The 288,358-nt window shown below is 45.6% G+C and overlaps 3 protein-coding genes, 1 long non-coding RNA gene and 1 pseudogene across 16 annotated transcripts in view; 3 read left to right on the forward strand and 2 right to left on the reverse strand.

Moving 5' to 3' along the window:
- The first annotated feature begins 4,369 nt into the window (after positions 1–4,369).
- On the forward strand, positions 4,370–46,208 carry SERAC1 (serine active site containing 1). 4 transcript variants are annotated; one of them, XM_027603563.1, is made up of 18 exons: positions 4,370–4,429; positions 4,592–4,879; positions 5,427–5,518; positions 7,971–8,007; positions 10,303–10,439; positions 11,592–11,681; positions 13,025–13,156; positions 15,518–15,639; positions 16,642–16,770; positions 22,838–22,951; positions 24,963–25,125; positions 36,594–36,744; positions 38,362–38,503; positions 39,536–39,630; positions 40,853–40,950; positions 42,391–42,573; positions 43,633–43,776; positions 45,304–45,440. In XM_027603563.1, the coding sequence occupies exons 2-18, from the start codon at positions 4,827–4,829 to the stop codon at positions 45,438–45,440; spliced, it is 2,019 nt and encodes a 672-aa protein (XP_027459364.1). In that variant the 5' UTR covers positions 4,370–4,429; positions 4,592–4,826. The 4 variants fall into 4 exon arrangements, with proteins under 4 accessions (XP_027459364.1, XP_027459365.1, XP_027459366.1 ...); XM_027603564.1 differs by lacking the exon at positions 4,370–4,429 and having other exon boundaries at positions 4,593–4,879; positions 45,304–46,208; XM_027603565.1 differs by lacking the exons at positions 4,370–4,429; positions 43,633–43,776 and having other exon boundaries at positions 4,593–4,879; positions 45,304–46,208.
- A 4,275-nt stretch (positions 46,209–50,483) lies between these two features.
- Positions 50,484–50,927, forward strand: LOC113927674 (annotated as a pseudogene).
- Positions 50,928–63,361: 12,434 nt separating this feature from the next.
- SYNJ2 (synaptojanin 2) lies at positions 63,362–166,626 on the reverse strand. Of its 7 annotated transcripts, XM_027601888.2 has the most exons (28): positions 166,430–166,626; positions 138,817–138,903; positions 128,515–128,785; positions 124,279–124,504; positions 117,099–117,182; positions 110,488–110,549; positions 106,077–106,173; positions 103,514–103,686; positions 101,933–102,014; positions 101,019–101,168; positions 100,778–100,943; positions 93,322–93,513; positions 91,304–91,385; positions 90,418–90,558; positions 88,661–88,853; positions 86,195–86,353; positions 84,468–84,624; positions 83,379–83,496; positions 79,558–79,776; positions 79,360–79,438; positions 78,439–78,607; positions 77,816–77,989; positions 75,326–75,460; positions 73,542–73,654; positions 72,321–72,429; positions 70,372–70,523; positions 69,842–69,992; positions 68,664–68,790 (listed from the first exon to the last, which is right to left on the reverse strand). In XM_027601888.2, the coding sequence occupies exons 1-27, from the start codon at positions 166,554–166,556 to the stop codon at positions 69,870–69,872; spliced, it is 3,840 nt and encodes a 1,279-aa protein (XP_027457689.2). In that variant the 5' UTR covers positions 166,557–166,626; the 3' UTR covers positions 68,664–68,790; positions 69,842–69,869. The 7 variants fall into 7 exon arrangements, with proteins under 7 accessions (XP_027457688.2, XP_027457686.2, XP_027457685.2 ...); XM_027601885.2 differs by lacking the exon at positions 69,842–69,992 and having other exon boundaries at positions 63,363–68,790; positions 128,515–128,675; positions 138,827–138,903; XM_027601884.2 differs by lacking the exon at positions 69,842–69,992 and having other exon boundaries at positions 63,363–68,790.
- LOC113926657 lies at positions 146,695–151,032 on the forward strand. Its single transcript, XR_003521383.1, has 4 exons — positions 146,695–146,828; positions 147,508–147,564; positions 148,827–148,929; positions 149,399–151,032. It is a non-coding gene; the product is annotated as an uncharacterized LOC113926657 (long non-coding RNA).
- A 19,551-nt stretch (positions 166,627–186,177) lies between the features above and the next one.
- Positions 186,178–288,358, reverse strand: part of SNX9 (sorting nexin 9) — a 108,243-nt gene continuing 6,062 nt past the window's right edge. The window contains exons 1-18 of one of the 4 annotated variants that reach the window (XM_027601250.1): positions 271,799–271,924; positions 244,788–244,874; positions 241,446–241,520; positions 240,064–240,189; positions 225,228–225,396; positions 223,110–223,260; positions 219,315–219,399; positions 217,109–217,234; positions 216,871–216,988; positions 208,528–208,658; positions 204,245–204,348; positions 202,727–202,830; positions 198,934–199,011; positions 194,633–194,709; positions 193,442–193,531; positions 191,520–191,634; positions 189,647–189,738; positions 186,178–187,878 (exon numbers count right to left, since the gene is read on the reverse strand). In XM_027601250.1, coding sequence (XP_027457051.1) covers positions 187,831–187,878; positions 189,647–189,738; positions 191,520–191,634; positions 193,442–193,531; positions 194,633–194,709; positions 198,934–199,011; positions 202,727–202,830; positions 204,245–204,348; positions 208,528–208,658; positions 216,871–216,988; positions 217,109–217,234; positions 219,315–219,399; positions 223,110–223,260; positions 225,228–225,396; positions 240,064–240,189; positions 241,446–241,520; positions 244,788–244,865 — 1,767 coding nt within the window. In that variant the 5' untranslated portion in view covers positions 244,866–244,874; positions 271,799–271,924 and the 3' untranslated portion in view covers positions 186,178–187,830. Of the gene's footprint in view, positions 187,879–189,646; positions 189,739–191,519; positions 191,635–193,441; positions 193,532–194,632; positions 194,710–198,933; positions 199,012–202,726; positions 202,831–204,244; positions 204,349–208,527; positions 208,659–216,870; positions 216,989–217,108; positions 217,235–219,314; positions 219,400–223,109; positions 223,261–225,227; positions 225,397–240,063; positions 240,190–241,445; positions 241,521–244,787; positions 244,875–251,008; positions 251,018–271,798; positions 271,925–288,358 lie in introns of those variants that run through there. The other 3 variants (XM_027601249.1, XM_027601248.1, XM_027601247.1) reach the window with 3 other exon arrangements.

The raw sequence follows: 288,358 nt of genomic DNA on the forward strand, positions 1-288,358 counted from the left end.
CAGTGAAGAGCAGAAATAGGAAATAAAATAGAGATGATTAGCAAAACCAATAGATAATTTAAAAATTAAAAAATATTTCATTTTTTTTTTAAAGATTTTATTTATTTGAGAGAGAGAGAGAATGAGAGATAGAGAGCACGAGAGGGAAGAGGGTCAGAGGGAGAAGCAGACTCCCTGCCGAGGAGGGAGCCCGATGTGGGACTCGATCCCGGGACTCCAGGATCATGACCTGAGCCGAAGGCGGTCGCTTAACCAACTGAGCCACCCAGGCGCCCTTAAAAAATATTTCAATTAATAAACTTCTACAAGACTGCCCCCCCAAAAAGGTACAAATAAGCAATGCCAAGAACAACGACAACAAAAAGTAGACAATTTTAGGCATGAAAAAAATCTAGAATAGCATGAACAATTTTATGCTAATGATTTTGAAAACTTAAGTGCCTATTTTCTTGAAAAATACATATTATCAAGACAAATTCAGAAAGAAATATCTAAATAAAACAGTAATTGTAGAAATAAGTGACAAAAAAGCATGTTAGCAATCAGATACAATGTGTGGACCTTGTTTAGATCCTAACTGTAGCAAACCAATACTAAACAAAACAAAAGTTTATTAAATAATTGAAACACTCTTGATATTTGATGATACTAAGGAATTTGTTTTGACATATGGTGGTTAATTTTTTTTAAGGAAAGATATACTGAAGTATTTGCAGATTAAATGATAAGACATTTTAGATTTGCTTCAAAATAATAGGGTATGGTGGTGGTGGAAAATGAATGTGGTTTTTGGTATAGCTTACACTGTTCAGTACAATAGCCACATATGGCTATTTAAATTAAAAATAATTAAAATTAAATAAGATAAAAATTTTAGTTCCTTAGTCATACTCCATATTTTCTCACTGGTAGTGCATATAGGAAATATCTATCACGCCGAAGTTCAGTTGGATAGAGCAGGTTTATATGAAAAAATTGGCCACGTGTTGGTGATTTTTGATGCTGATAAGATCCACTTGATTTCTCTTTCTCCATTTTATACATTTGCGTATGCATTTTCCATGAAAGGAAGAAACAGGAAAAGTGTGTGTGACCCTTGTGAAGAAAATTACAAAAGGTCTAAAAAACTTGAAGATGTAACTTTTCACGAATGGGGGGACTCCATGTAATATCAGTTCTCCCCAAATTAATATGTAAATCCAATTCAGTGCCAGTCAAAATCCAATAGCTAAGACAGTCCTAAAAGGAATGGGGATGGGAGGGCTCACTCTAGAAGCTATCAAGACTTATTTTAAAGATGTAGGAATTAAGAAAGATATTACTTCATTGATGTAAGTTTAGACGAATAGATCAGTGGAGCAAAATTGTCCAGAAATGAACCCTAAGTATATTAGACTTTGGTGTATGGAGGACTCTTCTATTCAGTGAGGAAACTATGGTCTGGTAATAAATGGTCTTAGGATATTTGGTTTTACGAATATGATTATTTGATTTTAGACATTCTGGGTTTTAGGTGTTTGTGGTACTTAAAGTGGAAGTGTGCATTAGGCAGTTGAATATGTATGCACCTGCAGCTTAGCAGACAGACCTGGGTTAGTTACAGAAATTTGGGAATCATAAGCTTATGGTAGAGCTTTGTGAGGAAAAACCTGAAATTTAAAAAACAAAACAAAACTGAAATTACTCAGCCAGAGAATGTAGCATGAGAGAAAAAGAGGAGCATAGATGGAAGCCCCTGGAACACTAATATTTAAGGGCCAGGTGGAGACAGCAGAGCCACCTGGCAGCCCAGTGAGGGCAGGGGCTCTGCTGTCTTATTCACATCTCAGGTTTACATTCCCAACAGATGGTAGGTGAGGTGCTTAATAAATGTTTGTTGAATGAGTAATGGGATGGAGCAGCTAGAAGTGTGAGAGGAAAACCAGAAGACCAGGAGTCATAGTAGCTAGAGCAGGAGAGAGAAATGAAATGTTTCAGAAAAAGCAGAATGATGCCTGAAAAGTGGATTAGGAACAAAGATGTCACTCGCTGATGACCTTCAGGAGTCAGTGCTGGGGAAGGACACTGGACAAAGAGTCTCAGGAAGGAAGGTGCTACAAGAGGCACTTGGATCGAGGGATGGTTTGTTCCCCCCTAGTCATTTGTTTTTTGTTTTGTTTTTGTGTTTTAATGGGAGAACATTGGAAATCCAGTATTTAGGGAGGAGGCATAGAAAGCTGAAAGAAAGGGAGTGAGGATTAAGAAGAGAAAAGCAGCTAATTAATGAATTAAGGTCCCTGTGGAAGTGAAAGAGATGAGACCTAGAATAGGATTTCCCCTTGGAAAGGGAATAAGATTTTTCCCTCAGAAACTGGGAAGAACAAGGCAGAAGAAGATCCATTTGGAATCTGGAAAAGGCAGTGTAGATGAATATAGAAGGCCAAGATGGATTTACCAGGGAGTTATGAACCTTATGCTTTTGGATGCCTTACCTGAATGGGCCCCTTTGAGTGCTGTGAGTTACTAGGAGTTGTAATGTCCTGGGGGGAGAGGGAATGCCAGATTGTAATCCAGAAACATTTCCTTTTTTTTTTTTTTTTTAAGATATTATTTATTTATTTATTTGACAGAGAGATAGCACAAGTAGGCAGAGCAGCAGGCAGAGGGAAAGGGAGAAGCAGGCTCTCTGCTGAGCAGGGAGCCCGATGCGGGCCTTGATCCCAGGACTCTGGTGGGATCATGACCTGAGCTGAAGGCAGCCGCTTAACCGACTGAGCCACCCAGGCGCCCCCAGAAACATTTCTGTACAAGTATTTCTGAACGCTAACAAAATCTCAGAAGAAAGGTATCAAAATTTCTGACTCCGGTCATTTATTGTTATCGTTTCTCATCCTAAATAACTTTTATTTTAGTACCTAATTTGGTATTTGTGATTTTGTGTTTGTTTTTTTTTTTAAAGAGCCCCCCTTGAATAAAAGTTAAGCCCCTCAATACCTGGATACATCCTTGCTTGTAGGTAAGGGGGCAGAAGTTGAGGGAGTTTATAGTTTTAACTTTCTCAGTCAAATAAGAGACAAGCTCATTTGAGAGGGTGGAGGTAGGAAGGAGGCCTAGAAGGGGATGTGGGTCATTTAGAACAGTCATTGTGGGCATGAGGAGAGAACTGATTAAGAACAGCAGAAATGATTCTGAGAACTCGCTCCCAATTTGTCTTTTATAATCCCTGAACCACTCCCTGACTCTCCCCCACCCCCTCCCCCGCCCCTCCCCTGCACCCCATTTTGGCTCTCAATGTGTAGGAACAAAGAAAGCATATTTCAGGTTAGGGTTGCGGGCTACTAGAAAGAGGAGGGGTCTAGGGGTGCCTCGGTGGTGTAGTCGGTTGAAGCATCTGACTCCTGGTTTCTGCTCAGGTCTGATCTCAGGGTTATGGGATTAGGCCCACATCAGGCTCTGTGCTCAGTGCAGAGTCTGCTTGAGTTTCTCTCTCTCTCTCTCTCAAATAAATAAGTAAATCTTAAAAAAAAAAGAGGAGGGATCTAGGACTCTTGAGGAAGGAGGCAGAGAGTGATGTGTGGGAGGGAAGGACAGCCACAAGACTGGCTGCTCACTCCCAGACAAGTAAGGGATGGAAGGTTAGTTGGGGCTGGAGAGCAGAGAAACCATCAAGACTCTGAGCGAATTGCTAGAGAGTTAGAAATGGAGCATTTTATTCTGGAGAGAGCTGGAAGGGCCAGTGATGTCATCTGAGGAAACCCAGAAGGAAATAAGATGAGGACATATTTCCAGCAGACTTAGATTTATTCCCAGGATTTAGTAGAAGGGAAGCCTGCCTGGGCTGGTGGCGGGGGGGGGGGGGGGGGGGGGGGATGTTTAAGTTAACAATGTGAAGCTTTTTAGGCCAGAGAAGTAATAGCAGAGAGTATTTGTATAATGTTTTATAGTTGATTGCTTTCATAGTGTCAGGGTTGAAAGAAGCAATAGGTATTTTTGCTCTGTATTTTTGTTTTACTTAAATTGTCATGTAGTAATTAAAATACAAATCTGTACACCAACTCAAAAGTAGTTCACATTGCATTCTGGCTGAGTATCATGAGCATCTACGTCACTGCAGTCTTTATATCATTTTTTACAGTGTCCTTATGTCTCATGGAGTAGTAGTAGCAACCCATTAAACAAGTGAGAAAATAAGAAACAATGGCCTTTAAAATAGTGACCTTTACAAGTTTACCTCTTGCCTAAACCAGTTTGCTTAGCCATCAATTGATGTGTTGGAATTACAAGAAAAAATGCAAAAGCTTTTTATTTTGTGTTATTTCTCTCTCTCTCTCTTTTTTTTTTTAAAGTAGGCGCCACACCCAATGTGGAGCCCAACGCTGGGCGTGAACTCCCAACCCTGAGATCAAGACCTGAGCTGAGATCAAGAGTCAATACTGACTGAGCCACCCAGGTGCCCCTATTTTGTGTTATCTCTAAGAGACATTTCTTAGATATTTACACCAAGTAATTTCCTCCTTATCCCTATAAAGCTGCTAGAACTTTTTATATGTTGAACCAAAAGACCTTTTCTCACATGAATTTCTCAATGTGCTTTTCTTCTTTTCCTTTATAGCAAAAATGAAAGAAAAAAGTCTTATCCAAAGACAATCTGATATGATTCTAGAATACTGAGTTGTTCTAGAAACGATTGCATCATATTTCAATCATCTTTACTTAGTCGATGAAGTAGTTGAGCGACGGTTCTCCTTCTCGGATAGGATGCCAACAGTTAACAAAGATTTTAAACCATGTTGGGTACCATCCTGAAGGAGCTGGAGGAGAGCTAAATACTTCCATGGGTTCTAAGTATGTCTTCCATTTTGAGCGCTTTTCATTTCTGTAGGGCCTTCAGTCATCAAAGGTAAATATAAATACCTATTTGTGTACATATATATATTTTAAAAGATATTGAAAAAATTTAAAATTCATATATTGACATTCTGATTAATGGTGTTTTCCTGCTTCCTTGTAATCATTGTTCACAGTTGGACTCAGTTTGAAGAAGAATAAAGTACTAACAAAATACTATTCTAGTATGTCTTTTTTTTTTAAAAGATTTTATTTATTTGACAGAGAGAGACACAGTGAGAGAGGGAACACAAGCAGGGGGAGTGGGAGAGGGGGAAGCAGGCTTCCCACTGAGCAGGGAGCCCGATGCGGGGCTCGATCCCAGGACCCTGGGGTCATGACCGGAGCTGAAGGCAGACGCTTAACGACTGAGCCACCCAGGCGCCCCTCTAGTATGTCTTTTTTAAGGATGAAATTTCTTTTTTAATGGAAAAGTTTTTTTCCTGGTCTTGAAAAAATATAACTCTATAGGCAATCCACTGTGATTGTGGCATTCTTATAGTTAAATGTTTTTAATTAGCTGTCAAGTTAAATTTGTTTTAATTGTTCTAAATACACAGAATGTCCCTGGCTGCTTATTGTGTCCTCTGTTGGAGAAGAATAGGAACCTTAATTCCTCCACCCAAAACTACCACATACTGGAGAGATATCAGTGAGTACAGTTTAAACAGTATTTCTAAAGGAAACATTGATAGAATTGTGGCTTAGTTTTCCAGGTGGTCCACACAAACTTACTTAATCCATGATAAATCTCAGATTTGTTTCTGTCTTTTCTATACCATTGGTGCACCCCAAATTTGTAGGCCAGAGCCATCAATACTCCTTTTTCTTGGGAAGCTTTTCCCCTCCCCTGTTTCCCCTCAGATTCAGGCTCATACTTTCAAACTCAAGTATCACTACATTCTCATTCATTATTAAGTTTCTGCAAAATAAGGTGCCAGGCACATGTATTAGGTTCTGGGAATTCAACAGTGGGCAAAGATGTTGTGCTTGCCCTATGGGAGGTTAGGACGTAGTGCTGGTCTACTATCTTTATTTGTAAATCTTTATTTACCTTATTCATTACTAATCTTTATTTGTAATAGAGAAGATAGGCCTAGATCATCTTTCATTCATTGTGCCAGGTACTATTCTAGGCCCTGAGGATACAATATGGATCAAGACAAAGTCCCTGTTTTCATGGAGCTTCTGTTTGTTTTAAGATAGATCTTTTTTTAAGGATAGCTCCTTTTCATGTAGAAAATTCTATGATTCTGTATTTTAAATATAAAAAGAGGGGTTGCGACAGAGAAGGGAGCTTTTCCTCTCTCATCATTCCTAAAGACCAGAGAGTAGTGAATTTACTTTAGGATAGGAGAGTAGTGAATTTAGGATAGGAGAAAAGCCAGTGAAAAAGAAACATAGCAAGTGGTAGCAGTAGAGAAGGAAACAAGCTGCTCTCGGGGCCCACAGGGTTGGGCGGGGGTCGGGGGGGTGGGGGGGGTGGGAAGGAAGCCATCTTAGAATAAAAAATAAAAAATCCTAGAGGAGTCGCACAGTCAGGAAGCTCTGTCACAACTTCTGATCTCATTCCTGCTGACCTCCTGGAACTGTCCCCTTCCCAGTTCTGGAACCACTACTAAGGTCTTGGAGTTTGGGAGGAATGTCCATCTCCCTTGCCTGATGTCTAGAGAAGTCAGTCGAGTTGAGTTCCTTATCCCTCTGTAGGGAGGATAAATGTATTTTCAGTAGCCTAAGTTGAAACTCTGACAGCAACCTGCAACCTCTACACATCCAATGAATTAAAGGTTATGTAAGTTTTGCGGGCAGGTAGCAATACCTGACGATTATGGGTAATGTATCCGTAAAGGTTGTGTTCAGTGCATGTTCACTGCATGTGGCTTAAATTAGTAAAGTTTTCATTTTTCTTATATAACAGGGAGTCAAGAGAGACAGTTTAGAGCAGGAACCACAGATTAGCAATCCTCCTGTCTTCCTGCTCCATTAACTTTATTGTCCTCATGGTCACAAGATGGTTGCTGAATCTCTAGACATCAAGAAGGCAGAAAGGCCAAAAGTCATCTTATGAAGCTGTGTCTTTTTATTTGGGGAGGGATCTCTATGTACAGACTTCCATCTATAGCTGACTGGCTACAACTGTCTTGCATGGCCTGCCCTAGCTGTAAGAGTAAGGAATTTGAATATTTTTAGATAGTAATTAGGTTGTGTTTGTAAGGATTAAGGGGCTTATGTGTATCAAATAGGCAGCTAGATGTGTCTTCCACTAGGAGATTTTTTTTTATATTAAAAAAAAAAGTTTTCTAAGTTCCAAACAAAAAATTTTATAAGTAAACTTGTAGAATGTAACCAGTATTTTTTTTTCTTAAAGATTTTATTTATTTATTTGACAGAGACACAGCAAGAGAGGGAACACAAGCAGGGGGAGGGGAGAGGGAGAAGCAGGCTTCCCGTGGAGCAGGGAGCCCGATGCGGGGCTTGATCCCAGGACCCTGGGATCATGACCTGAGCCGAAGGACTGAGCCACCCAGGTGCCCCTGTAACCAGTATTTTTAATGGGGCTATATACATATGGCACTTAACCACCAACCATGACATAATTACTCTGGGAAAAGTCGTTTTGTGCCCCTGCTTCACAAATATGATCCCCCCCCCACCAGTATCATCCTAGTAGTGATAGAGAGAATTCTCCCCATTCCTTTATTTAACTGGTTGTGAACTAGAAGGAGTCAGAAGGCAAGTTAGCTTCATGGCTGTCTCATTCAGTGGAAGCACTATAGGCCTGGCAGTGTCCCAGGTGCAGTAGCACCGGGGTCTCTAATGGTTTGCTGGGGATGACAGAATAAGAGATTCAAGAAAGGCAGAATAGTAGGAAGTGAGAATGAGTATGAAATACAGAGTATATTTTTATACCCAGTGCTTATTGTTTCATTTGTCTACATCTGGGGATAGGAAGCCTTTTGGAAAGTAATTGATCATAATCATGGAAAAATATCAGTAACTTCTTATCCAATTATATAATACAGGTAGAGACACTGTTGCCTGTTTCCTGTCACATTTTAAAAAGTGAAACTCATCACATTGACTTTTTTCCTTTCTTTTTGAAGGAAATATAATAAAGTTTACTGGATCACTTATTTTAGGGTAAGTGTCAACTATGAAATATTAATTGGCTTCTTTATACTACTATTTGAAATCCCAATGGCAGTGATTTACAGTAGAATGGGGTGGCAATTAGATATAGATTTTGGAATTAGGTGGATTAATCACTGGTTTTACCACTTCAGTGTTGTTTCGATCCAGTTACTTTACTATCTGAGAAGTGTCTTGTCTTAGGTATCTTGGGTCCAAGGGTACAATGGGGATTCTACCTGCCAGGCACTGTTGCTCTGAGGAAAGCGCTTGACCTATACAGAGCAGGTGCTCACTAATTAGCTTTCACATATTAAAATCACATCTTGTGATTCTAAAGTGGTCAGAAAGGTAAAAATTGACTGTAGCCAAAATTATTTTTGAAAACCCCTTAAATCACCATATAGCGCTCGTGAAAGGAGATGGAGGCTGACTGAGAAAACCAGATTGACATCTTCCATCTCATGCTCTTCAGAGGCGCATGCTTGATGAATGGAGTGACTTTCTTCCCTTTTTTTGGAAGGGGGGTTATATATGTTAATATATGTCTAATACTATTCTGTATTTGTTAATACTCTTTTTTACTATTATACATATGAGATCACACATCTGTACACACATACATATATAACTCTTAGATGCTGAAATGATAAAGGAGATGGATTTGGCATTTTATTCAAATACGTACATTTCTCCATGACACTAATGTAAGACAAAACATAGTTAGATGACTTTTCCCTTTGGATCATTCCAGGCAAAATATATAGTCATGTATTTTGTATGTACTTTGTCTATTTCACAGTTATGTTCAGGAGTATAGTGAAAATTAATCACATAATTCCTAGTAAAGAATTTTGTCTTTCATGGAAAGCACAATAAAAATATTGACTGCATTTGCTCTTTCTGGGTGCTCAGATAGTTCTCTAAGAGAGGCGAGGATTCTGTTTCTCTGGTGCTGGCCAGTGTCTGGTCCTTCTGTCTTACCTGCTTTAACTTTGGGATGTAAATCAAAGGTCAGGAGAATGCTTATATAACTGAATCTAGACAGTGCAGCCTTTGTGTCTGGATTTAGGGAGAGTGTAGGTCAGTCTGTTCAGGAAAAAAAACCCTTCATTTTGGGTACATAACAAAGAATGTTGTATTTCACATCTAAAAATTGACTTTATGCATAGCTCTTAGGAGAAATATGCTGATGATGGGAGTACAAATTGGCTAAGCTTTTTAGAAAAACAGTTTGGCAGTATCTAATAAAGTTGAATAGTGTGCCTACTGTTAGAAAGTCTGTAGTTCTCCTTCTTTGATGAGTATCCTAGAGGAACATACACACATGTGTACAGTGTAGATGTATAACGTGTGTAACAGGATTGTTTGTAATAGATCAAACTAGAAATTCCCTGAATACCCATCTGTGGTAGAATGGGTAAGTTGTGGTATATCCATCCAATCGCTGAGTCACATATCATATGAAAATATAAACGTATGAACTACTGATACATGCAGCACTGTGAATGAATCTCACAAACAAGAGGCTGAGCAAAAGAATACGTACAGTGTGATTCCATCCTGATGAAGTCCATAGACAGACAAAACTAGTCTCTGTTGTTTAAGGATGCATGTATAGATGGCAAACTATAAAGAGAAACAAGGACATTATTGTAATAAAAGTCAAAATAATAATTAGCTATGGAGATGGGAGAGTGGGTCCAGATCAGGAAGGGACACACTCTGAGCTTCTGGGGTACTGTTAATGTTCTGTTTTTTTGCTTGGATATTGTAATTATTACTATTCATTAAGTGGAAATGTGTGTACATGCATTTATACATATGTATATAAATATAGTGTAATATACACATTACTGTGTATATATTATGTTCTTAATAAGAAGGAGGAAAATTCCACACCAAAAAGCTTAATATAAAAGTGTGGCTCAATCAACAGGGTGTATGTTGAGGAAATTTCTGTTTGTTATGGGGTGCAAATCACTAGTGTATGTGAAACTTTTTATTCAGAAAACATTTTACTTCATTCAGTGTTTCCTAAGCACTTATTTTTGCCATCCTTTTTTTTTTGGAAATTCTGCCCTTAACCTTTTTTCACCACTTGTAGGAAATATTATTCTCAATCCATAGGCTCAAGAGGTCAGCTGTTGTACAGGTTGAGCCATTCGATTTATGTGATACTCAGTAATCTGATGAGCTCCATAACCAATATAATTCTGTTATTCTGTCATGTAAAAAAAAAAAAAAGTGGCTCTTGTGTTACCTTTAGATCACTTATTTATGATGAATTTTTTGTTTCTTTTTCAGCGGTTCTTTATTTCTTACATATGAAGTTCTGGCCCTGAAGAAATCTTTGACGTTAGATACTCAAGTAGTAGAAAGAGAAAAAATGAAGTCATATATATATGTGAACACGGTTTCTTTAGATAAAAGAGAAAATTATGGTAAGTTTATGGTAAAGTAATCCCATTTCTGTGAAAGATGGAAGCTAGTTATTAAATTTTAAAATGAGTATTTAAAACACAGTATTAGCAAGGTAGGTTCAGCTCATTCTAAGAGTCAACAAATCCTGTGAGAACCAAGTTCCTAAAGAAGTAATTGAAGACCAAATTTTGGACTTCCATATTTAATTCAGGTTTGCAACTCTCCTTTAACTAAGTGAAGTGAAGACTAGCTGGCTATTTTCATCTAAATTTGGAATGCCACACCTTAGTGGAGGTCAATTCAGAGGCTGGCCCTCAGTTTGGCAAGTATAAAAACATGATTTTGTCACTTAGCTTAGATATATTCTTGCTTCAAGGGATTTATTCATGCAAACTAAAATCATGACATGGATTCATAAATCTGAATACCAACTTACTAAAGAGGGAAAAAAATCTGTCACAGAGGCTAGAAAACCTGTCTTTATGAGTCAGAACATTCCTCTTCTCTGTATTTAGGTCACAGGGAAACCTAATTAGTAACCAGACAGTTGCTTGATGAACATGAACTTTTAGAGCAGAGGCATATCTTTTCATCAGGGTATGGGTAGCCTGGTGAGGCACTACCTTGATTTACAGTTGCTTGTTCCTACACTGTCGGCCAGACTAACCTTGCCTGTTACAACATTATGTTCTCTGAGTGAGGCACATTCTATTCTTCCCTTTCTACTGCTGTATAAATCACCATCAGTCCTGTTTGCATTACAATTTCAATTATACAGATAATTTTTATAGTTTACAATTTATCCATATAGCAAAGCTTCATCTCCATAGTAAGGCATCTCCAAATTTCAGTTTGAGAAGGGCTGTTGTTCTGGGACATTCTTCTGAATGTAGCTAATCCTATGTTGCATATGAGGATTTTGTTAGCTTTAGTTAGTGTTTTTGTTTTTGTTTAGTTTTTTACTTTTTTCCTGACTTGGAGAGCAATCTTATTTTGGGATCTAGAGCTCTGTGTTCACATAATGGTTTTAGTTGTTTTGACAGTGACACTAAAAGAAAAAATGCTATTTTATATTTTTTGAAAAAATTTAGTTTATACATTTTTCTTTAAAGTAGTGAAGTGTAGCATTAAGAATATATACTTGGTTTTATCTAAATTTGTAATCATCTTAGGAATCACCTACCAGGCAAGAAAAGAGCTTCACAAAGCTGTAAGAAAAGTATTGGCAACATCAGCCAAGATACTGCGGGGCCCATTTGCTGGTAAGTATCAAATATTTAACTTGAGTCGTTATCAATGATCTGAAAGTCATTTGATGATCAACTTGAGGTCTTTTTTTCCCATTTCTTATACTGACATTAATTATAGCTATGGAAAATTGAGTGACATTATTCTTTTGGGCTAGATTTAATTTTAAGGGTGATTTTAATTTTGATGGCTTGGACAGTCTTCTTCCTTCCACTTTGTGGATGTATTGTTAGATAGTATAATAATAAATATTTATTTATAAAAATAAAATATTGAGATTAAATATACCATTTTCTCTTGATGAGTGTTTTAAAATTTTAAATTTGTTAGAAAATCACTCCCATGCTTTCTCATAATGAGAATATTGCATCAATAGTGTAGATTTTACAGTCAAATCTACAATATAGAGCTAGCTATGAAAGAGCTTACTTGATCCCTTTAAAAAGTTACCATCATTGAAAAAGAGAGGTGAGAAAATTTTTAAGAATTAAAAGATAGATACTAAAGAGACTTAATCAAATCCTGGTTTTAATGAACAGCTCTGAAGGTATTTTTTGAACACTTGGAGAAATTTGAATATGGAGTTAGACTGGATTTTAGATGATTTATGGAAGATTTTTGTTAGTGTTCTTGGGTGTTATAATGGCATTGTGAGTATATAGGAGAATGCAGGCTTATTCTTAGGAGATGCAGGTTGACTAAGAAAGGGTCAAATATTACATCGGCAACTTCCTTTCACATGGTTTAGAAAAAAATACACATCCATATAGATTAAGCAAATATGGAAAAATAAAATTTATTAAATATAGCTGTAAACATGTGGATGTTAATGTATTCTTTTAATTCTTCCATATGTTTGATATTTTTCATCGTGAAAAGTTTTTTAGGGAAAAAGAGCAACAACAAATAAGAGACCAGGTGGTGAAAGCAACGTAGTATATAAAACAAAAGCACATGATAACATACATAATAAATACTAACAAAATAATATGACAGAACTAAGAACAAACCTACCAGTCATTATCAATACCCAGAAATGGATTTCAGTCTCTTATGGTAGATTTCAAGTACCTATAAATTTCCATCCTGGGGCACCTGGGTGGCTCGGTCGGTTAAGCGTCTGCCTTTGGCTCAGGTCATGATCCCAGGGTTCTGGGATCGAGCCCCACTTTGGGCTTATTGCTCAGTGGGGAGCCTATATCTCCCTCTGCCTGCCACTCCCCCTGCTTGTGCTCTCTCTCTCTGACAAATAAAATCTTTAAAAAAAAAAAATTACCATCTTACATAAGTGGAAGGGTAACATGTTTTAACTGTTCGCACTGTTATCGTTGTCTTGTTCTTTTTTCTTTTCACAAAGACACCTTCAGTACAGTTGATGTCGAGGATCACGAGTGTGCTACGTGGCTGCTCCTGAGGAAGAGCCAGTCGGGGGACAGAGCGGCACGACTGCAGGCCGTGCAGGAAATGTCGGAGACCCATCACTGGCACGGTAACACGGCCCTCCGAGCACCTGCCACGCTGCCTGCTCGCTCCTGATCGCTGATATCAGGGAAAGGAAAGGAGATGTCAGGGAAGGAAAATAATTCAGGGAATCTGAATATTAAAATTTTAAAAAAGAAACTCCAGTGATAGAGCAAGTAGAAAACTGCTGGCCTGGTATCCAGATGTGTTTGATCAGAACAGGCTTAAAACTGAGGAAGATGTATTTGTGTAACTTTCTACCAGAACGAAGTTTTACTTGATGAGAGAAACTCTTGGTGCTGATAGTGATAGCCTAATATTATATTTGCGTTTTCTTTTGGTTCCTATTTAACAAAATATATTTTATATTTTATTTTACTTTATTTTTTTTTAAAGATTTTATTTATTTATTTGACAGAGAGAGAAGAGCAGGGGGAGAGGGAGAAACAGGCTCTCCGCAGAGCAGAGAGCCCGATGTGGGACTCGATCCCAGGACCCTGAGATCATGACCTGAGCCGAAGGCAGACGCTTAACCAAGTCTGAGCCACCCAGGTGCCCCACGAAATATATTTTAATTGCTTGCTGCACCATGCAGTTATACTTTTTTCACTTTGACAATTTACTTGGCTCTAATACTGAGCCAAATGTACCTGATTTGTGTGTTTATTGTTTTTAAAGAAAAATTTAAAATATTTAATTGTATTTAAAAATTGCAAGTTCTGCAGTAAAAGTACATGAGCAAGAGTTCAGATCTGCTCTGATTATAGTACAGGGACTAAAATATACTTTATCAATAGAGTCATCTTATAAAATGGGGTAAACAAAAAAGAATAGTTTCAGAGAAAAGTATCAGAATAAGATCTTTGCCTCCATACAAGTTGATTGATTGGTGGCTGTAATTACAATAACATATATATATATATATATATATATATATATATAATATAACTTATAAGCTTGTTCACTGTGGGTGAAGACTTAGAATAAAAATCTTTTTTAAAAATCTACCTTCCAGGGGCGCTCAGTCAGTTAAGCATCTGCCTTCAACTCAGGTCATGATCTCAGGGTCCTGGGATCGAGTTCCTGCATAGGGCTCCCTGCTCAGCAGGGAGTCTGCTTCTCCCTCTGCCCCCCCCCACCCTTGTGCACACACACTCTCTCTCTCTGTCTCTCAAAATAAATAAAATCTTAAAAAAAAATATCTACCTTCCAGGACTCCATTTCAGACTTACTATATCAGAAAAATCAGAGTTGGAGCCCAGGCACGTAGATTTTGGGAAAGTTCCCCACTTGATCTTAAAGAACTCATCCAGGTCATGAACTGACATTATTAAAAATAATGCCTGCTTCAGTGGTTGTAATTTTGTTTTCGATACATAGCTTAGTCCATTTGGGCTGCTATCACACAAAACTGTAGACTGGGTGGCTTATAAACAATAGAAAAAAAATTTTTTTAAGATTTTATTTATTTGTCAGAGAGAGAGAGAGAGACAGAGGCAGGCAGAGGGAGAAGCAGGCTCCCCGCCGAGCAAGGAGCCCCATGTGGGACTCAATCCCAGAACCCTGGGATCATGACCTGAGCCGAAGGCAGACGCTTAACCGACTGAGCCACCCAGGCATCCCTAGAAATTTATTTCTTACGGTTCTGTAGGCTGGGAAATCCAAGATCATAGTGCCATCACCACCTTGATGTCTGATGAGGACCTGCTTCCTGGTTCATACGTGACCGGCTTTTTACTGTGTGTCCTCACATGGCAGAGGGGACAAGGGATCTCTCTGGGTCTCTTTTATAAGGACAGTAATCCCAGTCATGGGGGCTCTCAAAGGTTCCCACCTCCAAATACCACCATGACATCGGGAATTCTGTTTCAACATATGAATGGGGGGGGGGGGACACAGTCATTCAGAGCAATACATAAAGGCTGGACTGGTTAAATCATGAAGGCTCAAACAAAGTACCACCATCTGAAACCTCACATTATTCATGGACATCAAAGAATGCAAAACACCACACCATACCAGGGACAGTAGATCTCAGTGCAACCTCAGGTTTTTTTAAGTAGTGATCAAAACAGTTTTTAAACCTAGAATTATTACAAAGAAAAGGAGAAGTTAAATTGGTTCTGACCTATCAGTTTTCACATTTGAAGTTCAGTTCTTCAAAAGGTTAGTTAGACCGCGATATGCTTACATATATGTTGAGAATTATGAGATCAGGCATGGAAATGTTGGATATCTGGCTTACCGGTAGTGTAAATGCAGTTGTGATTATGAAAAGAGACGTGGGAAATTTTGAATCACAAAATTATAATTTAAAAATTAAATGTTCATTTAATTCTTGAAACAACTATAAGCTAATTTGGGTGCTAATAACATACTTTTACAATAGATTACCAGTATAGGATAATTGCTCAAGCCTGTGATCTGAGAACTCTTATTGGTTTGGCACGAAGCAAAGAGAGTGATCTTCGCTTTTTTCTTCCACCACCTCCTTTGCCATCTTTAAAAGAAGTAAGTAAATAAACTAGTCCAGTGAGTGAAAAATAGATTAATACATCATCTTCACTTTGGGTGCAAAGTAACCATTCGAAAAGCAGTCTGTTGGCTACTTTTCACAAGCAGGTAAACTAGATGGAAACCTGAAATTGTAGTTCCTATACAAAGATTTCTTGATTTATCAGGAGATGTTGTTTCTCTTGTGTTATTTTCCCCTTTGGGGCATTGTGAATCTCTATGCACCAGAAGGTAACTTCATAGCCAATCAACATCGATGAATTAGGCCCTAGTTCTAATACTGCTGTAGATCAGTTTTTCTCAACACTACTGACATTTTGGGCCAAATAATTCTTTATTGTGGAAGGTGGCTCTGTACATTGTAGGATGTCTAGCAGCATCCGTGGTCTACTCACTAGATGCCAGTAGCAGTCCCCTCAGTTGTAACAACCAAAACTGTCTCCAGGTACTGCTGGGTGTTTCCTGGGGTGCAAAAAAGCTCCTGGAGAACCACTACAGGTAGATACTAACATATCACTCTGCATAGGTTTTTACTAACCACTACATAGAGATGTTAATGTATTACTCCACGTAGATATTAATTACTAACCACTAATAGGTATTAGAGTGTGCTTATTCACCTTTCCAAGGCTTTCCTAGAAAATGAAAATGTGAAAACTTGCAGTTACTGAAAAATAGAAAAATGAATATGCTAGATGTAAGTTATTAGAGAAAATCAGTAATGAGTTCTGGATTTATAGAAGCAAGGTTTAGTTAGAGTGTAATAATCCATTTTGAGTCAAGAGCTAAACTTTGCAATAGGCTTTCAGACTGAGGTAGCAGACATAGAAGTACAGAACTCATAACTGATTCTCTATGTCCTTAGGTGGGCAACAGTTTTCAAGACTAAAAGCACTAATTTATCTTTGCTCTTTTGTTTTGGCTTTGATTCTTTGGGTACTTTTGTTGTATTCAGTTGTTGAGCTTAATTATGAAAGATTTCCTTTCCTTTTATTACAGGATTCTTCCATTGAAGAAGAGCTCAGACAGTTGCTGGCTTCTTTACCTCAAACGGAGCTAGATGCGTGTATCCAGTATTTTACATCTTTGGCTCTGAGTGAAAGCAGTCAAAGTCTAGCTGCTCAGAAGGTTAGCTCATTTATTCATTCAGTAAATATTTTGGAGTGCCCGTCCACCCTTTCTAGGATACTGTGCCAGGGGCTAGCACTTAGAACCTTAGAACAGTCATCCATTCAGGAACAGAATAAACATGTTGGCTCCTGGTTGTGTGCCAGGCACTGTCAGGGATGGTGGGGAGACAGGTAAATAAACAAAATCACAGAATGTATAAGATAACCCAGAGAGATATGGGTTACTCCGAGAGCCCTTCACTCTGCTTAAGAAGTCATGTAAAGCTCCATGAAGGTGACTCTGAAGTTACATCTTGAAGAATGAATAGATAGTAATTTACAAGGTTTTAAATACCATCTATATGCTATTGATGCCTAAAGTGATACCGCTAATCCTATATTCTAACCCAAGCTCTAGATTTAAACATTCAACCTTCTCCTTGTTGTCTCTGCTCGGATGTCTAATTGATGTCCCAAACTCAACATGTTGAGCCCACCCTTCCTCCACTAAGCTCTTCTTCCTTTGGCCTTTCCATCTCGGTAAATGGCACAGCACCCACCTAGTTGCTTAAGCTAACGGCTAGGAACTCTTGTTCTTCCTTCCTTCCACATTGAACCAATCTGCAGTTCCTGCAAATTGTCCCTTCAAATACAGCCTGAGCCCGTTTGCCTCACTATCTGCACTGTAACCATGTCCCCCTGGCTGCCATCATCTCTTTCTCATACTGTCCTGTTCTTTGATCTCGGCTCTGTTCTTGCTGTTGTTTTTAAAATAATTTTAAAGTCTCTTTCAGTGTCTTCTGTTATTTCAGTTTATTGAGGTGTTAGTCTCTGTTTGGGGTGGCATTGACTCTCATATTAGATTGTGGGTTAACATGGGTTATATATTTTTACTGTGAATTTGTCTTTAGCTGAACAGATTTTCTGTGGGAGTCCCAAGCACCCTGGATTGTAAATCTGTCCTCACAGAGCAGCCTTTGTGTTTACTTCTGTTGGACACCCCAGGGGTTTCACTGTTACTGGACTAGTTTCATATTCATTCCCTGGTTTGGGATTTCTGTGGCACACAGGGAGTATAAATTCAACACATCTGTAGATAGAATAGCCTTAGGGTTGATTTCTCATCCAAAGCCCCAAGCAGAAACAGGCTTTTCTCATTGCTTTCATGGGCTGGTGGGCAGAGTTTTCTAGATTCTCTTAGAGGGCAAACTTTCCAGGGCCTTGCCTTTATATAGGTATCTCAGATTTAATTCCCATTGAATGTGAGACCCAAAACCACATCTCTTGCACTGAACAAGTGGCAAAATCCCATCCAAGGAGCCTGTAGGCATTTTACATTAGTCGCCCCATGCTCAATGTTTCTGCTGAAGGTTCTGTTTTCAATCTGTCACCTGAGGACTCTCCTTTATTTCTTCTTCCCATTCTCTTTAGAACTTGGCTGTGTTTTAAAATAGCTTGTATTATATTTCATTAGACATTTCTAGATGTTTGTAGTGGGAGGGATTCACTAGAAGCCACGTTCAGCATCTTGCTGGATCTAGAAAGCTTCCTTATCACATCTCCATCATCTCAGACACCACAGCAAGCTCCTTACTTGTCTCTCCAGTTGTATGCCTTCACAGCAGCCAGAGTGATTAAAAAAAAAAAAACACAAAACAAGACATGAATTAGATCCACTCATTCTCCTGCATTAAGCCTTCCAAATGGCTTCCCATTACATGCTAAGTCTGAGCCCTTTACTTTTTGTGATCAGGGCATGGACTGGCCATTGTTTATCAGAGTGGCTCCCCTTGGAGCGGTGACCGAATTGGTAAGAAGGTGCCAGTAGGCAGTTACAGGATAGTAAGTTTGTGTCGTGGCAGATGGTGTGCAAACAGGGAGCCTGAGAGCAGGTCAGAAGGGCGCAGGTCAGCATGCCCAGCTGCACGTGCCATCTTGTCAGAGTCCTCAAAGTACTCTTCAGGGTCCTTCACACCTTGGGAGTAAGACTACCTTCACACAGGAAAGCCATTCTGATTGAGGGCTTTATGTTCTTTATGTCCTTCACCTCTTTGGTTAGGTTTATCTGGCAAGGAAGAAGTCAAGCTTTCACTATTTGCAAACAACATGCTACTCTCTATAGAAAACCCAAAGGACTCCACCAAAAAATTGTTAGAACTGATACATGAATTTAGTAAAGTCACAGGATACAAAATCAACATACGGAAATCTGGTGTATTTCTATACACCAGTAATGAAGCAGCAGAAAGAGAAATTAGAGTCAATCCTATTTATAATTATACCCAAAACAATAAGATGCCTAGGAATAAACCTAATCAAAGAGGTGAATGCTTTTTAAAAACAACAACAACAGGGTGCCTGGGTGGCTCAGTCGGTTAAGCGACTGCCTTCGGCTCAGGTCATGATCCTGGAGTCCCAGGATCGAGTCCCACATCGGGCTCCCTGCTCAGCAGGGAGTCTGCTTCTCCCTCTGACCCTTCCCCCTCTCATGTGCTCTCTCTCTCTCTCTCTCTCTCATTCTCGCTCTCTCAAATAAATAAATAAAATCTTTAAAAAAAAAAAACAAAAAAACAACAACAACAACAAAAAGCACATCTTTAATTAAACATTAAAAAAATATTTAGTTTCAGTTCTGAGGCCCCATCAGTAAGCAACTCCATTTTAGTTGTTCTCATCGCCTCTCCCCCCCGCCACCCCGTCATCCTCCCCCCGCCCCCCATTTAGTTAGGCTTCTCGGATTTTTTACTTACCAAGAAGTTGTGAGTGAAGAGATAGGAGGGGTGTCCATCTAGTTTTTACAGATCTGCTAAAACTGCCCTGTGACAGTCTCCAAGCACCTTTCAAGGGGCAATATGCTGCTTCTATACAAAACTACCTCCTCAGGAGGTTACTGAGCCTTAGCAGATAACCTACACAGCTGTTTCGTTTTAGAGCAGAGCTTCTTAAGCTTTGTATGCCTTGGATCCCCCCGGTGGTTTAGTGAAGTCTGTGGAATTATTTCTAGATGCATAAAACACAATACATAGGATTACAAAGGAAACCGATTATATTGAAATAGTGTTTTTAAAAATAATTTTTGTGGTATAATACATGTACTTCTTATTGATGCCTTAAATAACAATACATTTAATTAGCAATAATTGCGCCTCAGATACATTTAAAACAGGAAAGTTGAAGTTTATTTTTAAAATATTTTAACTGTTTTGAAATAATTTCAAACTTCAGAAATTGCAGAAATAATACATTTCACTAAGATTCACCAATTATTACTATTTTGTCCCATTTGTTTTCTGACCCCCAATTTACTGCCCATCTCTCTGTAGATATATTTTATATGTCTGTTCACACGTTATTTACTATTTTCCTCCCTGAACCATTTGAGAGTTAGATGTAGAAATAATGTCCTATCACCTCTAAAGACTTAAGTGTTGTTGTATTTCTGACAACATGGACCTTTTGAGATATGACCACAGTACAGATATCAAACTCAGAAAATTAACATTGATAGAATACTGTGATCTAATATAGACTCGATGTTTGAATTTTGCCAAGTATCGCAGTAATTCTTTTATGGCAGCTTATTGTTTGTTTTTTTGTTTGTTTTAAATCTGATCCATGTCTAGGATGAAACATTGCATTTGATGGTCATGTCTCCTTTTATCTGGAAAAATGCTTCAGCCTTTCTTAGTCTTCATGTCATTGACATTTCTGAAGAATACAAAGTAGTGGTTTGCAGAATGTTCTCAATTTAGTGTGTCTCACGTGTCCTCAGGATTAGAGTCCGCTTATGCATTTATTGCAGGAACACAGCAGAGGTGATCTGTGTCCTTCCCACTGTGCCACATCCAGAAGCACATGATGCCAGTTGGTCCCCTTGTTGCTGATGTTAACTTGCCAGGTTTCTCTGCTTTAATGTTAACATATATTTTGTTTGTAATGAATATAGGATCTGAGGGGAGAGGGGATGTTTGAGACTATTAGTCTATCCTGTTCCTCTTCAAACTTTCAGCCATTGGTTTCAGTATCCTCTCAATGAATCGTGCCTGATAATGGTTATTCTTGGATGGTTGCAAAATGGTGATCTCCCCCCTGCCCAACTCTATCCATCCCTCTTTACTTCTGTCTACTGTAAGGAAAAGCTTTCCTTCCGCCCTCCTTCCTTCCTGATCCATGGATCCAGGGGCTCATGGATTATTTTATTCACTGGATTATAACCCAGTACCACTGTTACTCATATTGATGCTCAAAGTGTCTCAGATTTGGTGTGGAAACCCCTTCAGGTTGCCTCCTGTGCCTTTTGGAATTGTCTCCATTATTTTTTGAGTACCTCCTTATTTTCTGGCATTAGAAAACATTCCAGACTCCATCTTAAACTTTCTGTGCTCCAGCTCTGGAGTCAGCTGAATCTTCAAGAAGCCCTGGTTCCTTCTAGGGAAGGAACAACCAGTGGTCGTTAGAAACCACCTTTTGGGTGTAAGCTTGCTCGTTGCTACCGGTTTTGCTTTTAGACCCTTTCAGCGGACAGAGTTGGGGAAAATTGCAATTTCATGTGGTTCAATTCAGTGTGTAAATTTTGCTCCTTAAAGACATCACTGTGAATGCTGTTGTTGCTGGGCTGAATAAGAATATTAAACGAGGACTAGTCTGTCCATGTATGGGTCTCAAGTAACTGCTGGTAGGTGGACACTAGATGGCAGTGTCAATTCTGGGTCACCAGTATGAGGATGTGCAGTTGGCATTCAGAGGAATGAAGATCCTAGTGTTATTTTCAGAAAGCTCCAGCAAACGAGATGTGATAGGAAATTACCTGCGCTCTCTGTTGTTGACAGAGTCACACAGATTGCTATAGTTACTATGGTTTATTGTCTGTGTTTATAATTGAATGCAATGCAGAATTTCTGTGAGATGTCAGGAATAAAGACATCACATTTTTCCATCCAAGCATATGCCCTCCCTACCCTGAATTCTATCTACCCCAGGCGCTTAAGGATGTCCCTGGGTCAGCAGTTCCTATTTTAGAATGAACATCATGCTTACAAACATTGCTGCAGTGAAGGAACCTATACTTGTATATCTTTGCCTTTGTGTGTAGGATGAACTGTTGAAGGGCACAGGTGCTTGCAATTTAGACAGCTGTCCTGAGTTGTCCTCCACAGCAGTAGCAGGGTGATAGGAGTGCCTGCTTCCCCACCCCTCTGAGAGATGAAACTGTTCTTTCTCATGTAGTGTCACCATGCATGCCTCTCATAAGAGCAGTGTTGGGCATCATGTCATAGATTCCCTTTCCTAGGAACTTTCTGTTTATGACTGTTGCTCATTTTTCCGTAGCATTGTTGGTGTTTTTGCCACTGATTTGAAGGGAAGTGTTGTATACTAGTGACATTAGCATTTGATCTATGGTAAGAGTTGAAATTTTCTTTTCCCCGTTTATTTTTTTCTTTAATTTTTTTTGTTATGTTCAGTTAGCCAACATATAATACATCATTAGTTTTAATGTAGTGTTCAACGATTCATTAGTTGTGTATCATACCTGGTGCTCATCACCACACGTTCCCTGTTTGTTCTTATATTTCACTATCTACGAGGGCTAGTACACACTCCCGTTCTGTCTCATGGTTTTCCTAGCTCTTCTGCTTATTCTTCCATATGAACTTGAATTTCAGTTTACGAAGAATTGAAAGCTCTCTGATCATTCTCATCGGTTATCTTCATTTTAAATTTTTCCAGTAATGCCTTTTCTCTTTATTATTATTTTGACTGATAGACTTCAAGTAGACTCTGCTATGACATCATCTGACAGTAGAACATTATGGCCAACCCTGGGCTTTTCTTGTTAAAGAATTGTGTGTTAGTCTTCATACTTTGAGAGAAGAGGACACAGAGGAAAGAAGTAAGAAAGACATAAAGATTGCCTCTTCTAGAAATGATTCCTTATGTTTTCTGTTCTAGTAAGCAACAATTTGCATAACTAGTTCCCTTTCAGCTTCCAAAATATGTCGTGTATAGCTCAGGGATTTTTTTTTTTTTTTTTGTCAAACAAAAAATATGAGTCACTCATTTTAGTAAACACCTTAATTATCTTTCAGGGTGGCTTATGGTGTTTTGGAGGAAATGGACTTCCTTATGCTGAAAGTTTTGGAGAGGTTCCTTCAGCTACAGTGGAAATGTTCTGTTTAGAAGCTTTGGTAAAACATTCTGAGGTAACTTACATTTTCAAAATGTGGTTTAGTTTTTATGATCACAGTGAAAAAATTGTACATGTTGGCTCAGTCAAGCGAAGTAACCCTCATTTTTTGTAGAAGAAAAAAAAGCTTTTTGCTCGTTTTAAAATTTCTGCTTTTCCCCCATTTCATTATTAGAATTGATAATCCTAATTTAGCACCAATACATGTATTTCATTTTTGCCAAGTAGTTCTAAAAATGTATTTAATCTTAATTGTACATAAAGAAAACAACCCATTGTCTAAATACGGCATTGACCTTTGAACTATGTTGTCTCCTGCTGCCTTTCTGAGATCATTTTTACAAATAATATTACCAGGTAGTTAATTTTCAGTAAAACATCTGCTAGAGATGCAGCATATAGAAAAAAAGTAAATATTTGGATGACCATACTCTTGAATTTTAACCAGAGCATGTATTAGTGGTTTTTAAATTTTTTGGCATTTATGACTTTGCTGTCATGATCATGGTTTGATTTTATTTATTTATATTTATTTTAAAGATTTTATTTATTTTTAGAGAGAGCGAGAGAAGGGGGAGGGGCAGACGGGAGAGAGAGAGAGAGAGAGAGAATCTCAAGCAAGACTCCCTGCCAAGAGCAGAGCCTGACATGGGGCTTGATCTCAGGACCCTGAGACCATGACCTGAACTCAGATCAAGAGGTGGATGCCTAACTGAGCCAGGTGCCCCCTGGTGCCTTCTTGATTTTAAAAAGAAAAAAGCAACAAACTTTGTGGTGCTCAAATATGAATGCATAAAAATCACTCAGGAAGCATGCTTAAAAGTGCATATTTCCTGGTCACCTCTAGCAATTTTAATTTAGTAGATGTGGGGTTATGTCCAGAAATTTGCATTTTAACAGGCATCCCTGGTGAGGCTGCTGGAAGTGGTTCATCCCACATCGTGAGAAACCCCATCCTAGAACTCTTAAACTCTCCAGTTTAATTTTGGGAACCATTAGTCACGGCTCAGAAGCATCTTTGGTCATCTCTAGTTCCCACCAGTGGAGTTAGGAATTGAGTACAAAGCAGAGGTATTAGCATTGTAGTTCAAAAGGGCACGTGGGAAAATGAGCTGGAGTTTTTACAACTTCAGACTAGTTTCTGAAGTAATAGATGCATCTTCAGTGGAAAGTACAGTGCGTGGAATACCTTTCCAGAAACCTCTCAAGTCATTACATATCTCACTGACGTATGTCTAAAAGACATACTTCTAAATGCACTTAAAATGTGATAAAATTCAATAAAAATTTGGAGAATGGAAATTGTTGCACATATGTGACATGGTGTCATGTTAGTGAGTACAACTGGTGATGGGAGGGGCCCAGGCCATGCCAAGTGACCTTGGCACCTTGTGAGGACTTATAACAGTATTACATATTTCCTTTGGCTTTCTTTTATCTCTTTTCTCCATTAAAAATTCACATCCCTTTTTCTTTCTTTTTTATTTTCACTACTTGATCTTTCTCTTTAAAAACTGTTCGGACTCCTGAGTTTTAGGAGAGCCCCATAGCTGTGGACTTGTGTGGGGTGGTGTGCAGGGCCGCAAATGGTGCTTATCTCTGGGAGTTCTTGTATGCAGAAGCAAAATCTGCCACTTGTATGGAGTTTTTTTTCCCTGTTACCAGGTGGCAGCATTCTCAAGCAGAGCAAAGCTTTTTAAGGTAGTTTCAAGCCAGCCAAAGTATCACTATAAATTGAAACAATTCTATAATAATGACATCATCAGGTTACACATCCTACCAAGAGCTCAACAGAATAAGAATTAAAATTCCAGAAGTCCTGGTGAGGTACGCCTTCATTTTTTCAGTGATTTTGAATCACCTCTAACATAGGGGTTTGCTTATTTATTTAAGTAAGCTGACATGAGAGTTTTAGGTAGGTCTCTGTCCTTGAGTAGGAGCCCCCTGGCTGTGCCATCACATACTTTGTCACCTGGTTAGTGAATTTGTGCAACATAAAGTGAGCTTTTATTAATTTGTTGTGCTAGATATCTACACATTGTGATAAAATTGAAGCAAACGGAGGCTTGCAACTACTTCAGAGGCTATACCAACTTCACAAGGATTGTCCTAAAATACAGAGAAATATAATGCGTATCATTGGAAATATGGCTTTGAATGAACATCTTCATTCTACTATAGTTCGCTCAGGTAACACTTTTATATGCTGAGTATTTTGGATTTGGTCCTTTGTTCTTCTCCCACCTCCACCCGTCATGATACATTAATTTTTTAATAGACTTAAGACTTTGCTTTAGGGTGACTTATGGGTCCTTAGAGCATGTCATTTTATTTTAGTAGGGGCACGGAATTGCTTGAGACATGTAGATAATCCACATCTAAGATAATCAGAGTGTGGATAGTCACAGGAGAGTAGTTTTTTTTTTAAATTTTTTTATTATGTTAATCATCATGTTACATCATTAGTTTTTGACGTAGTGTTCCATGATTCATTGTTTATGCATAACACCCAGTGCTCCACGCAGAATGTGCCCTCTTTAATACCCATCACCAGGCTAACCCATCCCCCTACCCTCCTCCCCTCTAGAACCCTCAGTTTGTTTTTCAGAGTCCATCGTCTCTCGTGGTTCATCTCCCCCTCTGACTTACTCCCCTTCATTCTTCCCCTCCTGCTATCTTCTTCTTTTTCTTTTTTCTTAACATATGTTGCATTATTTGTTTCAGAGGTACAGATCTGTGATTCAACAGTCTTGCACAATTCACAGCACTCACCATAGCACATACCCTACCCAATGTCTATCACCCAGCCACCCCATCCCTCCCATCCCCCACCACTCCAGCAACACTCAGTTTGTTTCCTGAGATTAAGAATTTCTCATATCAGTGAGGTCATATGATACATGTCTTTCTCTGATTGACTTATTTCACTCAGCATAACACCCTCCAGTTCGATCCACGTCATTGCAAATGGCAAGATCTCATTCCTTTTGATGGCTGCATAATATTTCATTGTGTCTATATACCACATCTTCTTTATCCATTCATCTGTCAGTGGACATCTTGGCTCTTTCCACAGTTTGGCTATTGTGGACATTGCTGCTATAAACATCGGGGTGCACGTACCCCTTCGGATCCTACATTTGTATCTTTGGGGTAAATACCCAGTAGTGCAATTGCTGGATCGTATGGTAGCTGTATTTTCAACTGTTTGAGGAACCTCCATACTGTTTTCCAGAGGGGTTGCACCAGCTTGCATTCCCACCGACAGTGTAGGAGGGTTCCCCTTTCTCCACATCCCCACCAACATCAGTCGTTTCCTGACTTGTTAATTTTAGCCATTCTGACTGGTGTGAGGTGGTATCTCATTGAGGTTTTGATTTGGATTTCCCTGATGCCGAGCGATGTTGAGCACTTTTTCATGTGTCTGTTGGCCATTTGGATGTCTTCTTTGGAAAAATGTCTGCTCATGTCTTCTGCCCATTTCTTGATTGGATTATTTGTTCTTTGGGTGTTGAGTCTGATAAGTTCTTTATAGATTTTGGATACTAGCCCTTTATCTGATATGTCATTTGCAAATATTTTCTCCCATTCTGTCGGTTGTCTTTGGGTTTTGTGGACTGTTTCTTTTGCTGTGCAAAAGCTTTTTATCTTGATGAAATCCCAATAGTTCATTTTTTGCCCTTGCTTCCCTTGCCTTTGGCGATGTTTCTAGGAAGAAGTTGCTGCGGCTGAGGTCGAAGAGGTTGCTACCTGTGTTCTCCTTTAGGATTTTGATGGACTCCTGTCTCACGTTTAGGTCTTTCAACCATTTGGAGTCTATTTTTGTGTGTGGTGTAAGGAAATGGTCCGGTTACATTCTTCTGCATGTGGCTGTCCAATTTTCCCAACACCATTTGTTGCAGAGACTGTCTTTTTGCCATTGGACATTCTTTCCTGCTTTGTCAAAGATAAGTTGACCATAGAGTTGAGGGTCCATTTCTGGGCTCTCGATTCTGTTCCATTGATCTATGTGTCTGTTTTTGTGCCAGTACCATACTGTCTTGATGATGACGGCTTTGTAATAGAGCTGGAAGTCCGGAATTGTGATGCCGCCAGCTTTGCTTTTCTTTTTCAACATTCCTCTGGCTATTCGGGGTCTTTTCTGGTTCCATACAAATTTTAGGATTATTTGTTCCATTTCTTTGAGAAAAGTGGATGGTATTTTGATTGGGATTGCATTGAATGTGTAGATTGCTCTAGGTAGCACTGACATCTTCACAATGTTGGTTCTCCCAATCCATGAGCATGGAACGTTTTTCCATTTCTTTGTGTCTTCTTCAATTTCTTTCCTGAGTATTTTCTAGTTTTCTGAGTACAGATGCTTTGCCTCTTTGGTTAAATTTATTCCTAGGTATCTTATGGTTTTGGGTGCAATTGTAAATGGCATCGACTCCTTGATTTGTCTCACTTCTGTCTTGTTGTTGGTGTATAGGAATGCCACTGATTTCTGTGCATTGACTTTATATCCTGCTACTTTACTGAATTCCTGTATGAGTTCTAGCAGTTTTGGGGTGGAGTCTTTTGGGTTTTCCACAGACAGTATCATATCATCTGCAAAGAGTGAGAGTTTGACTTCCTCTTTGCTGATTTGGATGCCTTTGATTTCTTTTTGTTGTCTGATTGCTGTGGCTAGGACTTCTAATACTATGTTGAATAGCAGTGGTGATAGTGGACATCCCTGCCGCGTTCCTGACCTTAGGGGAAAAGCTCTCAGCTTTTCCCCATTGAGAATGATATTCGCTGTGGGTTTTCCATACATGGCTTTTATGATATTGAGGTATGTACCCTCTGTGCCTATACTCTGAAGAGTTTTGATCAAGAAAGGATGCTGTACTTTGTCAAATACTTTTTCTGCATCTATTGAGAGGATCATATGATTCTTGTTCTTTCTTTTGTTAATGTATTGTATCACGTTGATTGATTTGCGGATGTTGAACCATCCTTGCAGCCCAGGGATAAATCCCACTTGGTCGTGGTGAATAATCCTTTTAATGTACTGTTGGATCCTATTGGCTAGTATTTTGGTGAGAATTTTTGCATCCATGTTCAAGGATATTGGTCTGTAGTTCTCCTTTTTGATGGGGTCTTTGTCTGGTTTTGGGATCAAGGTAATGCTGGCCTCATAGAATGAGCTTGGAAGTTTTCCTTCCATTTCTATTTTTGGGAACAGTTTCAGGAGACTAGGTATTAATTCTTCTTTTAATGTCTGATAGAATTCCCCTGGGAAGCCATCTGGCCCTGGGCTTTTGTTTGTTGGGAGATTTTTGATGACTGCTTCAATTTCCTTAGTGGCTATAGGTCTGTTCAGGTTTTCTATTTCTTCCTGGTTCAATTCTGGTAGTTGATACATCTCTAGGAATGCACCCATTTCTTCCAGGTTATCTAATTTGCTGGCAGAGTTGCTCATAATATGTTCTTATAATTGTTTGTATTTCTTTGGTGTTGGTTGTGATCTCTCCTCTTTCATTCATGATTTTGTTGATTTGGGTCATTTCTCTTTTCTTTTTGATCAGTCTGGCCAGGGGTTTATCAGTCTTGTTAATTCTTTCAAAGAACCAGCTCCTAGTTTCGTTGATCTGTTCTACTGTTCTTTTGGTTTCTAGTTCATTGATTTCTGCTCTGATCTTTATTATTTCTCTTCTCACAGGAGAGTAGTTTTTGCCATGATAACCATCTAATTGTTTACATCATCTTTGATATGATTTGGTTAACCAAGAGGTGTACTCGGAGTATAATTCGTGATTTTCCCCCCTTGCAACTAATAAACTGATGGTGGGGAGATACTTAAGACCATGCAGATATCCTGCTCATCTACTGAACATTCTTGCCTCGTCTAGTCTTTAGCATGATGGTTGCAAAATAATGGTTTTCTAACTGCAGCACGCCTTCCCCATGTGCTTTTCAGCATTTGGCATTTTCTTGTAAGCAAGAGCCCGCCCTTCTCTCTCCTTCCATCTGTCTCCCTCCGTTTTTCCTTCTTGTCCCTCCCCCTTCCCTCCCCCATCAGTGTGGGTATGTAGATTCCTGGTTTTTTAATGGTTTATAACTTATTACTGCACTTCACATTTGGTGCCAGATTGTCTCAGTTTTGGTTAGTGGGAGCCCCATAGACTGGCTCCGTGTGTCCTTGCAATGTGCCTACCTCATTTTGGGAGGCATTTCTTACTGTCTGGAATAACAAGATGTTCCCGGCTCATCTCTCTGAGGAGAAATGCAGGTAGATTTTAGTGCAGATTGATTGGCAGAGACCAGGATCTGGGTGCTTGGTGTCCTTACTGGTCCTGGAGTGTCTTTGCTTCTTGGCTCTTTCAGTGGAAAACGCAAGGTAATATATACAGATACACACACACAAATATGCATACATATGTGCTCATTTTATTAGAGCTATTTATTATTAGAAACTATGAATTCACATTTTTTCTTGTGTCCCTGCTTTTATGTTTGTTTACATTTAAGAGAGTTTTGATCAGAAGTTTTTAATTTAATGAAGTCTCATTCAGGGATCAGCCAACTTTTTCTATAAAGGTCTACTTACTATGGGTTTTATTTGTTCCTACTTTTTAGATTCTTAAGGTAGAAACTTAATCACTGATTTTAACCTCTTGTTTCAGTTACCTGTGTATCAAACACAAAATTCATTGGTTAAAATAGTGGTCATATATTTTCCTCATCAGTCTGAAACTTGGGCAAGATTTGATAGTGAAGGCTTACATCACTCCAAGCAGCATTAACTGGAGCAGCTCAGCTGTGGGGTGAAGGATACACTTTGAAGATTGCTCACTTACCTGGCTTGCAAACTGGTACTGGCTCTCAGCTGGGACTGGGGACATTGGCTCCTTTCTACACGCGCCTCTGCATGCAGCTTGAGCTTCCTTTAAGCATGATGGCTAGGTGTAAAGAGCAAACGTCCCCAGAGAGGGCCAGGTATAAGCTTTTTTCCTTTTATAATCAAACATTGGAAGTCATTTCTGCCATGATCTATTGATTAGAAACTAGTCACTAAGCCTGGCTCACATTCAAGGGAAAGAGATTTGGAAGGCGTGTAGACTCATCACCTTGTAATGGAGAGTAGTGTCGAGGAATTTGAAGACATGTTTTCAAATCACTACAGTTTTGTATTTAAAGTGGTAAATTTCCTGTAACCTGCTTTAGATGCATCCCTCACGTTTTGGATATATTGTATTTTTATCATTATTCAGTTTGACATATTTTGTGAATTTTTTCTTTGTCTCATGGGTTACCTAAAAGTGTGCTGCGTAGTTTATAAATATTGTTTTCTAGGTACCGTATGTCTCTGATTTCTAATTTAATATGTCATGTGTTCAGAGAACATACCCTATAAGATTTTAGTCTTTGGGAATTTTTTGAGACGTACTTGATGGCCTGTTGTATGGTCTGTTGTGGTGAATGTTCTGTGTGCACCTAAAAAGAATGAGTGCTCTGTAGTTGTTAGGTGAAGTGTTCAATATATAACAAACCACATTGGCTCACAGTATTGCTCAAATCTTCTCTAGGTCTTCATTGTGTTTTGTCGAGTTCTATGAATTACTGAGAGATGTGTGAAATTTTTCCAACTATGATTGTGAATTTGTTTTTTCCTTTAGTTCTTTCAGGTTTCTCTTCCTGGTAGATTATTCATTTTTTATTAATAAAGGATGTCTCTCCCACTGGGGACACTCCTTTTCTTTAGGTCTACTTGATCTGGTATTAAAATAGCCACACTAGCTTTCTTTTTCTTTTAAAAACATTTTTATTATTGAAGTATAATTGACATACAGTGTTATGTTAGTTTCAGGTGTACAACATAGTGATTTGACAATTCTGTACACTATATGATGCTCACCATAAGGGTAGTTATCATCTGTCACCACACAACATATTTTATATTATTGACCATATTCCCAATGCTGTACTTTTCATCCCTGTGACTTATTTTATACCTAGATGTTTGTACCTCTTAATCCCCTTCACCTGTTTCACTTAGCACCCCCCCCCACGCCTGGTCTGGCAACCACTAGTTTGTTCTCTGTATGACTCTGTTTCTATGGGAGTTTTTGGTTTTGTTTTTTAGATTCCATGTATAAGTGAAACATATGGTATTTGTGTTTTTCTTTCTGACTTCTTTTACTTAACATAATACCGTCTAGGTCTATCCATGTTATCACAAATGGAAAGATCTCATTCTTTTTTATGGCTGAGTGATAGTCTATTACACACATACACATCTTATCCATTTACCCACTGACGTACACAGGTTGTTTCCATATCTTGGCTCTTAGAGATAATGTTGCAATAAGCATAGGGGTGCTTATTATATCTTTTTGATTTAGTTTTTTCACTTTCTTTGGATAAATACCTAGTAGTGGAATTCCAGGATTGTATGGTATTTCTATTTTTACTTTTTTGAGGAACCTCCATACTGTTTTCAACAATGGCTGCACCAATTTACATTCCCACCAACAGTGTGCAAGGGCTCCCTTTTCTTCACATCCTAACACTTGTTATTTCTTGTCTTTAATTCTAGCCATTCTGACTGGTGTGAGGCGATAGCTCATTGTCGTTTTGATTTTCACTTCCCTAATGATCACACTGGCTTTTTCTTATGCTTGCTGTTTGTATTACCAATCTTTTATCTTTTCCCCTTCTTTTGCTTTCATTTTTCTGTGACCCTAAAAATAAGTACATCTTTTATAGACAGCATATAGTTGCATCTTTTTTTTTAAATCCAGTTTGATCCTTTTAATTGGAGTGTTTTCTCTCTTTACCGCTAACGTAATTATGAATATTGTTTTCTTTTTTTCTCCCTTACTGACTTTTTTGGGTTACTTTAGTATCTTTTACATTCTGTTCTTTCTCCTCTTTTGGCTTTTTATATAGTATTATCTGTGTATTTTTTTATTGGTGGTATCCTTAACTTATCACAGTCTATCTTGAATTATTATTATGCCACTTCATATATAGTGTGACATTCTTACAACAGCGTAATTCACTTTCCACCCCTGGCCTTGGTATTGTCATAATGTATTTTATTCCCACATATGTTATAGACTTTGTGATACATTGTTGTTATTCAGTCAAGTGATATTTAAAGACGATAAGAAAAAAAGTCTTTATTTGCACATTTATAATATCCAGTGTTCTTCCTTCTGTTCTGTTTATCTACATTTATATCTGATATCATTTCCCTTCAGGCTAAAGAGCTGGGCGTGCTGGATAAATTCTCTCACCTTTCATTTTCTGAAAGTCTTTCCTTTGCCTTTATTTGATTATCCCAGGAAGGAGATTTTCCATGGATAAAGAAGTCTGTGTTGACAGTGTGTTACTTTTTCTATCAGCACTTTAAAACTGTCATTCCATTCTCTCCTAACCACCGCTGTCTGATGAGAAGTGTCTTATTCCCACTTTCGTTCTCCTGTATGTACCGTGTTGTTTCCTCTCTGGCTTCTTTTAAGGTTTTTATGTTTGGTTTTTGGCAGTTTGACTATGAAGTGCGTGGTTCCTTTTTTATATTTATGCTGCTCACAGTCTGCTGAGCTGACTGGATCAATGGGTTGATGTTTTTGATCAAATTTGGAAAATTTCCAGTCAGTGTATCTTAAAATACTTTTTCTTGTCTTCTTTTTGCTCTTTTCTCCTTTGGGGACCTCAGTCATGGCTATTAGATCTCTTGATTCTGTTCCACAGGTCGTTGAGACTCTCTTCATTTCTCTTCAAATATTTTTTTCTCTGTGTTTTACTTTGGATAATTTCTGTTGACTTATCTTCAGTTTCTTTAATGGGATAGAGCCTTGATCAAATCAGTATTTTATTTAAAAAGCCCACAAAACACTCTTCCCCGAACTGAACCCTGGCTCTTATCCCAAGTCTTTCATTCAGTGATTTCAGTATCTACTGGACCAGCCCACTGAACACCTTGGTCTCTCAGTTCCTCGACCTTTTCATCTCCATTGACTTCCTTCTCTGCTCCTGATTGTCTGGTACTCCACTCCCATTCCACACCTGGATTTAGTCATGGCCTGAAACCACTTCACCTTCAGAATCAGTAATTCACCTCTTTGAGCACATCCGCCTCTCATTCAAGGTTGTTTTTGCATCTGCTCCCGCAGTGACTGGTTTTATTCTCTCCAAGAATTTATCTGCCGACCCCTTTATTTTCTCCCAGTCCGGTCGTCGTCTTTCTCCTCACCCCTCCTGACGCACTGGATGTCGATTCCGTGGCCCATCGTTTCATTGACGTTCTCTTCAGTGCCCCGGAACTCCCTTCTCTTCCATCCTCTGAGCACACCCTTGGTCAGGACCCCAACGTGACAGAAAACCTACTGTCTGCTGCTTCTGTGGCTGAGCATAGAATCACAGCGGATTGGTCGTCACCTTCGGTGTCGTTCAGCAGTCCTGTTTCTCCAGGCAGCATGCCTTAACATTCCTAGCAGTGACGATTTGAATCTCCTTCACATCCTCAAACCTTCCACAGACTCCGTCCCTCTCAGCAGATGACGTCTCCTACTTCAGTGAGACAGCTGAGACCCTGAAAGGAATTTCCCTCAGTTCCCCGCTACCAAAACCAAACCCGTTTTCCCCTTTTCTGCTCTTGATGATAGGAAAAGGGACATCTCTTACGAGACCTCCAACTACACCTGGCTCCTGGCTCCTTTCACTTTCTCAGGGACTGCCAGTATTTTCTCATCTGCATAGTCAGAGGCTCCTTCTCAACGGGACTCTTTGATCTACACAGATTAGGGGACAGTATGAAGAACCACCTAAATTCGCGGTGCGACACGACACCCCCATGGTTTTTCACCCTCTCTTCTGCTTTTCCATTTTATATCTAAACTTTTCAAAGTTATCTGTGCTTCTTTTTGCTCAGCTCCCATTATTTCTGAATATTTCAGTTTGAATTCTGCTGCCTTACCTTGTATTTTTTCCTTTAGGCATCCTGTATCTTTACCTATACATATAGGTCTGTGTGTATGTATGTATGTGTGTATATATATATATATATATATAAATCTCAATAGTACCAGATCTGTAACTTTTTACCATTTGGATTTACAAAAGTTAAAAAGATTCTGGTAGTAGCCACTGCTGGTTGAAGGTGTGTTAAAACTGCTCCTCTCATATATTGTTGGTGAGGATGTAAATTGATTAAGTTTTTTGATAGGCACTTAGTAGTAGTTATTAAAAGAATGTAGATACCATTTGACCTAGTAATAATACTACTAGGACTCTCTCCTACCTAAATACTCATGGGTGTTCCTAAAGATTTATGTATAAAAATGTTTATTGGACTGGTATTTGCAGTATGGTAAAAATAGAAACAACCTAAATGTCTGCCAGTAGGAATAATGTTAAGTAAACAATGGTATACTCAAATTATGTTAAATGCTATAGTTAAAAAGAAAAGTTGATGTATGTGGAGAGCATTCCAAGACATAATACTGAAGTACTGGATTCAGTCACAGAACAGTAGGAATAGTACGATTCCATTCAGGCAAAAAACAAACAAACAAAAAAAACCAAATAGAGCTATAGTGTATACGTAGAAGTTATAGGTGTAGGATTGAATTTTTAAAAAGGTTTGGAAGGGTCACCACCAAACTTTTAACTCTAGTTACTTTTGAGGATATAAATGGAATTGGGAAATGATGGGAGTGCTAAAGTGGGGCTTTGATTATTAAAAGCTATTTTTAAATTGTTCTTATAATTATCATGTATTCAGGTGTTACATAATTTAAAAACACTGAATCTTAAAGACGCGTTCTCCAAGGGGCATTTGATGTTTTGTAAAAGGTGAGGCATCTCAGGCATTGTGAAAATACTTTGTCAATTAAAAAAAGCCATAGAAGTGGCTTGTGCCATGATTTCTCTTGTGTTTCCTTTCTTGGGACTCCATTAAAAATAAAGCATAGGGGCCCCTGGGTGGCTCAGTCGTTAAGCGTCTGCCTTCGGCTCAGGTCGTGGTCCCAGGGTCCTGGGACCGAGCCCCGCATCGGGCTCCCTGCTCCACGGGAAGCCTGCTTCTCCCTCTCCCACTCCCACTGCTTGTGTTACACCTCTCGCTGTGTCTCTCTCTGTCAAAAAATAAATCTTTAAAAATAAATAAATAGAAATAAAGCATATTTTTGTATGTATACCAGTAATATACCTGTATATCTCTCTAGGTAGAATTTTAAAACATTCTTCTATTGTTATTATAAAGCTTTCTTTAACACATTTGGAAGGGGCATTTTTTGATATTACAAATTTGAATATTAAAGAATTATTGGGCCTGAGACTTCTTTTGGATTGTCATCACACTGATGTTCAACACTTTGGCCACAGAGCAAGGGAGGAGGACATGGGCTAGCTGCTTTGTACTGAGTGCCTGCTGGATTTGGTAAGGGCAGTTTTTATATGGATTAACTTATTAGAACCTTCTTCCAGCCCAGGGAGCCAAGTAACTTAACTGAGGTTCCACAGTAAGTAAGTAGGGAACAGAGATTTTGAGCCCGCATCTCTGCCCTCAAGGCCCATGTTGTGTTATTTTAAGTTATATAAATAAAATGGGAATAGATTATCATGGTAAATACTTCAGAGAACATAGGTACAGCAAAAAAAGTTAAAACCATCTTTATTTTTTTTTAATATTTTATTTATTTATTTGACAGGGATCACAAGCAGGGGGAGCAGCAGACAGAGGGAGAAGCAGGCTCCCCACTGAGGAGGGAGCCAGCAGCAGGCTTGATCCTAGGACCCTGAGATCATGACCTGAGCTAAAGGCAGACGCTTAACCAACTAAGCCACCCAGGCGCCTTTTTTTTTTTTTTTTTTTTAAGACTTTAATATTCTCTAGATCCATCCAGGTTGTTACAAATGGCAAGATTCCATTCTTTTTTAAGGTTGGGCAATATTCCACTACATATATGTACCACATCCTTATCCATTCATTTGTGGATGGACATTAGGTTGTTTCCCTGTCTTGCTCTTCCATATTATAAATAATGCTGCAGTAAACATAGAGGTGCATATATCTTTTTGTATTAGTGTTTTCTTTTCTTTCTTTCATTTTCTCCTAGTAGAGGAATTACTAGATCATATGGTAATTCTGTTTTTAATTTTTTGAGGAACCTCCATACTGTTTTCAACAGTGGCTGCACCAATTTACATTCCCACCAGCAGTTCCTTTTTTCCCACATCCTCGCCAATACTTGTTATTTCTAAGCAAGCTCATTATTAAGGAATCATTTCTTGTGTGTATTAAAGGCTGCTAGTATGTCTGACAATCAGGATGAAATAACTAGTATTCAAACTTACTGAGTTTAGTAATTCTCGCTAAAAGCAGAATATCATATTCTTATTGATGACATCTCTAGTAATTGCAACTTTTGTTAGATTTTCTAAATAAAGGAAATGGCTCTTGAACCCCTTCTACCTTCCTTGAGACCCCCATATAGGGTACCTGGCTTGGGGCTTCATGTGCCGTGGGATGTGGAGAACCTTAGTGCAGAGTGGAGTTGGAGTATTCTTTCTTTTTGTGAGACAGACGCTGGAGTCTGCCTTTCTCCCACCATTTTCAGTCAGAAACCGCTGAAAGTGTCAGATGGAGTAGTGTGGGTATTGAGGGGGTTTGTTCTCTTCACCAGGTTGGGTTTCCATACTGGCAGAGGCAATGAAGTCTCACCGCATTATGGAGGCCTCACATGCCGCCAGAACCCTGGCTAATCTAGACCGAGAGACTATCCAAGAAAAGTACCAGGATGGTGTGTACGTGCTACACCCTCAGTATCGCACGAGGTAAGAAAGTCGCTTTGTCTCTTGTGGGGATGTAAAGCCTCAGGGGCTTATCTTTTCACTTTATTTCTGCATAATTCAGATGTTAAATACCTTACAAATAATCCCGAGAACCTTATTTACTGACACAATTTGTCTGTAATAACCTCAGAAGAATTGCGGGCTATCATGGAAGTATGGAACTAGCTAAACTAATCAGTGTGATTTTACACCAAGGGCTGACCTTCAGTAAGATCACATTCACCTCTTGTAATGTGGCCCCCCCTTAAACTTTGTAATGCATAGTTCTTTGTTTCGCTACTTGTTTCCTGCAGATCTGAGTTAATAGCTGATTTGGATTGTAGAGGTTGGTCTGGATGGGAGGAGATAGGACATCCTATGCAGGTAGCTATATAATATTAGCCTGGTTCTAGAACTCAGAAGGACTGGACAAAGTTTATGCAAGGTATAAAACTGTTCACTGGAAGGAGTAAGTTGTAATAAATTTGACTCATGCTCCTTCTTAAGATTATTTCTGGTCACCATTTCCAGTTGTATCATTGCTGAGATAATAAATATAAGAAGGACCACAATGAAAAAATTATATATTTCTTGGATTTTTCTCAGTACTTTAATAATACCTCAGAAAATAGCAAAATCATTTAATTGAAAAATGGATTTTGTGGTTAATTCCAATTTATAAACAAAATAATATGGAAATGTATTTCATATGTGTTGCATAATTGTGTGTGTACTATAAATAGCTTACAAATCATATGCTGTCTACAGTTTCTAAAAATGTTACATCTGAGAACATCTGGGTGGCTCAACTGATTAAGCGTCCAACTCTTGACTTCAGCTCAGGTCATGATCTCAGGGTCATGAGATTGAGCCCTATGTTGGGTTCTGTGCTGGGCATGGAGCCTGTTTAAGATTCTCCCTCTCCCTCTGCCCCTGCTCTCATATTTAAAAAAAAAAATCATATCTAAAGACTATGAATTACTTTAAAACCTCATTTCTTTATTTTTTTTAAATTTATTTGAGAGAGAGTGTGAGTGAGCAGGGCGGTGGGTGGGGCAGAGAATCTCAAGCAGACTCCCTGCTGAGCATGGAGCCCTACATGGTGCTTAATCCATCAACCCTGAGATCATGATGGGAGCTGAAATCAAGAGTCAGACCCTTAACCGACGGAGCCACCCGGGCACCCCTAAAATCTCATTTCTGATAAACATTTATTTCCTTGATAAGTTTTTAAAAATCTCTCATGCATGCTCAATTTGAAACTACACTAGCATATTCTTATTTACTTTCTTAAATACTTTATTGATTTGTGGAATATTCTCATGAAATTCTTTGGAGGGCAGTCTATGACATATGTCACTTCATTGGTTATTAAACTCATTACAGTTGATTTTGGTTGGTCTAGCTGGCTAGGGCTAGATCTGTCTTCACTTTTATAGAGAGAGCAGTGAGCACACTCCATGTATGTCTTTGCCACACCTGTGCTTACACAGCTTGCCTTCATAGTTTTATTTCCGGTATGTAAACTTGCTAAGCACCATCCACAGAATAGTAGGTAGACTCTTACCAAAGCAGTAATGCATTTATTCTGCTTCTTTTTAAAACTCTCTCCCCCATCAGTCAGCCCATTAAAGCAGATGTCCTTTTTATTCATGGCCTTATGGGAGCAGCATTCAAAACGTGGCGCCAGCAGGACAGCGAGCAAGTTTTAACTGAAAAGATTTTAGAGGATGAAGCCAGGTATACCACGTGTTGGCCCAAGGTAAGGAAGTGCTGCCTCTGGTAGGCCACCCTCTTCATGATGCACTGTGGCATCTCTGGCTATTGAAGCCCGCATTCTGATTTGCTTATTTTTCTCTTTTTTCCTGGGATTTTTCTACCATGCAGTTTTCTGTCCCTTAGAGACACTTGTAGTATGTTCATGAACAGCTGGGCTTGTCACCCTGCCTTCTGTTGTGTCATTTCTGGTTAGGGTGTGGGCTAGAACTCTCAAAGAATAGTTCATTGAATAAAAAACCGGCAAGGACCAATATTCGTTCACTCCTATTAAAAATGTAACAAATAATACATTGCTAGTTCTGTGATTTTAATAATTATAAAAATAGAAATACTTTGAAGAGATATTCAAAGTATTTCTATTATAAGATAATTCTACTTTGGATTTCCTTGCTGATATTTCTTCTAAGAGCCTTAACTCTGGGATGAACGCATTGCACGCAATGTACCCAAAGCTCAGCGAAGACGGCTAGGCCTGTAGTTTCCAGGGCTTTGTCCCACCGCAGCTTCTTCACCTTCACGGAGGCTATCCTGCAGAAAACATGGTTTGCACTTTGTCTCTGGCAACACTGACATACAGAGAGGGCTATCGGTCCTGGGTCCACAGACGAAACTGTGGCTGTAGTTAGCATCTCTGTGTTCTCCGCTCGAATCTTCAGCCGTCAGATGGTACCATCTGTCCTGAGGTCATAATTTTCTATTAAATGCTTTCTAAAAGCCAATTTGATTTGGACTCCAAAAACTCCTTGCTTTTGGCTATACAACACATTAAAACTGAGAATATTCTCTTGAAATTCACGTTGGCTTTATGCTAAAGATATTAATGCCTCCTTGTGACCAGAGACATAAAAAGATAAAATGCCGGAACCGGTTTTCTAGTCATCTTTTAACTTTCTTCTGATGTGATGTGTTATAGTTGTCCATGTCAGTGGCCTTTAGTTACAGGTGTCAATCACTAGCAAACAACGGGAGCAGTGGAAATTCATGTGTGTTCTTTTGTACCTTATATTTTGTGTAGACATGGTTGGCAAGAGACTGTCCTGCTCTCCGAATCATATCTGTGGAGTATGACACCAGCCTTAGCGACTGGAGAACGAGGTGTCCTGTGGAGAGGTAACAGGGAGTACTGTGGACTGGGAGGAAGGGCCGGGGTCCACGACCCTCAGGGATTGAGGGGAGCTTTGTCTTTTGATGCCACAGACAGAATTTTTTTTATGAAAAACCTTTTTTCTCTTCCTTCTAGGAGTAATATATTAACAAGGAACTAGTGTAAGGCTTAGATAGAGTGTCAGTGTTGGGTTCCTACAGTGGTTCATTTATAACTATTTTAGTAGTAAGGACCATGGATTCTATAGCAGAATCTCCTTTACTCCCAGAAGTAAACGTAAGGCTTTTTGCTTTTGTGTTTGCAAGTGTATTGGCTACAGGAAGCAAAGGAAAAGCTGTGAAGCAATGTAGGGTGCCTCTGTCACTTGCATGTCATACATGCTGATTGTGTATACAGGAAGAGGAGCACTGGACCTCTGGGCTCTGGGACCTGGATGGTAGCCGATTCTGCCTATGACCCACTGTGTGGTCTCAGGTCATCTAACTTGTCTGGGAAGCTTGGTCTGCAAGTTGAGAGCGTTGGTCGGAATCACTGGTACTAAGCTGAGCGTTGTCTCTGAACAGACCCTGCATAGGTGCCAGGGGGCAGAAGCTCAGGGGTCCTTCCCTATTGCACCAAGAGGAGCTCTGACAAACCTTTATTGCAGGGAAAGGATTTTATAGATACAGTTTGAAACTACCAGAGTAGATCGTTTTGACTTTCCCTTTTAGCTTGAAAATTACTTTGAATTTTCTGATTCTAATAGCTTTCTGGTATTTCTGAATAAACCAAAATGATGAAAGCTTAATGTTTGCAGCATAAATACAAGTAAAATTAAGTAGAATGGCAGCTTACCATGTAGGTGAGCTCACAGCAGACAATGCGGCATTATTTTCAGGCCACATCATGACAAAGACACACATCCTAAGTGGTGGGGGCAGTCGGTGTGAGATCCAGCTTGTAAAAATTGCCAGATGCGTAACAGATGCTCAAACCCTGCTTGTGTAGTAAGTGAATGGCTTGTTCTGGGTCTAGATATTCCCAGTCATGCCACCGTGACTAAGTTAGAAGCAGGGAATGAGCAATTGTAGAGATCAAACAGAGTAGGGGTATTCCTGACCCCAAAATATAGTATGTAGTATTGGCCCAATGAAACTTCTTGCCTTAAAAACTTGGATAGTAAAATTTGGGGGGGAGGGTGCAGAATCCATAGCCTCATATAATGCCTGCTGTTTTCAATTTGTTCAGAAAGTCCATTGCGTTCAGGAGCAACGAACTTCTAAGGAAGCTGAGAGCGGCTGGTGTTGGGGATAGGCCGGTCATTTGGGTTTCACATAGCATGGGAGGTACGTATGTTTCAGTTCTGTGAAGCCAGCACTGTGAGGTCATTGTCAGCCAGTGGGGCTAACCTGTTACCACAGCTCCCTGTTTCACCTACTACTGGCCCCTTTTCCCTCTAAATGTTTTTGGCTATAGCTAAGAGTTTTTAAATGACTATACTTTCCTTCCATCCTAGTTGTTTTTCTACGAGGGGGAGACCACTAGTAACAAACCGTATCAAAGGAACATGTGGTTGGCAATGTAATGCTTTCATATAGCGATAATCAGTGGACATCAGCAGCAGTCCGTGGCTCGGATAAGCCTGACTTGTGAATATCCCTCAGGCATTCCTGGCTGGTCCCTGTGCTCTCTTTTCTTCCCTGCATCCCCAAGCATCGCAGAGCCCGCAGCCCCAGGCCTGCTGGGGGGGAGGTGTGATGGCAGATTTCTGCTCTTTGGGGCCTGGTGTGTGCTTGCTAAGTGTCATCTGCTCCCCTCGGCCCACTCCCCAGCCCATTTCTCACAAGAGATGTCACCATCCGCCTTGGAGAGGGCCTTGCTGCTGCCTCCGGCCTAGTTTATCTGATGAAATGCTCGGGATTGCAAACTGAGTCGGGGCTCTTTGCTGAGAGGTAGATGTAGCCCCTTGTGTCCCTAGAGCTCCGCGGTTACCAACCATATAAGTGACCTTGGTGTTGTATTGTCAGCTTCAAGCCCAGGGTGGCGGAGTGGAAGAGATGGGGCCTTCCTAGGTGCATGTTCCTATAGAAACTTTGTTTTCCATGGTGGATAAGCTCTGTGGGGCTCTTTTTTGAACAGCAGTACTGTCCTGATGGTGTGGTCCTTAGTGGCCCCCTGGCGACAGGACGGGGCACACGGTGCTGCGTATTCACTTCGTGGACGGGCACCCAACGTAGCAGTGCCCAGTACTCCTTCTAGGGCATAGTGTATTCTGCAGTAAAAGACCTGTCTAGGGTGAGCTTCTAGAATCTTCCCTGTTTGTAGGCTTGTATTATATACAGTTGACCCTGAAACAGCACGGGGATTAGGGACACTGACCACCCTGTGCAGTCAGCAGTCTGCCTGTAACTTTTGACTCCCCCAGAACTTAGCTACTAATAGCCCACTGTAGACCAGAAGCTTTACTGACATCAATTAACACGTTTTGTATGTGTATTCTTACAATAAAGAAAATGTAAAGAAAATCGTAAGATACACTAATAGTACTGTATGAAATCCACATGTATAAGTGCACCCATACCTTTGAAACCGTGCTCTTCAAGGGTCCGCTGGATTCTAGGTCAGCAGTATTACCAAGTGCTAGTATTTTAAGGCCCCGTGTGTTGGACTCTAGAGAATTAAACTTTAAAGAAAACATCTCTTTTTGTGTTGTTCCCCACCTCCTTTTGTTTTAGAATAATGGAAGGAAGAAAAAGCTTATGCATTGTTTTTCTTTGTATGGCTAGGTCTTCTTGTCAAAAAGATGCTGCTGGAAGCCTCTAAGAAGCCAGAAATGAGTACTCTTATAAACAATACCAGAGGAATAATTTTTTATAGCGTGCCTCATCACGGATCCCATCTGGCTGAATACTCTGTCAACATTCGCTACCTTCTTTTTCCCTCTTTGGAAGTCAAAGAACTCAGCAAGGGTAATATTTATGTTCTGTCATGAAGGGGAATTGGGATTGTATTAGTAACAGTTACACAGGAGAAGGAGAAAAGAAGACGGTTTCTAACTTGGCTTATATTATGCCACTTTATTATTTGTATACAAATTGTGTTTAGATTATCATGGAAAATTTTTAGTTTGGGTTTGATTTTTCTTTGATACCTTTCCTTAAGGTATCAAAGGTATCTTCAAATACAATTTTAATACTGTCTTAAATATTTAAAATTTTAAGTTATATCATGTTTTAAGGATTATTCCAAATTACTGATGAACTGCTTTTTTCCATGTGTTTGGAAAATCAACTGTTAAAATATAAACAGACTTAAGATTTTCAGGATTAAGATTCTCAGTTTCTGGAATGCCTGTTAACCAATTTGGAGGCCCTGGCTGAGCCTTTAATATGCCAGTTGTCTTTTTTTTCGTATTTTCTCTTTCTTCTGCTTTATGGAGACTTGCTTAACTTTATCTTCTTAAACCTTCTATTGAACTTTATTTTTTGCAGTCAGGTTTTATTTTCCAGAAGCTCTTTCTTGTTCTCGAATTCTTTTGAAGTCATTCTTAAAGTTCCTTTCTGTTTCTTCACTGAGTTCTGTGTCTTCTCTGCCCAGGTGTTTTGTTTGCTCACTGGGTCTCTTTTAGGTTGTAAGCTATCCTGTAGGGTCTGGTATGTCTTGGTTGCCTTTTCCTAGTTGAGGATGGGGGACAGGCCCTCTGTGATTATAGATAGGTCTTGTCGATGGGAGGCTGTGCTTTAGGGTGAAGGTGCCAGCCAGCACACTGAGGGACCCCAGTCCTACATACCCATTGCCCCGCATGCTTATGGTCAGCCAGTAACATGTGAAGCCTCTCCCTCAGCCTGCTGGCCCCTATCAGTTCTGGTGCAGCTTTAGCTGTGCTCCCATCTTAATGACTTCATAGGAAGGAGAGAAAATAAACAAGTTACTATCTTGAACCAGAACCCTAATTTTCTCTTCAGTACATTTTATTATAAATTGGGTAAACAGAATTTGTCACAATCTTGTTTTCTGGAATTTTACAGATTCTCCTGCTCTTAAAACATTACAAGATGATTTTCTGGAGTTTGCTAAAGACAAAAATTTTCAGGTGCTGAATTTTGTAGAGACACTGCCAACTTACATTGGTAGCATGATTAAACTGCACGTGGTGCCCGTGGAATCAGCAGGTACTCCTCCTTTTGAAATTTGCTCTTAGATGCCTGGTTGGTGGTACCAATATTTAATCATAAACAACCCATTTTTATATTCAAGCTTCTCAGTTTTAGGAGACAGTGTATATGAAGATCTAGATTCTATTATTCTTTTCAGCTATAGATTAAAATTTCTCTGCCAACATACAACCTTGGCATTACTCCTCCCTCCCTTCATTTAGCTGGCACAGGTTAATTGGCTTCCTCTGTGAGCTCTCTTGTATTAAGAATTCAGAGTCCTTCTATCAGCTGCAACGAAAGGGGCATTTAACAGACTGGTAATTGGTTTGTTAAAGCTTTCTCTATGCAGCTAAAGGTGTGGAAGCTTTAACAAATGAAAGATTTTTTTAAACATTTTTTTTCCATTGGAATCTTAGATGGGGAATATTTAAGCAACAATTTCTTTTATAATCCTGGGTTTGAAGGAAATAACCAATACCTTTTAACTGTGGTGTCTTGTAATATAGGCTCTTCGAGGTAGGGCACAAATCTTAATTCTATTTACCTCTATATTACTCAGTAATAGTAGATAACCCACACATTTCCTTCCTTGAAATGCTTTTCTCTCACCTGGCCAACCTGATGACCTCTGAGGCAGGATTAGGTGCTGTCTTAGTGGCACTCGGCCATACTGAGAGCTCTCAGGGACAGTGGGAATCTGGAGTGCCTGCCAGATGGTTCTTCAGCCTGTATAACAAGTTTTGTCCTAACTCCATCAGGTATTATTGAAATAAAATGGAAGACTCAGTACTTTGTAGTAGAACCTAAAGAGGCTTTAGCACAAATATGGTGAGGAGTTACTATTTAGTAGTTGTAGAACTTAAAGGACTTTGGAAGCTGGAAGCAAAAGTAAAGGTAATACTGTGGACCACCTGTTTGTCGCCATAGAGCCTTGTCATAATTCTGTCTGCCCTTTCTTTGGGGTCATGAGGAGGTTTGTCTTCCTTCGTAACCACCACCTGCATTCCTTACCTGGCAGTCCTCACCAGGAACTCTTGTCACTTCCATCTAGGTGCACTTTGCTAGGCTGAAACACCAGAAACTCAACTAGATCTCTCAAGGACTAAATCCTCTTCCCCCTGGCAGAGTGAAGAATGGATCCTATGTGAGACATTCCCATTCCTGTCATCAGGACAGGGGAGCTCATTATGAAGTATAATAATATAAACTCCAAAAAAGAGGTGGTTAAAAGAAGTGTGGAATAATTTAGTAGTAACATGCTACTACTGCTCAGATTCTGTTCACTATTAAATTAGGGAGTAGGCCAGATTACATACAAAGAATTTATGAAAAGCTTAAAATTAGACCTACTGAGAATCCATTCTCGTGTGATTAGTCACATGTAGTTTAGCTATGGTCAAACTTCCAGTTCCTGTATCTATCTTTTTAGAGTCCCTTATCACAACCAAATCACCATTTAGAACTACCCATTCATCTTCTTTCAATATTGACGGGACGTCTAGATTTTTATTTGGATTTTATTGATATTTTTGTTTTCTTCAGATTTAGGCATTGGAGATCTAATTCCTGTGGACGTTGACCATTTGAACATTTGTAAGCCAAAGAAAAAGGATGCTTTTTTATACCAGCGTACCTTACAATTCATCTGTGAAACTTTAGCCAAAGACCTTGAAAACTGAATTGTCGTCTTCCATTTTGCAAGAAACTTGGTGTTCTGTTTCTCTTTTTAAGCTCTGAGCAATCATGTGAACACGGTCACTGTGGCATCGACGTGGTCTGGAGCATGTTGCAGGCAACAGAATATGGTTCTCAGTTCATGCACTGTAAAGCACAAACAGTGGCAATCAAAGAAGGAAGGGCTAGACTGGATTCTTTTGATTTAAAAGAAATTCCATGTGTGCCAGCTTATGTTTTGCAGCGTTGTCCCTGGTGCAGGGAACAAGCTGCTAGAGATAGAAAATGCCTGTCATCTGTGATGGTCTCCAGCTCATGCCAGGAGGAACACCGATGGTTTCCAAAGGGAGAACAATCATCACCTTCCATAAAAATACCATTTAGAAAGCACCTAGACTAGAGACTGAACTAGAACATAAAAACTTTTTGTTCTGGGTTTCCATGTGCGGTAAATTAAAAAAATACATATATCCGTGTAAACCTTTGTCTCACATGTTAACTTTGTCAGACCTGTTGTCATCCATGGGTCAGTTCCTTGTAAGTTTTTATTTTCATATTGCTAAGAACAAATACTTCTTTTTTAAAGAGAATTATAGCCTATAGTAATTCTTTCCAGACTGTAGCTACCTGTACTTGTAATTTTTCCCAGATAAGGATAAAGTAGCTAATCCATTATTGATCAGAATATGAAATAAAACTATTCTAAACCATTATATATACTAACAGTACTTAGTATCAAGATTCTTTTTAGCTAAATAATGTGTACCTTTCTTTCATGCTCATTTAAAAGTTGCATCAATTGACCTCGAGCATTTGAGAAATAGGAAATCATGTAGTGCCTGGCTCAGTCGGTAGAGCATGTGACTCTTGATCTCGGGGTCGTAAGTTCTAGCCCCACATTGGGTGTAGAGATTGCTTAAAAATAAAATCTTAAAAAAAAAAAAGAAATCATGTTGACTTTTTATTTTTAAGTAACAGCATTATTAAGATAGAAATCACATACCATAAAATTCACCCTTTTAAATATACAGTGCTGTATAACCCTCCCCACAATCTACTTTCAGAACATTTCATCATCCCTAAAATGAACTCTATACTCATTAGCAATCATTCCTCACCACCTTTCCCCTCAGCTCCTGGAAAACACTAATCTACTTCCTCTCTCTATGGATCTGGCCTATTATGGACATTTCATATAAGTGGAATCATACAATGTGTGGCCTTTTGTGTCTGGCTTCTTTTTCTTAGCCTGTTTTCAGGGTTCATTTATGATGTAGCATGTATCAGTACTTCATTCCTTTTTCTGGTCAAATACTATTCAGCTGTGTGGAGATACACATTTGTTTATGGATAGCCATCAGCTGATGGATCTTTAGGTTCTTTCCATTTGTTGGCTATTATGAATAATGCAGCTGTAAACATTTATGTACAAGTTTTTATGTGGCCATGTTTTCCATTCTTGTGGATATATACTAAGAGTGGAATTGCCGGGTCCTGTCTTTAGCATTCTGAAGATGGCAGACATTTGTAGAATGGGATAGTCAAAGCTAAAACTGGAGTACAGCATCTGAAGGTAAACTGAGGTCATCCCTAAATCCTATCAACATTGCTTAATTATGCACCGACCTAACAAGTGACTTAACCACTTGTTTTATTATGTAGATACAGTGAATATAACCATTAGCTAACAACAGTAAGTTAGCTAACAATAAGTACTAGCTAATGGATGTCTATTTGCATATCTTAAAAGCTGCAACCTGAGGCTCAGGCTTCTAATTTAGCACCCATCTAGAGACTGACTGTGATACTCCACGGAGCCTGGGGAGGCAGAAGGGAGCCATATCCGCGTTCTCCTTCTGGCACATTCCAGATCACTGGTGTCTCCCTGGAAGAACTTTATGCATGTCTTGTGCCCTGGCTGCTACCCAGGGAATGCACCCCTCGATTGCCTGGCTCTGGTGGCCAGCAGAGCTTGTGTTTGCGGGTCCCTCAGCACTGTAGCAAACACCATTCAGGGCTCAGCACAGAGACAGCAGGCAGAAACACCCATCTCCCAGTCTTTCCCTGAAAGAAGTCTGTTTACGTACTTTAAAAATCCAGCTTCCAATCAGCCTGCTTCTAGGTACTGACAGATCCTTCTCCCCTTTGGAACACAGAGGTTTTGGCAGACCCTCAACTGGTGGCAGACACTAAGAACAAAGGCGGCGGCTTGGATAGTCACAAAGGTTTGAGAGAGAACCAAGAACTCAGCAGACTCAATGACAAGTTTCATCTAAATAAGACCACTCTGTCAAGACTGGGAGAAGTGGCTGTTTTACATAATGCACAGAAATCAACAGAGTGTTGAGAAGAATGATTAAACAGAGGAATACAGAAGATAAAACTTGAGAAATAAACCTTAATGATACGGAGATAGGTGACTTGATAAAGAGTTCAAAATATTTTCACCAAAGTCAGAAGAATAATGCATGAGCAAAGTGAGAATTTCAACAGATATAGAAAGTATAAGCAAATACCAAAAAAATCATAAACCTGGAAAATATACACTGAAAAATTCAATAGAGTGTTTCAGTGACAGACTAGATTGTGTGAAAGGATCAGCAGATTCAAAGATGACAGTGGAATTCATCCAATCAGTGGACCAAAAAGAAAAAAGAATGAGAGTGAAGATAGCTTAAAGGAATTATGGGATACCATCAAGCTGATCAATATTTGCATTATAGGGCTCCTTGAAGGAAAAGAGAAAGGGGCAGAAAGCTTATTCAAAGAAATAATGGCTGAATTCTTCCCCAACCAGGAAGCCAAGAGAATACAACTTAAGATGAATCCAAACATATCCACACCAAGACACATAATTAAATTGCCAAAAGTTAAAAATCAGAGAATCTTAAGAGTAGCAAGAGAAAAACAAATGGTTATGTACAAGAGAAACACGTAATACTATTGGCAGATTTTTCAGCAGAAGCTTTGTAGGCCAGAAAAATGGGATGATATAGTCAAAGTGCTGAAAGAAAAAAATTGGCAATCAAGAATACTCTACCTGGCAAAGTTCTTCAGGACTGAAGAAGAGAGAGAGTTTTCCAGACAAGCAAAAGCTGAAGGAGTTCATCACCACTAGACCAGTCTTATATGAAATGTTCAGGGGAATCCTTCAAGCTGAAATGAAAGGATGCTAATTAGGAACAGGAAAACATAGAAAAGTATAAATCTCGGGGCGCCTGGGTGGCTCAGTTGGTTAAGCGACTGCCTTCGGCTCAGGTCATGATCCTGGATTCCGGGATCGAGTCCCGCATCGGGCTCCCTGCTCGGCGGGGAGTCTGCTTCTCCCTCTGATCCTCCCCCCTCTCATGCTCTCTCTCTCTCTCATTCTCTCTCAAATAAATAAATAAAATCTTAAAAAAAAAAAAGTATAAATCTCACTGGTAAGGGTAAATATATAAATTCAGAACATGCTAATGTAATGGTGGGTAAATCACTTATAAATCTAGCATGAAGGTCAAAAGACAAAAGTACTAAAAATAGCTGTAACTACAATTTCTTACTGGATATACAAGGTAAAAATGTGTAATTTGTGACACTGAAAACAGAATGGGAGGAGTAAAAACAGCTTTAGTGGGCATTTGGAAAGTTGTTAGTTTAAAATGACATAAATGTTTTATGTTAGTTTCATGATAACCTCAATGCAAAAACTTATAGTAAATACACAAGAGAGAGAAAGGAAGACAATTAGACATGGATTTACTATTGCCATTTTATTAACCATTACTTTAAATGGACTGAATTCTCTAATCCAAAGACAGAGTCGCTGAGTGGATTTAAAAAAACCAAACTATATGCCGGCTATAAGATACTTCAGCTTTAAGGACACACACAGACTGCAAGTGAAGAGATGGAAAGAGATATTCCATGCAGTTGGAAACCAGAAAGCAGGGGTAGCTGTATTTATATTAGACAAAATAGACTTAAAGCCAAAGACTGTAATAAGGGACAGAGAAGGTTATTATATAATGATAAAAGGGTCCCACCAAGAGAAAATAACATTTATTAATATTTACACATCCAGCATAGCACCTAAATATATGGAACAAATATTAACCCACCTGAAGAGTAAAATATACAGCAGTATAATAATAGCAGGGACTTCCATACCCTGTTTTTCAACACTGTATACATCATCCAGACAGAACTCAATAATTGGACTTAAATGACATTTTAGACCAGATGGACTTAATAGATCACTACAGAACCTTCCATCCAACAGTAGCAGAATATGCAGTGTTCTCAAGTGCACACAGAACATTCTCCAGGAGAAGTCATACATTAGGCCACAAAACAAGTCAATAAATTTAAGAAGACTGAAATCTATCAAGCATCTTTACTGACCACAATGGTGTGAAACTAGAAATCAGTGAAAAGAAGGAAACTGGAAAATTCACAAATATGTGGAGATTAAACATGCAACTGAATGAGCAATGGGTCAAAGAAGAAATCAAAAGAAACAAAAAATACCTTGAGACAAATCAAAATGGAAATACAACATACCAAAAGTTAAGGGATGTAGCAAAAGCAGTTCTAAGAGAGAAGTTTATAGCAACCAATGCCTACATTAAGAAAAAAAGATTTCAAACAACCTGACTTTGTATCTTAACTAGAAAAAACAAACTATGCCCAAAGTTAGTAGAAGGAAAGAAATAAAGATCAGAGTGGAAATAAAGGAAATAGATTCTTAAAAGATAACAGAGGGGCACCTGGGTGGCTCATTTGGTTAAGTTTCTGACTCTTGATATCAGCGTGGGTCTTGATCTCAGGGTCATGAGTTCAAGCCCCACACTGGGGTCCATCCTAGCCATGGAGCCTACTTAAAAACAAAACAAAACCAAACCAATAGAAAAGATCAATGAAACTAAGAGCTGTTTTTTTGAAAAGTTAAACAAAATAGACAAAACTTTAGCTACTCATTCCAAGATAAAAGGGAGAGGGCAAATAAAATTAGAAATGAAAGAGGAAGCCGTCCCTCCAGGGGAGTTATTGAAGAGCAGCAGCCATGGATGGCTCCATGCTACCTTATGGCCATGGGCCTCAACAAGGTCCACAAAGTGAATGTGACCAAGCTGAGGCACAGCTCCTGCTGAAGGTGCCTCACCAAGCACATCAAGTTCGTGTGGACCATGATCCGAGAGGTGTGTGGCATCACCACATACAAGTGGCATCCTGTGGAGCTGCTCAAGGTCTCCAAGGATAAGCACGCCTCAAGTTCATCAAGAAAAGGGTGGGAATATACCTCTATGCCAAGAGGAAGAGAGAGGAGCTGAGCAATGTCCTGGCAGCTATGAGAAAAGTGGCAGCCTGGAAGGACTGAATGCCTCCCCTCTAAGTAATAAAGCCTTTTTGGAACTTAAAGAAGAAGAAGAAGAGACTTACAACTAATAACACACAAATACTGAGAATCATAAGAGACTAATAGGAACAATTATTTGCCAATGAAGTGGACAACCCAGAAGAAATGGATAAAATCCCAGACATACAATCTACCAAAACTGAATTGTGAAGAAACAGAAGATCTGCATAGTCCAATTATTAAGGAGACTGAATCAGTAGTCAAAAATCCAACAAACAGAAGTCCCAGACCAGATCATTTCACTGGTGAATTCTACCAAATATTTAAAGAAGAATTAATACTAATCCTTCTCAATCTCTTCCAAAAAGTAGAAGAGGAGGGAATACTTTGAAACTCATTTTACGAGGCCAGCATTACCCTGAAATAAAACCTGACAAAGACACAACATCCCTGATGAAATAGATGTAAAAATGCTCAGCAAAATAACAGCCAACTGAATTCAACAGTACATTAGAAAAATAATACACCATGATTAAGTGGGATTTATTCGAGGGATTCAAGATGGTTCAACACCTGCAAATCAATCAATGTGATACACCACATTAACGAAATGAAGAAAAAGCATTTGACAAAATTCAACAGTCATGATAAAAACTCTCAACAAAGTGGGTATAGAGGGAACGTACCTCAACTTAATATGACAAGCCACAGCTAACATCATGAAAAGGTGAAAAGCTAAAAGCATTTCCTCTAAGATCAGGAACAAGAGTGCCCACACTCTCACGTTTTTTTTTTTTTTTTTTTTTGCCACTGTTTATTCAGCATAGTATTGGATGGCCTAACCAGAGCAATTAGGCAAGAAAAAGAACAGTCAGCCAAAATGTAAAGGAAGAAGTAAAACTGTTTCTATTGGCAGACTACGTTTTATTTAGAAAATTCTAAGGACTCCACCAAAAAAACCTTTTAGAATAAATGAGTTCAGTAAAGTTGCATGATACAAAATCAATATACAAAAATCGATGAGGTTTCTATACACTAATAACAAACTATTAGAAATTAAGAAAACAATTCCATTTACAATTGCATCAAAAAATACCTAGGACTAAATTTAAACAAGGAGGTGAATGATCTGTACACTAAAAACTGTAAGACACTGGTGAAAGAAATAGATACAAATAAATGGAAAGACATTAAATGCTTATGGGCTGGAAGACTTAATAGTGTTAAAATGTCCATACTACCCAGAGCAATCTACAGATTCAATGCAGTTCCTATCAAAATTCAAATGGCATTTATTCTCAGAAATAGAAGAAACAATCCTAAAATTCTTGCGGAACCAGAAAAGACCCCAAAAAGCCAAAGCAATTTTGAGAAAGAAAAGGCACCACACTTCCTGATTTCAAACTATATTACAAGGCTACAGTGGCCAAAACAGTATGATACTGGCATATAAAGACAATAAATCAATGGAACAGAATAGAGAGTCCTAGAAATAAACCAGTATATATACGGTCAATTGATGGAAAAGGAGCCAAGAATATATTGTTGGGAAAGGATAGTCTCTTCAGTGAATGGTGTTGGGAAAACTGGACAGCCACATGCAAAAGAATGGAACTGAACTACTATCTATACCATACATAAAAATCAACTCAAAATAGATTAAAGACTTGAACGCAAGACAAATCATAAAACTCCTAGAAGGAAAGATACTGATAAGCATCCTGACATTGGTCTTGGCAATGATTTTTTGGATGTGACACCAAAAACAAAGGTAACAGAAGCAAAAAACTAAAAATTGGAACACTGTTAAACTAAAAAGCTTCTGCACAGCAAAGGAACCATCAACTAAAAAGGCAGGCTACTGAATGGGCTGAAACACTTGCAATCATATATTTGATGTGGGGTTAATATCTAAAATATATAAAGAACACATACAACTTAATAGTAAATATCAAACTATTCGATTTTTAAAATGGGTATTTTTCCAAGGAAGACATACAAATGGTTAACAGGTACATGAAAAGGTACTCAATATCACTAATCATCAGTTCAAATCAAATTCAAATCAAAACCACAATGAGATATCCTTTCGTGTCTATTAGAATGGTTACCATCAAGAGATGAGAGAGAACAAGTGTTGGCAAGGATGTGGAGGAAATGTTGGTGGGAACGTAAATTGGTGTGGTCACTATATAAGACAATATGGAGGTTCCTAAAAAAACTAAAAACTACCATATGATCCAGCAATCTCCTTTTTCTGTAAATATCCAAAGGAAATGAGAACAGAATATCGAAGAGATATCTGCACTCTTATGTTCATTACAGCATTACTCACGATAGCCAAGGTAAGGAGACAACCTAAGTGTCTATTACAGATGAATGGATAAAGATTTGGTATATACACACAATGGAATATTATTCAGCCATGAGAAAAGAAGAAATCCTGCCATTTGTGACACTGATGGAACTTGAGGGCATTATGCTAAGTGAAATAAGCCAGACAGGGAAAGACATATAGCATATGGTATCACTTATATGTGGAATCTTAAAAAAAAAAAAAAAAAGTCAAACTCCTTGAAACAGTAGAAAAGTGGTTTGCCTACCTAAAGGTAGGAGGAAATAGGGAGAGGTTGGTAAAAGGGTACAAACTTTCAGCTATAAGATGAATAAGGTCTGAGGATCTACTGTAAAACATAGTGACTATAATTGACAACACTATAATGTATAATTCAAATTTGCTAAGAGAGTAAAACTTCAATGTTCTCACATATACACACAAATGATATGTGAGGTGATGAATGTGTTAAATGAGATGGGGGAAATCCTTTCACAATATATATTTCTATCAAATCACAAGTATACTTTAAATATCTTAGTTTTATATGTCTATTATACCCCAATAAAGCTGAAATTAATTTTTTTTTCATTAAAAGAATGTTAAACATTCACTGAAAGCTTTAAGAACTACATATTCTGTTTATGCTCAGTCAGGTCCATTTCTTCTGTTTCTATTTTAGATAATCTATTACGTTCCTTCAATCAGTACTCTTTTTCAATTGTTTTGACTTCTCTTTGAATACACTGCCTAGTCTATTCCAAAGGACCAGAATCCCTTTCCATTTCTACTGCCACAGTCTCCTGTTCACATTTTCACACTTGGCCTGGAATATAGTAACCTCCTAGTTGGCTTCTCATTTTAGTATTAAAATAGAACTGTAATGCAATAAACACTTAAGTTCCTGTGTACCAAGTGCTGCTTTACATAAGAATATGAGAGATTTAATCCAATCCCTATCAAAATTCCAATGGCATATTTCCCAGAACCAGAAAAAAGAAATTATAAAATTTGTAGGAACCACAAAAGATCCTGACCAACCAAAGCAATCTTGAGAAAGAACAAGGCTGGAGGTATTACACTTCCTGTTTTCAAACTATATTACAAAGCTATAGTATTCAAAACAGTATGGTGGGGGCACAAAAACAAACAAACAGATCAATGGAACAGAATTGAGAGCCCAGAAATAGACCCACACATATATGGACAGTTAATTTACAACAAAGGAGCCAAGAATATACAATGGAGAAAGGACAGTCTCCTCAATAAAGAAGTTTTGGAAAACCGGTCAGCCACATACAAAAGAATGAAACTTGACTACTATCTTAGGCCATACACAAAATTAACTAAAGTGGATTAAACACCTGAATATAAGACTTGAAAGCACAGACTTCCTAGAAGAAAACATAGATGGTAACCTCCTTGACACTGGTCTTAGCAGTGCTTTTGTGGGTCAGACTCCAAAATCAAAGGAAACAGAAGCAAAAATAAATGGGGACCACATCAATCTAAAAAGCTTCTGCACAGTGAAGGAAATCATCATAAAAATGAACAGGCAACCTACTGAGTGGGAGATGTTAACTGCAGTCATACATCTGATAGGGGTTAATATTCAAAACAAATAAAGAACTGATACAACTTAAGAATGAAACAAACCAATTGAAAAATGGGCAGAGGATCTGAATCGACATTTTTCCAAAGAAGACCTACAGATGGACAACAGGCATATGAAGAAATGTCCAACATAAATATATTATTAGGGAAATGCAAGTCAAAATCACAATGAGATTATCACCTCATACCTGCAGGAATGGCTATTATCAAAAAGATGGGACACCTGGCTGGCTCAGTCAGAAGAGTATGCATCTCTTGACCTTGGGGTTGTGAGTTCAAGCCCCATGTTGGGTTGGGAGATTACTTAAATAAACTTAAAAAAAAAGTAAGATATAACAGGTGTTGGAGAGGATGTGGAAGAGAAGGAGCCCTTGTGCACTGTTGGTAGGACTGTAAATTGGTGCAACCACTATGGACAACAGGATGGAGATTCCTCAAAAAATTAAGAACTGAACTAACATATAGTCCAGCTCATCCACTACTGGGTATTTATCTGAAGAATGAGATAACACTAGTTCAAAAAGAAAAAAAAAATTATGTACCTTTATGTTCCTTGCAGCATTATTTACAACAGCCAACATACGGAAGCAACCAGCGTCCACTGACAGAAGAACAGATAAAGCAGATGTGTATATGCACACATACACATGTTGGAATACAACTCAGCCATCAAAAAGAATGAAACCTTGCCATTTGCAACACCATGGATGGACCTAGTGGGTATTATACTAAGTGAAATAAGTCAGAAGAAGAAAAGACAAATACCTTATGATTTCACTCATATGTGAAATATAAAAAAACAAAAACTGAAAACAAACTCAGATACAGAGAACAGTTGGTAGTTTCCAGAGAAGAAGTGTGTTGAGGGGTGGCCGGATGAAAGGGGTAAATTGTAGGGTGATGGATGGTAACTAGCTTTATTAGCCATATTTTAGAGATGGAAAATAGCTTTATTAGCCATATTTTAGAGATAGGAAACTAAGCATTAAAAAAATCGTAAAACTGGTGCAAAGTCTCAAAACTATTGCGAGCAAAGGTTAAACCCAGTTTTGATTTTAAAATCTATGCATGTTTGTTGCAATAGCTTCATAAAACATTTCACACATCATTAATTTTTAAAAACTGACAAAGTCACAACAGCAAATAGTCTAGGACTTTCAAGCTGATTTCAGAATTTCTCTCCCCCAATACCTAAAGGGAGAAAAAAGAGGAAAAGTAGGAAAAAATAATTCGGCAAACAAAAAAATGAAAGGACTAAAAGCTCATGCCATTAACTTTGAAAACCAGTGATTAAGAAAAATAAGTGATATTAGGGAAGAAGGTTAATCAATATAATCTTGAAAATTTTGATGACAGGTCTGTATTTTATGGAAAAAGAGGACGACCAAGGTGCTGAGCAAAGTTAAAGAAAAAGCCTTGATGTTAGAGACCTCATCTATCACTGAAAATGTTAAAACACTCAAAAACCAAAACACTAAGGCTTTGTTTTCTGAAGCCCTCATGGAAATAAGATACAATCACTCTAAGTGAAGTGGACTCTAGTCTAGTAACAAACCTTCAAAAGAGGGACACGAGGCCAGATCTTCTAATAAAGATAGTATAGGACTCACCCCAGCTGTGCTGTCCCTTCCCACTTTCAGATAAAGAGAGAATGAGTGGTAATGTCAAACACAGATGTCCAAAAGCAGCCTCAGATAGGAGGGAAGGTTTGTCAGAAGAGTTCACCCTCCATTTATTTGGCCAAATGGGTCTAGATGAAGTTTATTATGAACAAGCAAGAGTCTTGTTCATGACACTTAAACAACATAACGAAGCAAAACAAGTATATAAAGATGGCTGAAGATTCAATTCTAAATGGAAATATAATCCCTGAACAACAACAGCAAAAAGTGACATACAGAGAAAAAGGTGGAGACATGGAAATAAAATGAAAACCAAATCAGTACAATCACAGCATAAAGCAGAGACCATGTTAAAGAATAAAAGACATAGATGAAAATCCTCTCAACAGAGTGATGGCTTAATGGATGCACAACCACAATAGATACAGAAGGAAAATAATTAGAATAGATAAAAAGTCACCATTCAACGATAAAGGCAAAAGACTTAACATCGCCAATATAAACTCAGGCAATAAATAGGGAACCATGTGCCCCTTCTGACAAATTAGCTTATTGGTTAAATTCAGGTTTACTAAGAAAAAAAGGATGAAAATACTGCACTTTAAAAAGTAAGCAAATATCCTAAAAACAAAAAACCCCTGTGTTAAAAAAAAAAACAGTAAGGTTGGAAAGGAAGAATTATGTACTCAGCTAAATTGCCCCCTGAAATGGCTACAGAGGTAATGGAGCAACATGCTCAAGCCTAAGGAACTCAGGGAATATTATTAATCAGTTCTTGTAGTTTGATCCTCTTAGGTTAATTTCAGATAAATTAAGCTTATCACTATTATACGATAACATATAGTGTAATGTTAAAATATTAATCATCTGATATGTTACTGTATATTACACAGAGAAACATTTCTAGAATGATAAATAATGTTGATAATTATTTCTGGGTAGATTTTGGGTGAATTTTTAGCTTTTTATACTTTTCTGTAATGCTGAATTGTTATGAGTATGTTATTTTGATACACTATTCTAAAAAGGAAGCTCTATAGAAGTCAAAATTCAAATCATAGCCACTATTATTCAAGTTATTGCAACAATACATAAGCAGAGTATATCGTAGAAGAACAAAGATAAGTTAAAATATCAGTGAAAAGGGAATCTTAAATATTGGGACTTCATCAAGATAAAAAGCTTTTGCACAGCAAAGGAAACAGTCAACAAAACCAAAAGACAACTGATAGAATGGGAGAAGATATTTGCAAATGTCTTATCAGATAAAGGGCTAGTATCCACAATTTATAAAGAACTTATCAAACTCAACACTCCAAAAACAAAAAATCCAGTCAAGAAATGGGCAGAAGACATGAACAGGTATTTCTTCAAAGAAAACATACAAATGGCCAACAGACACATGAAAAGATGCTCCACATCACTTGGCATCAGGGAAATACAAATCAAAACCACAATGAGATACCACCTCACACCAGTCAGAATGGCTAAAAGTAACAACTCAGGAAACAACAGGTGTTGGCAAGGATGCAGAGAAAGGGGAATCCTCTTGCAGTGCTGGTGGGAATGCAAACTGGTGCAGCCACTCTGAAAAACAGTATGGAGCTTCCTCAAAAAGTTGAAAATAGAGCTACCCTATGACCCAGCAATTGCACTAGTGGGTATTTATCCAAAGGATACCAGCACAGTGATTTGAAGGGGTACATGTTCCCCAGTGGTTATAGCAGCAATGTCCGCAATAGTCAAAGTATGGAAAGGGCCCAGATGTCCATTGACAGATGAATGGATAAAGAAAATGGGGTATACTTATACAATGGAACACTATTCAGCCATCAAAAAGAATGAAACCTTGCCATTTGCAATGACGTGGATGCAACTACAGGGTATTATGCTAAGCAAAATAAGTCAGTAAGAGAAAGACAAATACCATATGATTTCACTCATATGTGGAAATAAGAAACAAAACAGATGAACATTGGGGAAGGGTAGGAAAAATAAAATAAGATGAAAATTGAGAGGAAGGCCAACCATAAGAGACACTGAACTCTAGGGAGCAAACTGAGGGGTGCTGGAGGGAAGTTGGGTTGGGCGCAGGGGGAGGGATAACTGGGTGATGGGCATTAAGGAGGGCACTTGATGTAATGAGCACTGGGTTTATATGCAACTGATGAATCGCTAAATTCTACCTCTGAAACTAGTAAGAAAAAATGACTCTTGAATAGTAATTCTGTTCTTGTAGATTTTTGCTCTGTAAATGAGATTACCCCAAATAGAACCATTTATGAGGTTAAAAAAATTAACTATAAACTTCTGCTTTAGTAGCAGGCTGATAATTTGGAACCACCTCCCATTGAGGACAACCAACAAATCTGGATGAAAGGTTTTTAACTGATCAAAGTGCTAGCAAAAAAATTATTGACAAAAATGTAGGAAAAGGCAAGAAACCAGAGAGGAAACCAGCAGTTGGAACTACTTTTGCTTGAGGCAAGGATGCCACTGGCATATCTGGCAGCCCCTCTGCCCAGGTAGTTACAAAAAGTGTTCCCTGTGGCCAGATAATTTTTAAAAGGCCCTTCCTCCTCCAGCACGTGGCTTGTGACATAGGGCGGGGTGACATTTTTTATCCCACTTACCCTCCTTAGCTGGGCATCTTTGTGCAAGGCCCCCCCCACTCTGTGGTGATTTCTAGAGCCAAAACAAACAACTGAGAGACTGAGTTGTGGTTTTGGCAAATTTGCAAGGTGAAGGGGACAGAAGTCAAAAACTGGCCAAGGCAGTCTGATAACCCAACACATTCATTAAGCTGGGACTGCAAAGGGCTATATATGTGAAATAAGGGTGACCTGGAAGTAAACATCCTGTGTTCATGACTCTTGAGTGGTCCAGGGAATCGCAAGCCAACAATTTTAATCAGAGGATCCCATACTGGTAGTGTCCCCAGACATCTGAGAAAGGAGGAAGACACATTCATACCAGCCCTTAAATTATTCCTACAAATACTTTTCCAAATGGCACAATCACTAAACAAAGATAACTGGCATACAAGGAAATAAGATACCACAAATGGGAACAAATAGAAAAATCCCCTCCTCCAAAAGGCTTTGAGATACTGGAACTATCAGATATAGATGATAAAATAACTATGCTTACTATTTTAAGAATACAAGGTTGAAAGTTTCCTAGTAACAGGAAACTACATAGTGACTTAGATTTTAGAAAGTACTAAAGCAGCTTCTAAAAAAGAAAGTTGAAATTACATTTGATACAACTAAAGAAAATTAGTGAATTGGAAGAGAGGTCAGAAAAATTCAGAATTCAACAGAGACAAGAAGATGGAAAATACAGAAGAGAGGCTAAGGATATAGTCAAATAAAAAGATAAATTCCGTCATATGTTTCATGAGAGTCCTAGAAAGAAAGGAGAAAAAGAATGTCCCAGAGGCAGTATTTGAAGAGAAAATGGTAGAAAAGTTCCCAGAACTAATGAAAGACACCAACCCCCCCCCCCCCAGATTCTAGAAGTTCAACAACTCCAAAGTAAAGCAAATAAAAATAAATCCACATCTATACATGCACAGTGAAAGTGCAGAAAAGCCAAGACAAGAGAGGAAACAAGTTTTAAGGAACAACATTTAAGATTGCTGCTTAGGCATCAGTCAATGGAAGCTTGAAGACATCGCAATGGTATTGTCAGTGTGCTCAAAGAAAACCACTCCCACCCTAGAATTATACATTCAGTAAAAATGATGACATTTAAAATATTAAGAGGAAATGGACATTTTATATAAATTAGCAGTTTACCACCAACTGACTTTCAGTAATGGAAATATTAAAGGATGTACTTCAGATAGAAGATAAATGATTCATCCAGAGGTGCTGAGATTCAAGAAGAAATGCAGAGCGAGAAAAGAGGCAACTATTTGGATAAACGAAATGAAAACTGATTGTAAAAAACAATAATAATGACTTGAGTGGGTATTAAAATATATAAAATTAAAATACACAGCAACAATATTTGGGATGGTATATACAGAGTTGAAGTGTTCCAAGGTCACTGCCTTATTCAAGAGGAAGGTAAAGTAATGGTTAACATGAGACTTGGAGAATTTAATGGCACATGTTGTAATTTCTAAGATAACCAATAAAAAATGTAATCAACAAAAATAGGATACAAGGACATACAAATTAGAAGAAAAAGAGGCATGATAAAAATCCAAAAGAAAGCATGGAAGGAGGTGAAAAGAAACAAAGAACAGATAATGCAAAGAGAAAGTATAGACAACATGGTAAAATTTAACCCCAAATATAGCAATTATTACATTAAATGTAAATGAACTGAATATCCCAGTTAAAGGATAAATATGTCAGGCTAGGTAAGAAAACAACATTCACTTGTATGCCATTTATAATAGACCCATCTGAAGCACAAGAGCACAGAGAGATTCAAAATTTAAAAGATAGAAAAAGACATGTCATGCAAATACCAAAAGGAAGATGATGTAGCTATATCAGATAAAACATACTTTAGGACAAGAATTATTAGAGAAAACAAGGGTCATTTCATAGTTACAAAAGATTAAATTCACCAGGAAAATAGTAAATTTTAATTGTATATAATGTGAGTATATAGCCTAAAATTATATAATGCAAAAATGGAGAAAACTACAAGAATAGACACCGTGGGAGATTTTAACATATGGCTGATAGAACAAACAGACCAAAAAATGAGGGGGAGAATACAAGATTTGAACTACATGCTTTCCAGAGCACTGTACGTAAGAGATGGAGAATATGCATTCTTTTCAAATTTGACCAAATGGTTGAATGAGCTAAGCATTGATCTCAAGAAATTAGAAAAATGAACAAATAAAATAAAAAATAGAAGGAATTTAAAAAGAACACAAATTAGTTAAATAGAAAACAAACATAAAATAAGTCTCAAAAAACTTGATTCTTGGGCGCCTGGGTGGCTCAGATGGTTAGGCATCTGCCTTCAGCTCAGGTCGTGATCCCAGGGTCCTGGGATCGAGTCCCGCATCAGGCTCCCTGCTCCTTGGGAGCCTGCTTCTCCCTCTGCTTCTCTCTCTCTCTCTCTCTCTCTGTCTCTCATGAATAAATAAATAAAATCTTAAAAAAAAAAAAACTTGATTCTTCGAAAAGGCTAATAAAATTGACAAACCTCTAGTGAGACCAGTTAAGAAAAAAAGGCACAATTTACCAATATTAGAATGAAAAGGATTTATTGCTATAATGTAAACATTAAAAGAGAATATAATGAATACTTTTAGGTCGATATTATTAAAAATTTTAGATGAAATAAAAAAATTCCAAGAAAAATAAACTTACCCAACTTGTCCGTGACGTAGAGAACTCGCCTGTGAAGTAGAAACTAGTCCTATGACTATTACAGAAACAGAATCCGTGATTTAAAAAAATCTTCTTGCAAAGAAACTATAGACCAAATTGACTATACTGGTAAGCTCTACCAAAAATTTAAGGAGAAAGTAATTTCAATATTGAATTCTTCCAGTTAATAGAAAAGAGCATACTCCCCAACTTATGAGGTGTAACTTTGATACCAAGAACAACTACAAAACAGTACAAAAAAGAGAATCTCAATTATGAATACAGTTGCAAAAGTCCGAAGCAAAAATAATGACAATCTAAATTCAGTAATAGTTTAAAAGACAGTATGATCTGGGGGCACCTGGGTGGCTCAGTTGTTTAAGTGTCTGCCTTCGGCTCAGGTCATGAACCCAGGGTCCTGGGATCGAGCCCCCCATTGGGCTCCCCGCTCAGCAGGGAGCTTGCTTTTCTTCCTGTCCTCCCAACCTGTGCTCTCTCTCTACTGCTATCTCTGTCTCTCTCTAAAATATACACAATCTTAAAAAAAAAAAGACAATATGATCTGTCCAAGTTGGATTTATACCAAGAATGCAAGGTTGTTTAGCGTTGGAAAACTGATCAATGTAATTCACCCTATGAATGAACAAAAAGGGGAAAAATCATAATCATTTCAATACATGTAAAAAAAGTCTGATAAAATTTATTCATGAAAAAGAGAAATTTAGCAATCCACGAAAAGAATTTCCTTAGCCTAATTAAGAGGGTGTCTAGAGAACAAAAAACAATAGACATCATACTTAATGGCAAAAATATTAACACTTTCCATTTGAGGAGAATGTCTGTTACCAACACTTTTATTTAACATTGTACTGAATGTCCTAAGCCAGCTCTGTAAGGCAAGAAAAAGGTATACAAAGGTACAGGGATGGGAAAGCAAGAAACAAAACTTGTTTGCAGAGGATATGCTTGTCTACATAGAAAATCCAAGAGAATCTACCGAGACCATATTTTATCAATTTAAAGACACATTAAAAATTATTTTAACATCTTTGTAAATGGGCTGCATTTCACAATAAATGAAGAGTCATAATTAAGTTGGGAGCCTGTGTTAGTCTGTTTGGGTTGCTATACTGAAACACCAGACTGGGTGGCTTTCAACAACAAACATCTATCTCTCACAGTTCTGGAGTCTGGATGTCCATGATCACGGCACTAACATGGGCATGTTCTGGTGAAAGCCCTTTTCCTAGCTCATAAACGGGCACTGTCTTGCCGTGTCCTCACATGTGGAGAGGGCAAGAGGTCTCGGTGAGGTCTCTTTTATAAGAACTCTAATCACATTCGTGAAGGCTCCTCCCTCATGACCTAAGCACCTCCCAAAGGCCTCACCTCCTAATCATCATCTCTGCAGGTTAAGATTTCAACATATGAATTTGGGGTAGGGGTGGCACACAAACATTCAGGCCATAGCACCTTCTTCAGAATTATAGTGTATATATATATATAGGGCATATCTTATAATGGTATGGTATAATATGGTACATGGATGGTGTATTAGGTATACTGAAATACAGTAAATTGTTATAATTTTGAGTTTAACAAAATTGATATAGTCCATACACAAAAAAAACCTCATATTTAAGTATACCAGCAAAAAATAGCAAATGAATTTTAAAGAATTGTTAGATATAGTTATGGTATAAAGGTTATAAAAATGTTATTTAGAGGTACATATTAGAAGCATTTAGAAGCCAAATGTCATGAGAGCAGAATTCCTTCCTTTAAAATATTTTAAAGGAAAAATATAAAGCAAATACAGCAAAATGTTAACTACTATTAAATCTTGGTGATGGACATAGGAGGGTTCAAACTATTCCCTCTGATTTCATATATATTTAGAAATAATGCTGAAAACTTCGAGAAATGATGAAATCCTTAAATGAAGAAATACGTTATGGTCTTAGATTGAAGAGTGAATCTTGCAAAGATGGCTATTCTATTCTGTACATTCCCAATAAACAATTCCAATAGGTTTTATTTTTTTAATGGGATTGATGAATTGCTTCTAAAACTTATATGCAATTTCAGAGTCTAGACAAGATTCTCTTAAGAAAAAGAATGAGGTAGGAGGGCTTGTTTTACCAGATACCAAAGTTAAGGAAAATTAAGACTTAATAAAAATTAGTCAAAAAAGAAGGGGGGGGCACCTGGGTGGCTCAGTGGTTAAGCGGCTGCCTTCGGCTCAGGTCATGATCTCAGGGTCCTGGGATCGAGCCCCACATTGGGCTCCCTGCTCAGCAGGGAGCCTGCTTCTCCCTCTCCAGCTCCCCCTGCTTGTGTTCCCTCTTTGTCAAATAAATAAATAAAGTCTTTAAAAAAAAAAAAAAGACAACGTAGTATCAGCTCAGAGATTGACAAGTAATCTCTTGTGGCACAGAACAGACTGCCTGGGGCGGGGGTGGGGGGTGGGGGGCAGAAGGTCCGAAATGGCAGGATAAGGAGCAGAGGGAAATCTCTCCCTCAGAGAGGCATCTATTAAACTAGTCAAAATTAGTAAAGGCAATCATTCAATATGTCTAGAGATTGACCAAAGACTTAAACTGAGAAGCATTAATTCAACAAAACCCAAGGAATCTTGGTAAGAAAATGGGAGGAGGTGGGAAGCCGTTGCATTGGAGAACTATGCACCCATCCTCTACCCGCCCCCCGCGCCCCCCCCCCCCCAGGTTCTGCCTTACAAAAAGACCTGTTCCATTTGGGGTATAGAGGATACATCAAATCTCTCTCTTGCTCGCTCTCTCTCACACACACACAAATCAATGAACACACTTCAAAAATCAATCCTGCACTTGACCACAGACCAAACCTTAATAAATTTTAAAAAGTAGGTTTATCTAGGCCATATTCTTAGGTCATAATCCAAAAAAATAGGAGTAAACAATTTTTAAATGTCAAACCCTTAACTATTGGAAAATTAGTCTCCCTTGGATGAGAGAGAAGATAAAAGCAAATTAATCTAGAAAGTCACAAAAAGGAGAATATTTCATGCCAAAATGTGTGGGGTGCAGTTATAATCAGGGGAAAATATATTAACTTTAAATATCTTTAGTGTTAAGTGAGAAAGTCTAAAGATAATGTAATCTAGTGCTACTTTTAAGAAATTAAGAACAAAATTAAACAAAAAAGATGTAAATTAAAGTTAATGAAAAATGTTTTAAAAATCAACAGAAAAAAATAAAATAGAAAGGCTATATAAATCCTAACGTTATTTGAAAGTGCCAATAAAACTGAATAACCCCTTAAGGAACCTAATTCAAGGAAGCAAGAGCAAGTTTGTTATTTAATGAATGGTATAGTGTAACTATCCCTGGGCAAGGTGATACTGGCCCCCCTACCTCACACCATTTATAAAAGAGACAAAACCCAAACTCAGAGGAATAACTAGTAATCACATTTCACCCAGAATACAAGGCAACATGAAGAAGATATTCCAACATTCTTCCATATCCAAAAAGAAACAAACCAAATTAAAAAAAAAAGACAAAATATTTAATAGGCATTTTTTACAACTGCAGTACAAATTATCACTTCAAATAAACATTACAGGGTTTTAATTACTAGTCGCCCAATAAATAATTTTTGCAGCTGATAAAAATTATTTCATTATAAAGCGAATGTTTTAATGTATTACTTTGCTTGTACTTCTACATATCCAGAATATTCTATTCTATCTTGAAAGTCAACAACTTAGAACTTTTACAGGAATTGCTTGAGCAGATGTCCTAATTTCAGTCATTTACCGGAACGTATTTTAAAAATAGGCAAGAAGTCAGAGAAGATTAGGCTGGAAAAGGGAATATAACTGGGGTCATAGAGAAAACGTTGAATTGTAAAGTTCTGTGCCTCAAATTCTCCGCGGTGAAATGTACTGTCTTACAGAGCAGTAGTAAAAGACACTTCAAGGCCCGTGTGGGGCACAGAAAAACCAAAAATAAAAAACCCACAAAGAGAAATCCCTAGGCCGGCAGTTGCTCGTCCAGAATATTTAACCAACTCTGCTGCTAACCTAGGAAACCTACCATCTCTTAAAGCCCTGATCTAAAAAATAAGTAAGGCAATTCCAATTGTCTTTTTTAAGAGAACATTGGTGTGTGAACCTTACACAGGATCACCTCAGAATCCAGTCTACGTTGTTCACGGAATTTGAACACCCCTGATCAAGTATTTGTTCCATTCTTCACGTTAAACTACTTATGAATTTTCCTCGTGACCTGCCTCCTGAGGTCAACACAATTCTGTGTTAATACTTCATGTCAGATTCTCAAGAGCTACCTGTGTGAGGAGCACCTTTCTTCATTAAAATTCTGTTCTCTGTCCCATTTATTGGCCACTTGCATCTAGAACAAAGAAACCTGAAAATTAGGCCTATTTCCAGCCTTGCAAGCAACTGTTGCATTAGACATAATCTGCTTTCAAATTCACTTCCTTTTTGGTGGGAAAAAGAGGTGACAGGAAAGTACATTTGAATGAGGAAATCTTTGATCCCATTCCCAATTGTACTTAGTAGCAATGTGAATCCTGGCAAATTATTTAACTTCTCCAAACCATTTACCCATCTTTTGTTCTTTCTCCCCCGAACTCTTCAAGAATTATGTTGTTTACTCGTGTTTGTTAGAGAGGTAAACGGGAAAGAAAGTACTTACACTCTACAGAGAGTGTCCTAATCAGCTAAGGTCAGAAACACCTTCTTTTTAAGACTGGTCAACTACGTATATTACCTGTTTATCCCTGTGTGTCACTAAGACCTTCTTCTTTTACCAGTTTTCAAATGAAATGCGATAAATGTTGTAGTTTTGTTTTTGTGTTGAGTGCCAGATTTAAATAATCTGCAGGGTGCCTTGATAGTGGCAGTGAGAAGTCATTCTGAAATCCCAGAGGCAAAAAGAGAGTCTTATCCCCCCAGGCAGGACGATTACTGCCATCCTACCATTAGCATTTAGTGCCATCCTAACCAATTCTCCGGTCACATTAGAGATAATACAGAGTCACTGCTGTATGATTCTAGGACATTAAAAACTCCTAAATATGGTATGTGGCACACTAAGATTTCACCCGTGAATTTCTTGTTAGCAAAAATATGGTATCTGCTCCAAACAGATTCTAGGCCTTACAACATTATTCTGAAAATGTAAAATAGTCTGGTGATGTCTTTCTAAAGGACTGACTAGGGCAAGAAGAGATGTCACAAATGTACAGACAAAAAAACAAACCTAGTACACAGACAGATAAGCAAACCCAAAAATGCTGCCCTGGGGTCTCTCATATACAGGGACAGGTGGTACTTTCCTTCCCGAAACCACAGCCAGGCAGCCCAGGCTAATTGAAATATTCTCCCTAGCGTCACGACGAGGACCAATATTATGTGCCAGCGTGAGTCTGCACGGTTGGTGCTTTTCCTCCACGTGGAACCCAAGGGGGGGGAAGAAGTGACGAGGCTTCCTTTAGTAGGGAAGAGCCAGCGTACACAAACTGGTTTAACTAGTGCACCAGGGCTCAATGCGGCAGCACGTTATGGGACATGCAGTAGCTGAGACACGGTATGGGGAGGAGTCTTCAGCCAGCTGAAGCTCCGGTTAAGCCAATGGTATGTGCGTCGGAGCCCAAACAGCGCATGACACCATCTCCCACATAATCAAGGTTCCTGTACATGTACAGAAACACAAGGGCTCACGGGAGTGTGTCGTCTAGTCATTTGGTTGATCTGTTGGCCGCTTTCAACTCCGATTTTTTTTTTTTTTTTAAACCTGGGGTCAGCAGGCCAGGTACAGCTCTTAATGGTCCCAACCACCTTTCAGCTGATACATCACCCTTCAGGTGGATCGCCAGAAAGTTATCCCAAATCTGTAAAGCACAAACAACATTTTAAAAACACCACAGACACACATGAATCGGAAAAAAACAAAACAAAACAAAAAAACAACCAAAGAAAAAAAAACAACCACGGAAAATCCAACCGGAGGAGAACTTCTTGGACATTATCAGCCAGATGCCCTGTCCTCAAACCCACACATCGAATCTAACCAGAGGTTTCTCTGACCCCTGAGGGGAAACTAAAATGCAGGAGTCTGGACGAAGAAACCGGTCTTGGTGGCTGAATAATCATCTTATTGAATAAGAGACACAATTTCTGTGAAGTACACACGAGTGAGGAAAGTCCAAATGTTTTTTCAGTGCGCCTTTAAATAGTGGTCTCTTTAGCAGGGGTGAGGGCAGGCGGAGGCCGAGGCTCCGGGCTTTCCCTGAGAAGGGACGCCTGAGGGAAGAAGGCACACTTTCTGCAGGAGAGCGGCTGCCCAAGCTTCCTGCTCATGTTTTCGCCAGCGGGTCAAACACCTGCAGCACCGTCCTGTCGGCCTGCTCACGGCCGCTCGGGCAGCGATCGAAGTCCTCCGGCGCGCGCCCCGGCGGCAGCCCCTGGGCAGCCGAGGCAGAGCCCTGCAGCGGGGCTGTGCGCGCTCTTTCCAGGCCCCTGGTCCCCGAGTCCAGCGGGTCGGAGCTCTTGGAGAGCCAGGCATTCTTCAACAGGCTCGGGTGGTGGAGAAGGCTCCAGAAGGGATCCTGAAAATCACCAAGAAGGGAGGCCACCTCGGACTTGGGCTGCTCGGCGCCGGGAGCTGCGGGGCTCGCCGCGCATGAAGCGCCGAGGCCAGCGGCTTGTGGAAGGAGAGCGTCCCCGGCGGGTGGGTGTGCGGGCGGACGGTCGCTGCCGCTGCAGGGGAGGGCCGCGAGGAGCCGGCGGTCGCAGCTCTGCAGCACCTGCAGGTGGAAGGCGGCGGGGGCCGACTTCTTCCTCCTCGGGGGCGCCTGGGGCGCGGGCGGTGGAACCTCCAGCGGGGGCGGCGGGGCGGCCACGGGAGGGCCACCGTCTGGTGCCGGCGGCCCCCCGCTCGGCTTCCTCTCGGTACCCTTCCCAGGCTGAAGTGTTCTCGGTTTGGGAACGGGAGGAACGGCTGCTAGAGGGGGGGTTTCAAGGCTTGTCTCTGGGGGCCCGATCATAAAGTGGACCGTCTGTTGCCCAAACTGGTCTTCCGGTGACTCAGGCTGAGGAAAGGCAGGACCAACAGTGTCAGTCAGTCGGAAGCCAGCACTGGGGGTGCGGGGGTCAGCACCCAGACAGTGTCAGCAGGGGGAGCAGAGATGGGGCTAAGCGGACCCAAGACAGTGTCAACAGGGGGAGCAGAGATGGGGCTAAGCGGACCCAAGACAGTGTCAACAGGGGGAGCAGAGATGGGGCTAAGCGGACCCAGACAGTGTCAACAGGGGGAGCAGAGATGGGGCTAAGCGGACATTCTAGCAAATTCGAGATCTGAGAATGTCTGGGATGCCGAAGTGTGAGCCGGTACAAGAGAGCGCAGGAGGAACACACATCCGTCCAGTACCAGCAGGTCCAACTAACATAGGAGTGGAAACTTGAAAACCAGGGCCACACGGTGAATATTCCGAGACTAGTTTTTCCTTTGTTACCTTAGGAAATGGGGTTATGCTCTTCCTTTATTAAAAGCGAACCTCTGGAAACTATCATCTCTGAGGCTGCCGCTTGGACAATTCGGCGTGTACCATGCAAGGCGGACGGAACTTATGTGAGGGCAGTAAGCTAACTGAAGGGCTAATGGATCGGCTTGCTCCTTAAATCTTTGATATTTAACTACAGTAGAAGGCAAATCTCACACAGGAACGTCACTTCCTTGGTTCTGACTCAAAACCATCACAAAACAACCGCATGGTGCAAAAGGGAGCTTTTGCACGGAAGGAGCTGTTCGTATCGTAAAGCATCAGCATTTCCTCTGATTCTTTAGAAAACCAACCACAGAAACAATCCTTCTCCCCCAGGCTTTTATTGTCACTCCTGCGCGGCGGCCTGGGAAAATGACCCATTTCTGCCCTGGCTTTTAAAAGAAAAGATGGAGCAGGCACAAGGAAAAGGAGGAGGGAGAGGTCTGCTTTGTAAGGAGGCAGGGCAGATGGACAGACTCGAGGTGCGGACGTGGGGCAGACCAATGCGGAGGACACAGAGCGAGCGCCAAAGCCACGTCGCACACGCTCTACGGGTGGAAAGCGGCAGTCACTCGGGAACGGCCAGCCAACGGATTACCGAGGGTCCCGTTACTAGAACACCGAGATCAAACGGAAGATCCAGATGTCTCTAGAGGTGCCAGTCTCTGGGCTGCCACTGTCCTGACAAACTCATGTCTCTGAAGCAGCAAGCAAGGCTGAGAAGCTTGAGAGCGAGAGCAAAACACAATCTGCAAGAAAAGTGGCAAGAGAAGGTGTCCAGGCCCCGGTATCAGAGGCCGCGCAGAGCGCGTCCCCACTGCAAATCCACCGACCGGCAAACAAAAATCTGTACCCGTGCAACCTCGTGCGCACGATACGGAGACACACAAACAGGAACAAATTATCCCACAGGGGCTTCGTTTGGGGGCTCCGACAGAACACTCCGGAGGCCTGATAACCTCCCAGCTGTTCCATCGCTGCGAGAGACTCCTGGTTTTTCTGCTCAGCGAGCGCCAAGGACACACAGGCGTGTGAAGGAGGGAAGCGATGGGCAAGCAGCGTCCCCACAGACGGGAGTCCAGGCCCTGGAGCCCCTCGGCAGTGAGAGGCTCCACTACAGCTTCTTACCTTTCCAGTCCTCCGCAAGGTTGGCTTCCTGATGGCGGGGACTCTGGGCGCAGACCGCCGGGGCAGGGGTGGGGCCACCCCTGCCGTGGGATCTGGTTTGGAAGGCTCTGGGTCCCTCAGGGATGTGGCATTTAGGGCATCTCCTGGGGCACCTGAAACACACAAGTGTATGGACGGCTGAAGTGCACAGGACAGGGCGATTCGCTGCATCACTTAATCTGTAGGCAGTTCGCATCCTAAGAATAATTTGCAACGTACTTCCTTTTTTCTAAAAACAAAAAAATCTCTAAGGGCTGTCAGGACCAACCAGCTAGGTTTAGCTCCCAGCTTCTCATGTTCACCGTCTCAGCAGGGATGGTCTTCACGGGGGATCAGTGAGGCCCAGACATTATATGCAAAGTTTTATGTCTGTGTGCATTTCTCTGGGGAGGTAATTCGAAACATCTCAAAATCTCAGCAGGGCTCATGACCAAGAAGATGTTAGGCTGGGATCCCCGGGGGATTTCAGATCTCAAACCTTTCCTAACCTCTACGTTCATAGAACACTTTTAAAAAGTAGCTTTATTGGGATATAATTCACATGCCACGAAAGTCACCCTTTTTAAGGATACAATTCAGGGGTTTTTTAGTATACTCCCGGAGGTGTACAAACCGTCACCACTATCTGATTCCAGAACATCCTCATCACCACAAAAAGGAACCCTGTCCCCCATTAGCAGTCGCCCCTCCATTCCCTCCTCCCCCCAACCCCTGGAAACTACTAGTAACTTTCTCTCTGTAGAGATTTGCCTATTCTGGACATTTCGTATAAATGGAATCATATGGGGTGCCTGAGTGGCTCAGCTGGTTGAGTGTCCGACTCTTGATTTTGGCTCAGGTCACGATCTCAGGGTCGTGAGATCGAGCTCCGTGCTGGGTTCCTCACTGGGCATGAGCCTGCTTAAGACTCTCTCTCTCTCCCTCTCCCCACCCCACTGATGCTCTCAAATAAATAAACAAAAGGAATCATACAATATATAACTTTTATTTAGCTTTTACTAAACAATAATAAGGTCAAGATTCACCCATGATAAAGCATATATATGAGTACATTCTTTTTTTATGGCTGAATAATATTCCACTATATAGTTGTTACGCTACCTTTTATCCATTCATCAGTTGGTGGTCACGTGGGTGGTTAACATCCATACAACTGTATTATTTTTGGTTAGTAAAAAAAGAAACCACTCATGATAGTGTTATCCTACAACAGTGTTTCTCGACCTCTTAATTCATGCCCTCCTTCAATGTTACTTGGGATTCCAAATAAGTTACATATCCTGCCTAAAAGCAAATAGAAAGTTGTGATTGGCTATGGCTTCTCAGAGGGCATGAGCTCTCCTTTCTAAAAGAGATATTTGTACAAAATCAAAACGAAAACAACAACCCTCAAAAATATTAGTATCAGCAATTTTGAATGTGATTATAATTAATATGATTAACATGGGTTAGGTGAAGTAACAGCAACAAAAAATTAAGAGGCAGTATAGTGGGGGAGAGGTCCCTGCCTGACAGTAAAGAATCTATACTTGCTGGTGATTTAAAAAGAAGACTTTGTGCCTGAAATAGGGATGGGTCCCAAATTATCTCTTGTTATGGAGCTGGCAGAATGAGTTAGTGCCTGGACCATTATTCTTTTCTAAAATTCATTTTTGTTTATTTCAGTCTCTCCCTTAAAGTGCTTCTTAATAATCCTGGGTTATTTTTATATTCTCACTGAATTTTAAATATATAATTTTAAACAGGTAATAAATAACATTTGTAGTGGAATTTTATAAAATGTTGCTAAAGGGTGCTTCCAATTTAATACTCCCTCCAGGGGAAAAAAAAAAAGTTACTTTCTCTACCAGGCCCCTTTTAGTAGGAAGATGCATAAAAGACCAGAAGGAGAGCCCCAGGAGAACACTCACCTCCTCTGGCTTCCAGGAGACATCGAATGGCAGCTTCTGCCTCCTGAGCATTGGTAGTTTTGATCTGCTTGACATTGTAGGGTTTACTTATCCCCATCCTGGCTTTGGGCTTCAGGACAGAAACAAGAAGAAAAGCATATTAACAGAGGCAGGAAAACAGGCTCACCGGGTCCCCTCACTGCCTACTGATCAATTTGCAGGGGTGAGGGGCACGGGGCTCCATCAGATGGGAGTTAAACACAAACTCCAATCTAGACTGCAACCCCCAAGCCTCCTTCTCCTGGAAGTACTCTCATACCAAGAAGAGGAATGCAATAATTCAGAGCTGACAAGCCTCCTCTCCCAAACTGGGTGGTTACAGGTCTTTGCAAAGTGGATAAACCACTATCTATTTAATTAATCAGGTAAAAGCCAGAAAGCACCATCAGAAGCCACTTTTCCCACAGCTCAACAAAGTTATTAAAACACCTTCCACTCTTTTCTCGCAAATGCTCTTTCTACCTCTTCACCTTTCTCCCTCTTAACCCAAACCTCTGGGTTGCCACTGATGACCTGCCTTCACTGTTGTCAACTACTGAGGCCGAGTCATTCCCTCTTCCTGCTATCACGCGTGACATCTGGTCTAGCCTCCTGGGACAGCTCAGCTCACCTCCACCCAGCACCCCGGCTTCACCGCCCTGACCTCCATGCCACTGACTGTCACCTCCTGTCCTCCTGAGCAGCTCACTGCCATCCTCTGGAACTTTCTGCCTCTACAGTCCTCCCTCACTGTGGTTATTACTAGTGTTCCCCTACTTATTTAGGCCCTATTTCCCCTCTTCTTAGCCTCTTCTCTCAAGACAACTGATCTGAATTTCTCCTATTTTGCCTTCTATCGAGCACTGCTCTATACACCAAGGTCAAAGGCGAGCCTCAGAAAGCAGCAGAGGAGTCTGGAAACCAACAGTTCCACCACACAGGGACACGTGGGATTTTTCATCAAGTAAGATTTTCTAACACTCTGTACCACCATGCAGAAACCCTGTAACAGATCTGCTCCTGTGTTCTGGGTTTGGGAGTGCGCTGGTGGGCAGGCGGAGGGTAAAGAGATGTAGGTGTATGTGTTCACTGAGAAGAGGCAATCCCACAGGATCTTAGGGGCCGAAGACGAACCATGGTGCAGATCCCTTAGGTTTGAAATGCTGGCCTGTTTTGCTTTGAGCTGAACACGGAAGAACTCACCGCCTGCTGGGGTGCTCCCGGCAGAAGTTTTGCCGTCTGCAAAATCGAGTACTGCCCGTGGGTGCCAGAGGAGATGGACACATCTGACGCCGACTTTTTCACCATTAAACCAGCTGTGAAAACCAACGAGGGCAGAGTCTCAATCTTAGTGAAGTCACCAGCTGCTTTGAGGCCAATTCCCAGGCAGCCGAGAGCCAGGCCAACCACGGACGCCGTTAGGGTCTCAGCCTGTGTGGGGCAAGTGGGCATCCACAGGGTCGATATTAAATTTTTCTTTTGATTCTCAGTTTGTGCCTATTCTCTAGAGAAGTATTATTTGAAAGCAAATTTTAATCTAACATCCTGGGGGGGGGTTCAAAAATCTGATATAAAAGTCAATGTATTTTTGAGTGGTCTAAAATATACTGCTGTTATTGGGACTCCATTTTAAAAAATGGCTTGTGGGCAAAATCTAAAAAATCCCAAAGCAGGGGAATAAATGATATTAAATGACACAGTCATTAGGAAATCATATTTTAGAACATGTAGGGGCACCTGGGTGGCACAGTCGGTGAATGTCCAACTCTTGCTTTTGGCTCAGGTCGTGATCTCAGGGTCGTGAGATCGAGCCCCGTGTCAGGCTCTGCGCTCAGTGCAGAGTCTGCTTGGGACCCTCTCTCCCTCTGCCTCTGCCCCTCCCCCGACACTGGCATGCGCTTGCTCTCTCTCTAAAAATAAATAAATAAATCTTTAAAAAAAAAAAGAACATTTGAAGACACAGACATTAGATGAAAGACAAAGGACCAAGCAGAATGGATACAGTTTTGTAAAAAAAATAAATAACCGCGTGTTAAATAAATAACCGCGTGTTAAGTACAGATGTATATAATCAGAAAAAGGCCAGAAGTCTTGTGGTTAACAATTGTTACTTGTAGACAATCAAGTGCATTTTAAAATTTTATTTATATGTATCTATTTTTATAAATTTTCACAATACGATATAAATTTTACTATTTATTTAGTATTTTAATCTCTGAGTGTTCACTCAGAAAAGGAAAGAGTATGCTTAAAAAGTCACGTGCTTCCAGCTTGCCATCGATTACTAATGTGACGTAAGCCAAGATGAACCTAATGGGAAAGTAAAGCCTGAGGGAAAATCTCTGTGTCTGACCGTCACACTTTTGGGGTGGGGGGGGAAGAAGTAAACAGCAGAGGTAAAAGAGAAAGTGCTCAAAAGCCCATCACCAATGTCTTTTTAGGTCGTTAAGGGAAGCTTGAGGGGCCAAGGACTGCTCTGGAGGAGAGAACAGGAGGAGGAGCGCCGTCCTCGGGGCCGGGCTGGGAAGGGCCCATCCTCAGGCGGCCGGACGCCAAGGGCAGCAGGTGTGGGCCCACAGAAGCCAGGACGCCTGCAGTGCCAGGTATCGGGGCTTCCTGGAGCCCTGGGAAACAGGGAGGGGGGAAGCAGGCATGGACAGAAGGCCACTTCTGCGGGGCTGCGGAGGAAGGTTCTAAAAGGTCTTTGCTTGGCGGCCCCCTCAGTTTTCCATTCTCTACCATCTCCAGCAGCAAGCCCCTTAATGCAAACCACGGCAACGGGAAGGCGAAGAGCTGTGTACAAGAATCACGTAGTTTGCTGTGAGAAACACAACCATCTCTGGGATCAACACAGAAAGGAGCCTGAGCAAGGGAAGGCGCTGGGGACCCAGCGAGGCAGCAGCGACTCAGAGGCAGGTGTTGAGTAGCAGGAAATAGGGGGTTATTTCCAGCAGGCATGGTGGAAGCCGAAAGCAACAAAGTCTTACTTGGAGGGGGGGGTCTCTGCGGTGGGTGAGGTGGCCGAGGCCTAGTGGGAACCGACAGAGACCTGCTTGGAGAACGGTGCCGGAAATCTCCAACTGCTTCCAGCTCCTGCTTTAGCGCCACCAGCTCAGCATCATCTGGAGGACATGGTGGAATGCGAGTGAGGCATGAGGCAGGGCCCGGACTCGGGTCTGCGCGGAACCGAACCGGCTGTGCGGAACCGAACCGAACCCGCAGGGCAGGGGGCCCCTCTCTGCTGGCACAGGAGGGTGGGGGTGGGGCACCCACTGCCTGCTTGGAACAGATGAACTGTGGACAAGGCTTCTAGTCCAGACATGGAAATTTTTCCAAGGGTAGGGGTGTCTCCTTCTGAAATAATGAAGGAGACTCACACAGAGTAGAGGAGACACTTGAAGACCAGAGCCCCTCAGTTTGAATTCCTCACTCTAACACAGGACAGCTGTTTTGGAAGCTGAGAATATTCTCTGCCTCTGCCCACAGGGTAGCCTGCCATCCGGGGGCAAGCTCCTGGTATGGGGCATCCCTGCTCACCGTCACCCATTGCCAGCTACTTCACAGGTGATCGACCTCCTGACTTGTCCTGCAAATACCTTCTAAAGCTCGGAGGGGCGTGAGGACGTGGCTGCTTTGATTTTATTACATATATACTTATTACACATAAGTTCAGGGAAATTGCAGGTCTTCTCTCCCACACTACAACACAGCCCGATTTTTGGCTCAGACACTCCACCCCTCACATTTCCAACGGCTCAAACCCATGTATTTTTGAGGTTGGAGCTGGGAAGAGGCAGGGCTTCTCCTTCTAATGGGAATGCCTGAACCCCCATAGCATCGAGGACATGTCCTTCTCGACACCTGCCAGGTGGCAAGGTTGCCCACATAGCCCCATGCCACTCTACTAATTTTTCACTCCAAGAGGTCTTGGTGCACATATGTGCCCTCCCCTCGAGAGGCTTCCTGAATGATGGCCACTCCCGCAGAAAAGGATCGCCTGCTGTCTGAAGAGCGTGCCCCTTCAGCCACTTCTACTCAGGGCAGGAGCCCTCTGGATGTTGAGTGCACAGAACCACCTCGACTGGGCAGTGGTCCCCAAACCCAGCCATGCATCTCAGTCACCTGGGGAGCTTCATGAAATATCAGATTTTTCAGGGTCCCAGCTCACCCCTGCCAAAACCCACATCTCCATGATGGGGATCAGCAACTGTACATCTAAGAGCTCCTGATGGCTCAATGCAGCCAGGCTACTAACCGCCTTTGGGACCAGGGCACAAAGAGGCTTGGGGGTGTGTGCACCTCTCCTGGCAAATTACCTTTCCTGGGAAGCATCTCAATTCACTTTCACCCTGTTCTGTATTCTCAGGCACAGCTCAAAGGGGCCTGACACATGCTAAGCTGCCGAACCTACCAGACAGAGCTTTCCTCCAATGGGGAAGGCACAGTGAGAGGCAGAGGGAATCCACTTGTGGCTGTGGGAGAGTCTGGGGCACGAACGACCCTAACTTCCAGCCCATGAAAGGCCAGCGGGCTTTAAAACTTATTCAAAAGGGCCATTATACCATATAACCTAGGGCTTTGCAGTTTAATCTGCGGGACTTTCAGTCCCTCTTTGCTTAAGTCTCAAACGATAGAATGATGCTAATGTATCATATTACTGTGTAATACCATGTTACAGGAATGTAACCAGACCCCAGCACTCAGGACGTAGATGCTGGATGGACCCAGAGGGTGTGCTAAGTGAGATACGTTGGACATAGAAAGACAAGTATGATTTCACGTACATGTGGAACCTAAAAAACAAAACAAACAACAGCCAAAAAAAAAAACCCAAACCCAGAAACAGACTCATACATACAGAGGACTGGTTGTTGACTGCCCCCAGGGTGAGAGGGAGATAGGTAAAGGGGATTAAGAGATACAAACTTACAGTTTAAAATCAGTCACAGAGATGAAAAGTAGAGCATAGGGAATACAGTCAATAATACTGTTTCAACATTATATGGTGACACATGGTAACCACACGCACTGTGTAATGTACAGAATTACAGTTCACTAAGCTGGACACCCGAAACCAATATAACGTTGTATGTCAATTATATTTCAATAAAAAAATAATTGTGTCTCTTACGGGATTGAAACATACACTGTGGAGAAGAAAAACAGAATTACAAATGTAAAACCAATTCAGGGCTGTGGCCATTTAAACATACTGAGGAAGCAGCGATTACCACGGATCTGGTGCTATAGTGGTACCGGTGGTAAAAATAAATAAATAAAAAGCACAGAGAAAATCAGTGTGGTGGTAGCTGGATATGGGCCCAGAGCCCGGTTTCCACCCACTTACTAGGACTTGTGGTTTCAGCTCTAGCGTGGGCTGTGAGCACTTAATTGGTAGCCTCATGCAATGCCCTGGTGCTGAGAGAAAGAGCAGATTCGATGCCAGAGGCTCTTTAGAAAAGGAAGGGCCAAGCTACCTTTGTAGGTCGAGTGCTGCTTCTTTTTAGTGAGCGTAGGTGACTTGCTAGCAGGCACCGCTGCTGTGGAGCTGGGGGCTTCGGAGAGGCTGTCCCCGCCCATCTCACCGTCTGAGACCACAGGCTGACTTAGCTCATCCACCAAATAGTCTTCGTCATCTTCGAGGATATCCCCTTGGGAAAGGAAATGTGTCAGCACACAATAAGGATAAATGGCATAGCCTTTGGCCAGTGGGTCTGTTTCACCATCAGGGCTTGCTGCTGGGCGTCGGGACACCTGTGGCCCAGCCTCTAGCAGCCTGGGGGCACCCACGTGTCAACAGGTACAGGACGTCGATTCCATTCAGGCCTGAGACACGGACTGAGCCCACAGCCCAGACAGCCTCAAAAACACTGTTCTCACTGTCATTTCAGATGGCTCCAGGTCTTATTTACCGCTTCATGCATCACCCCTAGATGTGCACAGTGCCCAGCTGAGCACATGGAATATAGTGCTTGTGCTCCAAGGACCGTCTGTCACCTTAGGTGTGAGAAGGGGTCTTGAAAATCTCATGCTGGTTGCTGGAACTTTTTGCCTGCTGGCCTTGCCACAATGACCAAGAGGTCCTTGCAAAGCTACTCACCCTCTGACTCATAATCCAGAGTTGTAAAGTCAAAGTTTTCCTCCAGCAAACAGGAATTGGCAGTGGGGGACATGGAGGCCATGCTATCCCGCTTTCGGATGATCTCCTCTTGCAAACCTTTCAGCCAGTCCTTGGTCTTTGGTCTGATCTTCACGGCTCTGCCTTTCACCTGTGAGGACAGAGTGGCCATCTGAGAAGAAGTACAGACCTCAGAACCACCCCCTTTGCTTTCAAAGGGCATCCGGCTCAAACTCCTGCATCAGGAGCAGGCTACTCTTCATGTTTTGCCAAAAAAGTTGAGGGTCTAGACCTCAGGCAAGATCAGCAGAGCTCACGTTTGGCCCAAATAAAAGTTGAATTATCATCTCCAGCTTTTCATCCCATGTGAACGTAAAACCAGGATATTGTCAAAATGCGAACTCCTGTACACTGCATATTCCAAAGTACACTGTCTAAAGAGAAGGACTGCAATGCCCTCCCATGCGCAGGTGTGAGCTGAGACAGAGCCAGTGACTCAGGGGGATCTACCTTCTAACACTTGCTCTTCCGGGGCGCCTGGGTGGCTCAGTTGGTTGGGCGGATGCCTTCGGCTCAGGTCATGTTCCTGGAGTCCCGGGATCGAGTCCCGCATTGGGCTCCCCGCTCAGCAGGGAGTCTGCTTCTCCCTCTGACCCTCCCCCCTCTCATGTGCTCTCTCTCTCTCTCTCTCATTCTCTCAAATAAATTAAAAAAAAAATCTTTAACACTTGCTCTTCCCCCCAAATTCTGCAAGTGGCCAGGGCTGGACATTAGAGACTTCAACGAGGGGACCAGAAATAGACACCAGAAGGAAGGGTGCTAGTTTCTGCCCTCATGTGGTCCCCAAGAAGACTCTGGGGAGTAAGCAGCCCCCCGCTCCACGGGTGACTGAGCACGACTTACCTTCATACCGTCCACATCCAGGACGCTGAGAGCCGAGTGACTGTCTGCAAAAGTCACCAGCATCTGCCCTTGGTTGATCCTAGAATGAACGAGATGGGCCAAGTCAATGCCAAGAACGACCCGGCAGCTCTTGTGGATTCTGGCCGGCCATGTACCCAACACGCACATGGGACCCGCACCAGCCGGGGCACTAATTACCTGACAAGAACGATGGTCCCGTAATTGCCCAGGGTCTGCATGAGTTCTGTGCGCACATCTTCAGGAAACTCGTTTTTCTCTTCTAAGGTCGGTGACTGAAGGTTGACCACGACGGTGGCATCCAGGGGGCCCTGGAAAGAAGACACTTCCCGAAACACCGTCTCCCGAGCACCCACATCGACTTCTTGAACCTCCACCTCCACGATCGCCAGCACAGGTCTGCGTTAGACACGGAGGGAAGAAGGTGACGGGTGACGGGGCCGAGCAGGTCCCAATCCCCAGAGCTCCGCTGTCAAGAGCGAACATCGATGACCCACGGGTGTGGCCCCAGCCCAGCGCCGGCACCTGGCTGTGCTGTCCTAGGCTCTCAGAGTCTATCTTTGCCCAATCTTAGCCTTGTCTTGGCATTCTCACCTAAGGGTGATTTAGAAAAAACAGTGCCAGCCATTAGCAGAGATTTTTCTACGTGGTATTAGTCAGTACTGCCAAGGACGGAGAGAAGTGGGAATTCCCCCTTGGCTAGCGGTTCAAACTTTTCGGAGGGCTATTTGGCAATTGCTGTTAAGAATCTCAAAAATGGGGAGCCTGGGTGGCTCAGATGGTTAGGCATCTGCCTTCGGCTTAGGTCATGATCCCAGGGTCCTGGGATCGAGTCCCGCGTCAGGCTCCCTGCTCCTTGGGAGCCTGCTTCTCCTCTCTCTCTCTCTCTGTCTTTCATGAATAAATAAATAAAATCTTTAAAAAAAAAAAGAATCTCAAAAATGTTCATCTCTTTTAACCTACTAATTTTAATTCTAGGACTCTGTTCTAAGAAAGTGACCAGAGATTCACATAAAGATTTGTACACAGGATGATTGTTACAGCACTGTTGATGGAAGGGGGAAGGGGAAACAGTCTATCTGTCCCATGACAGGGAAACAGGTTATGGTGCAGCCACATGATAATATTTTACACAATTAATAAGAATAATGTCAGAGAAGTCGAGTTGACATACCCAGGAAAACAGATCAGCAGGAAATAATGCAACTGTTTATTGCCATTGTGATATAGGGGTGGGTTTACTCTCTTTACAAAAATTTAGGAAATCCTCTATTATGAAGATTATGTAATCTTCCTGAAGACTTTTATAATACAGCATTAAGTGGAAACAAAACAGAAGACAAAATAGTAGATGATATGGCAGTGACCTTTAAAACCAGGGAACACTGCAAAAATGAAGAGATGTGAGTGATAATCAGTATGCTCCTCCCACAAATTTGTATCGCCATTGTTAGATTTTTGGGGTTTTTTGGCATCTAGAAAAAAAAAGAAGACGGAGAAAAATCTGATGCAGGGATATGCACTAAGTGAGTGGCAGAAAACCTTCTGGGAGAAACTGCACATGCTTAAGAGAAGCCTCCTTGCTGAGGAAGGCAGGGGCAGGTGCAGATGCTCACGGGCAGCGCCCCCAGCAGGGATGCAAATGGGCTACGGATACGCGGGACGACTGCATGAATCTGCAGAGAATGAGGCTGGCGGGAAAAAGCCAGTCTCCCCCCCTCCCCCCCGCATTCTGATTCCATTTATGTAACATGCTCGGAATGACAAAATTATGGAAAGGGAGAAGAAGAGCAGTGGCGGACAGGGGTTAGGGAGCAGGGCTGTGAAAAGGCGCCGGGAGGCATCCCTCTGATGAAGGAGATGTTCTGTGTCTTGACAGTGACATGGCTGCTATCCTGGTGGTGACACTGTGCTACAGAGTGACAGGATCTCCTCACTGCGGGGCCCGGGAAAGAGTACTCAAGCTCTGTATTATTCTTTACAGTCGCATGCCAATCTAGAATTACCCCAACATAAAACGTTTAATTTAAAATATGAATGTAGTAAAGCAAAACAGTAAGTCTGCAAAATATAATCCTAACGTCCCTATATGCATACATGTATGTAAAAGGGTGTCTGCACACGAGCACATACACGCCGCACACAGGTTAACATTTTGGTGTAAAGCCTTCTAATGCACACGGAAAATGCAGATGACACCCAACAGACCACTGCAGACACTGTCTCAGAGGGTGGAACTACGGAGGGTTTGTTTGTGGACGTATGTCTCCCCTAACTGTCGATAACTGAAAGGCTCTGCTTTTGTAATCGGAAAAATCCACAAATGTCTAAGTCACACCTCAAACCAGTATGTCCAGATCTGCAGCTCCCAGCATCCCAGTTGAGCAAAGGCTACTCCGTCCTTCCGGCTGCTCAGGCCAAACTCTGGGGTCCTCCTCAAATCTGCTCCCCCCAAAACCCCATCCAATCCCTCAGGCAATTCTGTGGGCTCCAATTTCAAAATCTATCAAGAACCCAACTGCTTCTGGCCATGGGGACCCGTGACCACCTGGTCCAAGGCTGGCACTACCCTTGCTTACTGCACTAGCTTCTTCCCTGGCCCCATTGGACTCCCTTTGGCTGATTCTGTCAACACCTCATCAGATAATGCCACTCTTCAGCCTGAGTCAAACCCAACATTCTTGTGGCCCACGGGGTTCCTCACGGCCTGCACTGCTTGCCTGGCTCCTATGACCTCCTCTACTCTTTCCACTCCACCTCGATTCTCTGGATCCCTGAAGGTTCGCCGCCTCACCCTGGAATGCTCTCCCCCCGTCACCCCTATGGCTCACACTCTCACTTCTTTCAGGTCTGGGGCTCCACGGTCATCATATCCAAAAGGCCTTCCTTGAACACTGGGTATAAAAGAGCACCAACCCTTTGAGTCTTGTCACTACTATTTTTCCTTTTCACATTTGTTTACTGTCTGTCTATCCTCATTAGACAATTCCATGAGAATATGGTCTTGTCTCTTTTGTTCACTGTGCCAGGGACAGGGCCTGCTATACAAGGCCCTTCGGTGAACAGAAGTTAAATGAATTGCTTCTAAAGACACTCGCTGACCTTGCAAACCAATACTTTGCTATAGAAAGTCCTATAACTGGAGATTTTCCAAGGTTCCTTTCTAGGTGTGGATTTGCCACAACAGGTTTCCTAAGAATTTAGAATATCTGAAGTTTTAGACCTACTGGCTGACCAGCTCTTGATCACCAACTCTCTCTCCTAATTTCTTTCCTTGTAGAAGTTGAAACTGACAGGCTAGTTTTGGTAGCAGCCATGGGAAGATCAAACCCTTCCTATTCACACCCTCAAATGCCATCCTCTGTCTCTTTAAAGATGTTCCATGAGACTAATCTCCCTCTGTGGCTGGTCCCAGTGCACACCGAGCTGACTGACCCTGCTGCTGTGTTCCATCCATAATGCAAGACACGTCAGGCCAAACCAACAGCTCAGAGCATTTAAGAACTCAGAATCCAATACTTAGAAACCATTTCGCATTTGTAATGATAAAATATTAGAAGAAAAATGTCACCAGTAGGTAAATGGGTAAATTCCATCGATATACTTAGTGGAATACTGAACAGCAATTACAAGGGAATGAGCCAGGTCTGTTAATGCCGGCGTGATTGCATCTCAAAGACATTAAGTGACGAAAAAGCAAGTTGCACAATGACATCATTTATAGGAATTTAAATTGCAAAATACTACAGGCTGCATCTTTGCAATTTTCATAAATGAGGTCCTTTATGATCTGAGCAATTACAATACCAACACGGATTCATTCTTGGTGGTGGGGACACAGCTACTGATCACACTATTCTTCGTTCTTTACCATATTTCACACGTGTGCACACACGCATCCCGGGGGGGACCACATGTCTGTTCTTTGTGGGGTTACGGGGATAAGCAGATGTCGCTTTCCGCAGCCCAGGAGAACGTGCCCGAGGCGGCGAGGACCGTACCTGTGATCAGATGCTTGCAGTTCAGCTCGGCCGTAATACTGGAGGGCACCAGGAGACCAGGAATGTCTGACGGTGCTGTCAGCATCTACATAGTTGTCTAGAAGGTTGAGTTCTCCAGCTACTCACAGGGATTCCAATCAAGAGACCCACACACAACAGAAAACAGTATCAACATATGGGAATGCCGACTGAGGAAGCCTACACCAGGGATCTACGGCACAGACACACCTGCCTCAGACTCGTTTGCTCTAACCTGCCGGGCCGGAAACCCTGCCGAGCTGGCCTGGGGGGGTCTAGGGTAGATCATCTATGGAGATGACCCAGCGCTGCCTACTTCCTCCCCGGTGGACAAGCTGAGTGGGAATGCAGACGTAGCTGTTGGGGTGCCCGTCCCAGGGCCCACAGGAACACAGGAAGTCTGCAGCCCCCTACGCAGGCAAAGCCGCGGCTAAGGACATCACGGTGCGCCTGCCTCTCGGTGCCCCGGGGGATGTCCACAGATGTCCAAAGACTGAGCTGAACAACGGGATTCCCTGCTTTGAAATCTCTGCGTCCATCTCGCCAGAAAAGCAGAGCTGTTTTACCTCTAGGTGCTCTAAATCGACCGCCCTTTCTAGTTGGCCATCACTAACAATTCAAAACGTACTTGACAATGAATTGAGAAAAAACTCTTCTTTCCTGCGTCTGGCTCATGTTCGATGTGGAATTGGAGCTTTAAGCAGGTCAGCGCTTGGTTGAATGAAATGCGCCTGATCAAGTGCACGTGTGTGAGAGGGTGAGTCACCGGAGAGGGAGAGCCGCGGCTTCTCTCCTTGCTGTCCACCCAGAATGGAAGGCAGATGGCGTGGTGTATGTGGGGGGGAGACAGCCGTGATGCGGGGGCAGGGCGAGCTGGGGAGCTCCCCAAAGCACAAATTCCAAAGCTTAGGAGCTACCAACTGGAATGACTTTCCTGTAGTTTGGGGTTATCAAAAAAGATGTTATTTATGTAGCAAAGGGCGCTGTGCTGAATAAACGTGACTGACTTGACTTCTACGCTACTGATCGTTCACCCTCCACCAGCTCTGAGTGCGCACACATCTCTCGCACCTGTCCTGTCAAAAGAATGCCTCTTCCTCCACCACAGGACCCTGTCTGTCCAGGCAGGGGTGCGGCATTTGTCACTTGTGTCGTAGGCGGCCGAGCCAACGTCATATTTGTAGGTAGGTCCAAAATTAATGGCGCCTTCATGAAAGTCTTTAAAAATCTATTGGGAGAAAAGACCAAGACCACCTTAGCTCTCCTAGATTCTGTACATCGTACGCAAAAACAAAAAACAGAAAAGCGCATTCCAGAGTGCTCTGTTCCTAAAAAGACACAGAATCTACATCATAGTTGTAAGTACGTTTAAAACTGAACACGTGTGTGCTATTTTGTTAGCAACAGAGTGATGATTATTCATTCCACTGACTTACACACCACCCCAGGATCTCCCACCCACCTCGGGTGTCCAACGTATCACCTCGCGGCGAGGACCCCAGGTGCCCATCCGTTCAGCACCAGACCTGGTGAAACGCCAGACCGTACCTAACAAGGCCTTGGTTGATATCTGCTAACTAAATGAGTTGGGTAAATAGAAGCATAGAACTGAAACTAAATTCTGTTTCTGTTTAGCTCTGGATCCAGCCCCAGGGCGGTGAGAAGACCCTGGAACAGACCTCACTACTTCTCTCCGTGCATCTGTGGAAGGGTGTGGACAATACTGGTAGGAGGAAGGAAGAAAAACCTGTTCTAGAGAGGAAAGGTGTGGTTACATTTTCATCTGGCCACCCTTTGGCAATCCGGGGCAGGGTTGAGCGGGAAGTGAACAGAAAACCTCGAGGATGTCTGAATCTCGCTGTAGGAAAGACCTTACCTCCCCCAGCTCCGCACACTGGACCAGCTGTATTATTTTCAAAAGGTAAATGGAGCGGGGCCATGCTTCTGTCATCTGAGCCCCACCTGCTACAAAGCTAAGAGGCACCAAAACGAGCAGACGGTATAAGCTGGAGAAGATACACTTTGGGTCATCTGGAAGCTGGCCAGGGTGCCCTTGAAGAACTGAGGACAGATCCCATACTTGAATCTTTCCTATCATGTCATAGTCTAAGGAGTCACTAAAAAACTGCATATGGGGGGGCACCTGGGTGGCTCAGTCAGTTGAGCATCTGCCTCTTGATTTTGGCTCAGGTCATGATCTTGGGGTCATGAGATTGAGCCCTGTATCAGGCTCCACGCTCAGTGGGAAGTCTGCTTGAGATTTTCTCCCTCTCCCTCTGCCCCTCCTCCCACTCACGCTCTGTCTCTCTAAAATAAATCAATAAATCTTTTAAAAAAATTGCACATGCGTCATGTAGGGGATAAACATGAACTCTGTAGTTTGACAGTTGTGGACTGCATCTGTGTGATGGCCCTGTGTACTGACTGTGTGATCTTGGACTCATTTGACCTGGGCCTCAGTTTTCTTGTCTATAAAATGGGTATAATACCTAATTTGTAGGATGGTCTGGAGGATTATCCACAGCAGCTGGTATATAAAGTATATCAAATATTGTTCTAATGTGTGTGTGCTCACCACTGAGAAACAGAGATCTCCCGAAAACAGAGTGCTTGGAGTGTCACTCGGTGGCTGAGGACATATAAGTACGGCAGACCCTACAGGGCTGGCCCGTGAGTACCTGGTGGGGTGGTCAGCATTCAGCAGCCTCACACAGCGCTGCACTCAATGGGGATGCGCGGCCCTTCCAAGCAGCTCTGACTCCAGCAGAGTGTGCTGCTGACTTAAGAGCCCAACTTACTTTCCCACTTGATTTCTGTAGCTGCAGCTGATCAAATTCCAGAAGTTTCTTCCAGTCTTGGCGTTTGACAAAATAGAAGACTTCCTCATAAGTGAGATCGATGCGGTAGTTGAAATCGCCGCACCAAAACACATAATCGTGGGAAAAAATATTCCTTCCCTGTTAAAGAAAATCACAGTCATTTCGGCCCATTTGCAGAGGAGGTGGAGGAGTGGGAGGGAAACTCACCATGCAGATGGTACAGATGTGTGTTTTTTCTTAAAATGTTACTTAACAAAAGACTTCCCATGGAGCATCTCATCTTTCCTTAATCCCATACACCTACTGAGGAGCATTTACGTGGCTTTCTTCATTTTATTTTATTTATTTTAAAGATTTTATTTATTTGACAGAGAGAGAGAGACACAGCGAGAGAGGGAACACAAGCAGGGGGAGCGGGAGAGGGAGAAGCAGACTCCCCGCCGAGCAGGGAGCCCGATGCGGGGCTCGATCCTAGGACCCCGGGATCACGGCCTGAGCCGAAGACAGACGCTCAACGACTGAGCCCCCCAGGCGCCCCTTCCTTCATTTTAAACGACGGTGTTTTTGAGTGGTTTGGAGAAAGCTCATCTCCAACTGGGAAGCATGACTTCCCATCTTCACTGCACCCGCCCCAGCTCTGAGATTGGGCTGTGCTGCTTTCATTATGTCTACATCCAAAGACGAGTTGCCCAAACACTGTGTTATGAGGATCAGGCTTAAGAACATAAAAATGCTCGAAATGGGCAACTCTGTAAAGTGTCGTGGATTTTATCCATTTCCACCCTGTGACCCTCTGCCCCATTCTTTTCTCCCCCGCCCTGTCTAGCCCACCCTGCGCCCGTGGTCCCCCAGCGCAGCCCTGGAGAGCACGGGATCCTCGTCCCTCCTTGCCTGCCACGAATCACATGCCAATGACAGCGGCCACAACATACCCCCCCCCATCTACCTGTGCTGGGCTCTGTCCTGGGGTTTCATCACTAATGCGTAACAAAGGCAACTTTGGACTCAGATCTGCCTAATTCCAAAGTCTGTTTCTATTATCCTCATGTGGCATTTCCACTCCCTGCAACCCACGGCAGTAATCTGGACAGAAGATTAACATGATCACAACCAAATCAATGAGTGTGTAGAGCCCTGCTGCCCAAGAGAATGTTCTACAGTGATGTAAATGTTCTCCATCCACACTTTCCAAAACAGGAGCCACCAGCCACAAGCAGCCACTGCGTGGCCGCCAAGACACACGGCCAGTGTAACCAAGGAACTTTTTATTTCATTTAATTTTAATGAATTTAAACTTAAATACCTGCTTGTGGCTTGTCTACTGGGCAGCACAGGTATAGAGTATTAACTTATAGGTATCCTCGATATTTCTGTTGTTGAAAAAAAAAGCTCCATTATAAGCCCTTTGAATAGTTTCAATGTGTCCAAAGTTTACTATTTCAAAATAGCACTCTTAAGTGAGAAGAGAGGGACTTTATTTTTTAACTAAATGGACACACAAAGAAAACATGCACCATGTCCTCTGTAGTCCCAGAAGACTTCATGTTGTAAATTTCCCAACCCTGTCTGTTTCTTCTTTAATCCAAGAAATAGAAACTACAGCAGAGATTACAGCATTTATTAGTGAAAATGAAAGTTTTCGCCTGGAGTACTTGTGCAGCCCCGTACACAGGATGTCAGGTTTATGGGATCTATCTGGGCTCACACGGAGGAGCTCCATGACCCAGCCAGCTGTGTCACAGACACAGGCAGGACATGGGACGGAAAGAGCTGGCCTCCCCTCACTGCAGGGAGACAGGGGGTCTGCACCAGGCTGAAGGTGTGCAGGCAATCATCTCTGCACAGGAAGGGGAACATCTGAATGTGAGTCTGGAAAGGCCCTCCGCGGGCTTTGGGGTGGAAACCCCTGACACCACTAGAGGGCAGCATGGTGCACGCTATCAGCAACCGGGGAGACCAGGTGGGGGGATCTAGGGCTCCTCCAACATGAATACACAGATTCCAAAAAAAAAACAAAACAGGCCTTCTTATCTGAGCTGCAACAGAAGGTAGGTCTGAAGACCATGAATCTTAAGAAAACCAAGTCTCGTACTGTTTGGATTCAGATGTTCTTCACCAACTTGGACAAAGCATGGACAGTGAATGAGAAAATCAGAAAACGCACACAAATGCAAAGAAAATGTAGGGTGCATAAGGACATTCGGGAAATGTGTAACAGAGACAGGGCACAGAACGCTCCAGGGACATCCCCTGGACTTAGCTCTACTGTCCCAGCCCAAGTCACTTCCCCTCCCGGGGGCAGGGACCCTCCGGAGTCACACCCCGATGCCTGGCCTCTCTCAGCAACTCAGAAAACCACGCACAGGGCCGCACTGAGCAGGGAGCTAGCACGCACGCCCCGGTCACATTCCAGGCCACCAAACACCCGTGCCACGGTGCTCTCACCATCGGGAAACTCAGCTTCTGGGTGATCTCCCTGTAGTCTTCGTTCCTCTCCTTCACCTGGGACTGCCCGGCCGTCAGGTGGCTGCACACGAAGCAGAAGCTGGTGCTGTGGAACTGAAAGCGGATGCCCACGGCCCCTTTGTTCCCTGCCTTTCCCCCCATGCCTGTCTTCACCGTGTCCATGGCCACGTCCCTGCAACACAGAAGGTGCACATGCGGTGGCTCCTTAGCCGCTAGGACGGAGAAGCGCGAACCAGCTTTGCGGCGGCCAAGAGCTGGGCTGCTCAATCACCTCTTGGGCGGCCAGGCCACCCGGTGACTGCCCCGGCCGTCACTCCTGACCTCTCTCCTCTCCCTGTGGCGGGGCCCGGAGGACCGTCTCCACTGCCCCAACTCTCAAGTGCCCTGAGCTCACAAAGGCACCCGGGAAACTTTCACCTCCACCCCGGCTTTCCGCTCCCGAGTTCTCGTCCTCCTTGTTGCCCATGACACAGCTCACCCTGCCAGACGCCTCACTTTCCTGCAAAGCGCAGGAGGTGCCATCAGGTAACCAACAAGTGTCAAGAAGCAGGAATCGTCCAGTTATTTGTGCAGGGATTCGTAGGCTTTTCCATGCAGACACCTGCTCCCTGGGACTGTCAGCGGGCAGACAAGGTGAGGGAATAACTGCTTTCACCCACGCACTTTGGACACTGCCCAACTGCCAGAACAAACACTTGAGGCGGACATGGACTTAAAGATTTTCCCAAAGTCAAAGGAGAGGACGGTGAGCATGGGGCACAGTCATGCTCTCCCCGCACTGCCCCCAGCATGCCTCTGTTCCTCTAAATATTCAGAGGTGTTCAACCGGGAGGGGGAAAAGTTCAGCCTGGCATAGGCAGTGACTTCAGCCTGGCATGGGAGGAAATTCTATGGATATGAGTGAGACCAGGTAGCAGTGGGAAGTTATGAGTCATTGAAGGAAAAGGTGAGTTCTTCCCAAACCTTAAACACACACGCACGCAGACACACACACACACATACATGCATGCACACGCACGCGCACACACGCACATGCACGCGGACACACACACGCAGACACACACATGCATACGCGCACACACATGCATGCACACACACACATGCATGCACACACGCACACACAATGCATACACGCACACACATGAATGCGCACACACACATACGCGCACACACGCATGCACACACGCACACGCACGTGCGCACACACATGCATGCACACACGCACACACATGCATGCACACACTCTTTCCTATGAGGACACCCATTTGCTGAGTGTTCCCTATCTGACACACACAAAGCGGTCACTTTAGGGGCATTACAATGGGGTAACAGCAGCAGAGGCTTTCTGCCCACACATCTTATTTAGAACTCTTTTAAAAAGAGACAAAAGAATTGGCGTTTCCTGATGAGTTACTCAGCTCTTGGTCAGAGGTTTCCTGTCTAAAACTTCAATAAGGAATCCCTTTCCTTGCACAAAACCGAGCTTGGGAGGACAACAATCACTCCTTCTGAAAGAGTTCAGCTTCCTGGCCCGCAAGGTTCCCACTGTGGCTTTTTAATCGTCAGACAATATTCTATTCAGCCTGCTTTGTCCTTGGGGGGTTGCTACATTTATCTAGAATAATGGCAAGTCCTGATTCCTGTTGCAGGAGGGGAGGAGGAAGAGGAAGTCTGAACAAAACACCAAGACAAACGACCCCACGCCCCCCAGATGTTCATAAACGAAATGTTCTTACCTGATGAATGGGACATGGTATGGACGTACAAAGATATACAGACAGACGCCCACCAGCTGTGCCGAAGTCAACAGAATGTACCTATGAGAGCGTGAGATGGCTTTCTGGAGCTGCTCACCCCACATCTTCCTGTTGGTGGTACTGGTAAAGACAAGAATCAAATGACACTTTACAGTCTGCTAGACATGGGCTCTCCCACTGACAAGCTCCTTCTGCCCTTATTCCCTTTATAGAACTAGTGTCACACTGTCCCCACGCCCATGTTAGTGCCATGCCGTCACTCCTGCACTGGACTACCCGTGTATTTCTGGTTGTGTCGTACACATCATCGCACATACCTCATCCGACCCCTGCCACCTAAAACCCGACACAGCACCTTGCTCATAAGAGCTGCAGAGATCAGGTTTTACTACTTGTTCAGAAAGCTCCTTGAAATTAAACTAGGAAAAGAAAAGGTCCAGTTGACCCCAAACAAAACGTTAATGCAGTGGTTTTCTTTGTGTCTGTAGAGAGAAGAGAAGCACCTTCCCGGGTAGAGGTGAATCAGCACCCTCCCAGGCCGGCCCTCAGCCCCCACCCTGTGGCGTGTGCACACGCCAGCTCACAGCATGACTCAGCCTCCACGCATGTCCGAGAATATATAGTACTAACCTGCCCTTCCATTTCCTTAATTTGCAAAGAAGGAGGAACCAGAGGTGCACATCTGCGTGTGGGGGAGGGGAAGGGGGGAGTGCAATCGGGAGTACCTACACCCCGAGGGTCACAGGGCAGTGGGTGCAGCAGCAGGATGGACCCAGTGTCCTGCTCCTGGCCAGGCGCCTGGCTCAGGAAAACCTTGGGTGAGTTTCAGGGTGCAATCCTGCACCCCTCGTGCCCGGATGCTCACCTGGCATTGACGATATTCCCTGCGCTCAGCTCCACCATCTCTTCAAACCCGACGGCAAATATGTCAGCTGGGCTGTCCTCATCTAGGGGGAAAGGTGGGAGTTGAGGGAAATCAGACAGCACAAGGTGTGCGTTTGTGGACGTGTGGGGTGCCACGTGTGCCCCGTTTGAGCCCAGGTGTGCCACTGCTCGGGTGCACTCGTCCAGATGACTCAGTGAAGCTCCACACTGATCCCCACCTTCCCTCACCTCCCCCGGTGCCCATGGCCTCTCCCGGTCTCCATCCTGCGACACGTTAGTGACCTCTCCACGCCTCTGTTCCCTTGTCTGCAGAAGGGGCGATAACCGCCACCTCACGAGGGCGACGGGAAGCATCCACACCCGCCCCACCTGGCAGGTAGTAAGGGCACGGCCCTGTGGGTTCCTCTTCCTCCCCAACATATCACGTGCATCCCCAGCATCCGCATCAGACCCAAAGGCACGTCTCACGCTCGCCAACTCCGTGCTTTGCCCAGTGCAGGCCCAGCCTTGCCCCGCTCATGACAGACTGATGTGGTTCTGTCCCAGGGGCTGCCATCCTGGTGACCGGAGGGGAAACCCTGCCCAGCTCGGGGACCGCAGAGGTCTCCTACAGAAACGTATTTTATGGGGAACACAGCAGGGTGAGGTGGTGCTCATCCATCCTCTCTGTGGCCCCTTTAAGGAAGCAGAGGGGTTAATATGGCCCCTGCAGCCACTGGCCGCATCTCTCCAGGGCGCCCCCCCACCCCTTCTGCCACTCAGCCCCTGAGCCCTCAGGCCAGGCTGCCGTTCCCAGCGCTGCAGAAAGGGAGGCCCCGCCCTCCCTGACTCCACTGGGGGAGGCCAGGCCGTCCACTTCCTTTCCTGTTGGCCTCACAGGGCAACCTGGAAGCACAAGCTTAAGCGGCTTGGAGTTTTTCTTTGTTTAAGGAAAAAAATACCCATCTGTCTGCTCTGCTGGCAAGAGTCCCCACAACCCCTCCCCGCTCCCGAACCCGGTGAGTTTCTAGTGGGGGCACTGCTGAGCCCGCCATCCCAATAAAATCCCCTGCAAAGGAAGAGCCGGCTTGCTGTCACCACGCACCCATCCCTGCAGGCACATGAAGAGCCATTTTTCCAAGAAGGGGGAAGGAAGCTCCCTCAGCTGGGGCTGCTCTCATGTTCTCGGCACGTACAGGGCCTGCCCCGGACGGGGTGGGGGGGGCACTGTGAATGGTCACCACCGACCCAAGAATCCCAGGAACCCCAGCCTGTGGACTCAAGCCAGCTTGGGCCTCATGGCAGCAGGGGTGGCTGCAGACTGCCCGTGACAGTGAGGGACGGGCTCTGGGCATGGCTTGGGGCGGCTGCTGAGAACGCGCGGCTCCTGCCCAACCCCCGGCAGAGAATGGAGGCCGGCTCTCTTGCAGAATCCGAGGCAGCTGGGAAGAGCCAGCCCCACGATAACGTTGACAGCAGAAAATCATTTATGCTTCAAATCCTGCACCGTGAGGCCCTTTCTGCATTACCTTGCATGATGTAAGACAAAGGTGAAGTGCCAAACTTAAGAATTATTTTGTTCTTAAAAGGCACGCAATTCTTTTGTGATGACTTAATGTGAATGTGCAGACAGAGGCATTTGGAGAGAAGGCGGGGGCAGATGCTCCGGGTCAGCAGCAACATGAAATGTGTGTGTGCCTGGCTCCAGCCCGGTTTCCTACAGTAACGTGGCTCAAGGGGCCACGTCCTCCTCTCGACAAAGATGGCTCTGGTGAGCAAAACTGCAAACCGAGAAACCTCCGTCTGGGAAAAGAGAGACCCCCCCACTCCGACGATGCTTCCACACATTTGTCAAGTAATTGTCCAGATGTGCTCTGGACACCCGCACCACAGCCCTTTCTAAACCTTCTGAGGTGTGAGAACACCAAATACCAAATCGCAGGAGTCCCGGGCTGCGGAAGAGGTGAAACCCAGGGCTCCCCGGAATCTGCATGTGGCGGTCAAGGCAGCGGCGCTCACCCTGGGGTCCCGTGAGGCTGGCGCGCTTCGGGGAGTCGAGCAGCCAGTCGGCCAGCTCGGCCGTGCCAAGGAGGTTGCTCCTGAACTGCTTGCCTCCGTTCACGTTCCAGGTCCCCGTGGCAATGCGGATCCGCTTGAAATGCGTGAATTCCGACTGGCGCTCTGCCATGGCTCTCAGGATCCTGGGCGTCACTGCGAGGAGGCAGGAGAGGGCGCGTGTGTCTGCATTGCCCAAGCACGCGCCTCCTCCCAAAACATGCAGGGGGCTCCCTGTCGGAGAGGGCGCTGCAGATCCTACACACTGGGGCCAGGTATGCTCCTCGAGAAGGTAGGAAGAGGCTAAAGCCAGGGGCACCTGGGGGGCTCCGTCGGTTGGGCGAATGCCTTCAGCTCAGGTCGTGATCCCGGGGTCCTGGGATCGAGCCCCGCATCAGGCTCCCTGCTTGGCGGGGAGTCTGCGTCTCCCTTTCCTCTGCCTCTCCCCCTGCTTGTGCTCTCTCTCTAGCTCTCAAATAAAAAAAAAAAATCTTTTTTTTTAAGATTTTATTTATTTATTTGAGACAGAGAGAATGAGAGAGAGAGAGAGAGAGAGAGAGAGAGAGAGAGAGAGAGAGAGAGAGCACATGAGAGGGGGGAGGGTCAGAGGGAGAAGCAGACTCCCTGCTGAGCAGGGAGCCCGATGCGGGACTCAATCCAGGGACTCCAGGATCATGACCTGAGCCGAAGGCAGTCGCCCAACCAACTGAGCCACCCAGGCGCTCCCCTCCCCCCAAAAAATCTTAAAAACAAACAAAAAAAGGAGGCTAAAGCCACCATAACCAGTACGCCTGCCTGGGGCATTTTTGTCACAAAGTCCCAAAAACACAGGACCAGACATTCCTCCTCCATATGCTTTAACCAACCAGACTCCACAGGGAGTCTCTGCCTCAGCACTTCCTCCACGATCCAGTGGGGACATAAGCAAGGGGACACTGCAACCTACCACACTCCGAACGCCTGTATCTAAGACTTGAAACGTCTTACCCCTTCTCTGCCTTTTTCACCCTCCATCCCTCAGGAAAGGTTTATGTTTGCTTTTTGTTGGACTCAAGTCTTTAAAAAATCCTTACTCTGAACCAGGTCCATCTTCTACATATCCAAAATATATTCCATTTTTTAAAGTAGTGACTTACCTCACATCGAAGTCATGCCTACCTACCTACTTAGTAAGACGCTGTGCTACGCAGACCCTTATTTCCGGGTCGACACAAATAACCACCTTGGCTGTTGGAAGCCAAGTGAGAGTCTCCCATGGAAGAATGGAAGCAGCAAAGGGGCTGTGAAACCATGTTAAGTATGGGCAAATTAATTTTTCAAAAATTTCTTAAAGCTTACACGTTCTTATAAGGAAAAATGTTGGGTTCTCCCCTTTTCTCCACTGAGAGCTCTATAGCATTTACAGGATCTAGGTAGTAAGATGCCATTAAAATTCCCTCAAAGAAACCTCTAGCTCATTCACAGGTGGAAGCTAAAAAACCAAAACCACCGTAAAAACCATGAACTCATAGATACAGAGAACAGACTGGGGGCTGAGGGCGCTGAGGTTGAGAAGGGTGAAGGGAGTCAAAAGTACAGTTATAAAATCAGTAAGTCCTGGGGGGCCACCATAGTTTATAATACTGTGTTGCATATTTCAAAGTTGCTAAGAGAGTCATCTTAAAGGGTCTCTTCATAAAAAAAAACTTTTTTGTAATTATGTGTGTGGATGGATATTAACTAAACTTACTATGATAATTTCACAATGTATACAAATATCAAATAATTATGTTGTGCGCGTGAAAGTAACAATGTCCTATTTCAACTGTATCTCAGCTAAGAAGAAGAAACCTCTAGCTATTGACAGAAGCATGACAGTCTTGGTCCCTGAGAGCAGGAGCTGTCCTGAGCCCCGGAGACAACCACTTCTTCTCCCTCTTCCAGTTCTATAGTGTCCTGGGACCCTAACAAAAGGAGGTCACTCTCTGGTGATGGGGATCAAGAACCCACTGGGGCTGAGAAAGGGTTTCCGGTAGGAGTTAGCACTCCGAGAAATTGACACGTAGAATAGTACAGGGTCTCCTGCAGCATCTTCTTGACTTTCCCCCTCCTCTTGGCTTGGAAACATACAAGAAAGTATAAGAGTGGGCTCGCACTCAAGGCCAGAAAGCACAGGCCCCCAGGAAATACAGTGATAGCTGCTACTGTATACATATTTTGTATATTCCTCTGCCTCAGTCATGCCAGGACCAGGTACCATTCAACTAGAGTCCATGCCTATCACCCAAAGCCTACCAGCATTACTCAAGCTGGCCAATCCTAAGCTGTTTACCCTGTCTTGCCTTTCCTGCGGAAACCCCAATAAACCCCTGTGTGGCATGCCCTTCGTGTCTAGGACCTGCAAGTATAGTAGAGATTTCTTTAAACTGAGGTAAAATTGGTATATAACATTACATAAGTCTCAGGTGTAAAACATTACAGCTCTACATCTGTATGCCCTACAAAATGTCTAGTTACCATCTATCACCATACATTTGATCCCCTTCTCCCATTTGTCCACCCCCCCACCCCGGTAACCACCAATTTGTTTGTATCTATAAGTTTCCTTTTGTTTTAGATTCCACGAGTGAAATCACGTGGTATCTGTCTGTCTCCACCTAACTTATTTCACTTAGCATAATACCTTCAAGGTCCATCCAGGTCACTGCAAAAGGCAGGATTTCATTCCTTTTTGTGGCCAAGTAGTATTCCAGTGTGTGTGTGTGTGTGTGTGTGTGTGTGTGCGCGCGTGTGCGTCCATTACATCCTCTTTATACATCTAGTGATGGGCACTTGGCTTGTTCCATTTCTTGGTTATTGTAAATAATGCTGCAACAAACATAAGGGTATGTATATCTTTTTGAATCAATATTTTTATATTCTTCAGATGAATCTGCAGAAGTGGAAGGCTGGATCATATGGTAGTTCTATTCTTAATTTTCTGAAGAATCTCCATACTGCTTTCCATACTGACTGTGCCAATTTACATTCCCACAAACAGTGCACGACTCCCTTATCTTCACAACCCTCTCCAATGCTTGTCTTTCTGACCAGTGTGAGGTTAGATCTTACTTTCATTTTGATTTGCATTCCCTAGTAATTAATGATGTTGAACATCTTCTCATGTGCTAGTTGACCATCCATATGTCTTCTTCGTAAATAGGTCTATTCTGATTCTCTGCCCATTTTGTAAAAATCAGGTTGCTTGATTTTTTTGTTGTTGCTGGTGAATTGTAGGAGTTCTTTACATATTTTGGATATTAACTCCTTATCCAATTAGGATTGGCAAAAATAGGGCGCCTGGGTGGCTCAGTTGGTTAAGCGACTGCCTTCAGCTCAGGTCATGATCCTGGAGTCCCGGGATCGAGTTCCGCATCGGGCTCCCTGCTCAGCGGGGAGTCTGCTTCTCCCTCTGACCCTCCCCCCATCTCATGTGCTTTCTCTCTCTTTCATTCTTTCTCTCTCAAATAAATAAAATCTTTAAAAAAATAAAAAGGATTGGCAAAAATATTCCCCCATTCCGTAGGCTGCCTTGCATTTTTTTTTTTTTTTTGAGGGGGGTAAAGTGGGAGAGGGAGAGAGAGAGAGAGAGAATCTTAAGCAGGCTCCATGCCCAGCATGGAGCCCGATGCGGGGCTTGATCTCACAACCCTGAGATCTTGACCTGAGCTGAAACCAAGAGTCGGACGCTTAACTGAGCCACCCAAGCACCCCTGACTTTTTTGTTCTGGTGATTTCTTTTGCCATGCAGAAACTTTTCCGTTTGATGTAACCCCATCTGTTTATGTGTGCTTTTGTTTCCCTTGCCTTTGAAGTCAGATCCAAAAAAACATTGCTTAGAGCAATGGTGGAGAGCTTACCACCTGTGTTTTCTTCTAGGAATTTTATGATTTCAGGTCTTATATTCAAGTGTTTAATCCATGTTGAGTTGATTTTTGTGTATGGTGTAAGATAGGGGTCTAGCTTCATTTTTTTGCATGTGGCTGTCTAGTTTCCCCAACACCATTTATCGAAGGGATGGTCTTTTCTCTATTGTATATTCTTGGCTCCTTTGTCATAAATTTCCTGTCCATATATGCATGGGTTTAAATCTGGGCTCTCAATTTTGTTCCATTGTTCGGTGTGTTTTTACACCAATACTATATTGTTTTACTATAACTTCATAGTTTAGTTTGAAATCAGGAAGCTGGATACCTCTACCTTTGTTCTTTTTTCTAAAGATTGCCTTAGCTATTTGGGGTCTTTTGTGATTCCATACAAATTTTAATGTTATTTGTTCTAGTTCCGTGAAAAATGCCACTGGAATTTTGATAGGGATTATACTGAATCTGTACATTTGGGGTAGTATGCATATTTTAACAATATTAATTCTTCCAAACATTAACACAGAAGATCTTTCCATTTATTTGCCTTTTTCAGTTTTGTTCATCAGTATCTTACAGTTTTCAGAGTACAGATCTTCTACCTCCTTGGCTAAATTTATTCCTAGTATGTTATTCTTTTTGATGTAATTGTAAATAGAATTTTCTTTTTTCAGTCTGATGATTTGTTATTAATGTATAGAAACACCACAGATTTCTGTATGTTGATTCTGTAACCTGCTACTTCACTAAATTCATTTATTAGTTCTAACAGGTCTTGGGTGGTCTTTTGGGTTTTCTATATATAGTACGTCATTTGCAAAGAGCAACAGTTTTATTCTTTCTAATTTGGGTGCCTTTTCTTTTTCTTGCCTAATTGCTGTGGGTTGGACTTCTGATATATGTTGAAAAAAAGTGGCTAGACTAGGCATCCTTGTCTTGTTCCTGATCTCAGGTGAAAAGCTTTCAGCTTTTCACCATTGAGTGTAATGTTAGCTGTGGGCTTGTCATATATAACCTTCATTATGTTTAGGTAAATTCCCTCTACCCACTTTGCTGAGAGTTTTTATCAGGAATGGATGTTGAATTTTGTCAAATGCTTTTCCTGTATCTATTGAGATGATCAACGGGATTTTTTTAAGATGAGAGAGAGAGAGAGCGCACACATGAATGGAGAGGAGGGGCAGAGGGAGAGGAAGAAGCAGACTCCCTGCTGAGCAGGGACCCTGGGATCATGACCTGAGCCAAAGGCAGACACTTAACTGACTGAGCCACCCAGGCGGCTGATCAACAGGATTTTTATCTTTTGTTTTGTTAATGTGGTATATCAGTAGATTGATTTGCAGATGTTGAACCATCCTTGCATCACTGGAATAAATCCCTCCTGATCATTATAAATGATCCTTTTGATGTGTTGTTGAATTTGGTTTGCCAATATTTTATTGTAGATTTTTATGTCAGTGTTTGTCTGTGACACTGGCCTACAATTGTGTGTGTGGGTGTGTGGCATCCTTGTCTGGTTTTGATATCAGGGTAATGATGGCCTCATAAAATGAGTTTGGAAGTATTCCCTCCTTTTCAATTTTTTGGAAGAGCTGTGAAGGACAGATATTTAATCTTTGAACATTTGGTAGAATTCACCAGTGATGCTTTCAGGCCATGGGACTTATATGTATTGGGAGGGGGTTTTTTGGTTTTGGTTTTAATTTTCAGCCACTCTATTTTATTTTTTAAAATCTCTATGCCCAACAAGGGGCTCAAACTCACAACCCCAAGATCATGAGTTGTGTGTTCTACCAACTGAAATAGCCAGGTGCCCCGGTTGGGAGGTTTTTGATTTTTGATTCAATCTCCTTACTAATAATCGGTCTATCCAGATTTTGTATTTCTTCATGATTCAATCTCGGAAGAATGGTATTTATCCATCTCTTCTAGGTTGTCTGATTTGTTGGCATAGAATTGTGTGTAGTAGTCTCCTGTGATCCTTTGTATTTCTGTGGTATCAGCTGTAATCTCTCCTCTTTCATTTCTGATTAGCGACCTCTGCTTTTTCTTGGTTGGTCTAGCTAAAGTTTCATCAATTTTGTTTTATCTTTTCAAAGAACCAACTCATAGATCTTTCCTGCTGTTTTTAAATCTTTATTTATTTTCCACTCTGATCTTTATTACTTCCTTCCTTCTATGGACTCTGGGCTTCATTTGCTCTTCTTTTTCTAGTTCCTTTGGTTGTAAAGTTAGATTGTTTGAGATTTCTCTTGTTTCTTGAGGTAGGCCTGGATTGCTTTGCTCTTTCCTCACAGAAGTGCTTTTCTGTGTCCTAAAGATTTTGGTGTGTTGTATTTCTGTTTTTGTTTGTCTCTAGGTATTTTTTTTTTTTTATTTCTCCCCTGCTTCTTTGATGACCCATCATACGTTGTTCAGTAGCACATTGTCTAATCTCTACATTTTTGTGTTTTTATCCAGTTTTCTTGTAATTGATTTCTAGTTTCATACCACTGTGGTCAGAGAAGATGCTTGATATGATTTCAATCTTCTTGAATTTATTAAGACTTGCTTTGTGGCATAACATATGACCCATCCTGAAGAATGTTCCATGTGTACTTAAGAGGAATGTTTATTCTGTTGGCTTTTGGGTGGAATGTTCTGCTTATGTCTGTTAAATCCAACTGGTCTAATGTGTTGTTTAAGGCCAATGTCTCCTGATTCATTTTCTGCCTGGATGATTTATCCATTGATGTAAGTAGGATATTAAAACCCCCGACTCTTGTTGTATTGCTGAAATTTTTCCCTTCAGGCCTGTTAATATTTAAATATCTTAGTGCTCAGATGCTGGGTGCAGATATATTTATACCCGTTACGGCGTCATTTAACGGACCCCTTTATCATTACGTAATGCCCCTTGTCTACTTTTAGTCTTTGTTTTAGAGTCTCGTTTTGTCTGCTAGGTGTATAGCTATGCCAGCTTTCTTTTTATTTTCGTTTTTGCATAAAACATCTTTTTCCACCCTTTCCCTTTTCGTCTGCATGTCTTTTTTTTTTTTTTTTTTTAAAGAGAGAGCAAGCACGAGTGAGAGCGGGAGGGGGAGAGGGAGCGGGCCTTAAGCAGGCTCCATCCATGCTGAACATAGAACCTGATGCCCAACGCGGGGCTCGATCTCATGACCCTGAGATCATGACCTGAGCCAAAGTCAAGAGACAGACACTTACCTGACTGAGCCACCCAGGCGCCCCTGTATGTCCTGACATCTGAAGAATAAACTCTCTTTTTTCCTGAGCCTCCTTTTGTGGCTGTACATGACTGACGATCTCACAGAAGAATACAAACCGTAGCTCTAGGCTGCTTAAGTCCCGTGGTCAAGCTGAAGTCATAGGCCAGAAGGGCCGAGCACGGAACAGCTCAGGAGAGTGTCTGCTCCCTGCCTTTTGGGATTACATGAGGAGGAGAGGGAAGGACTGGCTAGCACAACCCGCCCCCCACACACTCCCTCCGGGTGGCAGGGCAGCCAGACATCTCCATGCAAGCAGAGCAGGAGCCCCCTTACCCAGCAGGGCCGTGTTATCCAGGAGCATCCTTCCTTTGTCTGCAGACTCCTCGGTGTAGACATCCCCAACTAGCAGCAGCTTGATGGCCTCCTGCTTCACCCCATCAAAGAAGTTGGACTGGATAGTGCGAGACACGGACCGGGCCCCATCCTTCAGCTTCCCTACCTGCCATGAGCCAGACCAGAGGCTGTGAGAGGGATCCATGCAGGCCCTCCCTCTCTCCCTGTGGCCTGCCCTTACCTTGGCCTTCCCTTCCAGGGCCCGGCTGCCCGTGAACATCTTACTCAGGCTGTGCCCGTTCAGAGACCACATGGCTTTGAAGGACTCCACAAAGCGGTCAGCGATGGGCTTTGAATTCAGCCCTAGGCTCTTGAGCTGCAGATGAAGGACCTGGATGAGAAGTAAGGGACAGATGTCACTGTCTTCTCACCTGGACGCTCCTACCACCCACAGCTGCTTTGGGTGAGTTGTCATGAGGCATTATCCCAGTGAGTTCCCGATTTGGCAGACTGTGGATCACTCTGTGCCCCTCCAGAGAACAGGGAATCCTTGCAGCAAAGAATGGGGCTTCCTACCACAACTCACCCAACTTTATCCAACCTGGTCTTCATCATGCCACCAGCCCTCCTCGGGCCCCTTACTCCTGACCTACTCCCCCATGCCCTGACCACCAGAGGGATGGAGAGCAATCAGGGATAGCCTGGCAGACAGCAGTGACCCCACCCCTTCCCCCCAGCAGTGAGCCAGGAGAGGTCAACCAGGCATTAGGCCAGCAGGCCACTAGACAGACTCAGGTCTCCCTCCCAGGCTTCAAATCCAGCCTCATCTCAGCCAGCCTCACACAGCCCTTGCCCAATCCAATATTCACAGTAATCATTACAGAAAACCACTGTTTCTCAAGGTGGCCCCTGGCACCTTTGGGTGACCATGTCTGGGATGCATTCCATAAAGTGTGCCTACAAATGGGGCGAAGGCATACAGTGGTATGGGCAAACCAGCCACCCAGGCAAACCTCGCTCTAAGATGCCTGGCACATCTCTGCCCCACGTTTCCACCGTTAGAAAGTTAGCTCAGTGATGTCCCCCTCATCTTGCCGATGGAGGCATGGGACATGACCCAGGTGGCCCAAGGGGCCTCGCATGGCAGGGACAGACCTCGAGTGCGATGAAGCTCTGCACTGTGTTGGTTCGGTCCAGGCAATCAAGGCAGTTCATCCGCAAAGTGCCTTTCTGAAAACTTAGGAAAACAAGAAATGCAAATGGTTACAAGTTGCTGAAGTAGCAATGGCTATAGCACAAAAGCCTATGTTTAACTGCAGGCCTCCAAGAAAACCGGTGCCGACCCTCGCCTACTCTAGTAGCCCACCGGAACCCCCAGGGCACACACCCTGAGGGACCCCAGCATGGCTGGAGTGGCACACACAGCTGGGTAGTTATGAAATACGCCAATTCTCATTATCTGCCGTACTCATGTTCTAGAAACTTTCCATAAACAATGAGTGAATTGAGGGGCGCCTGGGTGGCTCAGTCAGTTAAGCGTCTGACTCTCGGGTTTCGGCTCAGGTCATGATGTCATGATCTCAGGGCAGTGAGACTGAGTCTGGCGTTGGGCTCCCCGCTCAGTGGGGTTCGGCGTGAGATTCCCTCCCTCTGCCCCTCCCCCTGCTCAAATAAATAAATAAATCTTAAAAAGAAAAAAACAATTAGCAAACTGACCCATCAGCAGATTACAAATGCTGAACTACTGCTCCCAGGGGAAATCTAGGGTTAGGTTCCTGCGGGCCTCTGCCCTCACACGTTTTCACCAACTACTCAACACATAACCTTGTTTTACAGCTGTTTCTGTTTAAAGGCACTTTACTACTGATTGCTGACTCATTAACACTGACCTCCTAGTCAACTGCCCTCTAACACAGCTGCACCAAAGCTTCTCTGTCACACGTACTTTCCCCATCAGACACATCACAACCACCTTGGGCTTGGAAACATCTTCCAGCTTTTGGCACTACACTGGGCGCCATTTTAAACAGTGAAATCAATAAAATGCACAAATATGTGACCACGTGGCACCACACAGACCACAGAAAGGACACTTTATCGTTGGAGAGCTGAAACCAAGAGGCAGAGCGTCGCCTGGCTCCCCCTCAGCTGGGAACATGATGTACTCGGGGACTCAAATTTTTCACAGTTCTGAGCATGTCTGTGAATGACCCTGAAAGGTCCAGAAGTACTGATTTGGGAGTTACAAATAAATGTTCGCAATGGACCAATTTGCAAATACAGAATCTGTGAGGAATGAGGATCGACTGCATTGTGATTTGAGGAAAGTGGGCTTCCTTTTTCTGCTCAGCTCTGGGCAGGAAAATCCAGACCCCGGGCTCCTCGGGCAATGGAACTGACACCAGCTATCTGTCTTCACTCTCACGGGCTTTCCTCAGTTTGGACAGTAAATTCTATGGTCGCCACAGCTCCACGTTTTCACCTAGTCCTTTCATTTATCATTTATTTTGCCAGAAAACCACACTTTGCCGTCTATTCACAAAATGCAAAAGCATGTTCTGAAGGCGGGAAGGGGAAGAAGGCACTGGAACCCGGGACCCCCCTCATCCCTGAGCCTGTGGTCCCAGACACTGCAAGTGTAGCTGAGCAGCAGGGGAGGTACCCAGCCCGGGAGGACCCCCGCCGCTCCGCTGGTCACCCGGCACGAGGAGGGGGAGGATGCAGGCGGAGACTCACCGTGGACTTACATTCTCGCCCTTGGCGAACACGTCCAAGTCATCCCAGTGCAGCTTCAACTGGGGCCTCAACAGGTTCTCCAATTTCTCTAGCTTCCCACCTTTGGCAAACTGATGGAAGTCGAAGTTGATCATAGGTGTGTCACCGGCGTGGCAAGAGGCCCAGAGCAGCTTCTGCAGGTGGAAAGGGAGAGAATGGCAGGAGAGCGAGGGAAGGGACATGGTGACCACAAACCTCTCATGGCTGGGGGTGGGGAGGCTAATCGGGGCGCTTGCTAGGGCACACGCTTTAGCTTGAAGGCGTATGGGGGACCGAGCTGACTATCCGTGCTGATCCCGAAACGGAAGAACAAAGACTCGGAGGGCAATACTGCAAAGAGCATCTTGCCTGCAGCGGGGCAGGTCCAGCCCGGGCAAAAGACAGCTGGAGCAGCTCTGGTTCCCTGGCTCACAGCCCTGAACCGACATCACCCTCCCGCAGGGCTCTTGGGAGGGCGCCGAGGAGGGAAGGACCACTCTGTTCTGGCGGCACCCAGGTGTCACCGGCCCGCCAGGGACAGGCAGCCCAGCAGGCTGTGGAGCTCATAATCCAGCTCCCTGTTGATATGGTAACCAGCCCCATCCTGACAAGCGTAAGCCTCAGGCGGGTGTGCTCACTGGTGCCCAATTCTCCCATCAGGGTCCTCTGGGTCCAGCCCAGGGAGACTGCGGGATGGGGTAACGCGTGGTCGGGGCCCGTGGGCCCAGGCTGGCGCAGGACCGGGAGGGGAGGCGAGGCCAGAGATGGGAACGCATAGCAGGTGGGCTCCAGGCAGCGGGGTGTTCCTCACCGAGGCCTCCGTCCCACACGAGGAACCTCCCGGGCGACTCCTGAGCTCTCTCAGGAGCCCTGTGGTAGAAGATGAACCGGCGGCCTCCTCAGGGCACCTGGCCTCAGGCCTGTCCCACCCTGCACCCTCCTGCATAGCTTCAGGTTGGACTTGTCCAGAGTCTCTAATGACCTTGAAAGACTAGAAGGGCTCTGGGCCTTCTGGTCCCTGCAACTCAAAGTGCCCATCCACTGTGAGCCAGAATACCAGTCAGCGCATGGTTGTGACCATCCGGAGAGTCTTGCTAGGAAAAAGAAGCCCATGGAACTGAGTAGCGTACTCCTTCGCGACGTCACATTTTGGAGTGAGCCCCTTGCCGGGTCGTGGCCTGAGGACCTCAGGTCGGCAGCTGGCGCACGGACCTCAGGGCTGAGGGAGCCGCCGCTCGGTGTGACACCAGGGGGTCTCCTCCAGGCGGCATCCCCCTCCTCCCTCCTCCCTGCCCAGCAGCCTGCCCTCCTCCACCTGGGGCCACGGGATCACTGCTGCCTCCTGGCCGACTCGTGACAAAGAGCCCGTCAGCAGGGGGCACCTCTGCTGACGGATGGGGTGCTGAGGACATCCCCTCTCCATAACTCAAGACATAAAGGGAAAAGAGATTCTGTTTCTTTCCTTCTTTTTCCTTAAAATAAGCCATCAGGGTTGCTGCCAAGATGGTTGGGAGGCGAGATACTCAGCAAGCTTATTGCCAACAGCAACAAACCAAACAGGACAAGCAGGTCTGGCCAAATGAAACTGGCCACCAGAGAGTCTGCTCTGAGCACATGGCCTTTCTGAGCGGAGTGGAAGGAGCACCCACTGGGCTCAGCTCCTACTGGCCAGAGGTGAGGAGTCAGGGAGGCAGCAAACACTGCTTCCCATGAGCTGAGGTCCGATTTCACTTCCCCCAGAAGGGGCTTCCTGGATTTTGGAACAGCCAGAGGGCTTTTCTCTGTTAACTGGGGGACACGGGCCACTGGGAAAGGAACATGGACGTCACCCACAGCTCATTCTGGAGCTTTTCACCTAGCAGACTGAATACACTCAGGAGCTCTGGGGACAGGGAGAGGCCTCGGCGAGGTAGGTGGAGCTGTTCCTTCAATCGGTTCCTTCCCTGCTCAGGCCCCCATCCCCCTACACCCCCCACCCCTGAAGCTGCCCGGAGGGGCTTCTGGGAGCCCATGGGGAGCCGGGCAAAGGAAGCTGCTTTCAGGGAGAGCCCAGACAGGGATGGAAGATTTGAAGGCTGAAGTTAGCGGGAGGAAATCCCATTAAGACTCCTTGCTTTAAACTGAGCAGGAGTTCTGAACCACTGCTCCAGGCCCAGTGCCCTGCAGGTGCAGCAGAGCCAGACCAAGGAAGGAAGGGGAGCTCAGGCTCCCTTAGTCAGGGACTGTGGGGCGAAGCCCACGTGTGTGTGTGTGTGTGTGTGCGTGTCCAAGAGAACCAGGGGGGGAGCCCCAGAGGAAATGCAGCTGGAGGTGGGAGATGCTTTGTCTGACTTTGAGCAAATTCTCTAACCATCAGTTCATAAAAATTAAATTTTACATATCAGAAGCCCAAATCACCTAATGCGACAGAGCTGGTGGGAAAGAACTCCCCAAGCATGGTAAGAGCAGTGCAGTTCCCAGTCCTGCATGGAAGCATGCCTCCGCACGGGGCCCTCATGTCCCTCACCCACCGCCTCTCGGGGCCGAGAAGCACCATGGCCTTTACCTTGAAGGCTCTGTTGAGCACCTCCTCTCCACCTCTGCTCCCTAGCAGGTTTACGACCACTTGCTTCCCATACTGCTCCTTCAGAAGCACCATATGCCTGCAATGGAACAGTGCAGCACGTGACCCCGTGTCACCAGCACAGATTGGCGGCCCCACCCTCGAGGACACAGGACAGCACGGTGATCCCGTGTCACCAGCACACAGACTGGCAGCCCCAGCCTCGAGGACATGGGACAGCACGGTGACCCCGTGTCCCCAGCAACAGACTGGCGGCCCCATCCTCAAGCACACGGGACAGCACAGTGACCCGTATCACTAGCACACAGACTGGTGGCCCCACCTTCGAAGGCACAGGGTGCAGGAGGGACCTGCTTGGCACCAGAGGTCCGGGAGGAGCTGTTCCCCAGGACCCAAAATTGGTTGCGGGGGTGGCTGGGGGGAGAAAACCAGTCTCTCCCAGCCACCGACCCCACAGTCAGGGACAAGTGTGTCAACAGTCTGCACGCAAGGCTCAGGCCAAGAATAATTCCCAGCCTATCAGACTTCTACATAAGCATAACATCAGATGGAGGATATGCTGGACTTTCTGTAAGGGACCACTATTAAATCTAGAACAGCTAACTTGGACTTTTATTAACAGAGCCCAAGAAGTGTGATGTGCTACATTTCTGAAATTAATCTCTAATATACTTGGTACCTTCCTTCTCTAAACTAGAAAAGCTGGTAGGAGGGTTGTTAACCTCAGTGTCTGTTATCTAAGTGCCCTATTTCATTATGTGTAATTATGTGTAAACCAAGCAAGAAGGCACAGTAAAATTTCAGGCTTTAGAAAAATATTCATAGATCAGAGACTTTTAAAAAAATACATATGTTGCGGGGCACCTGGGTGGCTCAGTTGGTTGAGTATCTCACTCTTGGTTTTGGCTCAGGTCACAATCTCAGGGTCGTTAAGATCGAGCCCTGAGTCTGGCTCCATACTCAGCGTGGGGTCTGCTTGAGATTCTTTCCCCCTCCCTCTTCCTTGGCTCCTCCCCTGCCCATGCTCTCTCTCAAATAAAAAAATAAATGAAATCTTTAAAAAAAAATACAGATGTTGAAATATTAGGGAAAGACTAATATTTATCCTTTATCACCAGCTTTTGAAAAGTTAACTTTACAATCTTAATGGTAGGAGTGCTTAAATGTAATTTAAAAAAATATAAGGAAAAAGACAATACAAAAAGCAAAAGCAAACGTAAACCATATTTTCATCACGTAATATTCATGCCTAAAGATAGAAAAAACATTAGAAGATAGCACGCCACAATATTAAAAGTGGTGGAATTTTATGTGACTTAAAATCTTTTTCTTCTTTACAGATTTTTGTATTTCCCAAATTTCTAGGATGACATTTTTTTACGCTAATTAGCACAAAAGAACCAATTTTAGCCCAGTAAAGGAAAAGACACTCTCTTACCAACTTTGAGGGGTTAGCACTGTCTAGTAGAATATGGATTCTGAAAGGGGTATTTTGAATTTAGGTCCTCTGCTGACTCGGTAAGGGTGAGCTCAAGGATGCACCTGGCAGCCCCGCCCTCCCTGTGAAGTCCCTGCCCCGGGAAGAGGTAGGGCTCAATCAGACTGGTGCAACTGGGGGCTTCTGCAAAGCCTGTGCTCAGGGTGAGGGTCTCAGAAGAGATGGAGTGTGCATGGCTCAGCCCCTCTGGGCTCTCCTGGGTCTGCCTGCCCGGGGAAGGTGTGTCCTGGCCAGAGGTCAGATACATGGAGCCAAAGGGCAGGCTCTGCTCTGGTGGCAAGTCTGAGCTGCCCAACTCTGTTGGGCCACTGAGTGAGCACTCATGATCTGGGGGTGAAATTCAAGGAAGCCCACTGTGGCCACACCTGCAAGCTGACTCCCACAATGCAGCTTATCAGAAATAAGGCTGATGTGTGACCCTGTGTCTTAATAGGTTCCAAACCCAGAGTTGGAAGAGAAACAATATCGCTCATCACACCAGCCCCAAGCACCCGTGATCAAATTATTCATCCCTTCTGAGCTGTTCCTTTGTACCATAAAGCTAATCCTCCTCCTGTAAAAGGAGGGCTAAAAAGCAAAAAAAAGTGACAAGTCAGTCCTTGGCACAGCGGAGCTGGTTTCCCTTTCCTTCCCTTTTTAAAAATATTTATTTATTTATTTGTGTGAGAGAGAGAGAGAGAGAGAGCAAGCACACAGTGGGAGAGGGAGAAGCAGACTCCCCACTGAGCAGGGAGCCGATGTGGGGCTTGATTCCAGGACCCTGAGATCACGACCCGAGCCGAAGGCAGATGCTTAACGACTGAGCCACCCAGGCGCCCTCCCTTCCTTCCTTTTAATTTTAAAATAAGATAATACACTTACTAGTGATACACTAAGACTCACCTCAGGGCTCCCAGGGGAAGTGCTGGAGCCCAGCTGGAGACCAGCCAGACTCAGCCCGGCCTCCATGCTCTGGGCACCCGGGGCCCTTCCCCTGCCTGCCCGCCCGTTACCTTTGTGTGGAGCTCCTTGGAGAACCGGGAGGCTTTTTGGGACATGAGGAGTCGGGGAAGCAGGGCGTAACAGAGCTGCCAGCAGGGAAACACACCCTAGGGTCCATCCCGGGACCACAGATGCAAGCAGCTCCGCGCAAAGAGAGGGAGGAAGGGGTGGGGGGGGCCAGCAGCCCGTACAGGTGAGATAGACCCAGGCGCCGCCCACCATGAAAGGTTAACACTTCCATCCAAACTACCAGCGAAACAAGATCCTCCTCAGGCCGGCGCAGCCAAGGCCTGCTCAGTGCACCCCCTTCTCTCCCCTGGACAGCAGGTGGACAAGAGGGAGCAATGAACAACCTAGGGAACAGTACAGCACTGGCCACAGGTATTCCATGTGTACTCAAACTACCCAGGGAAAGGGGTTTCGTGGGGGCAGGTTGGGGGGGGTAAGGGATTTACTCTGGACCAAACACATCAAAGAAGGGAGAAACTCCTGAGAGCCCCCTGATGTGCCAGAGATGGGGCACCCCTCCAGGGGTCTGTAGCCCTGCCCCTTAGGACCCCCAGTGCCCCCCCGGCAGTGGGTCTGCTGGAGAATCATGAGCCCGAGCTCCTACACGGCGCTGCCATGAGCGTACCGGGGCAGCACCCAACGTGAGGCAGGGCAGCCCCATCCTGGCTAGACCGCTTTAGGAAGGCAGCGTGTCGTGAGCCACATTTCCAGTCCCGTCAAAGGGCTTACGGCCTTGAATGGGCTCCTGCGAGAAGAGAGGGCCTATCCTCGGGGGCACACACCATGCGCTAACAGGATTTAAAAATATTTAAGTCAGTGTGAACATTCTTAAAAAAAAAATATACACACACACACACACACACACACACACACACACACACACACACACACAAAGCTCATCAACACAAGGCTTTGAAACAAGCCCCGCATGCATGTCCCTTCCCTTCTACTGTGATCAGCTAGGGAGGAAATCTCATTTTCAATTTCCTAAGGACATTTAATGCAGCTCAGTGTCTCCTACAACGACGCCATCTACACAATGCACAGAACACATTAACAGCGTCCTGAAAACAGGCAAGAGGATCTTCATGTACACACACACCATGTGCTAATTCACGGTCACCGTCAGGCTGACGTGCCAGTCTGCGGTAAACAAGAAGGATGTGCACGGATTTAACAGCCAAATCAAGCTTCAGGCAGAACGATTAATACCCTTGGAAAAAAAAAATCACTCTTGGAATTTTTATGACATTCACTAATTTTTTAAAATTAGTATTTAGATTAAAAACGCAAATATTTTAAGAAAACATTAACTATGTCAAATATAAGTTACTGTTCAGTTGAGCGATAGCTATTCTTAAGAAAATTCCATAACAGGAAACGTGTAATGGTCCAGTCTGTGGTTCAGAAAATGAACTGTATATCTGCCAAATGGTTTTCTAGAATGATACATCAAAAACGAATAGTGAAATCTTTAGTAGCGGGAACTGGAAGTTAACAGTACTTTTATTTCTCACTTTATACCTTTCTATACTAAGACTTTTTAAGTCTGGGAATGTATCGCTTTTAAAGGAAAAACAAGCAGCCACAAATACCCTATAATTTAGGTTATCCCTTGTTAACTAGGACAAAGGGACAAAGCTTCATTAAAGGACGAACTGGAAAGATAAAATCATTGCCAAAGGTTACCTCAGTATTAATGAACTTTCAGGAAAACCTGAGAGCCACTAAAAATCCCGTTTTGTACACTCCCCTCTTGCCCAAAGAACCAAAGTAAAAGGCAGATGCAGGTCCAGGGTGTAGGGCCCTCCCCTCCCGCTGTCCCCTGTGCTTCTGTCCAGGGGGGGGGCGGGGGGGAGACTCTCAAAAGGATGACGGGCTTAGGATGGTGCCAAACAGTCCTACCTGTCGAAAGCAGGGGCGTTGGCTTCTAGGCCTCTGTTGAGTCTCAGATGATGAGAGCCAACCTAAAGCAAAGAGAAACACTAGTGATTCTTCCTGCTCCGTGAACCCAGGAAGTGATGGTCTTCCCCATCCCCCTCGCTGCCAGCCAGGCTACACGTGGCAGCCTCTCGCCCCTTCTGTGGCCCATGCACAGATCTGGAAGGCCCGCCTTGAACTCAGGTCCCGAAGCCCGAGTCTGGCTCTGCTGCAGCCCATCCCAAATGCCGCATGGACCCCACGCTGGCTGGAATTCTTCCAAAGGCAGAAGAGAAACTTCAGGGTCAGCCGATGAGACCCATGTCAGACTGCAGAGGTGAATGTAAGCCAACCAGGGAGAGAGAAACCACTTCTCAGCCTCCTCTGCAAGTCTGGGGACCTCGACCACCCTAAAATCTGAGTTATAACTACCTGCAAACTAAGATGCCTTATGATTTAGAATTACCTATTTAACATCAAAAGTTTAAGAAACAAACTTAAAATTATGTATTGTTATTGGGGCCAGCTTAAAAAAGCTCTCCCTGGACAAATCTGGGACAGTGTGAGCACTGAACTATAAAGGACAGTAATGGATTATAATCTGATGACTGAAACAGAAATTCACAAATCTCTACAGACGAGAGCTGGCTGACTGGGTGGATGAGTGGACAGATGAACGGACAGGGAGGTGGGCAGGTGGATGGGGGGAAGGGAGGGCTCTCCCTTACAGTAGAACACCAATCGATAAATGTGGTTACAGTGGTGGAAAAATCACCATTTTACAACCATCATAGTAAAGAATGGTTCAGCAAAACCACCTGTTGATCATAAATGTTCAGGGAGAGTCTGATGGGCATAGGTTCCTAGCATGGTCTGAGTCTCTCATAGATGCTTATGAGTTGAAAAGGAAGACACCGTAACTATAAGGAAAGAAACTGAGTAGCAACGTGCCTGAGTGATGGAAGCTAACATCACTAATGAGGGGGCACATGGCCACTGTGGGACATGGATGGGGCACTCTGACAAGGATGTGGTGGGGTCAGCGACCCACACCATGAACCCAATCATAATAAAACACCTGGAAACCCCCACATGAGGCACCTTGGGTTTAAAGAAAAAGAAGACCTGCATTCTCCAAAAATGTCAGTGTCCAAGAGACAGAAGGCAGAGGAACTGATCCAGATCAAAGGAGACTAGAGACGTGACAATGACACACAGGGCAGGATCACGTCCCAATCCCTGACCAAAGGGGGAAAGGTGCCATGACGGACAGTATGGGGACAATCGATAAACCTTGAATGTGGACTGCAGGTCAGTTTAGAGCATCGTGTCACACCTGCTGACCGCGTACCCATCCTGTGCTGATCAGGAGAACATATCTACCTTCAAGAAAAACGTCCCGACATATTAAGTAAGGAGACGTGATGTAAGCAACCCGCTCTCCAGGGGTTCGGGAAATAGCGGATCACATGTGTGGGGGCAGCAAGGGGTTCACATCAAGTGAATCTGGGTCAGGATGCATGGGAGTTCTCCCTACCGTTCCCACAACTTTTCTGTAGGTCTGGAATTATTTTAAGATAGAACGTTTCTTGAAGTGTATTGTTCGGCTTTGCTGGTTATGGGGCATTACAAACATGGTGTCATTAGGCTTGTCTGCACCACTGGGGGCCACTGTTATTTCCAAGTTTTCCTGCCATAGGTCATACATCCGTCCCTCTTCATACCCGAGGAAAGAGCCACTCTAGACAATGGGCTTCTCAGCAACAGACTTAGAAATCACTGGGATTAGGCGTGTCCGTCTAAATGATTCTACAAATAAAGTCCCAAGTCCCTTTTGGTCCTAAGAAATCTTGGGAGTCCTTAGGAGAGGCTCCACCAATCACTTTCACTTTGCTGCTGTGTTTATTCTGCACTCCTCTCCCCAAAGGCATCAACACCTGGCTGAGGAACGTGAGAGTTCATCCCCAAAACCTGCACAGCCCGAGTTCTGAGAAGACCGCTCTCTCCGGCACTCCGAGGCCGGTCAGCTCTTGTCTTTGGAACGCACGAGGTGGGCACCGGCAGAAAGCAGGCCCACGTTCCTCTGAGCCACCGTCCCCGAGATCCCCGAGGGCTGAAGCCCAAGAGAAGGGGCTGCTTGCTGCGCGGTCAGCCTGTCCGTCCGGGCCAGAAATCTCCCCTGGATAAGCTGCGGCTGTTTTCAGAATCCTTCCCAGGGGAAGGCAGTAAGGGGAGAGTAGAAAAACAATGGTCCAGGGCTCAGAAGCCTGGTGTTTAGTGACAAGTTCTGTTAATGGACATGTCTGCCTCTCCCCGAATCACAACCTAAAGTTTCTTCTTCTATACCCAGTGCAGCCAAGTCAGGGCGCCCCCCCAAACCACCCACCCCCCCCCCGCCCTTAGCAGCTCCTGGAGTAAAACATAAATTCCTTAGTGTCTCCATCTGGCCCCTGCCTGCCCTTCCGGTCTGATGTCTGGCCACGGTCCCCATGCCTTGGGCTGTGAGCAGCAAGCCTTGCAACCCCCTGGACACGCTGAGACCACTGGGCCGCCACACCCGCACATGTGGTCGCCTCTGCAGGCTGCCTTCCTCGCCTGGGCGATGTGGCCCCATCCCTCCCGAGTCGGTTCAGACACCCACCCCCTCAGCAGCCGAGCTGACCCTCCCCACAGCTGCCCTAGGGATCTTGGCTTCCTCTTTCATGGGCTCTACTCACACCAGCCTGTCATGACCTCCTCCCAAAGGCAGGGGCTATGACGTAAAGTGCCCCCATGTACCCACAGATGCTCAGTGTCTCTGGGATGAACAAATGGCTTGCTCTGAGGGCGGGGCGATGGGACACCAGCAGCCTCGTCCTTGGGCCTTGTCTTGATAGAGAGACACGTGGACACTGTCCCCACCTCACGGGCGAGGCTCTCATTCCACTCTCTGGGTGCAAAGAGCCATGTTCTCCCAATGCAACCTGTGTTCTTGTCTCCTAGATGGTATAACTTACGTTAAAAATATTAACAGCTACCACTTGTGCACCCTCCGGGTTCTGGAAACTGCACTGAATTCTACTATGTGCCGTGACGTAACCTCTCCATAACCCCGTGAGGTTGACTGTTAACCCCACTTACAGAAGAATAAACTAAGGCTGGGCAAAGAGAGGAACTTCTCGGGTTTTTTGTTTCTGATAAGAACCTTATTCTGAGATAAAGACTTGTCGAAAGAATAGGGCCCCTAAGCCAAGGGAACCAGAACTTGAACTGGAACCAGGGCCTATCATGGCTAAGTTTATGCTCTGAATCACAGCAGAAGCTGCCTCTCGATCGTGGTTCTTTGGGCGATGGCTGCTGGGAAACACAGGAGCTCGCTCATGCAAACACACAAGACCCGGGGCCCGCAGTGCGTGCGCGACTCTCTCCCGGATTCGGTTTGTTTGCATTAGGAGGATGTTTCCCTCAACCCAACGTCTTATTTTTGGAAACTGTCGCGCTACAAGGCATCTCACATCCTTCTGGGGACCAAAAAAAGTACAACTACACAAAGGAGCACATACAGTGCCGTGTACCCAAGAGCCTAGTGAACAGGGTGTGACAGGGAGGAGGCGAGTGTAGAGTGTAGGCAAGGTGGGAACAGCAGAGGGGACTAATCTGCATCCTCCTCCAACTGCTGACGTCATAGGAAGCTTCCAAAACGGAGACCTAACTCACCCTGGCAAGACCCGTCGGTATACGCGTGTGACAGGGGAGCAACATCTTCAATGGACTAAAAGTATAGAAAGAATATATTCCCTCACTAACCATACCAGGAGAGCAATTAGCTTTAAGTGTAAGATTTCAGTGTGGCTATTTATAAACCGCAAAGCTGTTTACATGGTAAAGAGGAAATTGTGAAAGGCACACGGTGGCTCGAAATGGTGTCAGGATCCAGGAGCTTGTAAGGAAGGCACCACTGCCGTGAAAACGTGCAGACAAATCATCATCCTGAGTCCCCTTTGCCCGTCCCCACCCCTATGCCCTATCTCTGGGAGGGCGCATCGGTTCCCAGGGAGAGCCCCCAAGAGGGTGCAACACTGCAATTTAAAATGCAAGTCGTCTGCCCAAAAATCTTTGCATTTTTCATCTAACCTAAGAAGGAGGGGAGACAAACAACCAGAATCAATCCTCGGGCTTGCCATTGGTAATTCAGAGAGGCGGGTGACTGCAGACCATCACCGAACCCGGTCGCCCTGAAGATGACCTAATCTCTCTTTGATGGTGGATGGTTTTAGAGGATAAACATGGGTATCAGACCCAAAGGTTAGCAAATCCTCCGTAAGATTAATAAACACTAGAGCCTTTGGAAACTTATTTTGAAGAAACCACGGAGGCTCTGGGGCGGTACAAGTGTTATGAATCTAAAAGGCACCACGGCTGCCAAAAGCGAGCTCCTGGCCCCCCGAGCTCCACTGAGGCTGCCCATGTTGGGTTGAGGGACAGCTGTTCCATGTCAGGGTCAGGCTGCATCAAGTGGGTCAAGCTGGGGACCAAAATTAAAGAGGCGGATGACAGACCAGTTTTGCTTTGTTTTGGGAAGAGGGAGACCGGAACATGGAGAGTCCTAGAAATGGGATGGAAGATGCCAAGAGCTGGAAAGCCTCGGGCAAGACACAATGGAGAGAGGGAGAAGCTTCTCGAAAGTCTGGGGAATCAGACTCACTCGGATGCGCCCCCCGCAATGCCCTGCAGACAGGCAGCTTGTAAGGCCGGGAGCAGACCGCTGGTAACATCGGCCATCCCAAATCCTGATCTCAGGGTCAGCGTCGGAGGTCAGAAGGACCCAGAACTGGACACAGGGGTGAAGGGGATGAATTTCACAGGCTCCTGCCCGAATTCCAAGACTATCACAACCACCCCCAATTTCTGGATTTCTTAAAGTCTTCACGTGAAACCTAACATTGTCTCCTGCTTCCTTTTTATCCCCTACTCACTTGATGTTTGCTTTTTATTCTTCTAAATACAGAGCTCCAGAAGTTTCAGAAGGAAAACTCCAAATTGAAAGAAAATCAAGTTTCAAAAACCCTTTTTGGAATGTCCCAAACAGGTAAATCTATAGAGACAGAAAATAGACTGGCTGTTGCTTTGGCCTTGGGGAGAGCTGGGAGGGCACGGGGAGGGGTGACAGCCAGCGGGGACAGGGTTCTTAGTGGTGATGAGTCCTCTAAAATTAGACCACGGTGATTGGCTCCATGACTCTATAAATGCACTAAAAACCACTGAATTGTACGCTTTAAATGGGTGGAGTTTATGGCATATAAATTAGATTGCGATAAAGCCATTTAAAAGAACTGTTTTGGGATGAGCTCCAGAATCATCTTCCCTGTCCTAATCACCCTCAGGAATGTCTGTCCATGCCGCCACGTAATGCCACCAGCCAGCCTCATACATCTTAGCTGTTCCTTTCTGATGGGAAGACTGAAGGCTGAAAAAGCTTCTCCCTCCACCAGAAGTCAGACCCCACAGGAGACCCTCACGCCTCCACCTCCCTCCAGGAACTGACATGGTTCCTTATCAAGACTGTCAACGGCACAATGACAGCCACGTGGACAAAGTGCCTCCTGCTGCCACGGCGTCAAGTCAAGGGCCGGCGAGAGACCCAGTGGTGGCAAACAGCCCCCAAGAACCTGGCAGACGGCCCTGAGCCTCTTGAAGCACTGCTGACAACCCAACCGCCAACACGCAGCGCCCTTGGTAAGGGGAGCCGGAACCACAGAGGCCTGGGCAGGGGGGTCTTCTGGGCACACAGACGATCGCTTGGGCCAGATGGCAAGGTCTGGGGTCGACGCTGAGGAACCTCAGACCCACTCGGCCCATGACCCTCCGGGGAAGGAACTCGAGAACGAGGCAGTGCACAGTTCCACGGACGACAAACGTGTCCTTGGAATGTGGTGCCATGCCCTGAACTCTTCCCAGGAGACAGAACGCCAAATACCTCTGGCACAGACCAGAGCCCTGTTTTAGACTGCAAGGTGTATTTTTAGAAATCACGGGAAAGTTCCGTGCCATTCTCACGTGTTCCCACAGCAGGTACCCCCCTCCGGCCATCGGACCTGCTGCATGCTGCATGGCCACTAGGGCCTGGAAACCTTTCAAAGCCCCCGTAGGATGGTCTCAGCTCTCAAAAAACATCTTTGGCCGTGTTCTCCATACACTGAACTTGGGGGCTAACAAAGTAATTCCACTCAATTACATTACGTGGCTTGCTCATCAGCAAAGGCCTCCCTTCCCATGTGGTGCCATCAGCAAAGGCCTCCCTTGGAATGTGGTGCCATGCCCTGAACTCTTCCCAGGAGACAGACCCTGCATTAACAGCAAGCTCAGGGTCAGAAGATTACACACGATGTATACATTTCTGTATATAAACACCACACACACACGTGAACACACACATGTGCATGCATACACACACACACACACACACACACACACAGAGGTGTGCAGACTTCAGCAGCTCAGCTCAATCCAATGGACCTGAGGAACAAGCCTGGAAACTGAAGGAAATAGGGTTAAAAGAAACAAACCACAGTTGTTCCGAAGAGAGAGGCAGGTGACTTACTTTTTTCATTACCTACCTGAAGCCCGGGCTGTTCCCAAAACAGTGGAACGGAGCCTCTGATCTGGACAAAAGACGACACTCCGTCATCCATGTAAATTGTCTGCACCACAAGGAAACATAAAGGGAAAGTATTCCTCAATGAAACTGAATGTCCTGGGGCCGGGTAACGGGATCCGGCCGCCTGAGACCCGACACCAGCCCGAATGAAGGGCAGACAGGGGACTTCTGTGCCCTCGGCTCCCTTGGCCAGCCTGGCCTCGCTGTTCCCTGACCCAAGGCCAGCCCCGTGTGCTCACGGGCATGCTGGTGGCTGACCAGCCTCCACGGAGTCTGGAGTGGGCACAGGGCCCCCTGGGGAGAGCCACAGCCGCCCGGGACTAAACACAGCCTTCCCCAGCTCCCTGGAAAGCCCAGCAATGCCTCCCCGCTCCCCACTGTAGGAACAGAAGCAAATGTGCTCTGGAATTTAACTAAGACTTTCCTTAGAGCCCTCTATTCTCACCTTGTCAACTAGCTAAGTAGCAGAGAGCAATTGCAAAGGGATGGATGAAACAAACAAGCTATGGCCAGAAGACCGGGGTGACCACACGAGTTACTGACACTGCACTTGACAACGCAGGTCAAGACTTGACTTGAACTTGCAGTTGCTTCTGGCCCTATGCCACCGTGTTCCTAAACCCATCACTAAGTCAACATACGCCACACAGCCTCCACAGGCTTCCAGTGGGGAGCGCCTGCCTGGAAGCAGAGGATACTCACCCGCTAAAGAATAGATCTCCTCCCCCACCACACACACCGTTACTTCGGGGTGTACCAGCTCATCTACCTGCAGCCCCCCCCCCCCCGACGTTGTATGCAAGGGAGTGTTACAGGGACAAGAAGTACAGTCCTGAGCATCACGAGGGGAGGCTGCAGCGACTATCAGATGCACTGCCCTTTATCTGAGTAATTCTACCCTGGCCTGGCAGGGCCAGCCTGGGCTATGCTGCTGATCCTTTCCGTTTCTTACCAGCCTGCTCCCTTACAGGGTAGCTTTCTGTGAGGCTAGATCACGCTCAGATCACACATGCATTAGTAATTCTGTGGCGGCAGAGGACCTGAGCATCAGACGCGCAGCTCCCTGGAACAACGGGAATTACGGGAGCCTGGCAGCTACAGAGTTGAGTTGAACTCCTTTTTCCAAAGGGAAAAGCACTGGGTTAAGAACTTGTCTGTTTCCAGATACGGACTACCAGCAAATTTGCTACGCCCTATTATTCTACTAAAAACAACAACAACAACAACAACAACAACAACAAAACCCCATAAAAACCAAAAACCAAAACCAGGAGCACCTCGATGGCTCAGTCCGTTAAGCCTTCAGCTCAGGTCATTATCCCTGGGTCCTGGGATCAAGACCCACATTGGGCTCCCTGCTCAGAGGGGAGTCTGCTTCTCCCTCTGCCTCTGCCCCTCCCCCCAGCTTGTGCGCGCTCTCTCTCTCTCTCTCTCATAAATAAAATCTTAAAACAAAACAAACGACCAAAACTAGAAGAAAGCAGCAGACTGCTTAAACTAATGTAGGCATCATTGACTACAGGGAGATTAAAAGCTTACAGGTCCAGATTAGTGAGAAAGAAACCAATTTAGCCAACGTTTCTCTATAAGGATAGCCCTTAACAGTGCCAGGACCTCATTCAAGCTATGGAACTATTACCCTTCACTTTAACACGTGCTAAATGAGCTACTTCTAGCATCAGACCACACTCCTCTTGAGCTGGAACTTGCACAGGCAGAACGGGCTTCAGAAAATAACCCCCAGGAGGCCCCACACTCCAGACCCCACCCCTGGGACAGGAAGAAAAGATGCCTCTGATTTCTCCACTCCTCCCTCCCACGTGAAGATATTTCAGTTCTGCGTCCCATTCACCATCAGGACCACCTTCTTTGTTGCCAAGGTGATAAGACAAAGCCAGCACTGACAAAGCCAGTGGTGCTTTTCTTCTGAGCTAAAGAACAGAGGTTTTAATACTTCTGGCAGACTCGACGCCTCGCCTCCCAGAAGTGGTTTTCACAGAGGGCATCGGGATCCTGGGGGGAGGGGAGAGGAGGGGGAACAGGGAAGCAGGTCAGTTCATGGGCTCTGGGACAGCACCTTCTACCTGCCAGCTCCCATGTGCCCTGCAGGGTGACCCTGGCCACATTCCTTAACCACTTTGGGCCTCAGTTTCCCTCTCTTGGTGAAGTTACTGTCACCTGGTCGCAGGGAGGAGTAAATGAGTAATGAGGGAAGATGATGCCAGTGCAGGGCGGTGGTTCATTGCTCTCGAGGGCAGGAGAACACTGCCCAGGAGTGTGGATGAGGGCCCCTGCGGAGGACTGACAGACCGGGCAGGGGTCAGAGCACTGGGGGAGCAGGGCTTAGGCTGTGGGGAGCGGGACTGCAGGAACACACATGGGGTGGGAGGGAGTCCACCATGGCTGAGCGGTGGCGAGCCCACGCTGGGCCTGAGACACCCTGGCCTTGGCAACTCAGAGTGGCCCCTTTCACGGAGTGGTGGGAGCAGAAACCCAAGGACCCTAAAAAGAAAGGGATAATGCAGGGAGACTTGCAAGCCAGCAGATACTCTTTTATCTGAAAGGCTTTGGCTCAACTTCCATTTCCAGGTAAGGTGTTTGCAAACCAGTGCTTTTCAAGTCTGCTGCATTCCTGGGAAGACACGCAGACGTCCTCGCCTTCCCAGATTAATCAGTGGCCTTATCTTCAATAGCCAAATACTTTTCCTCTTCTTTTTTTTCTTTTGGTAGACCAAAGGGACTTTTTGGGGTTTGTTTTTCTGCATGGTGAGTCACGGCTGCAGAGCAATCCTACCAGGTATGACTCACAGCAGAGCCGAAAGGACTCCAGGCTTCTTCCCAGGAAGACTGAGATGAAGTCCATACCTGCACACATGTGTGCACCACACACACACCACACACAACCCCCCCCAAACACGCACTCACACACCACACATCAATGCACACACCTGTGCGTGCGCACACACGAACCTTCCCCCCGAAACATGCACACTTACATGCTACACGTGCACGTGCACACACACGTGCACACACACACACACACAGCCTGCCTTGGAGGAGAAAGCCTGTTCATTCCTCTGAGGAAAAATGTTAAAGCAAGGCAGAGTGGGTGGTGCTGAAAGCATCTCCCTCTTCCGGCTCCCTGAACATTTAATTTAGGAAGGACCCCGCCTCAGGGGACCCACCTGCTCTCTGTCTAGTCCCACTGTTTGCAAAGGGGCACGGCATAATTCGTCAGCCACATTCAAGCATTTAGTGAAGGATTCCCACTCCCACATGGCCACAGGCTGGGGTCTGAAGAGCCTCACTTCTGCAGCAGGGGCCTGGGATCCACGGGCGACTGCCCAGAGGAGCCAAGCAGACCCAGCTGAGACCCCTTCCTGCTGCAGCTCAGCACCCACTTTCCTCCAAGATGCTGCCTGCCACTCTCTGGTGAGGAGCCCACGTTCCAAAGCCTGCCCTTCTTCCACGGTCGGGTCACAAAGCAGGCAACACCATGCTACCGGAACGAATCAACCCCACTCTGCAAACGGCATCACTTTGATTCGAAGGCCTCAGCAAGCAATGCACACTCTGCCGTCACCCTGAGCAAAGCCACCAAGGTTGCAGGCAGGTGCACGCTACCCCAGAGCACCATCCTTTCCCAGGCCGGACAGTCTCGGTTCCACAAACGCCAGGCAGCGGGCCATGCGGGCTCCCGGGGGTGACTTCTCCAGGCCCCCATCACATCCCCGCAGCCCCTGATGGGCCAACTTCAACGGGGTTTCAGCAGGTTTCCCGGACGGTTACCGTGCAGCTCCCCCTGCCAAGCTTCCCCCCCGCCGAGCGCACAGATGCCCGCAGCCTGCACATCCTCCCCGGGCGCCCGTACCCAGAAGCCCCCTCACCAGCAGGTGGCGGAGGGAGGAAGGCAGAGGTGTGCTTGGCAGCAACACTGGTTACATATATACTCCACTTAGGAAAAGGTTTTTGTGTTAAAAACAAACAACTGAGATCAACCTAAGCACTTCTATTGCTATAAAATGCTGTCAACAAAATCATTCCACGATTGCAGAGACAGAGAAAATGGCTGTCTTGGACAAGCGGGAGCAACATCAGATTCTTGTCTCTTGGGGAGCAGCTTCTTTCCTTCAGCCTTGGCTGCTCATCCTGCCTCTGAAAACACTTCAGGGAAGGGGACGACGCACCTACGGCAGACGCCACCTCTTCGGGAAGTGGCTGACCCCCCGTCCGGGCTGCGCTGGCTCCCAGGGCACGGCCAGGGTGTCCCTCGGCCAGACGCTTTCCTCGGAAGCACACACCTTCACTCCTGCCCCGCCACGGCGGCCCCACGTGGTGCTGTGCGCGTCCGTGAGCACCGCCTGGGGGGCCCTCCCAGGACGGTGAAGGTGCCTGTCCTGTTCCTACTGCCTTCCTGCCTGGGCGGGCTCACAACCACACTCAGCTGGGGGGCTCCGAGTCTGCTCCCCTGTTGCCAACGAGGACATACCTGGAGTCGGCTCTGAACTGACGCCTCCCTGCACCTGGGGGTGGCCTTCTCCGCCACTCCTGCCCCCCGGCCCCACACCATGGTGGTCACACTGTCTGAGGGCTCTCGGAAGGCATGAATCATCCTGGGAGAGCATGTGGTCTGTTGGGAGTAGCCCCACAGAGAACCGCTCTGGGGGCAAGGCCACCATGACGCCCTTGACCCGTTACATGTCTGGTAAAAACAAAATCACCATGCGCCCAAGGAGCCATGCTGGTCCCGGATGAGGGCCACATTCACCGCCCATCTCTGGGGGAACAGCAGATGGGGGTGTCCGGCTGCCTGTCGGCCTGTCTGATGCTTCTAGAGCAAGGTTGGGCTGAGGGTTTCATCAAGAAAACCTCGGTCTGATCCAGAGTCCAGAAGAGGAAAAGGGAGAGAAAGCACGAACTAGGAAGACCGCAAAGGCTGCGTGAACCAGGAAATCCCTCCGCGATCCTGAGAAAGGAGGCAGGTGGAGGCCATTTAAATAGCACGGGGCTGCAGGCTCCAGGAGCCAGACGGCAGGCGGGTGGTGTCTCTGAGGCCCTGCTGGGCCGGCCATGAGGAAACAAGGTCCCTGTCTCTGAGCCCGAGCAGTTGGGCGCATGGGACAAATGCCAGTCACCAGGCCCACACAGATGAAATAACCAAAGTCCCCAGCCCTAGTCTGTAGAAAAATGAGAAAAGCAAGCACAGTATCGAGATTTTTCACAAAGCTAAATGTACTGCATTTAAAGCACTGTCCCTTAACACTGAATTATGTCTTTATGGGTTCAACTGTGTCCCCCAAAAAGATATGTTGAAATCCTAATCCCCAGCACTCAGAATGTGACCTTATTTGGAGATGCGGTTAAGATGGGGCACACTGGACAGGGTGGGGTCTCCTCGTTAAAGGGGAGAGGGCCACCACATGGAGGTGAGGCAGAGATGGGAGGGCTGCCACAAGGGGGCCCCCAGAGCTGGAAGAGGCAGGAAGGATCCTCCTCTAGGGGCTTCAAAGGGAGCATGGTCCTGCCAACACGCCGAGTTTGGACCTCTGGCCTCCAGAACCGTGAGACAATAAATAGTTGTTTTAAGCCCTGTCTGCGGCACTTTTTTACAGCAGATTTGCAGTGTTAAAATGCCCATCTCTCAGGAACAACAGTGAGAGGGAGGGCAGGTGCTTTTCCAATGACTTACTTGATAAGGATACAATAGATGAGACCCCAATTTTTTTTAAAAAAAGGTTGAAACTCACAACTCTGGGAAGCACCAAACAAGAAGAGTAAATAAGGGACTATCTACCCAAAAGCCGGATGGAGAGCAAGGCAGGGGCCACGCTCCAGTGCCGCAGATAAAAACCTCTTCCATCTGCTTCAGTTGCCAGGTTCAGGGGCATGGGCATTTTGATTTGTACAAATACGCTTAGCACCTCTGGCCCCCAGTTCCTGGCACAGCGCTCAGCCCCTGGCAGGCGATAAACAATAACGATCTGTTGAGTGCACTGATTCAAAGGCTCATCACACAAGGATAAGCATGGGGATGGGATGCGGTAATGTAGGCGGGGCCATGCAAACGAAAGGAAGTACTTTCCATCACTCGGACATGAGCAAGAAAAAAGAAAATGTCCTCCAATCTCAGGGCCACATTTTCTCTGACATTTTTAGCCAGATATTATTTATATCCAGGAGAGGAGACAGAATGAACAGCCATCACAGGCAAGATGCGGCTCATCGGAAAGCTCCCGTTCCAAAGTCCTCCTCCTCAGCATCTGACTCCAAGAGGACCTCCTCACCTTAAGCCCAAGCAGGGGGCAGCTCACACGCAGAAAGCAGGTGCTCAGATCTGTGCTGAATTAAACTGGCTCACGTGCTGGTAGAAAACACCTCTCTCGGCTGCAAGAAGGAGGGGATGCAAAGCCACATCGAGGCTAAATAAACAGGCTGTTTGCAGCGTGACACCCCCAGCCACGTGGCACCTGTGCCTTTCATGGGGTTTGCCTTTCTTATAATTTGTTCCACCTGTCAGTCTACAAGGTGGCCTTAGCCTACAGATTTGCAACTAGAGAGAAAAAAAAAAACAAACCAATGTAAGACAGCATCTCTGGGAATGAGAACAGAATTTAGGGGGAGAAAAAAATCAATGAGATATTAAGCAGATGGGTTATATTCATGCAAGCTGAAAGCAAGTGCCGCTGAACACGCAGATTTCGCAACTCCCAGGTGCTAAGACATGCTCCGGTTGATTTAGAATGAAAAATGGTTTCTCCTCTCATCCCTGCTTTACTGATCTACTTTTCGTCTTAAGAAGATTTGCCAACCCTGCTGGTTCAGCCATCGCCTGCCCTCTGAAATAACTATCACCCTTTATGACCATAGCAAAAACTCCTGCTTCCTTTTAGCTGAAAGTACCTCGGGGAAGCAGTATTACCCCAGCAAAAGTGAATCAAGAAAGACAGCCCAGGCCAACTGGAAGCCACATTTGCAGGCAGAGCCCCAATGACTCTGTTCTCTAATCAGAAGGAGGAAGCCACGATCACCAGAAACGACCTCCAATATGCCTGGACCTCTTCTGCCCCAAACGGATACGCACGTGCACGGCCGTGTCCCCTCCGAACCACCAGGCGCCACCGACCGGGCCGGGCACTGACCTGTTCAGTCTCCACGAAGTTGGACACATGGCCATCGTCGTTCACGCCGCGGGTGTGGAAGCGAGCGCCGGCGCGCTCGCAGCTGATGCGGGAGATGAGGCAGGCCTTGGCCTGCTTGTGCGAGGCGTACACCGTGCGGATGGACACCACGCCGCAGATGACCTTCAGCAGCCAGTCGCAGCAGCTCACCTGGTGCTGCCTCAGGGGCACGTGCAGCAGCTGGTTCCTGCAAAATGGAGCCCCACAGCGGCTCGGGTCACAGCGCATCCTCCAGGTACCACTGCGCCCAAGCGAGTCGGGAGGGGCAGGTGCACGGCGCGGGCAGGGGTGGGGGGAGGGCGCCTGCAGTGGCCTCGGTGCTGGGGATGAGAGGCCGGGAGGTTCACGTGCTTCTGTGACGCCCCCTCCCCCCGCGCTCCAAACAGCAGGGCAGTGGAGGCTGCGCAGTATCAACCGGGGCGTCCTTCCCAAAACCACGGCGGGCGTCAGTATCAGCGAATGGAAAGCCCGGCGGGGAGTGTGAGCCAACCACCACCTTCCAGGGAACATGGGAGGAGTCTCCCTTTAAACCCAGGGCCTCCACATTTTTAAATCAGAAATCCCATCAGTAAAAAACTTAACCATAGGTTTTGTAATTAAATAATAAATGATAAAAATAATCATTAAATATATGCGTGCTTATTTAAATGACATATATATCCCATGAAGTATAGCCTATCCCCATGAGAGCACTAGGAAGCAATCCAAAATAAAGAAAAAAAGATGAGACAAGGGGCACCTGGGTGGCTCAGTCAGTTAAGTGTCTGCCTTTGGCTCAGGTCGGATCCCGGGGTCCTGGGATGGAGCCTGCGCTGGGCCCCCTGCTCAGTGGGGAGTCTGCTTCTCCCTCTGCCCTTCCCCCCTGCTTGTACTCTCTCTCAAATAAAATATTTTTTATAAAAAGGATGAGACTAAAATAAGAGCAATGAAAGTTCCAGGATTTCGTCCCCATATCTGGTGGATTGTTCTGGGGCTCTGGGGACCCCTGGTGTCCATGATGATAAGGATGGGGATAAAAGCCAACATTTATCAAGTGCACCGAGCACCACTCTAAGTGCTTTGGGGTGGATTAACTCCATCCTCCAAAGGCCCTATGTGAAAGGTATTATCATTCAGCCCATCTTACAGATAAAGAAACTGAGGCACAGGGAAGTGAAGGACTTGCCCAAGGTCTGGGAGCCAGTAAGCAGCAAGGGCTGGGAGCCTGCGCTCTTTACTGGCCCCACCAGCCCCAGGCCTACCTCCTCCCTCATTGAAGGCCCCACAAGTACCAGCCGCACCTGTGCTGGCCACCACCTCCCCTTGCTCTCTCAGCTTCCCCAACACCCACTCGATCTTACTCGGCCCCAGCAGCCCCTCTGAGAAGGGAGACCTCGGAGGGGTGCCAGGACCCCTGACACTACAGGCCAAGCTCCATTCGGGGTGCTCAGAGGACCCGCACAGCACCTTCCAGGGTCTCTCGGACACTCCCAGGGAGGCAGGAACCTTCCCAAAAGGCTCTCTCCCACAGGGTATTAAGCAAATCTAGATCACAATGCCCTATTTGTTTAAAAAAGGCAGCACTGTTCCTGCCCTAGAGCCTTCCTCAGAGATAGCAGCCTTCTCTCATTTCTTCAGAAGTACCCTGTGAGCCCTGATGTCTCCGGTGGCTTCTCCAAGCAGCAAGGCTCGCAAGGTCTCGGGCCAGCCTCCCCGACCGATGCTGAGGAACCCCACCCCTCTGGGAGCGGCCACGTGGGGCCCCCTTCTGAGCTTTCCTAACCACTGTGCTTGTCTGCCTGAAAAATGATGATCACAGGGCACTCCTTTACAAAAACGTGTTTTCCTCTTCTGAATCGCTCTCCAAAATTCAGATGATGAACCAGCTTTAGTAACAAATCAAATCTGCATATGGCATCAAGGCAAAGCCTCCGTAATATTCCAGTCTCCCAGCCACACAGCTATGGCCGCCATCAGTCACCAGGGGTCAGGCAAAGGAGCCTGTTGCCAAACAGTCAACTCAGAATCCCTGTTTGTAGCCACACTGGCCTGGCGTGCTATAGGAGGACAGCTCTTCTCCTCGGAGGAAGGGACCCAGATCTATAAAGGAAAACCACTGTGAGTTTCCTCCCAGGCTCGCATTCCACTGGGAAGCAATTCTCGGCGGGGTCCATCAGCAGCCCGGAAAAACAACTTCACACCGCCCTACACCCCCCCCCCCATTCACCAGCCACATTCCGTGTTGACCCCATCTGACTCCAGATGTGGGTCCAGACCTGGAACGCGGCACCCCCGAATGGTGGCTTTAGCAACCAAGCCCGTGACCACTCAGTCGGGGCTGACTCAGTTGTGGTCAGTTCTGTGGGCACCGCCCGAACACCACACCCAGCGGCCTGGCACCCTCCAGACTGCTGCTTCCTCTCAGCTCAAGATACAGTCTGGTGTCCACCTGGGGCTTGCCCCTTCCCCAGCCCCCCTCAGCCTCCACCTCGTGGTCTGCACCCTTCCTGCTGCTCTCTGGGGGCCCCAGGTCTCCAGCCCCACAGCTCACAGAAGAAAGCCTGACAAAAGCAGTCACAAAGGCCACCCGGTTCCCCAGGCATCCCCTACCGTCCTAAGATGTTGCCAAGGAATGTCACAGGCTCTGAGACCTCTCCTTGCCCGCCAGTCCCTGCTCCGTGGCCTTAGCACAGATATCGCTCAGAATCCACAGCCCTTGCCTCCCTAACTTCAGTGGACTTCAGGGGCACCAGCTCGTCCCTGCGAAATGGACTTAATGATTCACAGAAACACCATCCCCTGGACCTGTTTCTCAGAGAGGGGTCCTCAAACCCCAGGGCAGGAGCCACCGTGGTCACCTGGCTGGAAACGCTGAGTCTGCCCCCCCCCCCCAGACCGGCTGAGTCAGAATCTGCATTTGAACAAGATCAGCAGGAGATTCACGGGTGTTTTCAAGTTTGAGCACATTACTGCCCCAAGAACCCAAGAGAGGGTCCAAGAGGGCCTGGGGGTAGGGAATGCCGAGGCGCACGGCAGGATATGGTGAAGCCTCTTTCTCCAAACAGAAGTCTGGCAGGGGTGGGGGGCCCAAAGCACCAAGGAAGAAAACATTCATGCAGTGAAGGAGACCTACGAGTTTCTGGGTTTGGGCACAGGGAGGGAGGGAGGCAGGCATAAATAAAGGATGTAAATAAGCCTCACCAACCCAGTCTTAGGGCTGGAAAACGGGTGGCTCCAAAGGGCCAGCACTGGAATTCTAAGAACATTCAGTACATGAGGCAAACTGGAGCAATTTCTATGGCACGATTTTCATCATGTCGGCTTGACTCACTTCTTACACATCTCCTGGCAAATCTGAAGGGTACAGCAGTTGACAACCCAGGCCTGGCACCTGTCAGTGTAAATCACTGCACCACCCCTCCCCAACAGGATTTGCCAGGGTCATGACCCCCAGCGTCCAGAGAGAGCTGTAGATAATTTACATATTTATACAGTCATCCACACCTGGCTGTGTCCATGAAGGAGCACCTGAATAACCCTCAACATACAGAAATCCAGGCACCTTGGTCTGGGCTTCAGGATACGTCTTATCACATGACTACGTGTCACCTTGGCAGGCTGACTCAGTTTCCTCATTGTTGGAGGAGCTGGTTTGGCTTGGTGATTAACAGTACAGGATCTGGAGCCAGAATGCCTGGGCTCGAATTCCCTCACTTGTTCAAGCCTCAGTCTCCTTATCTGTAAAATGGGCATAACAAACAGACCCTACCTCATAGGTTACTATGAGGATCCTGAGTTATTACCAGCAGGGAACTTATTAGAACATGAGCACCGTATATAAGCAGTAGTAAAATGTGTGTGCACCAGAGGGTAACCAGGGTCGCTGAGAGGGCCACAGGAACACTGAGCACGGCCCGGCACTTAGGAAGTACCCCGGTGGATGCCGGCTCTCATGCTCTTTACTTATGGAGAGTTTCTTTTCTAAATCTACATTAGACCACTTCGAACACCTTCTCTGAGCCCAGGGCGGGGAGGGGGGGTTAGCTTTCTTCTCACTGTGTTGAGAGCAACTGGGCTCTCAGAGGTACCCCAGGACCCTGGGGATGATGTAAAGCAGAGAACAAGGACACAGGTGCCAATCAGAGCCCGCCCTCCATGTGACCGAAGGGGGACGGGGATGCGGGGGCGGGGCGGCAGGAGACGACCCAGGGCCCTCACCAAAAGAAGGAGCTCCCCCACTCGTAGCTGTCGCGGCCCTGCTTCTGTGCCCGGACGGTGAGGTCGAAGCTGGACCCATCACTGGGCCACGAGAAGTAGAAGACCCCTGAGTTGAGGATCTTCCTCAAGGCTGTGAGGCGGTCTTCCTCCCTGGCCTCCTCCTGCAGGGGGTAAAAGTCTGTGGCGGTGATTTTGTAGATTTCGGCCTCTGGAATTCTGCCCACGGACGTGCAGCCTGTCACCAGAACCAGGAAGCTCAGGGAAGCGGCGCCTGGAAGGGAAACAGACAAAGGGGGCTGAGCACCTCCCGGAGCCGGAGCAGCTCAGAGCCGAGCAGGGGACAGGCGCCCACAACGCCACTGCAACCACGTGGCTGTGTTCGCTCCCTCGCAGCCCCAGGAATCTGTCACCTGAGCCTGGAGCCCAGTGCCTGGTTCTCCGAGGGTGGCCTCTGATCAGCAGCAGCATCACCACCTGGGAGCCCACTGGAACTGCGAATTTTTGGTCCCATCCAGACCGCGGAGCCAGGGGCCAACCACCTGTGCTATAACAAGCAGCCAGGCCGTCCTGCTGCCCACCAGCCTGAGGGTCACTGGCCTGGAGCCTTCCCGGCCCTATAGCCTCTCCCTACCTGCCCCCCAAAGCCTTGCAAATCCACCCTCTTCGTGAAGCCTCAGGCACCACCTTGCTCAAGGCCCCCCGGTGGGGTCAGTCCTCCAAGCTCAGCCACCAGAGTAACCTCTCGAAGTTGCCTGCTGGAAGACCTCCCTCTCTGCTTAAATCCTCCCACAGCTCCCACCTCCCCCAGGACTGGAAGGGGAACTCCTCCCAGGCCGACCACCCCCATCCCTCCCCACCTGTGGACACCCATGGTCCAGCAGCTCTCAAGGGCTGTCCTCTGTGGCTCCTCAAATACGCCACATGCCCTCACACCCCTGGGCCTTTGCCCAAGATGTTGTCTCTGCCCAGGACGCCCCACCACCACCATCTGTCCATCAAGGCCTTCCCCACTCACCTTCCCTGCCTCCACCCTCCAGAAGAGCCACGAGCCTTCCCAGTGTTCATCAGGGCCGCCGTAGCTCAGTCCCTCCTTGCCAGGAGAACTCCTCTAGGGGAGCCTGCCCTGCTCTCCCAAGACAGTGCTATGTGCCCCTCCTACGGGCCAACGGCATCCCTGTTAGCCCTCATAGACGCAAAGCTAACAACCTCGCTCCCATCTGGGTCCCCCAGTAGATCGGGGGTCTCTTAGGGGCAGGACTCTGCTTCATCGTTCCGTCACAGCACTGCACATGGCAGATGCTTGAGGAATACTTCCTACCTGAGCCCCCCACTCCCCACGAAATGATTACCCCTACCACTGCCCGCCTGGTTGCCAGAAGAATGAGGCAGCCCCTCCGGGAACCCCACCACACCGTCCGTGGCTGCCTTCTCTGCCGCACCCCCCACCGCACAGGTGCTGGCAAGCACGTGCTGTGGGAGTCAGGGGTGCATGGCGAGGCTCTGCTGTGGCGACAGCAGGGACGGCGGCCCTGCTCTGTTTCAGGAGAGGGCCTGAGAGATCACTGGGGGGACCGCCCGGCCTTCAGGAGCTGCCGTGGTTCTGGTCCCGAGGACATGCTTCCCACCCTGCTGAGCTTTAAAGGACCTGCTCCCAGCAAGATCCATTCCCAACGGTCAGAGGTCATTATCGGGAGCCATGGTGGCCAACATTTCAGACACTCTGATAAAAGACCCTTAAGTTCCTAGTGCTCATTGTGTCCCCCCCCCCACTCCCTCCTCACACTTGATAAAAAGAAGGGTGCTGCTCGGGGCCAGGACACGTCTGGGTTTTTCTTAAAGATGCCTTCCTCCAATAACTAGGTCACTAATCCTACCAATCCTTGTTGGGTGGGGGAGAACCAATGAGGCGACCATACTGGCTCATATCCCACCTCCCCAGGCAGATGATCAGGAAACTAATGCAACCACTTTAAAGAATAAGACAGTTATGCTGTGGACAGTGATCAGTGTCGGGGGGCTGAGTTTCTTAAGCAGGATAAGTGTCATTTCTGGAAGACAGGTGGCGTTTGTGTGGGCTTGATGTCCCCGAATTATAGCCCCACAAACACAAACTGGCCCATCGCCTGTGCTCGAACCAATGCCCAGGCATCCCCTCTGCCTCTGTCGATGTGCTCAGAGCAGGGAAAGCGGAGTTCAAGAACAGTCAGAGGCGTGGCCGGGGGACAGCCCCTGCGGGCTAGGCTGCGAGCCCCAGAGGGGATTCAATACAGAGTGGGGTCAAGGAGAAGCGTGGAAAACTAAGTCTCTCCACCCAAGTTGTGGAGTGGATTTCGAGCAGCACTTCCTCAACAGCCCCTGCGTGGGGGGGCCTGAGTCCCTGGCAAGAGTCCCGGGCGGCTCTGAAGATAGTAGGCATTTCCTGTGCAGGGCAGTGGCCCGGGGGAGGCTCAGGAGGGGCGGCTGCAGCAGGCATGAAACACTCTTAAAATAAATGAGAACTGGAGCTCCTGAGTCCTGGGACGAGGGGCTCAGGGGAAGGCACAGGTAAATCTTTAAAAAGCCACCATAGGGTGCCTGGGTGGCTCAGTTGGTTAAGCGACTGCCTTCGGCTCAGCTCATGATCCTGGAGTCCCGGGATCGAGTCCCACTTCGGGCTTCCCGCTCAGCGGGGAGTCAGCCTCTCCCTCTGACCCTCTTCCCTCTCGTGCTTTCTATCTCTCATTCTCTCTCTCAAATAAATAAATAAAATCTTTAAAAAAATAAAAAATAAAAAATAAAAAGCCACCATAGGAGCGCACTGGAACCAAGCACTTTGATGACAATGGACTCTCAGGTCCTGGTGCTTCCCGGGCACCAGACACTGTTCCGTGACCTTCCTCTCAACAAGCCCATGGAGGAGGGGGCGGGTACCACTCTTAGCTCCATTTCACAGAGGGGCAGCTGGAGGCACAGAGAGGTTAAGAAGCCTGCCCAAGGTGACCCAGCGGGGGAGGGGGGATTTGAACCCACTTTCGGGCTCTAGCGCCTGGGCAAGTTACTCAGGCCAAGTCTGCTTCCAGAGCCGGCGCTCTTTACCTAGATCCTCGCTGAAGGATGGGCCACGTGCCTGATGAGGCTGCCATTTCACACGTGACGGACTGTCCCCGGGGGGGAGCTGAATCATCTGCCCAAGTGCGCGGCTAGTCTGTGTTGGACCCACAGTGCAAAGGTGGTGGGTGTCACCTCCCCGGCTCCCTCGGGCCCCCAGGTCTGGCGGTCTCCAGTCCCACTGGCTTACTGTCTCACTAGGGGTGTGGCTGACTAACGTACCACTTGCTCATCTGACGCCACGAGCTTTCATCATTAGCTTAAACGGTTGTGAATAATATATTTTCCACAATATCCTAAATATTGACGTGTAAAAATAAAACTGTTGTGGGCCTCTTTACCAGGATCCAGTAGAATCTAGACTCTGGTTTGATCAAGGAATGCATGAATAAGTTCTTCTTTAACAGATGGGATTTTCCTCGTATTTCCATTCCACGTCCCCCCAGAATTTCATCCTAATGTCACATATTTTGTGCTTCTGTGTCTCTTGATCCTACAGTGCAGCAGTTTGATCCTAACGCTCAAGGTGTTTAAAAGACTTGAGTTATCATTGCAATGATTTTTAGTACAAAATTGGTCAAACACTATAAACACAATGCTTTGCTAAACAGTAATTTAACATAAAAAATATAAAGATTTGTTGGGAAGGTGGATGGGACCTCTGGTTCATATACCCACAGGTAAGTATTACTTATTAATGGAATGAAACTAGATCCTCTACCAAGTCTAGTTCTGTTTTTCATTTTTACAGATGTGAACACTAAGAAACCTTGTTCTTAGTGTTCACAGTGTTCTCCGGGCCTCAGAGAACAATGCGCCAGACGGCCTAGGAACAGAAAGGGCTTCATTATAGAAATGTTGCCCAATCACTCGTCAACGTCCTTCTGAGTTACCTGTTAAAAAAAAAAAAAATCACAAAATCCGTCCATCAAATCACCATCAGTGCCGTCAGCTGATAGCCCACTGACATTCTCCAGGTTGTCAAAAGCCAACCGCTGGCTGTTCCCTGACTTGTTAAACCAAATGTCACCCAGGCACCGAGGTGACATGCTGCCTCCCCAGAGCCAACAACAGTAGGGGGAACCGGCCCTCTGTTTGGCATCGGTAGGTATCTGCCTCCCAGAGCCACACACCATGGTACGATTCTGGAGGCCGGAGAAGGTCAGGTGCAAGGGGATGGAAGAGAATGAGAAACGACCCCTCATCACAGGGACATTCTTAGGCAAACCAAGGAGGTGAGGACCGAGGAACTGTTCTCCTCAGAACTGACCAAGTCCGCGTGCCGTGGACTGCCTCTGTGACCTCAGAGGAACTGCGCCGGGCCACGGCCTCTCCGGGAAGGGGACCCGGCCCTCCACAGCCTGGCGCGTGGCTTCCTGTCACTCCAGTCCTGGCATGACTCCCCCTCCCCAATCTTGTCTAGCAACCTTGGATGCGCTCCATGTACTACAGATTTTAAGGGAAGCGTCCTGATTCAAGTCCAGCACCAGATTGTGGGGTGGGGGTGGGGGGGTCACTGCCCCCTGGCCTACCTGTCAGCAGGTGTCTCTAGGGGCTAACAGTGGGGCTGGGGGGACTCACCTGCCCCAGGTGTGGAGGATGTCCCCTCGGGCGCTCACCTTGCACACAAGACCTAGGCTTTGTTTTTAGTAAGGCAGGATCAGTTTCCTCCCAGCCAAGAATACCAGGCCTGGGGTGGGGTCCCAGAAGTCATTGGTCAAGGCTGACTGAGTCCAGGGGCTTAAAACCAGAAAGGATCTTCTAGCAAGGGGAAGACAAAACTCAAACTTGCTTTGGCCTCAGCAGCTGAGGCTCTGGCCTCTGCACACCTCTACCAGCCTGTGGGGCCTCCGGCCAGTCTCCTACCCTCTCTGGGCTTCAGAGAACCATGCGCCAGACAGCCTCTGTGTCCCTTCCAGCTCGGGGGATCTCTGGTTCCAGGGCTCTGGCCAAAGCAAGAGCACGCCTGGGTCAGAGGTCGCTGGCCGCAGTTAGGGGAGGTGACAGGGAGGACAAGCAACAGGTCACAGGCCCAAAGACACACCAGACCGGGAAGGGATCACACACACACAGGGACACATACACCACTCCAGAGGACAGGAGGCTCAGGGTGCAGACCAGTCCCGCAGCCTGCGCAGGCAGGGTGGGGAAATGGGAGGCGACCACCCCAATATGTATTGTTCAGTGGGGCTGGGGTTTCAGTTTGGGAAGATAACAAGAGTTCTAGAGACAGATGGTGGGGATGATTGTACAACAATGTACATGTCCTTAGTGCTACGAAACTGTCCACTTTAAATTGGTTACAGTGGTTAAGTTTTTAGCTTCTATTTTACCCCACACGCAACAACCTCGGAGACCTCAATGTCGATTTAGAAATTCTCTCCCTCGAGAGGGCTGCCTTCAAAACCCAACTCCGACGCCCAGCTGCCCCCAAGCCCCCGAGCCCTGCAGCAACGGGGTCCGTGTCTTGTCGCGCTGTGGCCGTTTGTCATCTGGCTGGAAAGGGCTGGCGCTAGGAGCACCGTGAGTCACGCGCACACACAATGCCGTTTGTGCAGGGACAATGCTGGGTGTGTCCTGGCTGCCGGGACTCCTGCTTCCCCTGCACTGGCACTTCTCTGTTGGCTCAGCCTTGGAGATCGCCCCCTGGCCAGGTTCATGCCAATCTCAACGCTGTGCTGCCTAAAGACCCCCTTCTCGATACTGCCTGTACAGGACACTCTCATACTTTAAGGCCGTAGACACAGGACTCAGGAGCTCTAGGCTAGCCCACCCACGGAGTGGAGGGGCCCCATACCAGCCAGCTCGGAGTTCTAAATACCCTGCACCCAAGTGGCGCAGTTTCAAGGATCTTTCACCTTCCCTTTCCAGAACGTGAAAGTGGCAGCTTACACAGGCTCATGGGAGCCAGCTGTGCCCATCTGTCCCCAACTCTGAGCGGTAGCCTGAAATCCGCCAGGGGTGGGTTAGCTACACCATGGAAACCGGCAGACGCTTCATATCAGGGCTGTGTTGCCCCCAGAGAGCTGGATGTCCAGTATTTACCAGCACACCACTGGATGTAGGTCGTAAATAATCCTAAGACTGATGAAGGCCACATCATTTCAAGACTTTCTAGGGAACACTGCATACCCCGAATCTCAGGACTAAAGACAATCTCATTTCTCTCTCCAGAGACTTTTCATTTTGTAGTGACTGCCCAGCAGTGCGCCCTCCGCTAGCCTGTGCAGATTAATCACCCACCAGGACTCAGTGCCCTGACCCCTACCCCACACCTCCTTCTCCCAGAGGGACCCCTCTGCAGGCCAGCCCCCTCGCCCTCGGTACCCACGTTCAGACCAGGTTTATTCTCCCCTATAAATCTCTTAGGAATTATGTAATATAGATGTGAGGCAGCTTTCCTGGTTTTGCAGGTGGGAATACAGCCCTAGAGAGATTAATAATATAGAAAGTGAGTCTGTTGTGAAGCTAGAACTAGAATCTAGGAGGGCTGTCCTGTACAGTTTCACAGGCTGCGCACTACACAACTCCAGAAGACCCGATTCATTATAGACCTCACTGTGTTCAATCCTTGAGGCTATGAAACAGGGAGGCCGTGAGAGCTTAGGTTAAAAGGGAGCTAAATTCCTGTAATCGTTGCGATAAATCCTTTCGACCACTATACTCTCACTTTCTATGCTTTGTATCATGTGTGCATCAGGAAGCCCGACTCCCCGGCTAATTGTGGGGGCTCCACCCCCTTCCTGCTGGCATTTCAGGGAGGAAGGAGGGACTTATGGTCTTTATGAAAACCTAGGAACATGAGATAAAGCTTTTATGTAATTTTTGTGCACGTTTCTTAATTTCTAACATGAAAAAGCTATCTTCACTTAGATTGAAATTCAACAACCCACAACTGTGGAAAGTGCCAAGATGTCCGTCGACAGATGAATGGATAAAGAAGAGGTGGTATATATACACAATGGAATATTATGCAGCCATCAAAAGGAACGAGATCTTGCCATTTGCAGCGATGTGGATGGAACTGGAGGGTGTTATGCTGAGTGAAATAAGTCAATCAGAGAAAGACATGTATCATATGACCTCACTGATGTGAGGAATTCTTAATCTCAGGAAACAAACCGAGGGTTGCTGGAGTGGTGGGGGTGGGAGGGATGGGGTGGCTGGGTGATAGACATTGGGGAGGGTATGTGCTATGGTGAGCGCTGTGAATTGTGTAAGACCGTTGAATCACAGACCTGTACCTCTGAAACAAATAATGCAATAGATGTTAAGAAAAAAAAAAAAGAAGATAGCAGGAGGGGAAGAATGAAGGGGAGTAAGTCGGAGGGGGAGACGAACCATGAGAGACGATGGACTCTGAGAAACAAACTGAGGGTTCTCGAGGGGAGGGGGGCGGGAGGACGGGTTAGCCTGGTGATGGGTATTAAGGAGGGCACGTTCTGCGTGGAGCACTGGGTGTTATGCGCAAACAATGAATCATGGAACACTACAACAAGAACTAATGATGTCATGCATGGTGATTAACATAACAATAAAAAAATAAAGGACAAAACAAAAAAGAAATTCGACAACTTGCCCCTGTTACAAGCCTAAGGGGAAGTCTCTTTCTTTGTACAGAGACCCTCAGCCTAACAAAGTCAAAAGGGAGGCCCATCCCCAACTGGTTTTTCACTCTGCACTGCCCAACAGCCTCAAAAGCTGAGGCGAAAACACCATAGCTCTGGGCCGGGAACTTGCAGCAGGAAAAGAAAATCAAGTTAAAACCACGTACTCCTTCATGTAACCAAAGGGGGTTTAAAAAACTGGACGATAAGGCCCAACCCTTCCATCCATCCTTCATATACCCTAGGACTCTTTCAGGAATGTGTTGAAAACAGGCCAAAGAATCCTGACATTCCAAAACTCGAAGTCATCCTCACCCCCTCGGGGAGAGTTATGGCAGCGCCCCCTGGAGGGCGACTCTACTCTGGCAGGCGGGGCTGGGGGTACTCAGAGGATGGGAGAAATAGGGGCTGGGGACCTAACGGCCCTCCACACCAGGGCCATGCCTGCTTGCTTGCAGCCCCCGGAGGCTGTGCGCGCTCACTCTTCGGGGGAGGGGTGGGTGGGTGGCACTGGCTGCGGGAAGGGAGCAGGGCCTTGCCCCGGGGGGTCGGGTGACGGGGGTGGGGGTGGGGGGGAGGGGGGACAGCTCCCCAGCAGGTGGTCACCTCTCCACATCCTGCCCTGGGGTGATTCCACGGAAGCCTGCCCTGACCCTGGGCCAGATGCCCCACAGCCACTCTGGCAATATTTCTCAGGGTTAAAGGCAGAAGTGTAGCTAGGATTCAGACCGGGGAGCTGTTAAGAGCAACTCCCTGTAGCCAACCTCAGATCATAGTCCAGGGAAAGGACACTTTCCTCTGGGATGATGGAAATGTACTGCTCTTCCTGTCCTTGGAAGCTCAAACTTTTCTGCCCCCTTTCAAGACAGAACAGCCCAGTGGTTGACAACAACCCCAGGTTACCCCCTTGAGAACTGCCTGACCTTGGCCAAGCTGTGTCCCTGCGCGAAATCCAGGTCTCAGTCAGATGCAAAACAGATCACTGATTCATGTAGCAGAAAACCATCGCCGGTTATAACTGTAAGATGTCAACAGTGGTAACACATCCTAAGAGCCAAGACACTGCAATGTAAAAAAAAGTCACAGAATAGACAAAATACAGCACTTAAGTTTTCTGAGCTTCTCTGTGTGGGGAAACAGGAACAGGCACCCACCTCTCGTGTTGGGAGAGCCGAGTTACCATGTTAAAACAGTGCCTGGCACAGAGTACACGCCGTGGAAGGTTAGCTGGCTTCCTCACATCATCGCCACGGAGGCAAGGGCCACAGGAAATTTTTGTAACCTCGTTAAAATCACTGCGGGGAAAAGTCCCACAGAAAACTGTGGCAGGCAGCATGTTTTCAGGGAAAAAGCAAGTGTACGGAGGCAGCCCAGTCTGGGTTTGAATCCTAGCTGCTCTTCTTCCCCGAGGCAATGACTTTACCCCTCTGAGCCTGTTGCCGTTACTAGGAGCAGTGGGAAAGACACCCAGCATCATATTGGCTTATTTTTAGGATTAAATAAGTTACTGCATAGCTAGCCCCGGACACAAAACAGACATTGAATGCATGCATGTTGTCATATGGCTACTGAATGCTTTCCCTACACATTATTTGAAAATGATCAGCATCAGAGTTCAGGAAACCCCATCCCCTGAAAGAAAAGCCCCAGAAGAGTAGTGACAAACAACAGTGCCATTCTGTTGGCTAAAAAACCCCTCAGTCTGGGGACACAGCTGCTGTGGGACACGTGCGGCCCTAACATGCTCGGCTTGGGGAACAGCCATGCGCCCGAATCTGGTCCACTCCCAGCCATTCTCATTCTGGGGAGCAGGACTGAGAATGAGGGATGTCACCTGTGCTCTGGCCTGGGCCCTAAACGTCCCTGGAGACACTGGGTCCAGCCAACATAAATGTGGTGGCGCAAAGAGGAGGAAGGAAAGGGTGGCCACAGACCCTGAAGTGAAGTCCAGGGGCACAGAGGTGGCAACACAGGGGCCCCACCGGAAAGGCTGCGACCCCCAGTAGCAGCCCAGCTGACAGCTCAGCCCCGAGGGTCTCATAGGAGCAAGGATGCCTGCTTGTTCCTGTGAGTTCTCAGCCTTTTCAAAGTCAGACCACACGGCCCATTTTTCAAATGCCCCCCGCCCCCGATGATCGATGGCAGGTGCTGGGGGCTCTCCTTGCCAACATGCACGCCCAGTCCCGGCTCTTCTCCAAGCCACCCCTGTGAGTCCGGGGGCTTCTGACCTCCCGCATCCACCCTTTCTACAGTACAGATCCCTTGTAAATGATAAACAGCCCCCTGGGGGGACCCCCCCCACACACACACCCAACTTTGGAAGAACTCAGGTCCTGGAGGGCAAACAAGGAAGGTGAGCTTCCTTCGTACATTCTCCTCCTCCTGCCAGCACAGACAGGTGAGAATCAGGCTGCGTTCACCTTGACCACCTCCCCAGCATGGAGGAGCGGGCTCAGCAAAATAAAGAGACATTTTAGAAGATCCGAACAGCTAAAATAAAACGCCTAAATCCGGCAGTCTTTCCAAACAAATGCAGGAGAGGCTCTGGCCCAGGAAGTCTAGCAGCAGCAGACGTTCTGACAGTTGATCTGTGTGAACGGGTACTTACCAGATCTTACCCTGAGCTCCCCCAAGCAGCCATAAGCGTCCGTGAGTTTTCCATACTGGCCTTTAATGACCTCCTTCTCTTCCGGAGCTGAGATAGAAACACATCACAGACAACATCAGCCTGGGTCTCCTGTGGGGTTCATTCACTGCAGCCTTCCCATCTGGCTCCCCACCCACTCGAAAAAGAAAAGCAGAGACAATAGCTCGGCCTCAAGTAATGTATGTGGAGGTTTTAGGACTAGCGAATCACCGAGCTGCAGAGATTTAGACCTTCCCACAAAAAGCTTGCTCTCTGGAAGCGCCCACAGCTCCCTGCCGGCTGGGGAGGGTGAGGGAGAGGAGGTGCTGAGGTTCGAGCCAGGAGCAGGTGCCTCAGGCCCAGCCCTGGCTGCAGACTCAGAAGCAGGAGTGAGTCATTGTTACCTGGTGGGGAGGACCTTCCTTCCTAAACGTTGTTCACTGGAGGCTCGTCCTGCGAGTGCCCACCTGCCCGCAGGGACCTGCTAACTAACGTACAGGGGAGGCTGCGCAGAAGGCCCCTGTGTCCCAAGTACCCCAGGCCTGGGCCCGAGGCATCCCCCTGGCAAGCTGCAGGAGCAGAGCCCCCAGGGTCTTCAGCAGTTACCACCAGGGCCCGGGACGAGACACGGCCTCAGCAGAAAGCAAGAGAAGAAAGCTGACCTGACAGAGGGAAGGACCCTTTGGAACCAGGAGCCCTTGACCTTCAAGGGCACCAGAGACCCATCTGGCACGGACGGCGGCAGGCCCTTGGACCGTTCCTCTGAAGAATGTTTCTACGTGCAGAGAACGAAATAGGAACCCGATGAACCCTCAAAGGAGGGCCTGGCAGACAGCATTAGGGAGATTCACTAGGAGAGCAGTCACCCTGCCTCTGATTTACTGTGACAGATGGGCTCTTAATCCGTGGCGACAGAGGAAGGCCCAGCCGACACTGCAGCTTCACGGGGGAGCGTCTGGGGGGATCTATACAACCCACAACTGTGTGCAAATTTTTGGCTGTATTTTTTTATGATGCTTGGAGCCACTGTTTTTGTCAGAATGGCAAAGGAGTTAGTACCCTGAAGAGGTTAAGAACCAGTTTACTAAGTCACATTTCTCCCCAGTGCTCACAGGAATTGTTCTGATTGCTTAGGGTGTTGGGGGGGGCAAGGGGGCATAGTAACCTAAAGCTAACTATGAGAAGGACTGGGGGGGCCGTCCCACCCACTCCCTCCACCGGTTCGGAGAAGGGGCAGCCGCGCGTCATTCACTCGTCCCCCTGCTGCAGCTGTGGTAACAAACGACCAGACCCACTGGCTCAAAACAACACGCATCCGTGAGCTGACAACTGTGCAGGTCAGAGTCTCCGAAATGGGTTCTCCTGGGTTAAAATCCATGTTGGCAGGATTGCATTCCTCTGGAAGCTCTAGGAAAGAACCTGTTTCCTGGCATTTCTCAGCATCTCGAGCCCCGCTGTGTTCCTGGGCTCCTGTCCCCTGCCCGCCCCCTTCATAGCCGGTGATGGCCTCACTCTGGTCTCTGCTCCCACCTTTACTTCTCATTCTCTCCCCCTCTCCTGCTTCCCTCCTCCCTCTTTTTTTTTTTTTTTTAATTGTATTTATTTATTTGAGAGAAAGAATGAGCGGGGGCAGGGGCAGGAGGAGAGGCAGAGGGAGAAGCAGGCTCCCCGCGGAGCAGGGAGCCCGACGCGGGGCTCGATCCCAGGACCCTGGGACCACGACCTGAGCCGAAGGCAGACGCTTAAGGCCTGAGCCACCCAGGCGCCCCCTCCTCCCTCTTTTAAGGGCCCTTATGAGTACACTGGGCCCACCCAGGTAACCCAGGACAATCTCCCCCATGTCAAGCCCCTTAACTTAATCAAATCTGCAAAGTCCCTCTTGCCACGCAAAGTAACAGCCACAAGGACTAATGACTGACATCCGAGGGGCGCACAGGCGGCTATAACCCATTTCTCGGAAGCCACAGGCCTCCCGCTCCCACACTGATGATGCGTGAGGGGGGGCGAGGTAGCCTCTCCACTCCCCGCATCTGCTCCTGGCTGAGATGAACAACATCCTCTGCCCAGACGTGATGGCAAGCCCACTGCGGAGGGCCAGGCACTATGTCCTGTGCCTACAGAGTCCTCCTGGAAATGGGCCTGCGCTCTGGTCTGGGACAGGTCAACCCTGTGAAAGCCTACCCCTGCAGGCCACGGGCATGGACAGCCTGGTGTCTCCCGCACGCAGGTGCTGCAGGCAGAACCAGGATCCCGGCCCTCCTCTCAGGATACACGTTGATAAAGCATGAGAACAATTCTGACCCCAAAATATATATTTCAACCCTTGGAGCTTTACAAAAGCCCTCACACAGAATCCTTAAGGCTTAGGGTCACCCCGTTCTTATTTTGTTAGCCAGCAACAAGGAGGCCTTTGTGCGTTCATTTACCTCTGCAGATCATCCTGACCAAGTAAAACACATCAGGCAACTGCTCGCCGAAGCAAGGTGGTCAGATCCACACTTCAGAGGTGGGAACGTGCCCACGAGCAGAAGCCCTGGAAACTCAACTGGCCGCTTGCCTAGCTGGGTGACAGGTGACAAGTGCGCACATCACAGCCTGTCACCAGGAACACGAAGCCAATACAAGTAACAAAAGGCTCTTCATCCTCTTATTTAGCAGACAAACAAGCACAACACCCCAGGGCCACCGGGTCCCATTTGAATCCTGTAAGCTACTGCCTTCCCAGTGGAAACCCCTTTCTGCCTGCCACGTGGGAGCCCACAGCAAGTCACTACCTTACTGGCCTCAAGCAACAACACGGGACCATCTCATGGGGCCGAAGGCCAGAAGTCTGCAGCAGGTGTCGGCAGGGCCCGGCCCCCTCTGAAGGCTCCAGGGGACAATTCTTCCCTGCCTCCTCCTGGCTTCTGGTGGGGGCTGTCTGTTCTCAGTGGCCCCCCCACCGCCCGCATATCCCTCCCATCTCCACCTCCATCTTCCGAGTGTGTGTCTCTGTGGCTTGTCCTCTTCTTAAAAGGACACCGGTCATATTGGATTTGGGGCCCACCCGACTCCAGCATGATCTCATCTCATCTCATCTCGCCTAATGACATCTGCAAATTCTGACGTATTGCGAATTAGGACTTCAACATACCTTTTCTCGGGGACACGTGGGAACCCATAACACTTGGTCACTTTTTCATATGCTGAGTCAGTCCTTTTAAAGCCCAGACTTGTCAGCAAGCTATTGCTCCCATAAGCTTATTTTCTCTTTTCAATGCTTTCCTCTCTAACGCTCCTTCTAACCCTCACTGTGTAAGAGGGGACGTTCCACTCCCATAATGTAGCCCTCCCACCCCCCCGACCCCGCACTCCCAGAGGCCTGGCCTCTCAGGCAGCCTGTTCCCAAATCACCTGACACCCCTGCTTGCCCCAAACAACTGTATTTCCTCAGTTAGGTTTGAAGAAAGAAGAAATCCATTTTGCTCTTCAAAAGGGAGCTCATAGATTGAACGTCTCCAAGCACCAGGCAGGTGATGAATGAATGAAGCTGCTGGAGGGGGCCATGAGTGACCAGAGGACACATACCCCCTCTGACGGGGGCAGATGGCCAGTCCCATGCCAGCCCAGTCCCAGCAAGTCTTCGCCAGTTTTTCAAGAGAAATAGGACACTCCTGATTTTTCAGTGTTGGCAACCAATCCAAATTTATTTTAAGCATTGTGTGGGCTGAACACACACCTCTGCAGACTGCATTTGGCCTGCCCATTTGCAACTTCTGTCCTCCCTTAATGTTTCAAAAATAGCCTATTCCTGTCTTTCACACTTTCGTTGCATTTCCTGTAGATTTTTCCATGTTAGAATGCCTTTGCTTCTGCCCCCACTGGCCACAAATTTCCAGCCTTTAAGGAAAGTCCCTTCATTTGCTCCCCACCCTCTTCCTCATCCACCTCTCGCCCCTGGGACGCAGCCATGCGCCCAGCGAACGGTGCGCTGAGAGCCTGCCAGGGCTGGCACTGTCCCGGACCCAAATACAGCAGCGAACCAAATGGACAAAAATCCATCTCCAGCAGAGCTGGCCAAGACAGGCATTTGGCAGCGGCAAAGAAGGAACGTGTGTCATGAATGGATGTGAGATGACAGTGGAGGCCAAGCCGGGAGGGGGTGGGAGCTGGGAACAGTGGCACGGGCAAGGCACATCCACAAAGGCGGAGTGGCAGGGCCCACTCAGTGCCAGGTACTGACCGTGCAAGCTTCCTGCCAAGGGGGACAGACAAGCTCAATAAGCACAATACAGACAGTGATAGGAGCTAAGGAGAAAAAGTGAGCGGGGAAGGGGGTACAAAGTGTGCGGTGTGCGGTGTGTGTGTGTGTGTGTGTGTGTGTGTGTGTGTGTGCGCGCACACAAAACTTTACCTACCGTAGTCTAAGACATCACTGCAAGGGTGACTTTCGAACGCAGACTTGAAGGAAATCACAGGGATGGCTGAGTGATTAGGGGGTGGCACTACAGGGCCAGGAGATCATGTGTAAAGGTCCTGAGGCAGAAGCATTCCTGACATATCCAAGGACCAGCAAGGAGCTCCGTCCGACAGAGGAAACAGAGTGGAGGACACATTGTGGAGAGCTTTGTCTGTCATAGAAAGACCTGGGGTTTCACTCTGAGTGAGAGGGAGCCATCGCAGGGTTTTGAGGACCGCTCTGGCTGATATGTTGAGAACAGATCCTAGAGGGGCAGGGGGAAAAGCAAGGAGACCCCTACAATGATCCGGGCAAGAGATGATGCTAGCTTGGACCAGGGTGGTAGCAGTGAGGTGGTGAGAAATAGTCAAATTCTGGATATACACACACACACACACACACACACACACACACACACACACACACACACACACACACACACATATGCTTTTTTACTCTGAACACTTCTAAAGAAAAACAGAGTACTGGAACAACCCTATGGACCCACACTACCACGTCCCCACCAACTCCCCTGCTACCAGCTCTTGCCCAACCCTGTTCACTCATACCCCCCACCACTGTCCTCTACCTTCCCTCAGTGGGTCTCATAATGTAGGCCTCAGACAATAGGCATCAACCAGCAATAGAAATACAAATGATCGGGGCCATTGAGGCCCTACTGAGTCAGAAACTCTGGACTTGAGCCACAGAAATCTGTTTTAATGAGTCCTCCAGGTGAAAATCATTGCCCTAGATTATTGTGAGTCAATCCCAACCTTCTTAGCATTTCATCTATAAATACTTTAGAAAGAATCTCTGAAAGATAAAGGCTCCTTTTAAAAATGTAACCACAGGGCGCCTGGGTGGCTCAGTCCATTAAGCGGCTGCCTTCAGCTCAGGTTAGTCCTGGGATGGAGCCCCACATCAGGCTCCCTGCTCAGCGGGGAGCCTGCTTGTGTCTCTCTCTGTCTTGCTCTGTCAAATAAATAAATAAAAATCTTTAAAAATATATTTAAAATAAAAATGTAACCACAATACCATTATCACATCTAAAAAAACTTAACTGTAACTCCTTAATATCACCAGTTATCTGCATATATTTTGAAGGTCAAACCAAAAGGATTTGTGGACAGACTTGATGTGGGATATGAGAGAAAGACAGGGTTCAAGGATGAGGCCAAGTCTTCCTCCTGGACCACGGGAAGGCTGGAGCCAGGACGGGATGGAGCATCAGGAGCTCAGGTCAGACGGATGAGCCAGCTGTGCCCACAGGCGCCCCAGCGCAGACGTCGAGGGCAGAGCTGTGCTGGCCTGAAGTCCAGCCGGAGATACAAATGGGGTCCCTGGCAAAGAGAAGGTATTTAAAATCTGGAGAATGGAGGGGATCACCTCCATTGGAAGTGAGTGTTGGAAATAGTGTGTTCAAAAATCAGGAAGAATGAAAAGAAATGTCCAAAAGGATGTAAGGAAAACCAGAAATGTGTGGTGTCCTGGAGGTGGGAGAAGAAAGTGTTTGAAGGAGGCAGGAGGGGTCAGCAAGTTCAGATGCTGCTCTGTGTTCCGTAAGATGAGGACAAAGTGTCCATCCTTCCAGTTAGGCACTGGTGCCCAGAAAGGAGCAGTGTCCGTGGAGTTGAGGGGCAGGAAGCTGAATGGAGAGGGAGAAACAGAGACAGTGGGTAGAGACAATTCTTTGAGGAACTCTGTGTGTGTGCATGTGTGTGTGTGGGTGGGGGGTATATGTGTCTGCATGTGCGTGTATATGTGTGTGTGGGCATATGCGTGTGTGCATGTGCGTGTATATGTGTGTGTGCATGTGGGGGGTATATGTGTCTGCATGTGCGTGTATATGTGTGTGTGCATGTGTGCGTGTCTGTGCATATGCGTGTATGTGTGTGCGTGTGTCTGTGCATGTGCGCGTATGTGTGTGCATGTGTGCGTGTGTGTCTGTGCATGTGCATGCATGCGTGTCTGTGTGTATGCATGTATATGTGTGGACATGTGTATATAGGTATGTGTGCACATGCACGTATATGTGCATGTGCGTGCATGAGTGCACATGCACGTGTATATATGTCTGTATGTGCGTGCATGTGTGTATGTGCACGTGCATGTGCATGCGTGTGCTGTGTATTTATGTGTGTACATGCAGACGTGTGTCTGTGTACGTGCATGTGTATATGTCTGTGTATGTGTGTGCATGTGTGTATATATGTGTGTACGAGCATGTGTATATATGTCCGTGCAAGTGTGCATATATGTATGTCTGTACATGCATATGTATATACCTGTGCGTGTGTGTGTATATGTGTGTGCATGTGCACCCACACGCATGTGCTGTGGAAATGCTCGGGGACAGTAAAAACCGATGTAGAGAGCGGGAGCTGCTGGAGCGAGGCCCTGGAGAAGGTCAGTGGAATCCGATGTCTAAGTGGGGGCCACCCTCAAAAACAGTCCATCACAGTTAATAGGAGACAAGGGAGCAGACAGCGACCAGATGTGGGGGGGCGGGCTGCCGCGGTGAGTGTGCGAACGTCCCCTCCCAAATGCTTCAGGGCTTCAGTGTAGCGAGAAGCAAGTCCATCAGCTCAGAGTGAGGAGGAGGAGGAGGAGAAGCTGCAGAGCTTGTGAATAGCCCGTTGGGACAGTCACCGAAAGACCCACCTGGACTTAGGGATCATGAAGTCGCAATGACACCGATCAGCATGGTAGTGGGTCTCTGGAAACTTCCAGCTATGCAGAGGAGGGTTCAGGCGAGGAGGAGAGGATCTCACTGGTGGTATCACCAAGCGAGCAGGACCAAGCACGAGAGGGACAAGGGCCCACGGGGAGAAGTGCAAGGCAGAGCTGATGGCTGTGACCTGTGGATCTGAAGGGGAGGCACAGGGGCCAGTGCAGGACCATGGAAGGGTCAGGGACCACAATCCTAGCAGGGTCAGAGATCACCGAACTGGAGAACTAAGGGCTGAGCTGAAAAGGTGGGGGTAGTAGGTGCAGAGTGGGTGTTTGACACAGATAGTGGGGGGACCAGGGCATGGCCGTGGGAGAGAGTAGCTGAGCCAGGGTGGAGGACACACTTATTGCTGGGGGGAGGTCAGCAAGGGCTTCAGAAGGGTCACCATGATGACTGAAAGATACCAAGAATGACGGCAAGCCTCAGCATCGGTGACACTAGCAGAAAACGAGGTAAAATCACCAGGTAATTCCAACACAGGGCAATGGGTGACGGGGTCCCCAGTGTGTGTGGGCAAAGGGTTAACAGAGCCTGCAAGAGAACTGACCTTAGGTTAACATTCCAGTCCTGTTTCCCTGGTAACCTGATATAAGTTATCTATGTTACTAGACAGCCTGGCTTATGATTAAAAATAGTCCTGACTGGTAGAAGGCATCTGGGCTATGAGGAACCACAGGTGACCTATAATAACCATGACGGGGCCATGGGGACACTCTTGGAACATACGAGCCTGTCCTTTGAGAGGACCCTGGAAGCTCAGCCACCCAACACTGGATCCTGTGGGTGAACCCTGTCTGCAAACAGCCCTGGCATGCACACCAGGTGAGTGGAATGGGCCTGGGGTCTCCTGAGGCCTGGGTGAACGTTTGGGAGACTGGCCACACTGCCCTGCCAGCAAGCTGTGGCTCCCGCCCTAAATCCCCAGTGGGAACTTAACAGTCTGGAAGTTCGGATGAGCCTTGGAAGATCTCCGTTAGGCACCGTACATTGAGATTCAAAGTTGAGTGCTTTTATGGAGGAGGGAAGGAATGTCTGGAGGTGGCAAAGAGGGGCGTAGGGGACACACAACCCACCCCCAGGGCCAGTGGGCCAAGGGAATGGAAGGGAAACAGCCACCACTTAGGCCTCCCAGGGAGAGGGTGGCTTGCCCCAAAGCCAGGCAAACTTGGCCTGATGTCCCGAGGCTGGGGCTGGTGTCATCAGAAGTAGGAGTTACCCATGTAGCCAGAGTGTGTTCTGCTTCTTTTAAAAAACTCCGGCCACGCAGGCCATGTTCCTGGTCCGCACCCAGCCAGTCCAGATCAATAATCAAACCAACCACACGTTTCTTTCTTTCATAATATATTCCACAGTAACACACCATAAGGAAATTTCAGTGAAGCCCAGCCCACATGTCACAAAAATAAGTAGGTCAATTTAACAATGCGGACAGCCCAAGACTGAGGTACCATTTGTGGCTGCATTCTTGTGCATGATTTTAAACCATCTCCTTGTATTTCAGGCTCTCAAGAGGATAGCATCAGCCAGATCAAGGTCAGCATCTCCTTCATGAGCTCAGGTCAGACTGGCTTATGGCTGTTCCTTCCAGAGTTTTCTGTTTAGAGCTAAAGCCGCTCTTCCGAAAGACAATGGTTTTTCTTGGGGCAGGGCGGGTGGAGGCGCAGGAGGGTTGCTAAGCAAAATGCAAATCAAAACATTAGTCTAACCGAAGCTTGTGAGCTATGATGAAAGGCAAGAAGCTTGTGAGCTATGATGAAAGCCAACTGGGCAGACGCAAGGCAGCCCCAAGAAGAAACTTTCCTATACTCCCCACTACTTCTCTCTCTCACCAAAAAAAGTCCAGGCCACGCAAAAGAGCAAGCCGGGGGGAGTGGGGCAGGGGCGGGCACTCAAAAACACAGTACCTAAGCAAATGCACTGCGTCCCACCAAGGCTGTGCTAGCCTGCGCAAACCGACCAGAGAGAATAAAGGCGAAACGTATCATCTCCTGCAGCCACAGCTGAAAAAACATCTGTGGGGCCGGGGTGGGCCCTCCCCCTCCCTGGCCCTCCCCACTCCCCTCCCTGCACCGAGGTCAGCCGTGGCTATGACCAGGCCGGAGGAGGAGGAGGCTGGCTGCTCAGACAAGAGGGCCGCAGTGCAGGGCTGGACACTGAGCCTTTACCGCGGAGTCTTTTGGCCCACGCTGAGCATGCTTCTGACAGAGCCGGGGGGACAGGGGCAGTGGGGCGCCACACCGGGAGGAGAGCCAGCGTGAAACGCAACCGTACCTGTTTCTCTACAAATATGTGCGTGTTCACTGTACACGTGGGCAGACCCGCTCCCTGGGGGCAGTGTTCCCGGCCTGACCACAGATCTCATTCCTGGGCCTCCAGTCTCTCCTGCGCGCCCCCAGGCTCTCCTGGAGCGAGTCCCGATGCGTCACTTCCTCATACAGCAAGCTCTTCAGTTTGCTTCTTATGACTAACAAATTAGGTCCACGGGCCTGGCCTGGCGCTGGAGGTTCTACTTACAGCTCCTTCCCTACTTTCCTCTCTAACTAACCAGCCAAACCAGCTCCTCGGGACATCCCTCTCTCTTCCTCCTTCCTCGGTTATCCGGTTATCCGTCCAGCTGAACGGCCCCTCCCAGCCCTGCTACAAGCCCTCCTCAGAGCCTCCCCCTTGCAGAGAAGCCCTATTTGTATGCATGTGTGTGCCCTTTAGAAGCCATGTAGCGTGATCCACATATATCTTCTTGTGCTACGTGAGATGCCCAGCGGGCGCCAAAAGGAAGGGGAAAGTCACACCCTGTCCTGCTTCAACTCCATCCGTCAACAGGGATTCCAGATGTGCACCTCTGTGCCGGGGCTTGCTCTGAGCACCCAGGAGAATGGCAGTGAGGCAGGAACACGCCCAGAAGGAGCATCGCTTCAGGAAGGAGGTGTGATCCGCTGGGTGGTGCTGCTGAAGGGAGGACAGACCTCTGCGGGCTCTGGCAAGGTGGAAGTCATGGGGACCTTGACAAAGGGCTTCAGAGGAGCAGCAAGTACCTAAGCCTGGCCGAAGCGCGTCACAGGGGGATGGGAGGAGGGAGGCGTGCACCAGGCTGTCATGCGTGCGAATGGAGAAAGGAGGTGAGGGGCTGGGGCCGGGAGAAGGTTTCTTAACAGGAGATCCAACTGTCTGTTGGTTTAATGGTGGGAATCACCCCGCTAGGAAGGAAGGGGAGAAAGAGTGGGAGCATAGTCTTTAAAGATGGGGGCGGGGGGGACATGGGGGGGAAAGGTGGACGCAAAGGAGCATGGCGGTCATTGCTGCAACAGAGGGAAGGTGGCGAGAGTGCCACACAAGGCAAACAGGCCAGGGGGTGGGGCTCGTGAAAGTTCTTTTAATTCCTTCTCTTTTCTCAGGGCAATAGGAAGCAAAACATTAGCTGAGAGGGTCGAGGTGTTGAAGGCTTGAGAAGGTGTGAAAGGGCCGTCCTGGAGAGCGGAGGAGCAACCTGAGTAGGAAAATGCTGCGAGCCTAGAGACTATGGACCAGCACCAAAACCCCAAAACCCTTCGTGAAGTTGCCAGAAGTCAGCGCGGTGCTGTTTCCCTCCAGCCACACGTGGCAACACGGGCGCATGCGTGGGGCGGAGGGGCCGTGGCCTCATCTGGGGCTGGGGGGCTGCCTGGCATGCACCAAGCAGAGAGTGTGTGCAGGATGGGGGCGCACCGTAAGCCAGATTAGGACGGGGGACGGGGTGTGCGGGCAGTGACGGTGGCCGGGAGGTTGCAGAGCTGTCTGGGTCGGGCGTGAGGGAGGGAGCAGGTAGTGAAGGGTGCCCAAACTGAACTTGCAGGGTGGCGTAATAACTGGTGATGAGAAGGTCTAGCGGGATGAAGTGAGGGGAAGGCAGGGCTTGGTAGTGAGACGGTGAGGGCAGAGCGAGGCCAGCGGAGCAGGTGGGTCATGCTGATGGCCAGGAGCTCAGTTAGGATGTGGACAGGAGTTGTGGTGGAAGAGAACCCAGGGAACCAGGAGCCCAGCTCCTCCACGAATGGAGAGCATGGCCAGGAGGAAGGGCGATCTCAATAAGGAGAAGTGTGCGTCCCCAGGAGCGGTCCTTCTCGGGGAAGAGGACGAGGAACCCTGGCCCCAGGTGGCTGTGAGCAGCGGGATGCCTGCCCCACCCCCAGCAAGGCTCTGTTTGGGGGGAGTGCGTGCAGGTGAAGGCGGGGTTCAGAGAGCCTGGTGGGTGAGGGACTTGGCGAGGTCAGGACACAGCTCCAGGAAGCCGAGGTAAGACTTCATCCATCCACCAAAAGCCAATTCCTACTCTATACTTTAATCCAGAATCCAGAAAACAGGCTACAATTCACTTCTCAGGCTTCTTTGAGTTTTAAAAAACTGTCGTTGCTGCTATTTAGTGGGAAAACTAGCATTGGAGATGTGATTAGAACGCCCATGTGCCACTCACTTGTGTTAGATGCGCCACAAAGACGCAGAGCTGCAACCCGGCTGGATCTGACCTCGGGCCCACAGGGCACACAGGCCCAGGAAGATGAAGGAAGTTCAACTCGGAGCAGACACGTGAAGTGTGCCTCGGTATTCACAAGGACTATTTGGGGGCATCTTTTGTGACTAGTTTGGCCTCTTCTTCCATATGTGTCTATTAATTAAACATGCCTGCTTACTCGCAGAGGCCCTACACAACCTCAGGGGAAGATATTCACACCATTTTTACAAAAGGGCAGAAGAAACCTTCTCAAATCATTGATTTGGGAACTGCCTCCTCTGATTGACCAACCAGCCAAAGGCTTTCTGTACCTGGAATTAGCTCCAGCCTTGGAAACAGAAAAGTCTGTGGCTGGGTCAGAACGTGGCTGTAGAATCTGAACCACCTCACAGTGGCGATTCCCCAAATGCACCCCAAGAGACCCTGGTGTACCCTAAGATGTGATGTGTGTGTTGATGTGCTGTGAACAGAAGGTCAAACAAACTTGGGATCCCGGGGCTAGTTGACCAGCTGTATTTACCACATGGCCTGAGCTGCACATCTCCAAAGCGGGGGGGGGGGGGGGGGGGGGGGGGGAGGTGCCAGGTCCAGACTCCCCCAGTCATTTTCCTGTGAAATCCTTTTGTTCAGCAGCCTCTCTCTGGGGAAGTTCTCCTTTACAGAACGAACCCTTTGTGCTTCTGATGCCGGTTCCACACTCCTTCCTGGGGGCCTATTTTGTCCTCCCCGACTCTGGCCTTTTTGAATGGGATGCCATACCTACCACCTGCCCCAACCTCCGGCAGTGGTGGCCCCCTCCTACTCTGTGCCACTCTCGGTCCTGCCACAGCTGTTGTTCATGCCTCAAGCACCTGAACCCCGCCCTGATGGTCCCAGCACTGAGCCTGGCTTGGACCTGAGCAGGTGTGTTCCCTACAGGACAAGTCAAATCTGGGCTTGTCTGGAGGCCTGTGTGGCTGCCCTGGGAGCCAAGGCACGAAGAGAACCAAATGTCTCCCGGGGAAGGGGTCAAGGCCTCAAGGGAGAGACACGGGGGAGGGCACAATGAGGGAGGGGGGAGGAGGGAGGGGTCACACTGAGTGGAATGCAGTAGGGTGTCTGTCCTGGGGCCTCCACGCCTGAGTCACAGGAAGGAGATGGAAAGAAAAATGGAGAACAGAACCAGCACAGCTTACAGCCCGAAGCAGTGGGTGGTGCTGGCTCCGTGGCTTGGGCCATTTGTAGTTTTCCTCTTGAGAATGACTTAGATATCCTTTGCTCTCTTTTCTGGTGAACTATTTGTCCTTTTCTGTGATCTATAGGTGCTCTTTTATATCCAATGACTGTCAGTCTTTGAACCTTTTATATGTTGCAAACAGTAATACGCAGTTTCTTTCCAGGCTGTTGCTCATTTTTAAACTACCTTTATGGTGTCTTTTGATATCCTGGAGTTTTACGTATTTATGTAGTCCAATCTATCGGTCTGACACAGAGTGGAGGCCGAGCAGGGAGTCCAAAGGTGCCACCAAGGCTCTGTTTCCAGATCCCGCACTGGTCATGTGGGTGTGTTCACTTGGTGAAAACTCACGGAGCCGTACATTTAGGATTTGTTCATTGTTCTATATATGTTATACTTTAATAAGGAAATATTTCTTAAATCTGTCAGATGTCTTTATCTTTCTGACTTCTGAGTTTTATGCTTTGTTTAGAAAGGCTTTCCACACCATAAAACTGTGAAAGCTTCTCCTGTATGTTCTTCTCATATTTTAAAAGTTGGGGCTCTTTATAGTTAACCTTAAAGGCCTCTGTAATTTGCTTTAATATATGATACAATGTAGGGCTCTAACTTAATTAGCATCCCCATGGGCTTAACAAAACCAAGAACCCCATAAAGGTAAACCATCGACTATGTTACTAGATAACATTGCTTATGGTAAAAATGACCTTAATTGGCCAATTGCTTCTGGACAGGAAAGAGACGGAAATGAATTATACCTGGTGATGAGGACACCAGGCTTGGGGCTTGGGTGAAGCCTGGAATCTATACTTCTGGGGGTCATATAAGAGATACTGGCTCCAGGGAGTCTGGGTGGCTCAGTCAGTTAAGCATCTGCCTTCAGCTCAGGTCATGATCCTGGGTCCTGGGATCTAGCCCCGTGTTGGGTTCCCTGCTCAGCAGGGAGTCTCCTTCTCCCTCCCCCTGCTCTTGTGCTCGCTCTCTCTCTCTCTCTCTCCCCTCAAATAAATACAATCTTTTTTTTAAAAAAAGATAAGTACTGTTTCTAACAGGGCACAAGGCTTTAAGCTGGGGGGAGAAGCTAGTTACCAGCCGGATGGCTGTGCAAACAGTCACCTGCAAAAACTCCTGCAAAGACCACTCACTCCTCTGGACATGGACAGCCATCACCGTCCTGGGGGCAAGCTGAGGTTTCTGCGTTCCTCCTTTCAGACTAGACAATCCAAGCGGAACCCGGTCTGAATATCTGGCTGAGTAAAGGAAGAGCCCCACCTGGCACAGCACTGGTCAATTGTACCAACACCATTTGCTGAATATCCACCTTTTCCCAGATTGAATCATCACCATTATAATAAACCGAATTAATCCATTTACATAAGTCTGTTCTGAGCCCTCTCTTCTAATCTATTGATTTTTGTCTATTATACGATTCTTTTTTTTTCTTAAGATTTTATTTATTTTTTTTTTGACAGAGCACAATGCGGGGGAGGCAGGCAGAGAGAGAGGGAGAAGCAGACTCCCCGCGGAGGAGGGAGTCTGATGGGGGGCTCGATCCCAACACCCTGGAATCATGACCTGAGCCAAAGGCAGACGCTTAACTGACAACCTCCCAGGCGCCCTTCTATTATACCATCCTTACAGCTTTATAGTATGCTTTACTATCTGGTAGATCAAGTTCATCTTTTTTTTTTTTTAAGATTATTTATTTATTTGAGAGAGCGAGAATGAGAGAGAGAGAGAGAGAGAGAGTACATGAGAGGGGGGAGGGTTAGAGGGAGAAGCAGGCTCCTCGCCGAGCAGGGAGCCCGATGCGGGACTCGATCCCGGGACTCCAGGACCATGATCTGAGCCGAAGGCAGTCGCTTAACCAACTGAGCCACGCAGGTGCCCTCAAGTTCATCTTCACTGATCTTTTTCAAAATCTTCCTGGCTATTTTTGTCATTCCTTCATCATTCCGCAGTGTTTCTGGAGCTGCTCCTCACACCAGGCAGGGCTGAGAAGGCAGTACTGAACGAGACAGAAAACGCCCCTTGTCGTAGTTTCCTGGGGCTGCCATGACCAAGTATCACAAACCGGGGCACTTAAAATAACCAAAATTTATGCTCTCGCCGTTCTGGAGGCTAGAATTCCAGACTCAGGTGTCGGCAGGGCCATGCTCCCTCTGAAGGCTCTAGAGAAGGATCTTTCCTCGGCTCTTCCAGCTTCTGGGGGCCCCGGGGGGGGGGTCCTTGGCTGGCGGCCACATCACTTCGACCTCTGCCTCTGTCTTCGCATGGCCGTGTTCCCTCTGTGTGTGTCTGTTTCTGTGTCTTCTCTTTTTTATAAGGACAGTAAGTCCTACTGGATTAAGGACCCACCCTATTCCCATATGACTTCACCTTAGTTTACAACTTAATTATGGCTGCAAAGACCTGATTTGCATACACAGTCACATTCAGTTATGGTGGTACTGTGGCTTACGACTTGGACAGATCTTTTTGGGGGACATGATGCAACCCGCAACATCCTGCTCCCATAGAGCCTGCACTCTCAAGGTGAACAACGTTACACAGTACACAGGCAAGCAAACAACGAAGGAGCTTTTGGTAACCAGTGCTATGAAGACAAGAAAGCAGGTGACGGCACGGAGACAATGGGGGTCTGGGGAGTGTGGATGCCACGGGCCAGTTTAGCTAGTGTGGCCAGGAAAGTCTCACCCAAATCATCCAGATAGCCCGAATGGGGAGGACACAGCGAGGCTGAGGTCTGGGGGGAGAGCACCAGGGACAGAAGGCACAGGAAGTACAAAGCTGCGGAGGCAGGAGCCAGTCAGGACTGCTCAAATGGAGTGAGCTCAGGAAATGGTGAGAGAGGAGAAGAAGCCAGGGCAGAGGCCACAGGCGGTGCAGGCTTGAGCAGGTCCCTGCGTGGGGGCTGGGGAAGCCCTGGGAGTGGTGGCTGGGACAGGAGTTAGGTGGCAGCCGCCAGTCCGAGTGAAGGAGGGCCTGGTCGGAGGAGCACTGTGCTTATGCAGCAGTGGGGGGGGGGGGGGGGGGGGGGAGGGGGGAGGGGAGGCAGAGCTGGTCGCATCCAGATCCTTGTGGAGGTAGAGAGGTCTGGACTTGCTGGGGGACTGGGTGGAGTGGAGGAAAACGGTAGGACCGGGGTGACTCAGACGTTTTGGTCCCGAGCCTCTGCCCCACCCATATGGGGCTGCCATTTAAGTGTGCGGGGAATCCCAGATATACTGTAGTCAGCCCCTTATGTTTTCTATCAAACTCCTATTAGAATTTAATTGGATTTTACTCATAGATACTTGCATTTATAGATTACTTGGAGAAAAACATCTTACAATGTTCCTATCAAAGAACATAGTATACCTTTCCAATTATTTGGTGCTTTAGTAAAGTTTTATAGCTTTCTTCTTTTAGGCCTTGCATATTTTATTATGTTTATTCTCAGAAACTGTTGTCACTGGGAGAGGAATCTTTGTTTTCCTATGTGAGACTCTAATTCCTAATTGACTCATGATAGTATATTGGAAAGCCATCAATTTTTATCTGCTGAGCCTGAAAAGCAGCCAGCTTATTAATTCACTAAGTCTCACGAACCTCCACATACCTATCACCCAACTCCAAGAGTTACCAACATTTTCCCAGTCTCATTTCACCTATTCCCTCCCCTCCCGTGCGCGCGCAGGTGTCCATCCATCTGCCTCCCACAGTATTGCCAAACAGATCCCAGATATGATACCATTTCACTGACAGATACTTCAGGATCTGTCTCCTTTATCTTCCAAGTGCACAATCTTATCCTCTGCACCCAAAAGACTTGAGGGTGAGCAGGAGGGGAGCACACAGAAGCCACAAAACTGAGGCCCCTCCTACAAGGCCCAGCAGAAAGCTGGTGAGCAAACTAAAGTCACAAAGTTCAGCCTCTGAAGCTCACAACTTTTCCTGCAGGATCACTCCCCCGCTCTCGGATCTGGGTCTATTTTCTCTTTTACGACAAAATTCTAGTAAGCTCTCAGCAACCTAAATTTCCTAACCGCAAACTGAACCAGAACCCTAAGGTGGAGAGTGTCGAAGTCGGACACACACCCGAACCCCCCCACGTCTGGAGCCATTCATCCGCAGGCGATGGCATTTCATTACAATTCCTCCCCTTCATGTATGTGCTCTTATTGTAATGCGCCCCTATGTTGCCGGGGTAAGCTGCAAGCACCAGTTCCAGAGTTGGATTAAAATTTTATCACCACCATACAAGTTAGAAGAAGCCCTTTCCGGTCTCTTTCTCCAAGGCAGCCTAGACCCCACAGGGTGCCTTTCTGTGAATTACAAAAAAGTGCCCCCTCTAGACCGGTCAGCTTGGAAAGCAGGGAAGGCGGTGGAGGAAAGGAAGCACAGTAACCGGCCCTCTCTGTCCCGCTAGTCCGCGGCCCCTCCCCTCTGGTCCGCGGCCCCGCCCCTCCCGAGCCACAGGCCCCACCCCTCTGGTCCGCGGCCCCGCCCCTTCCGAGCCACAGGCCCCTCCCCTCTGGCCTGCGGCCCCTCCCCTCACCCCTCCTGGTGGTCTGGGTGAAAGAGAAGCAGATACCACTATGATGGACCTTATCGCAAGGGCTTTGTTCAGGCCTGGGCTGGTGGCAAGTTATTTCTAGCCCAAGTTTTCCAATATTCTTTCTTTATCTACACCATTTACATAAAAACAAGCCCATTATTGAAGCCGGCCATGACGCGAGTGTCACAGTTCCATTGGGCCAGAGCACTTGGACTGCCACATCGGACCGCTTCTATCACTCCTTCTGCCAGCAGGATTAGGCTTGGCTCCACCTGGAGGGAAGCAGAAGCTGCAGAAAACCGTCTCCTCAGCTTATCGAGTTTTTTCCAACATACAGGATTTATCAGCCACGGATAAGATTGGAGGCGATGCTAAGTTCACACAACAGAGTCAGTAAAGCAGCCGAAACAAGACCACACATTCCCAGACACACAAACTCCCCCCTCCAGAGCAGACTGTTAAAAAGCAAAGTTGTTTATGACGAAAGGCAGGATTTTCAGAATGTTAATGGATGCTAATAAGAACCAACTAAAGGAGCTACTTCAGCACATTTTATGATATTTTAATAAATACCTTACTTTGTGTCCCTAATTGCAGCTAAATAGTTAATGCCTTTTAAAAATTTTCTCTGCCAGTTACAGGAAAGGGGCAGAACCACGGAGAGAGAATCTCATGCCTTAATTAATTCATAAGTCTCTAATAAAAAAAATATATAGCATTAGATTCTTTTATTTTTTTAAGATTTTATTTATTTGACAGAGGGAGCGAGAGAGCACAAGCAGGGGGAGCAGTAGAAGGAGAGGGAGAAGGAGGCTCCCCGCTGAGCAAGGAGCCCGATGCGGGGCTCGATCCCAGGACCCTGAGATCATGACCTGAGCCGAAGGCAGACGCTTAACCATCTGAGCCACCCAGGCGCCCCTAGCATTAGATTCTTAGCTCAGACTTAGATCTGAACCATCTTAGATTTTACCTTGCCAGATCACTTTCCTAAGATTCAAATTTCTGGGTAGCTTATTATTTTAACTAGGTGTGTAAAGTAAGGGTGTTGCTTATTTGCTTATGCTTAGTGTTTAATTTTTTTTTTTTTTTTTTTAAGACAACATGGAATTCCAGAGAAGGAAAGGCAATTGCAGCTTGTCATTCGTTGGTTTTCAGATGTGGACTCTGAGGCCGGAGAGGTTATCCTCAGATAAGGACAGATAAGGACTAGCATAAGGAGCCAGGGCAGGAATTCAGGTCTTCTCTCTCCTACCAGCAGGCTGCAGAGGAAACAGGTGAAGGGTTTAGTGGAGGTCTCACTGGAACATTCTAGGGTGAGACCTGAGGCAAGGAATGTAATTTGCTTTTTCAGAGTAAAGATTACCACCATCAATCAGTAATATAGTCAATACAAGTTGAATACAAAAAGGCAGCTGGTCAGCAGAGATAAGCAACTGCACATCATACCCTCCTCAAATCTGGCCATTTTCCTAGATCCTGATGCATGTCCAGACCATCCCAGTTCCATGCTGGGTCTGAGCATCACTGTGACCACCCTGCCCTCTCCCCCACCCCCCCAAAATCCGACATCAATTTCAAAACTAGGAGTGCTCTGGTGGCCCAAGTTCCGCTTTGTGAGACCTCACACTGCTCCATAAAGGACAAAGGAAGGTTCCTCTTCATTTTTTTTTTTTTTAAGATTTTATTTATTTATTTGAGAGAGAGCGAAAGCGATCACAGAGGCAGAGGGAGAAGCAGACTTGCCACTGAGCAGGGAGCCCGATGTGGGGCTCGATCCCAGGACCCTGAGATCATGACCTGAGCCGAAGGCAGATGCTTAACGACTGAGCCACCCGGGTGCCCCCCCTCTTCATTTCTTTATCACCTGCTTTGCCCTGAGCATCACCACAGACCTTGTCAAGGAGCAGAAGCGGCAGAAGATAAGGCCTGTTCTTGGGTGGTGGGTGCAGAGAGCACAGCAGCTTGTGGTCAGCCTGGACAGGGGCTCCAGGAGGTCAGGGAGGGGGGATCCATCAGGCCCGGTCTCCGAGAAGGGAGGAGGTGGGGCACGAATGCACAGAGATGCAGGAACAGAATTAGGTACTAGCTTCCGTGATATTACAGAAGGCTCTCTGGGAGAGTCCCTGATCCTCAAAAAACTGCCATAAAATTAAGTTCAGACTTTTTGTATTCATACTTTGGAACTGCTCCCAAGAATTGGGTCACCAGAAGGAACTGCCCTGCCTGCCCTCCTTAGCTAATATGCTCAAAGTGAATCCTGCCGCTGGAGTCATTTTCTGAACCAGGAAGCGTTACAAGCAAATGGCAACCCTCCAACCTCATATGCCGTGAGTGCGGACTGCCACTCCCCCAGGATCCAGCCAGATGCATCCAGCTTTCCTGGACAGGCCCTTTGCTAAGCACCAGGCCCACAACAGATGTGCAGTGCCCACCTTGGGTGCAAAACACAGTTCTGTCCGCCCAGCTGGCAGAGCCCCCCCCCCCCCCCCCCGCCCCAAGAACAAGCAAACTTAGGACAGGAAGATGCATTCACTCACTCAGGCATCTCTCCCCACTCACGACTGAGATCTTCGGGAAGACACCAGTCCAACTGTTATCTGTCTGACACACCTCACATTCAGAAGCATGTCCTTGGGGAGCCTGGTTGCTCATTGCTGCCTCTACGCTAAGAAACCTAGCACTTTCTTCAATGCTTTGAGTCCTAATCAGGCTCTGTTCTAGGGGCTGGGGACATCCACTTGGAAGGATATTACCCAGGGCAAGCCTCAGCTCTGCTGGAACGCAGGACCGAAGCCCACACGTTTCTCTTGAAGATGTCCCCCTTCGTGTTGTCACACACACTGCTCAGAAAGTGGGTAAATGCTTTCCCAAGCCTGAATGCTCCTCTTTATTTATTATTTATTTATTTATTTATTTATTTATTTATTTATTTATTTAAAGATTTTTATTTATTTATGGAGAGAGAGAGAGAATGGTAGAGCGCGAGCACGAGAGGGAAGAAGGTCAGAGGGAGAAGCAGACTCCCTGCTGAGCAGGGAGCCCGATGCGGGACTCAATCCCGGGACTCCAGGATCATGACCTGAGCCAAAGGCAGTCGCTTAACCGACTGAGCCACCCAGGCGCCCTGAATGCTCCTCTTGACACAAGCATCAAATGAAAATCCAGTCCCCACAGGAATGTTTGACATATTTACCCTCACTAGCACCCCTGATCTTCACTGACTGATGACACACGTTTTGAAACCCAAAATAAGCACAGAGACAACAGGACACACCTAGTCTTTCTCATACACACATTGAACTTTCTTTTGTCTTTTTTTAAGATTTTATTTATTTATTTGAGAGAGAGAGCATGAGCAGGGGGAGAGGCAGAGACAGAGGGAGAAGCAGGGAGTCCGATGTGGGCCTCAATCCCAGGACCCTGGGATCATGACCTGAGCCCAAGGCTGACGCTTAACTGCCTGAGCCACCCAGGTGCCCCTGAACGTTCCTTTTTTCTAGGGATGAGATTTTATTAAACGTCCTGTTCTCTAGAGCCTCTGGGCCTTTGTTCAAATCATGACTCCACCACTAATTAGAGGTAGAACCTCACGTAAATGCTTATGCTTGTCTGTGCCTTGCTTTCTCCAAGTGTAAAGTGGAATCATAATTAATACCTGCCTTGGTGTGTGGGTTAAATAAATCAATACATGTAAACCACTTAGGACAGTGCCCGGCACATGGTAAGTGCTCCACAAATGTTAGCCATTTTTTTTCCATAAATGTTAGCTATTATTATCAAGTTGGACCAACGTTTATTTAGTTAGCTAAAAATTCAAAGCAGCTTGCAATGAACAGCCTCAAAGCAAAATGAGCTCATGATATATGAATATATCCTGAAGTAAATTTCTATCCATTTAATACTGGATCAAGGACATGCATATTTCTTTTTTTTAAGATTTATTTATTTATTTGAGAGCCAGCAAGCTCACGCGCGTGCATGTGTGCATGCATGTGCACGTGAGCGTGTGGGGGAGGAGGGGCAGAGGGAAAGAATCTCAAGCAGACTCCCCACTGAGCACAGAGCCGGAAGGGGCTCCGTCTTAGGACCCATGAGATCATGACCTGAGCTGAAACCAAGAGTCTGACACTTAACCAACTGAGCCACCAGGTGCCCCAAGGACGTGTGTATTTCTCCAGGTTTCCATTAAATTATCCTCAAGAATGACTTACAGGTACATAACAGTACCCAAAACCTCCTTCCAGCATTCCTTGAACACAATTAGAAAGTGCCCATAACTGGGCTGTTTTGCACTGGCCTTGCAGGTGGACCCTGGCCTGCCCACTGAGAGCCCCTCAACTACCAGCGCCCAGACGAATCCACCAGTGTGGATTCGCACAACATCCAGCAGTGTGTGGAAGACAGAGGCGCCATCCTGTCTATGGCCACACCGCCCTGAATGCACCCATCTCGTCAGAAGCACCGTCCATTGCAAATGCAGCCCAGAGATGCTTGTGCAGCCCTGGGGGCTTTGCTTTCAAGACTTCAGCTTGGTCCGCTGCAGACACCCCCGCAAAATGGATCTGATTTTCAGACTGAGGCGGCTGGTGACCACACCACTCGCCTTGCCCGGAAATGCTTAGGGACCCCCATCTAATTCCCAAGTTTGAGCCCGGGGCAGTCTCCCAGGCCTTTAAGGACACTTCAAGTGGGGCAAAAAACCCAACAACAACAGAAAACATTCCTCATCTCAGATGGAAAGGCTGACCAAGTCTAGCAACAGATGCTGAGCAGCCAAAAATCACAAAGTGGACCCTGGGTACCCGAGGAACACCCAGAGGTGAGACCCATACTTACATGGATGCCCAGAACACTTGCCAGAGTTCTGTTCAACAAAATATGTCCTACCCTCTTAGCTTGAGAAGGTCACCCCTGTTGCTAACTGGAAGATCAGTGAGGACGGCTGCCCTTAGCCTGGGCCCCTTCACTTTTCACTGACACCACCCTCCTCCCTATTCCCGCCTCTGGGCTTCACACCACTCTGCCAGGGGCCTCATGTGCACACCTGAGGACACCCCAGCCAGTGTGTCCTGTGTCCAGTACCATACTGTGCAGCCCTGCCACACCCCCTTCCCCAGGGTGTGCTGGGGACATGTGCACTGCGGTCTGTCACAGATCCTGGGAAGAGACGCGAGCAGGATGCAAGCAGTCTGGGCACCGCTTGGGTAGAAGATCCCAGGGTCCTGTGTCCCTGGAGTAAAGTCCAGAGAGGGGAGCACAAATGGCGGGTGGACACAGCCCCTTGGCCCAACTGCTCATTTCAATGAGAGGCACAGGGCAAGGCCCCCTCTCGCCATGGTCTAGGGCAGTGCCACCAAAAGGTTCAGACTGTCTCCCTGTGAGCCCATCAGTGCCATCCCAAGGGGGGTACATCCTGCTCTTCCAGCCAAAGATTTACTCTTCCCATGTGCTCACTTTGTTTTTAAAATGTATCTTGGCCAGTGTGTGCAGCTGGTTAAGGGGCAGACTCTAGGTTTCCGCTCAGGTCATGATCTCAGGATCTCAGGATTGTGGGGTGTTCAGGGGGCAGTCTGCTTCTCTCCCTCTCCCTCTGCCCCTCCCTCCCACCTCTCAAAAATAAATAAATAAATCTTTTTTCAAAAAATGTAGCTTGGCCAGAATCTCAGAAGCAATTCACACCACCATCTCTGTTGGTGGTCACCTCTCAATGCGTCAAGTAAACTTTGAACTTATACACATAGACACAAATGCAAATCAGGTAAAAAAAGAAAAAAGCCAAGCCAAATAAAATCTTGTTTGGCATTGAACCAACTAAATTTTAGGAGATTCATTTCTCGTAAAAAATACAGGGACAGGGGCACCTGGGTGGCTCAGTCGGTTAAGCATCTGCCTTTGGCTCAGGTCATGATCCCAGGGTCCTGGGATCGAGCCCCACATCGGGCTCCCTGCTCAGCGGGAGGCCTGCTTCTCCCTCTCCCTCTGCCCCTCCCCGCTCCACTCATGTTCTCTCTCACTTGCTCTCTTTCTCGCTCAAATATAAAAAAATCTTAAAAAAATACAGGAACAGGTAACACAGAATTGAAATATACTGACAGACACCAATGCTGAGTGACGGGTACAGGGGATTTCTTTTTCCTTCTACTTCTGTACGTTTGAAAATGTTCACGCTTAAAGCTTATGGGAAAGGTTTTCGAGCCCCAGAGCCCCAGAAAGGAGCCTGGCAAGACATGACATCAGACTCCTCCTGGTGAGGTACACAGACGACAGAAGTACACACTAACCCAGTTTGCGTTTTCGTGAATATCATGCTGAGCATACCTCCAAGTAGGAAGAAGGACCCGGCCACAAGCCGTGGAGGCCCACATGTGGGGGCTGCCCCGGTGTCCCAAGTCAGCAGCCTGGAGCCCCCACCTGGCCCTCCCTGTCTTGCAGGCTCCACCCAGGACAGCTGATCACCTGGCCACTCAACGGATCCTCTCAAGTGCCCTCAAGCAGGTCAGACTGGAAGGCACTGACCAACTAATTCCGGGCCGCAAAGCCAGGGAAAGTGAGCAAAGCAACAGTTTAGCAGAAGCCTTGCTTGGCTCTGTGGCCATTTCAGCAATTCAAACAAAGCAGGATATCCTGGTCTCTATAAACACAGCAGCAGGGAAAGCCCAGGCCCAGGTGTTTACACAGAAACTTTCCCCCCCAGAAGCTCAGCGTAATTTAGGGACACTCACTAATTAAGTTAATTAAGTCTCCCAGGCCTCCTTCCCACCCCCACCCCCACGGCCCCGGCTCCCTGTTCAACAGCAAGCGTGGCTGGGGGCAAGAGGCAGGGTTGCACTCGCTCACAAACACCCGTGCAAACACACGGACGCTCGCAGGCCACCCTTCCTGGGGGCTGTTTGGAGAAGGCTGAACTTCGGAGTATCCGTGTGTGTTCTGAAAATGAAATCCACAAACAACAGGCACAGTTCCCTTCCCTTGGTCCACACTAGGTCTAAAAGAGACAAAAGGAAAGACAGCAAGTACTTTTCGTCCAGATTGTACCAATAAGAGAACCTCTGCATGCTAACTCTGGATGGCGGACCACGGGGAACTGTTCCATGCTATGGCTTCTCACCTGTACTTGAGAAGCCTCCTACTTTCGAAATCAGGTCACTGAGAACACGTAGGCCAACGTGTTTGGCTTTTCTGCTTCCGAATCCCTGTTCCCACGGATCTACTCTGAAGACAGACTCTCAACCTAATTCTTGTAGAAGCAGGAATTTAGAAGTATTCCCTCAGCAACCTTCCTGCTGGCAGGCTCGATGGCCCGGCGTGGAGACCTGGGTGCAGAGTCACTGCGGAACGAACAGCAGGACTGGGCCCAGCCACAGACCAACAAAGGATCATCAGATTTTCCTAAACACACAGCCCAGCTCAAGGCCCTGTCTCTGAGCACTGCCCGGAAACGAGAAGCAATTTTTGTGAGCCCCTGCGGGTGGTGAGAGGCCTTTTCAAGTGTGGATCCTTGTGGGGCAACCTGTGTCTTTGAAGAGCTGTGCTTGCAGCCGGCACACGAGCTCTCCTGCTGTTCTCCCTAAAAGCAGCGGCATGCATCTGCCTCCAGACGGCATGCATCTGCCTCCGGAGGGCATGCGTCTGCCTCCGGACAAGCAGAGGAACGCTCACTGGCTGGGGAGAAACCACCACCCACATGGTAATAAACCATCCACTTAAGTCTCCCTGGCCTCTCGTTCCTCCCCGTTCCTCCCTGGGAGACCCATCACAGGAAACCACAGCTCAAGTGAGAGGAAGCTGCCCCCAGGCTTGAGCCTCATGGAAAGGGTGAGTGGTCAGGATTCCAACGCTGGCTGTTGCCGGCTTCCACAGATGTCCGGCCCCATGCAAAAAAGCAGGCATTGAAACCTTCCGGGGCGGCGGGGGGGGGGGGGGGGGGGGGGGGGGGGGGGGGGAAATGAAAGTACGCTTTTCCTTGTCGAGGAAAGGAAAGCAAAGAAGCCAGCCCTTTGAAACACAGATGGGAATTTCAAATTCAGAACCATTCTATCAAATTGTGGCGTGTTTCGGATACTTGAAAAGCCTGAAACAACAACTTTCTAGTAACAGAAGGCTTTGATAATCCTCCTCTGGACCAGCAATACCACCAAACACTATAGCTGCTTTTTAATGATAGTTTCACTTAAGAAAAACAGACTTTAAAAATTAAGCATTCAGCCTAAGTTCTACTGAAAAATGAATGCTCAGTTAAGTGACAAATGTGGGCTGCACATGAGTTGAAGACAAGCCAATTCCTTCCATTACACCCTCTGTACTAGAATCCAGTGGACTGTAGTCACCAAAGTAATATACATGCATCACAGCCCAGACTGAATTTCCAAATGGAAAATATGCATTATATTATTTTCATTAATCATTTTAAAGTCTTCACTTCTGAAAAAAATAGGCTTTTTCTCCAAGTGGCTTCAAAGGAACTCTTAAATGTGCATGAACCTTGCTTAACGTTGCCGCAATCCAAGTGATGGACGTTTTAATCTCTTTGATGAAGGAGTATTTTTGTACCATGAAATGAATCTCTTGGCTCTGATAAATGTGGTCTGAAGTAGACATCTAAAATGGAATGGAAATTTCTGTGGTTTTCTTTCAAGACCTTAGCAAATGACCAAACTTGGATTTTTCGGGACAGAGCACAAACTAGAATAATCTGATAATAATTTAATCAACGACTGGACGCACACTATGGTACTAACAATACTGGAGACATTGTTTCAGTGAGCAAGCGACTGAAAACAAGCCCGACAACTACATGCTAATGAAATGATTAGGGAAACTGAAATAGAAGAGATGATTCTTCCAAGAGGCATATCCTAACTGAAGAATCCATGCACACAAATATGGGGGTGGGGCAAAAAGAATAGAGACGTTTATAAAGTGTTGTGGAAGTGAGTGCCCTGGTCATCCAGAACCTAAAGGACAGTGACCTTCCTCCGTGCTTTGTTTAGGACGAACAAGATAAGATGGTATAGCAGGACACCAGCTGGAAGCCTACTCTCCAGTGTTCAAGTTTAAAGTTCTAACAGTTCTACCCGGTTTTGCTCACTTTGGCCTTCCCCATGAAGTTAGCCACAAAACAAGGGACAGGGTGACTAGTTGGTGAAACCAGGAAGCCATGCGTTGTATGACATTGTAAAAACAGCCACACACTCAGTGGGTTAAGCACCTGGCTCTTGGTTTCAGCTCAGGTCAGGATCTCAGGGTGTGAGATCAGCAGGGAGTCAGCTTGAGATTCTCTCTCTCCCTCTGCCCCTCCTCAGGTAGAGGTGTGTCACCTTGGGGCAAACAAGTTTCATAGGCTCTTCAGGCTCCAGTTTACTCATCTACAATATGGGGATAATAGTAGCTCTTTTGCAGAACTGTGAAAGTTAAATGAGATCACCACTGAGGTCCTTGGCACAAGGCCAGTCTCAACACTTCCTGAAGCACGGATGTGAAATATACGGGCTTGGCATCTAACTTCAAATACATCCAGCATAAAGGTAGAGTCACCAGGTGGTACATCTGCTTACAAGTTCTGCACTTTGCAAAACTGATGCTTCTCAGCCAAGTATCTACGTGAGGTTAATAACGGTGCCATCAGAGGTTTCTCCGGGGTCTATGTTCCCGTGTGTGTGTGTCCCCCATTCCCTCCGGAACAGAAGCTAGCCAATACAAACCAACGGGCAATCACTGGTTTCATCAACAGGTGCAAAAGAAAACGAGCGCCAGGCACGGGGTCGGGGTGGCTCCTGAGTCAATCCCCTGGGATTGCGGTGAACCTAAAACGCGTCCCGGCGGGGCCCGGGGGCATGAAAGGCCACACCGGCTCTCCAAGAGCGCAACGACCGGGCGGGCGCGACGAGGGCAGACCCCCAGGAGGTGCTGTGGGCCGCCGCGCCCTGGGCCCGGCCTGCGCGGCACTCTGGCATCCCCGGGGTCACCTCATTCAAAGAGGCCGCGCCCGCACCCCGCGCGCGACCCCCACTCCCCGGCTGTCTCGGCGCCCCCCGGGCCTGGTCACCTCGGGGAAGGGAGGTGCCCCTTTCTCGAAGTCTGGGCACGATCAGCGCCCTCGCCTCGGGCGTCGTCGCTCCCCTGGGACGGGAGACCAGGGGAGCGCGTTCCCAGCCCCGGGTCCGCGGCGGGGTCGCACTCACCGAGCGTGGCCACCGTGCCGGCTTCGAAGAGCAGGCAGTCCCCGCGGCCGCGCGCCTCTAGCAGGACGCTCCACTCCCCGGAGGCGTCCAGCCGCCCGAGCAGCCGCAGCCCTTTGCTCAGCGCCATGGGCGCCGGGGCGCGTCGGGCCCGAGGGCGCGCAGCCCGTCTCCGCTCCCCGCGCGCCCACAAGTGCCAGGAGTTTCACTTTGGGCCGCGGCTCCGGGCCCCGCGCAGGCTCCTCCCCGGCCTCTTCCGCGGCCTTCCCCCCGCCCCCGCCGCGCCGCCCCGGGGCAGGTGAGGGCGCACTGCCGCCTCCCCCGCCCCCGCGTCCCGCGCCCGAAGGCGCCGCGCTCCCCCCAGCGGCGAGGCAGCTGCGGCCGGGCGGGCCTGGCGTCGGCGCCCCGCGCCCCCGGGGCTTTGCTCGGGGGCCTAATCCCGGGCCCCCGGCCGGAGGGGAAGTCCTCCCTGCGGCGGACGGCCGCCGAGGAGGAAGATTCCACACATTCCTGGGCGCGCAGGAGGACGCGGCCGCGGGGTGCCCCACTGAGCCTAAAAACGCTGCAGGACGCCCGGCCTTATAAGGGCAGCCCGGCCGGGGCCCGCGGCGCTGCGAGGCAGGAGTCCGCGGCCTGCCCTCCTCGGTCCCGGCCCGGGCGGTGCACGACGCTGGGCCAGTCACTTCAACCCTCTGTGCCTCAGTTGCCCTGCGGGTGAAGCGGGTTTAAGGTTGTGCTGAGGGTCCAGTTAGCTCCCAGAAGGGGCTTTAGTGAGTGCCTGGCGAGTGGCAAATCTTCAATAAATGTTGCCTTTTAGCTTTCTATACGTGAGGATACTGTGGTCCACTTCCACACCAGGGAGAATTTGAGGGGATCAAAGGCGTGTTGTCTCAGAGAAAACGGAGATTGTGACTTCTAGGCGGGCCCCTTATGTGACCTTGACTTCTCTGAGCCCGCTTTCCTGACCTGTCAGATGGCGGCAGTACCTGTCCCACCCGCTCACGCTTGCCGGATGGGTGCTGAGTCCGAGGTCAGGACTGAAAGCTCGCGAAGTTAACAAGCAGGGCAGCTGTGAGGGGCCGGTGGGTGCAGAGCGAGGGGTCTCCTCCCTCTCCCTGCAGCCTCTCCTCCCACTCTGGGGTACTGTCCTCGACTTCAGGGCAGACACTGCCATTAGCCAGTTTGTACTCAGGGCGTGCGGACTTCAGCACAGATCCGTGCCTCATTCATTGGCTTATGCTGCCCCTCCGCGGATGCCCTCGCAGCTAAGTGAAGGGTGGCAGGGCCCCTCTCGGCACTGGGTTCTAGCCAGATGCCAGGACTCATCTACAGGGGAGGGGAGAAGGGAGAGGGCTTCTTACCCAGAATGGCTCCTCGGGTGGGTTTGGAGGTTTTGTTTCCTTCTCCTGTCATGGGTGTGTGTGCACAGCCCCAGAGACCTCCACCAGGCTCCCAAACCACCCGGGCACCTCTCACCCCACAACCTGCTCACACTGAAGACTGTGGGTCGGGCTCGTTGCTTCTGGAGCACGTTCCAGAAGGAGCAGAGTCCCCAGTGCCAAGCAGGACGCTGTGGTGCCCTTGCAGACGTTCAGGAATGACAGGGAATGACCAGATATTCAGTCCTCTGTGGACAACCTCCCAGGTGATGAATTGGGGAATAAAGTAAATGTAAACAACTGGCAGAGATTCAAATCATTCCTCAGCCTTCTGTCCTGTTGCTCACAAATTTAGTTATGAAGTGTGGATATCCCAGGTATGACGCTCAAAGCTGTCCACACACTTTCTTCCTCTCTGAAATGGAGCTTTACCCATGAAATGATACAAAGTAGCCTCTGGCCCTCTTTTAAACTTGAAGCTCACTTCTTCCAGGAAGCCCTCCTAGAACGATGAGGTCCCAGGAAATAGCGTTTATATGTACTCAGATTCACAGATGTACATTTCAGCTCTCATTTGCTCATGTGCTGCTTGAGACACGTTTTTATATTTCTTTTCTCTTAGCTCTGCTTCACAAATTAGGGATAAGATCTCAGGGACGACCTAGTCTTTTAAAATTTTAACTCTCCCCCTCTTTTGTGCCTCCTCTAGTATCACATAATTTGAAGCTCTGCATCGTGGCATGCTGTACGTATTGTAGAAACTTTCCTACGGTGAAGACCAGCACTTGAGCTTTACAGTTTATATTATCTAAGACACAATCAACGGGAAGACGAACCACGATTTTAGGTGCTGCCGAGGAACAGCGCTGCCCGCTCACCTCTGTAACTAAATTGTTGGCTATGTTCTGATTTCAGCAATGGTATGACGTGCATCTTAGACTCAGTGAACTATAGTGGCTGCCCCCTTATCTCTGACAAGTGGCTGAATGAGCCAGGAGCCTGCTGGATTTTCAGGTCGCTGCGCTCTGGTTTGGAGTGAACCGTCAACAAGGGTGGCTGACGAAGCACCAGCCTTACGTGCACACTGCCTTGATGGGCCAAGGGCCCCCCCGCCCCGGACACTGGCACAGTTAGCAGATGGAGAAAGTAGCAGAGCTTGAGACATTCAAGAAAAAGCTCCCTCTGATACCTAACGGGCAAGTGGAACCTGGGGAGGCAAGGGAACCCATTTGAGTGGGGAAAGTCTGGCCATATTCTGCTCCTGAGCTGTAGGCTCCTGGAGGGCCCATGATTGGATGGGGAGGAGGAGAGGAAGGAATGAAAAGCAACCTCCATCAACCCCGGGGGTGGGATAGGCAACCCCCCCCCCCTCAGGAAATTCATGCTGGCTGTGCTGGGGGGAGGCAGGCAGGACCTGGGGAGTCTGCGGGCTTCTGAGCCTGGGAGGGGCAGGGGGAAAGACCCTAAAGAAGCAGTCTGAGAGATCTGAGAAGCCCAGGGAAACGGAGTGGCCAGTGGTTGTCAACCTCAGAAGGGTCTGTTTGAATAGGGATTCAGGGGCACCTGGGTGGCTCATTCGGTTGAGCATCCAACTTTTGATCTCAGGGTCATTCATAAGCGGAGCCTACTTTAAAAATTTTTTTTAAAAAGTCAAGAATGAGGACTCAGAAGAGAACCTTGGTTTGGTGACCTTTGAGCGGTTAGTTTTTTAGAGGGTTGGGCAAAAAGTCAGCTTGCAAAGAATTAAGGAAGAAATGTAGGCAGTAAGGGTACTGAGCTAGCTCTAGGAGCCTGGTGATGAGAAACACAGATATGATGCAGCCAGAGGGGACAGTAGAAGCTTTCTAAGATGGGCCAGGCCTTTGCAGGCAGCAAAGACAGGAGGTGGGGGGCGGGGGCCATTAAAGACGCCCTGTGGAAAGGATGCGTCTCCTCTAGAGATGAGAAGGAAGGCCAGGCTCTTCGGAGGGAGGGGTAGGATGGTGGGAGGCAGGGTCGAGAAGGAGGGTAGGAAGCATCGTCCTTCCAAAGGCCTGGCCCCGGCTGAACCCCCAAAAAGCAAGGAAGGGGGGTGGGAATGGGAACCCTTTTCCCGAGGGCGGGAAAAGCCCCGAACATTTGCTGTGGCATAGTTGTCTCTAGAAGGCGTGTTCCAAGTCCCCTGGGCTTGAGGAGATAAGGGGATCCTAAAGCTAGGGGCAACCTCAGCTGATCCTCTCTCGGTTCTTTGCCAAAGGAGGAGAATGTCTCAATTCTGTCAGCAATGCCTTAAAACTATATCCAGGGCCTGACCACTGTTAGCCTCCCCATGAACTCAGGTTCGGTTCTCTGTGACACAGACTCTGCGCTGGTGGGGGTCTGCGAGCAGGACCTGGTGTACTGGGGAGGGCTCTCAGGCCCTACGCCAAGGGAAGGGAGAATGACGTTGAGCTGCCACGCAGGCCGCACCAACCCCTCAGGACCTCCAGAGACGGGTGGACCCTGGAGGTGTCCTGAATGCATCAACCAATGTCTGCCTTCAAGATGGGTACAACCTTGCGCCCGGGGGGCTCCCTTCGGCCAGGAGCAGCATTCCAGCACTCGGAGAAGAACTGCCTCCCTCTACCACATCACCCCTGCCCCTCCTGGCCCAAGATCACGAGCCTGGCCCCCAGTTAGCAGCCACACTCCCAGAAGCCCATGTCCACTGTGATCCAGGACCCTGCCCTCCGGGGCCATCAGCTTCTGTTTTGTTCAGCCAACACATAACCTACCTCTCTCTGCTCTTCCTCAAATGCGCCAGGCGCCCCTGCTCAGGCCTTTGCCCTTAGAATGCTGCACCCCTACACATCCCCGTGGCTGGTTCTCTCCCTCTTTCAGATCTGTTAAAAAATTGTCCTCTTTGTGAGGCCTTTCTGAGCGTCCCTACATAAATCCCCCCCGCCCACCTAACCCGCCGTCATGCGCTGAGTTGTGTCAATCCAAATTCACATTCAGCATGTGACTGCGTTTGGAGACGGGCCCTTTAAAGAGGCGATTCAGCTAAAATGAGGTCACATGGGTGGGCCCTAATCCAATCTGTGTCCCTATAAAAAGAGGAGATTAGGACACAGACAGGCACAGATGGAAGACCAAGTGAAGCCACAGGGAGAAGACGCAGACTTGCCAACACTGATCTCTGACCTCCAGCCTCAGGAACCTTGAGAAATAAACTTCTGCTGTTTAAGCCCACCGTCTGTGGAACTCTGTTAAGTGGCCGAGCTGACAAATACACTCTCTATCTCATGTCTTCTTCTCTGCTCAAATTTTCTCCTTAGCATGCGTCCCTCTCTAACATAAGAAACCGTTTATTTACTTACTTATGGCGTCTGTCACCCTCCGCCCACTGTGTTATAAGCTGGCTGAGCAGGGATGCTTTCGTCTGATTTGTTCCGGGCATAGCCCTGGTCCGAGAACAGTGCCTGATTCCTCGTGGGAGCCAGAGAAGCCAATCCAGTGAAGAAATGAATCCTTTTAGTACCCTGTTGTCCTGTGAGGGTGGGGGATTCGCAGCTCAGTGATTCTTACCCCGGCTGATGAATTTAGTGAACAAATATTTTCTGAGCACCTACTGTGCGCCAAGGATTGTTCTAGGTGCTGGGGAAACTGCCGCAGCACACAGAGGAAAGTCCCTGTCACAGAGGGGACATCAGACAAACAAAATGCATAACATGCTAGGTGGCGATAGTGTTGTAGAGGACAGGAGAGTGCTGGAGTGCTGGGGGGGGACAGTTTTAAACGGGGGGTCAGTGGGGGCCTCGTTGAGAAGTGACGTCAGAGTTAGGAACTGACCGTCATCGAGGGAATGAGCCCCGCGGGTGTCTCAGGAAGGGCATTTCTGGTGCCAGGAACAGCCAGTGCAAATCCCTGAGGACGGAGTGCCTGGACGGGGGAGGCGGAGGGGACGTGGGCCCCGGTGACCCTGACTTTCGCTCTGAGAGGTGGGAGCAGAGCAGCGACATGCTCAGGTGCGGTTTTCATCAGACCATCCCAGGGTCTGGGATGTTGCAGACTGAGCGCAGGGCAGAGGGAGGGAGAGCAGGGAGCAGAGAGGGAGGCCATTGCTGGCAGTGCCCCGAGGAGGATGGGAGGTGGGTGGAGAGAAACGGTCCTATTCTGCGTAGGCTTTTGAAGGGTGAGCCAATGGGTTTTGGTGTTAGAGCAGATAAGAATATGGGGGAAAAGACAGGAGTTTGGACAACCCCAGGCTTTTGGCCAGAGCAAGATGGCATTGCCGTCAGATGCCGACAGCAGAGGGAGGTGGCTGGGCCATGTGACTCTGGGATGCCCTACTGCAAGTGCAGGTGGAGGTGTCGCGTGGGCGCTAGGTTATGCAAGCCTGTTGTCCGTGGGTGCGGGCTGGGCGGAGATGTAAATATGGAGGCTATGGGTATCCCGATGGCATTTAAAGCCTGGGGCCTGGATGAGTCCACCAGGGGCTGGGAGCTGGCCTGTGGTGCTGAGTGGGGGGACGCCCGTGAGGGGGGAGGGCCGCCGGCAGTGACAGGGTCCCGGAGTCCAAGGGAAGGAAGCGTCTCAAAGAGCAGATGGCAGAGGCTGCAACGGGGCCGGCGGGACAAGGACTGGTCCTTGGGGTCCAGCCAGGTGCAGGTCACGGCCGCCCTGATGGGAGCACTTGCAGAAGATGGGTGGGGATCCAGCGGTTCTTTGCATCTCGATTCTTCCTGCTTCACCCTCTGTGTGCCTGAGGATCGAGTTATCGACTTCAGAGGATTAAAAGCACACAGGACACTTGGGGAGGCAGTGACCCTGAACCCCCTTAGCTTCCCCGGCGAAACCTTCCAGGCTCCTGTGATGGCTCCCCATGCCTCCTGGTCTCCACCACTCTCGTCACGCTCATTGCTTTCTTGGGGTTCCCCAATCCTTCCAGGTTCCCCACTGCTGGAAGCCTGGTGAACATTCCAGACACACTTCTCTGGCGAGGCTCTGGCTGGTATGGGGCATAATGAAGGGGATGACGGGACTCTGCTGGGTGTGGGCCTTGTGGCATCATCCGCAGGTTGCTTTGGCCTCTGTATTATCTGTAGCCCGGGGGGTGGGGAGGTGGAGGATACAGAAGCTTGAGCAGATTCTGTCTCGTGGGTGTGCTGTGTGCTTCCCATCAGGAGGCATCTGTCCGGTTGCTCGTCTTTGTGACGTAGCAGCCCCTGGCCCTCCATGCTGTAATCCTTGCCAACAGTTATGTTCTATTCTCTCACTCCTTTTTCATTTGTAGCCAAAATTCTTCTAGAAACAGAAAATTCCCATCGACTCTGTGTCACCCAGTGGGCACACAAACAAAACAGGCAGAATAGGATTCTTTTCCCTTATTTACTAGCGTTCAAATAATGACCACGATTTGGTCCGTTAACATCCTCCAACGGTGACCAATGAGTTTGTCTTTCCACGTTCGTCATTCCCGTCCATTGTGGTCTTATCCTTAGTGATACTCAGAAAGTTCCCTCCTAGGCCAGCTTCCTTTCTTCAGCCTTCACCCTTCCCAGAGCTCTGACCCCACGACTTCCCCGCCATGTCTCCCTGCGCTTTCCCTCGCTAGCAGCTCACTCTCTGAATCCTTCACGCATCTGGGCTTGACTTGGCTGCCTTCACAGACAAAATCACGTAGGAGTCCGAGGCAGGAACTACGCAGCCCAGCGGCCTGGGTATGAAGCCCGGATCTACCCTTTCTCCCCGCTGGGCAATCTTGAGCAATTTACTTCCCTTCCTGGTGCCTCAGATGCCTCATCTTTTGTAAGGACTTACGAGAAGGAAGATGCACGGAAGATATGGGACAGTGCTGGGCCGGAGTGGGCACTAGGGAGGTGCTAGCCATCAGTCCGCGCGTCCCCCACTACCCCACTGGCTCCGCAAAGCTAGGGTTGCGTCTGTACAGTTACTATTGGACACCCGGCGCCTGGTGTGCAAGGAGTCCTTGTTGAGGGAAGAATGAAGGGCGTAGGAACACCTGCTTGGAGCTGACTGGGAAACTGAGCCTCTTGAGTAGACACGCGGCTGCTGTGGCAGCTCAGATGATACATGCCTTTGTCTTTCATTCCCAGAGTCCAGAATCGAAATACTGATGCACAAGTTACTGATAACACGGGAGAAATATTGAGTAGTTACAGGGATCGGGGCAGTAGGAGGGTGGTTCTGTATTCACTGTCATAGGCAGCCCATAGCCCAGGAAAACTGGGCTGCCCATCGGCTTGAGCTGACATTTACTGGCCACGAGGAAATGAGGTGAGTTCCTGTGTCGCTCTCCGCCGGCACTCAGGGCAGAAACAGCTGTGCGTCCCGGCCGCGGGCCCCACCCCCTGGGCTCTCCTGTCCTGTGGCTCAGCTCCCTGGAGAGCTAGCCTGGCTCCAAAGCGGCAGGTTGGGTGTCAGGCAGCCGTCAGAGGAAGGTGGTTGGAGGCTCATTATTATTTTTGTGAAGAAGGAATATATGCCACTGTATCTGTCTACACACAGCTGCACACACAGGGCTGCACTTAGCCCTGAGGTCCAGGGAACTGGGTATAGGCTTGTTTGCTTTTTCTCATAGCTCACCTCAAGCAGAGTGGCCTCTCGGAGGACTGCCCCGGAGCCGGCCCAGACCCGGCTCAACCTCCCCCAGCGGAGCGTGCCCCGCGGCCGGTGAGTTCCGCAAATCCAGATGCCCCAGTGACTCAGACGCTCTCCCACGTGTTTGTGCGGCGCCTGCCCTCTCTGCCCCCAGGTCCTGGGCGTCTTCCTTCCCTCCCTTCCTTCTCCTACAGAAGGTCAACAACACCTGCTGCTTCCATGGGTTGAAACAGAGACTGCTTGTGTGGGCACCTGTGGGCTCTGGGGACCCGGAGAGCTTTCTTCCCTTCTGTGGCTTCGACCAAACTCTGCACACAGGTATACCAGCTGCCAGTCGGGCCTGAATCCAGCATCACAGCTGGAAAAACCACCCACCCAAAGCACACCTGTCCCAGGTCAGGGTGCAGGGCCTTTCAGATGCCGCAAACAGCTAGTGTCTGTCGGTTCAATTCCGTACTCAGGGAGCACCTCCCCGCGTCAGGACGATGATCTGGACTGGATTCTGGCTGCTCCGTCACTGTCAGCTCAATGGTTCTGACAGCCAGGGTCTTTCTCCTGCACCCCTCCTATGCCTCGCACTAGAGCCAGCTAATAGCTGGTGGGGGGAAGGGGGAGGAAGTGGGGAGGGCCACATTCCCGCTCAGGAGGCGGCTCAGGTCTCTGGAATGTGCTCCCACCTCAGCGGATGGGCAGGCCTGTTTCTGTTCCATCCTTGACCCTCCTCTGAAATACCTCCTTTGAGTGGGTTCCAAGATCCATAGATAGAGAAAATGCCTGTACCATCGTCACTCCAGAGAGCAGGGGAAAAAGTTACGGGGTTAAGTTTTAGTTCAATGTTCAGAAGATTTTTCAAGGAATTAGGGGTCAAAAAAGGAAAAAGGCTGCCTTGTGTACAAGTAAGTTCCCCATTTCTGGAGGAATGCACGTGGGAGGCTGGGTAATGACGCCTCCTGTGGGTGTGTGAGAAAGGAAACACTTTCTTGATGTGTGTATTTTTCTGCATGTTTGAAAACTTCCAAAATATTAATTTGTAATGGATATAAAATGAAATAAAATTAAAAGTTAAAAATTTAAATTATATAAATGAAATATGCATCTACAACTATGCTGTTTTTCTGTACGTTTAAATATTATTGAAATAGAAATTCTTTTTTTTTAGGTTTATTTATTTATTTGAGAGAGAGAGAGTGTGAGCAGGGACAAGGGCAAAGGGAGAGAGAAAGATAAGCAGACTCCCTGCTGAGTGGGGACCCCAACACGGCGCTCAAGTCCCAGGACCCCAAGATCATGACCTGAGCTGAAACCAAAAGTCACTTAACTTAACCGACTGAGTCACTCGGGTGCCCCGACATAGAAATTCTTAAAACATTTGCTCTTAAATTTTGCATCACCATACAGTTAGTTTTGAAAAGTACAGTGAAATTTCAGATCATTACACGGTCATTCCCTTTTGAATAAAATTAGTTATATCTTCCAGTAATAACATATTGTAGCCAATGTGTCAGGGGTACTTTGGAAGGCTTTGGCTAGAAGCAACAGACAACTCAGCTCTAAAAGTCTTAGATGAACCAGGACTCTCAAGGTAGGTTATCTAGAGGCAGGATAGCTGCTCTCGGCTCTTTCTGTACCATAATTCTTAGGGAGGTAGGGAAGCTGAAAGGACTCCATGTTAGGAAGGCTCCATCTCTTGCTGTTTTCCCTCGAGGCCCTGTTTATTCATGTTCTAGATATTTATTTTAAAGATTTTATTTATTTATTTGAGAGAGAGGGAGCGCACAAGCAAGAGGAGAGGCAGAGGGAGAGGGAGAAGCAGGTTCCCCGCGGAGCAGGGAGCCAGACGCGGGGCTCGATCCCAGGACCCCGAGATCATGACCTGAGCTAAAGGCAAAAGTGTAACTCACTGAGCCACCCAGGGGCCCCCTATATTTCTGACTGAAAACCAAAGAAGCTATGTTTCCACTCCAACGGGAAAGAAAGAGAATTAATCATTCCCTGAGTTTTTGTCCTAGGCTCCCAAAACCTGATCACATCTAAGAAGAGCTGGATCCCAAACATGTTCCAGGACATTAGCTTCGAACAAACCCTGGCCCACACTGGCATCAACACCCCCTACCTTCCGTGATTTATAAAATAACACCTAGTACTCAGTCAGTCACCTCCGGTCAGACCCTATCCTGAATTCCTGAAGGAACATGTATCCTAGACTCCTTTTACAATATAAGCCCCTAGCCCCAAATGACGAAGAGAGCCGTTTTCTTACCCCTTCCAAGTCTCCCAGACACTCCATCTGCTATCTTCTACCTGTCACTTATGCTATTCAATAAACTCTGCTTTCACTTTCTCAGCTCGCATTTGATTTCTATCCTGCACAAAGGCAAGGACCCTCTTCGCTGGTCCTGCTGGGCCCCTTCTGGGTCCTCAGACCCAACCTACTGCATCATTAGCAATATTGGCCCGCTGTCCTCATGATCGTGAAATGGCCGCTTCAGCTCCAGCCATCACACCAATATTCAAGGTAGAAAGAAGAGAGGAATCCAAGGCATCTCTGTCTCTTTTATAAGAAAAAGGCAAAAGGCTTTCTCCAGAAGCCCCCACCGAATTTCCACTTAAATCCCTGGCCAGAACTGTGTCACACAGCTGGCAGTAGCTACAATGGGGGCTTTTCCCATCTCTTTGGTTGAGATGGACAAGAGAGAAAAGGGAATGAATGGGTTTGGGGTTGGCTGACCAGCATCATCTCCTGTGTCTAGAACAGCATCTGATAATCAGTCTTCTTGTTATTTTGGTATAAGGCTTAGTGCTGCCTTAGAACCAGTTATGTTATTTTAATTTTTTCCATATGTCATTTCTTTCCTCCCAAGGCAATCACAAAGTAGAAAGGACAGGAATGATTTCTGATTTGCTACAAGACACTGAAGCCCTGATAGGACTTGGTATTAGACACCAGCTCTCCGGACTTCTCACCCTGTGTTTTCTCTTCTGTTGGCTACACTGCCTCTGATTTCATATTTTCTCTGAGAGAACTTGTTTTTCCACTGTGCTGCTGATGACTTGAGCAGACCTAGTTTGCTGAGTAAGGCACCGATCGTGGGTCTTTTCAGCATAGCTCTAGAAGCAGGAGGCCACCTTGTCACTGTACCTGCAGACGTGTCTCTACAGGGAGCGTGGAAGACAAAGCTGACCGCAACTGAATAAATACGACAGCTTTTCTCAGATCAACCTATGTGACTGTTTCAACCACAAAACCGAACGTGAATCCACGTAAGATATAACAAAAATGAGAACTAAGAAAGGATCTGTCGCAGCTTCTTAAGACAGAAAGTTAAAGGGAGCTGTGACCCCAGGTCAGTTGGCTCCTATCCCCTCTTAGGTCCTTATTTCTAGAGTTTCCCAAAGGATCCCTTGTTAAAGGAGGTATTCTGTTTGCTTCTCAATAAAGACAAGTCTTTTTTTTTTAAAGATTTATTTATTTATTTATTTATTTATTTATTTATTTATTTATTTATTTATTTATTTATTTATGAGCGCGTGCACACTAGTAGGAGGAGCAGAGGGGGAGAGAGAGAGAACCCTCAAGCAGACTCCCTGCTGAGCGCGGAGCCCGATGCGGAGCTCGATCCCAGGGCCCTGAGAGCATGACCTGAGTCAAAACCAAGAGTCGGATGCTCAGCCGACTGTGCCCCCCAGGCGCCCCAAGACATGGCTTTTGACCTCTAAAAATACCCCAGAATTTGTGCTTCTAAGCATATTTATGTTAGCAATCAGTGATGACCCCCCCATCCAGCTCCCCCGTAGCCTCCCGGACAGCAATATATCTGCAGTCAGAGAGGGGTTTCCAAGCTCCACCTGCCTCCTGCCTTCCACCCAGCACACCCCCTGGGCCTGCACGGATTTAGTTAAACAATAATGGGGACTAGAGCGCCAGGGGTTTTCTCACTCTCTTTACTGCCCTCTCTTTCCCTCTGTCTGCCACAACTTTCCCTCTTCTTTCCAAAACCCTTCCTATAAAAATCTCACACTCCGCTGGGAGCCACACAGGGCCGCCGGCTCTGAAAAGAAACACACCCCCATAGCAGAAGGATTCTCTCCTTTCTCCTCCAGGCTCAGCTCCTTTCCCCTTCTCCCCTCCTTTGGCCGAAGGGGGAGAGCAGATCTTTGTTCTGCCCTCTGTTACCACTTACCACAGAGGCTCTGGGCGTCCGGAGCCCCTGGTGCTTTCCACAGTGACTGCACGGACTGAAATACCGGGTCTCACTCGGACTGCTGACCGGGGGAACCGCTGGAAGCTTTGAGGGCCACGTGGGAACTACCCCCCATCCACTTGAGAGATTACCCACCCCTCCCTCTTCATGATATTCCTTCAGTCCGTGTGTTATAAGGAAAAGGAAAACGAGACCACGATGTGGCGGATGAAACGTGAGCAAGTCTGGTTAGATGAGGAAATTGACTCTGTCTTGAAAGCAGTAGCTTTGGATCCTTAACTGAGTCACCCATACCTTTCAAAAGACAATGAAAAGTATAAACCCCTTTCCCCAGAAATGTTAGAAATCAGAGGTGGCTTCCCATCGGCAAAAAATGCAAAATATGCACACGAATAATATCCCTACAATCAGATGTGGTTCTGAAAGAGGATTTCGGCTGCCTCCCTTTTGACCTCAAACTTTCCCGTTGGGTTCTCCTTTCTCGCTAGTCTCTCTGCTCAGACGGGAGACCCGGTGGGGGAAGCCTCCCCTGATGGGAACCGAAACCACCCTTCCAGCAACACGGCCTGCCCTAAGCCAGCAAGACCCTGGCCGTGATTGCCTCCACGACAATGATGGACTTGACCTTCATGGCCCACCTGCACGTGCCCACCCGCCTTTGCCCCACATTTTCCTTATATAAACCTGGAAGTGCTTGGAGCACTTTGGAGACTGTCTTTGAGACGCTAGGCCGCTGTCTTCTCGGCGTTGGCCTTGCTAGAATAAATCCCTTTCCTGTTCCACCACCCACTTGTTTCTCTGCCTTTGGGTTTTGTCTGTGGCGAGTGGCCAACCCTGGTCCGTCTGGGACCCCCGAAGCCAGATGCTCCCGCACCCCTGCGCCCCGGCTACAATTCACTGATACACACACCTGATATTATGTGGACCACAAGGCCAAGAGTTCCTATTTTAGAAGCAAATTAGAAAAAGCTGCTTGCACAAGTACCTCTAAAGATGGTGGGAAGTAAATCTTAGCTACAAAGACATATCCAAGGCACGAGAAAAATGCAGTTACTATTATCCAAAAGAAGAGGAACAAGAACAGAGGGCTCCTCGGGCGCCTGGGTGGCTCAGTTGGTTAAGCGACTGCCTTCGGCTCAGGTCATGATCCTGGAGTCCCGGGATCGAGTCCTGCATCGGGCTCCCTGCTCGGCGGGGAGTCTGCTTCTCCCTCTGACCCTGCCCCCTCTCATGCTCTACCTCATTCTCTCTCTCAAATAAATAAATAAAAAATCTTTAAAAAAAAAAAAAAGAAAGAAAGAAAAAGAAAAAAGAACAGAGGGCTCAAGAAAAACCTTAATTCCCCAGGGAGGGTGAAGGGGGTCAATACTTCTGCCATTGTAGGTATATGCCTACGGTTTATGGGAACTCACTTTCCATTCTGTTTAGATGTTGGTGCAGGAAGAATAAACCCTTCTGAATTACAATGGATCGATCTGTCTGGAGTGATTTCAACACATCAACAAAAGAACTCAATCTCACCAAAATGGTTTATTTGCTTTTATAAATTTTTGTTTTGTTTTGCTTCTTCCTGCTCTTCATTCTGAGGGGGGTTGAGTTTTCCAAATGGCCCATTTTCAAATACACCTGCTTCATTAAGCCAACATATTCCCAGACACCTGTTTAGGGTTAGGGATGAATTTACACTCTGGCTCAGTAATGAGCGGCTATATTGGTCAGGGGGTGCGGTGTAGCTTGTGTTACCTGAGACACAACTCCAATTCAGTGGCTCAGTGTGGCACAGGTTATTTCCTGCTCATGAAAATTCTGGGTGGGGGGAGGGGGGAGCAGCTCCCCAGGCCACCTCCCCTCTGTGTGTTGGCTCAGTGTTCTAAGCTGCTTGAACCCTTCAGCACCTCCTCCCCTTGTCACCCTGGGCTGCGAAGAGCCAGAGAGATGCGCACCCACAATCCCGTGCGTTCCCCTGCCAGTGCACACATTGCACTCTGGCCAGAGCAAGGCACACAGTGACACCTGACTTTACGGAGATGGGGAAGCGTGGTGCACCAGTGGGCCCAGAGGAAGGCGAGAGCCACGACGTAGTAAACTATGTACTGCCTCCTGCAGGTGTTGTCCAAAATCCACCTCCGGGCTTCGCGGCCGAACTATAACACAAAGAGTTTGGGAATAAAGACGAACACAAGCTGTATTGCTTTGCCTGGCAAAGGAGGCCACAGAAGGTTAAGGCCTCCAGAACTGTGACCCCGGCCCCGGAAAGGGGCTGGGGGGTTTTATATGGAAATACAGGATCTAGCTGGTTTCAACAGGAGTTGTGTACTTGCTGCCAGCCTCGCATGTCTTTCAGGGAGGGGTGGGGGTCCCAGGTTCCTGAAACAAAAGGCTAAGGAAGGAGGGGAGGTTTGCAGAAGAGAGCAAGAAAAAAAGGTTACTCAGTCTAAAACTGAGCCCAGGGGCACCGGAGTGGCTCAGTCGGTTGGGCATCTGCCTGTGGCTCAGGTGGTGATCTCAGGGTCCTGAGATTGAGCTCCCTGCTCGGTGGGAAGCCTGCTTCTCCCTCTGCCCCTCCCCCTGCTTGTGCTCGATCTCGCTCTCTAATACAAAAATGAAATCTTTAAAAAAAGTAAATAAAACTGAGCCCCGCAAAAGCATTCGTGTGGCCATTTTGATTTTTGTTCAACTTTATGCTTTTAAGTGGTTTCTCAGGGACTGCTGGAACCTGCTGAAAGTAAAATAGATCGTGAGGAATGTGTGTGCCAAGTACTCTCCGTGAGCAGGAAAACTACCCCGGCCTTAGATTTTAAAAATAAACAATATATTTTCCACTTTTAGCAATGATGGAGAACTAGAGGCCAGTTACCCCTCCTTAAGTGAAGAGAAAAATGGATCGATCTATGAAAAATGGCTTCAGACATTAGACACCAGGCTGTGCCCGACTTTGATCCCTGAGAGAAGAGAAACAAGCAGGGTGAGCCCCATGTTGGCCCCAAATTACTGCCTGAATGCAGAAGCCAGGCCCAGAACGGGAGGGGCAGCGAATAGAGTTTTGTGGTCTTGCTGAGTTGAGGAGCCAGAGATCGGCGTTCCGGGGGCCCAGGCGGCCAGGATGGAAGGGCAGAGCGAGGAGAGGATTCTGCAGAGACAGGGATGGGGCTGGGGGGCTGCCGGTGCGAGTCCCCTAGAAAGACAAGCCCGGCTGCATAGGGTTTGCCTGCATTCACGTGAGGAGACTGTGTGCCCAAACTCAGGAGCCCAGGCAATTCCCAGAAGTCACGCCGGACTGGAAGTGGGGCCGAAGACGTAACGCAGGCGCCTGGCAGGAGTGTCCGGGGTATTGCCTTGGCAGGGGGCTGGGGGGCTCAGGCTGGTCCCACAGACCCCATCCTCCTCTCGGTCGGCAGAGCGAGCCGTTACCAATGCACACCCAGTGCTGGCGCCCCGTCCTGCAGAAGGCAGGCCCGATTGTCAGCCTGGAGCCTGGGCCGCTTGTCATCACTCCTGCCACACGCCTGTCAGTCCTGTGTGTGTGTCCTGACCACGCCCTGCAGGTGCTCACACGAGCTGGGGCTTCCCGCAGGGTCCCCTATCTTTCCACCACACAGCGAGGGTAACAACCGTCAAGCAGGCTCAGGATTCCAAACTCACTGACATTTCAGCATGAGATCATGACCTGAGCTGAAACCAAGACTCAAGACACTTAACCGGCTGAGCCACCCAGGCGCCCCTTGTCTGTTTGTTTTAAAGTAGGGCTTCTCAGTTTGGGTACTCTGGACATTTTGGGTGGATAATTTTTTATTTCGAGGGCTGTTCTCTACATTGGAGGATGTTCAAAGCATCTCTGACTTCTACCCACCAGATGACAAGACCAGCCTCAGGAAATGTGTTCCGGAGGCACCATCACCTCTGGCTGAGAACCAGCGCAGAACAGCCGAGGGGGCTGTGTTCACGTTCACCACCACATGCTGTGACATCACTTTATACCCAGGGGAGAAGCGCATGACTCCGGCTTGCCGGTAAACCAACATTACTTTCAGGAAGTCAGTGGCTTTTCTCCAGAATCAATAACTCACCACCAACCCCACTTCCCAGGCTTCCCCGACTCTGCTCCAGGCGCTCCCTTCACAGGGCAGCTCCCAGCCATGAGCCGTGGGCCGGGTGGGAAGTCTCCAGCCTTTATCAGAACAGTACTTCACATCTTCAAGCAGCTGGTCTTGCCCAGCCCAAAGTTGCACACCTTACCGGTCTCTCTCTCTCTCTCTCCGCCCACAGATCTCTGAAAATCCTACAGACCGATTGCTTCACTGAACTTTTTGTTTTGGCCTAAGATGTGGACATGTACTTCCACCTGCAGACCTCTGAACTTACTGTTGACCGAAAAGCCCAACAGTCTTCTCCCCAGAGGTTTCATGGCCTTCCAACTGGCTCAGTGTGGTCCTTTGAATTGCCAATGGCATTCAGATATTCTCGTACAGCACGGCGACTACTGTTGACAATATATTTGAAAGTTGCTAACAGAGCAGATCTTAAAAACTTCTCGCCACGCACACACGAAATTATAACTACGTGAGGGGTGGATATGTTCACAAACCTTATTGTGGTCATTTGCAAATAGAGTCATGTAGCAAACCATCACACTGTCCACTTAAATTCCTATAATATGACATGTCAATTATAGCTCAATAAAGCTGGGGGGAAAAATCTTTCTGCTTTGCTTAAACTTCGAGTTGTTCTCCTGTTCTTTTATACTGTTTGCTGGTGGTGTGTGGCAGATTATTCCCCAACCTTCCACGGTCTATGCTAGTGTATATATTGTTGGTGGCTTTATTCATTTTCTTATCCTTTTTGTTTTAAAAATGTTTTCTTACAAAAGTAACGGCTGGGTCTGGGATTTGATTTTGTTCTATTTATGAGCAAATAAACGTTACTGTGTCACGGATGCTGGCAGGAGGCTTAGGTAAGGCAGACCACAGACTTTATTACCCGCGGTGCCACAAACGGCACGAGCTTCATCTTCTCCCTGATCTGCGAGTCCCTGGGGGATGGTGGGGGTCGGAAGACCCCAAAGGATGCATGCCCCTGGAGTGAGTGGGTTGTCTTACAGGAGAGGAGCCTGGAGCTTTCACAGCAAGCAGTAAGCGAGGCTGCTTTTCTTCCGGGAAGAAGACGTTAGGTCATCCATCAAGGATGCTTGCTGGAAACAGCCTTGAGAAATGGCCCAGGTCTAAAAGCAGTCCAGGCTCTTCCTTCCTGACACAGCAGGCCAAGCCAGGCAGAGTACAAGAGACCCGTGGAAAAGTGCCCCCTTGCCAAAGGAACTCAAGTTCTACTTACTTTCTTGGAGAAAAGGATTTTAAATCAAACAGGTTGAAAAAATTAAGACACACAAGTAGGGGCATATTTCTTTATTTGGGGATATCTTACTTTGCTCCGGGCTTGATGCGTGTTTCTTTGTTCTGCTGTGTGTGTGTCATAGGGCACCTGGTCAGTCCCCCTGCTGCGTCTGCTCCCGGAGGGAGCACTGGGGCCCTTTGCCCGCTGCAGGGGAGGCGTGTGTGGACCGTCTCGGCAAGGAAACTGACCCCATTCTTCCACCGTGCCTTTACGTCTCCTCTCCGAATACTGATTTTTACAGGGTCGAGATTTGGAAATATTATAAATTATTCTGTAATTACAGCTCTTCTGTGATAAAGGTTGGTACAAATTAAGAAATCAATATATCCTATAACCATCACATGATGTGTTTGAACCCAACGAGAACAAAATATACACTAGGTCATTAAAATGTTGCCACTTGAAGGAGAATTTTCCAAGTATCAACATGCAATGGGTATTTCTTTTCACTTTCAAATTCCTGTTACTTTTCCTGGCTCGCAGTCAGCTACCATCTGAGTATCTCCTGCCATCTTTTTTCCTTAGGTTCCTTCTTCATTTTCCTGGCCCCTTCCGCAGACCGATTAAATCAGAATACATGGGAGGTATCATCAACTTGACGAGGCCACAGGGTGTGCAGATACTTGGTGCGGGGCCCAGAACGAGAGGCAGCTTCCCAGCAGGTCCAGGCCGCCGTGCAGGCCGCTTTGCTCTCAGGCCGGGGCCATCGGATCCAGTGCAGCCAACGGCACGTGGAACGTCCGAGCAGACAGCGGTGCCGTCTGGAGCCTTCGGCAGGGCTGAGTGATAAAGCGAGCCCTTAGGATTTGGGAGCCAAGCCTTGCTAACCCCACCCAGACGACGACTCCCCTTGTGAGACACAGCTCTCGTTTGCTACTGGGCCTCAGTCGAGACTAAACGCTTACCCACGGGCCCCCACGTTACGGCGAGACCTGAGCTGCCCCTCGTGAACGGGGTGCCATCTGACCCGTCGGCCCACGAAGTCGGGCACGCACGGGAGCACTCCACCATCAAATGGAAGCGGTACGTATGTGATCAGGCCCGAGCAGGCCCCGTAGGGACAAGTGGCCCAAATGCCCGCGGTGCCCGCTCCTGCTACACCGTCTCCTCTCCCAGCCTGACCTACGGCTGCTTGCGGAGCTGTCGAAGACCAGCTGACGGAGGAAGAGAAGACTCAGGCCTGGGTTACAGACGGTTCTGCATGGGATGCAGACGCCACCCGAAAGCAGACAGCTGCAGCACCACAGCCCCTCCCCGGGACACGCCTGAAGGGCACGGTCAAGGACATCCTCCCCGGGGGGCAGAACGTCGAGCAGTGCGTCCGGCTGCTCCCGTTGCTCGGAAGGAGACATGGCCCCCTGGGCGGATACCTATCCATTCTTGGGCTGTGGCATGGTTTGGCTGAGGGACGGTCCGATACCTGAAAGGAACGGGACTGGACAACGGGTGAGAAAGAAATCCGGGGGAGAGGAACGCGGACAGACCTGTCCTCAAAAAAGTGAAGATCTCGGTGTCCCAAAAATGCCCACCAAAGGTGACCTCCGCAGAAGAGGATTTTAATAATCAAGTGGATAGGATGGCCCATTCTGTGGACACCAGTCAGCCTCTTTCCCCAGCCGCCCGTCATGTCCCAGTGGGCTCACGAACAAAGTGCCACGGCAGCAGGGATGGAGCTTATGCGTGGGCTCAGCAGTGTGCACTTCGCTCACCTAGGCTGACCCAGCTCCGGCCACTGCTGAAGGCCCAATAAAAGGATTTTAACTGTCATATTTTCTCCTTATTTTGTTTGATTACCTGTGGGCGTGCGTGTAAGGCAAATATCTGATTTCTTTCCCCTCTTATTCTCTTATCTTGTAACATGAGATTTTTACACCATGGAATTAGGTTACAGGATATGGAGAAGAGCAAACATCACTTAAGGGGCAGGCGTGCGCGCACACATGCACACACGCACGCACACACGCACGGTTGTTTCTACACTTGGCATCGTCATCAGTATCTGTTTCTTACAGCTCCCTGGCGATTGTGACATGCTTCCAGGATTGGTGACTCTGACTTAAGGAACTAAATTATAAATTCATACCAGGAGAATTAGGTTTGGGGGAAAAATTCATTACCCGGACTATCTTCAGGAGCTGGAGGTAAGAAGCAATTATCCAAAAAAAAGAAAGAAAATAAATCACACAAACACCAGAAAGTGTTTTGAAAAAGTGCTTTCAGAATTTACTGTACAGGTTTTTTAACAATTTATTTATATGTTGGCTTCTACATGCTCTTACATTTGTGTAAAACATTTATACATATTCTTTACAATTTGTACATATATTAAATGGCTGTATCATAAACATTGTTCTATGAGATTTTATAAAAGAAAAATCAGGTAGGGAAAATTACTTATAAAACATTAACAAAACCCGTGATATTAAAGAACAAGAAATTCTCATATTCATTTGATTTCCTCTTCTACTTATTTTTTGGTTTCATTTTATTTGTGCTGGCCCAAACTTTCCATTTTCTATACTATAATCACTAGGTCAGGAAAATGAAAGCAGTGGGGATAAAGTCGTAAGGCAACCGCGGAGGATGGACACGCTCATCTGCAGGAGGAAGACAGTGCGTGTCTGTGAGTGTTCAGATTTAAAGCTGACAGTCTGTGAAGATTAGGGTTTTGCTTTATGCCGTTAACTGGAGTCCTAGTGACCACAAAAATCCCGTCTGAAGTTTCAGATGCAGTCAGGAAGAACATCACTCTGTACTTCTTACACATAGGAGCTCCCGGGATTACTGGGCATTATCCAGGTTGTCACCCTTATCAGTCCCTAAACTTTTCCATCTGGTGGGGACGGAGAGGCCTACTCAGCTGTGTTTTCCATCTTTTCAGATAACACCCCCGGCCCGCTCATCTACCATCCGAATCAAGCGGCAAGTCACGGCCCTCGGCCCTCACAAACATGTCTCGTTACCTCTGACTGAACAGCCTAAGACTCCAATTCAGGGTGAAGCTCTGGGGGAGCCCTCCTTCCTGAGCACAGGACTCAGCGCAGCAGCGCCATCCCTGGGAGCAGAGTGGGAACGTTTTAGAAATACCCCCAGCATGTTCAACATACTCCGTCTGGCAAGAACCATGCCTTAACCAGGCTTGGGAAGGAAGCCCTCCTGATGGAAGGGGACACTCAGCAATATTCCTGCGGGAAGCGGGCACAGTGAATGGGATCCTCAGTTTTTGCCAAGCCACGTGCTCTGAGGGCACATGTGAGCCCCCCGCCCCGAGCCGCCGGGAGGGTGCCAGAATTCCCAGGAGCCCCTCTTTGCTTCCTCCCTCCTAGAAACAGAAGCGCTGGAGTCGTAAATATGTCAGTGAAACGCATGTAGATTTTCCTAAATAGACAGGGATCCCACTGGACTGAAAAGAGTTATAAAAATATACAAACATATATATTTTATTCTGGCATATTTCATATTTTTAAGAAAGCAATTAGTAATTATCTGACATTGGGTAAGACCCAGAAGATCATGGACGACGTAAAAATTACAATTTTATGTAAAATATCAGTGGGGGGAACCCCTAATTTTCCATTCAAAATTCTGATAACTTTAAGTACTTTCCAAAAATAGAGACAATTTCCATTGTTTTAAATAATGGAGGTGGAAACGAACCAAAGACGACTATCCCTACGTAACTGATCCATTTAGGTTGGTTAATAAAACAGACGCAGTTTTTTGCAACTCTGTTTCTTTTTGGTTTTCGTTCTTTCGTTCCTTTTTGTTTTTGATAAAGGGGGAAAAAAATAAGATTGCATTGCCCAAAGTCAGAAAGAAGCACTTCGGAGTTCTCTTCGTGTTCCGGTGTGTTCTACATGACCGGGAAACGACCGAGGGCCTGCCTCAGCTTTTCTGCAATCTGGGGAAGAAACAAGACAATCTTCGGCTACCAGGCCCACTAGGACCGACGGCATTCTACTCCTGCCATCTCTTACGAGTTAGACATTGCAAGTATTTCAAAGACTTTAACTGGGCTAAGCTTCTAGTCTCTTCCAGCACCAACCAGCCGGGGAGCCCTCCCCTAACCCCAGATGGTGCTGCCAGAGGTGAGGCCCCCAGCTTGCAGGAAGCCCCCTTTCTTTCTGGCACGGACAGTGCCTCTCTCAGGAGCAGCATTTCCAGACCAGGAGTCAGGTGGGGCGCTTGCCTAGACTCCCCTGTGTTCTTGGACACCCGTGCAATCCCGAGCCCCCGCTGCCAAGCACACCTCCCAGATCCCACCCGCTGCGGGTCCGCCGTGTGTAGACCGTCCGTGCCTCCATGATAAAGCCAGTGCAGGACCGCAGCTGGGGCTCTGTGCCCAGGCCTCCCCTGAGGACACAGATGTCACAGCCATTCTTGGAGCCCAAGTAGCTGGAGTAAGTCCTTAGTATATAATAGGTACTCCATTCATGTTTGCTGCATGAACAAGTATGGGAATTTTAGTATTTAAGGGTTACTTTCTCACAAAACTGTTACTTCTAACAAGGACAGTGACTAAAATGCATGGTTTTCTATTTTGAGTCACAATGTCATTGATAATTAAACCTCACTTGGGCTTGAGATTATCTACCAAATCAACATGATCGGAGTTTCAGAAGTTGCCCTTCAATGCTATTCTCATGTAGAATAAATGCAATCTCGATTCTAATACATGCAAGGCGACCGTACAGCGGCACCGGTTACTACAAAGAGAGCCCAGGGACTGCACGCGGTGAGGGATAAGAATGCTTAAGGGAATTCCTTCTGGAAACTCAGCTCCAAAACCAGCTGCTTCCAACACACAATTCACACTACGCAGCAAGCACACCGATCACAACTCCCTTTCAAGAATTTGCTGTTGGAGACCGACATTTTCTGCACCGTCTCGCCGAAAGAGGACAGACATGTGCACGGATGTGAGTGTGGGGCTGGCCTACCATCATCCTGAGCACACACAAGAGCATACCATGGCAACAGTGGAACACTGAGTAAGAAACATGGCAGCCAGCACATGGTCAATGATACAGTTACGGAACCTGCCTACAGATGTCGAAGTTTCCACTTACACGCTAGATCTTTGTTTTCTGGACACTCTGGTAAACAACCCAATTACTATGCAGAGTACAAAAGTTTACATTTTTGTGACTGTTTCCTAAATGTCACAAACCTAAGTATTTGAGGTTTCTCTCTCTCTCTCTCTCATTTTCTTTCTGAAGTTCCTTTGGTGCACAATGAAATCTCATTCATGAAGCCTGCCCGTGGTGCCAGGCTCCATCCTCAGCTGAGAGCCCGCGGAGCCAGGGGCCTCCTGTCCTTCACTGTCCCGGGCACAGAGAGGCTGTGGGGGTTGGGAGCCTCCCAGTAAGGACTGCTAGGGGCCTCACAACCAGTGTCAGGACCCTTTCTCCCCTTTTTTAACCCAGTATGATTCAAAAAGGAAAAGGCAGATATAATTAAAAGGGATAAATAACCCCTGCTCAATAATTAACCTTTTGGTTTCTTACACAGGATTAAAAAACATAAGCAGATTAACTTCACATGGTCACAGTTATGTTACCAGGAATCCTCCTGTGTGTGTGTGTGTGTGTGTGTGTGTGTGTGTGTGTGTGTGCGCGTGTGTGTGCGCCCGCGCACACGTGCTTGCATGCGAAGGGCAGCCGACTTACTGTTTCGTAGAATTGCACCTGTTGCTCCAGGTACAGGCGGATGACGCTGTTGTAGTCATAGATCCGGTTGCTATGGAAGTGATTCATCTCGGCTACAACCAAAACCAAGATATCAATCAGTCCCCCAAACTTCCACAGACAGTGCCAGCTTGCTCTGCTCAGTTTCATCTGGTTGGCTTCAGGGGAGGGCCAGTTCCTGACAAATCACTTTATAAAGAGGCTAGAAAACTCATCTGAAAATAATCTGAGGGCAAACAATACTTTCCAGCAGAGGGATGACTTTTGTTGACTTGCAGATGAGATACTGTGAACCCAATACAATCACCCACGTGTGGACTTTGTTCTCGCAGAACAGAACAGAGCAGGAGGCCGATGTGGTGGTCACTCTCTGCGGACATCATCTGTGATGCAGGACCCAGCGAGGCACCCGGTGGGCCCTGGCTTGCTCCCCCGGGTTGGGTTTCTCGGGGTGCCCTTGAAAGGCTGTACGGGTGGGTGCAATGCAGGGGGACCCTCTTCTGTATGGAGCTTCGCTGCTGAGCATCAGGGTTCCCAGAACCCAACCTCTTACCAGGTGAGAGGATCTGGACACCTGTTCAACTCTGCTGAATATATCTGTTCACAGAGGACTCCCTGACTGAATTTGTCTCTCGGGACTCGCCCCTAACCCCCCTACCACCAACTCAAGAGGGGCCCCATCACATCGCCACCTGCCTCTTCCCTCATTCTGAGCACCTGGAAAGCCAGCTGCTGGCATACATTCCTACGAAAAGGGCACTGTTCTGAGTTTTCTATTACCTCAAGTTGTATAAAGCTTTTCATTTATCTGTTTGGAGAACTTCAAACACAAGTTCAAAGCCAAATCCCCCATGTCAAACCCTTCAGAAGCCCGATCTTCACTCAGGTTTTCCCATTTCTGCCCCTAGTTGTCTTAGTTCTGGAAACCTTGGCCCCTTTGTCCCACGCATTCCCCAGTCCTGAGGGCCGTTCCTTGGAAAAGTCTGCAAACATGCTTCCTTCTCTTCGCCGAGCACCACATCTTCCTCAGGCCCGGAACTCTCAGACCACAGAGGCAGTGGTCTTCTGCGTGGGCCTTGTGATGTCTGCCCCCCAACCTCTCCCACCCTCTCCCTGAGGGGTGTACCCCCCTGCCCCCCACCATCAAACCTTTTAGTGGCTTTTTAATGCCCACAGCAAGTCTAGGCTCTTCTGCCCAGCTCTCAAGACCCCCCACCATCACCAACACTCATTCCCCAACAGCCTGTAAGCTGATCTTATTCCCGAAGGCCAATGAGAAATCCCGTCCCATTATTTTGTGTGGTCCTGTTCAAACTAGAACATCCTTCCCCTTTCTCCTTTGCCCATGCCTGTTCCGTCTGTCCACTGAAACAGGAAAAATCCGTTCACTGCTCCTGTGTGCTGGAAAGCACTCAAATATATAAAAACTATTTACTATCTTCTTTTTACTAACACTAAAATTTGCCCAAAAAGCCATGTCCAAGCTCCCTTTATATTCTACGGTCCCGGGGGATGGAGGTTACAAACTGCTGGAAGCTGAACTTTGGGATCTAACACAGCATCACGATCGGAGCTAATATTAAGGGTTATAGAAGGCTCTTCACTGCCTCTGAGAAATAATAAAGATGCATGGGTTTAATCAGGCTGTCATTCGTGGCTCGATCAGGGAAACCGGTTCATTTCCATTAACACTGGGATTCTGCAAACAACAGGCTTGGGAGGGGACCTGAAATCAGCTCTCATTTGCTTAGCTGTGGCTCACAGTTGGTTTTCTCTCCAGCCAGGAAAACAGGACCTCCGCTGCGGGGAGAGGGACCATCCTCGCTAGCGGCGCACGAACCTCGCTTGGTCCTACCTTGCAACGCGTAAGACATGGTGCCAACTCGCTTCACCATGTTCTGTTTGTCCTGGGGGGTGATTTTACTAGTTGCGACCAGTTTATCACTTTCTTTCACTTTCTCTATTGCTCCCTGTGAAATACAAACGCAACAGTGTTAATAAAACAACGCTCAGAGGAATTCATTTAACGTGTAACAATGCCAACATCTCCTACAACTGACCGGCTACTGAACAAAAAAATGTTCCCACAAAGAAAGAATGTAGGAAAGCGCCTAAATATAACTTCCTGCAAGTCACTTGGAAGCAAAAGGGTTGCTATTCTTGAAAAACAGAACTAAGCTAAAATGGACACTTTTAGGCTACAACAGCACGAAGAGCAAACGAACGGCACTCTCCGTAATATCTGAGCCCGCGCCAGGGCGAGAGGAGCGCAGGGGACGGACACAGGCGTCGGGGCTTTAGAAGGCTGATGAGGGACAGCCTCCTGCCTGCGCCCGGCTCTCTGTCTCTGTTCGGGGGCATGCTGGCCGCGGTGCTGGAGCGCGCTGCCTGGCAGCTTTACTTTGGTTTCCGGGAGGAACGCTGCGGTACTCAGACAGAAGTAGGGATACAGCTGCCAAACGTTTCCCACTCCAGGATCCTCACAGTGCTCATGAGAGCAGTCTGGAAAGAAAAACTTTACACTCGTGCATAAATCAGGCTCCATGCCCAAAACTCTACTGCTGGCATAGATCCCTACGACAAGCCAACTCTTCTGAGTTGGCTTTTTTAACTGAGATTTTAATTTTTGTTATATTTATGTTACTTTCCCCCAGTTTTGTGGAGATATAATTGACATACAGCACTGCATGAGTTCAAGGTGTACAACATAATCTTCTGAGGTCTGTGTATACTGCAGAACGATGACCACTGTAACTGCCGCTAACATCCATCACCTCACACAGTTACAAGCTGGTGTGCTTTCTTCCTTTGTGATGAGAATTTTTAAGACCTACTCCCCCAGCAATCACTATCTCAGAGAGACCACTGCACTCCCAGGGTCACTGCGGCATTACCCACAACAGCCATGATGTGGAAACGCCTTAAGTGTCCATCGATGTTCTGAGTTTGACATTAAATTATCTGAAGTTGCACAAGGCTTCCCTTCCTGACACCTGGATTATTAAGCTGAATGCTAAAACGGCCACAGGCCAGGGCTTGTTAGGGTCGCAGACCCAGCCTCTGTAGAGATTCTCCTAATAAATCCAAGTGCATCACAGTATCCCAGAATATGACAGTTGATAACATGCCCCATTCTGAAATAATATGTAGAGTTTGAAACAGAGAAAAAAGGAACCAGAATTGAAATGTGAGAACACCCCAAAACATTTCAAAATCTTTTAAAATACCTTTAGGGTATTTAAAAATACCTTTAGGGTGGGAATACCTTTAGGGTGGGAATTCTATAGTTTCCTTGTTAGTACAAAAATATAAAATCGATGTTGACCATTTAAATTTTCCTTAGGAAACCCTTCGTCAGGCCCAGGCGGACAGAATATCTTACTTCATCTCGACGGGGAAGGGTCTTTGAGGACTTGCCCAAGCAGCTTACAGGGGTTCCACTAGTAAGGGCAAGCAGTATTCCTAATCTTGTCTTGAATTTCAAACAGCATGATTCTGTTGTTTGATACCTGACCCAAGTATAGGCATAAAGGAGTATTTTTTTCACATTTTTGTTCCCTCAAAGTAATCTTTTTATAGACTCGAAGAAACCAGAAACTACCCATAGTCTAAACGTGTTATGGGAGCTCACTATTTAAACAGCCCAAGCAGCTCCGGCCGGTTTCAGAAAGCTCCCCGACTCAGGGCCGTACTGAGTGACAGGGCCCGCGCGGTGGCCGTGCGTCGCAGCCCTGGCTCACCCGTGTCATCTTCTCTGCACTTTTGTGATCAAGTTACCTTGTGGGCGCCGATAATATCAGGGAAGCAGCCAAGGAAACCTTTATATTCATGATTACATTCCATGAGGAAATGGAGATCTTTCTTTGGCTACAATGAGACACAGGTTGGTTATTACTGGCAGAGAAATCCAGAAAAGGATCGTACTGGAGGACTGTATGAGCCAAGCCTCAGGTACGAGTTACTGCATATCAAGGGCTAAACATTCAGCCTTGTTTTCCTGCAAGAAAACAACCCCCAAGACTATTACATTCTCAATCATAGATTGGAGAGAAAATGATAAAACATTAGATCATTTTTAGGCTCGTTGGTAAAATTAGTTATTTTGAGGTGGCTCAAAATCTGAAACTGTAGGGGAAAAAACTAGTTAGTACTATTTATATACAAGCAAATAAGATACAATCATTTAATATCTAAGTTTTAGCAGAGAATATAAATTATTATTAAAAATCTGGTAGTCCTCACCCAACGTAAAAAAAAAAAAAAAAAGAATCTGGTAGTCCTCCTAAGTGGCAACTTAAAATTTTTCAGTTTTTCTGAATTATAATTTTTAATAGCTATGTTATGCACAGTTCTAAAAATTAATCTTTTTCTATAAGTAGTGGTAGTCAGTGACCAAAGTGAAGGTGTGTGTGCGTATTTCAAGAAGTCATCTAAGAAACTTTTCTTTAATGTGGGGATTTGAAACAACATTGATGCCTATTCCCCTTAAGGGAATTCATTATCTGTTATCTGTAAAAAGAACTGGAATTGGACCACTGAAGGCCCCAATAAAAGCCACGTGGCTGGAACAGAGACCTGCCCCTTACCAGGGCCCGCGCCGGTGCCTTCTCCGTAGTGGCTACTGAATGCTGAGAGCCTTCCATTTACCAGCCGAGTACAGCAGGCCTCAGGCAGGCCAAGAGTCCAAACGGTGGCGTGAACGGTGCTCTTGCCCTAACATTCCAACCCCCTGATGACGGAGGATGGATCTGAGCCACCGACACTGGAAGGTACTCATTTAGATTTCTCGGTGATAAATGTACCCATCACGTGAGCTTACCCGAAGAAACATTATTACCATACACAATGAACAAAGACAGAAGAGAAGAGGAGATCTATTTGCAAAGTTAATTGTTTTCAAATCGGTTAAAGAAACATGTGGGTCCAACAGCGTACAATCTGCACCAGGACCGGTGGCCATGGGGGTACCTGTTCTGCCACGAGACCGGCAATTTCTTCGTAAGTCTTTCCTGCTTCCGTTATTGCAGCATTGAGATCGGTTTCGCCTGGAAATCAGTACAGCTACATCAGGGCTCGTATTTTCTCGTTTATTTTACTCAAAAATTTTATTACCGCAAACACTACGCTTTTCAAAACTACAGGATAGTGTAATGAGTCCCCATCTACCCATCAACTGGCTTCCCAACGAATAGCTCATGGCCAGTCTTTCTGCAACTGCACCGTCCATCCCCTACCTCCCCCTTTCGCTGGCCACATTACAATGCACCCATAAATTCTACGTCAGCGATAAGCACTCTTTAAAAAGCAAGGACAATACCAACAGCACACTGGAGAAACGAGAATTGCTCCTGAAAGAATTATCTGGTCAGTGGGCAGCTCCCTGGTATCTGGAATCGAGCTGGCTGCTTTCAGGACTCAGAGAAAGCCCACACGGCAGAAAGCTTAAGTGTTTCTTCAATCATTAGGTTCTTTCTCCTCCCTCCCTTTTTTCTTGCAAATCTCTTTTTGGGCCGTTGAAGAAACCAGGTATTTGCCTTGGTACCTGCAGTCTGGGTTTTGCTGACTGCGTCTGTGGTGCTAACACACTCTGTTCCCTGTACCATCTAATCTTTCATTAGGAACGGTTTGCAGAGCGCTCCTATTCTACTCTTCTCACTTCTTGATTTGAAGCACTTCTATAAAAAGGAACTCTCCTGTATCGACTATATCGACTACCTGGTTACCTTGAGGTATTGGAAGAGAAAAAGCACATTAAATGCTTCTTTTTCTTTACCATTTTCAGAATGAGTTGATCCTCTAACCATTCTCCAAAGGTAACAGATTAACTTTTTAAAAAAGTATCATTGCAAGCCTGGATTTACACATACTTGATAAGCTTCATTGCAGAGAAAGTATTATTTTCACTAATGCTCTTTCTCTTTACTGGCCAGTGGAAGGCTTTTCAAATCAGCATCTGGGTTCTGCTAGGAGCTCTGGTTCATCTGGGAGGAACAGTGCTGAGAAATCCCCCTGTGGGGGGCGCCAGAGGTGCTTCTCGTGACCGGATCTCGTGACTAGGCCTTTTCAATGAACAGAGCAAGGAAAAATATATATTTTTTTCTTTAAGAGGAAAACCATAATGAGCTCATATGGATATTTCCAACTCAAACTTAGGACTTCAGGAATTTTCATGATGTATTTTGAAACTTTTGATTTTTGTTTAGCCCTTTCATTTAAAAAACTTACTTCCTAAAAACGGTAATATAATTATGTATTTGCTTTACCCTACAATATGTAAAATAGTTTCAGAAGTTTTAGAATAACAATACCAACATTTTCTTGCTAACTATATGATTACTGAAAACAAAAGATTTTTGAGGTCTTTTTGACTTTAAGGCACCTGCTACTAGGGATGTAGAATCAAAATACAATGTTTTACGGTGATGTGAAATAATTCTTCTCTACGTGGTTATGCCTTCATCCTGATGTATCAAGTGATTTATTTTGCTTTTGCTTTTTAGGGATTTTTTTTTTTACATTTTAAATTTGTTTTCTAATAATAAATGTAGAATAAATATAAATGTAAAACACTCCCATGGTTTCAAAGTAAAAAAAAAACTAGACAAAACAAGAGGTCTAGCTTCTACACCCGTTCCTCTTCTCCGCTGCAGATAACCACCTAAATATTTTTATCAATTATTTTTCCATGATAATCCATAAGAAGTGCTTCATGGGTTTGCACAAAGGCCGTGCGAACAGTCTCTGTGTTGTTCCAGTATCAGTTTCTGTACTCAGAGAGGGAGCATGGAAGGTTATATTTAACATAATCCGAGATATTCTTAGGAATCGGAATCCTCTGAATTACTGCAAGATCAAAGAGTGCAGCACTGCCCCATCACCAGCACATCTGAGCAAAGGAAGACGTGATAAGGCACAGTACTCAACTCCGCTGACCTTCATTTGCCTTGAAACGTGAAAAGCTAGTCTGTGGGCACTTAAGAAGTTCTTTGAAAACAAGATCTCTAGGAAGTTGAATGATATTCCCTGCCAAGCACATTACACTGAGTACTTTCAATACTTGACAGAGTGCCGTCTGCAATATGAATACTTGATAATGCACAGACTGATAGCTCTGAGCAGGGAAAAGAGTAAGGAAGCCGTGCCAAGTGAGGCATGGCTGGGAGGAATCGCGCGGGTGGGCGCTGCGGAGAAGGCACAGCGTCTTCAGGGCCCCCTCCTACTCCACCCCCCCTCCAGGATGTCCTCATCCTGCCGGGGCCTCCCCCCCAGCCCCCCCCAACAGCCCTCTCTATCCTGCCTTTTTGCCAGGTTGCTCCGGGCTGAAGTTACGCAGATAGAAAACTCCAGAGAGAAGCTGATCATTTGGAAGGTACGCAGATTCTACTGATAGTTACAGAACGAGAAATATATGGAAAGATTTATGCACAGTATAAAGCTACAAAGGACTCTTTAGGACCCATTTCCCAGATTACCAACTGTCTTCTCCTCCCCCCTTTTCAAGACTTTTGGTTCAATTATCTGCGCCCTCTATTAATATTACATTTAGTGAAGGGTGAGTGATTTGTCTCTCCTGGCATCGACCAGGAGAACAAGGGAATTGCTGTTTACAAATTCTGTGATCTTAGCTCTGAATGGTTTTTAGGTTTTCTGACTTCAAGGAATGGAAGTCAAGTCTGGGTCCATGCTACTGGAAGGATCATTGTTAGGCTTACAATCTCATCTTGGAGCGGTTCCATTTCCAGTTAGGATGGGGACAACTGCCAAGACCCTTGCTCTCAACGTAATAATATCAAATAAACTAAACCACCATATTTCTCCGTAAAGTCACGGAAGCACTGTGGGAATGAAGAAACCCAAATAAACTCAATTCAGAAAGGGCTGAGCCTCAGACCCTAGGCAAGCTGTGGAGGCTGGGGGGGGAGTGGAGGAAAAGGGCGCCTTCCACAGCAGAGGGACTTGGCTGGGACGGGAGGCTCTGCTCTGCTTTCACCAGATGCATGGGGGCTGGTGTGAGGGACCGGAACCTGGGGGAGCCCCAAATGCAGAGCCAGTCCTCCCACAGGGGTTTTGTGCGCTAACGGGTGATGGCGGGAAGTGGGGGCAGGGCCGGAGGACAGAGAGCTCTCGGGGGGAGGCTTAAGGAAGGCGAGATTCAGGTGAGCTCTGACATGGGGCACTGATCGGGGTCCAGCATCTTCAGGACACAAGCTCTCCACCCGTCAAGATACTAGAGAAGCACAAAGATGAGAGTGCTCTTGGAGTCCTGCCGGAACCTAAGCAATGGGGTGGCCCTACACTTGGCTCCTCTGTCGACCCCCTGTGGCACCCTGGTCAGGACACTGATCATTCCAGGCCTTACGTTCCTCATCTCGAACATGAAGGGGCCAGATGAACTAATCCTCAGGGCTCCCATCCATTCTAAAGTTGGGATTATAAGACGCAATTCAGCCAGCACAAAAAGAAATATTAATATGTGGGAGCCCCAAATATTCCATTCTGGTGAGAGATTCATTTCTTGTTCCTAAAAATGCTCAGACACTGACCTCCACAGACTATCTTCCCTGAGTACCAGAATAAACACCATGGCCAAAGTACCAATTCTGCCATTTCTTTAAGTGATTGGACACGGGCAAATTTAGTAAGTGCCACTCACCTGACAAATACTTTTACTTGCTACCTGCTCCACAGAGCAAAGTCAGCAAAAGTTAACCAAAATAGAAAGGAATACAGCTAGCTTGTTCTCACAAGTGCTGTCAATGTAAAAGTACAATGAATTCGAGATACCCCAGGTAAGACACACAGTCTAGTAGGTAAGACAGACTATAACACAGCTGAAAATAATTCCAGGTCATGCAGAGACTAAGGCAACGTGAATTTGTTACTTAGTCAAAATGTTCCCTCCAAACGGCCTTGACAAATTCCGGCCTTTGTAACAGGAAGACCTGACTTCTGGGGTTGGCAGAGAGATGAAAGCAAGGGCAGAGGGTGACTTATCATAGCTGCCTGTTCCAGAGCAACACAAGAGCTGTATCTGAGCGCAAAGACAGGCTAAGAAGCTAGCAAGAAAACAGAGTATAACCACTCTCCACTTTTCGCAAAAGTAATCGAGGTGAGGGTACAGAAGTGCGGAGTGGGGCAGCCTAGCCGGCTGAAGTGTTGGTGACAAGGGTCCCTAGATGCAGAGTTTCTGGGTGCTTGCAAGAGCCTGAGGGGGTGGCTGGTCCGCACAAGACGCTAAGGGCCCGAAGGATAAATAAATACAGCCGTACCTTGATAACCACTGGAACTAAACACTGTTGCTAAACTCTGCAAGGCCTTTCCTATCTTCTGATACTCCTTGGGTAACGCTGAAAGAGAAAGAGGAAGACATTGTTAACTAGTCCTCTGAGCAAACGGGAATGGGATTTGACTATTTCCCGAAAGTGATTACTTTCATCATAAAAGAAATCAGAAGTGACTCAAAAGAGTCTATATTCTTTAATAAAATCACTGGCTTTTTAAAATTAATGATTTTTTTCAAAGAAATTTTTTATTAACTGATTGTTCAGTTTGTGGCGGATGCCCTCATTCCGAACTACCACCCTGGCCCCACATCCTCACTCGCGGCATTAAGTTGAAGCGCCTGGGAGCTCATCTGGAAGAGGGTTTCTAGTTGACCGAGTACTTGCACCGAGTCCTATGTGATCACCAGGACAACCCCTCTACTGGGTGCAGACACACCATCTCCATTCCACGGGTTAGGAAAATAAGGCTCAGCTAAGTAAACTGACTTGCCCAGGGTCACATGGCTAATAAATGGTGGATGTGGTACTTGTGATTCCAAACACCTTGCTTTCCCCACTGTTAGGTATGCATCAATGATTATTTGCAAAACTGAAGGCAACAAGGTGTGGAGAAAAATACGGCAGAAGGACTCACAGGACCAGGGAGGAGGGATCTGAGCTTTCTCAACTGTATGACATGATTAACGAAACGATCTCTGTGGGCCCTTCTAGCTTTCAAAGAACATACAGATTTCAATGCTTTACTATTATTATGGCCTCATAAGAGCTTACAGTTAAAATTAACTATTTTACAATGAAATCACTATTTAAGAGAAGCGTCACTCCCCTTTTTGTTCATGAGTTGACTCCCTGTGACCAAAGGCTGGTGGTGCATTTTGTTTTCTAATGCTGCATTTGTATACTTTACCATTTCAGGCCTAATTAGTGCTGTATTTAGGATATGGCATCGTATTTCTGTGCCATGAGAATGGAGCAACTGTTCTCGAGCGCGAACGGATGGCCCGCCGCTGCGAGTGGTTTTGTTGATGTCGGGTATTAGGTGAATGGTAGAGGGTCATTCAGTGAGAAGCAGGACCTATTTTTTCCGCAAAGGGCCAGAGAGTAAATATTTCAGGCTTTGTGGGGCCACAGGTTTCTTGAAAGTTGAAAGTACTTGACTCTGCCACTGTAACAGCAAAGTAGCCACAGATAATATGTACAGAAATGGGCCTGGCCATGTTCCACTTTATAAAAACAGACAGCAGGCCAGATTTGGCCTCCAGGCCACAGTCTGCCAACTCCTGATAAGGCTTAGATTTCAGGTCTGGATTTAATGGATCTTAATATTGCTATTAACTGTGCTCTGCTATCTTTTTTTTTTTCAAGATTTTATTTATTTTTTAAAGATTTTATTTATTTATTTCAGAGAGAGAGAGAATGGGAGACAGAGAGCACGAGAGGGAAGAGGGTCAGAGGGAGAAGCAGACTCCCCGCTGAGCAGGGAGCCCGATGTGGGACTCGATCCCGGGACTCCAGGATCACGACCCGAGCCGAAGGCAGTCGCTTAACCAACTGAGCCACCCAGGCGCCCTATTTATTTATTTGACAGAGAGAGACACAGTGAGAGAGGGAACACAAGCAGGGGGAGTGGGAGAGGGAGAAGCAGGCTTCCCGCGGAGCAGGGAGCCCGATGTGGGGCTCAATCCCAGGACCCTGGGATCATCACCTGAGCCGAAGGCAGATGCTTAATGACCAAGCCACGCAGGCGCCTCTGTGATCTGCTATCTTAATTCAGCCAAAAGTCACTCCACATTCAGTTTCTTTCTTTTTTTTTTTCCTTAAAGATTTTATTTACTTGAGAGAGAGAAAACACCAGCAGGGGGAGCAGTAGAGGGAGAGGGAGAAGCCGACTCCCAGCCGAGCAGGGAGCCCAATGCGAGGCTCGATCCCAGGACCTTGGGATCATGACCTGAGCCGAAGACAGATGCCCAACTGACCGAGCCACCCAGGCGCCCCCACATTCAGTTTCTTACTCGTTAAAATTATTTTTTTACTTCAAATTTTATTCTTTTTCCCTTCTTTAGAAGAAAAATATCATTTGTTAATAAATCTTTACAAAACAGGTAACTAAATTCCTTCCTATGCTGAATATCACGGTTTAAAAGTGGGTATGTATTAGTTTTATTATTCAAAGTAGAAACCATTTTTAAGAGAAAAACAAAACAAAACCGAGTACAACCAGTATTCTTGTAGGGTGTACAAGTCGAAGGCCAGAAAATTCTTAGATACCAGCCTTATGGCTAGCCTACTAGCCTTCACACGAGGTTAGGTTACTGAGTCAGGGACTCGCAGCTCCACTTTCTGAGTAACTAGAGCTCAGTTTTCTCTCTGGGACTCAGGCGGCTGAGCTGGTGATAAGGACAGGATGGGTGGACAGAAGAGGGAAGTCCTGAGCATCTCTGGCCCTCGAAGACTATGTGAATGGGATGCAGTGGTGACCTGTCCTCCGAGGTGGGAGGGCAGCTGGCTGGTGTGACCCCCACGGCTGACAGTGACAGTTTCCAGCCTGGACTATGTGATGTGAGGGGCCAGGGAATACAGGACAACATAGGTCAGCAGAATGACAGTCTAGACACAAACGGAAGGGGGGGTGGGGGTGGGGGTAAGAAGTCCTCGAGGACATGGAAAGGGCAGGTGGAAGCCATGGCTGGCGGGGGCCCCTGGGCTCACGCTGCCCCTAGTCTGACCCAGCTCATGCTTTCCACAGCCAACTATCCTGGCCTTTCCTAAAAGTTAGGGCTGTAGTGGGCGCCTGGGTGGCTCCGTTGGTTGAGCGCCTGCCTTCGGCTCAGGTCATGATCCCGGGGTTCCAGGATTGAGCCCTGCATCGGGCTCCCTGCTCAGCAGGGAGCCTGCATCTCCCTCTGCCTGCCTCTCTCCCTGCTTGTGATCTCTGTCAAATAAATAAAATCTTTAAAAAAAAAAAATTAGGGCTGTAGCAAATATAGATGGTCCCTGACTTAACAATTTGACTTCATGATGGTGCCAGAGCAATATGCATTCACTAGGAACTGTACTTGGAATTCTGAATTTGGTTCTTGTCCCGAGCTTGTGATCTGCGGGAGGACCCCATCCGTGATGCTAGGCAGAGGCAGCCCCACCAGCCGGTGACCACGGGGATCAGCGACCAGCACACTGACGACCACTCTGCACCTGGACAGCCATTCTGTTCTTCACTTCCAGTACGGCACGAGATGTTCAACACTTTACTATAAAACAGGCTTTGTGTGAAACAATTTTGCCCAAGGGCAGGCTGGCCAGGCTAAGCTGTGATGCTTGGGAGGTTAGGTGTATTGAATGCATTTTCGACTTAGGCTATTTTCCACTTAGGACGGGCTTATCGGGATGCAACCCCATCGTTAAGTTGAGGAAGATTCTGGATACAACATCTTACTTACCAAACGGATAAAGCCTAAAAAGTACAATCATGAGATTAAAAATAACAAATACTCTCTAAACATACAGAAAAGATTAACTGTCCATAGGTTACAAACCCCAAATAACTAGAAACATTTAAGGGAACACGGTGTTTTATGCAAGTTCTTGAACTGGCTTTGCTGGAGTCAATTCTCTGCTGTCTGAGTATGAGGTTCGCCACCGGGCTGTGGGTATGACATTACTCCGGTTCACTAAAGGCACCTGTGTCCAAGGGCACGGCTCCTCAGCGCGCTGAAGGCCACAGCACCGACCCTGCGCCACGACGACCAGGGCCCAGTGCTGGCGTGAGGACGGCACTTACGTCCCGTGCACCGTTTCCAGTGCTCCTGTCCTACGGTCAGCAGCTCCTTCACGCCGTCGTCCATGGCTCTGGTGAACTTACTGACGGCATCGCACTTCTGTTCTCTGTGGGGCAAAACACAAGAAGGCATGTCCTTGACTCTGCTACCAAATGGTCAGTGTGACGTGTAGGAGGAGAAAAATCAACACGGTCGGGGGAGACTCCCGCCAAACGTAACCGCGGGCACTTGTTTTCTTGCATTGTAACAACTGCTCTTTAACCAGGCTTGATTCGGATTTTTAGAGGAGGGGCGCCTGGGTGGCTCAGTCGGTAAAGCAGCTGCCTTCAGCTCAGATCATGATTCTGGGGTCCTGGGATCAAGCCCCGTGTCAGGCTCCCTGCTCAGCGGGGATCCTGCTTCTCCTTCTCCCTCTGCCTGTCACTCATGTTCACTCTCTCTCTCTCGCTCTCTCAAATAAATAAAATCTTTAAAAAAAAAACCAACAGATTTTTAAAGAATGACTTAAAAATCTGCCATTTAAATTTTAACTCCTTCCCTTCCCCTCTCAATTCCCTGTGACTTTTAACTAAAATTATTCTAAAGTATACAAAATCATGATTTCCTGAACATATGATTGAGTGGAATTCTATCAGTGGAGGTACTGAGTGGGTCATCATGCATTCCAGCAAGTACATTAGCGAACCGGATGTAACCTGGACACACAACCAGGTACGTGATACTGAACCTCTCAGTTCTTTGAGGATGTAAAAAGTACCAACCTGAAAAACTCATCCCAGTATCATGTTAAATAAACAAAAACAAAAACAGATTAGAAGACAGAATGCACAGTGTGAGGTCTTTTCTTTTTAAACAATTTTTCCCTTAGATACGTATGTGCAGAAAATGTTTCAGAAGACTACAGACCTAGGCCAACACATTAACATTGATTTTTCTCTCTGGGTAGATGCAAGATTGTGTTTTTCTTTTTTCTTCTCTTCTTACGTTTGGTAACACGTAAGTGATAATTTTCTAAGAAAAAACTTCTTAAAAAAAAAACAAAAACAAAAACCCCAAGATTTCTCGTTAGCCTTTACATAGAAAAGGAACTACTTGATTTTCAACCAAGCCTACATTTAAAAAAATTACATAATTAAAAACAACAAATTGAAAAATAGCACAAAAACGCAGGTTAGAGATCTGCTTCCTTCAAGGCAATGTTCAGAGACTTCTGCTTTGTCGACTATTATGCGGGTGTGCGCTGGCTCTGGGCTACTTTGTTTTATCGTGCTTTATTAGATATGACTAGAGTTTTCTGTGTCAGCTAAGAAACCACGGACTTCAAGGTAAAAAGGAAGCCGACTTTGATGCTATGGCTAGAAAGACCACTCTGCACCTGGAGTGTGCAAGCAAAGTTTTCCTGGTCACCTGACTGTGGCCACCATGCGTTCACGATTGCACCCTGCACTCCAGCTGCGGCCTGCACGCCCGGGAGGGGGGACACGGGCTGGGAAGAAGGCAAGTGTGACAATAGCTCTCACATTTCTAGTAAGTCCAAGTCAGGCGCCTCTGGTTCCATGGTGGAAAATATCATAACTCCCACCAGCTCATCTTTCTCAGCCTTCCTCTTCCCACTTTTCCACTCCTGCAAATAAGAACATGATTATGTCACAGTGGAGAGCGGAGTCAAACTGGTCTTTCAAACTCCCTAATGCAATTGGCTCACTGACTGACTAGCTCTATTTACGGCAGCAGCTCCCACACCATTGCCCTCTGCACCGTAGGGTGTCTGCACGTCCCAATGTAATCTTGGTACACGAACAGTGCCGATGTGCAGAGTGGTCCCTGGGAGCCCAAGTCCCTTCGCTGGGGAGGAAATTCCATCACTTTCCTTTTCCCACGCGCGGCGACGTAACACAGTGAACACAGCACCCCTAGGAATCCTGACCAGGTGCCTCAAAGTTTTAGGTTAAATGTTTTCTTAAAAAGATGAAAGCCTTTCTAAAATGCAAGATAGGAGCCAATAATATGAGCTATTAAAAAGAGAACGTATTTTTCAAAATCTACCTATACAGATCCATACATACATAGAAAAATGCCCCAACAACAGTGTGCAGCAACCAATTCTCACAACGCGATACGTGTGTGAACTACCCCAAGGCCGAGAGAAAAAAGCTAGCACTCCAGAAGCCCCCTCCTGCCCCTTTCCAATCACCTCCCCTCCCCTCCTGCACCGAGGTGACCAGGATCCGCTCTTTAATGTTGCCCAGCTCCTCACATTCAAGTCTCACCGTCTAAGCACACGCCCCTCATCTGGGTCTGCTAGTTTTTCTGAACAAAGGCCACTCTCCGTGTATTCTCTTGTGTCTGGCTTCTTGTGCTCAGGCTGTGCTCGGGAGCTATGGCCACAGTGCCATCAGGCTGCCGTCCGTGGATTCCACTGTGGCACAATGTTCCACTGTGTGCATACCCCCCAGTTTATTCATTCATCCTGCTACGGGGACCCCCCCAGGCCCCGCCAGGTGACGAGTACAGCTGCTATGTACACGCCTGCTGCAGGCGTGCATGCTTTTGCCAGGTGTGCACTTGGGTGGAAAACGTTCAGCTGTAGTAGGTAATGCCAGACGGTTTTCCAAACTGGTCTTACCCATTTCCACACCCACCAGCAGTGCGTGAAAGCTCCTCAGCCCGCCAAGAGCTTGGTTTGGTTAGTCTTTCTAATGTTAGCCATGCCAGCAGGTGCGTAGTGGTATTCACTGTAGTTTTAATTTGCATTTGCTTGATGACTAACGAGGTAATGAGGTTAAGTAGTTTGCTATGTATCTGTTGATGACTGAGACACTTTGTTTTGTGAGGCACCTTACCAAATCTCTTTTTCTACTGGGTTATCTTTCTTATGGATTTGTATGGGTTTTCATATATTCCAAAATGCAGCCCTTTGTTGGTTATGTATGTTCACATCTTTAGCTTGCTTTTCACCTTTAAAAAAGGCTTCTTTGATACACAGCAGTTCTTAATTTTAATGTAATCTAATTTATCACCCTCTTCCTGTGTGACTAGTCATTTTTGTGTCATATTTCAGAAATCCTTCCCTACTTTTGGGGTATGAAGATATTCCCCTATGTAACCTTCTCGAAGCTTTATTATGCTGCCTTTCACATTAGACCTTCAAGCCACCTGGAACTGATTTAAAAAAAAAACAACAAACTTTATACAACGGAAACGTTCAAACATATAAAAGTACAGAGAAAAGTCTAACCCCCGCCCAGACTCAGCTGCAACCATGTATCAACATTTTGCCAGTCCTGGTTTTTCTATTCTCTTCCATTTTACCTTTTATTTTCTTCTTGCTGATTTTATTCGAAGTCCCAGACATAATATCATTTCACCTATAAACACCTTTAATAGATAGGGCCACCATTCCGGTGTCACCCCTAACAAAATCAACAGTAGACTGTCGCGAGGTGGTGACCAAATCTCCTTTTTCCTCAATGACGCCATCCAGTTGATCCGGCACCACCGACTGGGAAGACTGTCCTCTCCCCAATGTACTTGGCACTATCTTTGCCATGAGTCAAGCGTCCAACTCTATTCTGCTCCATGGTCTATCCTTATGCCAATACCATGCTTTTAAAATTATTTTAGCTTTGTAATGAGTCTTAATATCCAATAAAGCCCTCCTCCCACATCATTCTTTTTTAAGAGTACTTTGGCTATTCTTAGTACTTTGATTTTCCACCTGTATAGCATCTCTTCTGCTCGTCAATCCATGAAACAGTACTGGAACACTTAGCCAGGTTTTATTTCTCTCAAAAATGTTTCATAGTTTTTTATGTAGAGTTTTTCTGTACATTTTCTTATACTATTCCTAGATATATTTTTATGCTATTGTGATAGTTTTTTTTAGACTTTCATTTTGTTTTCATTTATTGGGGGTATGTAAATACGTAATGTCATATATCCAGCTATCGTACTAACCACTTATTTCTAGTAACAGAAAAATTACTATGTCCATCCATCTACACAAGCTACTTCTGGCCAAAGAATCACAGTTTTTAGTGATTATCTAGTCTTACGCAGTCATTTAGCAGGTGAGGAAACTGTGACCCAGAGATTTAATGCCGTGGCCAAGATCACAGTATGAGCTAGAAGCAGAGCCCTGACTCCAAGTTCTTTCTTCTTCCTATTGTATCAAATCCACCCACACCCCAGTGTCTAGATGTATTATTATTTTTAATACTAATATTCTATATAAGACACAACCTTTAGAAGTGCTTTCTAAATCAAATCTTTGGAAAATCAGGACTTTCGTTAAAGGTAACAAACCTGGGAGGGGATTCCATGTAGCTTTTGTGTCTACAAAGTAACAAAGTAACTCACTCAAAGAACCTAGTTTCACCACTATATGGTTACAGGGCATACTATGGCTGAACATTACATCTCACCAGAGAAATCCGTTTTCCAGGGCACCGTGCAAGGCTAGAGCTAAGATCTAGACAAAAAACGCTGAAGCACCTCCCTGTTTCCTAGCTCCTGGCCTGGTTACACGCAACCCACTCAAATGAGCCTGCCAATTCTAGAAATAAGCAGCAACTGAGAATAAGGCCCAAATATTTTATACTACATTAAGTGTATGCCTATGTCTGTAAGCATACACAGAGCCAGATTATTTATACTTACTATAAATGTGTTCACATTAACAAGGGAAGAGTACTACAAAGCAGTTTAGCAAGTCAATCTCTGAAAGTTCCAACAAAGTATATAATATTCTAGTATTTGATTACTAGTATTTGAATATTACATGAAAATAATCTCATGACTTTTTTTCTAGGATTGTAACTTATTTTGTATCTGCTGTTGGCATCTGAGCTAACTTAATGCTTTTATTCTTTGCATTGTTTTCTAAGATATGTAATACTTGTTATGAGAGAAATATGGAGAAAACATCTCTACAGGATAAAAAGATACACTATAGAGCAAAAGCTTATTGAGAGAGAGAGAAAACTATTTCCAAAGCAGACAATAATGAGATGTCAAAGAGCCAGTGTTTTCTTGATTCTCAACAAAGAACACGTGGCCACTGGCAGAACGACTATCCACGTGGACAAAGAGCAGCATTATTTACTCTGGACGTGCAACTATAGCTCTGGAAAGAAATGACTCGGTTTTGAGAAGGATGGTCCACTTCTGAATCTACTTTTCTCTTCATGACGTTACCAAACTGCAAGGTCAAAATAGGATCTTTTTTTTTTTTTTTTAACATTATGTTAATCACCACCTGGGTGGCTCAGTTATTAAGCGTCTGCCTTCGGCTCAGGTCATGATCCCAGGGCCCTGGGATCGAGCCCCACATCGGGCTCCCTGCTCAGCGGGAAGCCTGCTTCTCCCTCTCCCACTTCCCCTGCTTGTGTTCCTTCTCTCGCTTTGTCTCTCTCTGCCAAATAAATAAAATCTTTAAAAAAAAAAAAAAGGATCTTAAGAAATCATTCACTCTATTTCCCTCACTTCATATGGATAATATCCTGCATCGTTTGGGTATTTTTAAAAGCATCTAGGGAAAAAAATTCCTCACCCTATCACATCATTCACTTCCTGCCCACTCTGGGCCAATCCATTCCCAATTCATGGAAAACCATTCTGGCAAGCATTCTTCCACATAGCATGACTAATTTCCTACAGTGAGGACCTAGGTTTCTGTCCCCTCATTGTCTTTGGAGGAAATGAGAAATAGCTAACCGACATAATTTTAACTTTCGGACATAAAACTGATGTGAACGTGACAATTCTCAATATGACCTAAGACTGTCATAGTAACAGGTCCTACCTTTTCATCTCGGAAATTTAGAAATTGCTGGAAAAGCTCACTTTCTGAGATTACTGGGTGACGACACATCCTGGTCATCCACGCCTGGAGCCTCTCCATGCGCATTTTGATAAATTCTTCTTCGAAGCGACCTGCAAGGGGCACAGCAAGAGTGATGTAGAGTGCAGTGTAAAGCGAATTACCATCACCACAAAGGAAAAGCCGTTTGTATCTACTGGATACTTGGTAGGACGCTATTTAGTAAAAGGTAAAGACCATGGTAATTTTTCACTATCCTAAAAACTAGCTGGAACACAGCCAATGCTCAGAGAGGCGCAGGAAAGATACAACAGACATTTTAGTTTCTAAGAATGAGATTCTGATTTAACAAATTAACAAGCTTTTTAACCGTGACAAGAAAAAGCACAGCCACAAAGTGTGATTTTCTTCAAGGATCCCTAAGTACTCAACAAATTCAAAAGCAAATCTCATCTTGGTATGAAAAACTTTGTCTGATAAACTGAGACTATGCCCGTTCTGTGTGACCATATGAAGCCTTATAGGGTCAAGAAAGGGGGCAAGAAAATGGAATTTAATAAGTAATTCTTACAAAGGGCATAAAATTTCTGTATTTATAAAAATGTGTCCTAATGCAATATAATCTCAGATACACAAACTTAAATTTAGTATTTATGAAAAGTAACTCAGAATGACTGAGCTCTTGATTTCGTTTGGTTTTTTAAATTACTTAAGCCCAAAATAGAAAAAGCCATTTTCCATTAATGCAGTAGTAAAAGCTACCATCTCAGAGCTTATGACCATTCTAAAAGATAGCTTAATGCGTGATATTTCTATTTTAAGAGCAGAAAATCAGCTTAACAAGCCTGATATACCAGTTATCAAGTGAACACTGGACATTTTTATAAGCCTCCCAAACAAAACCACTATTAGTTAAGAGGCTTCTGGAGATGAAAAGTTCCCGCTACAGTCGAGTGAGGCCATCAGCTATTCCCATCCCCCCAACACAATTATAAAGCTGGACAGAACCCACCAAAAATAAGTGTTTTGGAAATCAACCAAAGGCAAACAGCCATCTGAGAAGTGTTTATATTTGCAAAACGGCTGAACTTCATGTAAGAAGCGTGGAAATCTGTGGCATGGAAGTGTCTGACATGGGGCTGCTCCCGTCTCCCCTGCTGCCCCTCGGCCTCCCCACCCTCTCCTCGGTGGACACGGAAGGTCTGCCCATATAGGACAGGCTGTGAAGACCGGCCACTGCAGGTCCCCTGGTGCGGTAAGAGGCTGGCCTGACCTGGAGCAGGGGGACATGCCTGGGCTCGGTGGTGGTGGCAGGGACAATCCAGAGGCTGGTGAACAGAAAGGGCCAATGGCTCCACTAGCCAAGGTTGCATGGTTGGGCCAAGCATATTCCAGGCTGAGGCTGTGCGCAGAAACAGTGGAGTCCAGATGGGATCCAAGCCAGCCACACACCCCTGGCCAACTCTGTGGCTGCACACTCTTGTAAAGGAGACCCAAAAAAGTAAAAGCCAGGACAGTCAACTTGAAAATTATCTGAGCTTTGAACGCAGTCTCCTACCCACACAAAGATCCATCAGCAGAGGACAGAAGCCTTAGTGGCTTGAGGCAGGCTTACCACAAATCTACACAGACACAATGGTGAACCCCAGGAAGCCAAACTTAAAAGAAAAAACACACAAAAATAATTGAACTTCAGGGGAGAGAGATTTCAGAGCCTAAGCAAGCTACTTACTAAACAAATAAAGTAGAAACAACAACCTTCAGAGAGGAAAATCAGAATCGAGAATTGCTAAAATATATTCTTTAAACTGTTCAGTTTTCAACAAAAAATTAAGAGAGTGCAAAGATATAGCAAGGTATGACCCATACCAACAAAAAAGTAGTCAACAGGAACTGTCCCTTAATGCCTCTGGATGTTGAATTTTGCACACAAAGCAGCTTCTAGAAATACATTCAAAGAACTAAAGGAAGTCATGTTTAAAAATGTAAAGAGAAATATGACATGGAATAAAAACAAAGATTCTCAAGAAAAAGAACTTATAAAAAATTAAAAGTTTGGAGTTGAAAATACAACTTAAATTAAAAATTCACTATAGGGGCTCAAATGCAGATTCAAGATGGCAGAAGAAAGAATTTGGGAATCTGCAGATTAATAGAAGTTATCTAATCTGAAGAACAGAGAGGGAAAAAAAATGAAAGCACAATGAACAGGGCCTCAGAAAACATACAGCACACCAAGATACCGGTAATGGGAATCCCCAAAGGAGAAGAGAGAAGAAGAAAATTTATCTGAAGTAGTAACAGGGGAAAGTTTCCCAAATTTGATGGAAAACTTTAACCTGTACTTTTAAGAAGCTCAACAAACCTGGCTAGGATAAATATAAATATGAAGATGACCACACCAAGACACAGCAGAAGCAAACTGCTGAAACACAGAAACACAATCTTGGCAGCAGCAAGTGAAAAATGCCTCACGGTGCGGTGCGGTGCGGTGCGGTGCGGTGCGGTGCGGTGCGGTGCGGTGCGGTGCGGTGCGGTGTGGGGGGTGGGGTGGGGTGTGTGGTGTGGTGTGGTGTGGTGTGGTGTGGTGTGGTGTGGGGTGGTGTGGGGTGGGGTGGGGTGGGGTGGGGTGGGGTGGGGTGGGGTGGGGTGGGGTGTGTGGTGTGGTGTGGTGTGGTGTGGTGTGGTGTGTGTGTGTGTTCAACGGAACAGACGGATTTGTCATCTGACACAATGGAGGTCAGAAGCAATGGAAAGACAAATTCGTCATGCTGAAAGGAAAACTGTCAGCCATGGATTCTACAACCAGTATACCTATCCTTCAGAAATAAGGGCAAAACAAAGACATTCCCAGATAAACAAAGATGAGAGAATTAACTGACAGCAGACCTGTATTAAAGAAATATTAGAGTAAGTCCTTCAGGCTAAAAAAATACTGCCTCAGGCTAAAAAGGAAATTACCCAAATTCACAGAGAGAAACGAAGAGCACCAGAAATATATGGATTAACATAAAAGATGCATTTTTTCTAATTTCTTCTCTTAACTTCTTTTAAAGAGATAAGATTGTAGAAAGCAGTAATTATCACATTGTATCGTTCAATTTATAACATATAGATATAAAATATATGATGACAGGAGCATAAAAAGGGAGAGAGAAACAGAGCTGTACTGGAGAAAAGTTCCTCTGAATTTTACTATAATTGAGTATTAATATGAAGTGCACTGTAACATTATAGAAAGATGCACATTGTATCCACTGAGGCAACAACTAAGAAAATAATTTTTAAAATTTAGTGGAAAAATGAGAGGAATTAAAACGCACATCAGAAAATATTTAACACGAAAGAAAGGCAGTAAAGGAGGAATAGAGGAACAAACAAGACACATAGACAATATCAAAATGGCAAATGTAAATCTAACTGGGTCAATAATTAGTAAATATGAATGGTCCAAAAACTCTAATCAAAATGTAGAGGTTTCCCGACCTGATAAAAAAGCAAGCTCCAACAATGCTGTCAACAAGAGATACAGATTCAAAGACACTAACAGCCTGAAAGTAAAAGATATGCCTTGTGCACAGTAACCCGAAGAGAACTGGAGTGACTATTATTAGTATCCGACAAAACAGATTTTAACACAGGAAATTTCACTAGAGACAAGAGGACACATTTTGTAATTATAAAAGGGTCACTACATCAGGAAGATATAACAATTACAAACTGTATGTATACCAAAGTCCCAGCATGATTTATTTATAGATATCCACAAATTAACTCAAATTTATATGGAAAGGCAAATGAAAAATAGTCCAAAACTATTTTGAAAAAGAACCAAGTTGGAGGATTTATACTACCCGATTTAAAGATTTACTAATTAAGACAGTGTGGTATTGGCATAAGGATGGACACATAAATCAACAGAACACAGTCCAGAAATAAAACCACAAAAATATGTTCAATTGATTTTTGACAAAATGCAAAGGAAATTCAACAGAGAAAGAATACTCTTTTCAACAGATAGCGTTAGAACTACTGGATACCCAGATGCATAACATAAACCTCTGCCTTATCATACCTCACATCTTACACAAACACTAACTCAAAATGCACCTAGAACTACAAAACTTTCTGGAGAAAATACTACCGGGAACTTGGGCTAGGGCAAAGAGGTTTATGTCACGGTTATCTGAAGCATAATCCATAAAAGAAACAACTGGTACTTTGAACTTCATTAAAATTAAAAGCTTTTGTTATGCAAAGGACACTTTTGAGAGAAAGACAAGCCATGCCTGGGACAAATTATCTGCAAATCACATTATTTGACAGAGGACTTGTTTCCAGAATATAAAGATTTCTCAAAATTCTATAATGAGAAAACCACCTAATGAGAAATGGGCAAAAGATTTGAACAGACACTTCACCAAAGAAAATATATGGAAGGGAAATGAGCACATGAAAAGATGTTCAATACCACCAGTTACAAGGGAAAGGCAAATTAAATCCACGATGAGGTACTACTACATATCTAAAAGATTTGTTAGAACAGAGAAAAACTGACACTATCAAAAAGTGCAAGTAAGGATGTGGAGCCCCCAAAACTCTCATCCACTGCTGGTGGGGATTCCAAGATGGAATAGCCACTCTGGAAAATAGTTAGGCAATTTCTTAAAAATGACACTTATACTTGCCAAATGACCCTGTCATTCTACCTTTAGGTATTCACCCCAGAGAAATGATAACTTACTTTCATACAAAAACTTGTTACGTAAATGTTTCTAGCAGCTTTATTTATAAATGCCCCAAACTGGAAACCCAAATGTCTTCCAATGAGTGAACCGATAAACAAACTGATACACACAAGATGCATGAATCTCAAATGCATAATGCCAAGTGAATGAAGCCACAATCAGAAGACTACACACTGTACGCTTCCATTTTTTTTCTGGAACCAGCTCCTGGTTTCATCGATCTGTTCTATTGCTTTTTTTAGTTTCTATTTCATTTATTTCTGCTCTGTATTACTTCCTTTTTTCTACTGGTTTTGGGCTTTGTTTGTTCTTTTTCTAGCTCTTTAGGTGTAGGGTTAGGTTGTTTGAGATTTTTCTTGCTTCTTGAGGTAGGTCTATATGCTTCCATTTATAATGATATTCTGGAAAAGGCAAAATTGTAGAGACAAAGAACACATCAGTGCTGTCATGGGTTAGAACTAGGGGGAGGGGCAGAACATAAAGGGGCAGCTCAAGGGAATTTGGGGGAGTGATGGGTGAATATAGTGGTGGGTGTAAGACTGTAGTGGTAGTTGTCAAAACTCTTAAAACTATACACCAAAAGGAGTGCGTTTTACTGTATAGAAGTTTACAAATAAATTTTAAAAAATGCAGCCTGGCCTTTCCTTTAGAAATTACAAGTACAAATAAGCACAAATTTCTTTTAAAGAGAAGAGCACTACAGAGCCACACAGCAAAAACTCATTACCTAAAAGATGTCACTTGAACAGCTTGCTGGGTCTAGACATTTCCTGTATTTTAAAACACTTCAATTTTTGCACTTCCTAGGAGTAGAGATTAAGTGCTACAGAAGCTTAAACTACGAAGAAACAAAGTCTCACCCCTTGGAGAGAAGATGACCCACCTCCTGGGCAGAAAAGACCCAGTAAGTCAACATGAACCTGGGTTATACTGAATTCTCCATTAGGAGAAAGTGGAGAGTTTATAACGTACTCATCGACTGAAATTAATTAACTAATTAATTAACGATTCTTATTCCTCCTGAAAAAATTTTTGACATTGCTGGTTTATTCCCAAACTCTGACTTCAGGTTGTTATTTTTGTGCTCATTAGGATTTTCCTACCAGATTCCAGGGAACTAGAAAGAAGGTCGGGGGCGGGGGATTTCCGATTCCCCATTTTCAACAAACCTTAGGTTTTCACCAAGTATGTGAGTATACCAGTTTGTACCCAGGAATAAAACCAGATTCATTCAATATTATTTCACAAAAAACAAAATCTATCAACAAAAAATGTTAGCTGTAAGTTTCTCATGGCGTGATTATCAAGTCCACAGAAATATCATGACATCATCTACTTGGCATTCCTTTCTCTTTTCTCCAGGATGTAAGTGAGAGGCGAGTTTATATAATAATGATCTTGTGGGGACCACAGGCAGGAGGCAAACGAGAGAAGGGAGAAATAAAAGTGGCTTCTGTGCTTTTCGGTTTCCTCGGCACATATCCCAGTCAGTGAATCAAAGCTCAACTTTCTTCAGACTGAGCGGCTGTTGCTTTCTTGCTTTTCTATGACACCCCCTTGGCTTCGGGCCTGCACTTTAAAAAAAACCAAACCTTCGTATGGGGGGAGAACTGTGACTCTACGATGCTTTAAAATAGCACTGAGTTATCTTGATCCAGGATAAACAATGTATTAAAGCCTAAAAGATACGAGAAATCTCTACAACCCTCAAGTAGCTCCTTAGTCTGTTTATTTAGACACGATGAAGCACCTACTGTGCTAACCAAGCTGACAGAGGAGAACATAAAACTCAAGAAACAGACTGAAATTTGAAAACAAGGAGAAAGGCAGAACTGAAGTTTCCATGGAAATCCATTTAAATTTATTTGTAAAAGGAAAGCTGTGATGTCAAACAATAAGGAGGGACAGTGAGTCTCTGGACGGGGGACACGGTGAGCCCTCGGGGTGGAAGGAAGCTGCGATCAGTCTCCACCAACCTGGCCTCCCGGCCGCGGCCTCCACTCAGCCACCCTGGCTCCACGAGGGACGTGCAGGAGCCACCCCAGGTGACAGCCAGGCTGTCTTAGCCACTGGGCAATGCAGCCCCCACTCCCTACTCAGCTACACACAGTTTGAAATTTTTGAAGTTTTCCAGAAAAGAAAAGAAAATAGGCCACAATCAAAAAAACTTCTGTAAAAACAAAACTTTCCATCTCCTCAAAAAATTTCACAGAAACCTAAACATACAGCAAAGTAAAGCACAAAGTAAAGTTTTAAGGAGAGTGACTTTCTTATCCAAAATAACTCGGTCTAGCTCCGGACTAGCTGAGGCACATTGCGTTACGTTCACAGAGCAAGCTCTGGAATCAGATTCGGAGTCCTGCTTCAGCAGCGTGGAGCAGAGCCTGCCGAACGGCTCTGACGTGAGGACGCGCACGGGCAGCGTGCGGTGGACACCTGGCAGGCGGGGACACCCGTCTCCATGACACTGGAAGTGTGTAGAGCCGGCTCCGCCATCTGGCTGCCACACTCTCCGTCCCTCCCCGACTACCCACCTCAGCTCCGGCTGCATGAGGACTCGGCCCTCTCCGTCTTCCCCGACCCCCAGGAAAGAAGCCTTCCCTCACCGATTCTGCGCATCCTCCCACCGGGCTCGGGGCGGCCCTTCGAGGTCGCTCTCCTTCGAGGCCTCTCCAGCGACCTTTTAGGCCTTACTCTCATCTTTGATCCTCTCCTTTCTATACTTACTCGTTTCATTTAGCTGCAAATTTTCTAGCCACATACTAAACTCTTTCTAATCTTCAGGAAAGCTTAGCTTCTTTACATATTTATTCCAAGACAAACATACTGAGTTCTGAGTACTGATTATTCCAGGTTCTATATGAGGCTGGAGATTAAAAACAAACAAACAAACAAACAAACAGTGACAGTTCTCAAAGCAGAGAGAAACAAACACTCTCTGACTGCGTATTTACAAGGGGCTTTGGTAGCACTGTGAATTATCGACCAGAGGATCATTTGAGGCGGGGGAGCAGGGCAAACAGGACACATTAAATAATAAGAAAGAGGACAGAGTCATAATCAATGATAAATAAAAACATTTAAATATTAATAGTCACCAAAATAATTGAGTGGAAAACTTGGCAACTTCTTACGTTAATACCTGGACACTCTGTGGCTTCTATATCTGATGCTTCCATACCTCTAATGAAAGCAACACGGCTGGACTGCACGACATCATTTGGACAGTACATTTTTATTTCCATTTCAGGCTATTTGGATCATTTCTATTTTCTCAGGTGTCATTTTTCGTATTCAAAGAATTCACATATTAGCTTTACAGGAAATCGTGTAGCAAGAAGGACACAGTGCCTCTGCTAGAACTTAAGATACGTGTATAAGAACTCTGATAGGAAATTTTATGAAACATTCTCGTTAGGTGTACATACTATATACAGTATATATACATGTACAGTATTTTCCAAACTCCTACATCTTGTTCTTCCAGAAGATGGAAAATGTCATTACTGATATACATTAGGATAGATGCTCTATTTGCTGTCTCATTACTTGTCATCTGAGTGTCACACGCACTCACCTGTGACTTGCTTATCTGGGAGAGAAGGGATTGGAATGGCTGATCCAAACTTAACCAGGAGACGTTCATATAACCAGTCAAAGTGCTTATACCTGTGGTTTACAGATCGATTAGTGTTCTACAATACAAGGGAAAGAGAAGAAAACGTTACCAATGCCAACTATGGAAAATGAAGAAAAAAGCAAATTTTAGTTAGGAATGCAAGCATGATTCTGTTTTTGATAACATCGATACTTACAGTAGGTGTTAACTGATATTCAATGTAGCTTTTCAGACCGTACATTTTGGAGCCTTTCCTGGGATCTGCTACCACACAGTCAAACGTAGAGGTAGGATAAACCCACATTGGGCCATAATCTCCAACCTACACAATGTTTCAGGGAGAGTTAATTTTGTTATATGGAAAAATAGTCAATATATTTGATATAAATCATCAAATGATTCTTTTTAGGACTACAAGTCCTGTGGAGGGTCATTCTTGCTCTTTGAGAAGTTCTATGAATGCTCTCTGTTTCTGATAAGGTTATATATTTAAAGACACACTTGCTAGGACAAACCCTTCTGCTCTCCACGTGGGCATCTCAGGCCATGGAGAAGAGATGTCTGTCTCCCTCTCCTCCAGGGGAGTGTAGGATGGAACACAATTTCCTCTCTCTAGTCCAGTTGTCTTAGTCATATGTGATGAAGGGCTAGTTTTAAAAGATTTCCAATCTATTACAGACTGGTAGTTTTGTGCAATATGAAATTACACACCTGGATGTCTTGACAATGTCAAACTGCCCTCAAACTTTCTCAATGCTTACTTTCACTTTCTGTATACTCAGTCCTAATTCTTTTTAAAGGTGGAAGAAAGAAAAAGTAGGGTGGGGTAAGAAAGTTCAGAGGTTATGAGGTCAGGGAGGTGACCAGGGCTCAAACAATCTTACTAAGGGACTAAAGAGAAGATCCTGACAATAAGCTACTATGACTCCTCAAGGAGCCCAGATCTAGAAAACCCTGAAAGCTATAGAGCAGGAACCTCTGGGGAACCTCCCTCAGTGAGTGGGACCCAGAGAGGCCACTCTGATCAACTAGGGCCCAATATCCAGGGGCTCACATTTTATTAGCGGGCAGGGTTACTGTGCCCTAAGAGCAAAGAACCATGTATCTGCTTTCTCTTGGTTTTCTGAAGACTCGAAGGCATTATCCCTCAGCTTCCCTTTCCATGCAAGGAGCCCGCACAGGTGGCTTGCTTACAGGGTATAGGGGCCCAGGTCTACGTGACACTTACGGGACAACTCCGACGCTGGGGTACTTTAGCTACAACACTATCGTGCTTGTGATAAAGTCCCCTTTGAGGGCTTTTAGTCCTGTAGAGTTTTAAATTTAGTGAAAACAACAATAATACATGTTCAGTGTTTACTAAAAAGTCTGAAGAAAAAATTTAAAAATTAAAATAATCTTTAACCACTCAGAAGATAATTATCCCAAATTGGCTTTGAGGGAAAAAAGAGGAAAGGGGCTCTTGGTCACAGCCCTTTTCTCTGGAGTTTCTAGGATTTCAAGCTTTTCAAAGATGTAGGAACAAGTAATAATAATAATAATAATAATAATAATAATAATAATAATCCAGTCTCATTTTTGCACTTTATCAAGTTTCCCAGGACCTAGAGATTATTAGAATAAGACTAGATGTTTCCTCCTCCTTGTTTGGGCCTATGGTGATTACACTCAAGACTCTCCCCCAACCCCATCTCCATCCTATAGTTACAGGATTAAGTCAACAGGGTCAAAAGATAGCCAGAGTTCTCTTTTCCAGAATTCATCTGGAAATATAGCACTAGATAATGCTTAGAAAGAAAATCTATAAGCAATCAACATGTGGATGAAAACAGAGAGCCTATGTCATGTTATGTAATAATCAAGTTATTCTGAGAGAGAGATTCTTAATGGTGTCACTAACTCCTAGCTTGTATTTGCTTACTCCTTACTGTGACCTGACAGCTGCTTTATTGGAGGAAAGACTAATTATTACCAGCGCAGTGGAAAGGGCATCTTATTTGGATAATATGCATGCACTCTGCCAGGGCAGAAACCTTAATATTTGAATTGGGCTTATTAGCTAAATATACAGAGTTGGTAGGAAGACAGCATGTCTTCAAGACACTTTAGAGAAGAAAAATTATTAAAAAAAAAAAAAAGACTATATACTATAGATGGGGTTGGTTCAATTACTAATAGTCTTAGAGGTAAAAATTAAAAAATATCTAAATATAACAACAGGCATCACTTGATGCTAATCATCTTTAGTACTCTTACAATAGTAATACATACCGTCAGTTATTTGGAGCGTTAAATGTGTTAAAAATACCCTCCAGAAGACTAATAACCCTCTTAGCTTTAAGGTATTTATAAAAAGAGCTTAATTAGAAACAAAGCAAGCAAACAAAAGTGAACAAACTTACAATGATAGGAATTTTCTCTTTGGGTTTTGCTAGTGGCTTGGCCAACAAATACTGTTCCATTCCAGGTTTTGCAAATCCAGGAAATCTAGTCATGAAGATAAAAACCCATCAGTCTTATGTCTTTCCTTATAGAATTCTACAACTCTGCTCTACGTTTCCTTAATACAAGAGTTCTAACCTTGTTCTGCCTTTCAGATGTAGCAGGACTAGGAAAACTGGTAAATGAAACCTAATGTAATCAGATTGTTCAATGGCCAATTAGTCACTTAATTAAGCTTTATCTGGTAAGACAACAGTCTTGACTCCAGAAGGTGTGACATTTATGGGCGCTCTATTTGCTTAACTGGATCAGAAACACTCTACCACCCCACAGAGAGTGAAGGGCAGCCGAGAAAATTGCCCCCGGGGCACGGGAGGAGATGGTACCGAGCACAGTCGCTGGAGTTGAACACATGGGGCAGTGTCCACAGGCCAGCATTTGTATCCAAACTGAAGCTGCCTTTCAACATACTCCCAGCAGGAGGCCACAATTATCCCAGAGAAACCGTCACTGTTCATAAGCGCTTGTGCCATTTTCTTTTGGACTCGTCTTCAGAACTGGTTTACGAGACACAAAAGAAAACCAGTCTCCTCCTTAGTTAAAGAGACCCCAAACATTCTAGAATCAGAGAAAAGCTGGAATAAACATACAGCCATCCAAAGCACTACTTCTAAAGAGGACAAGATTAATTTGGGTTTTAGAATTTCTTTTAATAAACAGGAAAAAAAAAAGACCCTCAGAAAGCAAAATACCTACAATAGAAAAAGAAATATTATTCCTACAAAAAACCAGCTACACTACTTCTATTTCATTCATACACCGAATTAAAAGCCAATGTGATGGTCTCAGGGGCCTGTCTTTTCCTTCACCGTCACATGACTTACCTTACCCTCTTTTCCCTAGGCAGTCTTTTATTTGTTTCTTACTTATTTTTTAAGATTTTATTTATTTATTTGACAGAGAGAGACACCGCGAGAGAGGGAACACAAGCAGGGGGAGTGGGGGAGGGAGAAGCAGACTTCCCGCCGAGCAGGGAGCAGGGAGTCGGATGCGGGGCTCGATCCCAGGACCCCGGGATCATGACCTGAGCCAAAGGCAGACGCCCAACGACTGAGCCCCCTAGGCGCCCCCCGCAAGGCGGTCTTTAAACACAGCTCATACACGAGAGAACAAAGAGGGGTCTAGGAGCTGGATGGTCTTGGGTTTGAATTCCAACTCCAACAATTAATAGCTATGTGACCTTTAGAGCTCCAGTCTCCTTGTGGGAGGAATGGGACCAATATGACCTGCCTTTTAAGATGATGAGGGAATTAAATGAGAGTTATATAAAGAGCCTAGTATATATACTCATAAATTAAAGTTATCTCTAATTATGTCATCATCTCTGAAAGTATTCCCTATAGCCTCAGGGACAGCTTTCTCTGGCTTCTTCAACATTCTGAGCAGACTTCTGCGATATAATTTATCATGCTTAATCACCATAATCCATTTACACATTTCAGCAGACTGGAGGTACCTTAGAGAAAGTTATTTGTATTTCCAGGACCCAGAGGAGTAACGGGAATACACGAAATGTTTAATGGACTAATCTGGAACAGTTTTATTAAAGAACCTGTACTTTTGCTAGAAAATACTGATGGAAAAATTGGGGGATTACACAGAGTGACAATTCCCTGACTAGACTGTAAGCCTCTGAGTGCAGAGGTCCCATTTCACATTTCCACCAGTATTCTTAGGGATCACAGCAAACCTCTAGGGCCAATTCATTTAATACTTACTGAACAGCAGTGCAATTTATTAATTCTTTCAGTATTATCAAGATGGACTCTTATAATGCTCGAGTATACTTCAATTTCTAATCTCTTCTAGTGTAAGGTTTATGCTCCATGACAGGAATATGGCTGTCATATAAAACGGATTAACTGCTGAAAAATGTTAATACTTTAAAAAATTTTAATGACTGTTGTGAGTCATTTATATATTAGTCTAGTTAAATAATAATAATAAAAAAAGAGCCACAGGATTTTAAACAGCTCTCAGCACCAGAGAGAGAGAGGGAGAGAGGGATGCCTCAGAGGTTCCGGGTCAATTTAGGATTCCTCTGATTTGGTTTCAGCCTGAACTGAAATTTTCGAGAATTTTAAATTAAAGCCAGCCCCTTCACTTCAGAGATGCAGAAACTGAGGCTCAAACGGGTCACCCCACTTCCCAAGATCATACAGCAGAGGAGAGCAGGTGAGCGTGGGGCACGGGAAGGCAAGGGAAAGCAGGGTCAGGAGCCTGGGCACGAGGCAGAGCCTCCCTAACCAGCGGGAGCCTGGGCAGGAGGCAGAGCCTCCCTAACCAGCAGGAGCCTGGGCACGAGGCAGAGCCTCCCTAACCAGCGGGAGCCTGGGCACGAGGCAGAGCCTCCCTAACCAGCGGGAGCCTGGGCACGAGGCAGAGCCTCCCTAACCAGCGGGAGCCTGGGCACGAGGCAGAGCCTCCCTAACCAGCAGCCAGGAACGCTAGGCCACACACGATGGAGTCCGCTTCCTCGTTGTCAAAATGGAGCTGAGAGGTACTTTACAGTAAAATGGGTTCCAATGCACTTGTATTTTATGCTAATTTACATCACTGCAGACCACACTGAGAACTTCACCTTCCACTCTAAGAAAAGGACAGAGTCAATGTGAATGACTTATTTTATTATGCATGCAACTGAACATGAAAATACATAATGGAAGAAAGTGGACAGACAAGTAGGAAGAACTTGCAGCTAAAAGCCAGCTCATCCAATCACTTGATGCTCTGTAAACACACAGAGGGGAACCGGTAGGACTCAAACTCCCACGTGTGGATCTAGACCCAGACCTTGACATCCAGGTACACAGCAAACATTCTGTTTACAACTGTTTCCAGACACAGATTAACACTCCTTCCTGCTCTGAATCATGGACTTGAAACATGGAGAAACAGTGGTGGTAATTTTAGAAAAACTCTATTAAGCACACTGCTCTAAGAAGGGAATTTGAGGCTTCCTAGGGAAGTCACAGATCGTGTTTCCTTGGAGCTAACTGTGTGAGCTACAGACTCATGCAGTCTCTGGGGAATCCCACGGTGCTCTGTCCACACTCACCCCTTCCCACGTGCTTCCCTATCGGGCACTGTGTCTACAAGTACTGTTCCAAACTCTTCTCGTTTTAAATCTCAGAGAAATCTAAGTGAAACAAAGTCTTACGACATACTAGGCATAGTAGTTGAGAGACTGAGGGAATGACTGGCATCCTGACTTACCAGCTGTGCAAGCCTGGACACACACTTAACCTCTCTGGGCTTCAGTTCTTCCCATAGTGAAATAGAGTCTATGTACTACAAAGGGATACGAGGGTCACATGACAGCTCATGGAAGCCACTCTGCACAACGCCTGGCCCACAGTAAGTGATCAACAAATAGGGAAACATTTAAAGGAGAATTATTATTATTAATATTATTATTTTTAGCTTTCTTGTGACATCAGCAATGAGACCTCAATGTGCCACGGAGTTGACAAAGGTAAAAAATGGTATTTGGCAGATCATTAAACAGAACAAGTATTTCACTTGAAAATGAAAAAAAAAAAAGTTCTTTCAATAAGCTTCTAAAGCTAAGATCCAAACAGAAATGATCAAATGACACCCCAAACTTCCCAGATCACTGAAAAGAGGAAAACCTCCTCGGATCTCCCCTCTGTTTCTGCGTGGAGTTCATGTTCCCCGATGCCCTTTAGACCTACTTGTTGAGTGGCAGCTTCATGGAGGAGGAGCCGGCCCGGCTGTTGCCCCGCTGCGCGGCCCCTGCTTCTGCTGACTCTGAATCCTTGAAGTAGGGGGCAGCGGCCCTGGGGTCGCTCCAGTCTTCGTCCCACTCATCATCATCACCGGTGGCTAGGGGCGGGCACAGAACACCACCGGTGAAGAAAAACAACATAAAAATGGAACGACCTCATTTTCTGAGAGTGACCACTGACTGCGTTAGCCAATTAAAAAAAAAAAAAGGAGAGAAGGCGTAGCACAGGAATAAACGGAGATGCAGAGTGAGGGCACCCTAGACCGTGGCAAGGGCTCCAACCCTGGACTCTGCCTTTTGGTGCACAAGACAAGTTAGAAAAAACGAGGCTGTCAGTGTGAGGGACTTCAGGGAAGCGCAGACTAGGAGCAGCTCCGTGGAGGAGACACAAGCCAAGCCAGCACACAGGTAACTCTCACTTTATAAACTTGGAAATAAGCAGATCAAATACCCTTTCGGTAGCGAATATTGGGGAGGAAGGATGGAAGGCAGATAATAGATTTTTTTTTTAAAGATTTTTTTTTTATTTATTTGAGAGAGAATGAGAGATAGAGAGCACGAGAGGGAAGAGGGTCAGAGGGAGAAGCAGACTCCCTGCTGAGCAGGGAGCCCGATGTGGGACTCGATCCCGGGACTCCAGGATCATGACCTGAGCCGAAGGCAGTCGCTTAACCAACTGAGCCACCCAGGCGCCCGGCAGATAATAGATCTTTGACAAGGAATTCTTTAACACCAAGGATAATACAGGTGAAGGAAGGACGGGGGGCGGGGGGAAGAGAAGAAATGCGACAAGGGGGCATTAACAGCGCCCGCAGCCTCCCATTGGAACAGTGGTCTCTGCCGGGTACATACGCTGCTGCTGGCTGCCCCGCCCCACTTCCTCCTCCTGCTGTCTGGGCCCCGGTCTCCCACCCTGATGGCCTCACGTGTCCTTTTACCATTAGACAGAAAAATGCCCTGGGGTCTCGGCCCGAGGGTGCCGCCGAGAGACAAAGGCCAAAATGAAAACGAAAAAGAACAGAATGTACTGGAAGGATCCGGGCCGAGCTGATACAGAACGAGGGGTCAGCTGTGCGGTCGCAGCCCTTCCACGGGCCCGTGACTCCCAGCTACGAGTGGGAGCCTGCGCCCTTCATGTCTCCTGCGCACAAGGCCCCTGCCACTAGCACATTCGATCCTCCGCAGGATGTGCTCATCCACGGGTCATAAAAAAATGAGGGGCGGATCTCTGTCTTTTTATTTAATCTCAGAACAGACATAAATACCCTTTTTCTTAATTCCTGAATTGCTTCCCTGTCTACAAATTCCTCTTTTGCCTCTGTATGTCCATTAAAACAGGTAGTTAAGGAAAAGGAAAAACCATTAAGTCAGACGTCAAACCAGCAGGTGATAAATCATACTCGATCTGTATAGACACTTTTTGGGCCCAAGGTTTTAAAACAAATGTGTGTCGGCTGCTAAGATTTTAGGGCGGGAAGAGGGTATAAAAACGGAGATGGCCAGTCTCCGGCACCGTGGAGGACCAGGACCAGGAGCTGGGTCTCCTGCAACGGCGTCAATCCGCTGGCGACAGGGGGACTGCCGTGCTCTTCCACCTCCCACAGCCACGGGGCCGCTCTGCTCTCCTGCCTTACGAGCCTGGCCCCTGCAAGCGACTCCGATGCGGATCGTGGAGCTGGGACTAGAGATTATAATTAACGACTACCCACATTTGGGCCCAGAAATCTAGGTTTGCGGTTAGTGACAAGAGCATCTGAGAGTGCTCCTTTGATGAAATTCTATTTTTAAAATATCTTTTTTTTTTTTTTTCAGATTTTCTTTCTTTATCATTTGAGAGAGAACAAGCGGAGGGGAGAGACAGAGCGAGAGGGAGGAGGCTCTGCTGAGCAGGGAGCCCGATGCGGGGCTCGATCCCGGGACCCCAGGATCACGACCTGAGCCGAAGGCAGACACTTACCCGACAGAGCCACCCAGGCAGCCCTGATTAAATTCTATTTTTAACTCGGATGCCCTCCCCAGTCACTTTCAGGGTGGGCCCGGTCACCAGCAGAGCGCCCCTCCTCACCTGGTCCTTGGTAGGCCTGGGGGTGACCAAAGGCGGTGTCCCAGTTATTGGAGGTGTTCCTTTGGGCCGTGGTCCCCTCTGGCTTGGCCCCCCAGCCATCCGTGCTGTCCCAGTTTCCAGATTTGGAAGCACTCCAGGCTGACCAGGGGTCATTGCCACTGCTGACCTGCTGTCAGAGGTAAAAAAAAAAAAAAAAAAAAAAAGGAGAAAGACTATTTGTGACTTCTCAAAAGCATTACTCAATTCAGTAGGAATCACTTAACAATAGAATATACTAGGGGTGCTGCAAAAACGGACATAAGTTTAAAACAATTTTAAATTTAAATAATAATTTTACATTTAAATAACTAGGTAAGGAAAGCACAAAGAGCAGCATCAACCTGATACATTTTTTTTTTTATGTTAACTTTTTGCCCTGCTTCCTTGGAACCTGACAACCAGTAACAAAGGGACTATGACACGTGGCTGTCGTACTCGAAATTTCTTCTCCCCGACCCCCCAGCAAGTACTTCCCTGAACTGTATCCATTCCCAAGGATGTTTTCGTACCTCCACTGCATACATACACGGTCCTAAATAACGGCTTTAGGTTCTTAAAACTGACCTACACAACATTACATGGGATGTGTCTCTCTGCAAGCTGTCTCGTTTTCACTTAAATCGTGTTTTTGAGATTATCCATGCCGACGAGGATGTGTTTCATTTGCTTTAACTGTTTTAAAGCAAATCCACTATATCTTTGACTAGGTTTTAATTTTTATATGGAAAAGTAAAAAAAAAAACAAAACAAAAACAAAACACAACGCAAACAGAGTAAAAGAATATGCCGGCCACCAGGCTGCCGGTCATTCTCTTCAGACAACTACCACCAATGAATTCCTTCCATATACTTCATCGAACATCCCGCGTACAGAGGTCCTTTTTGTTTCTAAACCTTTGTGCTCTGCACTTATGTTCGTTTTTTTCATTTCACGGCCTGACGTGTTCTCTGTGGTCCATCAGCACAGATGGGTGACGTGGCTCTTCCCCATGGCTTGTTCCACCATATTTAACTCCCACAGCTTCACCAGCATATGCCGATGCTCACGTATCGTGCTGTCAGTGTTTTGCTACCGTAAATAATGCTGCAGTGCACCTCCCTGCACATCCTTCCCCACGTGTCCAATACAACTACGTGCAATTCCCAGAAGAGAAACTGGCGGGCTAAGGAGAATGGGCTCTCTCAGCTGACAGATTCTGTCAACCCGCTTTCCAAAGAGATTGTACAGTTCCATTCGACAGTTCCATTCCTACACTCCCAACTTGCCAACGGGTTCTGCCATGCATAAAAGGGGCTGCCATGCTCCAAAATTAATTTTAAAAATATTTTCCCAATTATTCCTTTACGTAATTTTACAGTTCAATTATTAAGAGCGTAAATAAAACTTTGGAGAAAGCAATACATGGCACCTGGTTTCAAGGACTATTACAGTGAGAGAACCTGCAGCCCACTTCTCACCCTGCCCCGTCCACTTGAGGCAACCACAGTTTTGGGGGTTTAATTCCTTGATTTTAAAATCGTAAATCTTTGATTTGCCTGTAATTTACTTTGGTGGGAGAAATAATGTGGGAATCTGACTTAATTTTTTCTTGTAGTCAGTCTGTTGGCCTAATACCATTTACTGAAAAATCCATCTTTCCCCTACTGAACTGAAATGTCACCTTACTCTTATGCTGGACTTGGGCCTATTTATGGACTCTTTTTTGTCTCCTAGGAATCCATTTGTACAAGTACCAAGTGACTTGTGAGCCCACTAGATAGAACAGCATTAATACTTTAGCAAAAATCTTTTATTGGTTTATTTTTACAAATCAACCTTAGCATCAGCTTAATATTTTAAAAGTAAAACAATCTAGGGGCGCCTGGGTGGCTCAGTTGGTTAAATGTCTGCCTTTGGCTCAGGCCGTGAGGGTCCTGGGATCGAGTCCCACGTTGGGCTCTCTGCTGGGCGGGAGCCTGCTTCTCCCTCTCCCTGCCTCTTCCCTTGCTTGTGCTGTCAAATAAAATCTTTAAAAAAAAAAAAAAATTTAAGAATTAAAAAAAAAAGGTAAAACAATCTAAACGTTTGCATCAGAATGTCAAATTTTGAAAAATGTGTTGATTTTTACTTGTATCACCTTAAACTTACAGATAAATTCAGGGAAAACAAACAGTGCCTTAAAAAAAAAACAATTTCAATATTGAATCTGTTTATCTAACAACATGGAATAGCAAATTTTCCCCTTTGAGTCTTCTTTCTCACATAAAAAAAAAAACTTGTGTTAAAAAAAAAAAAAAAGGAACACAGGAAGGGGGAATTTGCAAGAAAATTACCCAAACTGTCTAATATACCTAATGCTCTAGAATACTATCGTGGTTGGCCTTTTTTGACACATGTGGGGAAAACTGCTGTCACACACCAGAACCATAAAAAACAGAGTGTATGTTTTACATGTGAAGTATGATTCCATTCAAACATCTCTTATACCTTCAAGAAAAAGAGTGAAGTTACTAGTGATTCTGCTCTAAGTCAAATATTAACAGCAGAAGGACATTTCATCCAGATGCCTGTGAATTTCTCAAATATACACCTTACATGGTGATACTCGCAAGGCATTCTAGCGGACACTGTAAATGAAGGCAGTCATGCTGAGGGCCTGCCAAGCACACTTCACTTAAGAGAAGCCCTTCCTCCCTGGTTTTCTTTAAGGAGGGGAGTTATACTCAGCAATATATACTCTGTGCTCTCCAAACTCTATGAGGTTTTTATTTTCAGAATGAGAACTTCAAGAAGTACAGAAATTTTGGATAGTAAGAGGACAGTAAGTACAGACATTCATTTGTCTAGTGTTTCCATCAAGCCCTGACCGAGCGCCGCCCCCCCCATGAAATGATAGGCTGAGGGCAGCACAGTCAAGGGCAGCACAGTCAAGGGCACGGGTTCTGGTCAGGCAGCCAGGCTGAAATTCTGGCCGGGAATTTCAGGCTTAGAATTTGAAACCAGGCAGTCTGCCTCAGATTCAGAAAGGCTGGTGCGAGTTACATGAAGGAAACTGAAAAGGAACAGAGGCTTATAAAGTAGAACAGGAAGACTGAGGGTCAACATTGCCGTGACGTTAAGACTATAATGTTAGCAAAAAAAGATTTTCATCGACATCGAGGAAACAATCAGATGTGAACCAGTCACAGCAAGTATCCTTAAAAAAAAAAAAGTTCTTTTGAAAACTACTGCGTTTAAACAAAAACACTAATTTGAAAAGATACATGCACCCCTATGTTTACTGTGGCATTATTTACAATAGCCCACGTGGCCATCCATAGATGAATGGATAAAGACCACACACACACACACACACACACACACACACACACACACACACACACGGGGACTATTACTCAGCCATAAAAAAGAATGATTTTGCCATCTGAACAACATGGATGGACCTCAGCACAATACTAAGTGAAATAAGTCAAAGACAAATACCATACGATTTCACACATATACAGAATTTAAAACAAACAAACAATGAACAAAGGGGAAAAAGAGACAAACAAAAAAGACTCTTAAGTACAAAGAACAAACTGGTGGTTGCCAGACGGGAGGTGGGGGATTGGTGAGCTCCGTGAAGGGGACTCAGAGTATACTTATCAAGATGAACACTAAGAAATATACAGATTTACTGAATCATTGCATCCGAAACTAAAATAACACTTTATGCAAAGCATACTTAAATTTAAAAATAAATGAATGAAATTTACAAAAGAAATTAATTAGGGTAAAAATAAACAAAACTACTTGGTTTATAAATTGCTTATACTGATTGCTATATATTTGGTTACCTATATGATCTCAGCTCCTACCTAGGTTATGAAATCCCTGTAGGCAAATCTAGTAATTATTTGCTTCCTTCTCTGTTGTTTTTCCTGGGACATTCCCTCTACCTTGTTTCAAGGTGACTCTTGCTGATAAATCTTTCAAAGCTCGGCCCACTGGACACCTCTCCAGCTTCGATCACTGACCTCTCTCTCTCTCACTCTCAGATGGCCTTTCCTGACTTCCAGCGCCCCTCCTCTAATACCAGCAACTAGTAGCCAGCTCACACAGTCTGTCTCCTCCTTTCTCTGAATCTACCTTGCCATGCATTGGCCTCTGACCTCTGTCTTTTCAACCCCTAATATCCCTTCTTGGGGCGCTTGGCACAAACATTTTCTGGGTGCTAGATGCCAGATCTTCAAAGCCCAACCCCTCCTGTGACAACCTGCTAGGATGACCTGGTTTAATCACCCCGTGGCCTCTGACCCCTTTGCCCTCAACCCCAATAACCCTTGTGCCCCCAACCGCAGGCATTTGGCTGAACAACCCATTCTGCTCCTGAGCCACGGCTTCAAGCCCAGAGTGGCCTCTTCTCTTCCTTTCTTCTGGCCTTCCTTCCTCTCTCCTTCTGTAAGGGCTTCATCGTCTTCCTTACTGCCCTTTATGGTACCAGACAGCTCCTGACTGTCAACCACGTGACTAAGAACCCTTCATTAGCTCTCACTGCCCACGGAACAGATCCCCAATCAAGTGTCAGTGACAAGCTCCCCCAGGTGCAAATCCCAGCTGCCCTGCCAATTCCTGCCGATTCCACCCCGTGTCTCCACGCCCCAAGGCGGCCTTCTGGAATATACTTCACCTGAAACAATCACCTCAGTTGGGGAAAAGGGCTACTTTGAGGGGCTTTAAATGTTTATTTCCTCTTGCATTCAAGTTTGAGCTTTACCTTATTTATGGTAGGAGAAGGAGAAGATGAAGAAGGTGGTGACTGGCTGAGACTTTCAATACAACCAATCTGAGCCAAAATATCCACCTTAAAACAAAAAGGGTGCTCAGTAAGTGAATAAAAAAAGAGCATACCAAAGCTTTTAACTAGAGACAGCAAATTCGTGGCAGGGCTAAGTTCACCAGAAAATTCTAGCATGCGGTGCGTTCACAAACATTACGTGCAAAAGCAAAGCCCCAACTGCGGAGGAGTGGGTTATGGTCAGTGCGCACTCTGGAGACTGCTGCTGTCAGTCACATCACGGTGTCACTGAAGCACCAAAAATAATCCTAAGCAGCACAGAAGGAATGGAACAAATATCATGCGAGTCACACAGCCAAGGAAAGAAACTCCAGAGGAAACACAAAGCCAAGCTTTTCAGAATGTTAAGATGTTGAACCAGTGTTTTCAAAGCCACTGGGCACGTGAGATGAGCAAAGCCACCTGGCTGACAAGAAGGAGACACGGTGTCACAGTGACGCCCAGCGGGCCCAGGTGAGGGCAGAAGGAGCCAGCCAGGCCGTGCCCGCACGAGCAAAGGCCTCTGGTGCGTGCTCTGGAGGCTCTCCCTGGCTCGGTACGCAGCGTCCTCGTGACAACAGGTAACGGATATGCTCCCATGAAGCTACTCAAGGCCAAACTGGAACTGGTGTCAGGAGGAGAGCTGTGGAGCCCCGTTCCGAGGCTTTGAGTCCCAGCTCTGCAGTTCTCCAGTAGGGAAGTCATTACTAGAACGCTCACATGGTGTCACAGGGATGCACTTTTCAGGTACAACTCTCTTGTTAAGTTGGTGGTATTATTTCCATTTTCTAGATGTAGATAAACTTGACTTTGGAAATCAATTAACATACAAAGTAGGCTATCAACATGATCCAGTTTTCCACTTAAAACTAAAACTATTGCTCTGGTCCCACTTGAAAAAGCTTAAAAATAATGTGAAAGGGTTACACTGTTTCTAAGTAACCTAACTTCATGCCAGAACAAGACCCCAAAATATTTATGGGAATACAAAAATACCCAGCATATAACAAGGTAAAAATCACAAGGTCTGGCTTCCAATAAAAAATCACCAGGCATGAAAAGTAGCAAAAAATATGAGCCACAACAAGGAAAAACCAATCAGTCAAAGCTGACCCAGTAATGACACAGACAATAGAATTAGCAAGAATATTTAAGAGCAAGAAAGCTTCCAGATATTGATGAGACAGAGGAAACATTTTGATGGGCTTCCAGTGGGTGGTAATTTTAAGCGTAAAAAAGAAAAACCCACGCCAGTGGGAACACACGGGATCAGTGGAAACTCTTGGGTCCTCAACAATACCAAAAAAATCGGAAAACTCATTTGTCACTACTTGAGGAGCTTATATTAAAGCAACTTCTTACCTGGAAAACTGGCAGTGAAAGGGAAAGAACTGGACATCTATACCAAATTCCAGTAGAAACTGTTTTCCAAGGTAGCTAACCAGCTCCAATTGATAAAGGAAAAGTGCTATTTTACAGAAGAAAGCCACCTCAGTAAATGTGGAAGAAATCGCTTTATTGATTCAGGCGAAGATACCACCTGGTGGTAAACTATTAGGTGAATGATTAATAGCACTGAATTAACACCAGACAGATTACCTTCTGGTCACAAGGAGAGAACATGACCAGACGGTGGAAGCAGAAGACTGCCATTACCCTGACCCGAGGTCATTCTGATCAGTAATGGTGGGCTGATTCTGATGTGCTGTAGCATTAATATACAATATCCCTATGGTATATTCTTGCCCAGAATGTTCACTTTGAATCCTTTTGAGACCTTAGGTACAGCTTCCAATTTACAAGTACAGAGGAGAGAGGAACAACTTGACAATACCAATACCAAAGGAACCATCTGACAAATCCAAAAGACAGGAATTATACAGGAAAACCAGCTAAGAACAAAAAAGTCGGGGCTGTGCCGGAAAGAAAGGAGACGTGTGAGGGACACAGTGGACATAACCAGACCTAGAGCCTGGGCCCTACACGGAACGGCAGTTCCTAAACGAGCTGTAAAAGACGTTCCGGGGTCTGCTGGGTAGATTAAAGTTGGTCTGGATATTACACAAGATGAAAATTTACTGAAAAGGACTGTCACCTTTTAAAAGGTTACAAACAGTATGTATTGTATGTGTCTCATACGGGTATACATGTGGATAGCCACGTTCAAGCAGGGAAAATAAGGTATGGGCCAAGGTGTAAACAGTGGTGCACGGTGGGGACGTGATGCTTTTCTGTTGGCTAGCCTGAATTTTCTAATGTTCTACAGTGTTTACGTACTGCTTCTATAATAATAAAGGGTTCTTCTTAAAAATTATTTTTAAAGAAAATAAAAACACGAGTCCACAAAAATGATAGGTTCTGGTTTTGTTATATTTTGCTGTATTTTGCTTCTTACAGGACATCTTCCGGGAACCTGGACCAGGAAGAAGCACACCCCTACTTTGGCTAACAGTGGTGAGATCTGACTCGGTCGCTGGTCTCCCGGTAAGCACACAAGACATGGTCTGAGGACAACTTGCACTGCACACGTCACAAACGTAGCCACACGGGAGCCACTGGGGCAAGATGCAGGGAAGGGTAATGATGCCACTATTTCTCTGTGCGTCCTCCTACACTAGGCTGGACGTTGAGGGTTACTGAGGTCTGAGAATTAATGAAAAAGATAACGTATATTTCATTAAGATTGCTTTCTATCTGGCTTTCTACCAAACCAGCACACTGAGTACAAAGGACATACGACGGCTCAAAAGAAACGGATGGGTGGTCATGGCTTCCTTAGAGGAGACGCTCCAATCAATACAGGTCAATGCGGACCACTCGGCCTGATAAGTCTGCCAGGTAAGAGGAGTCCCGAATCACGGGCTCACTACCTTTTACACTGTTACCTTGGGGGAGAGGCCGTGGAAGCAATCGAAGGTTCCCCTTGTCACCACACAAGGGGAGTTCTTGCTGTGCCTCCGTCCCACGCTCACACGTTCTGTTGTCAGGTGGCTTATCTGCCATGGCCTCTCATTCCACTACACCCTCACGAATGGTCCCCTGCTTGGAAGCACAGATGGAAGTTTATAGTTACAAAATTCCTTCCTTCCAGGGCAAGACTTTGTCCAGGGATTTGCAACAGGAATGAAAAGAAAGTTGCTTGCTCTGTGAAGTCGGAGGCTATTTATGTTTTTCTTCTTCTTTTGTTTTGACAACTCATCTGTATGACTGAGGCACCAAAATCTTTGTGACATCTCTCCTTCATCCGACATATGATGACCATATGCCAGCTGTGTCAGGAAGCAGGGGCAGAAAGCGAATACTGTGATGTCCAAGCACATTTCAATGGTTTCTGACAAAGATTTAACTCTTTGTCTCAAAAGAGCCTACAGAGGGTACAAAATTTTCTTATGTAGAGAGCCCAGCCATTTCCACTCAGAATGTAGAAGAATTTGTAAAATTTCCTGTTTTGTTCCTTATAGATCTTTTGCTCAAAGGACATTATCTAACTGTAATTCATTTAATTCAGATGAACCTCTACTAACGTCACAAAACCACTGGTCAGAATATAAAACTTCTATATTCTTTAAAAAAAAAAAGATGAGGTTAGGTCACAAGAACCAATTAAAGCTGTTTGTACTGATTGGAAATGACCCAAAAAGTTTAACTGGTTTAACAAACCCTTTGTTAATTCACATTCTAAACCCACAGATGTCAACTCCAGTTATTTATTTTTTAAATACAGAAAATGAAAATTTATTTTATTAATTTGTCCTAAGAAGTGGGAAATATTTGTATTAGCTTAGAGAGTTGACTTACTTTGTTAGTGCAATGTCTTAAAATAGGTCACTGTATGTCCCAAACAGGATGATGCTACAAGTAGTTTCCAGACGGATCTAATAAAAGTCCACGAGAGACCGGCTTACAGACACTTCTGATGATGGGCTATGTTATAACAACGCTCACTGGCCCTTCATCAAAGCACTGTTCAGGTAAAAAACAAAACAAATCCTTCCCTTTCGTCATTTGTTTCCTGTTCGACGAAAACAAACAACAATGACAAACCACCCTCAACAATGAACTTCACGGCATGAACTTTTGGAAAGATTCCCTAGATGCATAAAGCTGTCTTATACAAAGCAAGGATCTGTGACCAAAAAAGCATGGAAAGTTAGTATCGCTAGCCTGATGCAGTTCTGGAGAAAATGTCAGCAAATCCTTTAAACAGATGTCTACAACCTTCTTTAACAAAGCCCTGTAGTCCATTAAAAGGGATTCATATGGGGGTGGGGAGACAGAGAGAACCTTTCCAATGGGGTTTTGTAAAGAGGAAATCTCAATAAACGACGGTGAGAAGTCTATGGCATTACAGATCTTACTGGACATAATGAAATAACAAGCAAACCTAATACCTGTGTAGAGCATTCTTCTGATTTATTTTTAAATGAATTACAAAATGGTCTTAGGATGGCCTAAAAATGGATTTTTTTTTTTGAGAAATGAGAAAGTAAAATGTAGTTCCAACATAAAATTACTATTGCCTTCTTTATCCCTAAACCAATTAAAAATCCTTCATAACAAATACCATTACACTGAAAAGCTCTGAATAAAAAGATGTTATTTCCCTAAATACCCACTTAACTTTGAGCATTTGTTTAATATCTAAATGGTTAAAAAGTAGTTAACAATCCCAGTGGATTTCCTGTAAGGGAATGAACTATTTCTGAATCAGCAGATGGTAGAATGAGGTGTAATGATGGCTCCTAGTCCTCCAGCCAATGCTGAGAACAACACAACCTCCCTTGGCAGAATTCAGGTTGAAATCAGTAAATCTCCTAACATTTTCCACCGTAAAATACCTTTTGCTGTATTTATGAAAGAACAACAACAAAATCATTCCAACATGTGCAGAGCATTCTATTATGGTGCAAGGCCTCTTACAGGTTATGGGAATAGAAAAAAAAAATAAGACAAAATCTCTGCTTCTCACCAAGCTTGCGAGTTCACAAATAAATTTGTGATAAGAGTCACCAATAGCACTACGGGAATCGAGAGAAGGAAAGACCAAACAAGGCTTCAAAAGGGGTGCGGTATCTGAGCTGGACCTTGGGGGCCGGGCAGACTTGAGAGACAGAAGGAGTTATTCTCCCGTTCTTGGAGGAGAGCGCAAAAGAGACAGAAGGGGGACTAGCACGGGGCATATCTGCAGCAGAGCCCGTCTGGCCCGGAGCCTGATACACAAGGAAGAATAACGTTAAGGACGGGGCCTTGTTGGGGAGTCAGAGAAATACAACTGAGGCTGGAAAAGTATCTAGTGGCACCTCAAGAGCAGCTGCGTTTCTCACACGCCTTCCCTACTGCGCGTTGCCCCAGGTCTGCATGGTTACCGACAGGACGGGGACCACCTGCTCCACACACGGCTCTCTCGACGCGTAGAACTGGTCTCGCGCTTCAGGAGGCAATGGGGGAGCCCCGAGAGTTGCTCGAGCAAAGAACTGACATACTTACCGTCTTATTTTAGAGGCAGTGGTATCTGAGCTACTAAAGCAAACAGTTATGAAGTCCCTGCTGAGTACCAAGCACTGCTCTGAACACTTGAGCCCATCTCTCCATTTGCGCGTTCCTGCCATTCCACGGGAGTTTCCAGAAGAGGAAGTGGAGGCACAGAAGCCACGGCGCTGCCCCGGAGTCACACAGAGCCAGAGTCCTGGGATGAGAAGCGAGGGCTTTCCTGCCCTTTCCCATCTGAGGGCGCAGGCCACACCCGTCAGGAACCGGCTTGGCGAGGGTCTCACAGAGGAATAAAAGGAGGGCAGTGAGAACGTTCCCGAGAGAAGATACGGGAGAGTGAGAGAGAGAAACCAGTTTTGTGGGGAAATGCTGAGTGATCTGCTCACGATGCGTCTTGAGGAACAGAACGGAGAGGCAGACAGAGACGGTCAACAAGAAGCTGGCAATGGAGTAGACCAAAGAGAAAACTCAAGACTGGAGAGACATGTCCGTGGCTGGAGGAGAGGGAGAGAGGCTGTTATGAACCAGGGTAAGCCATCGAGAACATCCCTCGGAGAAGGGGAGAGGGGAGACGAGAAGGAAGAGTATTTAGGAAATGTCTCCCACGTGTAACCTCCTCCAAGGGCTCTAATCCTCCAACTCCGGAAGCTCATACGGTGGCGCCGGTTTGTCACACCGGGTCTGACCGCCAGGCTCAGGTGCGGCCCTTGACCCCGTCCTGCCTGGGCGGCAGCGGGGGAGGGGAGGGCAGGGGGGACGGGGGGCGGCCAGAGCAGTGGGTGAGGAACTGGGAAGCAGGAAACCAGAGACTCCCAGGGAACTGGGATGCAGCGCGAGAAACAGAGAAGCAGTTTATCCCAGGAAGGTGGTTCTTGCCAGTATTTAACGAAGATAGAAAAAGAAATCTCTCAAAAACCTTCAGATGAAACATCTAGGTTCACAGAACCTTTAATTACCGTGGAATCCACAGAGGCAGCCATATAGGAGGTTCGTAAAGATCTACTGTGAGCAGTTTTTCAGAATCGGGGCAATGGTATCATTTAAACACTGATAACTGGGTGCAAATCAAGATGAGGGCAACCGTCCACAGGTCTCTGAATGAGGCTGGTGGCACGGCCACCCATATGAATCGCCCTTGAAGCTGTAAAATCCCAGATAGAGAACTAATAGTGAAACTAAGGTGAACCACTAAAAAATGATTCATCTTTTCTAAAGGTAATGCAATAGCGGTCCTCATGCAACTTAAAAATCTGTATTTGAGTAAGAAAACAATGAGAATTTGATTCATTTCTGGGTTATCCTTTGATAAATATTCTACACAATTTGCATCTGTGGTGTATGTGTATTTGAGCCTGGGAAAGGTACCATTACCCATACTGATGTGCCTTTGAAAACAATCACACGTCCACATTGGTGCATCTAAATCTACATTCCTGCTCCCACCGGAAGCATGCTTCCCCCTGCGGGGCTGCCCTGGGGTCTGCCTGGCCAGGCCCCTCCTGCCCGATGCATGTGTCCCAGCCTCCTGCTGCTGGAACCACGCGCGGCGAAGCTTCTGCCCACGTGGCTGTGTTCCCAGAGCAGCTCTGCAAGTAAACTGCTGGGTCAGAGACTGCATGCATTTTAAATAGTAATGCATGTTATCAAACTGCCTTCCAAATGCTTCATCAATTTATCCTTCCTCTAGCTTTGCATCAGAACATGCCTGTCTGAACATGCCTTTCCTCATACTCGGTATTAAAACATTTTAATTCTCTGACCCTTTAATAGAGGACTCTAAAAATGAGTATTTTCCTATGTTTATTGGCTATTTGCACCTTGCCTGTGTGGGAAGAAAGCCAGATTTAAAATAACTGGTGCCGAGGAGAGCAAACACAGACTGATCCGGAGGGGTGTGCAGGGTGGAAAGGGGGGGTGCGCCCTGCATGGCCTGACCGGGGAGAGGTCAGGGCTGGCTCCTCCAAATAAAACTGACCCCTGGGAGAGCACACACTGCCAGAGTAATGAGAAAATCCCAAGGGGCATAACCCTGGAACAAAAATAGTTTTTTCCTATTGATATTTAGATAATGAAAGAATGAGTAAACCTGACAGCAAAAGTTTTTAAAAGCTACCAATTAAAAATGGCTGCCTGGTTTCTTATTCATGACATTTTTCATGGTATTTATAAACGCACCACCATTTTGGTCTATTTAAATTCTTCTTCTATTCCAGATAACTGAAAGCACAGATGTTTTTACTTGAGAAGGGGGCACCTGGGTGGCTCAGCTGGTTGAGCGTCTGACTCTTGGTTTTGGCTCATGTCGTGATCTCAGGGCTGTGGGACAGAGCCCCGCGTAGGGCTCCAGGCTCGGCATGGAGCCTGCTCAGGATTCTCTGTCCCCCTCCCGCTCTGTCCCTCCCTACCTACTCTCTCTCTCTCTCAAAAATTTTTTTTTCATTTAAATTAAATCCAAATGCTCAGTTAATTAATTATGGTCATGCTTTCTATATTTTGTTACTTCTAGTTTCAGTTCACTTTTTCTTTGCTTTCAAAGGATCTGGTTAGATTTAATGTTAGAATGGATTAGTAAAATCCACCTTCAAAAAGTTGGTTTTATTTCGACTTAATGCTACTCAGTTTCTACTGCTACATTTAAATACCGAGGAAGCTACTTCGTAACAGAATAAGACTTGAGCCTGATGGTGAATTTGTGGTCAGAGTGCTTTAGTCCATCCTGAGACAGTGGCTGAAGTAGGTCCCTGAATTAAAATAGGATGAGTACTTTTCCATCTTTTGTTTCCTTTGCTTATTCTAAATCATCTCAGCATCATTCCCTTTTATTAAAATGTCGTCTTTTACTCGATGCAAACCTATTTCAGGGATGTTTTTGTTTAATTGGTAAACTCAGCTGAGCCGGCTTTGCCCCCAGGGGCACGTGGCACCATCTGCAGATAATTTTGGTGGTTACACCCGAGAGCAACTCGATGTTGCTGGCCCGCAAAGAGCAGAGGCGAGGGGTGCTGCTAAACCGCACAACGTGGTGCTCAGGCCCCAGTGTCCACAGCGCTCATGCTGAGAATCCCTGGTACAACTTCAAGTGAGGCCTGACTGCTGTTTCTTCATGTTTTATCCTGAGTTAATGTTTAACTGACCAATGTTCTCAGGTATTCTACAGTAACAAAATGCAGGAAAATGCTCAACTACGGTGACCACTTTTGCCTCTGAATTTTAAATATTTGGGCCAGACTAATTTGTAATTCAGGATGTCCACCAAAAGCTATTTAAAAATGTATAAAATCGGGGTGCCCGGGTGGCTCAGCTGATTAGGTGTGTCTGGCTTCAGCTCAGCTCATGATTTTGGGACACTGAGATTGGGTCCCCGAGTCGGGACTCCCTGCTCAGCGGGGAGTCTGCTTTTCCCTCTCCTTCTGCTCCTCCCCTGTTCACTCTCTCTCTCTCTCAAATAAATAAAATCTTTAAAAAATAAATAAATCAAAATGTATAAAATCTGCAGTTAACATACGGTAATAGCACTTAGATAAATTCTCTTGTAAGGTTAAGATTTAAATATTCTGTAAGCAAATATTTACAGTGATAGGACTATGAGGCTTCACATAATTGAAAACATTCTATGTAGTTAAAGAATATCAAGAAATAACATGCCCTAAAGCCCATTTGTTTCTACGGATGTAGGAAGCGGTAACATTTTGATCTCCATCTTCTGACTTTTCTTGTTGCCGCTCACCCAAGGTAATCATTTAACGATAACTGAACTAGGCAGAGTCACCTAAACTGGTCAAACTTTTCATTAAAATTAATGTCAAATTTCAGTGTATTTTTCTCAACCCATCCCACGGCTTTAAGTTTCCTAGAGACAATGCAATAGCAGTGGCGAGCACTGAGCGCTGGATCTGTGGCCACTTTCACCTGCACTGCGTCTGCAAGATGAGAGTGTAAGAAACATGCCAAGGTCAGAGAAATCATTTCCTGTTTCGGCTGGAGCTCTGACACTCATCGCCCCAGCGTGGGACCCTGCCTTTCCTTCCCCACTTGGGAGAATATTTGCCCCTTATAGGGTCTGTGTTTGTATCATGCCAGACTTCTGGAAGCAACTCTCAACGAACACCCTGCATTCTCTCTTATAATCAACTTTAAAAACAGTCTTCAGGGACACCTGGGTGGCTCAGTCGGTTAAGCGTCTGCCTTCGGCTCAGGTCATGATCCCAGGGTCCTGGGATTGAGTCCCACACCGGGCTCCTCGCTCAGCAGGGAGCCTGCTTCTCCCTCTGCCTGCCTCTGGCTCTCTCTCTGACAAATAAATAAAATCTTTAGAAAAAAATAAAAATAAAAATAAAAACAGTCTTCAGCTGGTCTAACAGGCAAGTTTTTGTTAATGCCCAACAGAAATGCCACACAGACATCTAACAGCTACTTTGTGCTTTCAGGGAATGGCAACCGCTAGAATGCATCATGAGCCATCACAGAGGCGTTGCTCTCCCAGTCCAGCCAGTTGATGGAAGACTCACCTGGTTGTTACTGATGGCAGCTGACGAATTGGCCTGAGCCGTACTTGCTGAGAGAGAATCGAGGAAGGCCTGGTCAGCCACTGAATTTCCACAAGAAAATGGGTCTTTTCCATCATTGGGCAAAATCTGAATAATAGAAAGAACCACAGTTTTTTCATAGATTAGGAGTAGTTCAGAGTTAGAGTCTCTAAAAGCAAGCAAAAATTGTCATCTATTATGGAAAAGAGGCTTATATTCTTAAAAGGTAGGGTAGCCTTTGAACATCTATATTAACTATTCCTTTCCAGAAGTATGCAGAGTTCTAGAAAATGCAATCAATGCCAGCACCAACTTAAATCCCCAGATTGTTCTCCTTCTTGTCCATTTTTAGGATCCTGCCTGCACGGTGCACAGAGGTAAAGCACGACACAAACATTAAGACAGGTGGGCTGAGTCCAGGGGCCTGTGAGCCCTCTGGAACTGCACAGGCGAGCTTGGGGTGCATGCACATGCACAGATTTCTGAGAGGAGCCACAGATTCATCAGATTCTCCAGAGGGTTCAAAACTCCCCAGCCCAACTCTCCATCAGGAACAACAGGCAGAGAGACAGCACCCAGGTAAACATCCCCCCCGGGGCATCATTCCTCTCTGCTGGAGGGGAACCAGAGGCCCCTTGTTCTTGATCTCACTCCCGTTTTACTCACAGGGCACCAGGCAACCTTGGTTTCAGTTGGTCACCTGAGGGGGGAGAGGCAAGCTGACCAAGTACCCAGATCTCAAGTTTGAGTGACCTACAGACAACCAGCAGGGGGCGCCAGGAGGTTGGCTCAGAGTGGGGCTTTGTCAGCTGAGTGGGTGTGTCCCAGGTGGGAGGCTCCTTCCAGGGGCTGGAACACTATCCTTGCCATCCATGGGCACAGAGCTTAAACCAGGTTAGTAGCTCCCAGGAGCTCATCCAAGAGCCGCTCCTCTGTTTATGGGAATGGGAGAATGGGCTGAGGGATAGGTCCTAAACCAGCAGAGAGCAAAGAGAGCTCCTTAAAAAGAAATCTTTTTAAACTTTGTGAATGAACTCTGTAATATAAACAGTATTACAGGCAACAGCGATTACACAATATAAACAAAGGAAAAATAGGGACATTTATTCAGAATAATTAAAAGTTGCTCTCCCAAGAAGGAACTTAATTTAAATATCTGGAGTCACTCTTTGGAGCGTGGGTCTCTAGGTAACATTTTTTCTTAGTTCTACTTCAGTGTATTTTTCACGTTTTATATAATTAGCAGGTATTACTTTTACAGTGGAAATTTTTTTTATTAAAAATAAAGTTGCTACTTTCCGTAATTCATAAAAAGATGTCTGACAAAGACCAGGTTAAATTACTAGATGACAATAAGTTCTTACTTCAACATAGTCTGTGGGAACAAGCCCCCGTTCTCCTTTGCTGTTTCTTCCTTCCAGCCATCCTCCACCAACATCCTAATAAAGTTTAAAAGAGAGAGAAAACAATATGACATTATAGTTGGAATTTCCTACAGAAATTTTGCTTTGTTATACCTGAAAAAATAATTAATGTTAAGCTCTTTATTCCCACAGAGCTAACACTGTTCAAAGTTATAAATTTTTTTAAAAGGTTTATTTGAGAGAGAGGGAGTGCAAGCGAGTGAGGGTAAGCACAGAGCCTGACGCGGGGCTCGATCTCACAACACTGAGATCATGACCTGAGCCAAAACCAAGAGTTGGATGCTTAAGGGACTACTAAGCCACCCAGGCGCCCTCAAAGTTATAAATTCTTAAGGCTTCTCTTTACTCTGGAAAATGATATCATCTAAAAACAAGAAAAATCAAACAAGTGATCAAAGACTGAAAAGTAGCCCATTCAATAGGCTACAGTGTCATTCATGTGTAATTCCTCTCTATTCACTGGGTGGGGGCAGATGACAAAAATGCAGCCCCGACTGTCAAGAAGTAGACTGACACCCCCATTTCTGGAATCTGTGCTGTCCTTTGTGGCCTCTGTGGCCAACAGAATGAGGTGAGGTAGAAACAATATAGAGTGAGTTCAGAGTCTAGCCTCCAGAGGCTTTGCACGCTTTTTCCAAAAGAGCTGTGTGAATAACTTCGGTTGCTAGATGACAGAGAAAAAGCCCAATCTCCTGGACGCCCCTCCCCAAGCCAGCCAACCCTCAGCAGGGGAATCGCCAGACACCTGAATGACGACGACGTGTTAAAGCACTGAGCCCCCAGCCGCCCACCAGCTGGTGACTGCAGGCACGTGAGGGAGCTGAAGTCAGTGGAACCATCCAGCCAACCTGGAGGTTCCTGAGCAAGACAATAAATGGTTGTTTGTTTAAGCCACTAAGCTTTGGGATTGCCTATTATCTAGGAAAAGCTAACTGATCCATGGCTCCTTCATTCTTCTGGGTAAACAATGTTAAATTAAATTATAAAATATACTAGAATTCCCACTTTTCAATCTATTGTCTCAACAAAGTCCTACTTTTTCACCTTAAAGTTAAGAGTTGTCTTAAGTTCATAAATCATGTCTCAATTAGTTAATACCTATCTGAATTTAGAAAACATTTTTTTGAAGATTTTATTTATTATTTATTTATTTAGAGAGCGAGCATGCATGTGGGAGGAGGGGCAGAGGGAGAGGAAGAGAGGTTAAGCAGACTCAGCTTGGAGCCCGACGTGGGGCTTGATCCCATGACCCCGAGATCATGACCTGAGCCTAAACTAAGAGTCGGGTGCTTAACTGACTGAGCCACCCAGGCGCCCCAATACTACACTCTCTTTTAAAAATCACTTGAAGGGACACCTGGGTGGCTCAGATGGTTGGGCGTCTGCCTTTGGCGCAGGTCGTGATCTCCAGGTCCTGGGATGGAGCCCCGAGTCGGGGCTGTTCTCTCTCCCTCTGCCTCTCCTCTCTCTTGGTCATTCCCCATTCTCCTTTTATTTTTATTATTTATTTATTTACTATTTTTATTACTATTTTATTTTATTTAAATAAACAAATGGCTTATTACATTTATTTAAATAAATAAATGGCTTATTTTTATTTATTTAAAAAACAGATTTATTTATTACTATTTATTTACAGATTTATTACTCTTATTACTAAGAGTTGGGTGCTTAACTGACTGTTTTTTAAAATAAACAAATAATAAAAATAAAAATCACATTAAACCACAACTTTGTCCATTTCTGAGCATGACAACACCTTAAATACTATTTTACCAGGAAATGAAGACTATTTCTTCATTAAAAAAAATCAGATAAGGAATCTTTAGTATCTCTACTGATTAAAAATAGAAACTATTTACTTATATACACCTAGCATATTATCTAAAACTATATACACCTTTCCTACCCAGTCATTCTTTTTTGTATCTAAAACATATTAAAACAGGTTTTGAAAATACTATCAGTTTTAAGAAGCCACCATACTCTCCTGGTCATTCCCGCTCTCCTTCCCTGGTCTCTGCGCTGCCCCAGGCCCCTGTCCCTCCCACCTGGAGGGACACCTGCACCTCCTCCTTCCCTTGCGAGGACGTCTCCAGCTGTCCCAGCCACCTTCTGCACATGCTCCTCTCAAAGGTGTCCCGAGAGCTGGCCTACCCCCAGCTCTCACCTCCAGCTCGGCCTTTCCATTTTTAAACTGAGGCAAAGCTATAGGGAAGGGTTAATTATTTACTATTCTTCAAGCTCCACATATCTAACAATAAACTCATTTAATCTTTCCAAAGAAGCTTTTCTCCCTGACTCACATACTTAATAAACCCACCATTCTCTCAGGTCAAAAGCCAAAACTCTCGGGGGTCCTCGCCTCTTTTCTCTCCAACAGTATCTAATCTGGCACCAAGGCCTCCGGGTCTGACTCTGCAAGGCCTCCTGTGTTCAGCTTTCTTCAATTCTTGTTGCTACGACCTGAAGTCGCATCCCCAGGTTCCAGCCATGCCAGTTCATTCGATACACCTGTGCTAGATTAATTTCCTGGAAATGCAAGTCTCACCACATCACCTGCCTAACAACAACATCAACAAGAAAATCCTTAAATGAATCCACTACTTACAAATGAAGTCCAAAGTCTACATCCTGGCCCACAGATCCTGCCTGATTTGGCTTGAAGAGCCAGTTTTCTTAGCCTGTCTGCTACTGGCACATATGTGCCCCGTACCCCTGGGACCCTTGTTTACATGTCGTGTTCCCAGCAGAGAGAAAAAGCAGAGGCTCAGAGGCCAAGCAGATGTGGTTTTGCACCCTTGCTCTGCCACTTATAAACAGAATGATCTTGGGCAAGTTTGCTTACCCTCTATGTCTCATTACCCTCATTTGTAAAACACAGATTAAAAGTGCCTAGCTCACAGAGTTCATGGAGAAAATATGTCAAGAATACATGTGCAGTATTCAGCCAAACACCTGGCTCACAGGCTGTCCATCAGCCTCAGCTATGACTTCCAAGAAACACTGAATGCTTTCTAATCTCTACACCTGGGATCTGGCTGGGATCTGTCTGGGACATCTCTTTGTCCATTTCTGTCTGATGGAACCCCATCCAACTACCTTTAGGGGACTTAACTTTTATTCACTGTTTAGAAAATATAGAGTCTTACTTCGCCATCAATACTTCATAAACAACAGGGTAAAAATTTGTGTGGGTTTGAATTATCAACTTATTAAAAAAATAGAATCTTAAAAATAATTATTGTCCTTAAGAGACCATCAGATTTTAAAACCTCTTACCGGATTTGTAATTGTGATGATTTCTCCTTCATTAACCGTCAGTTCATTATTGCCAGGCTCAGCAGCAAAATCATACATAACCCGAGCCTATTGGGAATAGAGACAAACAGGAAGTTACAAATGTAAACTTCACAGTAAAAAAAAAAAAACAATCTTTGTCTTACACTTTGTAAACATGCTGGTATGAACACTCATGACCGTGGCTATGGTTGTTTTGAAATAAAGGAAGACATGTTACCAAAATGATTCGTCAGCCCTATTGTGAGGAAAGAGGACACCAACGGTGAGGGCCCCTGCTCTGTTTTGGAAACAGGGAGGGTTTCTGGTAGCTGCCCATACTGCATTCAGAGATCAGATCCCAAAATGTTCTCAAAACACACCTACTTCATCGGGGGCGGGGGGGGGGGGGAGAAAAGCATGCCCTCTGTTTCTTTCTTTTTTTAAAAGATTTATTTATTTGGCGGGGGCAGAGGGAGAGAGAATCGCAAGCAGATCTGAACTGAGTGCAGAGCCCGACACAGGGCTGGATCTCAAGACCCCGAGATCATGACCTGAGCCCAAACCAAAGAGTCAGACACCCAACCAACTGCGCCACCTAAGTGCCCCAACACCCTTTCTTCACAGAGGTAAGAAGTGAAAACAGAGATATCGTTCATTCTGGGCACACTCACTCTCAGGGACGAAAGGAACATACAGATGCACACATGTGTCCACTCATGTAAGATTCATACATGTTTAGATTATTCCCTGGCAGTGAACATGCTCACTATTCTTTATCTAGAGCCACTGGGATGAATTTTAATGATGCAGTACCCTTAGCCAACTAAACTCAGAATTTAAGATCCAGGGAGCAAGATAAACTTACATTCTTCTCCTGGAATACGACCCACCATACGATGGCCTCCACAGGGTGCTGTATACTGGTCAGCTGACCAAACAGCTGTGATTTTCTAACTTTTCCTGCAATTTCCATGGAAAACAGACTAACGGGAAGCTGTTCTGGTTGATGGGAGGTGGGGCTGCTCCTTTAGCCTCTTCCTCAAGAGGCTGCTTGAAGTGTGCGTCAACCCAGAAACACGGATTCCTGGGAATACCACTATGCGCACATTCCAAGATGATCACTGTGGTAAAAAGTAGATATCATATGGATATATTTTATAGTACTTAATATATATTTTTAATCCATTTCAAATTCTAAATAATTGTCTTTCATGGACTATCTCATAAAAGAAGGTCCATCTTATACACCGGAGATAACATATACCTAGGAAACCGACGATTTATTTGGAAAGTAACTGTCCTAAGTGGCAAGTTCAAGTATATGTACAGAGCTAGTCAAACAGGACTAATGGAACTGCACTCATTTAACAAATATTTACTGAACACCCACCATATGGTCAGAACTGCACTAGGCCGTACTGCTTGCCAGTGCACTCTCCCCACACTGGCTTACTGATGCCTGAAATCTCAGAACAAGGATTAAGGATTCACAGCTACTGGTAAAAGGTTAAAACAAAAAGCAACAACCCTCCAAATACTAATTTATTTTGATATACATTGAAAAAAAAAAAAAAGACGACGCTAGACTGAGGGATGAATATGCAACAAAGCTGGTAGAGTAAAATGTTGTTCACAGAATTTAGACAGGTTGATAGTGTTCAATGGAAAATGATTTCGAGTTTTCTACATGTTCGAGGTTTTTTCATAACAAAATTTTAGAAAGAAACAAACGGTCCAGTCTGTCAGTCACAGAACGGCATCAGCGCCTGGCCTTCTGTCCTGAGAGGCTGGGAAGGGGGTGGCCGGAGCCGGCCGGAGCAGAGCTCTGTGAGCATGACAGCTTTCCTGGGGTCCGTACACGGGACGACGAGACTGCTAACGGCTCTTTCTCCTACTGCTGCAAAAGTTGACAGAATTCTGCTGGTCACGTTGTGGGGTGTTTTTTAAAAACCACGCCACCCCAATCTCAATTCCCCCCGCATCGAGGGCAGATACAGATGAATGTGTGAGGAGGGTGAAGAGGGCCCCTGGGCCAGGCACGGCCCCCAGGACCACGGGCTTCCTGGGAAGGGCCCGGTGCGCACACAAGAGCCGGACCAACAACAGGCTGTTTGGTTATCGTTCCTTAGGGATCCTGGTTAACAAGTTTTTCTAATGCAGCTAAATCTAGCTAATCCCCACCACAGAATACCAAAGCCTCTTGTGTACCAAATGTACAACTTGACGGAACAAGTCAATAACGAAAACTGGAAACTCCCACATTTAAATATTCCTGAACTTTAGCCATGGAAAAATATATATAAACATTGTAGGTTTAAGGAAACACTGATTTAAGCCACCTGAAAAAAGAATCCTAGCGATGCTTCTTAAAAATTAGATTGAGAGAAATTTTAGAGAACAAAAAAATGTTAAAAAGCACATCCCCAAATGAGCATAACGTGTCAACAGAAAACAAATTTGAGCAACCACTCTTACCAAGCTTAGGTAGCCCGGGAGCCCCTAGAATGGAAACCCTCGGGGCGCTGTCTCTCTTTACCTGCTTTTCTGGTATCTGGATCTGACTTCTCCCTCGCTCCACCACTGACAGCATACAGAGATGCTGGCCTCCACCCCAAATGCCCATCAGTCCCCCTATGCTTCATATGGCCTTTGAGAAAAGGTCCATTTTTTGATGCTGCTTTCTCCAGTGTTGGCTACACTCTAAGAAATGACTCCAGTATTTTCAGGAGCTAAATCTCTACACAGTTCTTGGACAGCAGGGGATGGGATACTGTATGTTGAACACATACTGTCAACAATCTCCTCAACAGCAATACCAGAAAGTCTTACAGAAGAAGGTGAAGGGATAGTAGACAGCAATCTTAAACACAAGTTCCATTATCTAGCTACAGTAAAATAAACATTACAGATCCAAAGATCTCGACGATCCAGGCACTGGAATAGATCTGTGGCACCATACCACTGGTATGTGCGCAACCCACCATCCTTAACACGTATTTCCTTTTGAGAGAGGAGAGAGGGGTATCAAAATATTCAGTCTTCTTGACCATGTCGCAAACATCTGTTATGTTGTCTGCTCCACATCCCTTCCTTCTGGAAACTTCCGGCTTGACTCCAAGCCATTGGTAAGCATATAACCCAAATAGGGATCAGAACTCTTTCCTAGAAATTGATAGATGCTGGGAAGCAACGGTCATTTTCTCTGAAAATGCTGCCAGTGGCTAACTAGCTGAGGTGCAGAGTGGAATGACAAAGAGAAAAGAACGTCCTGAGGGGATCACGCGAGGGACAAGCCTGAGGCTACTCTCCTCCTCTCAGACACAAGAGCCAACGGGTCTCCTTTTGTGCCTAAGCTAATGTGAGTTCAGATCCTGTCACACAACCAAGAGAGCCCAAGTAGATACAAACCAATAATCCCAAAGAATTTATTAAGACATTTTAAATAAAAGAGAAACACTGGATATAGTAACACTATTGCATTTCCTATTTTGCAAAACAAAACACCAGAACCTAAAATAAACAAGAGAATTAAAAAGTTCCAAATGACCAAAAAAACCGGCCGCAGAAAGTTCATGTGGGGGTCAAAATGCAGAGGACAAGTCCCCATCCTTAAGCATCTGCTTTTCTGATTTTATATAAATCATAATTAAATCTTGGGGAAAAGCAGTAAATCTTCAGCAATGTAGCCCTCTCTCACTTTAAAAACAGAGACACTCAAAAACTAAAAAAATTTCAAGAGATGGATAGATCCTTTATTAATGTGACCCTTGAGAACCGAAATTTTACATGTAAGTGATATTTCTATATAATTCGTTCATGCCAAGCTTGCTTTTTTTAAGAGTTTTTATTTATTCATTTGAGAGAGAGCACATGCGTGCAAGCATTGGGGGCGAGGGTCAGAGGGAGAGGGAGGAGCAGACGCCCGCGGAGCAGGGAGCCCAAGGCGGGGCTTGATCCCAGGACCCTGGGATCATGACCTGAGCCAAAGGCAGACGCTTAACCGACTGAGCCACCCAGACACCCCTCAAATGCCAAGCGTGTTTTACTTAAGCACGCTCATTTGACTTCTTGTGAAATCGTATACAGTTAATGCTTTCCTCTATCTCATTTTTACATAACCATCAAGATCATCAGAAGAAAAAGAACTTCCTTTAATAGACTCTAAGAGCATTATTACGCCCTTAATATATGCAGATGTATTTGTCCTTATTCTAAATGATTAAGACTTAAATGCTTTTCGGTTTACAACAATCTGTGATTTCAGTTCAATCCTGGCCTGCACTTCGGTTGTTACTTTGCATCAGAGAATCTTAAATCATCCCTGTAAAATTTCATCTTGTTAGATTTAGCCATTGCCCCAACCTACTGAGTTTTCTGAATTCTGAAGCCATCATCCAACTATATCCAACTACTGCTTATCCTTTCCTGCCCGAGAGTCCTCAGAAAGCCTGCTATGCATGCTTTGCACAGCTTCCCCTGTGTCGTTACTAAAACTGTTAATTTAGGGCCGGGTTGAGGTCCCAGACGGCCACACACATTAAAAAAACTCTTTACCAGAGGACATGGATTGATTATCACATTTTGGGTATGTTGCTCTTAAAATTTCCAAAGAAGGTGTAGGGGCCAAGGGCAGGCCCACCCCCAAGATGGACCACATTAGTAGGAAGATTATTCTCAGCTGAAGGCAATGAAACCCTGCAGCTCAAGAGAAACATCTGCCCTTCCCTCAACTACACAGAAGAATCCACGTTGGGGGTCTTCCCCAGAATAAGGGTTATTCGCTGAGATAAACCGTATCTGATGACCCAGCTGTAGGGCAGGGCCACCATCTAATTAGCAGTTATCTGCTCTTCTCACTGCCCTGGGAAATTCACTCCTTTCCTCTGAGGCCCCAGACCCTGGCCCCGTCTTAGTGCAGAACCTCCTATTTGAAGGAGGACTTCAACCACCTGCATTCTGACCTCAAACTTTCTGATTAAGTTCTTTTGTCCAGCTTATCTTTTAACTCAGGCAAAAAAAAAAAAAAAAAGTCCCTGTGGGCAAAGCATGATGAGAACCAAAACTACCCCCTTAAGCAATAAGGTTTGCCTTGAGCCAGCAAGATTCCACATGCCTGACCCCAACATGCGACGTACCCGCCCACCTTTGCCCCACATTGTCCTGGTATAGACCTGGAAGTACTTTCAGCACTCTGGAGACAGTCTTTGAGATGCTAGGGTGCTGATTTCCCGGTGGGTGGTCTCAATGAAATCAATTCCTTTCTTGTTTTGACCACGGCTCCTTTCTCTGCCTGTGGATTTTGTCAGTGGCGAATGGCCAAAACCAGTCCGTCTGGGACCCCCGGAGCCAGGTGCTCTTGCACCCCTGTACCTCAGCTACATATATACCTCATTTTGCCTGTGTGGATTCCCTGTGCGTATGCTATTAAATTTCATTTTCTGCTGTTAATCTGTCTCATGTTAATTTGATTCTTAGTCCAGCTAGAAGGACAGGAATTCTTGCTCCTGGACAGTTGGCATAGTTGGGCAGAATACTTTAACTCGCCGGCCCCCGCTTGCCCCGGACACAAGGGCAGCTGGCAGACCCTGGGACATAGGACCAGCAGCCACAGAAGGTGGGATTTCTTACCATGTCAGCCTCCCGGAACCTCTACCTGCAGAGTCAATGGAGAAGATGGTCAGAGTCCTCTTCTTACTTTCTAAACTCAGATTAGCAGGAGAAAATGTTTATGGAACTAGTTCCTTGGGCTTAGTGATTCTGGTTACATCTGGTTACTGATCCATTTCCTCCCAGGGATGGTCTTTGTTCTCCTTTGTGTCTCTTCTATTGTTTGTCATCTGTTGCTACGGGACATCTTGGAAGCCAAAGCCACAAAACTGGTGGGCAGGAGTCGAGCACTTAAAAGCTGCTAGGGCACTGGCCACCTCAAGAGGACTCCCGTGATAGGAGAGGTTGGTCCCAGAACAGGGTAGACTGACACTAAGTCACCTGCCAACCTCAAGAAAACTGTGCAATGAGGTGTATACTCTAAGACAAGACAAGACAAGACACAGTCCCCAACCCCACAGCACATCCCTCCCATGTATTAGTGTGGCTCCCACAGACCCAAGGCTTACATAAAGCTGTTGGAGTTTTCCTTTCATCTTGTTCCATGTCCCAAGAGCTTGGCTTTATGACCAATGGGAATATTCTCTTTGGTCTCCACCATCCAGAGGGTGCACCTTGGTGGCCAGCCGAATAGACTGGGGATCCGAGCCTCTCTCTGTCCAGCTGGGCCAGCTCTCAGGGGTGTCTGTCACGAGAGGTCCCAGCCCAGAGGAACTTTTGTCATCTCAGCTTTCACTGCTTGAGTCCCATTCCAGAAGCACCTGCCTGGTGTTAGATTAGTAGACCTGTGGCTGGAGGCATCTCACATTCTCCTGGGATACGGGAGACACCATCCTTACTGCCCGTGCCTTTAAACTTTCTTATACTAGTTTCGGGAGTAAACTTTTGGATCATGGGGTCTGCATCATCTATGCCCTTCTCTGGAAGCCTCTTGCATCTTTGGTTAAGCCACTAAAAGGCTTAATTTGAGTTGCTACTAATAGATCCTACTCACCAACGGCCATACAATGGATCCTTTAAACTGGCTATATTAAAGAGAGAGAGAGAGAGCTCAGTTGTGTTATTAGTGTAATGGCTAGCCTCAGGGACTCCCCTGACAAAAGAACAGAAATTAGCCCTAAGACTTAAAAATAAATGTCCACACCCAAAGTAAATTCCCCTTCTTAAAATCCAGGCTCACCTGCCTGTTCTAACTTCCCTCTGATTTACAGAGATCATTCCGGCCTAATCTCTAGGCTCTAGGTATCTAGGATGCTCAGGTAAGAGCTGACAGCCAGAAAATAAATCTAAAAGCACCTGAGACTAGCAATACGGCTGGCCTAGCTCCTACGCTCCTGGGCTCCGGGATCACGTTCTGCCTGCCTTGGGCATTCCTGTACAGTGCCCTCTGCAGCTGTATCCCAGACGATCCCGCTGTGAAAGAATTCGCATCCCCTGGACAGCTGCAGATCTTTTAAATTCTAAAATCCTTTTACCTCTACTTTCAAAAGACCCTACCTAATTTAGGGAGTAATTAGATTACTTGACTGTATCTACAACTTTGCCTTCACTGAGGAAATAGATGACCAAAATTTCTCCTAGGCCTTATACAAATGATCTGCAAAAGGCCAATGTTCAGGGAGTAATCGAAGCCAAGGGTAAATTTTGTACTCAGAAAAAAAGGCTTTTGTTAAGATGCTCTATACATACCTTACAAAGTCATAAATCTCTTGGTTCCCATTTTAGTTAAAATTCTTCCTGATATAGAGTAGCTAATTTAGTTAAAAATATGGGCCAATCCCTTGATATTCAGGCTGTAATCCAAGTCTTTGGGGAATCAGGAACAACTTTCTTTTACAAACCTCTACAAAACCAGAACTGCAACTCTAGAAACAAGTTAAAGCTCACCAGTCTTTACCAATCTCCAAGCCTCAACTATTCCTCTCAAAATGTTTGTACATATTATAAAAGATCAAGATATTGCAACACAATTGTTCTATACCTTAAAAAAAAAAGTAAATTTTAAATAGCAATTACCCTCAAAGTCTAGAAAAAAATTTTTTTACATTCTTTCTCTGTCCCTTGAAATTATAAATCTTATCATCTTTGAAATGTAAATACAATCCCCTGACACTGAAGAAAAAAAGAAACTGGGCCTGTAATGTCCTCTCCACAAATATTGGTAGAAAGAAAATTAAGATTTTGTTTGTATCCTGTCTACTTTTTTGTGTGTCCACGTATGTATATTGTAAATGTGAGATATTTTCTCTACCTCTGGATGGTATTGCTAAAATTAATTTATAAAAGAGCTAGTTGATTTGAAGGCATGCACTTGTAAGGACTGGCCATCCTAAAGCTCAGAAAGATAGAAACTAACCCAAATGTTTTTCAAGTTCAAGTGATCTGGGGCAATATTTGGTATTAAAACTAACTTAAGGTTGCAGACATGTGTTTAGAGCTATCAGCATTAAATATAAAACGTTTATTCTGCTTGTTTACTAAAAGTCAAATAAGTTCATGGTATCTCCATTGCAAAATCTTCCAGAAGAAAAAGAAACTTAGACTAACGGCTGACTTTGATGCCTCATCAAATTTTATGGGTATAACTGTTAACAAGTAAATTAAATAGATATAAATAAAATAAAAAGGTTTGTAGGTAAACTTTTAAATAGCTTCCAAAATCTTTGGCAACCTAAAGACTTTAAAGTCTTGCTAAGTTAATGAGTTAAATTCACTGATTGTCTAGATCATTTCCAGTAAGATAAAAATAAGGAAACATTAAGTAATGAACATGGCTTATCTACTGTCTTACCAATGCAGAAACTAAGGATAAATTCGGGTCTGTTAATAATCATACTTTATGCTTTACCGAAAGACTGTACTATGGGAAAAAACCACATTCATATAAAATATATATCTGCCAATCTAATGAATTCTGGCGTGACAGTTCACAATTGCTTACTACCTTGTTTCCACTAGAAATTAAGGTTTCTAAGCATTAAGAATTCTAACAAATATAATTAAGATCACTGGAAACAACAAGGGAAACAACCTGGTATGTGAGGAAAATGGGATGTGCTTTTCATAAGAAAAAATATGAGGAATGAAAATACATATTTGTTGGAGAAAAAGAAGGTAATTTTGTCCTCAAGTGGGACTGGTTATCTAAAGAGGGAAAATTTAGGACAAAATCTGAATGTAAAAAAAACTTCTAGAAGGTTTATGGAGAAACAGTCTTCAGAAAGAACTTTATGTATGGTCAGTACTGGCTGAGATGAAGGTAAATTTAAATAAGTAAATGAGTTTTAATATCAAAACTACCCTGGTGCAACTTTTTTGTTGTTGTTGTTAAAAGTACCAAGTTCTCTTGAACTATTGGTCTGCTCTCCATAAGAAATTGTAAACAAAAGGTTTTCTTTCAACCCTCCTGCATTATACTTACGTAGATATGTTACTAAAATTAAGTGTTCTAAAAATTACATGAAACTCCTAGAAATGTGATGCCCTGGTATGTTATTATCCTGAAGCATATGTCACAAAAACAACCAAATTTCCCTGTCAACTGCATTGTAATGAACTCTAACCAGATCTTCAACCATGGCCATTTTTAATTTTTTTATCATTTACAGACAGTTATACTTTTTTACTCAGATGCCTCTAAAAAGTTTCCTGCAAAAGTGCTGCATCTTCAATGAGACTCGTGGAAAAAACTGAGTACAGTTCAGATCATAAAACTGAACTAGGTAAAAATTTCTGGAACTAGTAGAAGAACTGGATTCAAGAAGAAGAATTAATAACGTGGAACTGAATAAGTTGAGGAAGAAAATGACACTTTTTATGACTTTTTGTTTGGAACACTGCTAACTTTTTGAAAATGTTTTGTTTTTTCCAGATTTAAGAAAACACTTTCTCTTAAACTGACTTATTATAATTTGATAAAATACATCTTTTTGAACAAATTGAAACCTTTATCTTTTCTCCTTATCTGAACCCTCCAGAATTCAGAAACTTAGTGAGTATTCTTACATGTTCATGGCCATCTATTTGCATAAGTTCAGTAAGAATCTGTTCTCTTTATGACAGGACACCACCGGAAACATTGGTTGTATTACCAAAGTTTGGACTGGAATGTCATATTTGAGAGAGACATGCATAGACTCAGATTCTGTGACCAGACAGCTTTAGGGAACGAACGTTGGCTTTATGGAGCCAATAAAGCTCCCCTGGAAATAGCAGCCTGGTACCTTGCTTTGAGTTCCCAGCAGCCTGACTACCATAGGCCTAACTTTGAGAATACACTTGCATCACCACCTCCTGAAATGAGTTTGTCCCAACTGACCTACTGTCAGGACTAAGAGACTAGACTGGTTCAATAAGATAAAACATCCTACCAGCTCAACATTTTTTTAAGTAGGTTTCATGTCCAGCATGGAGCCCAGCAGAGGGCTTGAACTCATGACCCTGAAATCAGGAACTGAGCTGAGATCAAGAGTTGGATGCTTAACCGACTGAGCCACCCAGGCGCCCCCTCCCCCAGCTCAACTTTTAATGTGTGAAACCGCAGGGAAGTTTCAGAGGAGAAACCGTAGGGGTGAGGGCAGGCCACCCCAAAATGGGCCACTTTGGCATGTGGATTATTTTGAGCTGAAGGCAATCGAGACCCTGAGACCTCAAGAGAAACTTCTGCCCCTCCATTAACTACACAGAAGAATTCACGGTGGGGGGGGGGGTGTCTTTCCCAGAACAAGGCTTATCTGTTGAGATAAATTTTATCGGAGTGACCCATCTGTATGGCAGGGCAACCATCTCATCACTAAACATCTGCACTTCTCACGTCCTGGGAAGTGCATTCCTTTCCTGGAAGTCCCAGACCCCTGGCCCCTTCACCTTAGTTCAGAAGGGCACATACACTTACTTCATTTTGCCTGTCATTGGAATTTCCACGTCTGTGTGGATTCCCCCAGACACGTGCTATTAAATTTGATTTTCTTCTGTTAATCTGTCTCATGTCAATGTGATTCTTAGTCCAGCTAGAAAGACCCGTGAAGGGACAGGAATTCTTGCTCCCTTACAAAGGAAATGCCTGGGGTGCCTGGGTGGCTCAGTCGGTTGAGCATCAGACTCTTGATTTCGGCTCAGGTTATGATCTCAGGGTCCTGGAATCGAGCCTTACATCAGGCTCTGCGCTCACTGGGGAGTCCGCTTGAAGGTGCTCTCCCTCTGACCCTCCCCCTCTACTTGTGCATGCGCACGCACACACATGCTCCCTCTGTCAAATAAACCTTAAAAAAAAAAGTTTCCTTAAATGTTCACAAGCAACGTGTTTATTATCTATTCAAGAATATAGTCAGGATGATAGAGTTCCGTTTTTATTTTAATAGGTGGTCTAGTAAAAGATCTTCTCCCAAAAGAAGAAATGTCTACAAAGAACTGTAGCAGCCATAAAGAATGGCTAAAAACTTTTCTTGTGCAAAAACTTCGGGAATAAACCACCAGTGAAACTGGTATGTTCTTTAAATGTTTTTTCCTAAAATGGGCTTATATCTATTTTCTTGAAATATGATGCACTTAGAGGAATTTAACTAGTTATCAATTAGATGAGCAATTTTGGAAATTTCCAAGACAAACAGAAATGTAAATAGAAATTCACTGAGTATATTTAGACTAATCTTAAATCTGAGTGTGACAAAGGGCAATTACACAATCAGAAGAGGAAGAGAAAAGTTCTGAACAGCCATCACAAATCACACTGCACCATCCACATCCACATTACTTCCCCTCCCTGTACTCCACGCATGGAGAATTGTTCCAGAAAGGACTGGGACCAAGGAAATCCTCGGAACCAAACCAAACTGCTAGAGACAGGGATGATTTGAAGAGACTGCCTACCCAAACTCACCCAGATCAAAGCTTCTTTATGTACTGTGTATAAGAACAATCGGACAAAAGTGTTTTAATAGTTATTTGATTAGGTGGTGGCAAACGGGCCATATCATACATACCGTCACTATGACCAAGTAATGTGCCAAAAGAGACACTTCTGACGCTCACATGTGACTGCCTGTTCTGCCCACGGCTTCATAAGTGCAGGTGCACATGAGAAGTTAATTGGGTTTTTTTTTATTTTTAAGGCCAGATCAAAATGGCTGCATCATACGAAACACTTTGCTGTAGTTGCTTCAAATTGGGGTCGGTTTTCCTTTTTCTGTAAAGGGCACAATACTAAACATTTTAAGTTCTGCAAGCCATACGGTCTGTTTCTGCTGCTCTAGGACAAAAGCTACCAGACACGTTATGCAAATGAGCGTGGCTGCATTCCAATTAAACTTTATTTACAAAAAACACACGGCAGACCAGATCTTGCTCATGGGCCACAATTTGCTGACCCCTGTAACATGGCTGGGAACAAAGTTATTATAAAAAATCATTAACATAGGGGAGCCTGGGTGGCTCAGTCGTTAGGCGTCTGCCTTCAGCTCAGGTCATGATCCCAGGGTCCTGGGCTGCTTGTGCTCTCTCTCCCTCTCTCCCTCTCTCTGACAAATAAATAGACAAAATCTTAAAAAAAAAAAAAAATGGAAATGAAAGGGCTCCCTGCTCAGCAGGAAGCCTGCTTCTCCCTCTCCCACTCCCCCTGCTTGTGTTCCCTCTCTCAGGGTGTCTCTCTGTCAAATAAATAAATAAAATCTTTAAAAAAAAAATCATTAACATATATCGCACAACTTATAAAGGAAAGAATCTTTGTAATTCATATCACAAAGGGTTACTCTTCCTAACATAGAGAGCTTCTCGACTTAAGAAAAAGACCAGCAACCCAGAAAAACAGGCAGAGAAACAAACAGTTCATAGAAAAATATAAATGGCACTTAAACATATGAAAAAGAAAATGCTCAATTTCACACACAAAGAAAGACAAATTAATTGGCAAGATGTTGCCAGATTTCCATTAGGGACTGTACCATTTAAACCATTACCAGCAAAATATATATATATGAGAGTAATGGTTCTCTGTAGCTTCACAGACAGAATAAATTACCCAACTTTTGGATACTCTGCCAATCCGGGGAGGGAGAAATGCTATCTCACTATAGTCTTAAAGATAAATTGACCCTTTGACTCAGAAATCTCATTTTGGGACTCCACTCTCTAGATGCATCTCTGTGTACCAGGTATTTATGGCAAACGGTGCTGTACACGACCCTAGCGTCTAGTCACAGGGAACTGGTTAAGTGAACCACGGTCTGTCACAATGGAGTATTAGGCAGCAATGAAGGAATGTGAACAGTCTCTATGCACTGGTGTGGAATGAGAACACCATGGAGAGAGGAAAGCAAGCTGCGGAATAGGGCCTACAGAATACTACTGCTTTTCCTAGGTAGAAGGATATTTATATTTGCCAGTATTTCCACCAAAAAGCACTAGAGAAACAAATTATTTTTTTCTAACTTTTAATTTTTATTGTTATGTTAATCACCACACATTACATCATCAGTTTTCGATGTAGTGTCCCACGATTCATTGTTTGTGCATAACACCCAGTGCTCCATGCAGAGCGTGCCCCCCCAACACCCATCACTAGGCTAACGCATCCCCCGCACCCCCTCCCCTCTAGAACCCTCTGTTTTTCAGAGCCCATCGTCTCTCATGGTTCGTCTCCACCTCTGATTTCCCCCTCTTCATTCTTCCCCTCCTGCTCTTTTCAACATACATTGCATTATTTGTTTCAGAGGTACAGATCTGTGATTCAACAGTCTTACACAATTCACAGTGCTCACCAGAGCGCATACCCTCCCCGATGTCTATCACTCACCCCCCACTCCAGCAACCCTCAGTTTATTTCCTGAGATTAAGAATTCCTCAGATCAGTGAGGTCATATGTATGATACATGTCTTTCTCTGACTGACTTACTTCGAGAAACAAATTATTTTAAAACTGGTTACCTATAGAGATGGGAGAGGGAAGGAGTGCATTTCTCAGTGGATTTCCTTTCACATCATTTCCATTTTTTTTTTTTAAGATTTTATCTATTTATTTGTCAGAGAGAGAAAGAGGGAGAGAGGGAGAGAGCACAAGCAAGGGGGAGCGGCAGGCAGAGGGAGAAGCAGGCTCTCCGCGGAGCAAGGAGCCCGATGCAGGACTCGATCCCAGGACCCTGGGACCATGACGCGAGCCACGGGCGGACACTTAACCGGCTGGGCCACCCAGGTGCCCCTCATGTCATTTCCATTTTAATTGTGTACATGTACCACCTGCCCAAGAATTCTAGATTAAAATGAGAGGAGGGAGACACCATTTACAGTAGTAGCAGAAAGCAGAAAGTGATCTGGAAAAAGCTTTACAATGTTCCTGAAAATTGGAAAAACTGGGGAATATGGCAGATTATTTGCAAGAGTGGCCACAATAAATCCTCCTCTCCCTATAAGAATACCATCTTTGCAATATATGACTTTGCCACTCCTCCAATGCATTAGGAAGTGAAGGCTATTTTTCCACCTCTTGACTCTGGTCTTGTTCATGTGCTTGCCTTGGCCAGCAGAATAACAGCAAATGTGACAGAAGCAAAGGCATGAAAAGCACTTGCACATGGAGCTTTGCCCTGTCTTGTCACCAGGCTCGCCTCAGTGACCGCTGAACCAGCCCGGGTTGGCCTCTGCAGATGAGGCCGTCCCACCCCAGGCAGCCCAGCTGCACCAGGTGAGAGTCCAGCGTTGTGGGGAGGCCACTCAAAGCTCATCCAGCCTCAGCTGGGCTTTCCAAATCATTGGAACCACCCACAGCTTACCCACAGAACTAAAGAAAAATTTTGTCTCTGTTGGTTTTAAGTTATGAGTTTGGGGATACTTTCATATGCAACAAAAACTTAATTCATACAAAGAACCTTCCCATGTTTTTAGATCATCCAGATAGCAACTGTTTGTTCACCGATTTTAATAAAAATATCAACAGATTTTTTTTTTCCTGAAACAGAACAAACTGATCCTAAAATTTGTTTGGCCATATAAAAACAAAAAGAATATTAAAAAATGTTTTTTTCACCAAAAACCAAGCAGAGACTAGAAAAAGTAGAAAGTCCACAACTAGTCCCAAAGACACATAATAGTATGCAAGGACGACATTATACTGTTTCATAATAATGAGTAGATCTCTGGAAAAAGGCCAAAGTGAATTCCGACCTCTTGCCTTATACCAATATAAATTCCAAGATGGTCCAAATATTTACACTAAAGGAAGGAAGGGAGGAATCACAGAGCAAGTGCACAGATTACAATCTTCAAATAGCATTTTACATTAAAAGGAATCAGATTTACTTAAAGAAATGGCTAATTTCAGGTTTCAAAGGGAAAAAAAACAAATAAACAAGAAAAAACCCACACACAAGATACAAAGATGGGCCTGGAATGTCTTTTCCTACCAGATAGGAAAGACACTAGGCAAAACCTGCTATGACCGAATCAAAAGGACACAGGCGCCAACCTGCAGAGGAGCTCGCTGTCCCAATAAGGGACAATATAAGCAACAATACAAGGACTGCAGTAGACTGACACATCAAATATATTTAAATCTGTGAGTTCAAAATAATAAAAATAACTGATCACCATTATAGGATACAGGGAACCAATGCATTTCGAAAACTGGTAAATACAGGTGACAAAAAAAAAAAAAAAACCAGGCATTTATCCTGTCTCTCCTTTATGAACTGTAGCACTATTTAATCAAGTACCAGAGAAGAAGTGTCTCTCTATAAAGACGTTCCAGCTAATGCGAAATGGTACAGCCACGCTGGAAATCATATGGAGATCTCTTTTTTCGGGGCGGGGGGAGGAAGGGGGAGATGTCTCACAATATTAAAACTAGAACTACCACATGAGCCAATAATTCTTCTTCTGGGTATTCATCCAAAAGAACTGAAATCTGGATCTCAAAGGGGTATCAGCACTCCCATGTGCCCTGTAGCATTATTCGTAATAAGCCAAAGTATGTAAACAACCCAAATGTCCTTTGACCGATGAATGCGTAAGGAAAATGTGATATACATACATATACGATGGAGTATTATTCCGCTTTTAAAAAGAAGGAAATTCTGCAACATGCATAAATGTGGATGAACCTTGAGGACAGCTGATAAATAAATGAAAGAGGAACGACAGAACTAGAACATCATTTTCAATCCCTAATCATTTAATGCGTCTAAGCAAAGTGCCTCCGAAAGACAGCCAGAGATTATTTGCCTTCTGATGGGATACAATGCCAGTTATGAAATATACTTAAAAAAGGAATTTGCATCTTATTGCCATTCTAGACCCTCATACCAATTTATAGGAAATATACAGGAATATATTCAACTATGCAAAGAGGATGCGGTAAGAAAATACAGATGTAGGAAGTTACAGAATCCATTTTCTCTAACAAATCTCAAAGACAAAAACAAGCCTGTCGGGGGAGGGGGTGGAATAGGGGAACCCATAAATTAAGAGATTTGGGAGACTGATCCCGATTGCAATATACATAGACTTTATTTAGATTCTGAGTCCAAAAAATGCAAAAAAGGTTATGACAATTGAACATCTGAATACTTAAGAGCTATGTGATATTTAAAAGTATTCAATTTTTAGGTATCAAAATGGTATTGTGGTTATATTTTTATTTTATTTAGTTTTTAATAAATCATTTTTTAAAAGATTGATTTAGGGGCGCCTGGGTGGCTCAGCGGTTAAGTGTCTGCCTTCGGCTTAGGTCAGGATCCCAGGGTCCTAGGATCGAGCCCCGCATCCGGCTCCCTGCTTCTCCCTCTCCCACTCCCCCTGCTTGTGTTCCCTCTCTCGTCAAATAAATAAATAAAATCTTAAAAAAAAAATTAAAAGATTTATTTATTGGAGAGAGGGGAAAGGGAGCATGGGGTGCATGAGCACAGAGGGGACGGGCAGAGGGAGGAGGAGAGAGAAACTTGAGCTGACTCTGTGCTGAGCAAGGAGCCAGACGCTGGGCCCCATCTCACAACCCTGAGATCACAACCCTAGTCCAAACCGAGTCTGACGCCTGACCAACGGCGCCACCCAGGCACCCCTATGGTTATACTTTAAAGGACTACCCATCTTTAGAAATACACACTAAAATATTCACAAATGAAGTTAGAAAAGATCTGACACTTCTTCAAAAATTATGTAAGAGCAGGGAAATGGATGGGGTCTTGGACCAAACAAGGTAAGTCAACAGTCGCTGAAGCTGGGTCAGGGTGCTTAGGCCTCATTATACTATTGTTTTTGACTATGTTCGACATTCTCCGTAATAAAAAAGGTTTTTAAGGGAACTATAAAAAGTACCAAAGGAAATTTTAGGAGAATTTGAAAAATAATCTTGCAGTAGAGGAGGACTTCAAATGTGAAACAGAATTTAAGTCCTTAAAAGGTAGGGAGAGAGAAATTTCTCTTCGCCCCAATAAAACATACCTGCCTTGCCTGGCAAAAGCCAATATAATAAGATAAAAAGTAAATGACAAACAGGGAAAAAATACTTGCAATTCATATCGCAGACTAAAGGGTAGTTCCTCTACTCTACAGAGCGTACCTACAAATTAGTAAAAAAAGGATGACTCTAAAAAATGTAAAACCTCACTTATAAAACTAAACAAATATTATTTTTCACCTATCAGCATGGCAGAGAAACAAAGATGAAACTCATAACATCATCATGTTGATGATGGCGCAGGTTCAGGGAAACAGGTTATTCCTACAGTGCGAATGGAAGTGAGAGGCAGTTCTGGTAATGTCTATCAAAATTACAAACACACATACTCTCTTACTCAGAAATTCCTCTTCTAGGAATTTATCCTCTAGAAATACTCACATGTTCGCAAAGTGACATGCACAAAAGGGTATTCACTGCCTCGCTGTTTACAACAGCAAGTGTCCCCAAGTGTCCCGGCACAGCCAAACGGAGCACCAAGCTCCAGCAGAAAAGAACTAGGGTTTGCTTATTTTTCAGAGGTGCAATCATCTCTAATGAATGTGTGAAAATAAAGGAAGGTATACCATTTGTGTGAAAAAGGGGGAAATGCCTCTGCTTGCATGTGCATGGAATATCTCTGTAAGGACAGAAAGGAGACTGGTAACACAGCCCCCCAGGAGAGAAGCCAGCTGGCTGGGGGAGGGGACAGGAGAGGAATTTCCAGGTTCATCCCCTTTGCACCATCTTAGTGTTTTTGTTTTTTTAATTAACATAAACCTATTGCCTGGTCAACAAAATTAAAAATTGAAAGCACTGTTTTGTACCTCCACCTAGAAAGCTCAGAACATGTTGAAAATACCACAGTCTATTAGGGAATGCTTCCTTGGTTGTAACAAAGCACAAAAAGGCTCCAAAGCGTAACTTACAAGACTAGGACTGGGAGGCAGACAGAATCTGCACAAAAGCCTCCATCTTCCCGAAGCTCTTACTGTTATTTTCACTGCACAAAAATATATACATAATACATTTTACAACAACAAAAGCAATACAATGAAGTCTAAAAAAGGAAAAGTTCAAAAAATGTTCTCCTCCTCCTGCAAAGGGCACAAAGTGCGAACAGATTTGAAAGCAGCCTTCAAAAAGTCATGCATTTGGCACACGTGTTCACATGCGTGAGAACCAATGAGAACCACAGTACCTATGTTCCTGTACACTCCATGTTGTATTTAATCTTAGGACTGTTCATATCGGCACAGCTACCTTGTTCTCTATCACAGCAGCAAGGTTACTAACCCACTCTGCAACCTCCAGGGCAAAGTGCATGAAAACTTACTTAGCTGTGGTTAGGAAGACAACTTTACCCCCAAACTGATTGTTAAAGGACACGTGACTTGTAGCAAAAAAAAAAAAAAAAGGGACAGAAAAGTGTAAAAGAAAACAGTTCCCCAAATCCCAAAGACCGCTGGTTGAGAACTCCCACACTCCCAGTAACAGGGTCTGCCCCCCCCCGCCCCCCGCTTCCCCTGGGGCCCCAGCACTGTGTGTTGACAATGGTTTTCATTCCCCCAACAAAGGGAGAGGAGATGTAATCACTGGCAACATGGCGATGATGAGTGGACTTTGGAGCCAGACCACGGAGGGTCAACTCCCTACACCACTTCAACAGCTTTCTAAACTTGGCCAAATTCCTTCAAGTCTGTCTCAAATTCCTCCAGAATAAGATAAGGATAACAGCATGTGCCTCGTGACACAAATGATAAATGAAGTCATAAATGCAAAGTGCTTAGAATAGTGACTGGCACAGAGGGCCCTGTAAATGTCAGTTATCGTGACCTTTGGGTTTTTTGAACATTAGGTACACATTTCTGTATTGGGCTAAAAGTTGCTGCACAACTGTGTCCTCTTTCCAGCCCACCAAGTGGTCTGAACTAGCCTTGGGGTTCAAGACAAAGAGCTGAGCGAGGACTGGGTTACTTATTCCCACGAAAGGTGTTTCTGTAATCTGTTACTTCACCAGATCTTGTAAGGACCAGCCCCACCTCCCAGGAGGGTCAACTACCCCCTTCAGACACCCCCTCACCCCGTGTATATGCAGGTAGGGATATTAGAGCAATGCTGAGGATGGTCTGCAGGGAGTCCCTCCACCCCAATCATTTGCAAAAATAATAGGATAATGAAAATTTAATAAGAAAACCAATTCTAAGATAAACTGGCATGAGTCAATAGTTTCTCTGTAAATAATAACTTGATCAAAAAAAAATACAATTGGGAGGATATTCCTAATAGCCACAAAAACCAAACTATAAAGCACGAGAGAGAACCACAGGCATGAAGAACCTTAGTGAAGAAAGCCGTATCAGTAAATCACATCATGCTCCTGAGAACAAAGGGATAACACCATAAACATGTCAGTCTATAAATCTACTGCAGTTTCATCCAAAATCCCAAGGGGATATTTTGGGAGAATTACAAATAAATTCATCCCAAACATACTATGATCACTTTAAAAAGGCACCTGAAACACACTATGACTTCAGACATGCAGAATGACAACACCTTATTTTTAGTACTTTAAAGCCACAAACAAAAAGCAAGAACCATGTTAAAATCTTTCAACATTTCATCCGGCTCTTTAATATAAACTCAGCATGGTTTCCAAAATGGCACAAAGTCCCTTGAAAAATTTATTTTCCCCCTGAGAGTGAAAACTTAGTTCAGATTAAACTGTCCTGTAAAATAAATTCTTGTTTCAGCTATCAGCCCCTTTCATCCAGTGCTAATGATCATGGTGGGCAAGCTCTACTTAGCCCTTTACTATACCGATTACTTTGTGCTAAGTACTCCAACAATCCCACTTGGGAAAAAAAATACATTATCTCATGAAAGTTAAGAGAAATAGTCATCACAACGGAATCTGTCAAAATATTGTATTATATTCAGTGCCTTAAGTTCCTCATGTGAACTGAGATTTCCCCTAAGATCAGTATTTCTTCAACAACACAAAGACTCTCAGAGGGCTCGCTTGCACACGAGGGAAAGGTACAGGAAAGGGGGATCTGAGCTAACATGCAGTCTTCACTGTCATCCGGAGACCTCGCAGATAAACTGCGAGACACTGACTCTATGCAAGGTGGCGAAAATAATTGTTTGCCCTAGAACTTCAGTACCATTTCCCTGGTATAACCTGAATCCACTGAGGGCCTTAGAAGGATTAAACTATTAAAAGCGGAATGAAAGAGTTTATAGTACAGACCAAATAAAATAGAGAAGAGAAAGACTAGTACATTAGATGAATAAGTCATACATCAAATTTCAGTAGTTAAAATAATAAAATTAATCAAAATCATAGGAGAAAGCCACAGGAGTAACCAGTACTAGACCTTCCCTCTTACCATATACAGCTAGAAAACTGGACAAAACACATGAAACAACAGTTTCCAGATATTGAGCAACAGGGAGCAGAGGACAGTGAACTCCAAGAGAAGGGAAGCAGATGAGGTGAACCCCAGGAAGCCTCCAGCTTTCTGCCTGGAGGCACCTTCTGACCCAAACACTAAGAATCCAAGCGGAGAACCCCAGGCAGAAAGCGCAGGTCCTGCCACGGTGATGAGACACTGAGACCAGAACTCCAGGAGGCTCAGCAACTGAGGACAGACTCTCAAAGCAGCTACTCAGAGAAAAAGCTCCAGAAACCTGCACAGAGGTCTCTGTGAGCCTGCTGATGATACTAAGCTGCACACAATGGGGTAAAACTCTTTAAAACCAAGCCAACAACAGCTACAGGAGAGCTGTGGGCTGAGAAAATGCTCAGAGGTCAGGGCAGAGCTGGGAGCTACAATGAACCAGAGTGGAGAAGCTTCACTGAACACATCCAAACCATTCGTGGTAGAGACCCCAACAGGGCTAGGGCAGGGCTAAAGGCACCTTAAGATAAGATTACTCTGGACTCCCTACCCCAACAAAACTTAAGAGTAAGTCTTGAAAGAACTGGACTGATTCACAAGTAATGTAAGTGCCTACCAAACACACCTTAACACCCTTTAAAGGGAAAACACAAAATCCAGACACTCAGCAACATGCCAACACAATATCCACTATCCAATAAAAAATTAACAGACAAGCCAAGAAAGAGAAAAATGTGACCCAGGACAAGTCACTAGAAACACACCAGGAAATGACAGACATAATAAAATTGGCAGACACTTTAGAACAGCTACTATAAATATGTTCAAGGACTTAAAGGAACATATGATTATAATGAGAAAAATGGATGTTATAAGAAAGATCCAAATGGAATGACTACAGGTGTAAAATACAATTTCTGAAATTAAAAAATTTACCGGATGGGCTCTACGGATAATTAGATATGCCAGGAGAAAAGATCAGTGAACTTGAAGAAACAGCAACAGAAAGAAAAGAGGCTCTGAACATGGGCAGAGCCTTCGTGACCTGTGAGACAGACTCACTCAGTCTAACACACAGGTGCCCCACAGGGGCAGGGAGGCAGTATGGAAATTTCTGAAGAAGTAATGGCAAAAACTTTCCAATTTGATGAAAACGATAACCTGCAGATTCAAGAATCTGAGTAAATCCCACAAACACACACACACACACACACACACACCACCACACAAAGAGACATTATAAACAAATCATGGAACATCAGCAACAAAGAGAAAAATCCTAAAAGCAACCAAAGGAAAAAAAGAGATACATGACCTACAAAGGGAAAGGAGCGACCGAAGACTTCCCACCAGAAACAACACAAGTCAACATCCATCTTTCAAGTGCTGAAAAATAACGAAGACTATCAACCTAGAATTCTGTACACAGCAAAAACATCCTTCAGAAATTACTAGTGAAATAAAGCCATTTTCAGACAAACAAAAGCTGAGAGAATTTATCACCACAAATTGACACCGCAAGAAATGTTAAGGGAAGCTCTTTTCACTGAAGGTTTCTGGATGGAAAATTGAATGCAGGTGCACACACAGACCCACACACACACACACACCCCCCCCCCACCGACCATCAGAAATGGTAAATATGTAGGTCATATAAAAAAAATCTCATTGTTTACTTTCCCTAAAAGATAAATAACTTTTAAAAGATGACTTTTATTTATTTATTTTAGAGAGACACAGTAAGCGGTGGGGGGCAGAGGCAGAAGGAGAGAATCCCCAAACAGACTCTCCACTGAGCGCAGATTCTACCGCAGCTTAATCCCAAGACCCATGAGATCACGACCTGGGCCGAAACCAAGAGCTGGATGCTTAACCGACCGAGCCACCCAGGCGCCCCAAAGATGGCTGACCTTTAAACCAGGAACAACAACAGTGTACTGGGGGGTTTATAATATCGAGAAGTAAAATGTACCAGCCAAACAAAGGACAGGAGGGAGATGTGGGGAGTACACTGTGACTGAATTCCTATATGTGTGGAGTCAAGAGTGTGTTAAGGCACAGGTGCATACTGCGAGCCTGAAAGCAATCAGAGGAAGAAAGAAAAAAAAAAAAAGAAAGAAACATGTATGAATAAATAGCTAATAAGCCAATGATAAAGATAAAAAGGAATACTATTAAATAATCTATAAATAAAGGGAAAAGAACAAACTGAAACAAAAGACAGATGCAGCAAATGAAGAAACAGCAAGATGGTACACTTTGACCAAAGCAAGTCCATCATCACATCAAATATAAGTAGTCCAAACGGCTCGATGACAAGACGCTGTCGACTTGATAACAAAGCAAGACCCCGACTGTACGCGGTCTGCAGACTGAACTGCACTTGAAGTAAACGGCACAGAAGACCGATGAGTAACAGGATGAAGCTGCGGAGGCCCACGCTGCTGTGCGGCCCTCACTCGCATCGGGGTGCGGGGGGCAGGCGAGGGGAGCAGAAGGAAGTGGCTGCAGCTGGCCCACAGGACGGACCCCCTCTGCCAGCCAGCCGGCTGGGAGACTGCATCAGATCCATGCCCGAGGCCACCAAGGCTGGGGATCCCCGCGTGGCTGGCCGACTGGCCGCGGGTGTGCATGCAAGCAGCCAGCAGCCAGGGGTCACTGCAGAACGGCTACGCGGGACACGGGAAAGGTGAGCAGGGAGGAGGGAAGAGGGACACCAGGGCCCCTTTTCTCTAAGATAATCGGTCCTGGGAAAAGGCCAATTGGACAAAACCTACCTCAGAATGTCATAATAAATAGGGGACAAACTTCAGCTTCACAGAAGCTGGACTATCAGGTCCTGGATCTACCCTCTCACCTCCCACAACTCAGACACCGAACAACACACGTGAAACAACAGCTTTCAGGCCGCAGACAACGGGCAGCCCAAAACAGTGCTCCCTGGGAGGGGACACAAGGTAAGCCCAAGATCTGCCACGGGGACTGCCGGACACGGGGACTGCGGCCACCGGGCGGGAAGGAAGCCCAGACAAAGCCTGTCATCTCTCGGCACTGAGGACTCAGAAGACAGGACTGGGGGAGGGGGGTGGCAGAGAGGGAGCGGAAGCAGCTGCACAGAGACTGTGTTCTGGAGATCTGCAGAGGCGCCCTTCCCCTGAGTCTCCAGCTGAGTCCTGGGCAGCACGTGCTTGCAAGAAAACCGCCCAACCAGGGCAGAAGAACCACAGAAGCAGCAGGTAGAACCATCTCCAAAGTTCGCCCAGGGCTGGAAATAGCTAGGGTTCCCAGCGGCCACAGTGGAAAAAGCTTGTGATACAGGACACTGGATAATTATTCAGACAACTGTCCCCTCAGTGGTGGGGAGAAAACCACCCAAAAGGCTCTTCTCATCTCATCCTGCAAAACTTAAAGCAAGCATCAAAAGGATCAAACTGTTTCCAAGTACCTTCACTGCATTCTAGAAAACAGCTCAAGAAAGTTTTGAAAAATATACAATTATCTAGCACCCACAAAGGTAAAATTCACTAAGTCTGGCATTCAATCAAAAATTACCAGGCAGGAAACTGGACCCCAATGAGGAGAGGAAATCAATGGAAACTAACCCAGAAATGTCAACTAGTTCCATCATCTGCGACTAGGTTAACATTAAACATTAAATCAGTTATTGTAACTTATTGATAAACATTAAAAACTAAACATTAATTTTAAATTATTTAAACATTGATGTAGCAATTATTCACAACAGCCAAAAGGTGGAAGCAACTCAAGAGTCCATTAACAGTATATAACAAACCACCCTGAAGTATTATTCAGCTACAAAAAGGAACGACAGATTCAGGCATGGATGAACTTAGAAAACACCATGCCAAGTGAAGGAAGCCAGATCCCAAAGGACAAATATCACAGGACTGTACTTCCACGAGGCACCTTTAAAGAGGCAAATTCGTAGGGACAGAGAAGAGAACGGGCTACCATGGGCTGGGAGGGGAGATGCTGAGTTATTGTCTAGTTACAATGCGGAGTTCCCACTTGGAAATTGGTGATGGTTATACAACATCATGAATGTACTTAAGCCACTGAATCATACACTTAAAATGGTAAAAATGGTAAATTTTATGTATATTTTACCACATTTTGAAGACTGTACAAATAAAGATGTACAATTGTGAGGGAAAATGAATGGCCCCCTAATTGCACTTTTCTTCCTTCTACGGATTAGCCTTCTGTAGCTGGCGGCTGGCGCTCAAACATTCACGGCAGTGGCCAGAGGAACAAGTCAGAGAAACAAAGGCTCTCAAAGAGGTCAAAAGAAGTCTTAAAGCAGAGTAAAATACCTTCAATACAGTCACCAGACACTGTAAAGCAGATGTGATAAGCTTCACGGTCAATGTTTGCTTTAGGGCATTTGTGGGACTTACAGGAACTACCCGGCCTGGGCTCCAACTTCAAAAGAAAAAGACAAAGAAAGAAAGGAAGAATTTAGGAGAGGCCAGGAGAAATCTCCATTGGGGGGGCGCCTGGGTGGCTCAGTCCGTTGAGAGTCTGACTCTTGATTTCCGCTCAGGTCCTGGGATCAAGCCCTGTGTTGGGCTCCGTGCTCAGTGGGGAGCCTGCTTAGGATCCTCTCTCTCTCTCTCTCTCTCTCTGCCCCTCCCCACCAATAAATAAAATCTTTTTTTTTTTTTTTAAGATTTGACAGAGAGAGAGAGAGAGAGAGAGAGCACGCGAGCGAGCAGCAGAGGGAAAGGGGGAAGCAGACTTTCCACTGGGCAAGAAGCCCCAGGCGAGTCTCGATCCCAGGACCTCAGTGGAAGGCAGACACTTGACTGAGCCACCTAGGCCCACAATAAAACAAAATCTTAAAAAAGAAATAAAAAAAATAAGAGAGAAGAGAAGGAAAAGGAAAGGAAAAGGAAGGGAAAAGGAAAAGAAAAGAAAAGAAAAAAAGAAAAAAACTCTCTCGGGGAACTGCAGTGACCATCTGCACCTGAGCCCCAGGCCCACTGGGACAACACTCCCCAAGTTCCACTTTCTAGCCACTCTAGGATTTTCAACCTCCCCCATCTCCTTCCATCATTCTCACTCTCTAAGTATTCCTTTGACCGATGTTTCTTTTTTTTATTAACATATAACGTATTCCTTGTTTCAGGGGTACAGGTCTGATTCATTAGCCTCACACAATTCACAGCGCTCACCACAGCACGTACCCTGCCCAGAGTCCATCCCCCAGCCACCCCCTCCCCTCCAGCAACCCTGTTTGTTTCCTGAGATTAAGAGTCTCTTAGGGTTTGTCTCCCTCTCTGGTTTCGTCTTGTTTCAGTTTTCCCTCCCTTCCCCTATGATCCTCTGTCTTGTTTCTCAAATTCCTCGTATCAGTGAGATCATATGATACTTGTCTTTCTCTGACTGACTTATTTTGCTCAGCATAACACCCTCTAGTTCCATCCACATCATTGCAAATGGCAAGGTGTCAGTTTTTGGATGGCTGCATAATTCCACCGTATATATGGACCACATCTTCTCTGTCCAGTCATCTGTTGACGGACATCTAGGCTCTTTCCACAGTTTGGCTGTGGTGGACACTGCTGCTGTAAACACTGGGGTGCATGTTTCTCTTAATCTAAGAAATTACAATTTTAAGAACAGCGGTCCGTGTTCTGTGTGCACAGCGTCTGCCTCACCTGCTCCTCATTTTCAAAGCCTCGGGAGGCAAACTTTGTCCGCTGGTGCCCCTGGCATGCCCCTGGCATGCCCCTGGCCGAGGACACCAGCAACCTTCCCACAGCTAACCCCCTGCGCCCTCCTCTCTGCTGGCCTCCTGGCTGCGCTGGACTCTGCTGTTTACTCCTTCCTTCCCGAAAACTTTTCCTCCCGCTGGCTTTGCGCACGTGCCCACTACTTCCTCCCTTTCTGCTGTCTGTCCTCTCTCAGGCTCCCTTTGGAGACAGGCCACCCGTAAATGTTTGTGCTCCCCCCGCCCCCGTGCTCTCCTTACCCTATACCCACCCTGACAACTTCATCTGCCATCCAGATACTGATGAACCCCAAACCTGTACAGACCTTCCCTCTTTCTCTACCTAAGCCCCATTCATCTCGCAGGTCCCAGCTTAGGCTCCACTTACAGGAAGCACCCTAAGACCTCTGAGATCTGTTCTGTGCCCCTCCTGCGGACTGCCGCTGGGCCGACACGGTACCTCTCCATCGCTGTATTGACACCACACTATTTTTGCTTGTTAACTTATCTACTACACTGTCAGTTCCTTCTCTACCTTGTTCAGCACAGCACCTAACGGCAGTCACTCAAACAGATGTTAGATGGATGAATTATTAATCCATTCATCACCACAGCACAGTAGCTACGTCCTAATGGGTGTTCAGCTGTTCGAGCTAATGAATTCTCTGCCATTTCCAAATAAATCCAATCGCCCTACTTCAGTGATGAAATTACAGAAGGTGCACTTTTCTTGAGATGAAAAACTTCATTAGTCCAGGTTTACTACCTCAGCTAAAAGAACCAAAAACCACTACTTTAACAGGCAATCATAAATCTCCCAAGTTTATAAACTAAACGTTACCTTGCAAAATGTCAGTGCTTAGCCCGATCATTTCTTAATTACTCTCCTAAAACTCTACCACAGTTTTGGTGAAGAATCTTCTCCCAATCTAGTTTTTCCAGCTTAACGCCATCAGACTGAAGCTAGACGGTGGATGTGCATTCGTGTGGTCATCAAATGTCACAGGCAGTGACCACTGCCAGGCCCCGTTCAGGCAGATACATCGCGTCCACCATCCTTCAGAGCCTGTGAGTAGGAAGAGACAGCCACTCAACACACAGGGCAATTCCAGCTGGTGCTGCGTCCGCCCACCACGTAAGGCTAGGTACAGCAGTAAGGAACAGCCAAGGGCAAAGGCCTCGGTGAAGTGCTAGTCCTGCTAAGTGTAAATACACCAGAGGTCAAATACTACAAAGGAACATTTACAAAAGAGCTTTTAAAATCAACACCTTATTTTTAGCATGACTTCCCTGACGTTTCTATGCCAAAAAAAAAAAAAAACCCAAAAACAAAACAAAACAAAAAAACCTACTAGCATTCAGGAGGAAAAGGGGGATATTGTATATATAACCTATGAATAAATGAAGAGCAGATTACAGGAATCAAGCACTACTAAAACCAGAACAAAGATGTAGGATACATCACATCAGCTCCCCTGCTCCTTCCTGGGCCCAGGGTAGAAATTATTAATCTCCCAGCAGAGTTTGTACGTGGCCTCTGTCCTTCTCAGCAATGCCCTCCTGGCAGTTCCCGCTTGCCCTCTCTGTCCTGAAAGCTCAATCATGAAAATGGATGAAATTTTTTAAAAATTTATTTTTCACGGTCCCTCTTTGGTAAGTATTAAGTACCTTCCTGGTTTCAAAAAGATTACCCTGTAAGTATAACTCATTAAAAAAAGTCTCTCCTTAACGACACCGGGTCCTCATCGTAACCATGATTATTTCATAAAGTAAAAGACACTGAATATTGAGTTTCTAGGCCTCAGCTTCCAAACATGAAAAATGACAGGGTTAGACTAGATGACCTGCGAGTCCCTTTGGGCCTATTTCAAAAACTTAAGTTAAATATTTTACATCGGCAGGTTCTTGTACATCAACCGCCCAGGAGTCACCGCGTAAGAAGCAAGCCCCTCCTCTGCTGCTCTCCGCCATCTGCTGGGCAGCCACAAAGCAGCCACCACGCGTGAGCGCATCTCTGTCCACGCTGGCCAGTCTGGGGCCCAGACTGTTCCCTGGAACATGGCATCCAGCCTGGTGGTCAGATGCCGAGCGACAAGACCACTGGGGGAGGAGCGGACGCCTTCAACGCCGTCTTCAGGGAGACGGGGGCTGGCGGGCATGTGCGGGGGGCAGCATTTGTAGACCTGGAACCCACGGTCATCGATGAAGTGGCACTGGTGCCCACCACCAGCTCCTCCCGGGCAAGCAAGATGCTGCCAAGAACTGCCCGAAGGCACCACACCATCAGCAAGGAGATCACTGACCTTGTCTTGGGCCAAATTCGGAAACTGGCCGACCAGTGCACAGGTTTTCGGGGCTTCTTGGTTTTCCACGGCTTCGGAGGGGAACTGGGTCTGGTCTCACCTTCCTGCTGAAGGGACGTCTCTCTGTCGATTATGGCGAGAAGTCCACGCTGGAGGTCTCCATTTACCCTCCCCGGGGTTTCCACAGCTGTAGGTGAGCCCTACAACTCCATCCTCACGACCCACACCGTCCTGGAGCGCTCTGCTTGTGCCTTCATGGTGGACGAGGCCATACTGAACGCTGAACCTACGCTAACCTGAACAGGTTGAAAGGTCACATCGTGTCCTCCATCACCGCTTCCCTCAGAGTCGATGGAGCCCAGAATTCTAGACCAGCCTGGTGCGCTAGCCCCGCATCCGCTGCCCTCTGGCCACATAGCCCCCCGTCATGTCTGCTGAGAAAGCCTTCCACCAACAGTCTTCTGTAGCAGCGCTCGGCAGTGCGTGATCTGAGCCAGCGAACCGGAGGGTGAAACGGGACCCTCACCATGGCAAACACACGGCCTGCTGCCTGTCACACCATGGCAGTGGGGTTCCCAAGGATGTCAGTGCTGTCACCACCATCACCAAGACCAAGCGCACCATCCAGTTTGTGGACTGGTGCCCCACTGGCTTCGAAGTTGGCAGAATTACCAGCCTCCTCCCACTGGGGTACCTGTTGGAGACCCAGCCCAAGTACAGTGAGCTGTGAGCATGCTGGGCACAGTCATCGCTGATGCCCGGGCTCACCTGGACCACAAGTTTGTTATATGCCATGCGGGCCTCTGTTCACTGGTATGTGGGCGAGGGCATGCAGGAAGGAGAGTTTTCTGTGGCCCGTGAGGACATGGCTGACCAGGAGAAGGATTACGAGGAGGTTGGTATGGATTCTGTTGAAGGGGCTGGTGAAGAAGGAGAGGAAAGCTAATCTCTGATCTGTGCTCTGAAGTTAATTTATATGTAGCAGTGTACATATTCTCATATACAATTACCGACCTATGCTTTAAAACACAACACTTTATTACAGACCCAGGCTGTCCATTTCTCTGAAGGGTGTGAATAGAGTATCCCCTGTCTTAAATGGGAGAAAAAGAATCTTTATATTAAAGTATTTCAAGAACACTACTACACTTAAGTGAAATACACAGATCTTTAAAATTAAAACTACTCAAAATGATGCCTTTCCTTCAACATCAATACACACACAACTGGGTTACATGAGGAATGCCTGCTCTAAACTGCTACTTGGATGAAGAGCAGTACTCTAAACCATGACTTACTTTTTTTTTAAAGATTTTATTTTTTTGAGAGAGAGAGAGAGAAAGGGAGAGCATGAGAGGGGAGAGGGCCAGAGGGAGAAGCAGACTCCCCGCTGAGCCAGGAGCCCAACACGGGACTCGACCCTGGGACTCCGGGATCATGACCTGAGCCGGAGGCATTTGCTTAACCAACTGAGCCACCCAGGTGCCCCAATCATGACTTCTTTTTAAGTGGTTCCTCTTTTGGACAATTTCTCTCCTAGATTTTTACAGCTAACATAAAACCACAAAACTAGAGCTGGTTTTTACTGTATCACAAGTCTAAGGTAGTAAAATAAGACTACCAAAGCTAGCAAAATAAAGCACAATGCAAAGAGCTAACTTCAAGTTTCTCATGCCAAAAACAGAAGAATGAATCATACGTGGTCAAATGAAGAAATTTAGACTACACAGCAACCAAGAGACAGAAAAAGTTTAGAAATAAGGGACTCATAACATCTGAAGATGGAGAAGACAGGAAAGCTCCATGGCCAGGCCCCAACAAGGCACCTTCTCCGAGGCACAAAATATACCTCTGACCAGATTTCTGCCAGCTTCCTCTTCTTCCCCCTTCCAGTTGGTCCTTCCTGCAAATCAATAACATGACCAAGAGGGAAAACCAAGTGGATAAGGAAAAGTGCAGTTGGACTAGCATCCCCAGGACTGAGGCACTTGACACATGTCCGTCCTTAATTTTTCCAAAACAGCCCTATGGTAGCAACTGACTCAGCTTTGCAGGAGGAACAGCAACTCACACCAGTTACACACACTAAGTACCTGGCCTTCAGGTCAAATGACCAATAAGTGGAAGAAGTAGCATCTAACCCGGGTCTCTGCCCTGCACCCTCCGTGATATCGGAGCCCCGGACTGATCTTCCTGCCGCGACCTTCCCTCTCACACAGCCATCTCTGCAACTGCAGCAAAGCTCCCTTGATAAAACACGCATCAGTCACACATCAAAAACTTCTCATCATACCCCATCACCTAAGATCAAGTTCAAATTCATTCCCTGACACTCAAGATCCTCCATAATCTGAAAAACCTATCTCCCATTCCATAATACCAACCCCTCCCCGGCCCCCATGACTCTTTCTCACCCAGTAAGACACCATCAGGATCAACGACATTCATGCCGCCTTCTTCCCTCTTTACTGGACCACCCCCCTCCCCATTTTGTTAAGGTTTTCATCCCTCCCTCTTGTGAGTCAGGTAAGGTACCCCATGTCTACCTTAGGGACTGATCTAGCCTAGGCCAGGGTTGCCCAGTGATGATACAATTCGTATTTGGGCAAGGGGAGGACGATTCTTCGTACTCTTTCAGACCTTCCTGCACTTCAGAAGTTTAACATGCCTGCAAAATTACAGACGAGGAACCCTAGCCCGAAGTGATTAATCGGCCTGTGGTCAAAGAGCAAGAAAGCGGTGAAGCCAGGATGTCCACCCAGGGCTGTGAGATGCAACGCCTGGCCTTTCGAGCACCCCAAGGGGCTCCTGGCTCCTACTCAAAAAATCACCTGAGTATCTACTACTAATCACTCCAAAAGAATATGAAAAGGAGAAAGGAAGTGTCGTTGTCCTCCAAGGCTAATGGCAGAGAGAGACAGTGTGATCAAGAGAATGTACGAGTAAAACAGAGGCAGCACAGTGGGCAGGGAAGGCGGTGCTAGCCGGGAGGGCACAAAGCAGAGGAAGCAGGGGAGAGGGTGCTCTGAGCTTCAGTGAGGTGGTCTGTATCTTTCATTTTCATATTGAGTATGGTCTTGTACAGCTGTTCGTTTTTTTACTACACTAAAACCATGAGGTCCTCAAGACAGAGACTGAGTTTACTTTTTTTATACCCTCTAAGGTAAACCTAGTTGCTCAAAGTTGCAAATTCTAGTTAAGCAAAGAACGTAGGCTAAACTGAAATGCCGAGAAAGGTTATGTGCCATCACCACCAGGAGAATATTTTTTTTTTCCCATAGGATTAAGTCCACTCTTACTTCTAGGGTAGAAGGAAAGACTACCGCAGAAACTGTAACTATCAAGTTCCCCATACTTGTAAGATCTCTAAATTTAAAGAGCTATACCATTCTTGTTTGTAAAACAGAAAAAAAAAATGGTACTGCGTTACTTTAGTAAACTACATTCTATTGTTTTTCAGATAATTGCCTAAAACCCATTTTCACTGAAAATGTCACAAAAGCACTTCTGATCATTGTTTAAATCATGATCTGGCCCTACTGAGACAGGGATTTACTCAAGGCACCTGGTCAAGGCACGAGAGTAAGGAACACACACTGAATTCAGCATGTCCCGTCAATTCTCCTCAAGGCCCACAGGTCCAGGAGAACCGCAGTCCAAGCCAAGCAGTCCACAATGAGAGGGTCATGCAGCCTGTACTCCCTTAGGATCACCTTCCCAGATTCGCCCATGCACTCTGCACTCTGTGCAAAACATGGTGAAAGTGAAGAATGAAAATACCATCTTATTTTAACTTAAGAATAAATATACATTTACCAATCCTGTGATAGAAAGCCAAGGTCTGACTGGAGTTTAACCAACTACAGGTATCACTTGGAGGTCACATCTGATGCAATAAATGACTATATAATACCATTTTCTCCTAATCCTAAGCATCGGCCCATTGCTGGCACCACCTAAACTGCACAGAAAGGCTTTAGAAGGGCCTTGTCTGCTGAGGATTCTGTTAAGGGCAGTGAGTCGACAAGAGGAAAGCGATACATATATTCTAAAACCTGTGGTACGTGAGCTGTAGACACACCACCTATGGCCAAACTTGCTTTAAATTAACAGTGGCAGATTCATACAAATGCCCATCAATAATCATTTTAACCTTCACCTAAGCATCTAGTTAACTAAATGGCAGTCCTTATCTTAATGCATTATCAAGACATTTAAATACAGTGAATTAGTAACTTATGAGTATGTTTACAACCCTGCCTACCATCAGACTGGGTATTTCAAGATATTAAGGATTTATTCTCAATTTTTACGTATGATAGGAATAATTGTCATGTTTTTAAAAAGTCTTATTTGGGGAGGTATATACTGCAATATTTTTTTAAAGATTTTATTTACTTTATTTTATTTTTAAAGATTTTTTATTTATGTATTTGACAGAGAGAAAGACAGCGAGAGAGGGAACACAAGCAGGGGGAGTGGGAGAGGGAGAAGCAGGCTTCCCGCGGAGCAGGGAGCCCGAAGCGGGGCTCGATCCCAGGACCCGGGGATCATGACCTGAGCCGAAGGCAGACACCCAATGACTGAGCCACCCAGGCACCCCAAGATTTTATTTATTTTAGAAAGACAGAGAACATGAGCAGGGGGAGAAGAAGAGGGAGAGGGACAAGCAGACTCCACACTGTGTGAGGAGCCTGATGTGGTGCTTGATCCCACGACCCTGAGATTATAACCTGAGCAGAAATCAAGAGTTGGACGTTTAACTGACTGAGCCACCCAGGTGCCCCTATACTGAAATATTTATCATGAAATAATACATCTGGAATCTGCTTCAAAATAATGAAAGAAGGGGAAAATAGGTGAGGAAGGTTTGAGGAAAGAAAACCGTCAGGAGTTGGTAGCTGTTGAGGCTGGTGAGGGGTACATACTGAGGGGGTTCACTGTACTATCCTTCTGTCCATGTTTGGAATTTTTATAAATCAAAAAGTTAAAATAAAAATACTGCATCATGCCAAACTGATTAGACATATTTTAAAAATCACAGACATGAAGTTTTAAAGCACGATATGAAATTTCCCTAATATATTTCCTATCCCCCCCAGAAGAGAAATCGCTCACGGAACCAGGAAAAGAATAAAGATTCATTGAATCTCAAAAGCCTAAGTAAGCCAGGATGGTGCCACTTCTTCTAAGCTTGTGAGAACATTCTGACCCAATTCTCGGTGTTCTCGTTGGTTTCTTACACTACTGTTCTCAAAATTGCTGAAGCTTCAGAAAGTTTACTGCCTTAGCAGGCAGTGATTCCAGTTAGAGGAAGAATGATGTTGGCTGTAACCGGTTATAAATATTTTTATATCTGTTTAAAATCTTTCAGTCTGGAAATATTTTACTTATTGTCTGGGTGAACGCCAGTTAAGTTGATAGGATGATGACTGCCAAACCAACTATCCTCTACTCCAAATAAGCAAGTGGCCTGATAGGTGTATGTATTTGCTCTCAGTGTAACCAGGAGACATCTGAGAAGTTCTATCAGATAAAATCTAAAATTCACTGTGCTCAAGATTTTTTAAATTTCGTTTAAAAGCTATTTTCAACTGACCTGACTGAGGTAGTCTTCGTATATAAAAGGATAATTTATCTATTTTTAATTCTGCTGTAGTTAACGTACAGTTATATTAGTTTCATTTACAATACAGTGATTCAACAATTCCATACATTACTCGGTGCTCATCACGAGAAGTGTGCTCTTAAAATGTAATTTTTTTTTTTAAAAAAGGATACTCTATCAATCCTTTTATAGCTCTTTCACTGATTGGCTTAAACGTTGCACGGAATTTTCCTAGTGCGACTTTAATTAAATACAATCAATTAAGTTTCAAGAAGAGATAAAATAAGACTTAAGTCCAATAATACAAAAGTGAACAGAGCATTAACTCCCCAAGGTTAGCTTTGGCCAATAAAGGCAAGCTCAAGTCCTTAAAAAAAAAAAAAAAGAAAAGAAAAGAAAAGAAAAAAGCCAGCGGTTTCGCATCTCACTCAGAATGAATGTCACAGGCCTTGTCACCCCCACATGACCCCAGGCCCAGCCAGGGCCCCGCTGCTCTTCCCCAGATGCTGCTGGGGTGGGGAACAGGGCTTGCACCTTCCTTCAGGCCTTTCCTGGCAGGTCACCTTCCCAGCGAGGCTTCCCTGGCCGCCCGGCTGGCACTGGGTGTGTACACGCTCTCATGGACAACTTCTTCCCAGCCGTAGCTGCCTCCTTACCGCCCTGGTTCCCTGCCATCCCCTCCACCAGAAGGCAAGGTTCACGAGAGCAGGGACTTTTAGTTCTTTCCTTCAGTGTTGTATTCCTAATGCTCCAACAGTTTCTGGCCCATTGTAGGTATTCAACAACGTACTGAAGGAAGAGGGTGACACGGTGACCCACCACGGCGAGGATGCGGCGACATGTGCTGTCTGAGCTCAGGGAGCGGGTCTGCTCAACAGCACGGTTCTTCCAGCAAAGCCAGCGCACTCTGTGGACTTATTCACACTTCTGTCCTCCACGCCTCTAATGTTTGGCCTTGTTTCTATCTTGTTTTGATGTATGAAAGGTAATTTACCAGAATTAACAAGGCACACCAAGGCCATGGCAAAAGACTCAAACTCAAATTGTCAGACACCCCAATTCGGAAACTTATCCGAAGTTTCGGATAAATATGAAGCAGACAGAAAGGCTGATCACCTCCACAAGTGTAATATGAAGTTAGAAAAATTTGTTTCAGCTCCCTGAATATAGTTAAGGTGGACCCTTGAACTTGGGGTCTAACAGATCTTAGTTTACAGTTTATTGTTATAACAATACAAATAACACCCCTCAACCGTAATAGCTCTTCTTTGCTATAAGCCAGACACTTGGTAAGCCCTTTGCATGAATTTTTACTTAATTCTTGAGATGATTTGGTAGAGACAGTATTTTTGAAATGTCATTTTTTCATCCCTAGAGTTTTTGTTTTCCTTGTCTTTACTCCCACCTCCCCAAACCCAAATCATCAGCACTCACTGCCTCGGGAGAGGGACAGGACATGGCAGAACATAACAGCCGGACTGGTTGCGGGTTCCAAAGGCCCTAAGAACAGAGGGAACGCTAGGTCTACACAGAAACCAGACCTGTGAGAAATACTGCACATCGCCACCTCCACTCCCAAAGCCTGGGGTAGAGACGGAGAAGTACAGAACCGAGTCTAGAGGCAATGGTGAGCCCGGGGCAGAGCCCCCACCACGGTGCCAGAGCCCCAGTGAAACAGCAAATCGACCGGAGGGGAACAGCTATTAATGCTTTAGGACAGAAAGTGTCTGAGCTTTGCAGAGATTTGTGTGCCACTAGAGCATGACAACAGCAACATGGTTCCCATCCCCTCGGGCACAGCTAGGGCATGTGGAGAGAACTACCTCACTGATGGGGCAGACTGTAAGAGCAAGCAATACCTCCACACTGCGCAAAGAGGAGGCTGGAGGGCAGGATGGAGTCCCCCCAGGCCATGACGTCATAAAGGGATTCCCCATCCTCAAATCATACCTAAGCCCAGGCAAGAGGAGGAGGTCTGTGAACTCACAGATGATAGTTCTACTTCCCCGGTAGGATGGGGACATAATTTGCTGTAAATTATTAATGGAAAATAAAGTTCTATGTTTTCCCCACCTGGACCGTGGAATTCACACTTGAGTTCGTATTATTACTTGCATTTTACAGATGAGGAACCTGAAACATTAGGTAACTTTCCTAAGTAATGTAGCTGGATTTGATCTGGATTTGAGCCCACACTCCCAATCTCTGTGCTCTACCACCACCATTGCACTGAAACACATAAACTTCATGATTATATAAAACTGATTTTATTTGTGCATTGAATCTCTAATAGAAAACCCAATAAAATCTCTCTCCTAAATATAAAACTTAAGGTAAAGCAAATACTAATAAGGGAAATGGACTTTTATGCAATAACTACCTTGAATCATAGAGGGATCTCAACAACTTCAAAATTAATTTTTTAAAGATTTTTTATTTATTTGAGAGACAGAGAGAGAGCAAGAGAGCACATGTGCACGTGGAGGGGAGGGGCAGGGGGAGAGGGAGAAGCAGACCCCCCGCTAATCAGGGAGCCCCACGTGGAGCTTGATCCCAGGACGCTGGGATCATGACCTGAGCTGAAGGCAGACACTTAACCAACTGAGCCACCCAGGTGCCCCTCAAAATTAATTCATACACAAACAACAGTAATTATACAAAAGTACAATTCATTGAGAAGTACATAATGCCAAAAAAGTACCTGAAGTCATTAACATTTTTAAATGTATTCATATTTTATTAATAACACAATTGACATATATTTTTAAAACAGTACTGCAAATGGGAAAAAGACACACAATCTATGACCATGTTTCATCCCCTGAAAGCTCACCAGCTGGGAATCCCTATGCTGGAATAAACCAGAGGTATCGCAAACCAGGCATATAAAACATTCCAAGCATTTTAATTAAATTGGTAAGCTGGAAATCAAAAGATCTGTTTTAACCATTGTGAGACTATGTCCATGACCATGGGGTTTCAGAAAGAGCCATGCCTGCCTCTCTGCATGGCACGTGTTGTTTACGGATTCCTCAAGTGGCTTAGTGTGATCAGTCTCAGATAAAATTTTAGATCACAACCAGGGAGACTGGAAACATCTGCTTTCTGTGAAAGGGCAGTCACTAATAAAGAACTCTTTAAAAGAGACTTCGAACTGAGTATGTGTCCTCATTTATCTGACACTGCTCCCTAATGTCCTCAAGTAGACAAACAATCCTCCTCTGCATTATGACTAATGTATGTCTGAGTACTTAACACTTATTTTTACATGAACTTTTCAAACTGCGGTCTCTTTACTGCCATAAATTCATTTTTACTTTTAAGTTTCCAATGAACGTGAATGCAGGAAAATGGAGGGTCTCATTTCTGACTCCAGAATACTGTGCCATAACTGTACATGGCATATACTTCTATAGCAGCAACTGTAACATTTAAAGACACTGAAGTGTTTTCCCCATTAGACTACAAATCTTCAAGAGTAGAAAAATATACATGCATTGTGCACTTACAGTATTTCTAAGTTCTGGGTAAAGGCCGATGAATGAAAAACAACAACAACAACCCATGCGTTTGATTTTTGGTGGCATATTTAACATTTCCCATACATATCCCTTGGTATTTATGTATAATAATATTCTAATGTTAACATCAGACAGTGAAAATTAAATGTATTCCTTCCATAACTAATAGTACATACTGTTTATGGATCCAACAAATAGACTTTGGCGTAAATGTCAACAAAGATTTTAAAGTATCTGTCTGCACCGTTCTTATTGAGACACGTGTTAATTCTGAGAGATACTACAGGCAAGTTATGGGAACACAGACAGGCTCTCAATCACAAATCTTCCAAAGCACACTTTTGCCTCCATGCATGGATCCAAACCAATCAATTATTCAAAGGTAGACTTTTCTAGTTCAGGGATTACACTCACCCTTTTCTCTCACTTTAATAAATACTTTAACAACATTTTACTTCTTTCAGGCTTTTAAGGGGGCCTCAGAGGAAACCTGGATAGTTTCTCAATAGAAAACAGGAAAACTGAATCTGATGCAATTCAAATTCACTAGAACTAATAGGCACACACTACAAATAAGATTTTTTAAAAACTTAGATTTATGCAAATATCATAGATTATATGAATTATAAAATAATTAAAAAACAGGATTCTTTTACACAGTAATCCCCCCCTAGTGAATTAGAAACTGTTATCCTTATACGACCATGTTAGGAACATACTACACAAAGCAAATAAATGAAGGCTGATTACTGTAAACTCTAATGATACACACAATTGTATGGCCTGTTGTCTGGCTACCTAAAAGCAAGAGGAGGAGCACCTGGGTGGCTCAGTCATTAAGTGTCTGCCTTCGGCTCAGGTCATGATGCCAGGGTCCCGGGATCGATCCCCACATCGGGCTCCCCGCTCAGAGGGGGAGGCTGCTTCTCCCTCTCCCACTCCCCCTGCTTGTGTTCCCTCTCTCACACTGTCTCTCTCTGTCAAATAAATAAAATCTTAAAAGCAACAGGAAAAGTTAATAATCAGCCACAGCCAGCTTGCCACCATAATCATCAGAGATCCATTTGCATACAATATAAATGACCCAGCAATATCACACTGAAAAGTTACTGAAAACCACAAGTTGACAAGAAACCAGCCTTTCCTTGAGAGTACCAATCTTCTGATTTTCAGCATCCCATGAACCCAGTTAGAAAAGTCACTGAAACACAAGAAACCATACTCGCTGCTCCTGTACAGGCATGCTAGTGTGGGCCCCACCCCACCCCCATTTTAGAGCCCAGGGGTTTTCCGGATGAACCAAGAACAGAACTCGGGTTCTGATTCTCCTTTTTCCATCTTCCACAGAGTGGTTCTGAAAGTGTGGTCCCAAACCAGCAACATCGGCATCACCTGGGGCTGGGAGAAATGCACGTTCTGGGCCCCACCTCCTGAATCTGAAACTCTGGGGATGGAGCCCAGCAATTTGTGATTTAACAAGCTCTCTGGGTGGGGGGCTGCGACGCAGCTGGGGTACCCCACCTCTACCATTAGTGCCTAAAGCCTCGGAAACACGATCATAGCTCATAAAATATCCACGCACTTTATTAAGAGTCCAATTTCTCCCTCAGAAGGAAGATTACCACTGCCATAATCTTTCTTTACAGCAGAGACTGCTAATGAGTCAAAGAGGGGAGTCTAAGGAAAAATACTACTTGCATTTTAGAGATCTGTTACTTTCATAATACAAACTACAGAAACAGAATGAGATGTTTTTACTTATCAAAAAGGGGAATGGTTTTCAAAATATTACAGATAGAGCAGTCAATACTAGAAGTAGTTTAAATATCAGAATTTTATACACAATCTCCATATTCTTTGGTATCATCTTGGCTTTAAATGATTAAGACAAATCAATATAAGGTAACTATAAATCTCAGTAATCTAGAAGCTACTGGGTTTTCTAGGTTGGGGAGGTGGTTTGAGGACACTGAATGTGCCTTACTAACTGGGCAGGGCAATCACGAGACAAGGCCTGACACATCAACAAAAAGGCTGTAAAATCTTAAATTCAACTCTTGACTCCAAAATCTAATGAAGGTGGGGAACATAAGGAAGCGATGAAAACCCAGTCCTGCCCATTGAGGGCTAGAGGCCCTGCTTCCTTCAAGCTCCTGAGGGAAAGGGCACAGTCAGGCAGGTTAAAATTACAAAAGTATTTATAAAGCGGCAATTTTTAGTAACTTCAGGTTCAGTGCTGGTTTTCAGTAAGCTTTTTAGTTATTTTTAAAAATTAAAAAACATACTTTCTCTCCTTTGGAAGAAGAAAACACGGTGCTTAGGGAAGTAAAATAAAATTTTAAGTTTCCATTTGTAATCTTGCATGCATTAGCATTTTTCTATTGAAGTGCCACTTACTATTTATCAGCATTCATTAAAAACACTTTTTTCATCTTAGTATAATTCAAAGCAAATTAACAGAAGGTAGGTAAGTTTGGGAACCTGCGTTCAGGGCCCGGTTAATGACAATAAGGGAAAATGGGAAAGAACTTGTTTTCTTCCTCATTACAAAAGCAACAAATATTCATTACTCAAAATCTTGGAGAATTCAGAACAGGCTAAAACAAGAAACAGAAGCTCCTGGGCGCAGCCACCATGAGATAGACAAATCATATTAACACAGAGATCTACATTTTCAAGCCCGCTTCTGTGAATTTGCATTAGAAAATACATTTAAACTGACATTTAACTGGTACATTTCAAACAGCTCGTTATTTTTTTTTTTTTTTTTTTTTTTACAGCTCGTTAATTTTTGACTGTCAACTCCCTTAGGCAAGGATCCAGATCCTATCACCCTTCCAGCACAAGAGAGGCACAGAGAAGCTGAAGTATCTGCTCAACTGGGTAGCCTGGTTCCTACAACACAGAGTCTGGTCTTGCAGACTGCCAAGATGTGTTATAGACGTATCTTCAAAGTGACTGATGTGATAGAATAAGGGTAAAACTTCACTCCGTGAATTTAAGAAAAAAACAGACATTTCAAGACTCAGCTCCTTAGAAAGCCCTGTGGGCTTGAGAAGAGCACTGTGCCCGGCAGAAAGCCTACACTCCAGGAGCTACAACTTTGGGAAGTGCTCTCTCTGGGGCTAGGACAAGGCCTTTTATGCCAACATCCCAAGTGCAGCAGAGGGCCTGGCACTGAGCTTATTCAGAGTTCAAAGGAAGGAGGCTGGGAACGATGATGAGTAACAGCTCCCAGATGAATGGTGCATTTTTCACCTTCCTTAACTTACCCCTAAAGTTTGGAAGTCTCTTTGACGTCAAGAACCACCACTAACAGGTGATTTTGCCTTCTGCCTCTGCAGGTAATGATAATGTATGACTCCATTTGCAGAGACTAAAAATAGCTTAGAAGAATTGAGTCATATTGAATAACATCCTCAAGCACTGTATTTACAATATCTAAAAATGAATAAGTAGGGCTAAATCCATCATGTGCTTTTAACAGTCAACAAGGGGGGTGGGGAAGAAAAGAAACCCCAACTGGAAAGTGAAATATGCCCACCACAGTCTGTTATTTTGATCACTTAAGGTTTGGTTTCCACTAAAATGTGTAACTACTTTCCTTTTTTACCTTTTTCCCTCCAAAGAAGAGACTATGTGTGCACATATTCCCTTCCTTCACTTTATAGTCTGTTATAAAGAATGCTATGACTTGGGACGCCTTGGTGGCTCAGACGGTTAAGCGTCTGCCTTCAGCTCAGGTCATGATCCCAGGGTCCTGGGATGGAGCCCCGCATCGGGCTCCCTGCTCAGTGGGGAGCCTGCTTCTCCCTCTCCCTCTGCCACTCCCCCTGCTTGTCCTCTCTCTTATATCAGATAAATATAAATAAAATCTTTAAAAAAAAAAAGAATGCTATGACTTGGGAGGGCGCCTGGATGGCTCAGTCTGTTAAGCGTCTGACTCTTGATTTTGGCTCAGGTCATGATCTCAGTCAGGGTCGTGAGATCGAGCCCCACAAAGGGCTCCACGCTAAGTGGGAGCCTGCTTGAGGACGCCCTTTCTCTCTGTCCCTCCCCCCCCACCTCCCCCACTTACACACATGCACGTGCTCTCTCTCTAAAATAAATAAACAAATCTTTAAAAAAAAGCTCTGACTTGGATTTTGTTCTAGCACACGTGACAGGCCAATACCCCAAACCACCTACCACCAGACTAAACACTAAAGTGCCGAATAAAATACTAAAAGCAAAAGACACACACACACACACGCAAACACCTTTTAAAACACACTGCTGAGTCAGCACAAAAGGAAAGTCTCTAGAGAGGTCACAGAGGTATCGAGAGCAGAGACCCTGGGAGAAAAATATGTGCTGAGACAGGGTTCCACTCCAGGAGTCTCCTGCAGACCCTGAGTTTGAGACCCCAGAGACCCTGAGTTCGAGTCTGTATGCCACAGGCAGTACTGGGGGAGAGAGAGAGAGAGAGATTCCTGTGTTAAGCTAGACACTGGCAGCCCAAAAGGACTTCGGTATAAGGGGAAGAGAGAAAATCTGTCATTCCAAAGGGGGCAGCAAGGAAACTTGTTTTATCATCGACCCCAAATAGAGGAGTAAGGGAAATTTCCCCTGACATCTGTGGTATTTCTGCTACCAGAACGGATGGAAGAACACTGAGCCAGGAATTAAAGTTAAAGTGGCCACAAGAATGTAGTGTCCCCAGGAGACCGGCATAAGCAAAGACAAATTCCCTCTGGAAGACTGTAACTTCAATCTGGGTATCAAAATTCCCTCAGAGGAAGTTCCAAGGAAAATGAGCAACTCACAGGAAACACACACACACACACACACCACACACAAGAAAACAAGGCACCATGAGTAAGAGTGAGCAGAAACAGATGGCTGAGTTAGCCTTCACATACCAGGACACAAACTATAAATGTTTAATATGCTTAACAGAAGCTTAAACACATGAGCAAAGAGTGGGACTATAAAAAATGACCAAGCAGATTTGAAAGAGAACCAAATATAATTTCTAAAAACAGACTATAACTGAAATAAAAGTAATGGATAAAAGAGCAGATGAGGCCCAAAGAAAGAGTAGTGAACCGAAGGTAAGAGCCAAAGAAATGATCCGGAATGCAACACAAAGAGAAAGAGCATGGCGGGCTGAAAGTAAGAAGTTAGAGGTCCGCTGGACCCTGTCACGCTAATTCGAGTTCCAGAGAGAGAACGGGGAAGAGGCCTGTTCATGAAATGATCACTTCTGGGGATTCTCTACCACTGCACTCCCACCAGGGCAGCCATTAGCCAGGAGTGGCTATTTAAATTAAAATTCAAAACACAGTTCCTCAGTCACACTAACCACATTTCAAATTCTCGTTAGCCACACGTGGCAGACAGCTGCCATACGGGACTGCACAGATGTAGAACATTTCCATGGTCACAGAAAGTTCCACTAACTGCACTATTTTAGAACGACTGAAATTCCCATCCTCAGACCCAACATACCCAATAAAGTTCGCGCGATGTCAATACCATTCACACATGGATGGACTGAGGTAACACCACACGGTAGGAAGGCTACCCAGAAGGTCTTAAAAACAGGCAGAGAGAGGAGTCAGGCCATCTTAAAGGAACAACATCAGAGCGCTAACTTCTTAGGAGTAACTCTGAGAGCCCAAAGGAGACAGGGGAACACCACCTTCAAATACGCTGAGAGAAAACACTGTCAACCCAGAAAGCTATCTTTCAAGCATAAGGCAAAATACATTTTCACAAACAAAATATTTACTAACAACAAATCTTCCCCAATGGAAATTCCAAAGAATTCATTTTAAGCAGAAGGAAAATCATCCCAGAAAGGGGGACTGGAATGTAAACAGGAATAGTAAGCAAAGATATGGTAAAATTTGATTAAATCTAAATAAACATTAGCTGTATAAAAAATAAAAAGAATGTCTAATTTTTGGTGGAAAAGACAGAATTAC

The sequence above is a fragment of the Zalophus californianus genome, chromosome 7, assembly GCF_009762305.2.
Source record: "Zalophus californianus isolate mZalCal1 chromosome 7, mZalCal1.pri.v2, whole genome shotgun sequence".
Lineage (NCBI taxonomy): Eukaryota > Metazoa > Chordata > Mammalia > Carnivora > Otariidae > Zalophus > Zalophus californianus.

What these genes read in the sequence shown, in the direction of transcription:
- SYNJ2 (XM_027601884.2), bottom strand. Translation starts at nt 166,556, where the DNA reads ATGGCGCTGAGCAAAGGGCTGCGGCTGCTCGGGCGGCTGGACGCCTCC. An exon ending in AACGCCCCTGCTTTCGACAG is followed by an intron (nt 106,174 to 110,487) that starts GTAGGACTGTTT and finishes GTTCCATTGCAG; the next exon opens with GCATATGGTGCTTCTGAAGG. An exon ending in GGGAATATCGTCAATGCCAG is followed by an intron (nt 90,559 to 91,303) that starts GTGAGCATCCGG and finishes TGTCTTTACCAG; the next exon opens with TACCACCAACAGGAAGATGT.
- SERAC1 (XM_027603563.1), top strand. Translation starts at nt 4,827, where the DNA reads ATGTCTTCCATTTTGAGCGCTTTTCATTTCTGTAGGGCCTTCAGTCAT. An exon ending in CTTTGCCATCTTTAAAAGAA is followed by an intron (nt 15,640 to 16,641) that starts GTAAGTAAATAA and finishes CTTTTATTACAG; the next exon opens with GATTCTTCCATTGAAGAAGA. An exon ending in ATACCACGTGTTGGCCCAAG is followed by an intron (nt 38,504 to 39,535) that starts GTAAGGAAGTGC and finishes TATTTTGTGTAG; the next exon opens with ACATGGTTGGCAAGAGACTG.